At 45.8% G+C, this 203407-nt stretch overlaps 2 protein-coding genes and 1 pseudogene across 3 annotated transcripts; 1 reads left to right on the forward strand and 2 right to left on the reverse strand.

Moving 5' to 3' along the window:
* The first annotated feature begins 46614 nt into the window (after positions 1 to 46614).
* On the forward strand, positions 46615 to 97367 carry SLC1A7 (solute carrier family 1 member 7). Its single transcript, XM_052637359.1, has 11 exons — positions 46615 to 46791; positions 54906 to 54985; positions 71760 to 71975; positions 84648 to 84690; positions 87928 to 88150; positions 91608 to 91707; positions 92357 to 92590; positions 94925 to 95119; positions 95943 to 96077; positions 96472 to 96574; positions 97149 to 97367. Exons 1-11 carry the CDS (start codon positions 46615 to 46617, stop codon positions 97365 to 97367), a joined length of 1725 nt encoding a protein of 574 aa, XP_052493319.1.
* Positions 97368 to 98361: 994 nt separating this feature from the next.
* Positions 98362 to 123584, reverse strand: PODN (podocan). Of its 2 annotated transcripts, XM_052636707.1 has the most exons (12): positions 123466 to 123513; positions 122958 to 123055; positions 115947 to 116257; positions 114474 to 114567; positions 112881 to 112945; positions 111219 to 111328; positions 109949 to 110105; positions 109542 to 109657; positions 108344 to 109001; positions 104881 to 105029; positions 103594 to 103801; positions 98362 to 101123 (listed from the first exon to the last, which is right to left on the reverse strand). In XM_052636707.1, exons 3-11 carry the CDS (start codon positions 116250 to 116252, stop codon positions 103621 to 103623), a joined length of 1836 nt encoding a protein of 611 aa, XP_052492667.1. In that variant the 5' UTR covers positions 116253 to 116257; positions 122958 to 123055; positions 123466 to 123513; the 3' UTR covers positions 98362 to 101123; positions 103594 to 103620. The 2 variants fall into 2 exon arrangements, with proteins under 2 accessions (XP_052492667.1, XP_052492666.1); XM_052636706.1 differs by lacking the exon at positions 122958 to 123055 and having other exon boundaries at positions 123466 to 123584.
* Positions 123387 to 172890, reverse strand: LOC128045607 (sterol carrier protein 2-like; annotated as a pseudogene).
* Positions 172891 to 203407: the final 30517 nt, after the last annotated feature.

Raw genomic sequence — 203407 nt, forward strand, 5'->3', positions numbered from 1 at the left:
AAAGGAGCCCTGAATGATGGGCACTTGGATTCCTGCCCTGGGTGGAAAGGACTTATTTATCTCCTGTTCTCAGCCATGTGCTGGGAGATCCGAAATGACCAGACTCTGGATTAGCTGTTGTTTTGTTAAGCAGTTAGGGCATGGACTATGGAGTGAGACAGTCTGAGTTTCAATCCTGCTCCCGAAAGTGTGATCCTGGGCAAGCCGTAAGTCTGTAAAATGGGCACTTGACTGCCCAGCTCATGCGGCTATTGTGTGAGAGCTAAATGGTGACAATCTAGTTGGGGCTTTGCACAGTGTTTGGGGGCAGAGAAAATGCTCATTAAATGTTGGCCATCCTGCTTCTCCTCAGCGTCCCCTTATCCCTGCTTAGGGTTCTGCCAAATTCCTAGGAGATGGAGCATTCTCACCCCCGAGAGAATTCTTTCCCCTTCATCTCTCTTTATATCTGACATGTAACTGACCTTGCATGTCCTGGAAAGTCAGAATATTATTCTGTTCTTTGCCAGTCCCATTTTGAAAATCCATGGGAAAACTTTTGAATTTTTCTGCAATTGTAGGAAAGGCTATCATAACCCTGGGAATCAAGACTGGCAAGATGTTGGCAGAGTCTTCAGGGACCGGTCCCTCCCCTTTGCTACATCTACCCCTCCTTCTCTGGGCTTCTCTGACCACCTCCTCCCTTTCCTGGTGCCTTCACATGGACCTGCTGTCTGAAACACAGCACCCCATGAGCCAGCCCAGAGTTCTCCTCATCCCCTGCATCAAACCTCAGAGATCTTGGCTCCATCAGAAACTTTCTTACTCCCCCTCCTCTGGAGGACCTGTTTCATGTGGGGGAAATAGGATATTTTAGGGATGAGTAAAAGGGTAATAGAGGCTAAGAGGGGATTATAGGGGCCCTTCTCCCCCTCCTTGAAGTAGTATTTACATGGGAAGACTTGGGGGCAAATTTTGAGGGCTGGGAGTAGAGATTGCTCTGGACTGGGAACCTCTAACCTGAGGTCCCTCAGGCAACTGGACAAGTCTGTAAGAGGAAGAGTGGGAGGGTGACGCCTGAGAGTTTCAGCTCTGTCTCCTGAAAGGTTTTAGCTACCAAACTGCATTTTAAAAACCATCTATTGGGCTTCCCTGGTGGCCCAGTGGTTAAGAATCCACCTTGCAGTGGAGGGGACAATGGTTCAATCCCTGGCCCGGGAAGATTCCGCACGCGTCGGGGCAACTAAGCTGGTGCACCACGACTACTGAGCCCGCGAACGCTAGAACTCAACAAGGGGAGCCACCAGAGTGAGAAGCCCACGCACCACAACCAGAGAGTAGGCCCCACAGCAGTAAAGAGGGCCTGTGTGCAGGCTGAGAACGCTCCGGAAAGGGCCCCGGAGACCTGAACAGATGCCCTGAACTCCGTCACTGATTGGCCGTGTGACCTTGAACTAGTCGCTCCTCTCAACCTCGTTTTGGAAAGTGAGGGGATCTGACAGCAGGGTCTCTGCGATCCTGATGAGGGTTGCCTCCTCCTGATGCTATCATGTCCCCTCTGCCATCTCAAGCCCCCGAGAGACACCCAGTTCTCTCTCCTGTAGCTCCTTGTACCATGTCCAGCATAAAGTGCATACTTGGTATATTATGAGTGAAAGACAAAAAGCTGATGGAGCATCTACATGTACCAAGCACTGTGCCAGGGATGCTAGTGAACATTATGTATAATTCTGACAACACCTTGAGGGAGGGATTTTTAAAATTTTAATGCAAGAAATCAAGTTGATCACACCTTTTGGTTCTGCTGAGTTGTGTCTGACTCTTTGCAACCCTGTGGACTATAGCCTGCCTGCCAGGCTCCTCTGTCCACGGAATTTTCCAGACAAGAATACTGGAATGGGTTGACATTTCCTCCTCCATGGTATGGCCCATTAGTGTCATTGGTCTCTGCAATGTTATTTTCTGGTTTTATTTTCCCCCCGCATCATTAATCTCCATTCATAGGCATCCATTCTAGTGCCTTTGATACAGATCTATAAATAGGCATGTATCCTTGTAAAATATATTGTTTCATGTTTGCTTCTGTCTTGCCTGGAAAGTCCCATGGATGGAGAAGCCTGGTGGGCTATAGTCCACGGAGTCGCAAAGAGTTGGACACGACTGAGTGACTTCACTTTCACTTTTCACTTTCTGTCTTTTTTATTCATGTCTGTGGTATTGTGATACATGTTCTGCCCCTTAGGTCCTTCCCCAACTGTTTTGAAGGATCATTCCTGTTGCTATATGTGTGTCTAGTCGGCTGCTTACATCTACTCTCAGAAATCCTGTAGCCACAACCCCCCACAGTTTACTTACCCTTTTCTCTGGTGGTGAAAACCTTCACTCCCTTTGCCATCTGCCATCACAGACACCACCACGGAGACAGAGGGGTGGAGTGAGACTCCCCTCCAACATGTCTCCTTATTCATACACCTATAAGAGGACTTCTCTGAGCTATATCCAAGAGCAGGATTGCTGGGTCACAGGGCACATGCAAAGTAGAAATTTTAGCACCAGCTTTAGAGCTGAGAAAACAAAGCTTAGCTCACACAAAGAGAAATTGGGGATCTAGGATGCATTTCCAGGATTTCTGCATCCAGATCCTGGGCTAGTTCCAGGGGGCCTTTATAAATAACCACATCTGGTCCAATCAACTCAGCAAGTAGGTTCCCTATTGTGTGGCTGTCAATGATGAACTCAGATAAACCGACTGGGTTGTCTAGACATCTTGGCATTTGCTATTAAGAGCGTACTCACCATGCTGGGTACATTGCCCTGAGACTGTGGCTTGAGAAACTCTTGCTTCTTTGTGTTACTAACAATCTCTTGCATGTTACAGCAACAAGCAGTCAAAAGCATGTCCCATGTGTACTGTCTTACTTCTCATAAGGACCCTGTGAGGGAGGAACAATCATCATTTCCATTTTACAGTGAAGGAAACTGAGATTCGGTGTCATTTCTCTGTAAAGTGACAGAGCTGGGAAGCAGACCCAGGCCTTGGAGCCCAAGTCTGGTGTAATTTCCACCATGTCAAAGCCGATAGCCTAGGAAAACCAACCTGCCCTGCACAGTCAGGCATTTGGATGAGATCACAAAAGCTCAGAACTTTGTAAATCCTGTCTGCAATTGTTCGGCCTTCAGCAGAGCCAGCTCCAGCAAGGAGAGAGCCCTGCTGGCACACAGAAGGGAGAGGGATGTGGCACCAGGCAGAGCAACCTGAGTGGCCATTACAGAGCTACGTGCTCCATGCTGTGTCCGCTGGGGGCAGCAAGGCACTGTGCCCTGTACCAATAAGGGGACCATCTGGCTTTGCTCTCTGACTCTCTCCTCAGACAGTGAGAATCACCACTGATGTTCACAGAATCTCTCTGCTTTTGAAGACTTCCATGACAAATACCTTGAGTTTATTTTATTCCATCCCAGTGAGCCTGCAAAGCTGCGTAACTTTTTAAAATGTCATTCCATTTGACATTTACTAATTACTCTTTGCCAGGAAGGGTGCTCAGCCCTCAGGTTTTATTTATTTATTTTTAAATCTTTAAAAATCTTATTGACTTCATCCTGAGGCATGTGAGATCTTAGTTCCACCACCAGGAATTGAACTCACATCTCCAGCACTAGAGGTGCCGGGACACCTCTTTGTGTGCGATCAGAAGCAGCAATCAGCCATCAGAGCACAGCCCCCTGGTACTTGAAGGACCTCTCTGTCTCCAGTAAGCTGCTCCAGGAACCCATGCATAGCTATCTACCAGGAGCCTGGGATGGAGGAGGGACAGTTGCTACTGTGCGAAGAGCTGACATTGACCCAAATTAACTGCCATTTACCACCCAAGCCTGGAACTGACTTCAGAGCACCAGAACAGGTACATCAGATGGATTCTGCCACAGCAATTGCTGTCTAGGCTGGAAGATAGATTATGGGTGTTTTTTAGTGTGCCCTGTCCGCAGAACCCCTTCTTATGTTTAGTCTTAAAGCATTGCTTGGTACAGTAGATGGACTGAGCAGAAAGAACACTCAGGCAGTGGGAACAGAGTGTGCAGGACAGACAAGAAAGGCTATGGGCATGCTGGGGAGGTGACAGGAATTTCAGTAGGAGTGAGGTAAGGGAAGGAGGAAGAAAGGAAGGAACAGTAAAGAGAGAAGGGGACAAGGACAGCCTCTGCCCTTTGTAATGAATACATTCTCACGGCACAGTCCCTGCTGATGTGCAAACTCAAACTCTTATTGGAGCATAGAATATGCTATGACCAACCAAAGGCTTTGCCCTTGAGATGTCGTGTAAACTTTACTCGTTCAACTTATCTAAACACAGCTATAAAAAGAGCTAAGCAGAGCTTGAAAAGGATGTTCTGAATTTTAAAAAGCATGGGGCAGGGCAGAGTCAGAAGAACCTCCTGCTGCTTTCAGGGAAATTGTCTTCTCGCGGCTTTGGAACTGATGACTGTCACCTTGCATAGTTAACAGAAGTGAAAGATCCTGTGGTGCTCATGTCTCATGGGTACAGCAGCCTCTCAAGAACCTCTTCTGAGGCTATTTCCTGCAGGCCTGCTGTCTTCCTCATCTCTGCTGCCTCCAGGCTCTCTCACCAGTAACCACCCCAAGGCCTGTTTATCCATAGCCTAAACAACCAAGAACATCAAGGAACCGTACGTTGTTGATGGTATGAGAACCTTTTGCACTGCATTTTATGAGCAATAAATAATAAGAAGACATGCTCCTGTTAGACACTTAGTCCAGAAATAGTCCCCTGGGTGGGTGTCGCCTCAGAACTGGCACCATCCAACTGCTACTCATTTTGTGTGGCACTCAGGAGTTTCCGCAACTTCTGTGCGATTATAACATGCCATCTGCATCTTTAAGAATCATTAAATTCTGTTAAGTGAGGACTATATCTGAGGGCATTCAGATCCTCTGACTGAGTCAACCAGAAAGTTCAATGAACTAGAAAGCTCCATTTTCCAAATAATTCAGAATAACCAAGATTTCATTGGAATCTCCCTAAAAGTAAATATTCTGGACTTACTCCCCAGAATTTAATCTATGAACTTGGAGTTATAACAGCACACTTCACCTTAACCTAGAGGGCTATTCATTCACTAGTCAATAATTTAGTTAGCATGTCAGCTCAGATGGTAAAGAATCTGCCTGCAATGTGGGGGACTCAGGTTTGATCTCTGGGTTGGGAAGATCCCCTGGAGAAAGGAATGGCACCCCACTCCAGTAGTCTTGCCTGGAGAATCCCAGTGACAGAGGAGCCTGGTGGGCTACAGTCCATGGGGTCACCAAGAGTCAGACGTGACTAACGCTTTCACTTTTTCCACTTTTTCCACTTTTCCATGTGCCAGGCACTGCTCTGGTTGTAGTAGTTCAACTTTCTAGGCAACAGACATAACCAAGGGGCAAGGGCTTAAGTGCACTCAGTTGAGCAGAATGAGGAGACTGCACTGTGGAAATAAAGACCACCCAAGTGAGAACAAACAGCGGCTGATTCTGAGCTTGCTATAGCAAGGGAGTCATCCATGATCCTTTGCATTTGACAGAGACTCAAAGCCAAGCAAGGGGGAACCTCCCCTTGAGGTCCAGTGGTTAGGACTGTGCACTCTCACTGCTGAGGTCCTGCGTTCAGTCCCTTGTTGAGGAACTAAAATCCCACGTGTGGCATGATCAAAACAAAAATTTTAAAACAGGGAGGATGATAGGTTTGTTATGAAAAAAAGTGAGATCTTTGGGGGTAATCTGATTGGAGGTTGTTGGCAAAGGGGAGTGGAAACAGCTGACTAGAAGTGGGGGCATCTTTACCCAATTGGTTTGGGAAGCAAATTTGGATTTCTCTGGCTAGTCCTGAGTTGGAAGTGGGGGCAAAGATTAGAAAAGCTGACTCTTATTGACCCGGTCCTAAATGTTTGGACCTGATTGCTGCGGAGGTTGTGGATAAGAGCTCAATTGTCAGCTATTGTCAATTTGTTGCCATCGTCTGTTTATATATTCGATCTCTCAGTACAAACACACCCCCCCAATTTTCAGTTTCATTTTTGTTTTCAGATTATTCGAGACACTGATCAAATGTGACACTGTTTCTCTCATCAGTTCTTTCCCCAATAACCATCATCTGTTCTGATGTTTCAGCTTGGTTTCCCTCCCCCAAGTTTCCGAATTCTCTTAAGTGGCTTGTAATTCGTTGAATAGTTGCCCCTCAAAAAGAAATGTCTGCATCCTCCCTGTAATCTGTGAATATGACCTTATTTGGTAAAAGGATACTTGCAGATATAATTAAATTAGGGATTTTTAAGATGAGGAGATTATTCTCAGTTGTCTGGGTGGATCCTAAATCCAATGTCAAGTGTCCTTATGAGTGAGTCAGAGGGGGACCACACAGACAGAGGAGAAGCAATGTGAAGACAAAGACTGGAGAGATGGGGGCTCAGAGCAACGAGTGCCAAGGATTGCTGGCCGCCACCAGAAGTCTGGAGAGAGGCTTGATTCTCCAGTGGATTCTGCCCTGTAGTCTCTGCGGGTGGAATGGCCCTGCTGACACTTTGACTTAGGACTGCTGGCCTCCAGAATGGTGGAAGCGTACATTTCGCTTTTTGAAGCCACTGACTTTGCAGTGATTTTTAAGCCATGTTTTTGTGCCGTGCTTGTGCTCTGTCATGTCCAGCTCTTTGTGACCCTGTGGACTGTAGCCTGCCAGGCTCCGCTGTGCATGGGATTCTCCAGGCAAGAGAACTGGAGCAGCTTGCCGTTTTCTTCTCCAGGGGATATTCCCAATCCAGGGATCAAACCCATATCTCTTGCATCTCCTGCATTGGCAGGCGTCCGGACTCTTTACCACTGCACCACCTGGGAAGCCCCACAGCAACCACAGGAAAAGAATATAGTCACCCAAAGGAAGAAGTTACTTTTGTTCATGCGAAATAGTTGTGTGATTTTCAATACTATGCTTATATAAACACTGTTAAAACCACCTAAATTTTTTTCAAAAGAAACAAACAAAAAAAATGCCTATGATCCTCACCAGGCATATTGATTCTATTTCTTCATATTCTCTTCCATTCATTAGACTTATGAGTATTGTTAAACTAGTATTTGCAATTCTTTATTTTCATTCAACTTTAGAACGGAGACACTGTTCAGGGGGCCCCATGTCTTCACCGTTGTATTCATGCTCATATTTCATAGAGTGAAGCTGCAAGCCTAAATTACTTAATCATATCCCTACTGTTATGTATCTAGGCTATTTCCAAACTTCTTGTTACAGATAATGTTGCAGTGAAGAGTAATAGCAATAATACCACCATCTGTGCTGCCATGATGCCATGTGCCCAGACAGTTCCCTTTATGTGTGGATTTTTCTGGCTGTGCTATGAGGCTGGCAGGGAATTTCCCCTCTAGGTGATTTTATCTAATCCTCTCAATCAAGAATTCTTTGAAGCAAGAGAGATTTTGAGGGGGAAGAAGGATATTACAGGCGAAGAAAATGGGGCTCTAAGAGGTAAATCAACATGTCCCCAAAGAACCATAAAATTAGGAAGCAAGGGAGCCTGGGGTAGAATTTGGTTTGTCTCCAAAACTCATACTTTGTCATTAAGCCATACTGCCTCCCAAAAGTTAGTGCAAATAAAAATTTTAACTTGCATCATATCCTCAAAGTATGTTCCCAGGAGTGAGATGACAAAAGTCAGGGATTAAATGATTATCATGTCTTAAAAATACCCTATCATACTACCTGGGCAAAAATTTTGAAACAAATCAAATTTTCTACTATCAGGGATTACTCAACTAAACTGTGAAACAGCCATATAATGTACTATATAGAAGCCACTAGAAAGCCCTTGGGGAAAGCTTGGTTATTCATATGAAAAGACGTTTATAATATATTAAATTAAGAAGCAGCATATACAATAGTTAAAACATAGAAGCCACCCAAGTGTCCATTAACAGATGAATGGATAAGCAAAATGCGGTATATACATATGATGGAATATTATTCAGCCTCAAAAAAGAAAGAAAAATTTTTAATATGCTACAACATGGATGAACCTTGAGGACAAGATATTAAGTGAAATAAGCCGGTCACATGATTCCACTTATATGAGGTTCCTAGAATAGTCAGACTCATAGAAGTAGAAAGTAGAATGGTAGTTGCTGAGGGCCGGCGGGAGGGGAGAACGGGGAGTCACTGTTTAAAGGTCACAGAGTGGTGGTTTTACAAGATGAAAAGAGTGCTAAAAATGGACAGGAGCAATAATTGCACAACAAAATGAATGTACTTAATACCATTAAATTGTACAGTTAAAAACGATCAATTCCCTGGTGGCCCAGTGGTTAGAACTCTATGATGTCACTGCCCGGGGTCCAGATTCCATCCCTGCTCAGCAACTAAGATTCCAGAAGCTTCACGGCACGGCCAAACAAATCTTAAAAAACGGTTATGATGGTAAATTATATTTTATGTGCCGTTTGCCACAATTTTTAAAACCTGAAAATAGAAAGCAGTGTATATGTGATCCAGCAATTCTACTTTGGCGTATATACCAAAAGAATTGAAAGCAGAGATTCAAACAGATGTTCATACACCAACATTCACAACAGTGTTATTCACAAGAACCAAAAAAAGTGAAAGCAACCCAAATGTTCATGGATGGATAAGTAGATAAAATATGGTGTACAACAGAATATTACTCAGCCTCGAAAAAGAGGGAAATTTTGACACATGCTACAACATGGATGAACCTGGAGGACGCTGTGCTAAGTGGAATAATCCAGTCACAAAAAGACAAATATTATATGATTCCACTTGTACAAGGTACTTAGACTCCGAAAGTAAAGTGATGGTGGCCAGGGGCTGTGAAAGAGTGGGATGGAGAGCTGGTGTTTAGTGGGTACGGAGTTTCAGTTGGGAAAGATGAATGAAAATATTTCGGAAATGGAAGGTGCTGATGGCACACCCATGTGCAAGTGCTTAATGCCGCAGAACCACACACTTCAGTTCAGCTCAGTTCAGCGGCTCAGTGTCGGACTAGGTGGTTACAAGAGTACATTTTGTGTTATGCATATTTTAGCACAAAGGAAAAAGAAACAAAGAAGCAATATGAAAGCTTTTGCAAAAAACTAAAGCCAGATCAGTCCTGCCTGTTCATTGGAAGGACTGATGCTAAAGGTGAAACTCCAATACTTTGGCCACTTCATACAAAGAGTAGACTCATTGGAAAAGACCCTGATGCTAGGAGGGATTGGGGGCAGGAGGAGAAGGGGACGACAGAGGATGAGATGGCTGGATGACATCACCGACTTGATGGACATGAGTCTGAGTGAACTCCGGGAGATGGTGATGGACAGGGAGGCCTGGCGTGCTGCGATTCATGGGGTCGCAAAGAGTCGGACACGACTGAGCGACTGAACTGAACTGAACTGAAAGGCAGAAAAATGTTTGGGAGTATAAACTGAAAAGCTATTTCTGGGTGTTAAAATGTAGGATATTTTTGTGTTTTTCTTACTTTTCAACAATAAACATGTATTCTTTTAAGCATTTTCTCTTTTAGTTGGAAAAAGGAAGGAAACAGGCAGTAGAGGTACAGATTCAGTGATGGGCAGCGTTGGGAGGGAAGAGCGCACCCCCACCCATGTGATGTGGGCCACCCCTCTGCCCCTTTGGCACAAGATCCTCATCTGGGCAAGGACTAGTTAGGGCATTGATCGATGGAACATAACTAACTTTAGTGGTCTTCATGTAGGTTCCCCCACGGTGGAGTAGGTCAGGACGATGAGTTTGAATGCTGGGCCCAATGACTGGCCGTTGCCATCGCATTTTACTTCTGCAGTAAGGTCAAGGGGCCTGTGGGCTCAGGCTGTTTCTGTGCCTTGGTTATTGTGAGCAGTCCTGTTGGGGGGGGGGGCGGGGGCAGATATCTCTTTGAGACAGGAATTTTGTCTTTTTTGGATATATTTAACTTCTTGATGCTCTTTATTGGATATTTAAATTGTGTAAGCTCTAACTTCCCCAACTGCCTCTAGAAGGCAGCAATCTTTGCTGGAACTTTCTGGAAGCCCTGGTAAGGGAAACCACGGAAGAGATTAGTTTAATCAAACATGTTAGACTTCAGTGTCTCTGCTGGATTCCTGTGAGCCTATCCCAGCAACATGGGAATATTTGAGTGGGAAATCCTTTCAAATTGCATTTTGTCTTGGGTTTTCATCATAAGATTTTCCCAGACACCAGGTCTTCCTGTCTCATGGACGCAGTTTCACTATTGAAAATAAAAACTCAGTAAGATAACCTCAGATATGCAGATGACACCACTCTTATGGCAGAAAGTGAAGAGGAGCTAAAAAGCCTCTTGACGAAAGTGAAAGAGGAGAGTGAAAAAGTTGGCTTAAAGCTCAACATTCAGAAAACAAAGATCATGACATCCGGTCCCATCACTTCATGGGAAACAGTGGAAACAGTGTCAGACTTTATTTTTTTTGGGATCCAAAATCACCGCAGATGGTGACTGCAGCCATGAAATTAAAAGACGCTTACTCCTTGGAAGAAAAGTTATAACCAACCTAGATAGCATATTGAAAAGCAGAGACATTACTTTGCCAACTAAGGTCCATCTAATCAAGGCTATGGTTTTCCCTGTGGTCATGGATGGATGTGAGAGTTGGACTATGAAGAAGGCTGAGAGCCGAAGAATTGATGCTTTTGAACTGTGGTGTTGGAGAAGACTCTTGAGAGTCCCTTGGACTGCAAGGAGATCCAACCAGTCCATTCTGAAGGAGATCAACCCTGGGATTTCTTTGGAGGGAATGATGCTAAAGCTGAAACTCCAGTACTTTGGCCACCTCATGTGAAGAGTTGACTCACTGGAAAAGACTCTGATGCTGGGAGGAATTGGGGGCAGTAGGAGCAGGGGACGACCCAGGATGGGATGGCTGGATGGCATCACAGACTCGATGGACGTGAGTCTGAGTGAACTCCGGGAGATGGTGATGGACAGGGAGGCCTGGCGTGCTGCGATTCATGGGGTTGCAAAGAGTCGGACACGACTGAGCGACTGAACTGAACTGAAGATAATCATCATTCTAAACTAACTTGATTACATTTTTAGCCTTTATTGAAAATATCACAAGTAGATAATTGATGATTTCTAATGGAGAGTAACTTTCTTGGCAAGTGACTTATGTCCACATATATTCTGCATTTTAATTGTACTTGTCAGTGTTTCTCACGTGGTCTTGAGCTACTCAAGAGCAAGAAACCCATTATATGTCCACATAGTAGGTCCTCATCTTTATGCTAATTAGTTAACCAATTAACCTCTTTACAGAAGCCAGGTATACTAAATGTTGATGATAATGATCAATGCGTTTATTGCTTTACCTTGCTATATTTCTTTTCTTTTTTTAATATAAATTTATTTATTTTAATTGGAGGTTAATTACTTTACAATATTGTATTGGTTTTGCCATACATCAACATGAATCCGCCACGGGTATACACGTGTTCCCCATCCTGAACCCCCCTCCCTCCTATGCTTATGCTATGTATCAGGTATTTTTCTAGGTGCTGAGGATACAATAGGAAGTAAATGTTCTGTTCAGTTCAGTTCAGTCACTCAGTCATGTCCAACTCTTTGCGACCCCATGAACCGCAGCACACCAGGCCTCCCTGTCCATCACCAACTCCTGGAGTCCAACCAAACCCATGTCCATCGAGTCAGTGATGCCATCCAACCATCTCACGCTCTGTCGTCCCCTTCTCCTCCTGCCCCTAATTCCTCCGAGCATCAGGGTCTTTTCCAGTGAGTCAACTCTTCGCATGAGGTGGCCAAAGTATTGGAGTTTCAGCTTTAGCATCAGTCCTACCAATGAACACCCAGGACTGATCTCCTTTAGGATGGATTGGTTGGATCTCCTTGCAGTCCAAGGGACTCTCAAGAGTCTTATCCAACACCACAGTTCAAAAGCATCAATTCTTCGGTGCTCAGCCTTCTTCACAGTCCAACTCTCACATCCATACATGACCACAGGAAAAATCATAGCCTTTACTAGATGGACCTTTGTTGACAAAGTAATGTCTCTGCTTTTCAATATGCTGTCTAGGTTGGTCATAACTTTCCTTCCAAGGAGTAAGCGTCTTTTAATTTCATGGCTGTAATCACCATCTGCAGTGATTTTGGAGCCCCCCAAAATAAAGTCAGCCACACAACAGTGTGTTTCCACTGTTTCCCCATCTATTTACCATGAAGTGATGGGACCAGATGCCATGATCTTAGTTTTCTGAATGTTGAGCTTTAAGCCAACTTTTTCACTCTCCTCTTTCACATTCATCAAGAGGCTTTTTAGTTCTTCTTCACTTTCTGCCATAAGGGTGGTGTCATCTGCATATCTGAGGTTATTGACATTTCTCCCAGCAATCTTTATTCCAGCTTGTACTTCTTCCAGCCCAGCATTTCTCATGATGTACTCTGCATAGAAGTTAAATAAGCAGGGTGACAACATACAGCCTTGACGTACTCCTTTTCCTATTTGGAACCAGTCTGTTGTTCCACGTTCAGTTCTAACTTGCTTCCTGACCTGCCTATAGGTTTCTCAAGTGGCAGGTCAGGTGGTCTGGTATTCTCATCTCTTTCAGAATTTTCCAGTTTATTGTGATCCACACAGTCAAAGGCTTTGGCATAGTCAATATAGCAGAAATAGATGTTTTTCTGAAACTCTCTTGTTTTTTTGATAATCCAGTGGATGTTGGCAATTTGATCTCTTGTTCCTCTGCCTTTTCTAAAACCAACTTGAACATCTGGAAGTTCACGGTTCATGTATTGCTGAAGCCTGGCTTAGAGAATTTTGAGCATTACTTAACTAGTGTGTGAGATGAGTGCATATTACACAATGTAATTCCACCTGCTCCTCACCAAAAAATTAAAAAAGCACTTTATAAATCTGACCAGAAGCTGAGGCCCACAGATTTGACTATTTTAGAAAAGAGAAAAGGAGGCAGGAAGGCAAGACTGTGCTGCAGTACAGTAGAATAAGCACAGATGAAGACTCAGACATCTTTGGTTTACTCTGGGCTCTTTAACTATCTGACTTTGGGGAAGTAACTGACCTCTCTCTGCCTCAGTTCCCTCATCTGTGAAACAGGGGTAATGAACATATCTAATAACATTGTGATGAGGATTACGTTAATCAAACCAATGTAAAGTACTTAGAAGAAAACCCAGCACATGTTGAGTACCCACTAAACGTTAGCTATTTATTGTTGCTCCTGATATGAACAACCCTGAGTAGGTCACATAACATCTCAGCTTCAGATTTTTTCCTTGTAAAACAGGGGATAATAGTAACATCTCCCTCATGGGTGAGGTTCAAGTGAAAGGAAGTAAGTGAAAGCGCTTTATGAACTGGGGGCTTAATCTAGAACTCAAAGACTTTAGTGGGTAACTGTTCAGGGAACTCGGATAGGAGGGGTGATGAGGTGGGAGGTATGGGGAGTCACGGGGATTGTGGGCAGAGCGAGAATCCAGCACTTAGTTCCAGCGATTGTGGTCATGCAGATGTTTCTAATGAAACCGCAGATCCAGATTTTTATGTAAGATCTCTAATTTTTACATGTTGGCAATTAAGTTGGATTTTTGTAAAACACTTTGAAAGCCAATCAAAATAAGTATACAGGCTGCCAACTTGTGACCTGTTTTAAACTTTTACAGCTATTCCTTAATAAACCCTGGGGGAGAACTATAAAAACAGCTGATGCAATAACTAAGCTGCAAAACCATGAAACAACTGACATTAACTGGGCTCCATGTGTCATGCACATTACAGCATTTGATTCTCCCTGCAATCCCAAGAGACGGGCATTAGCATCTCCACTCTATAGATGTGGAGACTGAGGCCCAGAGCTGCCTGAGGTCACACGACTGGTGAGGGGCCAATGGGGTTGAATGCCACCTCTCTGTTACTTCAAAACCCAACATCTATTCACTCTGATGATGTTGCAAGATTGCAACACAGTATCGCCTGAGCTCACAGGCCCCTTGACTGCACTGCACAAGTAAAATGCCATGGCAAAGGGCAGTTAGTGAGTCCAGCATTCAGACTCCTTGCCCTGCTCTGCTCCACAAGGAAGAAACCTACATGGAGACCATTAAAGTTAACTGTCAACCCCTGAACTAGCCCTTGCCCAGAAAAGGGTCCTGGGCATTAGCCTATCTTTTCAGTGAGGCTTCCAGATTAGATAACCTCAAGAGAAAGGAGAGGGAGGATATCAGAGTCTCCAAATCAAAAATGGTCTCAGAACCAGCCCCCAAAGTAATATACAAAAACGCAGCAAGCTCTGTTTAATACATTTTAACATAAGAATATTTTTGTATGTAAAACAATAGTCCTTAATATAAAAAATGAATACATTTTATGCTAAGAATCCAAACCATAAGTTTCTACATTGCTGTGGTTTAGACCAGTGACTCTCATCACCATCACCCCAGTGCTGGGTCCACCTCCCCAAACTGCATCAAAATCTAACATTTGGCAGGGGCAGCGGTGAGTTTAAAACCTCCCCAGGTAATCAACTGAGGATCACTGATCAAGTGTCTACTGAGAGAATTCAGCATGTACATTTCATTCAAGAGCTATTTCTCAAGCACTCACTAGGTGCCAGATATAATAGTAGTGTTGGAAATACAGTGAGCAATAGAAAGGAAATGTCCTGACTTTAGTTGGGGGAGGTGGGGAAAAAAAGCAAGCAAAGAAAAGAAATATCATTTTAGGCATAATGATAAATATTATAAAGAAAAATAAAACACTTCAAGGGATAGAGAGTGATTAAAGAGCAGGTCATTTTATTGAACATCTTGGTTTCTTTAAATTGAGATTTTCTTTTGAGTAGGTAATACATTCATAGGTTTAAAAAAATCAAAATGATTAAAAAATGATACACCCTGAGAAGACTTGCTCCAACCTCTGACTCTCTCTATTCTATTTTTCTGGCCCAACAGTTCTCAAAATATGATCCCTTGACTGACAACCTGGGAGCTTATTAGGAACGCACATTTTGTTTTCCATCCCAGAGCTACTGAAGCAGATACGCTGGGCGTGGGACCAGTAATCTGTGTTGTAGCAAGCCCTCCAGGTGATGCTAACACATACTGGGGTTCATGAACCACTGCTCTGGTCTAATAAATATACATCTCTCTTCATTTCTGATGTATCCTTCCAGTGTCTCTTTTGTAAATACCAGTAACTTACGTTCCTACACAATTACTATTCTGCACCTTAGTTTTTTACTGAACATGTGCTAAAGATCTTTCCATTTAAGCACAAAGTATTCTGTACTTTACTATCCTTTCACAGTGTGGCTGTATCTTGGGGTATTTAACCATCTCCCACGTAAAGGCTGTAGGTTATTTCCATCTTTTGCTATTACTATTTGCAATTACCTTACTTAATACCATTGTGCACGTGTCATTTCACATTTATACAAGTCAGAGGATGAATTCCTGGAAGTAGTGTGTAAGATCAAAGGGCAAAGGAATATGGAAATTTCATAGGGGGTATTTGCTGCTCACAGAAGTCTTTGCTTTCTTGTCTGCAATGATGAGACCATTTGTTTCACCACAAACTCACCAAAAACAATGTATTGGATTTTGCCAAGCTTTTAGTTAAAAAAAAAATTGTAACTACTGGACATTTTACTCTTTATTTCTCTTATTTTGAATGAAGTTGACCTTCTTTGCCTATGTTTAAGGGTCAGCCATATTTATCTGTGAATTTCTCATTCTTGTCTTTTGCCCATATATTTCTATTAGATCAATGTTCTTGTTCTCCTTTGTTTCTAGAAGCTTTTTAAATATCGGTGGATTAATCCTTTACTCAATATACCAACTGATCCTTACTCAATATACCAACAAATTTGGAAAAACTCAGCAGTGGCCACAGGACTGGAAAAGGTCAGTTTTCATTCCAATCCCAAAAAAGGGCAATGCCAAAGAATGTTCACAAAACTACCACAAAATTGTGCTCATTTCACATGCTAGTAAAGTAATGCTCAAAATCCTTCAAGCTAGGTTTCAACAGTACGTGAACTGAACACTTCCAGATGTACGAGCTGGATTTAGAAAAGGTGGAGGAACCAGAGATCAAGTTGCCAACATCCCTTGGATCATAGAAAATGCAAAAGAATTTCAGAAAAAAACATTACTCTGCTTCATTGAATATGCTAAAAACTTTGACTGTGTGGATTACAACAAATTGTGGAAAATTCTTAAAGAGGTGGGAATACCAGACCACCTGACTGCCTCCTAAGAAACCTGTATGCAAGTCAAGAAGCAACAGTTAGAACTGGACAAGGAACAACAGACTGTTTCCAAATTGGGAAAGGAGTATGTCAAGGCTGTATATTATCACCCTGCTTATGTAACTTCTATGCAGAGGACATCATGAGAAATGCTGGGCTGGATGAATCACAAGCTGGAATCAAGATTGCTGGGAGAAGTATCAACAACTACAGATATGCAGATGATACCGCCCTAATGGTAGAAAGTGAAGAGAAACTAAAAAGCCTCTTGATAAAGGTGAAAGACAAAACGGAAACAGCTGGCTTAAAACTTAACATTAAAAAAACTAAGATTGTGGTATTGGGTCCCATCACTTCATGGCAAATAGATGAGGAAAAAATGGAAACAGTGACAGATTTTATTTTCTTGGGCTCCAAAATCTCTGCAGATGGTGACTGCAGCCATGAAATTAAAAAATGTTTGCTCCTTGGAAGAAAAGCTATCACAAACCTAGACAGCATATCAAAAAAACAGAGACATCACTTTGCCAACAAAGGTCTGTCTAGTCAAAGCTATGGCTTTTCCAGTAGTCATGTACGAATGTGAGAGTTGGACCATAAAGAAAGCTGAGTCCTGAAGAATTGATGCTTTTGCACTGTGGTGCTGGAGAAGACTCGAGAGTCCCTTGGACAGCAAGGAGATCAGACAGTCAATCCTAAAAGAAATCAGCCCTGATTGTTCCTTGGGAGGACTGATCCTGAAGCTCTAATACTTTGGACACCTGATACAAAGAGCTGACTCATTGGAAAAGACCGTGATGCTGGGAAAGACTGAGGGCAGGAGGAGAAGGGGAACGACAGAGGAAGAGACAGTTGGATGGCATCAGTGACTCAATGAACATGAGTTTGAGCCAACTCCAGAAGATGGTGAAGGATGGGGAAGCCTGGTGTGCTGCAGTCCATAGGGTTTCAAAGAGTCAGATGCAACTTAGTGACTGAACAACAAGTCCTCTGTGATATGAACTGCAGATAATTTTTTCCAGTTTGTCACTTGCCTTTTGATGTTATGGAGGGTTTTGTTTTGTTTTGTTTTTAATCTTAATAATTGTTTTCTACCTAAAATTTAGTTCTTGAAAATCTGAATTTGGTAACATTCAAAATCAATTGCAAGGCTCACCAGGACATATCAGAAGCAAGTGGTCAAATCCTAAGGAAAACAACTGAGACCAAAAACAAGTTAGCTTTTTGTCTACAAATATTTATGTAGCATCTACTTTGTGTACTGACATTACGTAGTATCTACAAACTTATTATGTTTATTATGTAGATACTACAAACATTTACGTAGTAACCCAAACAACATGGGCATTTTTTTTTTGAGCTGCTTATTTTTCCTACAATTTTTACTACAAAGATATGTCACTATATGTAATTATATATATTGAGCTGGCCAAAATGTTCATTCAGGCTTTTCCTTAAGATGTTATATGGAATAATATATTAAATAAATACTTTTCCATGGATGGGGACAGAAATGTAATACATAGTATTTGCATGCATTCTAAGTCAATTCAGTCGTGTCTGACTCTATGCGACCTTATGGACTGTAGCCTGCCAGGCTCCTCTGTAGGATTCTCCAGTCAAGAGTACTGGAGTGAGTTGCCATGCCCTCCTCCAGGGGATCTTCCTGACCCAGGGATCGAACACATCTCTCTTATGTCTCCAGCATTGGCAGGCAGGTTCTTTACCACTAGCGCCACCTGGAAAGCCCACATAGTACAGTGTATAATTTTTTTTATCTCCCTAGCAACCCACTCCAATGTTCTTGTCTGGAGAATCCCAGGGACGGAGGAGCCTGGTGGGCTGCCGTCTGTGGGGTCGCACAGAGTTGGACACGACTGAAGCGACTTAGCAGCAGCAGCAGCAGCAAAGAACAACTTATTGTGAGAACCAGGCACTGATTTTCAAGTGAAATCCTGGAATGCTTACCAGTTCATAAACAGGTTGGTACATTTTATGTCTGCAGCTTAGTAGTAAGCTCTGAAGGCAGAGACCAGGTCCCACACAGTGCTCCCTAAATACTTGGGAACAATTTACTAATTGATCAGTCATGGAGAAGGTGGCTTAATGGAGTGCATCATGTCGGTAAGTGTCCACATCTATGCACATGCCCTTCTCTTGGTCCAGCTTCCTTCTATGTATCCCTTCTCTGAAGCTCAGGCCACAGCCAGCTCCCTGGGGTGGGGCCCAAGCTGAGGGCCTTGTCACTTCTGGATCTCAGTCCCTGTGCACAGTGGTCCTGGGAGGAACCAGAGGCAGCAGATGAAAAGTAGGTGATTGCTAGCCTGTGAAACCTGCTATGAGCTCAAGAAAATCTCTCTCTCTCTGTGAAGCTTCTAGAAGGAGACATTTAAAAAGAGAGAGAGGAAATAGACTAATATTCGCATTTTACATATCTGATCTTCAAAACCATTCCATTGAAGTTGGGGTTATCATGAATCCCCACTGGTAGCCTGAGGAAATTGAGGATCAGAAAAGAAAGGGGCTTGTTTAGGGTCACATTATTAACAAGAAGCTGGTCTAGAATACAGTAAAAGTAATAACTAACAATTATTGAATGTTTACTACAGGCTTCAAACTGCTAGGCTGTTGTAAGCATGTCCATGTTAGACATGAGATAGTAAAGTCACCGTGGCTGTGGGAGGAAAGAGAATAGTCTTGAAAGGAAGAAGTTTATTATGCTCATGACCTCAGAGAAGGGTTCCATGCAGCCACAGGGGAAAGTACTAGTGTCAGTCAGGAGATGGAAAGGAGCAAGGGAAAAGTATAGAGCGGAGTTTTAATTGAAGTGGCTCGGACAGTAAAGAATCTTCCTGCAGTGCAGGAGACCTGGGTTCGATCCCTGGGTCAGGAAGATCCGCTGGAGAAGGAAAAGGCAACCCGCTCCAGTAGTCTTGCCTGGGAGATCCCATGGACCGAGGAGCCCGGTGGTTATATACAACAGGGTGACTTTCACTTTTTCAGTGAAGTCAAGGCAGGGCATGGTAAACAATTAGGATAATTCTGGCAGGTTTTGGGTAGTAGGTGTGGTCTCCAGTTGCCTGGTACCTGAATCTGGGATACTTTATGGCCAGGAAAATATTGGCTTCAAGCTTACGAGTTAGATGAAAATGTGGTTAAGGGGGTATAGACTCAGAAAGGCGTGCTCATTATGTCTCAGAATCAGCCAGCCCTGGGAGGGGCAATTTTTCCTTGATCTGTAAAAGCTCTAAATGCCAGAGCATCAAGAATACAAGAAAACATAGTTAATGTAATTGGCCCTGTGATGAATGGATGCCAAATAGACAAATACATAACCTAAGGAGACACAGTTGGAACACAAGTGTTCTTCGTGTATAACGCTATTTCATGCTCACAGTTGCCCTCCAAACAAGGAGCTATTATCAGTTCCACTAGTTACTGATGGGCTCCTGGACAGTTAAGTGACTCCCCAGTGTCATTCAGTTGGTAGGGTGTTGGAGCAGGATTGACACCTAGGTCTGGGTCACCCATGGACCCACTGTGTGCCCACTTGTCCTCCTATACCAAGCACTAGGGCTCAGAAGGGAGTGGGAGGGAAGGTGGCCACCACCACCTCCCCTTCCTCCCTCCCCATCTCCTGGCTGCTCTGTGTGGATAGAAAACTCTTCTCTACAAAAGCCTGGTTCTCTGGTTTCTCCTGTGACTAGGAAGGTAAGAAGTGCTGGGTTTTAAATCCTGGCTCTGCTACTTACTAGCTGAACATCCATTGGAAAATCAGTCTATTCAGGTCTGAGTGTTCTCATTTGTGAAGCAATGATGACAATATTTCCTCTGGGGTTGCTGTACAGATCAGATGGAGTCAGGTATGCCGAGGGTGCAGCACAGAAGCAGTGCTGAATAAATGGGCTTTCAGGACCTCCCTAGTGGTTCAGTTGGCTAAGCTTCTGCTGTCCCAGTGCAGGGTCCAGGTTCAGTCTCTGCTCACAGAACTAGCGCCCACATGCCTCAACTAAGGCCCTGCTGCTACTGCTGCTAAGTCGCTTCAGTTGTGTCCGACTCTGTGTGACTCCATAGATGGCAGCCCACCAGGCTTCCCCATCCCTGGGATTCTCTAGGCAAGAACACTGGAGTGGGTTGCCTTTTCCTTCTCCAGTGCATGAAAGTGAAAAGTCAAAGTGAAGTCGCTCAGTCGTGTCCGACTCTTAGCGACCTCATGGACTGCAGCCTACCAGGCTCCTCCGTCCATGGGATTTTCCAGGCAAGAGTACTGGAGTGGGGTGCCTAAGGCCCAGCATAGCCAAATAAATAAATAAATATTTTAAAAAAATTAGAAGACTTTCTTTTGGTGTGTTGGTTGAAACCAAGACCTTCATCCACAGTGGGAGAGAGTATTTCTCCTAGGATGCAGGTGTCTCCTGTCTTAACCCAAGAAAGTTACTCTGAATCAACCAATGATGAAGAGGAGGTGTCCTCTCCTTGGGTGAAGGGGATGACCTCTAGGCAGAGAGAAAGCCTCACCCTGATTTACTGGCCGATAGTTTCAGGGTCTGTTAAAATATGGCTGTCCTCACCTTCAGTTGAGTCCATGCCAGACCGCAGGAGAAACTGGCAGTGCTTTACACATTTGTGGAGATAATGGGCCTTAGAAAAGAAATCTAGAAGCCCAAACACTTTGCATTCCTCTGGTATGTACATCTATTTACATAAGTAAGTTTCCAAGGTCTGTCCGGATTTTGAAAGACAGAACCTTCTTTCTCTGTCATGTTTACATTTTTTAATACTCCAAACACCTGATTTGAATAACCTGTTAAAATTGTTGGTGCTCTCTGACACCCCAAGGAGAAGATGCTGCCTGTTCAGTGAAGTTGTCCTTAGATTAATATAAGGATGTGAGCCTGGCTGGAAGGGAAAGAGAGGGAAGGTGCTGTGGAAAGATCAGAGCTATGTTTTAGGCAGTATTTGTCACTCCACCAGGGTAAATCCTTCCATGTATACAGTTCCTGGGTTGTTTCACTGCAAGATATCAATATCAGACAAAATAGGCTTGAAGGCAAAAAAATATTGATAGTGATATAGAGGGTCCCTACATAGTGATAAAATGATGAAATCATAAGGAAAACTTGTATGAAACTTAACCACACAGCCTTAAAATATACACATTACGAATCAAATGGACAAGAAGAAAGACAAATCTGCTTCACTAGATTTTAACATCCATCAGTAACTGCTGGGTCAAACAGACATGAAAATGGATACAGATGAAGATTTGAACTAATGTATTCTCAAATTTGACTTAAGCATGTATATACATATATATGCAGAGTACATCATGAGAAAAACTGGGCTGGAAGAAGCACAAGCTGGAATCAAGATTGCCAGGAGAAATATCAATAACCTCAGATAGCAGATGACACCACCCTTATGGCAGAAAGTGAAGAGGAACTAAAAAGCCTCTTGATGAAAGTGAAAGAGGAGAGTGAAAAAGTTGGCTTAAAGGTCAACATTCAGAAAACGAAGATCATGGCATCCGGTCCCATCACTTCATGGGAAATAGATGGGGAAACAGTGGGAACAGTGTCAGACTTTATTTTTGGGGGCTCCAAAATCACTGCAGATGGTGACTGCAGCCATGAAATTAAAAGACGCTTACTCCTTGGAAGGAAAGTTATGACTAACCTAGATAGCATATTGAAAAGCAGAGACATTACTTTGCCAACAAAAGTCTGTCTAGTCGAGGCTATGGTTTTTCCTGTGGTCATGTATGGATGTGAGAGTTGAACTGTGAAGAAGGCTAAGCACTGAAGAATTGATGCTTTTGAACTGTGGTGTTGGAGAAGACTCTTGAGAGTCCCTTGGACTGTGAGGAGATCCAACCAGTCCATTCTAAAGGAGATCAGCCCTGGGTGTTCACTGCAAGGACTGATGCTGAAGCTGAAACTCCAATACTTTGGCCACCTGATGCAAAGAGTTGACTCATTGGAAAAGACTCTGATGCTGGGAAGGATTGGGGGCAGGAGTAGAAGGGGATGACAGAGGATGAGATGGCTAGATGGTATCACCGACTCAGTGGACATGAGTTTGAGTGAACTCCGGAAGTTGGTGATGGACAGGGAGGCCTGGCATACTGTGATTCATGGGGTCGCAAAGAGTCAGACACGACTGAGCGACTGAACTGAACTGAACTGATACATATATGCATATATAATACTGCACTCATCATTTACAGAATATGCATTCTTTATAGGCACATGTTGGACGTTTATAAAAATCAAACAGTCATCGGGTCATAAAGCAAATCTCTACAAACCCAAAGGATTACTGTCATAGATCCTCCTTCTCTGTTCACAGTAAGGTTATTAGAAAAGAATAACAAGCTTTTTCAACAAATGGTGCCAGAAAACTTGGATATTCATATGCAGAATAATTAATTTTACCCTTAACTCACAAAAATTCATTCAAAGGGGACCATCAACCAAAATTTGAGTTAAAACTATAAAAATATTAGAAAAAACCTTGGAGAAAATTTTCTTGACTTTGGATTAGGCAAAGAGTTCTTAGATGTGACACTAAAGAAAAAAATTGATAAAAATCCATAAAAGAAAAAATTGATAAACTTGACAATAAAAAAGTTAGGGGAATTCCCTGGTGGCCCAGGTGTTAGGACTCTGGCCTTTCACTGCCAAGGGCCCAGATTCAGTCCCTGGTGGGGGAACCAAGATTCCCAAAGGCACACAGCACAGCCAGAAAAGAAAAAGAGTAAAATACATGATAAAAGTCATTTAAAAAAAAATGTACTTTAGGACTTCCCTGGCGGCACAGTTGGTAAGAATCAGTCTGCCAATACAGGGAACAAGGGTTTGATCCCTGGAACATGGGCTTCCCTTGTCGCTCAGATGGTAAAGAATCTGTCTGCAATGCAGAAGACCCAGGTTCCATCCCTGGGTCAGAAAGATCCCCTGGAGAAGGGAATGGCTACCCACTCCAGCATTTTTGCCAGGAGAATTCCATGAACAGAGTAGCCTGGTGGGCTGCAGTCCATGGGATCACAAAGAATCAGATACAACTGAGTGACTAACAAATTTGATTTTTAAAAAAAAATGAACAGGAAGATTCTACATGATGCACAGCAACTAAGCCCCCTTACCACAACTACTGAGCCTGTGTGCTCCAGATACTCAGCCCTTGTGCCTAAAGCCTGTGCTCCACAGCAAGAGAAGCCACCGCAACGAGCAGCCTGTGCATGACAGTGAAGAGTAGTCCTGCACCTAGAGAAAGCCCGTGAGAAACAACAAAGACCCAGCACAGCCAAAAATAAAAATAAAAAAATTATTGTAAAAATTGGTACCTTGAAAGGCACTAATAAGAAAAAGAAAAGATAAACCACAAACTGGGAGAAAATATTTGTAAGTCATAATTCTGATAGAGGTCTTGTGTTGAAATATAGAGAATTTTTACAACTCAATAAGGGAAACCCAATTTTTTAGATAGACAAAAGATTCGAATAGACATTTCACCAAAGGACATGTATGAATAGCTAATAAGCACATTAAAAGATGCTTAACATCACAAGTCATTAGGAAAATGCAAATTAAAACCACAAGGAGATGCCACTTCATACCCACTAGGATGACTATAATCAAAAAGACAGACAATAATAACTGTGGGAAGGAATGTGCAGAAATTGGAATCCTCATAGTTTGCTGACAGGAATGTAAAATAATGTATTCACTTCGGAAAATAACTTGGCAGTCTCTTAAAAAGTTTGTATATAAATTTATGTTTAACAACCTAGTAATTTGACTCATAGACATTGACTCAAAATAAATGAAAACATGTGTCCACAAAAGCACTTGTACAGGAAAGTTCATAGCAACATTATTCATAAAAGTCAAAAAGTGGAAATAATACAAATGCCCATTAACTGATGAGTGGGAAAAAATAAAACATGCTCTATCTGGACAGTATATATAATACATCATCAGTAAGAAGAATGAACCATTTATACATGCCACAATCATGGATGAACTTCAGAAATATTATGCTCAGTGAAAACAGTCAAGTGAAAAAAAGATCACATATTTTATGGTTTCATTTATATAATATATCCACAAAAGGTAAAGATATGGATATGGGAAGTGGTATGGTGCTGTGCCTGGGGATTGAGGATTGACTGAAAATGGGCATGAGGGGCCTTTGGGGGGGCTATGGATATCTTCTAAAATTGAATTGTGGTCATGATTACACACTCAGTAAATTTACTGAAAAACATCGAATCGCATCCTTTAAGTGGGTGAATCATATGATGTGTAAATTATATCTGAATAGAGCTTTAAAAAAAGAAAGATAAATAGGAAAACTTATGCTGGGAAGATTTAAAAAACATACTTGCAAAAGCAAAACAAATAGAAAATCCTTTCATTAAGTGAGGAATTAAAGAGAAAGAGAACTTCCTTAATCTTAAAAAGATTATCTACCAAAAAACTATAACAATAGCACTATTAATGATACAATTTTGAAAACATTTCTCTCTAAGATCAGGAATAAGACATGGATGCCCCCAAATCGTGATTTTTCATTCAACTTTGTACTGGAGGTCTTAACCACAGCAGTAAGTGGAAAAAAATTATAAAATGTTTAAGGATTGAAACGGACGAAGCAAAGCTACCATTATTTGCTGATCATATACTTGTCTACATGGAATACCTCAAAGAGAATTTGGTAGTCAACAAGATACAAAATCCAGGAACAAAAATCAGTTGTATTTCTAGCCACCAGAAACAAGTAGAAAATGCAATAAAACAGGATATTACTTACAATATCAACAAATATAAAGTATGTAGGAACTTCTTTTTAACACATGGAGAAAAATGATAACACTATTGAACTGTGAAATAAAATTAATATTTTATGTCAAGACAAGAAACATTTAAATGCAAAACATTCCTCTTTGCCCTTTGATCTCGTCTCTCCGCTCCAGTATTCTTGCCTGGAGAATCCCATGGACGGAGGAGCTTGGTGGGCTACAGTCCACGGGTCGCAAAGAGTCGGACAGGACTGAGCGACTTCACTTTCACTTTCACTTTCTCCCCTCACTGTTCATTGTGCATCTGCGTTATGCATTGACCAAACCTCCTCCATCAGCGGGGATACCTGCTCAGCCATAACCAGCAACCTTTTCCCCAGCATCAACAATACACCTTAAGCACTGTTTATAGTAGCCAGGACATGGAAGCAACCTAGATGCCCATCAGCAGATGAATGGATAAAAAAGCTGTGGTACATATACACAATGGAGTATTGCTCAGCCATTAAAGAGAATACATTTGAATCAGTTCTAATGAGGTGGATGAAACTGGAGCCTATTATACAGAGTGAAGTAAGCCAGAAAGAAAAACACCAATACAGTATAGTAACGCATATATATGGAATTTAGAAAGATGGTAATGATAACCCTGTATGAGAGACAGCAAAAGAGACACAGATGTATAGAACAGTCTTTTGGACTCTGTGGGAGAGGGCGAGGGTGGGATGATTTGGGAGAATGGCATTGAAACAGATATAATATCATATGTGAAACGAATCACCAGTCCAGGTTTGATGCATGATACAGGATGCTCAGGGCTGGTGCACTGGGATGATGCAGAGGGATGATGGTACGGGGAGGGAGGTGGGAGGGGGGTTCAGGAGGGGGAACACGTGTACGTCCGTGGCGGATTCATGTTGATGTATGGCAAAACAAATACAATATTATAAAGTTAAAAAAAAAAACTTGAAAACATTCCTTGTTGAGTTTGTAAGAGGTCACATGATCTACTATGATGCCGCTTAGATCTGGATTGTGTAAACTGTCAATAATACGTCATTTTGGGCTTCCCTGGAGGTCCAGTGGTTAAGATTCTGTGCTTCCACTGCGATGGGCACACCCCAGTTGGGGAAGCAAGATCCCACATTTTGCACAGAATGGCCAAAAAAAAACCCTGTAGCCTGTCAGGCTCCTCTAACTGAGATACTGGATTGTGTTGCCATGCCCTCCTCCAGGGAATCTTCCCAATCGGGATGGAACCCAGGTCTCTGCATTGCAGGAGGATTCTTTACCATTTGAGCCACCAGGGAAGCCCTGTATATATTGTTTGATATACAGTCCTCTGTCTCAGAAACTTACATAACTGTTCCTCGAGTTCTAATGCATGGAACAGTTCTCAGAGCTTTCTGAGATGCTCTTCCCAGGTTATAATCCTCAAATTTGCTTGAATAAAATTTCCCATTTCTTTTTTAGTTTGACTGATTAAGTTTTTGTTGACAGAAACAAGTTCTAAATAAATGGAATGATATATTATGTTCATGAATTGGAAGATTCAAAATCATAAACATATCAAATCTGTCAAATTTAGAATTTCCATGTAAGTATAATAAAAATCACAATTTTTTTTTCCTGAAAATTGATGAATTTTTTTCCCATAAACTGTTTTTGTGCCTCTGTTGAAAACTATTACATTCCTGAAAAGGAAGAAAAAGAGACTTGCCTGGCAAAGTATCAAGAATTATCATAAATGTATAGTAATTAAGACAGAGTGGCATTAATTTATTTTATTTCAGTGAAAAGATAGATTTTTCAACATGTGGTACTGAGACAATTAGCTAATCTCAAGTGAAACATGATAGTCTTCTTTTTGTTTGAGATGACCATATGATTTTTATTTTTCAGTTTGTTATGTGGTGTATCACACTGATTGATTTGTGCACATTGGAAACTCCCTGCATCCCTGGGATGAACCCCACTTGATCTTGGTGCATGATCTTTTTAATCTATTGCTGGATTCTGTTTGCTAGTATTTTGTTGGGGATTTCTGCATCTATGTTCATCAATGATATTGGTCTGCAATTTTTGTGTGTGTGTGGTATCTATGTCTGGCTTTGGTATCAGGGTGAAGATGGCCTCACAGAATCTGTTTGAAAGTTTCCCTTCCTCTGCAATTTTTTGGAACAGTTTCAGAAGGAAAAGTGTCAGCTCTTCTCTAAAAGGTTTGATCGAATTCCATCAGGTCCTGGACTTTGCTTTGTTGGAAGTTTTTTAAACATAGTTTCAATTTCAGTGCTTGTAATTGGTCTGTTCATAGTTTCTATTTCTTCCTGGTGCAGTCTTGGGAGACTGTACTTTTCTAAGAATTTGTCCATTTCTTCCAGATTGTCCTTTTTATTGGCATCCAGTTTCTCATAGTAGTCTCTTATGATCCTCTGTATTTCTGTGGCGTCAGCTATAACTTCTTTCTCATTTCTAATCTTATTGATCTGAGTCTTCTTCCTTTTTTTCTTGATGAGTGTGGCTAAAGGTTTATAAATTTTGTTTCTTTCCAAAGAACCAGCTTTTAGTTTCATTGATCTTTGCAATTGTTTTCTTTGTCTCTCTTTCATTTATTTCTGCTCTGATCTTTATGATTTCTTCCCTTCTACTAAGGTTATGTTTGGTTTGTTCTTTCTCTAGTTGTTTTAGGTGTAAGGTTAAGTTGTTTATTTGAGGGGTTTTTTTTGTATCTTGTGGTAAGATTGTATTGCTGTAAACTTCCCTCTTAGAATGGCTTTTGCTGCATCTCATAGGTTTGGGCTGTTGTGCTTTCATTTTCATTTTTCTCTAGGTATTTTTTAATTTCCTCTTTGATTTCTTCAGTGATCCACTGGTTATTTAGTAGCATATTGTTTAGCTGCCACTAGTTGTGTGTTTTGTTTTTTTTTTAGGAGAAGGCAATGGCACCCCACTCCAGTACTCTTGCCTGGAAAATCCCATGGATGGAGAAGCCTGGTGGGCTGCAGCCCATGGGGTCGCGAAGAGTCGGACACGACTGAGTGACTTCACTTTCACGTTTCACTTTCATGCATTGGAGAGGGAAATGACAACCCACCCCAGTGTTCTTGCCTGGAGAATTCTAGGGACTGGGGAGCTTGGTGGGCTGCCGTCTCTGGGGTCGCACAGAGTTGGACACGATTGAAGTGACTTAGCAGCAGCAGTTGTGTTTTTTATAGCTTTTTCATGTAGTTTATTAAAACATGATAGACTCTTAAATCAGTCTTTAACCAGGTTGGTTAGACCTGTATGAGTAAAGTAAAAGTACATAGTTCTTAGAAATTTAGATGACAGAAAGTAATTTTATTCAAGGATAGGTATATTTTTAAAACAAAAGAGACAAATAATAAAGAAAAAGATTGATACATTCAATTATGTTAATAGTTATAAGTTTTGTTTATCTAAAAATATCATAGATAAGTCACAAATAGGGAAATACATAGAAATGATAAAGAGTTAATATTCAGGTTATATAAAGAAGATCTACAAATCAATAAGAAACAATAAACAACCCAATTAAAAATGGGCAAAAAAACAGAAATTTCACTGAAAAGGAAACACAGATGACTCACAAACACATTAAAATATGTTTCATTTCAGTAATGAGGATGCAAATATGTACTATGCTGCTACTGCTGCCAAGTCGCTTCAGTCGTGTCCAACTTTGTGCGACCCCATAGACGGCAGCCCACCAAGCTACCCTGTCCCTGGGATTCTCCAGGCAAGAACACTGGAGTGGGTTGCCATTTCCTTCTCCAATGCATGAAAGTGAAGAGTGAAAGTGAAGTTGCTCAGTCGTGTCCGACCCTCAGCGACCCCATGGACTGCAGCCTACCAGGCTCCTCCGTCCATGGGATTTTCCAGGCAAGAGTACTGGAGTGGGGTGCCATTGCCTTCTCCGAATTTGTACCATAATGCAGTACTATTTCATACCTTCCAGAGTGGCAAGAGTTAAACCTTAATCAATACCAAATGTTGGTGTGCATGTGGAGCCAAGGAACTTTCATAGACTGTGAATGAATTTATCAATTGGTAAAAGCAATTTGGAAACAGGTGGCATTACCTAGTAAAGTTGAACATCTGCATAACCCATGACCTAATAATTCCATTGCTATGTATGAAACCTAGAGAGAATCTTCCCCACTTGCAATTGTAGTTAAGAAGGTTTACAATGACATTGTTTATAATAGGCAAAACTTAGCCAAAACACAGATGTCCATCTATAATATATAAGTAAAAATATTCCATTCATACCATGGAATATTACATAACAGAAAAAAATAAATTATAGCCACACTCAATAACATTGAATCTGTAGAGCATGATGTTAAGTGAAAAAAATTCGATGGCATACATCTACACAAATTCAAAAGTAGGTAAAACTAAATAATAAATTCAAATCTATGCACAGCAGGCAGATTCTTTACACCTGAGCCACCAAGGAAGCTCATAAAGAAAAGGAGTGGAATGATAAAACACAAAGTTTGGAGAGTGGTCACTTTGGCAAGAAAATAAAATAAAAATTCCTCTTAAGTCACCATGAGAGATGGTTAGGACTTATGTTCTTAATTATGGCATCATTAGATTTTACTGATCATAGCTTGATGGGGAAGCATAACAGCTAGAGCAAACTTGCCCTTTCTTAAGAATTTGGATGTAATTCAAGTTACTCAGGGGCTAAGTAGCTGAGCTAACCTGCTGACCCCAAGAGGAGCCATCCCCAACCTTGACTTCTTGCCTTTACCTAATGACTTAAGATTCTAAACACCATTGCTCATATTGTCTTTGAGTGCCACATTCATCTCAATCAATGCACTAAGGAGTCCTGGACTTAATGAGAAAAGATGAGGTTTATTTGTAACTCAGTTAATCAAAGCCACTTCTGACCTTGGGTAAATCCCTTTCCTTTGCTGTCATTTCTCCCCTCCCCTGTAAAACATCGCTTGTTCTAGGTCAGAGTTACTTGACTTATTTGAATACATACTCACTTTGGAGGAATAGAAAAGTTTCATGTCCCTGGAGATAAGGATATGGACTTTCCAGGGGAACATTTTCTCTCCCACAACATTTTGGGATTTTCTTGGCCAGTGGGGTTAGGTAGAAACAGCTCCTCTAGCCAAGACGTTTTTGTTGAGCTTTACTCTGTGGTTTATAGAGTAAAAGAAAAGGGGATTTGTGTCTGTTGGTCAAAAATGAAATTATTGTGTATGGGTTTTAAAGCAAAACCTCCTTCAGAGGTTGTGCCATACCCCTCAAGGGACTATGGTCTACCTCTCCCTCCCTGAGCGGAGAACCACTTGATCAGATGACCAGTCTGTGGTTGGGCTCACCTCTGGTGTCTGGTCTGGGTATCTGAGAAGGCCCAGGAGGTGAGGTTTGTGAACTGCTTCCCTGAGCTTCTCATTCCTGCTCCTAAGAAGGCTCATCTCTGGCCGGGAGATTCTCAGTGATCACTGAAGACCCCTCTCTGGCCAGGCTTTCACTGAAGGAGGCCACTGGCCAGCTGTTTGTGCCATTTTCTCTCGTACGACTAGTCTCCTACTCTACAAATATGAAATCCAAACACAGGCAAGTGTGGTGATGCAGGGAGACCTGTTTATAGTGGACTTTCTGGACAGCCAATTCTCAGCAGGATTTTCTTTAGAAAGAAAGTGAAATCGCTCAGTTGTGTCCGACTCTTTGTGACCCCACGGACGCCAGGTTCCTCTGTCCAAAGGATTTTCTAGGCAAGAGTACTGGAGTGGGTTGCCATTTCCTACTGCTGGGAATGTTCCAGACCCAGGAATCGAACCCAGGTCTCCCAAATTGTAGACAGACATTTTGCCATCTGAGCCACCATTTTCCAAATGAGAATTTTCAGTGGTCACCACCTTCCCTAGACCTAGGGGTGGGTGGGCAGTGTGAGAGAGGGTCTGGAAAAGATTGTTGATGGCTATAACCCAGTGCCCTCCTCCTTTCACTCTATCAATTGAATCCCTTCTGCCATGTGCCCTCCAAGACATTTCTTAGCTTTTGTTGGCTTTTCTCTGGGAACAAGGAATTTACTACCTTCAGATATAGCCTATTCCATCCATAAACATTTATGATTGTCAGGTTCCAAAATTGCTGTGGAATATTGAAATAGGGATGTGGTAGGAAGGAGGGAAGGTTCAAGAGCTTTTGAATAAATTGCTCTTTTTAAGCTTAAGCTTTCTTCCTTGGAGTCGCTATACCTTGCAACCATTTATTGAGCAGTTACTAATGCCAAGACTCTGTGTTAATTATTATTCATGTAAGATTCCATTGAAACATCCCCAAACCCTATGAGCTATATATATAATTAATATCCTCATTTCACAGATGAGGAAATAGAGATTCAGAGCAGTGAGGCAACATGCCTAAGAAGTCACATGGCTGGTTAAAAGTCTGTCTGACACCAAAGCCATGCTCCTCACCACTGTGCTTGCCTGTCTTACAGCCTCACTGTAGTCTCATGAAGCCAGGAGTCATCTTTAAGTTGAAAAAGCTGAGGCTCAGAAAGGTCAAATGACTTCCCTGAGAGCATTCCTCAGTATTGGAATAAGAGCCTAAATCTTGGCCCTTCCTCTGACTTTTTCACCCTCTACCCAGAGCCTCCATGCACTGGCCCATTCTCACCTTGACTTTCATCAGAAATTAAGGCTGAATCCATTCCTTGTTTAATTTCTTAATCTGATTTGCTAGCATCTGTGGTCCCAACTGCCCTAAATCAGTCTTTCCCCAGTCACTGACCACTATGACTCTGAAGACAGCTGTCCTCTCTCCCTTCATTCTGCTTCCCCCATTCATTAACCACTGACCTCAGCCCCTTCCCGAAGGAAATGAGCGTCTGGCTAGCAGAGGCAGCAGGTACCAAGAGCCTGGAATCAGTAGGCTGGAGTGGAGTGGGGGAGGAATCGTTCCAGAAAGGGTCCACACAGTTACTGCCATGCAGGTTAGGAGATGGAGCAAAGTCTAGATCATAAAGGAGACAGACTGCAAAGTAACAGCCAACAGCAGAAAGATTCTTCAGGGAGGGCTGAATCGTAGGGAGAGGAAGACCCCAGTTCTGTTCTTGACCTGATGCCTAGTTTCCAGGCGGCCTTGCTCAGGTCCCTTTCTCTTTTGGGGCCTCAGAGAATATTCCATAATGTCCAGGGCTCCCTGTGGGCTTTCAGCCTGGGTGTTGAATGTGAGTTCCTTAAGTCGGTGGCTTTGTGGGCCCAAACAAGCAAGAAGCAGTGGGCTGAGAAGGAGTAAGAAGTCACCTGGACCAGACAGTGGCCTGCAGTCTTTTCTGGGCCCGCTGTGGATGTGGCACCAGGCCTGCTGCCATAAAGGGGAGAAATAGACATCAGAGAAAGAAGAGCGATGGGGAAAGTTGAGCCGCTGATCCTAAGTTCTGGAGCCAGCCTTACAGGGGATAAGATGTTAGACATTTTATACAAGAAAAGAAAGCCAAGAGTTGAATGACTAAGGTGATGTACTACTTTGCTGTGTCTGTTCAGTCCACTTTTATTTACTTAAACTATTTAAAAATATAGTTATTTATTTAGTTTCACAGGGTCTTATTTGCAGCGTGTGGACTCTAGTTCCCTGACCAGGGATCAAACCTGGATGCCTTGCGCTGGCAGGAAAGAGTCCTAGCCACTGGTCCGCCAGGGAAGTTCCCAGTCCACTTTTCTAACTCCTACCACTTACATCTACGGGGTTACCATGAGAGCAGCAATTTTAGACAATGTGACCCTGCCCCCTGCCCCTGCTAACCACAGATGATTGGTCCAAATCAGGCCAATTAGAACCTTTCCTGGCAACTTTGAACTTGGAGTTAAAGGGAGCTGCTGGTAACCATGTTTCCACCACCCGGACCAGAAAAGTAGTGGAAACGCTGTGTTTTCTCCATTGAAGAAAGAATAATGCAGCCCAGATGTCACCACCAAAGTGTAAGCTCTGTGAGAGCAGAGGTTGTCGACTATTTCTGTGTATTGCTGTATCCCTAGAATATGCCTGGCACATAGTAATAATGATAATAATAGGAATGTGTATATAGTGCTTATTGTGACCAGACAACTGTCCTATCTACATCACACATGTAATTTATTTAATCCATGTAACAATCCTGTAAGATAGAACATTCAGTTCAGTTCAGTTCAGTCGCTCAGTCGTGTCCGACTCTTTGCAACCCCATGAATCGCAGCACGCCAGGCCTCCCTGTCCAACACCATCTCCCGGAGTTCACTCAGACTCACGTCCATCGAGTCCGTGATGCCATCCAGCCATCTCATCCTCGGTCGTCCCCTTCTCTTCCTGCCCCCAATCCCTCCCAGCGTCAGAGTCTTTTCCAATGAGTCAACTCTTTGCATCAGGTGGCCAAAGTACTGGGGCTTCAGCTTTAGCATCATTCCTTCCAAAGAAATCCCAGGGTTGATCTTCAGAATGGACTGGTTGGATCTCCTTGCAGTCCAAGGGACTCTCAAGAGTCTTCTCCAACACCACAGTTCAAAAGCATCAATTCTTCGGCGCTCAGCCTTCTTCACAGTCCAACTCTCACATCCATACATGACCACTGGAAAAACCATAGCCTCGACTAGACGGACCTTAGTCGGCAAAGTAATGTCTCTGCTTTTGAATATACTATCTAGGTTGGTCATAATTTTTCTTCCAAGGAGTAAGCGTCTTTTAATTTCATGGCTGCAGTCACCATCTGCAGTGATTTTGGAGCCCAGAAAAATAAAGTCTGACACTGTTTCCACTGTTTCCCTATCTATTTCCCATGAAGTGATGGGACCAGATGCCATGATCTTAGTTTTCTGAATGTTGAGCTTTAAGCCAACTTTTTCACTCTCCTCTTTCACTTTCATCAAGAGGCTTTTTGGCTCCTCTTCACTTTCTGCCATAAGAGTGGTGTCATCTGCATATCTGAGGTTATTGATATTTCTCCCGGCAATCTTGATTCCAGCTTGTGTTTCTTCCAGTCCAGCGTTTCTCATGATGTACTCTGCATAGAAGTTAAATAAGCAGGGTGACAATATACAGCCTTGACGTGCTCCTTTTCCTATTTGGAACCACTCTGTCGTTCCACGTCCAGTTCTAACTGTTGCTTCCTGATCTGCATACAGATTTCTCAAGAGGCAGGTTACATGGTCTGGTATTCCCATCTCTTTCAGAATTTTCCACAGTTTATTGTGATCCACACAGCCAAAGGCTTTGGCATAGTCAATAAAGCAGAAATAGATGTTTTTCTGGAACTCTCTTGCTTTTTCCATGATCCAGCAGATGTTGGCAATTTGATCTCTGATTCCTCTGCCTTTTCTAAAACCAGCTTGAACATCAGGGAGTTCACGGTTCACGTATTGCTGAAGCCTGGCTTGGAGAATTTTGAGCATTACTTTACTAGCATGTGAGATGAGTGCAACTGTGCGGTAGTTTGAGCATTCTTTGGCATTGCCTTTCTTTGGGATTGGAATGAAAACCGACCTTTTCCAGTCCTGTGGCCACTGCTGAGTTTTCCAAATGTGCTGGCATATTGACTGCAGCACTTTCACAGCATCTTCTTTCAGGATTTGAAATAGCTCAACTGGAATTCCATCACCTCCACTAGCTTTGTTTGTAGTGATGCTTTCTAAGTCCCACTTGACTTCACTTTCCAAGATGTCTGGCTCTAGATTAGTGATCACGTCATCGTGATTATCTGGGTCGTGAAGATCTTTTTTGTACAGTTCTTCCGTGTATTCTTGCCACCTCTTCTTAATATCTTTTGCTTCTGTTAAGTCCATACCATTTCTGTCCTTTATCGAGCCCATCTTTGCATGAAATGTTCCCTTGGTATCTCTAATTTTCTTGACGAGATCTCTAGTCTTTCCCATTCTGTTGTTTTCCTCTATTTCTTTGCATTGATCACTGAAGAAGGCTTTCTTATCTCTCCTTGCTATTCTTTGGAATTCTGCATTCAGATGCTTATATCTTTCCTTTTCTCCTTTGCTTTTCACCTCTCTTCTTTTCACAGCTATTTGTAAGGCCTCCCCAGACAGCCACTTTGCTTTTTTGCATTTCTCTTCCATGGGGATGGTCTTTAGCCCTGTCTCCTGTACAATGTCACAAACCTCATTCCATAGTTCATCAGGCAGTCTATCCATCAGATCTAGGCCCTTAAATCTATTTCTCACTTCCACTATATAATCATAAGGGATTTGATTTAGGTCATACCTGAATGGTCTAGCTGTTTTCCCTATTTTCTTCAATTTAAGTCTGAATTTGGTAATAAGGAGTTCATGATCTGAGCCACAGTCAGCTCCTGGTCTTATTTTTGTTGACTGTATAGAGCTTCTCCATCTTTGGCAGCAAAGAATATAATCAATCTGATTTCGGTGTTGATCATCTGGTGATGTCCATGTGTAGAGTCTTCTCGTGTTGTTGGAAGAGGGTGTTTGCTATGACCAGTGCGTTTTCTTGGCAAAACTCTCTTAGTCTTTGCCCTGCTTCATTCTGCATTCCAAGGCCAAATTTGCCTGTTACTCCAGGTGTTTCTTGACTTCCTACTTTTGCATTCCAGTCCTCTATAATGAAAAGGACATCTTTTTTGGGTGTTAGTTCTAAAAGGTCTTGTAGGTCTTCATAAAACCGTTCAACTTCAGCTTCTTCAGCGTTACTGGTTGGGGCATAGACTTGGATAACTGTGAGAGGAGCAACCCTGTGTCCAAGGTCAGGGAAGGCAGCCGGGAGGAGCTACCCCACGTCCGGGGTCAGGGGCAGCCCGAAGGAGACACCCCACGTCCGAGGTCAGGGGTGGCCGGAGAAGCCACCTTGCACCCGAGGCCAGGGGCGGTGACCCTGAGGAGCCACCCATGCCCGAGGCCAGGGCCGGTGGCCGGGAGGAGCATCCTGAGGAGCGGTGGCTGCCTAGGCGCAGGAGGGCCTAGAGGAGCTATCCCACGTTGAAGGTCAGGAACGGCGGCGGTAAGGAGATACCCCTCGTCCAAGGTAAGGAGCAGCCATGAAGAGATACCCCACGCCCAAGGTAAGAGAAACCCAAGTAAAATGGTAGGTGTTGCAAGAGGGCATCAGAGGGCAGACATACTGAAACCATACTCACAGAAAACTAGTCAATCTAATCACACTAGGACAACAGCCTTGTCTAACTGAATGAAACCAAGCCATGCCTGCGGGGCAACCCAAGACGGGCGGGTCATGGTGGAGAAGTCTGACAGAGCGTGGTCCACTGGAGAAGGGAATGGCAAGCCACTTCAGTATTCTTGCCTTGAGAACCCCATGAACAGTATGAAAAGGCAAAATGATAGGCTATCAAAAGAGGAACTCCCCAGGTCATTAGGTACCCAATATGCTACTGGAGATCAGTGGAGAAATAACTCCAGAAAGAATGAAGGGATGGAGCCAAAGCAAAAACAATACCCAGTTGTGGATGTGACTGGTGATAGAAGCAAGATCCAATGCTGTAAAGAGCAATATTGCATAGGAACCTGGAATGTCAGGTCCATGAATCAAGGCAAATTGGAAGTGGTCAAACAAGAGATGACAAGGGTGAACATCGACATTCTAGGAATCAGTGAACTAAAATGGACTGGAATGGGTGAATTTAACTCAGATGACCATTACATGTACTACTGCGGGCAGGAATCCCTCAGAAGAAATGGAGTAGCCATCATGGTCAACAAAAGAGTCCGAAATGCAGTACTTGGATGCAATCTCAAGATAGAACATTATTATCTTCATATTTCATATGGGGAAACTGAGACATAGGGTAACTTGCCTAAAGTCACACAGATAATTGGTCTAAGAACCGGGATTCAAACTCAAGTTATCTGGTTTCAAAGTGTGTGCTCCTCATCACCATCTGACACCAAGTCTCAGTAAACTTGTGATGAATGAATACTGAATGAATGGATCAGGCAGGCAGAAAGGAGAGCGGGTAAGGAACAGCATTCTATAACAATCGACCGCCTAGCTCAGAGGATCTGTGCAGCTCCATGCTATTCTTGTCCTTGGGCTCTGTGGAAGCCTCGCCATCCAGTCTTGTAAACAGGACTGGTTTTATGGCCATCAGAAGGGCCCCATGTGTGGGTTAATGCTCTGCTATCACCACCTCTAAATTCTTATTAATTTTATCTTTGAACCTGTTTTATAAGCAAAAGTCTGACAGGACAATGAAGCATGCACGTGAGCCGAGAAGATGCATGTAGTATAAATGTCCTCCACTGTCCTCAGTGTCTGCACCCGTGCACAATGTATGTGAAGCCCCATGAGCTCAGAAGTCTGGTAAAGTGGAGATGCTTGGGAATTCAGCAAGACTCAAAGCAGGTACAAGGAGAGTATGTTATGTCTGCAACTGAGTAAGTAGGAGAGCTGAGAAAACACCATTTCCTTAAACTGGAACTTGCTACAAACACAGAAAGGAGACAGTGGCATTCAAAGAAACACAAATGACCAAGGAACCTTACGTAACTTTCTTTTTAAAAAATTTATTAATTTTTAATTGGAGGATAATTGCTTTACACTATTGTGTTGGTTTCTACCATATATCAACATGAGTCATCCACAGGTATATGTAAGTCCCCTTCTTCTTGAATATTGTAATAATAATGATATTGATAATAATAATATCATCATTATCATCCATCCCTCCCACCCTATCCCATCACTTAGGTTATCACAGAGCATCAGGTCTGAGCTCCCTCTGTCTATGACAAATTTCCACTGGCTATCTAACTTTATATATGGTAAGGCACATGTTTCGACACTACTCTCTCAGCTCGTCCCACCCTCTCCTTCCCCTCATGTGTTCCCAATCTGTTCTCTATGTCTGCGTCTCCACTGCTGCCCTGCAGATAAGCTCATCAGTACCATCTTTCTAGATTCCATGTATATGCGTTAATATACGGTATTAGTCTTTCTCGTTACTTCATTCTGTATAATAGGCTCTAGGTTCATCCACCTCAGTACAACTGAGTCAACTGTTCCTCAGTACGACTGAGTCAACTCAGTCAACTGTTCCTTTTAATGCCCAAGTAATAGTCCACTGTGTACATGTACCACAACTTCTTTATTCACTCATCTGTCAACGGACATGTAGGTAGCTTCCATGTCCTGGCTATTGTAAATAGTGCTACAGTGAACAGTAGGGTACATGTGTCTTTTTCAATTATGATTTTCTCAGGATATATGCCCAATAGTGGGACTGCTGGGTCACATGGCATTTTTATTCCAATTTTTTTTTTTAAGGAATTTCCATACTGTTCTCTAGTTACATATCCTTTCTTACTGTGTTAGCCAACTATCTATACCAAAAATGATACAGAAGAAAAAGAAAAGACAGGACTACCTATAGGTTTTTTTTTTTTTGAAAGGAAACTTCCTATGCTGTTGGTGGGATGTAAACTGGTGACAGCCACTATAGAGAACAGAACAAAGGTGACATTATTTTTATTTTTTTAAATATTTATTTTTAATTTATTTGCTTATTTGGCTGTGCCGGGTCTTAGTTACAGCATGCGGAATCTAGTTCCCTGGGAAGGGATTGAACCCAGGCCACCTGTATTGGGAGCTCAGAGTCTTAGCCACTGGACTGCCAGGGAAGTGCCCATAGTTCCTTTTCCTTTTCTTCCTCTGTTTTTTAAATAATTTTATGTATTTATTGTCTAGGCTGGGTCCCTGTTGCTGCTCAGGCTTTTCTCTAGCTGTGACGCACAAGCTTCTCCTTGCACTGGCTTCTCGTGTTGCGGGGCACGAGCTCCGGAAAGGGGGGGCTTCAGCAGCTGTGGCTCCCACGCTCTAGAGCACAGGCTCAGTAGTTGTGGCGCAGGGGCGTAGTTAATCTGAGGCACATGGCATCCTCTCAAATCAGGGCTCAAACTCTCGTCTCCTGCACTGGCAGGCGCACTCTCCACCCGCAGGGTCCCTTGCGTCCTTCCTCACGCACCAGTGAGCCAAAGGGAGAGGATGTACTTGTAGAATGCACATGTGTCAAGCGGTGAAATACAGTTGAATTCGTTCTGTCCGGTGTCTCCACTGTTCTGGTTAAGAACAAAATACATATACGTGTAAGAGTCACTACACATAGACTGTGTAGTTTTGGTGATTCTGCAAACTAGTTAAAAGCTCTTATATTTTGAAACTGGCATTGCAAATATTTTTAAGCATGAACGGGAAAATTCATGTTAGTAATTTAAGATTTTTATTGTTACTTACTTAAGACATTAAATAGCAAATTAAAAAACACTATGATAAGAAAGAGATTGTAGAGAAAAGAAAAAAGCTTCATGTTTTAGTACTTTTAATGAACTTTTTCCCTTCTCTTTGAACAGAAAGCCTCACATGGTCATTTTGCTTTGGGCCCCACAAATTATCAAGTCAGCTTTGCTTATAATTTTTTTTTTTTTACTGAAACTGGCTTGATTTAATTTCCTGTTATTTGCTAACAAGAGCCTTTGATTTGGAAATGTAATCTGAACTTGCTGGGGGTTTTAACTTTATATTTTGCTCCAACTATTATATTCACGTGGGTGGAAGTGTGATGCGATGTAAAGAACACAGGCTTTCAGATGTAGCAAAGAACACAAGCTCTTTTCTAGATGTAGAAAAGAGCCTCCGAGAGGCTTACCAATTTGGGCAAAGTCACACAGCTTCCAAGGGAAGATTTGAGCCTTGAATCCAGCTGGTCATGACGCTGGAAAGTTTAGTAGAGTGTCGGTGATCCTGTAAATATTCTGTAACCGCTCTGTTCCATATGGTAGCCACTAGCCACATGGGGCTTCTGAGCCCTTGGAATATGGCTAGTGTGACTGAATTCATTTTTTTCCTGTGTATAGCAGGACATGTATTCTTGTTATCATAACATTTTAATCTCATTACAAAGTGATTAGTGTTGTTTCCAGTGAAGAAGTCTCTACCGAAGTAAGTTTAAGTGTGTGTTCTTGAACAAACCCAGTCCTATATTTATGTGGGTGCAGCCAGAAATCCATTTATTTGATTCAATGGCTCAAGGGATGACAACACTGCTTAGACTCCAGCTGTCGTTGTCGAAGTCCACATACACCAGGAGACCAGAAATTCTTTTCAGGGACTGTGATAGTTAATTTTATGTGTCAACTTGACTAGATCAGAGGATGCCCAGATATCTGGCTAAGCATTATACCTGAGTGTGTATAGGAGAGTGTTTCTGGCTTAGATTAACATTTGGATCAGCAGACAGAGGAAAGTAGATTGCCCTCCCCAGTGGGGGTGGGTACCCTTCAATCTGTTGAGGGCTAGGGTAGAACAAAAGGGCACAGGAAAGAAATTCGCCCCCTTTTTCTGCCTTATTTCTTGAGCGGGACATCTCATCACGTCTTAAGAGTACTGAACTGTAACCTTTATGTCCCATTAATTTCATTTTAAGTAATGCTATTGCGTTGGACTGAACAGATCCAAACTTGCGCCCTTCCCCTTGCAATGTCCCCAGCAAGCCGTGCAGCGCTTGGTCCGACTCAGTGGTGCCTTTGGTGGGGCTGAATTGCTCACTGGCTCCCTCTGGTGTGAGGCTCATTGGCAGAGCCTGACACAGTAGATGCTCAGCAAACAGCCACTGGTTTTGAGGGTGCTTAGGGCCAACTTCTTGGCACCCCACTCCAGTCCGCTCGCCTGGAAAATCCCATGGATGAAGGAGCCTGGTAGGCTGCAGTCCATGGGGTCGCTAAGAGTCGGACATGACTGAGCAGCTTCACTTCCACTTTTCACTTTCATGCATTGGAGAAGGAAATGGCAACCCACTCCAGTGTTCTTGCCTGGAGAATCCCAGGGACGGGGGAGCCTGGTGGGCTACCATCTATAGGGTCACACAGAGTCGGACACGACTGAAGCGACTTAGCAGCAGCAGGGCCAACTTCTAAAGATGAAGAATCTAGACAGGGGGCTGGACAAGGAAGAAGGAAAGTCATAGGAGAGTCACTTTACCCCATTCTCTGAGGCAAACACAAGAAAGGACCAGCCTCAGCAGAGGTTGGACAGCCCCTCAGTGACTAAGGCTCACAGGAATCCACGCCCAGCCGGGTCACTTGTCCACAGAAAACCTTCCGGGAAGGGCCCAGCCTACAGAGAGCTGGGAGACGCGTCAGGGAGGAGATGAAGGCGCCTCTGGTATGTCTCTGAAAAGCAGCCAACAAACCCAGGGCTGTCATCACCATAAACCCAGCTGGGAGCTCAGACAGCTCAACCTAAACTCACTTTGATACACAGTGGAAGGAGTGAGGCCCCAGGCCTGCCAGCCACTCAGCCGACTGTGTTGAGGTCTCCCTTTTGGGAGCAGCTCTTGTATCCCCAACCTGGGCCCCTCTTTGGGACAAGCTCTTCTCATGCCTTCCCCTTGATCAACACTCCTTACCCTGGGTTAACTCCTGGCTTATTCAGGTCTCTGACTAAATGACCCCTCCTCCAAGAAGCCTTCCTACACACACCTTCCCTGGCTGAGTCAGCCCCTCTGCTGGCCCTGGAGAATCATTAACAATTAGCAAATAAATAGACCCTGCAACTCTCTTCTGTGATACATCCTGCACAGAGTTGCCATGGTGAGAACCAGCCTGACTACAAACTCATTCATGCAGGGTGTGACAGCTGTCCTTGTGATCAGGACTCTTTTTGACAACACTGTTTATCTTCTCTGTCCACAGCATCTAAATCAGTGTGGCTCAAATCTCCCAGGAAGCATCTCCCGTGCTTCCTGCTGCCCATCAGTTTCGGCTGCTCTGGAGGCAACTCCTTGCCCCTTGGGGCTCCCCCAGACCCCTGTCTAACTTTGAGGATGATCCTTCAAGGTATTTTCAAATAACATGGTAACAGAGACTTAATTTTATTCACACAGATTTTTACTTCCTTGTCCAAGCCACCTGAAAGGGACTGGAGGGTTTTCCCTGGTGGCTTAGTGGTTAGGATTCCAGGCTTTCATTGCCATAGCCCAGGTTCAATCCCTGGTCAGGGAACTGAAATCCTGCAAGTCGTGTGGCATGGCAAACAAAAAAAACTGCAGTTAATCCCCAGTGGTGATTGTGAAAGGGCCTGAATTAGTGGGAAGAAAAGGAAGGGGGTGTACATCTGGGGTGACTAGGAAAGGCTTCAGGGAAGATGTGGCATTTGACCTGTGACTTTGGAGACAGAGAAAGACATTCCAGGCAGAGGAAATAGCATGGGCACAGATGTGGAGGCCTGAGAGAAGATGCAGGGCTCCAGGAATCCAAAGTTGTTTGCTGTTATAGGAGCCTAAGGTATGATGTTGAGCAGGGGGAGGAGGTGGGCTTGCAAGCCCCTGAGGACTTCAGAACCAGAGGCTTCTTCCTGGAAGCTTCAGTGTTCCGATGTGTTTTCCCCAAACATCAGACTCATGGAACTCCCAGCTCCAGAAGAGGGCTGGGTTTCTGTACCCCGCTGTGAAGACTTCCTCTAACATATGCTAGTTTTATAAAGGCTCTGCTAAAACTAATAGTAAATTCCTGTGAGTGTCTGCAGGGCACCCACGCAATGCTCTCTAAGCATATATCTAAGAAGGCATCGCCAAATTTGACCCGAATTCGATCACAACCCTATAAACTATGTAATGTTTTATTATTCCTATTTTATAAAGAGGTAAAGAAATTTTATAGGGAGGTTAAGATCACACAGCTAGTAAGTGGTAGAGCTAAGATATGAACTTGAGTAGTCTGATTTTGAGCTTCCTGGAGTAAAGAACTAGCTTAACTTTGTTTCATCCAAATTATAGTTTTTGCACATCTAGTAACACTGTAAGGCAATTGATTCTGTGGACAATGCAGAGCTTTTAAAGGGTTCTTATCCAGGAGCCTTTCTATTTGATTTGTAAATATCCTTAGTATGCTCGTTATCGGTAACTTATACTTCAGTGTGAATTAGTTTTTTCCTGCGTGCTAAGTTGCTTCAGTCATGTCTGACTCTTTGCAACCCTATGGACTGTAGCCCGCCAGGCTCCCCTGTATATGGGATTTCCCAGGCAAGAATACTGGAGTGGGTTGCCATTTCCTCCTCAAGGGGATCTTCCCCACCTAGAGATCAAATCCAAATCTCTTACGTGAGAAGTCCTTTCCTACAGAAGTCCTTTCCTACAGCACCTCGATATTCTTATAAGCTACCTGAAAGCAAGTACTGTATCAACTCATTGCTATGTCTCCAGTACCCAGCAGGGATGACATAAGAGGGTGCTATAAGAGTGCTTGCTTGGGCCTTCCCTGGTAGCCCAGTGGATAAGAATCCACCTGCCAATGCAGGAGAAATGGGTTCAATCCCCGATCTGAGAAGATTTCATATGCTGAGGGCAACTAAGCACGTGTGCCACAATCCCTGATCTGAGAAGATTTCACATGCTGAGGGCAACTAAGCACATGTGCCACAACTACTGAGCCTGCACACCCTAGCACTTGTGCTCTGCAACAACAGAAGCTATCACAATGGGAAACCCTCTCACTCCAATGAAGAGTAGCCCCCACTCTTCACAACTAGAGAAAGCCTGTGCAAAAGTAACAAAGACCCAGCACAGCCAAAAATAAACAAACTATGTGAGTAAATTAATTAGCTAAAAAAGAATATTTGCTTGAATGAGTTGTAACTTCCCCTGTTGAAGACAGTGGAAGCAATGGAAAGGAAGGCCTGGAGCCTGGGAGGTGGTTGTGTCAGAGCATGAGGGACAGGAGATGGGAATAGTCGTGGAGGCACCATGGGAATCTGGAGTCTTGGAGCCGAAACGGAAAGCAAGACTCACCTACTTCATGGCTAAAGGCCAGGGCTGCACATTGACCAGCCTAGATAGCATTTTTAAAAGTAGAGACATTACTTTGCCAACAGAGGTCCATCTAGTCAAAGCCATGGTTTTTCCAGTAGTCATGTATGGATATGAGAGTTGGACTATAAAAGAAAGGCGAACGCCAACGAATTGATGCTTTTGAACTGTGGTTCAAAGACTCTTGAGAATCCCTTGGACTGCAAGAAGATCAAACCAGTCCATCCTAAAGGAAATCAAACCTGAATATTCATTGGAAGGACTAATGCTGAAGCTGAAACTCCAATACTTTGGCCTCTTGATGCAAAGAACTGACTCATTGGAAAAGACCCTGATGCTGGGAAAGATTGAAGGCAGGAGAAAGGGACGACAGAGGATGAGGTGGTTGGATGGCATCAGTGACTCGATGGACATGAATTTGAGTAAGCTCCGGGAGTTGGTGATGGACAGGGAAGCCTGGAGTGCTACAGTCCATGGGGTCGCAAAGAGTCGGACACGACTGAGCGACTGAATTGAACTGAACTGCACATTGATCAAAATGCAAATCCAAATGTCTACTCAGAATGTTTTCTCTTCTAGGCAGCAACTAAATCACCTGGTCAGTTGGAAAATGAGGCATTTGTTGGAGCTGAAGGTGTTACCAGTAGATTCTTGGTTTTAAGAGTAGGAGTTGGAGGGAAAAAACACAGGCTCCTCTGTCCATGGAATTCTTCAGGCCAGAATATTGGAGTGGGTAGCCATTCCCTTCTCCAGGGGATCTTCCCAACCCAGGAATCGAACCCAGGTCTCCCGCATTGCAGGCGGATTCTTTACTGACTAAGCTACCAGGGAAGAGACTTGAAAGGTTGGCTTATGGCACCAAGGGATCCTTAGAAAGCACCTAGGATGTTTCTCTCATTCTGTGGAGGACAAGACTGAGGTCCAGAGAGGGCAAGGTCACAGAGCAGGTTGAGACTGGAGCCTGAGGGTCCCCTCCCTGTTGGGGGCTCTGCCAAGGCTTCAGGGCCTGCACCACTGTGCCCTCCCCCAAGACCGCTGGCAGTTCCTTGGGCCCTGTCACCTTTTTCAGGGGAGGCAAACTTGTGCACACACCACCCACCACAGACCCACAGACCCAAGCTCTCTGCTGTCACCTGACTGCCCCTAATGAGATTACAGACTCCTAGTGAAATAGAGCGTTAATTCCCTCTGGCTTTAAAGGGCAGGCCAGGCCACAAGAAATAACAACAACAACAACAAAAATAATAATAATAAATAAAAATAAATAAATAAACCCCCTCAAAACAAACAAACAAAAACCACCTTTATCTATAATGCTGAATACAGATGGTAATCCTAAGAGCCCTCTCCCTGCCAGGCACTTTACAGCTCACCTCTGCTTTCATGAATGTGCTCTGAGTGGAATGTTGCACCAGCCCTAAGGAAGTACATGGTGATTATTATGTCCATTTTGCTGGGGAAACTGAGGCCCTGTGTGATTAAATGGCTGTTCTGGATCACATGGCTAGCAAGTGGCAGAGCTGGGACTTGAATGTAGATCCCTTGGACATTGTCATCTCTAAAAAATAATAAGCCCTGAGCTCCTCCAGGGTTCCCAGCTTCAGGCTTAAAGCACCCTGAAGGCAATGGGTAGCAAAGCCTAAGTTTGAACTCAGGTTCCTTGGACTCAGGTCCTCCATTCCTGGGCTTCCCTGGTGGTTCAGTGGCTAAGCATCTGCCTGCCAATGCAGGGGACGTGGGTTTGATCCCTAGTCCAGGAAGATCCAAAGCAAGGAAAACCACTACAATGGGAAGCCTGTACACCACAATTAGAAAGTAGCCTCCACTTGCAGCAACTAGAGAAAGCCCATGCACAGCAATGCAGACCCAGTGCAAATCCCCCAAATTAATTACATTTTTTAAAAATTTACAAAAAAATCCTACATTCCCTTCAATACTGGGAAGCACCAGTGAACCCATCCACCTGTTCATGTGGTGGAAACCAAACCAATGAATTCCACTCTGCTACTTACTAGTTCTAGGCCTGTGGCCAAGGGACTCTGGCTCCCTGGAGTCTCAGTCTCCCTTTCAGTAAAATGAAGGTTGGAACCCTGGGGCTGTTGGGATGATTCCCGATGGTTCACACAGATAACACAACTTGAACAGGCCTGCCACACAGCATGCCTCCTTTTGTCCCACCTCTCTTTGCTCCATCTGTAAAATGATGCTTACAATACTTACTTCTTGAGATTGGTGTTAGAATTAAATGTGGTAATACAAGTCATGGGCACCTGGAACAGCACGTGGCATGCAGTGAATGCTTAATGTTGGTGACTGTTAGCTCTGCTAGGTAGCTATTATTATTAGTTTATTGTTGCTTATTACTGCTACTTATTGTCTTGCCTTCAGTTCTTTCTGGAATGAAGCAGAAATGAAATTCAAACCAACCAAACATTCCTCTGGTTTCTCCCATCAGCTCCTGGTCATCTCCCCTCTTTAAGACAAGCACTTGGCTTTGAGGTCTGAACCCCCAACCACGTGGCCTGCTCTAATTTCCCAGGCTCTAATCTGCTCCTAGCTCCTAATGATGCAGCTGGTAATAGGATTGTGGCTTCCCTCTGGGGCAGCCACACAGGCCATGGCTGTGGGGCTGGCGACTGGCGCTTAGCAACCCCAACCACCTGCCTGCTGAGGAGCCAGAGCCAGGACCCTGTGACCGGGCTGGCCTCCCGTGCATGGAATGGTGCTGTGCCCCGGGCCAGCAGGCTGGGCTCACCATGGTGCTGGGTGCCATCCTGGCACGTGGGAGGGACGTGTGCAAGCGGAATGGACTGCTCATCCTGTCTGTGCTCTCTGTCACCGTGGGCTGCCTCCTTGGCTTCTTCCTGAGGACCCGGCGCCTCTCACCCCAGGTCAGCCACGTGGGGCATCATGGGTCCCCATCTCAGAGGGCTGGTTGGGCCTGAGGGATCTGGGGTCACGTTCCCACTCCATGACTCCCGGCTGACGTGACAGTGGGTGAGTCACTTTTCTTCTCAGGGTCCCAGTTTCCTCATTTGTAAAGTGGAGTGGGATATGCATTGCAGGACAAGCGTGTGAGAGGAAGTGGCTGCACACTAGCATCTCCAGGTGAATGAGAGGCAAGGGTGCCTTGTGAGAGTACCTGCAGGCTAAGAGCTGTGGGGGAGGGAAGAATGGAGTCTGCTGTTGTTGTTCAGCCACCAAGTCGTGTCTGACTTTTTGTGACCCCATGGACTGCAGCACGGCAGGTGTCCCTGTCCCTCGCCATCTCCTGGAGTTTGCCCAAGTTCATGTCTGCAGAATCGGTCCACGCGGAATGGAGTCTATAAGTGTGCGAAGCAGAGAACACCTCCTAAAGCAGTTCAGGGGCATCCTAGGCAGAGTGGTGAGACAGAGGGGCATGGAAGATTTGTGAGGGGGAGCGGAGCAAACTATTCACAGCAGCTGGAAAGGACACTGTGAGGCTGGGGCTGGAGCACAAAGGCCATCAGGCTTCTGGATCCTATCACCCAGCGGCGACGTGGGGCAACCTCAAGGAGCTCTGAGCAGGGCAGTGACACGGCCAGCCCTGAGCTTGGAGACATCCCTCTGGCGCTGAGTGGAGGATGGGGTAGCGGTAGGCCTGGCAGGGGGCAATGAGGGGATGAGAGTGGGGATGGACAGAGCAGATATGAGAACGGCTTCCCAAAGGAGAAGCTCCAGGATGTGGTGGCTGATTGCATGTGGGGCTGGGGGACGGGGAGATAAGGTAGGCCCTCAGGGCTCTGGCCGGTGTAACAGCAAGGGTGATGACGACTTGCTTGAGGAAGGGCCCTTTTCTCAGTTAGCACCCAGCTCCCGTGGAAGAGGGAGGGACTCTCATGGTGCTGAAGGAAAAACCATCATGATGCTGTTAAAATGGTATGGAGGACTTTATTCAGCGCTATTGTGATAGGTGTCAAGACCATGGCGATACGGGAGAATGATCAGGCGCAACTCCAAATACAACAACGGCAGCTGGGGATTTTCAGCTGACGGGCACAGTGCAGAGGTCAGTGAACAGACAACTACTAAGAAGAGACATCAAGGGTAGGGTAAGGGGATTCTTGCTAAACCCACTAACAAGATGCTTGCTGAAGGCAGAGTCAGGGGCTTCTCACTAAATTGACTTAGCAGGATTTTTGCTACAAATAGGTGAAGCAGGATGAAGAAAAGGCCCAAGGATGAGGCTCAGTTGAAAAGAGGACTCAGAATAACCTGTCCAAAGTTTGGTCAAGGAGAGAGTTTTTGTCAGTGGCTTTCTGGAAGATTCCCTATCTCATAGAATTCCTGTCTCTGCAGTTCAGCGATATTTAATATGATCTCTACAACAGGGGCTCAAGGCATCAGATTTCATCATCCAGGAGAAGGAAAACATCCCTCTCTGGGAATCGAGCCCACTATTATGATAGTGACACTGTTAAACTGCTGTCAGTTATTTAGGGAGAAGCATGGACTCTGGAGGCAGAGAATTCTGAACTTGGACTCTACTAGTAATGGCTGTGTGGCCATAGGCAAAATCCTATCTCCTTTCTGAAGCTCAGTTTCCTTATCTGCAAAATGGAGGGGGTGGGACTATATGTCTGCTACTACTATACTCCCTGCTACTAAACAGGGAGTCATCAGTGACCAGATGCAGTGGGTGCTTAGTGAGCGTTACTTCGCTCCTCCTTCCCTTACTTACGAGTCCAGGTCCTACCAAGAACCACCTCATATATCCCGAATCTGATAGAAATTTTTCCAGACCTGCCCACATCTTAAATTACATTCTCCTCCCACACTCACCCCAGGCTCATCCCTTCACTGGAGCCCAGCCACTGGCAGTCTTGCTTCAGAGTCATTTGTGAATAATCTATTTCTCCCATCAAATTTTGACTTGTTGACTATCACATGGGCTTTCTTGATCCAAAATGCGAGCCTAGCTAAGTGTCACAGAGAGAACACTCAACAAATTGCTGAATTAAACTGGCAATGGCACAATCTGCAAGCCACTTTAATTTTCTTCAGCAGCTAAAATATATCTCTTGCAGGAAGATTATTTTGTGAAAACAAATTGGAATGCCTATTATTAAAAGCCAGACTCATCTGGGGCCTCCTTTGCCAAAGCTGCCTTCCCCATCTGTTGGGAAATGCAAACGTGTTCCGGTCTGGATTAACCTGCCAGATAAACTGAAGGAAGGATGTGGAGTCTTAGAACAATTATTTTGCAGGAATTGGCTTTCTCAGCATCTTACTTTGAAATCCAGGAGTTGTTTGTTTGATCTCTGCCTGTGACTCAGAAACCAAACCCTTCTTATTTTGTAAGCTTATGCAACAAGGCAAAAATCATAAACAATACGCAAAAGGGTAGAATGTCCTATTTGTGAAAAGAACTTGCAAAGTCACAAGATTTATCTTTGGAAATGGGTATCTTGTTTAAAAACATAGATCATTTTGAGAGTTCCAGTTAAACCATGGTGAATTTGTAATTGTACCCATTTTCCTTTCCTTTCTGGGATACCACTAAAACTGTAGCAATGGGGCTGTTTAAAGATATAAGCTCCCATGAACAAAGATGATACAAAAGGAGACACTTAAGAAAGAAGCTGAGGAATTACAATACATTAGATGAGAAGTGGATGGAGCTGAATATTCTCATTTAGTAGAGCACAGAAAGCTGAATTCTGTGTCCGTAGAAGCAGATACCACTTGAGCTTGTCTGGAAAACTCCAGAAGGGCTCGGGACTTGAAAACACAGGGTGCTGCAGGAGGCAAGGGTCAGGTATGCTGCTGAAATCAGGGATGCTGGCTAGGATTTTGTAACTGGAGCAGTTAGACCCCTAGGTCCCTTCCAGTTCATGTAATCAGGGGATTCCTTATCTACTATCTCCATCCCCCTGCTTGACACAAGGAACCAGAGAAGCTTGACTAAGAGATGTTAGGCCCACCTGTAAGTGTTGGGGGAGGGGAGGTGATGAGGCTCATGCTTCAAGAGAATTAGTGAACAAACATCTGCATCTTGAGTGTGGGGTCCACCTGTGACTGCTGTCAGCTGGGCTTAGGCACAGCCACACCTCCACCTCGCCAGAAGTAGAAAGGGACTTCTCAGTGAAGCCTCAGAGGAAAGACTTCCAAATTCTGCTGTGAAGGAGAATCCTCCCCCCAGTGAAACTACCAGATCCTCACCCATCAGTCTTCCTTGAGGAGCCTTCAGTTGACAAGTTCCACTCATTCATACAGAAGTTTAGTGCTTCACACTTACGCATAAGCAGAAGGCAAACTCAAACCTGCTAATGTGGAAGGTAGCGAGACCAGACAAATAGCACTGAGGGGCTCTCTAGTAAAGCATGGGCAATGCCGGGAGTAGAAGAACATTTTCTAATCTTTTCTTAAGTTCTTCAGGAATATGAGAGAAGATATAGTGACTATAAAACAGAACAGCATGCAAAAGGAAGGAATAATTCAATAATAAGAAAGAGATTTTGGAAATTAAAAGTAGATGAGCCAAGATAAAAATGTCAATAGCTGAGATAAAGCTGCTACTCCAGAAAGTAAAACAAAAAGAGATGAAAATAGAAAAAGAATATATAAGAAAATTAGAATGTCCAACATTCAACTTACTAATAAAAGTTTTAAAGAGAGCTAACAGAAAAAAGTGGAGAGAAAAATTTCACAAAGAAAACAAGACTATTTCTCAGAAGTGAAAGGTATAAGCACAGTACTATGAATTTTTTTAAAAAGAAGAGACGCTCATACCATGATCTGTTACCATGGAAATTACCAAAAAGGCTAGAGATAAACAAACGATCCTAAAATGGTTCTGAGAGAATAAAACGGGTCCAGTGTAAAGAACGGGCTCTTAGGTGGAGTCAGTAGTAAAGAACTCGCCCGCCAATGCAGTGGGCGTAAGAGACAGGGGCTCGATCCCTGGCTCGGGAAGATCTCAAGGAGGAGGGCATGGCAACCCACTCGAGTGTTCTTGCCTGGAGAATCCCGTGGACAGAGGAGCCTGGCAAGCTACAGTTCAGAGGGTCACACAGAGTCAGACACAACTGAAGCAACTTCGAACACACACACCTACAGTGTGAAGAATAGGAAGCAAGAATAGCTTCAAACATCTCAAGTGATGGTGGAATCTAGAAGACAAAAAGGAAATGCCTTTGAAATTTGGGGGGGAAACTCTTTCAAGCCGGGAATCTTATATAAAGCCAATCTATTATCAGAGGTAAAGGTACGATAAAGGCATTTTTACTATGTAAGGGGCTTCCCAGGTGGTGCTAGTGGTACAGAACCCACCTGCCAATGCAGGAGACATAAGAGACGCGGGGTTGATCCCTGGGTCGGGAAAATCCCCTAAAGAAGGAAATGGGCAGCCCACTCCTAGTCTTGCCTGGGAAGCCCCATGGACAGAGGAGCCTGGCAGGCTACAGTACAGTCCGCGGGGTCAGAAAGAGATGGACATGGCTTAGCGACTAAAGAACTATGTAAGACTCAGAAGTTTCTCTCCCATTTGCCCTTACTGAGGAATCTACCAAAGGAGATGCTCCAGCAAAACGAGGAGGCAAACCTAGAAGACAAGGACCCAGGAAAGAAGGGATCCTAGACAGGACAAAGTCCCAAAGAAGAGGCCCGTGGCAACCACTGCCCTAGACAGCAGTCTACGCAGCCTGGAAAAAGAGGATGGAGAGCTTTTGGACTGAGACCCCAGGAGCCTAAAAAGGGGCCCACGTGTTTGAGTATATAGGAAATACTATTAGGCATTTTAAAAGAGATGTTAAAGCATTTTGAAGGAACTAATGAATGGTTCACAGAAAACAAGGTAAATGAAAACTCAGTCAGTTATTAATTTCAGGAAGTAAATGAAGATTGTACAAAAGGGGGCCATGGTTGGTTCAACAGTGTGCAATATGTTGTGACCAGAATTTTTAAATCTTGGCAATTAGTTTAACGAAAAAATAATATAATGGTGAAATGATAGGAAGAAAAAGGGGATAAGAACTAAGCCCTCATCTGTCATGGCAGGGAAGTTAATAGATGTCAAAAAGATATATCTGGAAATAGCATTATAACCATATTATTTACAAATAACAATACTAAAGGAGAAACGGCTAGAGCAGTTGAGGATGGTCACTCCTGGGAAGTTGGTTGAGGATAAAGATGGATGAGGAACGGCTGTTTTTTTATCATTGTGTGGTATGTTTCTTCAGTTGTGTCTGACTCTTTTGTGATCCCATTGACTGTAGACTACCAGGCTCCTCTGTCCATGGGGATGCTCCAGGTAAGAGTACTGGAGTGAGTAGCCGTGCCCTCCTCTGGAGGATCTTCCCTACCTGGAGATCAAACCTGAGTATCTTACGTCTCATTATAGTGCTATCTAAAGTAAAGAATATATAGGAGATGGGAATACCAAACCACTTTACCTGCTTCCTGAGAAACCTGTAGGCAGGTCAAGAAGCAACAGAACCGGACATGGAACAATAGACTGGCTCAAAATTGGGAAAGGAGTACATCAAGGCTGTATGTTGTCACCCTGCTTATCTAACTTACATGCAGAGTACATTGTGGGAAATGCTGGGCTGGATGAAGCAAAAGCTGGAATCCAGATTGCAGGGAGAAATATCAATAACCTCACATATGCAGATGACACCACCCTAATGGCAGAAAGTGAAGAGGAACTGAAGAGCCTCTTGATGAAGGTGAAAGAGGAGAGTGAAAAAGCTGCCTTAAAACTCAACATTCAAAGAACAAAGATCATGGCACCTGGTCCCATCACTTCACTGCAAATAGATGGGAAAACAATGGAAACAGTGTCAGGCTTTATTTTGGGGGGCTCTAAAATCACTGCAGATGTTGACTGCAGCCGTGAAATTAAAAGACGCTTGCTGCTTGGAAGAAAAACTATGACCAGCCTAGACAGAATGTTGAAAAAGCAGAGACTTTAGTTTGCTGACAAAAGTCCATCTAGTCAAAGCTATGGTTTTTCAAGTAGTCATGTATGGATGTGCAAGTTGGACCATAAAGAAGGCTGAGCACCAAATAATTGATGCTTTTGAACTGTGGTTCAACTCTAGAGAGTCCTCTAGAGTTACTTGGGCTGCAAGGAGATCCAACCAGTCCATCCTAAAGGAGATCAGTCCTGGGTGTTCATTGGAAGGGCTGATGTTGAAGCTGAAACTCCAATACTTTGGCCATCTGATGTGAAGAACTGACTCATTTGAAAAGACCCTGATGCTGGGAAAGATTGAGGGCAGGAGGAGAAGCGGGTAACAGAAGACAAGATGGTTGGGTGGCATCACTGACACAATGGCCTTGAGTTTGAGCAAGCTCAGGGAGACAGAGAAGGACAGAGAAGCCTGGCATGCTGCAGTCCATGGTGTTGCAAAGATTTGGACATGACTGAGCAACTGAACAACAATATACATGGATTAAAATTAATTCAAAAGACAAAGTCATAATGGGCATATATTTAAAAGTAGATTTTCAGGTGTTTTGGAAATCATGGAAGGAGACTGGGAGGCCCTGTTTCTGTCCTGCACTATTGTGCTAACTCACTCTGTGGGCAAATCACCTCCCTCTCCTGGCTCAGCTTTCTCATCTATAAAATGAGTCAGCGGCTGGACTAGAAGATCTTTAAAACCCCTTCTCAGCACCAACATTCTATAATTTGGGGCTTTTCAAAGTATCAGACCAGTAACCAAAGCTATGTTTGGCTTTGGGTTTACAAAAAAATATTTATAAGTACAAAAATTTAAGTCATATGGTGTTTGTTTCAAAGTCTTGTACTGGCCTCACCCACAAGCTTACCCTCTGAGGAAAGTGGACTCAAGCTAGCATTGCCAGAAATAACAAAATTGAATTAAATTAAATTTAAAAAGAACACATCCAGTTAAATTCGAATTTCAGATAAACAGTGAATAAAGGAATTCCCTGGTGGTCCAGTGGTTAAGACTCTGCGTTTCTACTGCTGGGGGCACGGGTTTGATCCCTAGTTGGGCAAATAAGAACCCACAAGCTGTGTGGCTGGGGCAAAACAAACAAACAAAAGCAAAAAATCACCTACAAATAATTTTTAGTATAAGTAAAGAACAAATATTTGTTGTTTATCTGACATTCAAACTTAACTGGCCCTCAGGGCACCTTTCCTCTTCAGTTATCATGTTCCAGTTATGTGACCAGTTACTCTGGAGACGGCAGATTGGGCAAGGACCTGGTGCTCTAATCCAAGGGCCCCCAGATAGGGGGAAACCAGCAGGTTATGAGGAAGCTGCTTCTAAGAACTGTGCCCAGGAAGGGCTCTTTAATTCAGAGAGTGGTGTCTCACCAGCCAATCTGATTCTCTGTCTTTCAGCATTGTAAATGCGAGCCCTGCTTCAAAGGGCTGGTAAGCATTCATGAAAATGTGGGGTGAGGGGACCCAGTTCAGAAGGGAAACTGACTCAGGAATGCTGGGGTCTGTTTAGGAGTCAGTGTTCTCATAAAGTAGACCGGCAATTCCTCTGGTGCAGAAGCTGTGCCTCATTCACTCTCGAGTGTCCAGTATGGGCTGAATGAATGTGCCAACAGCATGCAGCCCTGCCCTCTTGCCACGTATCATCGTTTCAGACAGATTTGGAGCAAGGCTAGGAGGATGAATGTACAGAGGTGGGGGAGAGAGATGATTTAGTGTGATTACTAGCCATTTATTCTCATCCAGGCTCTCTGCCAAGTGCTCTATGTGCATCTTCTCATTTAAGCCTCCCAGTGGCCCTGTGAAATGGTTAGGACCCTCATGTTACAGATGAGAAAAACTCAGAGAGGTTGAGTAACTGGCTTGAGGCCACAAAGCTACCTACAGGGGGTCAAGATTAGAACCCAAGTCTGTTTGGCTCCAGAGCCAGTGTTTTCTCCACGGACTCTGCCGTCCATGTGTTAGACGGGAGAATATGGGTGAAATGGTGCTCTGAAGGTTGTAAACTAACTGTGAAGCCCATATTGTCTGCTCTAACCTCAGCTCTTGCTGTGTTTTCAGGAAATTAGTTACTTCCAGTTTCCGGGAGAGCTCTTGATGAGGATGTTGAAGATGCTGATCCTTCCACTGGTAGTTTCCAGGTGAGGGGCAGGTGTTCGGCTGGGAGGGCTGGGGTGGGGTTTCCGGGAGAGGCTTCTGTACAGATTCTGTCTGGGCCCTGCTCCTGCGGTGGGTGTCTGGACTGCAGGCTCTGGATGGCATGATTGTAGGGTCCTTATGGGAAGTAGGCTGTGGCACGGGCTGCTGGAGTCTGGCTCATTCAGTGGCACCCATTGTTTCAGTCCCTTTCAGTGGACACTTTATTGACTTGAGCAAGTGATTTGGAGTCCTAGAAATTGACCTGACTCCAGGGTAGCTCAGGGTCAGGGAGTTAAGGCCCTGTTCCCAAGGAGAGGCTCTAGGTGGTGAATGCAGCGAGGCATGGGGAAAAGGTGACCTTGGAGACGACCACAAGATGATATCCTGGCTCAGCTGTGGGCTGTACTGGCTGTAGAAACTCGGGCAGGTTGTCAGACTCCTCTGAGCCTCAGTTTCCTCATCTGTAAAATAAGAATAAAAACACCTACTCCAAAAAGTTGCTGTGAGGACTATTGGAGGCTGTCTATTTGCTAAACATTCAAGGACTGAGCACAGGCTTTGAGGGAAGACAGGTGGGAGATGAAGCTGGAGGATGGGTTCTTGATCACAAAAGACCTTGAATGCCAGGTTAAAGCATTCAGTCTTTACCCATTAGGGTGAGGGCCAGTGCAAATCCTTGGAGGTCACCTGGTGTCTACCACAGATGTGCTGGTGAATTTGACCAATGCCCTGGTCCTCTCTAGGTCTTGGAATTTTCAGCTGTATAATGAGTTGGTGGCTCCAGATGTTGTCCAAGAACCCTTTAGTCTGAGACCATGGGTTTAGAACCCTCACCTCCTAGGACTTGTGTGCACCTGGATTCAGGTGGTGCCTGGATGTAGGGGGCTCTATCCCCTTGGCCAGGATCATTAGCCTTCTCAGCCTCCTTATTGCTAAGGAGGGAGCCAGCTCCTCTTCCTTGCCCCTCTAGGGTGACAGAGATAATGGTCCCCCATTATCTAAAAGGCCAGCTAATGGTGTTTTCTGCTGCCTGTAGGAGCCTTGCCAAGCTCAGTTCAGCTTCATGCAGGCAGCATTTGGGTCTCTCAGGACTCAACCTTCAAGGCTCTGCTAAAAGGCCACTTCCCTGCAGAAGCCCTCCCTGACTCCTCAAGCCTCTTCAGTGGTTGCCTCCTCTTCATGCATCTTTTGAGTCATTCGCTGAGTCAGGGAATCTGTCAAGGTCACCAGTAGCCTCCCTATTGCTACATCCAAAGGACACTCTGAGTTCTTGCTCTGCATGACCTGTTCACAACATTTCATACACTTGATATGGTTGGTCACTCTTTCCCTCTTAAAACACTCCTCCCTATGATGTTACTCCCTCTAGCTTTGTCTGCTCTCTGCCCCTTCATCCCAGTCTCATCCGCCTCTAATCAACCTCTGAATGTTGCAATTTCTCAGGCCTTTCCTCATCTGTCCTCATGGCTTTAACATACCACTAATAAGCCCAGCTTATAGCTCTCCCTCCCCGACCTCTCTTCTGAGAATTACTCAAACTACCTACCTGTCACTGTGTGTGTGTGTATGTGTGTGCTCGGTCATGTCCGACTCTTTGAGACCCCATGAACTGTAGCCCACCAGGTTCCTCGGTCCATGGAATTTCCCAGGCAAGAATACTGGAGTGGGTTGCCGTTTCCTGCTCCAGGGAATCTTCCTGACCCAGGGATCAGACCCATGTCTCCTGCATTTCCTGTATTGACAAGTGGACTCTTTGCCACTGCGCCACCTGGGACATTGCCACTTGATATTTCGTGAGGATTTCAATTTAGCATAATCAACATGACATTTTACCCTGTAAACCCATTCCTTTTCCTGTTTTCTGCTTGTCAGTAAGCAGCAACTCCACCTACCCAGTTATTGAAGCCTCTGTGTTTATTCTCTTCCCTACCCCAGCTCATCTGTCAGCAGCTCCAGTTGATTCTTCCCCACAACTAGAACCCATCATCATCCCCACCACAGGTGCAGACTCTGCTGTGACATCACTGGTCTCCAGGCTTGGGTTTTTGTTCCCCTCTCATCTGTTCTCCGAAGAAGGCAATGGCAACCCGCTCCGGTACTCTTGCTTGGAAACTCCCGTGGACGGAGGAGCCTGGTAGGCTGCAGTCCATGGGGTCGCTACGAGTCAGACACGACTGAGCGACTTCACTTTCACTTTCCACTTCCATGCATTGGAGAAGGAAATGGCAACCCACTCCAGTGTTCTTGCCTGGAGAATCCCAGGGATGGCGGAGCCTGGTAGGCTGCGGTCTGTGGGGTCGCATAGAGTTGGACACGACTGAAGTGACTCAGCAGTAGCATCTGTTCTCCACCTGGTGTCCAGAACGGTCTCATGAAAAGCCCATCTGGCCATGCCATTCATTCACCTAAAACCCTTCAATGGCTCCCATGGCATTTAGTATAAACTTCAGACCTTTAACCTAACTAGGAGGCCGTTCAGGGTTCTCCCAGCCTGTGCTCCACCTCATCTCGTGCCTCACTCACTCCAGCATCCTGGCCTCTTAGCTCTGTAAGCAAACCAAACCCTCCACATCTCAGGGTCCTACACATCTCAAGACCTTCCTTCTGCCTGGAGCCTGCTTCCCCAGCACTTTCCATGTCTTCACCTCCTTAGAAAGGCCCTCCCCACCCGTCGCCCTTCACTACCACTTGTACTCTCCCCCATCATGCCCTCTCCCTTTTCTTGCTTAGCACTTACTATGTATTATTATTCTATATGTATTTCATTAACTTGTTTGTCTTCCACTGGACTATACTTTCTGTGAAGACAGAGGCAATATTCTGTTGAGGTTCCACCCAGGAACTTGTCAAATGCCTGGCACGCTGTAAGTGCTTATGAATACTGGCTGAGTGGATTAATGAGTTCAACAATTGCGCTTTCTGGCATGTGGCCCTGTACTGAGTGCTGCAGATGCAGAGATGAATGAGGGTCTGTTCACTCTCTGCTCACAGGCTGTGAGGGAGACCGATGAGGAAATGGACTATTACACAACAGCCAAATAAACACGCAGCCGGAGGAACACAGGACTCTGCTTTTTTGCTGCCTTTTCCCCAGTTGTATAGCAATGGGGCATCTTCATCATCCTTTGCTGTTGACCTTACTCACTGCCAGGGTGTGGCCTCTTACTCATGACAGAAACACTCCAAATGAAGTGGCCCTTGCATGGACCCTGGAGTCAGGCAGACCTGCCTGGGTTCACATCCTGGCTCTGCCATTTCCTAGCTGTGTGACTTTGGGCAAGTTATTTAACTTAAAATAAAACAAAACCCTGAAGTCAGAGTCAAAGGCCTGGGTCCTAGGCCAGCTTCTGCCACAAAACGCCATGTGATCTTGGGGCAGGCAAGTTTACCTGGGCCTCAGTTTACCCAGGCTACCCAGTGATTTTAGGCCCATCCAGCTCTCTGAGTCCTGGCTCTCAAAGGCCTGGTCTCACGCACAAGCGCTTTCTCTTGGCTGAAAGTGGAATGTGGTATAAACTTCAGAAAAGCCAGTGCGTGTTTATGTTTCATGTGTTTATATTATATAGTTTGGGCTGGTGCAGAGCAACTATGTCACTGAAAAATGAAAGTGCTTTAAAACTTTCCTATTAAGGGAGAATTAAACCTTCTTGGGAGAAAACGACACGTTTCTGAGCCCCTAACTGCTCCATCCCTGAGCCTGACTTCCTTTAGCTTCAGCTGGTCTGTAATCCATCTGTCCATCCACTACCCATGGTTCCCTGAGCTCTTGCTCTTGGCCAGCCCAGGGCCAGGTATTTCTGTCCTCAAGGAGCAGCCACTCTGGTTTGGGGCTTGTCACTCAGGACAGAGTAAAATCACCAAAGCTGCTTTGAAAACTCAACTGTCAGGTCTCATTCCCAGCTTGCTGAACCAGAACTGCCAAAGGGCCCAAACGGGTTTGTTTTAAAAGTTCCACAAGTGTTCTAATGGTTTGAAAAGAAACCCAGATGACTTGGGATCAGAACTTCTGGCTGAATAGCTAAAGAGCCTGGCTTGAGGGCTGTTGCTCTTCAGTTCCCGGGCCTCCAAGTTGTACCCTCAGGAGACAGAGGCTTCCTGCCATGTAAATTGCTCCAGGGCAGTGCAAGGATACACATCAAGGCACATTTGCTTCAATTCCAGTAATCTGCAAGTTGGGGTCCCAAAGCCTGGCACCCATTCCCCTCTCCCTGGAGAATCTGCCTCCCTTCCCTACACCAAGCCCCTGGCATCAGGCTGGTCCCCTTGTTAATTTCTAAGCATGCCACATACCACCTCTGCTCAGGCTGCTCCCCTCCCACGAATGCCCTCTTCACCTCTTAATTAAGCCCCCCTCTATGTACACAAGGGCATGGATCACTAGGGGTCACCTTAGGGTGTGTCCACCTGTTTTTTGTCTCCATACCTTCCTTCTCCTACCCCTTCAAGACCAACCAGAAATCCTACCCTCCTTGTCTTTAAAAGTCATCTCCACTCACGCCCTGTTCCTAGAGTGGGGTTGGGTGGAAGTGCTGCCCAGCTTCTGGTCCTAGTGGCTCATCAAGGAATTTCTTCTGAACATGGACAACCTCCTTACCATAAAAAGGATCCTGAAGAATATGAATTCATCTCTCTCTCAGGGACATCACAGGGTCTGGTACATCGTATGTGCCTAAGAAATGCTTTTTAAATGAACAAAGATCAGTGGAAAGAAGTTGAGGCAGAATTCAGGCAAGGTTTATGAACAACATTTGAACTGACCCTTGGACAATGATTCGGAGTTATCTTTTTAAAATGGTTTGCACTTTTAAAAGTTACATAAGCAAATTACAAACACTGTGGATAACAACAAAAAATCCTATCATTCCACATCCCTAATTCTGCCCCTATTCTTTTTCCTGAAAACATTTGTTCTTGTCTTTCTTAGTAGTGAAATCACTAGGCCCAGGGTGTGGTCCTTGGCTTACTGATTCAGAAACTCAACCTCATCTGAGCCCCTGAATTGGTCATGCCTGTCCTCTGATACCTGCAAGAAGCAACCAAATAAACCAAATGTCAATTTGTTCATCCACAGAGATAAATAAAATTGCCAAGGAGGACAAATGCACACAGCCTCTGGCCAGAGCTTTTCTCCCTATTGGCTCATCACTTGGGGACCTCAGTGGTTAAATCTGTTTGCTGGCAGGACAATTATTTAACGGTATAATAACCAGTATGAGTCTAGGTTTGCCATTTTTAGTCTTCAGGGCCCAGGTGGTGGAGTTCCATCCTACATGCATTTAAATACAGTGAATTCAATCACATGTGGTATGAAAAAGAGAGAAAACAATTTAAAGGAGACAAATGGCTTCCCCCATTCAAAGAGCTATGTCCTGGGTGCCTGTACCGTGGGGGAGCTGGGTCCCCACTCTAAGCCAGTCTCAGTTCCCACATGTCTTGCAGAGGGAGCATCTCCCCACATGGCTGCGGTGATTCTAGGCCATGAAGAGAGGATTGCATGGTTTCTTTTTCACAGCTGGTGATCACCTGAAGAAATAGCAACCCAAAACTCGGAGGAAAACTGTCCTGAATGAAAGTATATACCTCCTGAACTTTATGAACAATTTAAGGGATCTTCAAGGGCAAATCTAATTATGATTGGTTTTTACTTTATGTACTGACTTGAGGACTGAATATACACAAGCAGGAAGCCCATTTCCTTCCTTTTGAGACCTGCACCCATTGGCCAAGATCAGCTTATAAGTATTCATAGGTAATCTGATCTTGCCACTAGCCCTGTTGCCCTGGTTCCTTCCACAGAGTGTCTCTGTTGAGCACGGTCCTGCATGGATTGGTTCAAGCCTAAACATGGCCCTTTGCAGATACATGTACCTGCTCAAGCCACAGGGATGCTCAGTTCTGGCTCCCAGGTCATATGAAAGAGCTCAGTCATGGTTCTTCAAAACAACCTCAGTCATGCTCTGAGATTAGCTCACTGTGGTTGAGCCCTGAGTCCATTCTCCCCCATGGTGAGTTAGCCCTGGAGGTCTTTAGTGCTGACAGACCTTGGTCGTGGGTGCCCTAGTAAACCCTGATTCCAACTTCAAAGTGCAAGAAGCAGGGGTTGGGGTCTTCGTCTCTTTTTTCTCGGAAGGCCCCTGAGCCTCTCATGCAAATTAGTGCCCCTTTCCATAACTCGGCAGATCTTAAAGTCTCAAGGAGGGGCACTTCCATCAAACTGCAAGTCTCTCTCTGCCCCTGCACAATGTGTGCCTTCTTGCCTTACAATTGCCACTTGAAAAATTCTAAAAATGACAACTGCAAGGAACACAGAAGCCTCAGACAAAATTTAGAAAGCTCTGCCTCATGTTACACTGGCATAGGAACTAGCAGTCTGATGGTTAGGACCTGCCATGGCATTGTCCTTGGACAGTGCTAAGGACCTTACCACTCTCTGCTGTCTTCTCTGTGCTCCACGGCTGACTGATCCCATGCTAATTACACCTTCTTTCATTAGAAAAGTCAAGCCTTTGGAGCCTTCCTTTCCCATTTTCTCCCTGTAATATCACTTGTTGCTACCCTGATCCCTTTCGCTTTACATTTATTATTTAACCCAGTTTACATTTATGGTTTAACCCAAAGAATATTGGCAACTTTCTGTTCCTTTATGCTCTTGGAAGATACCTCACTGCTGTGCTGTGCTTAGTCGCTCCATCATGTTGGACTCTTTGCGACCCCATGGACTATAGCCCGCCAGGCTCCTCTGTCCATGGGGATTCTCCAGGCAAGAATACTGGAGTGGGTTGCCATGCCCTCCTTCAGGGGATCTTCCCAACCCAGGGATCAAACCCGGTTCTCCTGTATTACAGGCAGATTCTTCACTGCCTGAGCCATGAAGGAAGCCCTCAGATTTACCCCAGCATCTGTTATTTACCACACTCTTCACTTTGACCATAAAATAGACACAATGCTATCTGCAAACTTATAAAGACGTTCCTAGCAGGTGCTATGGGGAAGGGGGTGGGGACCATTTTGGCCCCAATGAGGTTGGACATTGCTTCTAATGTTGGGAGGTCATCTAAGCCTTGTTTTCACACATCTCCAGACAAGAGTGATGCAAGGAACCTGGGGTGGGTCAAATCAGCATCTGGATCCAGCTAAGGACTCCAAATCTCCACTTGTTTTTTTTGCCAAACTCTCCTCTCCCCTCATTCTTCAACGTCTTAAACCAGGCATCATTCAAGGAAAACTGAATCCATATGTTTGTGACTCATTGATGCTGAACATGGCAGAATGTTTTATTAGCTCCACATCGTAGCAGAGAAATCCACGGGTGTGTGGGTTAATATGTAAATGTGTGCTGTAGGGCTTTACACACGTGTATTGTGTGAGTGTATGTGTGTACATGTATATGTATTGCTTTTCTATTGTAAGAATTTTAGACTGATTTTTCTCAGAATGAGGAAGTCTTGTTTGGCCAAAGAAACTCAACCCTCCCTTCTCCCCCTTCCTGAGGAACTCTAGTTTGGCAGACAACTACCAAACACCCACGTTCTAACTTACTGGAGATGGTCCTGGGCCAAGCCGCCACTGAAATCTGGCTTGAGAGCCAGTCTACAGGGGGCAGCTGCCCGGGGCGTCCCAGGGTAGACAGTCAGTGGGAAGGAGGCAGGAGGAATGGGCAGCCTGCACTTCTGAACTCTGCCCCACAAGCCACGGGGCAACTGTTCTTAGCAGAGCTCTGTTGACCTCTCTGATGGGAGCCCTGGGATCACTCTTTGGCCCTCTTGCCCAGTCAGCTGATCACCTTACTCATCAGGAGGGGAAACAAAGCCCAGCTGTGGGGCTATAGGTGGGGTCAGACCATCAGCTTGGTGACTCCAAAAAACTTTCAGATTTTTATCACCCATCACAGACTCCCAGGCTCTTTTCCCCTTCCAGTTAGAGAATTCCTACTTATCCTTCAAGGATCTTCTCAGCAGCCACCTCCTATGGGAACACTAGCTTGATTCCCAGGCTGGGCTAGACCTCTGCTCTGATCTCTCTCAACCCAACCATGCCCCAGGCCTTTGTGATGTCCATCCTCCAGGTCTCTCCACCCACCTGAGGACCACAAACCCTCCTCCTTCCTTTTTAGGAGCCCACAGCATGCAGAGCAAGTGTTCAACATGGGGCATTCTGGGGACATATGTGAGTCTAGGGAGGTGGGTGAGGTCTTGAAAAAGCTCCTGCTACTCTCCTCTGTGGACAACCACTGTATGGGGAGGGAAGTTCAAGAGCCTGGGGCAGGTGGGCCCAGCTGGACTAGACACTACCTGCCCCTCTGATAGAAGGAGGGGAGGCTCGGGACCTGTGTTCCCATATCCTTCGGGTGGGTGCTTTCTCTCCCTCTAAACATGGCATGGGGCCCTGGTCATAACCAGTTATGATGGATATCCCAGGAAAGCCGTTCCTAATGGTGGAAGTGACTACCTGAGACCATAAGGCCGAGTCATGGTCACCTGTGGGAACACTGGCTTCCTCCACCTGATATTTTTTGCTTCGCGGAAAATAAAGGGGTAGGGGACTGGAAACTGGATGGATCCTTACTGCTCTTGGGAATGCAGCCTTCCCAGTGCAAAGTGGTTGAGGCTGACATATGGTCAGACATGGGCTCTCGAGGGCTGCAGCTGAGGCTCCTCCCAGCTTTGGCTTTTGACTGAGTTCAAGCTTGTTATTTGCAAGTTCCCAATCCATCCCCTTCTCGTGGCCAGGGGCCTGGGCAGGGGGACCTGCAGAAGGCAGGTGGGGACACAGCAGCACCCCCAGACCCATGCCTGTCTCCTGGCCACCGCTACTCCCCCTTCTCTCATCCCACCTCCCACACTCTGAGCCCTGAACTTAGTCCCCACCTTCCCACTCACCCTGGTCCCATGGAATCTACAGTGGAACCAAAGAGGTTTTGTCTGCGTGGCTCCAGGGGGGCAGGGCTGGGCTCAGTGTAGAAATTCTCTTCCCTGGAGGCAGACGTCATACTAATAAGTATAACTAGCCCACAGTGGAGCTAGTGAGTTCTCTGTCCTCTGAGGTATGCAAACAAAGATGGTAGAGTAATTCCCACCCTTGGGAAGGGGGTGCTGGAGCCAGAAGACCTAGACCTTAGCCAAGTGGGAGCCTAGGCATCCTGCCTTAGATCTCAGAAGAAGTTTGGCTTGAGGGTGGGGCTGTGGCCAGGACAGCTGGGAAGTGTAATTCGGTGCTAACGTGGCACTTGCTGTCAGCTGCCGGGCCTATGGTCTGCTCAGGAGAAGGAAAAAGACCTGAGTACTTGGTAGGGCTGACGGGACTCCCACGGACCCCTGGATGGCTCCATCTTTTGCCTGTTGGGTGAACTGCCTGCAGCTGCACCCAGGGGCAAGCTTAGTAGAGCTTCCCTGACTAGGTCAGCCGAGGCCAGAGCCCAAGGACTTGGCTCCTTCCTGTCTTTAACTTCCCAGTGCAGGATGTTGTGGAAGTTGTCATGCTGGTAAACCAAATCTACTTACTAGTTCAAATCTACTTACTTACTATGTGATTTGAGCAAGTTGCTTGCACACCTCCAGTGACTAGGAGCTCACTACTTCTCAAGGAGGTCCTTCCAGGGCAGGACAGCTGTCTCTAGAAAGTTATTCCTGGGGTTGAGCTGAGCGCTGCTTCCCCATGACTTTTCCCATGGATCCCAGTGTTTCCAGGGTCTGCTCTGCTATGCTCCACAGCCCCCGCCCTCCAGGCTGGTGTTACTGTCCCCCACCACTTACCCCAGCTGCCTTCTCTGGGGCACACACCTCCCTCCTTTGTCCCTTTGGGTCTCAATGTCAAGGGCAGGTCTGTAGCCTCTTCAGCAAGCCCTCCAGGCTTCTAGCTACACAGGCTGCCCTTCGGCAGCCTCATTCCCCATTGACTCACCAAGCTGGCAGCATACAAATTCCCCAAATCCCCCTTCCGCGTGCTGCTGCTGGGGCTCAGCCCTCCTCCGCCCCAGTGTTTGTGCTCTCTGGGGTGTTGGAGCCAAGTATGGCTCTGCATGTGTCCATGTTCATCTTTATCATGTCAGTCTAAACTAGCCTGAGTTCTGCTTAGTTCCAACTCCCTCATCCAGCACCTTGGCTGTTCCTCCCAGCTTCCCATCCTCCTCAAATCTGATCCACATGCTGTCAGCGCCCTTGGCCAAGTCATTGATAAAAACAACCGGGAAGGAGAGGGCTAAAGGGAGAGCTCCAAAGCACAGCTCCAGAGTTCCTCCCGGGTTCTCAGTACTCAGAAGAAGGCTCTGCCTGCAATAATCATTCTCACAGTTCTCAGGAGACCCTGTGCCAACTACCTCAATGTCACATGGACACACAGTGCCAGGGGCACTTTGCTAACCTGGCAAGGGAAACGAGGCTGGTCCTGGTGACTTGTTCTCCAGAACTCACAGCGGGTGCTCATGGTCATCAGAAGTCACCCCCTATCACAATCTTGTCTAGAATTTCACCCTGGCTTAACGCACACACCCACACCAGCAAACCTGCACCCAAGCCAAGCCAGGCCCTGAGCTCTCAGGACCTAGAACTGAGCCAGATTCTACCCTTCCCTAGAGGGGCTCACGGTCTGCTCTGGCAGGTGGCCATGGAACATTTGATGACAGCACAGAGGTATGCTAGTAACTGGAATGTGCTGACTACTTGCTATGTACCAGTCACTATTCTAAACCTAGACTAACCCTCACAGTAAACTGTCACTGCCCTCATTGTGGAAAAGGACATGGCAGCCCACTTCAGTATTGTTGCCTGGAAAATTTCATGGACAAAAGAGCCTGGTGGGCTACAGTCCATGGGGTCACGGAGTCAGACATGACTGAGGGACTGAGCACGTCCCTATTTTATCGTCCAGTGGGAACTGAGGCACACAGAGGCTCAGGAACTTGCCTGAGCCTCCCACACAGTGAGGGCTGTGTGCAGGCAACCAGGAGCTGCCTGGCCTGGTTTGGCAGGCTCAGGAGGCCCTCAGAAGGAGGAGGTACTGAGTGGAGACTGGAAAAATGGGTAACAGCAGGAGAGAACTGGAAAAAAAGCAGGGAGGGCAGGGGCAAGGCAGCAGCATCCCCTCACTGTTCACTGCGCCACTCAGCGTGTGTTCCTGCCAGCGTGCCCAGGGCCAGAACTGGCTGGTCCCTGGGGATTCAGAAGTGAGCGTGCCAGCAGAGTGCCCTGGAACAAACTGGGAAGTACAGGGTGCCCTGGGGAAGTGAATGAGATGGCCATAATCAGGGAAGGCTTTCCAGAGCATGTGAGGTCTGAGCTGGAAACTGGTTGGGTTGGAGAGATGTAAGTGGGGTGGGGTAGGGGGTACCAGGCTTAAGGAACAACCAGCGCAAAGGTGGTTCAAGGAGCAGCAGTGAGAATGGGGTGGCTGGAGAGGTACCAGTGAGGAGAAGAGTGGTTCTAAGGCCTTGAAGGAGTGTGGGCAGTTCCTAAGGGCCAGAGGGGGCCACCATGCACTTCTAACAGGGCGGGGCCCCCAGCAGTCTGAGCAGTCTGTCCGCCCTCCACAGTGAAGTGTGCAGGGAGCAGTGGGTACCTCTGCTGGTTATATAGGGTCACGATACTCAACTCAGGGGTGTGCATGAGAACAGATGAGGGTCAGCAGCAGCCTTTTTCTCCCTCCTGGAGGAGGCTGGCAACAGCACCTCCCTTTCCCTACTCCTGCAAGTGGAGCAATTACCAGATTACCAGATTGCAATAGGCTGGGCCCAGGGGCCAGTCAGCCCCCCAATCACATCAATCTCTTGACACACAATCCCAGGCCCAGCACGGTGGCCAGATGGCTTAGGAGGGAGTTCCAGACTTTGGGCTTCCTGAAGCTCTTCCCAGGGCCCTTGAGGATGTGGGGGGTTCCCAGGAGCACCCCCACTCTGGGAGTTGGGAAGGCAAATTTACCTAGTCTTCCCTCACTATAAATTACAGAGTCAGAAGGAACATTCGAAGTCAACCTCATGGAATCTCCCACTAAGTCTGGAAGCCTTGATACAGCATTCTAAAGGTGGCCACCCAGGACCTCCAATGATGCGGAGCTCACTCCCACAAATCTGAGGGCAGTGGCCACGGGGCAGGTCTCTGAGACCGGAGAGCTCTGAGAGCTGAACTAAAGAGGGATTACATGGACTGAATCACACTAAAATTGTGATTAGCCGAATCTGGAAGGCCTTTTACTTCCATAGGAGTTAAACCAGATCTGTACCATGGGGAGTCACTGTGGGAGAAGGGAAACCCCACAGGGTTGAACTCCAAGCCCCTGTCCCAATTTTAACTCTACAGCTGACCAGCTGGGCAGTTTGGTCAATCATTTCCACCCCCTTATTTTTCTTATCTGTAACTTAAACTGTGCAGCCCAATAAGGCAGTCCCTAGTCATAAGTGACTGCTGAACCTTTGAAATGTGGCTAAGTGCAACAGAAAAACAGAACTTCTTGTTTTTAATTGATTTAAATTAAAAATTTAAGACCAGAAGTAGTTTTTCTAAGCTTTTTCTATTGGTTACACATTGAAATGATAATATTTTGGATATACTGGATTAAAATATTAAAGTTAATTCCACCAAAAATGAACATCACCTGTTTCTTTTGACTTTTTTTTTTTTGCTGTGACTACTAAAAAATTTAACATTACAGAGTAGTTCACCTTATCATCCCATCAGGCAACACTGACACAGGAGATTAAGGATCCAGTGAAGTAGATGTTCAGGTGTTTGGGGACAGTTAAGGTCCAGACAAATTTTGGTCTATGTGGCTGCTGGTACTTGAGGTTGTGTTTTTCATCACGCAAGCAAGACGTGCTCATTCTAGAAATAATAGAGAATGTGGAAAAACAATAAAAACAGAACAGAAATTGCCCATAATCCCAGCACCCAAAGACAGCTACTGGTAAATTTTCTCATTTTTTCCCCTGTGCATGACCACGTGACCTAACACTCTGTGCAGACCACTCGACCCCAGCCTGTAGGTTCTCAGAAAGGCCACTTTAATGGCTTGGCCTCAAAATCTACACCTCAAGGAGCCCCCTCCAGCTGAACGGCAGGACCTTGCACTTCCTTTTCTGTGACTGTGAGTTCCAGGAGTGGCCGCTGCCTCCTGTGAAATCCAGGCCTCCTGCACTCAGCTCCTGTTCTGCTCGGCCTCTGCCGTCGCTTGTGGTCACCCCAGTACTGCTGGCACCAGCCTGGGGAGGGGAGGCGAGGGTCGGCTCTGTCGTGTTGTCAGCAGCTCACAGCTGCTCCCGCTTCTCTTCAGCCAGGAGGGAAAGCTTTTCCATTCTAGGGGCTGGGAGCGCGACTCCTGAGCGGAATCACCTGGGTCCCGGGTGAAGGAATTCTTTCCATTTGATCCATTAGCCCTCTCCTCTCCAGAGCCCCCGTGTCAGGGGTCCCCTCTGGCTGTATCTAGAACTGGCACTCCCTTTCTTACCACATCTCATCTGTTCCTGAGAGGGCACTAACCCCGTGTGAGACTTCTTCCTCGGGGTGACCTACTAAGGGACCCTTGCTTCTTTCTGGGATCGGATTTTCACCTACACCCCTCTCCTGCACAATCCCTCAAGCATATCTATGTTTATCTGGACTACAGAAGCTCCAGGGCACCCTGTAGAGAGCTAAAGTATCTCATACTTTGCTTTCCCCACTTGACATTAAATAGGAACACATTTCCAATGAAACCATCACTTCTAATGGCTTCATAGAACCCTATTGCATGAATAGGTTGTAACTTTTAATCTAACCTGCCTCAGTGATTTAAGATGGCCCCATGTTTTTGCTCTTACAAATACTACTTCCCTATATACTTTGTTTACTTTCATATTCTCAGGCCTAAGGAATGTTTAGCTTTCCCTTTTCAGACTTCCAGCCAATCCTACTAGATCTGTTGTTAAACCCTACCCTCCTCTGTGTTCTCCTTGGGCTGGCACTCAAGGCTACTCCCACCTCTGAGCTTAGTCCATCTCTTCTGTCCCGATGTCACCCAACCTAAAATATGACCTGAGCTCTGACCACATTAAGCACCGCAGTGTCCCCGCACTTTCCAGCCTCTCGGCCTCCCTGTTGGCTTCTGGTGTCCCACTGCCTGGCACCTCTGCCCCCATCTCCAAACCTTCTTCATCTTCCAGTGCCCTCTCCTCCAGGTAGCCCTTCCTTATTTCTCCTAGCTGGAAGTGATCCCTCCCTCCTCCGAATGAAGACAGCATGTCCTTGTCCCCTCCTTTGTGGTAACATCATGATGCAAACATCATGTCCTTGAGTCCACTTCTGTCTCAAGTGTCCAGGTCTGTCTTGTTCCCCACCCGCCTGCCAGAGCAAGAGCTGCTTGAGGGACGGATTCTGATTTCTTTCTGTGGGCACAGGGCATGGCACAGAGTGGACAGGCACTGCTGCTGCTGCTGCTGCTAAGTTGCTTCAGTCGTGTCCGACTCCGTGCGACCCCGTAGACGGCAGCCCACCAGGCTCCCCCGTCCCTGGGATTCTCCAGGCAAGAACACTGGAGTGGGTTGCCATTTCCTTCTCCAATGCATGAAAGTGAAAAGTGAAAGTGAAGTCAGTTGTGTCCGACTCTTAGCGACCCCATGGACTGCAGCCCACCAGGCTCCTCCATCCATGGGATTTTCCCGGCAAGAGTACTGGAGTGGGTTGCCATTGCCTTCTCCAAGGACATGCACTAAAGGACTAAATAACTACATGGGTGAAAGAGGACAGGCCTGGAGCTAGGGACTGAGTTCTGGTCCAGCCAGCCACTAGTGTCCTGGCTCAGGGCCAGGGCCTCTCTGTGGCCTGCAGTAGTTGGACTTGGCTCTGGAGGAGTCTGTTACGGTCAGAGGCCCATTGGCCCTGGGCTGATGTGCTGGCCCTTGTCTGGGGATAATCTCTCTCATGGATAATGTTGCAGGGCAGCCCCTCATTTCTCCATTCAATCTCATTACCAGCCCTTCAGGATTTACATTTAAGACCCACCCTAAGCCCATCACTAACATATGGTATCATGGCAGACAGACATGAATGGAGATTGCAAATATGGCCTCATTCATTCATTCACTCCTTCACTCAGTGGACTATACTCTAGCAGTTCTGGAGTGTGGGTTCTGGCTCCACGGGCCCAGCATTGAATCAGACCCAGGCTCAGCCCTGGAGGTGCTTTCAGTAAATAGTCAACAGTTTAGTGAGGTGGGACTGGGACAGCACAGGGATAGTGGGATCCCAGCAAAGGGGTCTTACTCCTGTCTGATGGTCAGGGAAGGCTTCCTGGAGGAGGAGACCTTTAAACTGTGTCTTAAAAGAGGAGTGGGCCTTTGCTACAGCAAAGAGCAGGGTGCTCATAGGCAGTGGTTACAGCCTGGGGTTGGGGAGAGGCTTTCTGTGCTCAGCTCTGATGCCTGCTGCAGTCTAATGATAAGAGGAGGTGGATGGGAAGGGATTATCTGCTCTTGTTTACATGATTAAAACCAGACAAATACTTCCTTTATCTGAAAGAATGAAAGGGCTTTGGGGAAAAATCCTTTCGGCAGCAAAGCAAAGTGCAAGCATCTCCTTAACTGACCTCACCTGCTCCCCCCACACCCTCAACCCCCTCACCCACACCCCCAACCTCCCCCATCCCCCTCCCCCCCCCCCCCAACAGCCACGAGAAGAATAGCTCCAGGGTTGACCTGCTCTGGTGGGTGGCAGGCAGAGGTGGGGAGGAGTCAAGAGGAATGAGACCCACAAGAGCCTTCTCACAACCTCCCACGTGGAGAATCTGGACCAGGGCACTAACCCAAGCCGGCCACAGGGTGCCACCTCTCAGGGAAAATCTAACCATGCTCCATTTTACAGATGCAGCTCCTGACGTCCAAAGATGGACACCTGGGTCACAGAGCCAGATCGCCAACTCCCAGCCCAGGGCTCTAACTCACTCCCTCATTCAGTTTCAGTCATGAGTTCATTCAAAAGCCTGCATTAACCACCTGCCTGGGGCAGCACCGAAAACTCATGCTGGGCACTAAGGACACACAGGGAAGTCAGACCTGCCCCTCTGCTCACATGTCCTCAGTCTGATGAGGGAGACAGACAGTGACAACCAGGGTCGTGAGAGGGCAGCCCAGGGCTTGTGGGGACTCTCCCCGATGGGGCCCTAACTCTGGGGGAGAGGCAGGTAGTCCAAAGAGACTTCACTCAAGAGGCGGCACTGAGCTTGGTCTCATCTGCTGGGTAGGAGCTGGGCAACTGAACGGAGCTGCTGCTGCTGCTGCTGCTAAGTCGCTCCAGTCGTGTTCGACTCTGTGCGACCCCATAGACGGCAGCCCACCAGGCTCCGCTGTCCCTGGGATTCTCCAGGCAAGAACATTGAAGTGGGTTGCCATTTCCTTCTCCAATGCATGAAAGAGGAAAGTGATAGTGAAGTCGCTCAGTCGTGTCCGACTCTTAGCGACCCCATGGACTGCAGCCTACCAGGCTCCTCCACCCATGGATTTTCCCGGCAAGAGTGCCGGAGTGGGGTGGCATTGCCTTCTCCAGAACGGAGCTGCTAAGATGACAGAAAACAAAAGAAAGAGCATGTGGAAAAGTCTAGAAGTGTGAATGGGCTTGACTGATGACACTGGGCAAGGGGACAAGAGCAGAGGGAGGCTCGATGGAGCCAGGGGATTAGGAGTGGGAGGATCCCTGTGCCTGCTCATTCCCAGGAGCTCTGCGAGGGTGCCGGGCAGAGCAAGGAGGGGGTGAGAGTGGGTGCGCCTGAGTGCTTGGCCTGCCCACCCACAGACGCTGACACCCACCGCTCTCCCAGCTTGATGTCCGGCCTCGCCTCCCTGGATGCCAAGACCTCCAGCCGCCTGGGCATCCTCACCGTGGCATACTACCTGTGGACCACCTTCGTGGCGGTCATCGTGGGCATCATCATGGTCTCCATCATCCATCCGGGTGGCGCAGCCCAGAAGGAGATGACTGAGCAGAGCGGGAAGCCCATCATGAGCTCAGCCGACCCCCTGCTGGACCTCATTCGGTAACCCCTGCGGCCAGCACCCTGCTTGGCAGTGCCACACCCCGTGGGGCTGCTGACTCCACAGGCCCAGCCCTGCCTGTCACCCCAGGAGCGGGAGAGGGAGTGGGGACGGGTGCTCAGGGTCTTCTCTTGATCACTCGTGGTCACAAAGGGTCAGCTACAGAGGCCACACTCTGCCCCTCCACCCCATGCTCCCCCCAGGCTCACACTGAACTGTTCACCCCCATCAGGATGGGATGAGCAGGCGGGCAAAGGGGATGCAGTAAGGACATTCCTCAGGAAGGCAACAGCTGCACAAAAGTCCTGAGCTGGGCGTGGTGTTGTAGGGAGAAGTCATGGGCCATGCTGGGTCCTGAGGTGTAAAGGGGGAAGTGGACAGTCACTGTTGGAGGAGTCGGTTGGGGCCAGACCATGAAAAGCATTGGGAACCAGACCAAAAATCGCATTTTATCCTAAAGGCCACAGGAAATGGGTTTTAGACATAGGCGTGCCATGATCCAATTCAGAAGGCTTACTCTGTCCGCCAGAGTGCTGGTGGATAGGATTGGGGGTGCACGGCCAGAGAGGAAGACAGAGGAAGGAACGGGGCCAGGGTGGTAGCCACGGGCCTGGGGGAAGAAGCAAGACTGAAGGCCGCGCAGGAGGTAAAATCAGCAGGAGATGGCGAGATGGGGGGAGAAGTGGAGGAGGTGGGGCTGCTGATTTGAAGGGCATGAAGGTGTCTGGCCTGGGCACCTGAGTGGACAGCAGCGTGATTACCAGGTCAGAGGGCAGTGTGGAGCAGGTGTGGATCTCCTGGTGGTTGGCTGCTGGATCTGAATCCTGTGGGGAGTCTGAGCCAGAGATGGAGGTTGGGAGAACAGCAGATAGAGGCCTTAAGAAGACCCCGATGGCAAAGGGGTCTCCCAGGACAGTGTGGGTATGGACAGCAGGGCTGGAATCGAGCCCGGGGAAGCACCACATTGGAAACAGTTTATTGGGCTCAACAGGGTGTCCCATTAAACTTGCTCTGTGGACTTCTTCCAGTCCCTCCCACTTTCTTGCCAATTTCAGATATAAGAAATCCAGTTCAGGACTTGCCTGGAGGTCTAGTGATTAAGACTCCCCACTGCCAGTACAGGGGGCAGAGTTTCCATCCCTGGTTGGGGAAATAAGATCCCACGTGAAACGCTGCATAACCAAAAAAAAAAAAAATTTTGTAAGAAATCCAGTCCAATCTAACAGTAAAATTCCAAACTCACTCCATTTAAAACGGATCGTGTCCTAGCTTTTGCTGATTCAGACGTGGAAATTGGAGTGAGGAAGAAGGTCATAGCAGGTTTTTCCTTCTTTCTTGCTCCATCTCCTTCCCTGTTGCTGGCTCTGGGGCTGCACAGCCTAGAGGGAGCGGGATGGCTAGCAAAGTCCTCCTTTGCTGGAAGTGGAGTGAGCTGGGGCAGGTGCTCCCTGATTGTATTTCTTCAGGGGAGCCGTTGTGAGCTCTTTGCTGCCCCTCCTATCACTGGTATCTCTCACCTGTTATCCCCTTGACTCAGACACTCCCTGCACCATTTGGCTGCTCAAGATGCCCTCCTTAGCCCTGACCTTTGGTGTCTGGAGACACCTCACCACCACTCACTCCAGTGATCCTCTTAGGCAGAGTCCCTTCTGCAAAGTTCATACTGGCCTGTGGAACACACACACACACACACACACACACAAACACACATCCTTTGTGGATGTGCAGGCCTTTCCCAGGTCCTTTGGACATGAGTCAGGCACCAGGTCCTACACACCACAGATCCTAGAGGACACAGCCAAGGTCTTTGAGTAGTTCTCTTGAACTTAAAGAGAAGGAGAAGCAGTCCTCTCGTCCCCTATGGGGGTAGATGCCCAGCATACAATCCCTCTCTCTCCCTTTCTTTTTCTCTCAAGTAACCCTTGCCCTCTGTATCAGTTAGCTGTTGCTGTGTGAGAAACCATCCAAAGACCTAGTGCCTTAAAACAACAACCGCATGGCTACAGGTCAGATGGAAGTTCCCGCTGACTTGGACTGGGCTCAGCTGAGCTGGCTCGTGTGTCTGCAGGCAGCTGGCCGCTCCCCTGGGGAAGAGCTGCTACAGGATGATCTTGGCTTAGATCCATCTGTGCTCCTCATGTTCCCTCATCTTCCTGCAGGCCAGCCTGCATTTATTTCATGGTGGCGATGGGGTTCCGAGGGAGAGCTAGTCTGGGCATGTTCTTATGAGGAAGGAAGAGGAACAAGAGAGGGAAACAGAAACATGCCAGGGTTTTTGTAAGTCTCTACTTTTGCTGAGGCCACTAACATTCTATCAGCCGAGACGAGTCATGTGGCCATGCCCAGACTTAGGGTGGGAGGGGATAGCAATGTCAAGGCAAAACAGTCGTGGTGCCCTGTCTGACTCTTTGTCTCCCCATGGACTGTAGCCCTCCCTCCAGGCTCCTGTGTCTGTGGAACTTTCCAGCAGGAATACTGGAGTGGATTGCCATTTCCTACTCCAGGGAATCTTCCCAATCCAGGGATCAAACCCATGTCTCCTGCATCATTCTGCACTGACAGGCAGATTCTCTACCACTCAGCCACCTCAGTATCCAGGCAGGACAAGGCATCAGTGAATAAAGGCCATTAGTACAATCAAGCGACCGCTCCCTCCCTCTCCTCCATTCTCCGGGTTCTCTTAATCCTTTGAGATATGTGATGAACTAAGGATCACAGAAGTACCTGCAGTTTTGTTCATGCTGTGTGGTTCTCACCCACAGGGCCAAGAGTTCGAGAGATCCAGGCAGAGACTGCTGTAGCTACCTTGACTTGCCTGGCGATTCCATCAGTAGGTTGGTGTATGCTTTCTGTACACTGACTTCCAAATTTTGTTTCCAGCAGAAACCTCTCACCTGCACGCCAGATTCTTCCATGCACTTGTCTAAAGGCATCTCAAAATGAGCACATCCAAAGCTCAACACTTGATTTTCCCCATAATCTGTCCTTTCTTCTGTCCTCCCATCTTAGTCTGGTGTTTCTTTTTCTCTCATATCCTGCATCCAATCTTTCAGCAAATTCTGTCAGCTCTATAATATCTTAAACCTTATGCCTCCTGTCCCTCTGCCACTTCCACCATCGCACAGACCACCATCACCTCTCTCTTGAGGGTCCAGTATGGTCACTGCTTTCTCTCTGCTTCCCTACAGTCTGTTCTCAGCACAACAGCCAGATGGATCCTTTATAAACCTGCTCACAACCTGTCACAGGTTGACAAAATCCACAGTGTTCACTGTGGCCTATCCACGCCACCATGTACAGGTTGGGCCTCTGACCTTCACTCCAACTCTCTCCTGGCTCCAGCCTGCTGGCCTCCATACAGTCCTCCAAATGTCCTTAGGATCCTGTCTCAGCAGCTTGTCCTCCTCGCTGCCTCTGTCAGGACAGTCCTTCCCTTGCTCCATTTACACCTCTGCAGAGGGCCCTCCCGGCCCCTCTCTCTTCATAGCCTGTCTTAGTACCTGACATTACCCTATCTGGGTATTTCTGTCTCTCTCACTGGAATAAAGTATGCTCCGGGAGGGCCAGTTGTTTAAAAACCATCCTGCTGTATCCTGGAGCCTAGAGCAGACCCACACAGCGGAGGCGCTGAGTGCTTCCTGGTTGCATACGTGGGAGGCAGGGACATCTGTTGCGCTGGGGCCTGAAGCCCCAGTGGGGTTTGAGGCACTGACATGGAGAAAATAGCCAAGCACGAGGTGTCAAGGCCTGGGTGAGTCTCTACCCACAGCCACTCTGGAGGACGGTGCAGAGCTGCTGGAGCAGGAGGAAAACCAGGAAAGCAAAGGGCAGAGGAATTTCGAGAAGTTTCATGTCTAAGATCCACTATTTCTAAGATTTGGTGCCTATGAGTCATCATTTCTTGGAGCCTATGATTCGAAACAGCCTTTCCCTGTGGTGGAAGGAGGCTTGGCGCATGGGGAGCCCCCGCCCTCCCCCATGGCCTCCCCTGCTCAGGGGCTCAGGGCCCTGGATTGGACACACATGTCAGAGTCAAATGTTCCAGGAGGAGTCCCTGCTCTCAGCTGCTTTTCACGTGGTGAAAATTGATACTTTTGGTTTGAGGTTTTTTCCCCAGTTGCTCTCAGTCCTGAGCAAGTGTTTTTTGCAAAGCTGGGTGGTTGGACATCACTGTCACCATGCTTCAGTGAGAGAGTGGGGCTGCAAGGGAAGATCACGTGCTTCCCGCAGGGACCCTCGTCTCAGCTCTGTGGGATTGCTGTGTGGCTCCCGGGGGCCAGCCCCCTCCCTGAGCCTCTTTCCCCAGTGGGTTTCAAGATCCCTTCTAGCTCTGTGGTTCTGAAACACAAAGGCCTAGAGGCCAGTGAGGAAGCTTCTGGGCATGGGCAGAAAGTTCTGGAGGCAGGTTCTGGGAGACAAGGCTGGCAGGATGGTGTAGAGCTCAACATTGCAGACCTTGATTCCAGGCTGAGAGGGTGGCTGCTCTACTTGAGAAGAGGGAGGCCAGTGGGTTTGGGAAGGATGGATCAGAGCAGGGTAGCGTGGAGTGGGCAGGATGTGCCTGGAGGCATGGGGATGCCCTGGGAAGGGGTGTAGTCACTTCGGTTGCATTCAGCCCACTTTTATCAAGTAACTTCTCTGGGCAGAGTTGGACTGAGAGCTGGTGGGGAGGGAGGGCAAGGGGAGGGGTGCAGTGGGGAAGGCAGGAGAATAAAGGTCCCTGCATCCAGCCGTCAATCATCTTAGGACAGACAGATCAGAAGAGCACCCTGGATAGCCATTCTCAGCATCCTTTTCTAGCTCTGAGGTTCTAAGAGGCTGTGCAGAAAATGAAGACACCAGCAGGGAACTTAAAGCAGGCGCCTCAGCCTTGATCTGGCCCAGAGCAGATGCCCACCAAGTGCTGAAACAGAACGAGAGTACGGGTGACCGGGAGAGGGAACTGGGAAATGGAGGCAGACGTGACTAAGGAAAATCAGAAAGACGCGGGCTTCAGCTGAACAGGAAAATAAGGCTCACAGCTTCCTTCAGGGTGGGAAGATATATGTTATGTCTCTGAGATGCTTCCAGAGGAACACAACAGGCCATGTCCCTGGATGACTCTCCAAGACATGAGTTCATTTCCTAGAACTCCAAGTGGGGGCTCCAGAAAATTGACGTCTGCTCACAGGGCAACCTCCTGGGACAAACCCAAGCGAAACACCAATCAGAGCTGGGCCCCTTCTTTGTTTTCTAATCTTTCAAAAACACCAGAGAGATTAAGTCAGCTTGGCTCTATTTATAGCCCCCAGTCACCCCTTCAGGCATTGGATGAAGCTCTTGGGAGCTGTGCTTGGAAAGGAATAATTCCCACCTTTGGAGCTTGGGCTGGGGACATGGGATAAGGAGTGAGTTTGGGAACTTACAAATACTAAGTGAGGTGGACCGTGGCCTTGCCCCAGGAGACATGCAGGGAGGCCTGGGGCAGAGTGTATGGTCTCAGCCTACTAATATCTCCCAGGCACATTATGTCTGAATTTTATGTAACTACCACCAGAAACCCAGGTCTCCTGGGGAAAAAAGGAAGGCTTCCCATGGGTCTTCAAAACCAAAAGAAAATGTATGTTTTTTCATTTAATAATCAAAAGTATAATTCTTTATGAAAATCTGAGGCTAGGACTTCCCTGGTGGTCTAGGGGACATGGGCTTGATCCCTGGTCAGGGAAGACCCTACATACCAAGGGGCGACACAGCCCATGCGCCACCACAGCTGAGTCTGTGGGCCACGGCTACCAAAGCCTGTGCTCCTAGAGCGTGTGCTCTGCAACAAGATAAGCTACAGCAATGAGAAGCCCGTGCACCATACGAAGACCCAGCCTACCGCCCCACATAGTTTTAAACACACTAAGGAAAAACCTGAGGATAAGCTTGTGGACAATAATACAGCCTCGCGCATCAGGAAATGCTCTTGGCTGCTAGTTAACAGAAACTTGAAGCAGCAGAGGCTTAACTAATGTAAAAACATGTATTTCCTCTCCAATAAGCAGACCAGAGGTGGCAAGGATCACCAGGAGCCCATGCTCCCTCCACCTTTGTACTTTGCCATGTTTATTTAGCGCTTGGTTTTTCTCACCAGTGTCTCATGGTGCAGTGAAGCTGCTGAAGCTCCATCTGTTATGTCTATGTTCTGGGCAGAAAGAAATGAGCTGGAGGAAAGGACCAAAGGGTCCTAGCTGCATAAGCATCTTTGCAAGCTTTTTCCAGGAAACGCCACCCCATCACTCCCACTTATATTGCACTGACCACCCCTCTGGAAAGAGATGCTGGGAAACAGGGCTTATTGTCAGGGCCCTCTTGGTCCCTGTAACAGCCTTCAGTTTCTGTTAGTGAGAAGAAAGAATGGAGACTGGGTAGACAGCTAGTCATCCCTGCCACAGCACTTATTTTAAACTATTTCCATTGTTAAGGATGTTGCGAAGAGATGAACGCATGAGGTATAAGTTCCATTCACTTTCTTACATGTGGCCTTTTGAATGCTCTTGGTTTCTGCTCAAGCTACAGTGGCTTTCCTTCTAAGTTTTATTAGAGAAACATTTAGTCACTCGAACCTACTGGGACTGTACCCAGGAGACGTTTTCGAACTGTTATCACTGGCGCAGTGTGGACATCCTTCATTCTGGTCACGAGTGCTCAGGGCAGTGTGCCTAGTGTGAGCTTTGGCTCTGCTTGATTTCCAAAGCCCTTGCTGGCAGCCATTGTTCTGGTGGCAGAAATTTGCTTATCACTTATTGAAAAAATATCCTCAGGTGAGCTTCTACAATCTCAGCTCCTTTCCCTTATGACAGTGCTGAAATCAGTGGGGAAAACCATGACCATTCTCTACCACTTTTCTGCCTTGGCAGCTCATTGTAAGTCCTCTTCTAACTGCCACATTAAAATACAGGTTACCCTAAACCTGTATTTTAGCAGCAGCGAAAAAAATTAGTTTCTGCTTCTCAACACTGACTGCTGGGGTGTAAAGTCAAGAAAAAAACCCACACTCATGTTCACATGTATAACTCCATGGATATGAGAGCTGAGTCTTGCAAAAGAAGAGACGCGCCAAGAACAAGAGTGAGCAGGAAGGAGGGTCCAGGTAGAGGACACGGCATGAACACGAGGCGCCTGGGCTGTTCAGGGAAATGCTAGCACAGGGACAAAAATCCTTGTGAGCATCTCTGACTCAGGATAGATTCCTAAGGCAGAGGCCCTCAATGTAAATTGCAAATTGCTTTATAGTTTGCTGCCAGAACTGTGTGAGGGAGTCCATGTCACCAAACATCCTCTGGCATTGCCCTTCTTTGGGATTTGAATGAAGACTGACCTTTTCCAATTCTGTGGCCATTGCTGAGTTTTCCAAATTCATTGACATACTGAAGGCAGCACATTAACAGCATCATTTTTTAGGATTTTAAATAGCTCAGTTTCAATTCCGTTACCTCCACCAGCTTTGTTCATTGTAATGCTTCCTAAGGCCCACTTGACTTCACACTCCAGGATATCTGGCTGTAGGTGAGTGATCACACCATTGTGGTTATCTAGGTCATTAAGACTGTTTTTGTATAGTTCTTCTGTGTATTCTTGCCACCTTTTCTTACTCTCTTCTGCTTCTGTTAGATCCTTACCATATCTGTCCTTTATCATGCCCATACTTATATGAAATGTTCCCTTGATATATCCAGTTTTCTTGAAGAGAACTCTAGTCTTTCCCATCCTATTGTTTTCCTCTATTTCTTTGCATTGTTCACTTAAGAAGGCTTTCTTAACTCTCCTTGCTATTCTCTGGAAGTCTGCATTCAGTTGGGTAAATCTTTCCCTTTCTCCCTTGCCTTTTGCATCTTCTTTTCTCAGCTTTTTATAAGGCCTCTCCAAACAACCAGTTTGCCTTCTTGCATTTCTTTATCTTTGGCATGGTTTTGGTCATTGCCTCCTGTATAATATTATGAACCTTGGTCCATAGTTCTTCAGGCAGTCTACCAGATCTAATCTCTTTAATATATTCATCACCTCTACTGTATAATCATAAGGAATTTGATTCAAGTCATATCTGAATAGCCTAGTGGTTTTCCCTATTTTGTTCAATTTAAGCCTCAATTTTTCAATAAGGGGTTCATGATCTGAGCGATAGTCAGCTCCAGGTCTTGTTTTTGCTGACTGTATCAAGCTTCTTCATCTTCAGTTGCAAAGAACATAATCAGTTTGATTTTGGTATTGACCATCTGGTGATACCCATGTGTAGAGTCATCTCTTGTGTTATTGGAAAAGGGTGTTTACTATGACCAACATGTTCTCTTGACAAAACTCTGTTAGCCTTTGCCCTGCTTCATTTTGCACTCCAAGGCCAAACTTGTCTATAAACTTGTCTATTATTCCAGATATCTCTTGACTTCCTAATTTTGCATTCCAAACCCCTACCCCTACAATGAAAAGGACATCTTTTTGTGGTGTTAGTTCTATCAAAGTGAAAGTGAAGTCATTCAGTTGTGTCCGACTCTTTGCGACCCCATGGACTGTAGCCTGCCAGGCTCCACTGTCCATGGGATTCTCCAGGCAAGGGTACTGGAGTGGGGTGCCATTTCCTTCTCCAGGGAGAAGTTCTATTAGCTCTATTAGGTTGGTACAAAAATAACTGTGGTTTCAGACTGTGAATTTTAAACCCCTATAACTAGGCTCAAACACATCTTTGTTAATTAAAATAAGAACCGTTACAATCAACACATTTTTGCCAATGAAAAATAAGTTTATTCCTGTAGTGTAAAAATCTATGCTTCAGAATTCAGTGAGCTGTTGGGAAGCATTTTCTGCCTCCTGCTGGTTGTGGAAGCATTTTCCTTGCAAAAAGCTGTTGAGATGCTTGAAGAAGTGATAATCGGTTGGCAAGAGGTTAGGTGAATATGGCAGATGAGGCAAAACTTTGTAGCCCAACTCATTCAACTTTTGAAGCATTGGTTGTGTGATTTGCAGTCAGGCGTTGCCATGGAGAAGAATCAGGCCCATTCTGTTGACCAATGCTGGTTGCAGGCATTGCAGTTTTCAGTGCATCTCATTGATTTGCTGAGCATACTTCTCAGATGTAATGGTTTCTCCAGGATTCAGAAAGCTGCAGTGGATAAGATGGGCAGCAGACCACCAAACAGTGACTATGACCTTTGTTTGTGTGCAAGTTTGTCTTTGGAAAGTGCTTTGGAGCCTCTTCTTTTGTTGATTATCAGGACTACTCCATTTCTTCTAAGAGATTCTTGCCTGCAGTAGTAGATATACTGGTCATCTGAATTCAATTCACCCATTTCCATCCATTTTAGTTCACTGACTCTTAAGATGTTGATGTTTACTCTTTCCATCTCCTGTTTGGAAGATTGACCACGTCCAATTTACCTTGATTCAGGGACCTAACATCCCAGGTTCCTGTGCAATATTGTTCTTTATAGCATCGGACTTTAATTTCACCACCAAACATACCCACAAATGGGTGTTGTTTCTGCTTTGGCCCAGCTGCTTCCTTCTTCCTGGAGCTATTAGTAATTGCCCTCCACTCTTCCCTAGTAGCATATTGGACAACTTCCAGCCTGAGGGGCTCATCTTCCAGTGTCATATCTTTTTGCCTTTTCATACTGTTCGTGGGGTTCTCATGTCAGGAATACTGGAGTGGTTTGCCATTCCGTCCTCCAGTGGACCATGTTCTGTCAGAACTCTACACTATGACCCGCCCATCTTAGTGGCCCTGCACAGCATGGCTCATGGCTTCATAGAGTTATGCAAGCCCTTTTGCCATGACAAGTCTGTGATCCATGAAGGGGATCATTTTTCTATTGAGGTATTAATGCTTTTGTGATCCATTTATTTATGTAGCAAATATTTACTGAGTGCCTGTTATGCATTGGGCGCTCTTCCAGGAACTAGGGACATAGCAGAGAACAAAGCAGAGATCCCACCCTCCAGGGAGCTGATGTTCTGGCGAGAAAACACAGAGAGTGAACGTGGAAACAAGGCCAAGAATTGCAAAAACTCTTTAAAGATTGAAGATGGTAACACTTTGTTGTATAGTTTCCCCAGTTTGTTTGCTTTATTATTTTATTTGTATTGTAATCTGTCTTAAAGAGCTTCTTAGTTTTTTAGCTTTTGATTTTGGCCTGATTTTAGGTTTATAGAAAAGTTGCAGAGTACAGAGAGTTCCCAGCTCTGCTCAACTTCCCCTGACGTTAGTGACCTACCTCTAGCACATTAGTCAAAAGTAAGACGTGAAATTAGTACAACAGTATTAACTAAATTGCTTCATTGGATTTCACCAGTTTTCCACTAGTGTCCTGTTTTTCTGTTCCAGAATCCAATCCAGGATACTAAGCTGCACTTAGGAAGTTCTTAGTTTTAATGAAGTAAAATCTATTGATTTATTTTAATTGCTCATTTTGTTCTTAGAAGTCCTTCCACATCCTGAGATCTGATAAAATATTAATCTGTATTTTTTCTAGATATTTATGGTTTCATTTTCTAAATTATTTATTTCTTTCAGCCATCTAGGATGTATCTGGGTGCAGTGCATGTAAAGATCGAGGGCTTCCTAAGTGGCTCAGTGGGAAAGAATCTGCCTGCCAAGCAGGAGACATGGGTTTGACCCTGGGTTGGAAAGATCCTCTGGAGAAGGAAATGGTAACTCATTCCAGCATTCTTGTCTGGAAAATCCCATGGACAGAAAAGCCGTGTGGGCTCCATGGGGTCGCAAAAATCCGACATGACTTAGTGACTAAACAAAAACAACAGCATAAAGAGCTAGGGTTTATTTTTAAAGTGGTTTTTTTCTTTTTTAAGGGGACCATTTTTAAATCTTTATTAAATTTGTTACAGTATCACTTCTGTTTTATGTTTTGATTTTTTGGCTGTGAGATGCATGGCATCCTAGCACCCCAACCAGGGACTGAACTTGCAATCCATGCTGTTGTTCAATTGCTAAGGGTTGTCTAACTCTTTGTGACCCCATGGACTGCAGCACACCAGGCTTCCCTGCTTTCAAACTGTCTCCCAAAGTTTGCCCAAACTCATGTCCATTGAGTTGGTGATGGCATCCAACCATTTCATCCTCTGTCACCTCCTTCTCCTCTTGCCCTCAATCTTTCTCAGCATCAGAGTCTTTTCCAGTGAATCAGCTCTTCACATCAGGTGGCCAAAGTATTGGACCTTCAACTTCAACATCAGTCCCTTCAATAAATATTCAGGGTTGATTTCCTCTAAGATTGACTGGTTTGATCTCCTTGCAGTCCAAGGGACTCTCAAAAGTCTTCTCTAGCACCATAGTTCAAAAGCATAAATTCTTCAGCGCTCAGCCTTCTTTATGATCCAACTCTCACATCCATATATAACTACTGGAAAAACCATAGCTTTGACTAGACAGAGCTTTGTCAGCAAAATGATGTCTCTGCTTTTTAATACACTGTCTAGGTTTGTCAAAGCATTCTTCCCAGGGTTCAAGTGTCTTTTAATTTCATGGCTGCAGTCACCATCCACAGTGATTTTGAAATCACTGCCCAAGAAAATAAAATCTGTCACTGTTTCCACTTGTTTCCATCTATTTGCCATGAAGTGATGGAACCAGATGCCTTGATCTTGGTTTCTTGAATGTAGAGTTTTAAGCCAGGTTTTTCACTCTCCTCTTTCACCTTCATCAGGAGTCTCTCTAGTTCCTCTTCTCTTTCTGCCATTAGCGTGGTGTCATCTGTGTATCTGAGGTTGTTGATATTTCTCCCGGCAATCTTGATTCCAGCTTATGATTCATCCAGCCTGGCATTTTGCATAATATATTCTGCATATAAGTTAAATAAACAAGATGACAATATACAGCCTTGATGTACCCCTTGCACTGGAAAGCAAACTCCCAACTGCTGGACCACCAGGGAAGTTCCAAGACCTGGTGTTTATTTTTCTGAATAGTTGGTCAGCTATGCAGTTCTCTAGAATGGGTCCTTCCTTTCTTCACTGATTTGTGAAGCGACTTCTATAGCATATGAAATACTAAGATGTCCCAGGTTCTGTCTCCAGGTATAGGTTCCGTTACATTGATTTTTCTGTTGATGGCTGTCAGTATCTCACTGTTTTGAGAGTTGCATATTTATAGCATGCTTTCACATCTGGTAGGACACAACCCCTTCCTGCTTTAGAAGATGAAGATTATGTTAATAAGAATAATGATCCCATTTATATGCCAGGTCCTGTGTTGGGAGCCACAGATAAGATATGAATGACCAAGCCCCCCCTTCAAGGAGGCCAGTCAATGGGGAGGCAGACACCTGACTAGTGCCACCAGCAGCGTGCTGGAGCATAGGTAACTAGAGGGGAAGGGCCAAGGAGTCTGCCTGGAGCAGTTGCCAAAGGCTTGGTCTCTGCTTGACTGGTGTAGGAATCAGCCAGAGAAGCAGGCAGGGCTTTTCAGGCAGAGGGAACAGCAGTCAAAGGCCTGGAGCTGGAGGCGTATGCAGCGTATTTGGGGAACCATATGCAGTTGGTGTTGAAGCTTCAAGTCCTGAGATGGGAGTGATGGAAAGAGGCAAGACTGCAGGGGCAGGTGGGGCGGGGTCATGGAAGGCCTCCACTGCCAAAGGAGGTGTTCAGGTGACCCCAAGGGCCCTCCTGTCCTGGAATTCTTCAATTACTGATTCTCTTCTCAGGAACATGTTCCCAGCCAACCTGGTGGAAGCCACATTCAAGCAGGTGAGTGGGTTCCTGGACGATGGAGGGTGGGCAGGCAGGGCCAGCCTGGGCCTGGCTTGGCTGGTTAGTCTCCCTGTCTCTGGGGGTGGGATGCTACAGGAGAGGGTCGGGGGCAGGGGGGGGGGGGAAGACCTAGATCTTTAGAGCCTCCTGTGGCTGTACCCCTGCCCTGGTTCTGACTTTTCATGAGGAAGAATTATGAGAGGAGAAGGAAGCCCCCACTGAGTGCTGGCTCCGCCCTCGATTACACCCATACTCATGCACTGGGTCTCTCTCAGACCTCACAGTAACCCTACCCCAGGCTAGGACCAGAACATCTCCTGGATGAGGAAACTGAGACTCAGGAGGGTTAAAGGATTTGCCCAAGGTTAAATCACTAGTAAATGGCAGAACTAGTAAGTGAACTCAGACCTGCTGGCATCAAAGCCTGCTTTCTCTTTCTTTTTAAAATAATCCTTTCCTGTAATAAAAACAGCAATAATACTCACTGTTAAGTATTAGGGAAATACTAAAATAAATAAGTGAAATTCACTCAGTTGTGTCCAACTCTTTGTGACCCCCATGGACTGTAGCCTGCTAGGTTCCTCTGTTCATGGAATTCTCTAGGCCAGAATACTGGAGTGGGTAAGCTGTTGCCTTTTCCAGGGGATCTTCCCAACCCAGGTATTGAACCCAGGTCTCTTGCATTGCAGGCAGATTCTTTACCAGCTGAGCTACCAGGGAAGCCCAAGGCAGAGGATAAAAATACTTGTAGTTCCAGGACCTAGCAATAGTGATAGTAGATGGTATGCCTCTTTTTTTCTCTGTCGAAATGTTTTTAAAAATAAAATTAGGATCATAGTACACACACAGTGTGCATCTTGCTTTTTCCCCCACTCCCATTATATCATGAGCACTTTACATGGTTATTAATGCTTCTTGAAAATACAAGTCATGTATGGATGTGAGAGTTGGACCATAAAGAAGGCTGAGTACCGAAGAATTGACGCTTTCAAGTTGTGATGTTGGAGAAGACTTTTGAGAATCCCTTGAACCGCAAGGAGATCAAACCAGTCAACCCTAAAGGAAATCAATCCTGAATATTCACTGGAAGGACTGATGTTGAAGCTGAAGTTCCAATACTTTGGCCACCTGCTAACAAAGAGCCGACTCACTGGAAAAGACCCTGATGCTGGGAAAGATTGAAGGCAGGAGGAGAAGCAGGTGACAGAAGATAAGATGGTTGGATGGCATCACTGACTCAATGGAAATGAGTTTGAGCAAACTCTGAGAGCTGGTGAAGGACAGGGAAGCCTGGTGTGCTGCAGTCCATGGGGTTGCAAAGAGTGGGACACGACTGAGCAACTGAACAACAACAAAAAATACAATGCTTACTGATGATGTCATAGCCTGACGTAAGCCTAGGCTGTAATTTATTTGCCTGTTTCTCCTTTTGGTTGTTTACCAAAACAGCCTTGTTGTTATTCAGTCACTAAGTAATGTCTGACTCTGTACCCCATGGATTGTAACACACCAGGCTCCTCTGTCCTCCACTGTCTCCCAGAGCTCACTCAAATCCATGTCCCTGAGTCAGCGATGCTATCTAACCATCTTATCCTCTGCTGCCCCCTTCTTCTGCCTTCAGTCTGTCCCAGTATCAGGGTCTTTTCCAGTGACTTGGCTCTTCACATCAAGCAGCTAAAGAATTGGAGCTTATGAATAGTCAGGGTCAGTTTCCAACAACCCTGTACACAAATCTTTATTTGTGCTTCTAATAATTTCCCTTCTAAAATGTCAGTCTGGTTGACTCAGTCCAACAAGCATTTCCTGATCTTCCCTGTGGTGGGCCCTGTATTGAGCCTGGAGACACACAAGAGGTGGTTGAGAGATGGAGGAGAGGCTCCAAAATAAGGAGCTGTGAAAGCTTGAGCTAATCCCTGTATCTTCCCTCACCTCTTGTGTCTTCATTTATGGAAGGAGCCAAGTGGTGAAGGGCCCTGAATGCTAGGCTAGGGAGTTTGGATATTATCCCAACAGTGATGGACAATTACTGAAGATGTGAGAGAGAAAGAGAACATTGCTCTACTTTCTACCCCATCTGAAATGCCCTTTATCTTTTGGGAAACTCCTACCCTTCCTTCAAGAATCAGCACCTGGCGGAGAGTGTTCAACACTGGGATGATGACGGTGGTTGTGATGCTGATGGTGGTGGTAGTGATGATAGCAGTGATGGTTACAGTAGGCTCACCATGTGCCAGGCACTACTGTCAGAACTTTACATATATCACCTCATTTAACCTAATGAGGTAAGTAACTATTAAGACCCCACTTCACAGATGAGGGAACTGAAGCATTGACATTTTAGGTATATTTCCTGAGTGGCTCCTTTTCTCCACCCACCCCCAGATACTTTGCTTTATTGATACTTGGTGTTAGGAAGATAGGAGCCCTTGTTTGGGCTCATAGTACCTGAGGAATGAGAAGAAAAGACTTGGCAATGTCTTTTGGGGGCTGAGGAAGAGGGGTAGCTGACTCGGTCACCCAGCTCTCCCCAGCTGGCGTCTCATCTCATCAAGAAAGCTTGGGGCAAACTAAGCTTTCCTAACAGGAGGTCCAAATTTCCTTCAGTGGAAGGCAGGGCTGGCTGGCTGTTAGGCAGATGGATGGTGGGTGGCTGAAAGAGGACAAACAGGTGAATGGAGGATTATCCAGGCAGATTATCTGTATAGGAGATGGATGGATGGTTAGAGAGGGTCCCAGCCGGGTGGCACTTGTGGTAAAGAATGTCAATGCAAGAGATGTAAGAGACGCAGATTTGATCCCTGGGTCGGGAAGATCCCCTGGAGAAGGGCATGGCAACCCACTCCAGTATTCTCGCCTGGAGAATTCCATGGTCAGAGGAGGCTGGCGGGCTACAGTCCACAGGGTCTCACAGAGTCAGACGTGACTGAAGTGACTTATCACAGGTAGGTGTGATGATGCACAGAAAGAAGAGGGGAGGAGGGATGGAGGAAGGTGTGCCTGGGTAGTGTGTGGATGAATGAACAAATCTCAGTTTTGCTTTTTGGTAAAATATTGATAATAATCCCTGTCCTGCCTATGTCACGGGGTTCAGTTCAGTTCAGTTCAGTTCAGTTCAGTCGCTCAGTCGTGTCAGTCAAATAGTTCATGAGTGGATACAGATGTGCTTCCAAGATGTTATTATTATTGTTGTTGATATCACGCTTGGTCCTGACTCATTGGGGTGTCGCCCACCAGTATCGCACCAAGACCACCCCCGTTGTCAAGTCCCCCACGGTAGCATCAGAGGAGGCCCCTTCTCGGCGGATCCTCATCTACGGGATCCAGGAGGAGAATGGCTCTCGTGTGCAGAACTTCGCCCTGGACCTGACACCCCCTCCAGAGGTCGTTTACAAGTCAGAGCCCGGCACCAGCGATGGCATGAACGTGCTGGGCATCGTCATCTTCTCTGCCACCATGGGTATGTGCTGCCCACCACCACAGGAAGCCCTGGAGCCTGGCCCTTCTTGCATTTACCCCTCCCTGCATCCCATGTCCGGTAACCTGAATAGCCTGGAGTCTCCCCATCTTCCAGGAGGTTCCTTCCTTTCCTTTTCCGAGGGAGTGACTCAAGTCCCTATTGCATTACGCAGAGACAAGGGGGTGTCCCTAGCCCTCCCCAACTTGGAGCTGCTGTTCCTCACTGGGAATTCCCCACGCCTGGGTGCTATTTGCCTCCAGGGGTGTTGGTCCTCTCTCTGAGAAGGCCATGCCTCTGACCTTGCCAGCAGCTGTTTGTTTAAAGCCCTCATTCTTCCCTTCCACCCTCAACCACAAGGCTTTCTCAGTGGCCACCTCTCTCTGCAGACCTGTCTGCGCCATTTCTGGGGGCCTGTGACCATACCCTTTCCTTTGCTGGGTCCCCAAGGCCCACCACAGGCTACTTACCATGGAGCTGGTGAAGTTTAACTTGCGCAGGTCCCTTCTAAGGCCTGTACCCTTTTTCCTTTTTAAAATTTTATGTTCTTTTTCTTGAAGAAGGCTCCAAGCTGTGCAAACTTCAGATCCTACAAAACCTCTGATTAGGCCTTTGCCTGCACCGTCCCCCCCTTGACCACCCACACCGACATATGCACACAGCCTTCTTCCTTCTTTGGTAGCGGTGGTTTGCCACTAAGTTGTGTCCAACTCTTGCCACCCCATGGACTGTAGCCCACCGGGCTTCTTTGTCCATGGAGTTTTCCAGGTGAGATTGCTGGAGTGGGTTGCATTTCCATCTCCAGGGGATATTTCCAACCAAGGATCAAACCCGCATCTCCTGCATTGCAGGCAGATTCTTTACCAGCTGAGCTACCAGCGAAGTCCTCTTCCTTTTTTGGAGTCTAGGAATTCCTAACCCCTCCACAACTACTAGCTTGTCAGTCCCACCTTATCCTTCTAGGTCATTCCAGGGGTCACCAGGAGCCTCACTATAAAATCCTATCGGCCCCTTCCCCCAGCCCCAGCCCTGGGCCTAGTGGGGCGCTCTCCAGCTTCCAACTCCTACACACGGTTTTCTTCTCAAGTGGAAATTCTCCCATTTTCTTGGTTTCTTGGGCAAGGAACTTGGGGGTTACTTTCTACTTTGCCCTCTGCTTCAACTCACACCCAAATCCCATCAGGTCTGCCTCTGAAATCTCTCCAGCCCCTCCATTTCCTTCTGCCCACTGCCCCAGCCAAGGCCGCTGTCATCTCTCACCTGGTTTCTGGAAAAACTCCCCCAAGAATCCCCTGTCCTTGTGTGTCCTCCTCACAGGGTCATTGAGTCGCCATGTAAAGCCTCCGCCGGCTCCACTGTCCTCAGAGAGGGGTGCAAACACTGTGTGACCTACAGAGCCTGCGAGCTCCGGCCAGGCTGCTGCTCTGGGCCGGCTCACTTCCCCAGCCACTCTGCCTGTCGGTTCCTGGAAGGCGCCTCCCTCAACCAGGCTGCTTCTGCCCCTCCCTCTCCACTACACTTTTCTCATCCTTGAGGGGGCTTAGTATAAGCATCCCATCCTGGGGAAAAGTCTAACCCCAGTCAGATGCCCTGTGTTATTCCTTAAATGTTTGACCCAATACAACTGCCTACTTGTTAGTGTGGCTGTTTAATGCCTGCGCGGCAGCTGTGTACGTTCCATGCAGGCAGAGACAGGTCTTGGTCTCTTTTGGTTAGCAGGTGCTCAGTAAACTGGGACAGATGGGTGGACGGGCAGATGAATGACAATGGGGAATGGAGCTCTTTTCATCCTGGTCGAAAGGCCAGGTGGGCACACAGAGGGGCCAGGACCTCAGAGACCCTGGTGTATGAGAGGACGGTGTTTGGAAGCATCCTCAGCACCTCTGATAATCTGTCCCCCGCCTTGGACTTTCTTCCTTTTCCCCAGCCATCACTGCTGTCTTAGGGCTGGGAACATACAAAAAGGACATCTATTAGCAGAACTAAAGAAAACTTTGAGAGCCTTCAACTCGTTTTGCTGTTTACTGAGCGTATGTCTCTGTCCGCGAGTCGGTGGTGTCCTCACCTCTAGCCATGCCGATGTCTCTGTGTGCCCCCGCCTGAGTGTGCGTGAGCACACTCGTGCAGCTGCTCCCCTCACTGAGCCTCCTTCCCCGTCTTCTCCCTGGTGTTTGGATGTGGCTGATACTAAGGTGGCATTGGCCTTGCTTGTGGGAGGAAGCCCACTGCCACCCTCCACATCCCGTGTACAGTTGCTCTAAGCCAGCCAGAGCCTGGGGGTGGAACAGGGAGCCTGATGAGGAGCAGGAATAGCTGTGGAGGGACAGAGTCAGCGGGGAACCTGGCTCTGACTTCAGCCAGGCTTCCACAGGCCAGAGGGACAGAGCTGGGCCCAGGGTCGCCTGCCTCTCTGGCCTCTCCTGCCCACCCCAGTAGGGCCCCTCCACTACCCTGCCCCATGGGAGCTGCTCCCTGTTCCGCATGGGTTCGGGGCATCCCGGGCAGGGAAAGAGCTCTTCCCTGGGGTTCCAGAGGCCAGGATCCAGATCTTGCCCCTCACCGGCTGAGTCAGTGGATGAACCTCTTGGACGCGGCAACAGCAAGCTCCATGAAGGCAGACACAGAGAGTATATTATGCGCTCCATCTTTGTGTCACCAGTGGGAGAGCAGTTGCTTGTCACTGTCCCGGGAGTGACCTAACCGTGGTTACTGCATGAGCTCAGAACCCCAAGGGGAGGGTGACAGGGGCTTCGGAAAAAGCTTTGTCATTCATTCCCTTGCTCATTCATTCATTCAATAAGTTGCCCTCATGGATTAACTTTCTATTGGAGGAGACAGAACACAATGGATGACTATTGTAATAAGTGATACGAGGGGATCAGAAAGAGATGGGTTAGAGAATAAATGGGGAGGTGAAGGCCTCCAGGCCAGGGCTTCAAGCATCAGGAACAGAGTGGACAAAGCCCCCACCACAGCCAAGAGCTTGATGTAGTCTAGAAACGTGAGGAAGGCACGATGCAGAAACAGAGTGAGGAAGGGAAAGCAGGGCCAGACAGAGGCGTGAGTTAGAGGCATGGCCAGGCCAAGTGGGGGCTGAGCCAGGGTGAGAGGGGTGGGCTGTTGGTTATGGTCTCTGTGTGCAGGAAGGTCAGTTGGGGGTGTCGGCAGGGAGCATTTTTATTTTTAGAAGGAGGCAAGTGCTGCTGGGTAGAGAGGAGGAAGAGATGGAGCCCTGTGGGGAGGTCACTTCCCCCTCCAGCGGGGATGCCGGGAAGGGAGGGGAAGTAGGGAGGAAGCGCTGGGTGGCAGAGGCTGCTGGGCTGTCGGCCAGGTGCTGAGATCTATGTGTGCCCATGGTCTGTCCGTGCCTGACCACAGCACGTGCTGGCTCATGCAGGTGTCATGCAGGTCTGCCTCCCTCTGCCGGGTCTGTCATTGGCTGTGTCCTTGTCCTCCACAGGCATCATGCTGGGCCGCATGGGTGACAGCGGGGCCCCGCTGGTCAGCTTCTGCCAGTGCCTCAACGAGTCTGTCATGAAGATCGTGGCCGTGGCTGTGTGGTGAGCCTCGTCGTGGGGGTCGAGGGTGGACTCCTACCTACTCCACCCGCTTCCAGCCCTGCCCTGGGAAGCTGGAGGGACCCTGTGGTCCCATAGGAATGAGCAGAAAGCTGCACAGGATACCCCCAGCCCTGACCAGGCCAAGTTCCAGCCCCGGGCCTGCCACTTCTGGCCCTGTCAGGCCCACTTGGAGGCAGCCAAGAGCTAATCCGCCTGGCCCTGACCTCTCAGGCTGTTTCCCCATCTCTTGTGGCCTCATTAGCTCAGCTTTTGGAGAAAGGAGACACTGGAAGGGACAGCCAGCTGCCACTCCTTGGCTCAGAGTTCAGACCTTAGGAATCTTCTAGCCCAACCCTGCACAGTGAGATAGGGTAAGGCAAAGGCCTGCCAAGGTCAGCCATAGAGGCTGTCTCATTGCTGGGCTGAAATGTGGGCCTGCAGAGGAAGGCAGAAGGGTGAGGGCTGTGCATGGCTGGACTGGTTAAGGGGGCATTGGTGACACCATATGCCAGGCACCCGGGTACATAGTCACTTTCTATCCTCACAAGAGTCCTGGAAAGCTCAGGGCAGACAGGCCCAGCAGGGCCTTCCAGGGCCTCCCAGGGTCTTTGCCTGCCTGGTGCTGAGCCGGCTGCCCTGCCCACCCTAGGTACTTCCCCTTTGGCATCGTGTTTCTCATCGCTGGCAAGATCCTGGAGATGGACAACCCCACGACCGTAGGAAAGAAGCTGGGCTTCTATGCAGTCACCGTGGTGTGCGGGCTGGTCGTCCATGGCCTCTTCATCCTGCCCCTGCTCTACTTCTTCATCACCAAAAAGAACCCCATCGTCTTCATCCGCGGCATCCTCCAGGCCCTGCTCATCGCGCTGGCCACCTCCTCCAGGTAGCCCTGGGCGGTGAAAGTGTCAGGGAGGAGACCGTGGCTGACAGCTATTCTTCTGTCCAACCATCATTTGTCTGTAGCCATGGAACCATGGAAAGTGTCGATGTGACCTACTTCACAAACTTGGGGGAGGATTCGGTAACAAGACCTATTCTTGAAGTGCTTGGGCCCCTACCTTCCCAAATGGCAGCGAGCCCTCCTCCACATCCCCAGTGTTCACTCGGTCCACATGGGGGTTGGCTTCCACGTGCCAGGGGCAGGCGGAGCTGGAGAGTGTCGGATCTGCAGTCCCTGCTGCCTTTCACTGCCACGTGGAGCTTCTGTAGGAGTCAGGCCCTCTGCTCTTCAGGGGCTTTGCCTGTTTACTGTCACTGGCAGGTGGCCCTGTCACAACGTTGGCAGTGTCTCTAGACAGTGGGGATTTGAGTCATGATTCCATTACCCACTAGCTCTGTGACTGCGGGCAAGTCACCCCACCTCCCCGGGTGGTGGGATTAGTTTCCTCATATACAGACTGGGGATCACTGTGGCCTCTGGCACACAGAGTTGCTGTGTGATTAATGGAGATAACCCACTAAGGCCATTCTGGGCTTGGTGAAGCAACACCTGACCTCAAGCATCCCAGACCGCAACTGAGAGCAGAAGACCCACGGGGATGAAGTCATGCAAATTCTGCTACTGAGCGAGGAGAAGGGAAGGAGGCGGTCACTTTCTGGGCGTCTAACCCTGTGAAGAAAGAGGGGTTCTCCCCACAGTGAGTGTCCAAGCTCTACACGAAGGAAGTCACCTAAACCTGAGCCCATGTCTCTGGCTCCAAAGGCCGGACTCTTCCCTCCATCCTTTACTGCCTTCTCTTCCCTAGGCCTCAGTCCCCCAGTCTGTGAAATGGGATTAAGGATCACCACAGACCTCCTTCCCCTGCAGCCACATAACCCACCCTTGGCAGCAGAAGCTCCTCATGCAGGACTTGGGAGGAGCAGAAACAGTGAGGAAAAGCCCTAGAAGCCTTGTCTGGGAACCCCATTCGGAGCAGAGGGAGGAAGCGAGAGGGAAAGATGAAGCCCCAAGCAGCTGCTGTTCCCCCAGTTGCTGGTTAAGCCTACCAGCGCCAGCAGCCCTCGCCGTTTCCTGCAGGAACCTCAGGCTCGGGTCCAGCATGCCTGGGGCCCATGAGGGGCTCTAGCAAGTGTACCTGTGAGGAGTAAGGGCTGTGGGGCTACGCAGACCTGAATTTTAGGCCCAACACTGCTACTGGGAGCCCGGTAGCAACACAGCTACAAGAGCAAGGGCTACCATTGGTTGAGTACCTACGATGGGTGCTTCCTAAGTCGCTAAATCCCGTCTGACTCTTTGTGATCCTATGGACTGTAGCCCGCCAGGCTCCTCTGTCCATGGAATTCTCCAGGCGAGAATACTGCAGTGGGTTGCCACGCCCTCCTCAAGGGGATCTTCCTCCCCGCCCCACCCCCCCACCCCCCCCACCAGGGATTGAAACTGGGTCTCCTGCATTGCAGGCAAATTCTTTACTGTCTGAACCACCAGGGAGTAAAGTGAAAGTCGCTCAGTCGTGTCCAACTCTTTGTGACCCTATGGAGTATGCAGTCCATGGAATTCTGCAGGCCAGAATACTGGAGTGGGTAGCCTTTCCCTTCTCCAGGAGATCTTCCCAACCCAGGGTCTGAATGTAGGTCTCCCACGTTGCAGGCAGATTCTTTGCCAGCTAAGCCGCAAGGGAAGCCCAAACCACCAGGGAAGCCACCTACAATATGTAGACGCTATTCTAAGCACTCTCTTATTGACTCCTCCTAACAGCTCCATAGTGTACCCATTGTTTGGGACAAGGAAACTATGGCACGTACAAGTTGAGGAGGTGCCAAGGCCACTAAGCTAGTGGGAAGCTGGAATCTGAAGCCAGTGCTCCCACCCAGAGCCCTGCTGTTGACCACTTCATCTCCACTTTGCATGGTCATGTGACATGGCGTCAGCCCCTCCTCCCCTCTGGGCTTCATTTCTTCACCTGTTAAAGGAACTCAAAACCTTCCTAGCAGGAAGCCATGAGGTGTAAAGCGCAGCACCCGGCCCCTAGCAGATGCTCTGCTGGCAGTCACGCCCTTCCTGACCAGTGTGCACAGGGGGTCTCTAAGGCCCTGAGCCTGGGCAAGTCTGGCCACATGACCATTTTAAAAGCCCCTTCAGTCTGTTCACCCTAGATGGGCCAGCTGCCTGGCATTGGGGGTTGGGGGGGACGCTTCTGTTACCAACCAGCTGGCAACCTGGGAACCCTGACCATCCTGGAGGAGGGTGATGGGCAGACACTGGCCCTTCTATTCACAGCTCAGCCACATTGCCCATCACCTTTAAGTGCCTGCTGGAGAACAACCACATTGACCGGCGCATTGCCCGCTTTGTGCTGCCCGTGGGCGCCACGATCAACATGGATGGCACTGCGCTCTACGAGGCTGTGGCTGCCATCTTCATTGCCCAGGTCAACAACTACGAGCTGGACTTCGGCCAGATCATCACCATCAGGTGTGCTCCTGACATCCGGCACCCAGTGTGGATTGGGGGTGGTTGCTCTGGAAGGGCCTTCGGGAGTCTTGAGCTCCCATATCCCATGCGGTCTCTGAGGCCCAGAGAGAGCAAGGGGCTCATTCCAGGCCACACAGCAAGTCAATGCTGGGGTCTCATGATTCAGGGCATCAGGCTCCTTCCCCAGGGCCACCCTGCAGGTGGGGACCTCTGAGCAACTTGGGAAGCTAGGGCCCAGAGGAGGGCCTGCAGCGGGGACATGCATAGCAGGGAGCACACTTCAGGCAGGCACAGGGCAAGCAGAGGCCAGCGGCAGGACTGAGGACAGTGGAGGGGCTGCTGGTGTGGCTGGAGCTGTGGGACAGGGCTAGGTGAGGACAGAGGTGAAAGGGAAGGCCTCGCATGCCGGCCTGAGGGTACAAGTCTGACCCTGGGGACCCAGTGCCAGTGGACGATGGGAACCCGTGGACAACTTTCTGGAATCCTACTCTGACAGCAGCCTGCCAGGCTCCTCTGTCCATGGGATTCCCCAGGCAAGAATACTGGAGTGGGTTGCCACGCCCTCCTCCAGGGGATCTTCCCAACCCAGGGATCAAACCCAGACACAGGGCCTTCCACAGACTTCTTAGGACATTCTGCTGAGGCCAGGGATACAGCCTCTGGGACCACAGGACCTTGGGCAGAGGCGTGCCCCTGCCCCAAGAATGCCCTGCTGTGGCATTCCTAATAATGCCTGCTCCACAGTGCTGTCCCCAGAGGCTCTGGCATTCTGGCCTCCTCCTTGGGTCCAGGGCCCAACAGTGCTGCCTACCCTCTCCTGCAGCATCACAGCCACTGCAGCCAGCATTGGGGCAGCTGGCATCCCCCAGGCCGGGCTCGTCACCATGGTCATCGTGCTCACCTCCGTGGGCCTTCCCACCGACGACATCACCCTCATCATCGCTGTCGACTGGGCTCTGTGAGTGGGGTTCCCCCCACCCTCTCCTGTCCCCTGGGAGGCAGGTGCTCACGGTGGACCAGGGAGCTGCCATGGTTTGGCACAGTGGGTACTCATTGACACCTGCCCAGCTGCATGATCTGTGGGGCCCAGTTTTCAAAAGTGAAAACCTAGGATCCCTTGTTCAAAAACTACAAAGAATTTCAGGAAGGTGGGAGCAGAGCATGAGCCCAAGCCCTTTGACACACAGGCCCTGAGGCACCACACAGTCATATGCCTGCATCACCCACTTCAGCACCGCCAGGGGGTGCTGGGCCAGGAGGACCAGGAAGACACCCGTCCCATGAGCACCGCCCTCTCCCAGCTCCCCTTACAACAGAGGGCCTGCCACTCACCGCCCACCTTGGCCCACCAGGGACCGTTTCCGCACCATGATTAACGTGCTGGGGGATGCACTGGCTGCTGGGATCATGGCTCACGTCTGCCGGAAAGACTTCGCTCAGGACACGGGCCCCGAGGTGAGCACACCCTCTCTCCAGCCAGGCTGCCCAAAGGCCCAAGGGTGAACCCAGGAGTGGTGGGCAGGGCAGCACATCAACTACCCACCAGCTGGGCCGCCTTCCACCCATCCCTCCACACCTTGATCTCCTCACGGGCACCCAGGTGACAGATTCCTCTCGTAGCTGATTGTTGAACCTAGTCAGCATCCTCAGGGAGCCATACCCTAGTGTCCTGTTGACAACAAGGCCAGCGTTCACATGTCTGCTGGGAGCTTCATGGTCCTCGGGGCTCCTTCAATAACCACTTGGAGCGGCTGTCCCACTCCATGGGGAGGACACTGAGGCTCAGGCAGGGGAGCTGCCCACCCCCACACTGGATCCCGGGGGGCAGGTGCCCCCTCTTCTAAGGCAGTCCCAGGAGGCAGGACAACTTGGAACTGGAACCCAGAGAGGCCCTATGACCTAGCAAGGTCTCACAGCATGTCTGTAGGAAAACCTATCAGACTGTCCCCAGCCCTTTGCCTGTCCAGTCCTCCCTACTGTCTAACCTCAGTCCCTCCTGCTGCTGCCAAGACCTGTTTCCTCTCCCCAGAAACTGCTGCCCTGTGAGACCAAGCCTGTGAGCCTCCAGGAGATTGTGGCAACTCAGCAGAATGGCTGTGTGAAGAGCGTGGCTGAGGCCGCAGAACTGACCCTGGGCCCCTCCTGTCCCCACCACGTCCCCGTCCAGGTGGAACAGGATGAGGAACCAGCTACCACCAGTCTGGACCACTGCACCATTGAGATCAGCGAGCTTGAGACCAACGTCTGAACCTGAGGAGCTACAGGGCCTGGGGAAGGCCTCCAGGGTTAGGGGCCAAGGGCAGGATCTCAATTCACTACTTTCCTGAGCACAAGGGCCAGGCTCACACTATCTCCCCACCCTTGAGGGTCCAGAATGGGCTCTACTTGACGGAAAGTGGAGTGTTAGAAAGGGGAAAGACTGCAAGTGGGGATCCCAGCTGGAGAGTTACAGGCAGGCGTAGCCTGAGCCCCAACTGTGACATTTCCACTGGGTTGGCCTGTGCGGGTGGCAGGCAGGGGTATGGTCCCCACTTTCTGGATCACAAAGTTGAGGCTCTGAAAGCTGAAAACACTTGCCCCAGGTCTCGGAACAAGTGATATCAGGACTAGGACTCTAGTTCAAGTCTTTCAAGCCCTGGCCACTCCCTGCCAGAGGACAGGGATGGCTGCAGGGTCAGATGCTGAGAGGGAGGCTCTGCCCCCTCCAGGAGCCCCAGAGCCACCCCTGCTTTCAATTTATGAAGACATAGCAATGTCCTGGTTCTGCCCCAGCTGTGTCCCAGCCCAGATCCGCCCCCACCCAGCCTCATAACACGTGGCCTCAGACCAACAGCTCTCCCCAAGGATGGGCCCAGCCTAAAGCCGAGACCCACAGCCTTCCACGTGCCACAGCCCGTCCCGTCTCCTGACCTAGCAGTTCTGTCTCATAAAGCTCCTCTGATGTGGAGATGGAGATGTCTTCACCAGAGCTGCAGGGCCCTTAGAAACCCCCGGGCTAGTCTCCCATTGGACAGGTGAGCCAGCCAGGACTGGGGATGCAGACTCACCTGGGATGTTTCAGTCCAGCTGCCCAGATGGCCCTGGGGTCAGCACTCTCCCCACCCCCTACCCCAAAGCCCATGTGATGAAGAGGAGTTAGATTTTCTATTCCTTTCTGTGTTTGCAAGTTCAATGATAACCAAATAAAGGTATTTTGTTTTTCAAATCTTGTAGGCTTAGTGACCATACCCAAACCAGCATTTCTTTATTGGGTTAATACAGGCAAAGCACAGACTTGCTTGTCTGGGCAGTCTGAGTACAGACGGGGCTGTCCAGGAAGCCGGAATGTAAACAGCCTTGTCTGCATAGCTGGAGTGTAGACAGGTCTGTCTGGGCTGTCAGTGTGTGGACGGGCCTGCCTGCGCAGCCAGAGTGCGGACGAGCCTGTCTTGGTGGCCAGAGCGAGGACAGGCCTGCTTGAACCATTGCATGCAGGAAGCAGAGCACACGCTGGGCTGCCCAGGGGCCTGTCTGGGAACCACGGTGTGGACAGACCACTCTGCTCATAGGCTGGGTTCTACAGGCAGGACCCTGAGGTCAGTCCTCACAAAAGAAACACATTTCTTCAGCCAGCCTGGCTCCCATCTGTGAATGCTTTGCTTTAAGCCGGGGATGTGCCCAAGAAGTTTTCAGACTCTCCTTCTCTTGCTCTCTTCAGCCTCACAGTGTCTCCAGGAGGCTCACGGGGGACACAGAAGACCCTGGCCACACAGCCTGCTCTGGATGCACTTTGGGGAGAAGATACAGCCCCAGGGTTTTGCACCATGGAACCCATGAAGCTGGGGGAGGGGATGAGAGAATCAGGAGGGTAATCAAGTCTTAAATATTCAGTAGAAAGACTGATGCTGAAGCTGAAGCTCCAAATACTTTGGCCACCTGGTGCGAAGAGCCGACTCACTGGAAAAGACCCTGATGCTGGGAAAGACTGAAGGCAGGAGGAGAAGGGGGCAACAGAGAATGAGTTGGTAGGACGGCATCACTGACTCAATAGACATGAGTTTGAGCAAACTCCAGGAGACAGTGAAGGATGGGGAAGCTTGGCGTGTTGCCGTCCATGGGGTCGGCAAGAGTCGGCTGAACAAAAACAGCCACCTGCCTCCCAGGCCCCACTCCTGAACTACCTCCATCTTCCTCCCAGGGTCATAGTCTGAAGAGTCCAGGAAGGGCCCTAGGCTCCCCTTCTCACTATAAGGCTAGAGGCTGTAGAATCCACCTTGGGAGCATCCTTCCTTTCTTAAGGCCTAATAACCTATGACAGATCAAATGTCCAGCTAACTCTTCGCATGGTGTGGCCTGCCTTACTGGCCCCCTTCCTGTAGCTCATCTCTTTGAGCAATGGTGTCTGCTCCATACAGGTCAGGAAGCTGCTCTTTACTGGGCTCAACAGCAGCGTGCTTACACACCTCTAGTGGCGGGGGGCCACCACTTCTGGGGCATGTGATCCACTGTGGGGCAGCTCTGCCTGGCAGATGTTCTTCTTTGCTCTGAGCTGGGGGCTGCCTTCTTCTGGCCCAGCTCTGGCCCCGGTGGTGATGGTGACACACTGGGCTAGTCTGCCACCTCTGGGCAAGCCTGCAGGGACCAAGGCCCTGAGGAGGGTTCTGCTCCAGCTCCCAAGCCTGCCTCCAGCCCCTTTTGCATCCCAGCATCTGCTATGGGACAGACCCCATCAGTCATGCCCACTCAGTGCCCAGGAACTCTGAGCAGCCCAAAGCCTGCAGGTCCTCTGCCTGGATGCTCAGCCCCTCGGGAACACAGAGTGGGCTCACAGGCTTTGTGTGGTGGTCCCGGCCCAACCTGTTGACCCCCACCGAGTTGAGGGGCTGCACGTGCCTCCAGGCCACCTCACCTTCACCTAAACCCTGCGTCCCTGGACTTCTTTCTATGGGATGACTCTGTGGGCCCCCAGAACTGAACTCTGCACTGACTCCTGCTGGTCAGAAGGTGCTGAAGTGCTTGGGTCCTGCCCGGCGGCCAGGCCTGAGCCCAGCACCTGGCAGGAAGCACACACAGACACGGCCACAGGCTGCCAGACAGGGGTAATGCTTTTATATTAGTTTTTCTGTAACAAGAAAAATCAGCTTTGAAGTTTTTATCATTGTTTTTCCTTAAAAAAGAATTAAAAAAAAAAAAAGGCACCCAGAACTCCCCTCAGGCCCAAAGAATAAAAAAGTTCTCTCATCGGTGCAGCTGGGCCCTTTGCTCTTGCTCCACCTAGCCCCACCACCTCCCCCAAGCTCAAGGCCAAGACCTCAGCAGCCTCAGACCTTCCCTCTGGCCTCAGTGGGGCTCATCCAGCAAAGCTGTGTCTGGGCCCGGCCAGGGCCTGGCAGGGAATGACTGCCCCAGCCTTGGGGAGCATGACCGGTGGGCCAAGGCAGCAGTCCTGAAGGTTCTTTTCCCCAAATGGAGAGAAAGGAAGAAAACCCAGTCTGTGAGTTCCAGAGGGTGCAGGCACCTGGCCGCAGACAGCATGGAGATAACTCTGTCTTCTCCAAGGGACAGATGGAGGGGGCAGACAGACAGACGGTGAGCTGGCCATTTCTGGCTGGGGCAAGAGCTGTTGGTGGCAGAGGCCGAGAAGAGCTATTTGCATGTGACTTGTGTGTGTGTGTGTGTGTGTGTGTGTGTGTGTGTGTACATGTGTCCACGGGGCAGGGAGCAGGTACCCATGAGTGCTGGGGCTGGTCAGACCCTTTGCCTCGTCTGTAGGACCCAGGGACTGAGGGCAGCATTGAGTGTGGGGCCGACAGGGGCATGTTTGGAGGACGCTGTGCAGCTGGCTGTGTGTGGGTGTCTGGCTGTGGATGGACTGCAGGAAGGGGTGGGGGGGGGAGACTGGGTCCAGCCTATGTGTGGAGTGGGGCCTGGTGGGCGCTGCGCCGGAAGTGTCTGTGAGCAAGGCAGAGTCGGGGTGCGCAGGGCTCAGGCATGTGCTGTAGAAAGGCTCCAGCGGTCCGTCGTCCTGCAGAACACGCGGGCGAGTCAGGGGAGGCCAAGGCAGACCTGCCCACCAAGCCCAGCTGGGGCCAAAGGGATTAGACTCTGGCAGGGTCAAGCAACTGCAGGCCCGAGGGGAAGTTGCCCTGGGAGTACAGAGCCAGTGCAGGGGGCGCCCCCTGGGAGGTGCTCCTGGGGGCCTGGTATGGACTGGAAACCTCTGGACCCCTTTGGCCTCTCCTGGGGCTGCTGACTGTGGCCAATGTCCTCCAGAGGGGCAGATTCTCTCTACCCTGGGACCCACAGTGCCTTCCCGAGGGCCCCAGCACCCCCACTGAATGGCTAGTGACCCCAGTCACTGACCCCTGGCTCTGCCCGAGGACAATGCATGGAGATAAAGGGCTCCATCTTCACGCCTCTGGGCCCAGGAGTCAAGAAAGGTGACTCCCAAGCACTGCCTCTGGGGTCGCCCTCTATAATCAGGTAGCAAGCCCAGCACACTCACCCCTCTCTCTGTCATCAGCTAGACCCCTGTTCCCTCCTCCCTATGTCCTCGGCAGGATCCTCAACCCCACTCAGACCCCTCTCTGTCTCAGACCCTACTTCAATTCAACATCCTAATAGTGACCAGTGGCCCCTGGATCCCCAGCTCAGCTTACTCTGATATCTCTCCTGACCACACCTCCCCTCCTGGCTACTCCCCACCACCATGCCCACCCTCCAACCTCTTCCCCCAGGAGACCAACCCCGCCCCATCTTCACCCCTTCCCTTTCCAGCCTGAGCCCCAGCATCTGCAAGGCAGCCTCTCTCTTGCCAGCACCCTCAGTTTCCTTGTTCCTTGCCTTCCTGTCTCACACTCCTGGCCAAAACCTCGGCCATGGATGAATCCAACTGGCCATCGTCTCCACACCCACCCTGGTCTGCTGAGTATCTGTTGCACGGAGATACCAGAAGGCATCGGGCAGGTGTGACCTCACATCCAGCCACGAAGCCGCTGACCTGCATGTGACAGTAGCCTCTGGAGAACTGACCCTCCCTCCTGCCCAAGCCAGTCCTTCCTCCTGCTTGCACAGGTGTGGCTACACCCAGCTCTCCTCTCTTATGCCTTTAACTCCTCCCTCAACATGGGCCCCTCCCCATCGGCATTCAAACCAGTTCTGTTGCTTAAAAAGGGCCCAGCGTGAACAGAATCCTGCCTGAGCTTCATGCATCCTTCCCACCACCAGCCTCACTCATCTCTTCACAGTCAAACTTCTCAACAGACTTGTCTATAATCCCTGAACCCTCTCCTTTCCAGCCACTTTCTCCACCCTCTTTGCCCCTGAAACTGCTCCCCACAAGGTCACGGTGACCTCCCTGTAGATAAGTCCAGTGGGTCCGTGGCCATGCTCAGCTCCATCAGTCTCTTTGTTGTGCTCACACAGCTGATTCCTTCCACTTCCTGTACAAGGATGCATAACAGGCATGCATGTGTATATGTGTGTGTGCATATGTGCACACAAGGGCATATGTGCCTGGGGCAGCATGCGTGTATGTACTCACAGGCATGCACACATGAGTATATGCAATGGTGTGCTTGTCCTGCATCTGTGAATACACAGTAAAGTACGTGTGAGTGTGTCTGTGTGTGCACACGTGCGGTGTGTGTTTGAGTGTCTGCTTTGTGCATGTGTGTGCATGCTTCGGTGAGTGTGAGTGTGTGCACGTGGGTGCACTGTGTGCGCGTGTGATGGCCCTCTGTCCTGGGCTGTCTGCAGCTCTGCCTCCCTCCCCTGGTGCTCTGTCCCCTTCCTCCCGCCCCTCCCCTCCAGCTGGCAATCCCCTTCCCTCCTCTCTCCCTGGAGAGCTCCCCCAGCCTCTCGAGGCCTCAGGGACTGTTTCAAGGCCTATGATTCCTGGACCTCCCTCTCCAGCCAGACCTCACTCTGGAGCCCCAGATCCAAATAGCCAGTCCACCCTGGGCAGCTCCCCAGTGCCCTCCAAACTCACCGTTCCCCTCACCAGACCTGCTCCTCCTAGTACTATCATCCACCTGGAATTCCAGGCTAGAACTGGGATCTTGTCTTCTCCCTCACCCCGTGTCCAGCAGGACTAGCTGGGCCCCTCAAGTCTGCACCTCCAGACCTCCTTTCAGGCCCATCTGCTTGTCTGCATCCTCATTGCCCACCTCCAGCATCTCTGGCTTGGGTTGCAGCAGTAGCTTGCTTGTGGGCCCCCATATCCATTCCCTGCTTCCTCCCTCCCAGTTCCTGGGTGTGTCCCATCAGGGATGCATTGCTGTGGATGGAGGCCCTGGCACGGGCCAGCCTCCCGCTGGCATGCTGTCATCCCCAACCTCACACCCAGGGCCTGAGCACACAGAGCTCTAACAGATTTGCAAAATGAACAACGAAGCAGGGGACAGAGGGTGGAGAATGGGCAGAAAGACCCTAGACTGGGGTCAGGGGCAGGAATGTGGTGAAGCAGGCTAGGGCGCCCCACACAGACCACCCACCTGCGTCAGATCCCGTTCTCCCAGTCACTATCGCCTTTCCTCTTCCTCCTCGTCGTCATCGTCCTCCTCCTCCTCTTCCTTCTCCAGCCGGCCCCGGTCCTTGGAAACGTCACCAAACTCAAAGTTGCCCTCTATGTCCAAGACCTGCAGGTGCTTCAGCTTCCGGAAGGCACTCTCCACCACGGAGCCCACGGCCAGCTTGTTAAACCTGTGTAGGGCACCCACGTGAGGTCTGTGCCATTAGCCGAACAGTGTCCCCACAGTGACCCAGCCCAGAAGTGGAGTGGAAGGGACAGGCCCTCCAGGAAGACATGCAGCAAGCACAAAAGAAGGGGGCTTAGGAGTCCAGGCCATCACAGGGAGTTCAAGGTATTCTGTGTGGCTAGTGCAGCGGGGAAGGGTGACCCCGTACAGAGGAGAGAAGGCCTCCGCCGTATATGCTCTTACTATGATCTGAGGGTGGCAGACACAGACAAGTCTTCCCTGCCTGCCCATTGACATTAACCTGGAGGTCTGAGGATGCTCTGTGGCCAGCCTGAAGTCACCTTGGTGCTGGGTGTAGAGGGGCACAGAAAAGGCCAGGGCCACAGTGGGTTGGGGACACATGTTTGGGAAGGGGAAGGCTGGACTCTGATCTCAGGCCCCCTCAATTCTCTGTACCTTAGTCTCCTGCAGGAGCCGAGGCATAGGTCACACTGCACCCTGATGTCACCCAGCCTGAGTCTTCTAGGCCACAAAGCCCCTGGGAGTGCACATGTTGCCTTTCTCTGATCTGTCTGACTTGGAGGGGGATGGTGGGAAGAACCACTCTGGTTCTGCTCTCCTTGGGGAGCCAGGTCCTCTGAATCATCCTAAACCCCCAGAACCCAGTGATGACCTGAACATCTGCTATCCTGGGTCTGAGGCCCAGGCCCAGCCTGTCTGGCTGTGGACACAGCAGTCACCTGTGCTTTCTGGGCCTCAGCTTTCCCAGCTGTAAATTGGGAAGATGCTCTCTGTGGTCCCTTCCTGCCATAGGAACATCAAGAATGCCCACAAGTTCTGCTTTTTAAAGTTTCCAAAGCCCTTTCACAAACCAGTGGACCCCACCAGGCCTGGCCAGGACTGTCTCCACCCTTGAGAGCTAAGGGAACAGGAGCTCACTGGGGCTCTGTTCTGTAACCAGGGCTCTGCTCAATGGAAGCACTGCTTCAAGCACTGACCTCTACCTGTGAGTGGTTCCCATGGGCCCTGATCCCTCTGCTGGAGCTGGGCAGCCCCCTGAAGGGCAGGGGCAGGGCCTCCTACCTGAGAAAAATCCCTTTGAGGTTGGGTGTGGCGTCAAAGGCATTGGCGGGCACAGCACTAATCTTGTTATTCTGCAGGTACAGGTACTCCAGCGACTCTGGGAGCCCCCCGGGGATCTCCGTGAGCTGATTCCCGGCAATGTCGAGCAGCTGCAGGGGTGAGCAGGGCAGATACAGCACTTGACAAGCAAGCTCCCACTGACCCAGAGCATTCTAAATCTCATAACCCTGTGAGGCGGGCTCTATAACTATCCCCATTTCCAGACGGGAAAACAGAGGCTCGGAGAGGTTCAGAGATCCATCGCAGGCCATAGGGCCCGCAGAGGCTGGAAGTTGGGGCTTGTGACTCCGAATCCTTGTTCTAATTGGCATCTAGCCTACCCTGCTCCTTCCATCCGGCCACATGAATTCACGGCCACAGTGCCTGGGTGCTAAAGGCTGTCCTCCTTAACACCCCTGTCACCTCCCTCAGACTAAAGACCCCAGAAGGGCAGGGACTAGGTGTCCTCCAGTCTTTAAATCGCAACCCAACTTTGTCAGATGAGGATAGGGGCGGGGCTGCTCCTTTGTGGATCTCAGGGCCCATGTGGACAGGGGCCAAGGGCCAGGATTCAAGGGCCACAGTGACCCTGGCATGGCAACCAGGCCCCAGGCTGGTCAGTGTCAGACCCACCACAGGCCTAGAGTCCAGGAAGCACGTGGCCAGGGAAATGGTGGTTTTCCCAGGGAGCAGAGCACAGCTGCCGCGGGAAGGAGACCTGGACGTGCCCGGGCCTGGCTCACTGCCTGCACCTCGGGCTGTCAGCACCCTTGCCCTGATACACACCTGTGTAGCCACGGGTGGGCTTCTCTCATCTCAAGCTCCCTCCTTACGCTGACAGGCTGGGGCTCAGGGCCAGGGAACGGGGGGCCATAAATCCAGATTCCAGATGCAGGGAAGCGCACGATTCAGGCACCCTAGGGAGCCTCCCTGTCACCTTCTCCATCAGCAGGGCTCCCTGCTCCCCACTGGGTTCCTTCCACACGGATCCAGGACTTCCTCATTCATTCTAGACCTCCTCAGTGCCCGTGGCCAACAGGGACATGGAATCCCCGAGACACTTCCTCTGTGCTGGGAAGTCAGGCTGGCAGGGGAGATGGTCAAAACACTCTGGCAATGACAGCAGTGGAACGGGGCTGAGATAAGGGGGCCGGGGAGGGGCCCGACCCAGCCCAGTCAGGGTTGGGGGAGCAGCCAACGCAGGTGGGCACTCTGGAGCAGTGAGAGCAGCTGCTTGAACAAAGATCCCACAGGCTGAGGAAGGTCTTCACCAAATACCCGACTCCTGACTGGACTCACCCAGACAGCCATTTAACCTGCCCATTGTTGGTGGCTTCCTGGAGGAGGTGACAACCGAGCTAAGTCCTAGGTATATGATAAGCTCTAGGAGGGCAGTGCGGAGAAGGCAATGGCACCCCACTGCAGTACTCTTGCCTGGAAAATCCCATGGGCGGAGGAGCCTGGTAGGCTGCAGTCCATGGGGTCGTGAAGAGTCAGACATGACTGAGCGACTCCACTTTCACTTTTCACTTTCATGCATTGGAGAAGGCAATGGCAACCCACTACAGTGTTCTTGCCTGGAGAATCCCAGGGATGGGGGAGCCTGGTAGGCTGCCGTCTATGGGGTCGCACAGAGTCGCACACGACTGAAGCAACTTAGCAGCAGCAGCAGCAGCAGCAGGAGGGCAGTGACTCTGGATCTGTCTTATTCCCCTCTAGGTCCTCAGTTCTAGAACTGGGTCTGCATGTGGGGAGGGTTTGGTATCAGCTTGTAGAATGAATGAGTGAGTAGGTGTCACTGGCCTTCCAGCCGAGGGGACAGTATAAACAAAGTCCAGGGCATCTGGGAAACCAAGAAGCTCAGCTGGGAGCAGAGGCAGACCAGGCACTGAAGGTCACAGCCAGGATTCTGGTCTGGGTTCTAAAGGGGAGCCACAGAAGGGTTCTGGGTGGGTATACAGTGAGCATGTTTGGTTTTTTTTATTTTTTCAAGATACCTGCTGATTGCATGTGGAATATAGGAGTGAAATGCTCCTAGGAAGCTGAGGTCCAGGAAGAAATGGGGGTGACTTGATCTTCTGATATGACCAGTAGGATGGAGAGAAGTGGAGAGATGGGGAGGTGTCATGATAGAGAGGGCAGGTTCAGTAACAATGGGCAGTGGGGGTCAGATGGTATGGAAAAGGGGGTGGCAGGGCAGCGTCCACATTTCCTGTGGACACCCAGGTGGGTGTCATCCCCTTCAGCAAGTTAGCCAGTGCAGCAGGAGGAGCAGGTGTGGAGAAGAGGGCAATGGGGCTGGGGCCCCTTAAGAAGTGGCACAAGAGAGGCTGGCACAGGTGGCTGGACCCTGGTGTCTGACACGCAGCCGGGCTCTCTGGGTGGGGGAGACCCTGGCTGCTCCTGGAGGACCAGCCGCCTCCCACCACTCACCCTCGGGGCTCAGCCCCACCTCCCTGCCTCCCACTCTCAGGGCCTCTCCCCTGCACTCCGCTCAGACATCCCCACCCTGACAGCTCCCCTGACAAGCATGTACTGTGTGCCTCCCACAGCCAGGGCCCTGGTCCAGCAGTGAACACAACAGACTAAAACGCCTGCGCCTTGTTCTAGCAGGAAGAGTGGAAAACAAACAAGTAAACAGATGACCTACTGTCGGAGGGAAGAGGTTATAAAGAAAAACAAAGCAGAGGAAGGTGGCAGGCAGTGAAGGAAGACCTCCCAATGAGGGGATATTTGAGCAGAGCCTTGCGAAAAGGCTGAGGACATTTGGGAGAGGGGGGCCTGGTAAAACAGCTGAGCCTCCCAGGTTCCTTAATGAAGTTCCCTTTCAGCCCTTCACTGCGTCAGGAGGCTTCACTTGTAACCAAGGAGGCTTAGTTCACATGGCCACAGAGCCCTCCTGTCTCGGGTGTGGCTACAGGAGCCACAGCCACTGGCCAGTCCCAGAAGCCCCAAGTTCACCCCTCTAGACTCTGCAGCCTGGTGAGGTTAGCCCACCTCAGGCACCTGCCAGCCTCCCCTCCCCCAAGCCCAGCCTTCTCCAGGTACCTATCCTATGCCCACAGGTGGGTGAGCTCCACTTTCTCATGCCACCCGAACTGTCCCTGTCCTTCAGTCCTCCTGGACAATGCCCCCCCCACCTGCAGCCATGACCTCCCCTTGTCCCTACAGGGTTCCTCAAGCCTGTCCCTGCAGGTGGAAAGCTCTGCCTTGCCTGCCAGCTGAACTCTGCCCTGCACTGCTATACCATGAGCCTAGACCCTTGGCATGGCCCAGGCTCCATACCCTAATGCCCAGGCTGCCCAGCAGGCCCTTCTCTAGAGTCCCTGCCCACCTGCTACCTGCTCACCCGGGCCCAGCAGCTAGGTGGGCTCGGGGAGCCCGACCAGTAGTACCCTGAATGGGCACGGCCCTGGCCGCTTACCTGCAGACCGGAGAGGTCGGTCCAGGCACGGGGTCCCAGGGCCCGGTTGCGCAGCCGGTTGCCGGTGAGGTAGAGCTCTCGCAGCTGGGCCATGCCGGCCAGCGCCCCACGCGCCAGGGCGACCAGCTCATTGCGCTTGATCTTCAGCACGTGCACGTTGCGTGGCAGCCCAGGCGGTAGGGTGTGCAGCCGGTTGCCGGAAAGGTCCAGCGAGCGCAGCAGACGCAGCTTGCGGAAGGCGTCGCGGTGCACCTGTGGACTGGTGATGCGGTTGTAGCTGAGGTTGAGCTCCTCCAGGTAGTAGGTGGTGGCAAAGTCGTCGCGGCCGATGCCGGTGATCTGGTTGTGCAGGATCATGAGGGTGCGCACGCGGCGGGGCAGGCCGCTGGGCACGCGCTCCAGCGCGTTGTTGTACAGGTGCACCGTGTGCAGCCGCTTGAGGCCCTGGAAGGCCCGCGGGTGGATGCCCTGCGCGCGCAGCTGGTTGCTGTGCAGCAGCAGGTACTCGAGACTGCGGATGGGGGTCAGCACGTCTGCGTCCACGCTCCGGATGGCGTTCTTCTCCAGGTGCAGCAGCACCAGGCTGCGCGGCAGCCCCGCCGGGACCCGCGACAGGTTGTTGCTGGACAGATCCAGGTACTCCAGGCTGGAGAGCTTCCTGGAGGGAAGCAGGCGATTAGGTCGGTGGGCAGGAGCCCAGGTGGCACTTGTTTCCAACATTACTCCCAAGGGAGGTGGCAGGGGACTTCCCTCTAACTCATCCCAGCTCTGCCACTAGCTGACTGGGGAACTCAGTCCTCTCCCAGCCTCCCAGTAGCTTGACTCAGTGATACACTGGTGTGAGAAGGATCTAGCATGGTTTCTGACACAGGATTTGTTTGAAGACTGACTGTTTAAAGCCTTTTGTCCTTTTAGGCTACCCTGGGCTTGAAAATAGATCTGCCTTCAACAAGAATGCTTGAGTTTCTACTTTGTACCAAGAAGCCAGCCTCTGCAAGCACTTCCTTGCCTTACTAGAATTTGGGCAGGACTTACATAGCGCTATTCTTCGGGACAGAAGTGTCAGTAAAGGCACAAGCCTTAAAGTTCCTTCTCCGAGAAAACTGGCCAGGGGCAGGTGGGCAAGGACCCGGCCAGGTGAGCCCTGGGAGGGGCCTCCTGAGCGCAGAGCTCACACGGCGGCCAGGAAGGGGCTCACCAAAAGGTCTCATTGTCCAGGCCCTCATCAGTCAGGTGGTTGTTCTGCAGGTACAGCTCACGCAGGTTGCTCAGCTCGCTGAAGGCACCTGGTGGGATCTTCTCCAGCTTGTTGTTCTGAGAGATGGGAGGGTGGGAAAGGGGGCATGAGGGATGGCCAAGGGGCAAGGACACAGCCTTGAGATGAGATATGGAGAGGGGTCTGGGGGAGCCATGGGGAGAGGGCCCAGGCCTAAAGGACTCAGTGTGGGGCTGACAGCCAGGTGTCTGGGTCTCTGTCTGCGTCTCTGCAGTGGATTCTGTGCCCCCCAGCTCGTGCCGAGGCCCCGCAGCCTCACGACTGTGCCCATGTGGGCCTGGGCTCTCCCCCTATTTGGGCAGCGCTCCTCCCTGCCCTCTCCCTCCCACCTTGAGGTGCAGTTTGTAGAGGGCGGGTGGCAAGTGCTTGGGCACATGGCGCAGGAAGTTGCTGGACAGGATGAGGATCTCAACATTGCTGGAGCCATTGAACATGCTGTCCGGCAGCCCGGCGTCCGCCAGCTTGTTGTTGTGCAGATACACGGACCTGGGGACGAGGCTCAGGTTCTCTCTCAACCACCCCCACACCAGCTCACCTGGTGAGCCTCCAGACCTTGCTCAGGTTGGGCCTGTGGCCCAGGGCACCCTCTTCCCATCTCAACAACCTCAGACGCCACCAAATCCAGTTCCCCCTACACAGCTGAGGGGACGAAGGAACCACCCTACAAGTTACTGGAAGAAACAAGACTTCCTGATCCCCAGTCCCTGCTTCTCCATAACCTTCAGGGTTCTCACTTGTTCCCCAAGTGTTGCAGCCCTGGAGTCCCTGCCTGTCCACACAGCTGGCTCTGAGCTCTGTGGGACCTCTCGAGAATGGAGCCTGTCCCTGTCACCTCTTTGTCCCCAGTGCCCAGCACAGGATCTGGGTTCAGAGGAGGTGACCCCTCATTCATTCAGCAAGCATACAGTAAGTGTCCCTATGTGCCAGGACTGTTCCAGATCCTAAAGATACAGCAGTGGACAGAACCAACAAGTCCCTGCCCTCATGGAGCTAACATGCTACAAGGAGAGAAGACAACGAATAAGAGAAGTCCATAGGCAACACAGTTCCTTCTTGCTGTATGGCCTCTCTTGGGCCTCAGTCTCCTCATCTGTGGGACAGAGCGATACACAGTAGCACTGGCTTCTCCGGGGAGTGAAGAGAATCGAGGCATCAGATTCAGGGACAGAGTGGCACCTGAGGCTGTCAGCACCTTCTCCTCCCCAGCACCCCACCCCCCACCCCCGCTCACATACCTGTGCTATGAGGCCTCACCCAGAGCAGCTCTCAGCAAGGGCAGCTCTGCCTATTGGAAGAGGCTTCCCTTCCCAGGGGCTAAGCAAGGAGGGAAATACCCTCACCTGCCCCCCACAGTTCCCCGGACACCACCCTCTGTCCTCACCTCTGGACTGACTCCTTCTACTCCTTTAGCGGTCAGCCCTCCAGACCCTGTGCCCCTGCAGCCCTGGGTGTCTGTCACCTCAGCCCTGAGCATGGGGCATCATGCACTGTCCATCCCTCTTCTCTGGGTTGCCTGTACCCTACTCAGGGCCTGCAGCCTCTGCCTCAGCTTCCCCCCTTTCCCCAACCTAAGCCCAGGGTCCCCCTCTGACCTCTGACCTCAAGTTTGGCTTCTGACCAAAGGTGAGCCCGTAGATCTTAGTGAGATAGTTGGCAGCGAAGTCCACACTGATCAGGGCATTTGGCAGGAAGCGGGGTGCCAAGGTCAGCTGGAAAGGGAAGAGTTGGGGTAGAAAGACCAGTGGAGGGTGAGAGGCCAGCAGGGAGTCACACTGCCTGCTGCTCATCTGAGCCCCTTCAGTTTGTCTCCTCTCTGCGACTAGAGCCATCTTTCTAAAGTTCCCAATAACAAAACCAGAACCTCCATGGCTCCCCATAGTCCTGAGCTTGACATTTAAATCTCTCCATCTTGTCCCCTGCCCAGCCCATTCTCCTGGCCTCGCCCCTCACTGCCCCCTGACCCTGGCCCTCTGTGCAGGCACAGTGAGCACCCATGTTTCTCCAGCCCCAGTCCACGGTATCCACCCTTCATTTATTCGACAGTACTCCCTGAAATCCGCAATATGCAGGCAGAGTTCCAGGCCCTGGACACGTCCTAGGGAACAAGACACAGATCCCTGCCCACACCACCCACACCAGAAGCTTACATCCTAGTGGAGAAGATGATACACAAGGAATAAAAGCTTCGAGAGTCATCACTGCTGTGCTGGGAATTCAAACAGACTGAAGACAATGAACGACTTTGTGGGGTGCTTGGAGAAGAGATGACGGCACTCTAAATGCCATCTGTGGGGGAGACCACCCACACAGCAAGGACAGTGAGTAGAGGCCCCTGTCGGGGGGATCTGCCAGGTTCTGGGGGTGAGAGCCAGTGGGGAGATGAGTTAAGAAAGCCAGGAGGGCCAGGGACACAGGTCAGCAGGCCTCAAGGAGACGTGTGGGTTTCTTCCTGGGCAGAGGGGGAAGCCGTTGGGAGGGTTTTAAGTGGGGAGGGGACAGTATAGAGCTAGAGTGGGGCAAGATTTTGAAAAACCCCTCTGGCTGCTCTGAGGAGAAGGGCCACAGATGAGAAGGGTCCTATGCTGGTGGGCAGGGCAGGGGTTGGGGAGCTGTAGAGAGAGCAGACGTGGGTGAGCCAAGCACTCCTGGATTCATGACCAGTGCCATTGCAGGTGGTTGGAGATGCCCCTTCCAGGGATGGGGAGCGGGTAGTTCTATTTCCATCAAACATCCAGGGAAGATGCTGAGGAGGCAGGTGGATCTTTGAGTCTCACATGGGGGTAGGGGAAAGCCTGGAGACTGCCTCTGGACATGGCCTTGATGTAGATGGGTGTTGTAGACCAAGGAGGAGATAGTCACCTTAGGAGTGTAGAGAGAAGGGCCAGGACAGAGCCCTGGGACAGGCCGAATATTGCGAGGCTGAGAGCCTTTTACCTTCACTCCTGCTGTCCCTTTTACTGCAGTGCCCTCCCCCTTGAGGCCTCTGGTTGCAATCCCATTACCCTTCATGGCTCTTCAAATGCTGTCCCTCCAGGAAGCCCTCCAATGCCCCCTCCCTGTGGGGATGAGCTCTCACCCCACTACACCGATGTAGGCCTTGGCCTCAGTCATCATCTGACCACTCTGAAGCCCTGTGTTAAAATGCAGGGTCTGGACTGTGTCTGAGCACCAGTAGGAACCCAGCAGCTGGCCCAAAAGAGGCCCTGGTGAAAGTTCCCTGAGCTCAGCCCCAGACACCCTGCCCTGCTGCGGGCCCCTCACCTTGTTATTGGCCAGGTACAGGTAATTGAGGTTGGTCAGATGCTCAAATGCCTCCTCCGGGAGCCCTTCAAAGGACAGGCATCGGTCAGAGCCCTGGATGAAGGAGACGCTACAGGGGAGCACGTGAGCACTGACCACCCCACACCCACCCCGCCTGCCAGGACAGGGAGGCACTGCCTGGGGCACATGCGGCTCTGACCCTACCCAGCCAGTCCCAACAGGCCTGCTCAGTGCCACCCCACCCCCAACCCTGCTCTCAGAGGCTCAGGCTCAGAAGAGCAGATGGCAAGTGTCCGCTGATAGATGGCTGATCCTTCACGTTCTCAGGGCAGCCTGGGTGGGAATGGGCACCCAAAAGATCAGGCCACAGGGCAGAGGACCTGCCAAGAAGGAGTGTGCCCCTGGGGACAGCTCCAGAGGGTCAGAGAGAATCCTCACACCCAGCCCCAGGCAGGGTAGGGCAGGGCGATGTCTTCTGAGCCCCCTCTCACCCCCGCCCTACACCTGGCCCTCTCCTGCCCCATCTGGCAGATGTGCTATCAGAAGCCAGCTGTCACCGGGAGCCCAGCCAGGCTGGCCCTTCTCCAGTCCTGAGGTCGGCCTCTGACACTTGGTTCTGAGCTCCCAGACCCTCAGATGCTGGGACTCACCCAAGTATCTAACAAGAGGGAACAGTTACATAAACTGCGCGGCATCCCTCTGTGGAATACCCTGTGTCAAATGATGGCTGTGGAGAGTTTTCAGCAACATGAGAAATGCTGCTGAGCTAACTGCTTAGTGAAACAAAGCAATTATAACAGTTATAGTATCGATACTATAAGTACAGCTATGAATTAAAAACACAAAGAAAAAGGACTGGATTGGATTGTGGTGATGGCTGTACAACATATAAACTTATAAAAACTCATCAGATTATACCTTTAAGTTGGATAAACTTCATGGTGTATAAATTATGTTTTTTTTAATGGAAAGAAATATACCAAAATGTCAATAGTGATGAACTTCACGTGGCTCAGCTGATAAAGAATCTGCCTGAAATGCAGGAGACCTGGGTTCGATCCCTGGGTAGAGAAGATCCCCTGGAGAAGGGAAAGGCTGCCCACTCCAGTATTCTGGTCTGGAGAATTCCATGGACTGTATAGTCCATGGAGTTGCAGAGTCAGACACAACTGAGCGACCTTCACTTTCACTTTTCAGATGGCAGTGGCAGGATAATGAGTGGGTTTTTTTGTATTCTAACTTCTGTATTTCCAAAATTTCTACTCTAATTAAAAACTATTTTCATCATCAGAAAAAAAAAACTTTTAAAATTTCAGGATTCTACACGCTTTGATTCTAAAGGCTTTCTGTGATTCCTCAGACACTGGAGTCTGAGCTGCTCTGAAGCCTCTCCTTTGATCAGACTCCCCGGTCTCAGAAACACCCAGCGGTGGCTGTTAGGCAACCACAGGGAGCACCTGCCGTGGATCTGGAGGGCAGACCATCCCAGGCCTGCTCTTCCCCACATGCCAGGGTCTGCAGGGCGGGCCTTTCCCCATAGGCACCTAGGTTCCTGTCTGGGGTCCCAACCCCCAGCCCTGGGCGATCCCTCACCTCGGGAAGTCAGGCGGTTGTTCTGGAGGTTCAGCGTCTCCAGCCGATGCAGTCGGGAGAGCTCCCTGGGGTAGATCTTCTCCAGCTGGTTGTTCTAGGGGGGAGACATGGGGATGGTGAGGAGGCAACACAAGGGGGTGCCCAGGGCTCCTGCCCCATTAGAAGCCTGCACCCACCTCAGTCCATTCCCAGGAGCCAGTTCCTCTGTTGGGCCCCTCCGTTGGGATTCTGCCCCATGGTGGACAGACCCTGGGGACTGGCTCTGAGCCATGCCCAGGTGCAGGTGTTGCAGGCACAGCAGTAACCACAGCAGAGGTGTGGCCCCCCTTCTAAGAGTGCAGGCGTACACACACACACACACACACACAGATATCCACAGGCAGTTCAAACTTAGAATGCTGTCTTCCCTCCAGAACTGTTCCCACTTAGTGACAAGTGTCCCCAGCCCATTCCCCCCTTCCCCAAGCCAGAAACCCACCTTTGGTTCCTGGCCCAGGGGACCCCACTTCCCCTTGGGATGCTTTAAAACCTGGGTCAGGTAGCACCTCCTCCAGAAGCCTTCCTGGGTTGGACTGGGGGCTGGACTAGGAGCTGCTCTGGCCTCACAGCACCAGTCCTTCAACCTCTGTCTGCTCTTTCTACCTGTTTAGGTCTCTGTCTCCCAGGTAGACAGTGAGCACCTCACAGGCAATATATGTTTGAGACCGCCCTACTTGCCCAGCAGCCCACACAGGACCAGAAGCATAGCGCTGGTTCACAGGAGCTTCTTGGTGGATGAACCTACAGTGAGGCCTGTCCTCAGCGTGTCTCCTACCCTCAGGGTCTCTTGGTCTTGGGCTCCCACCACCGCCAGTGGAGACCCATGGGGGCTGTGTGACCATGGGCCGGTCACTGTCCTTCTCTGGGCCTGGTCTCCTCTGGAAACAGGTGCGGCAGCCCCTCCCTGTCCCTCAGGGCTACATGAAGGTGATTACGGGGGCATCAGTGCCTCCAGAGTTCTCATCTGGAACGCTGTGTCCCACTTCGGGAGGTTCTAAAATCTAGACTGGGCCTCAGCTGGGGACAGCACTGGACCCCCCGAGCCCCCAAGGTCCTCCTCGGGGGTCTGCTGTGTGTTCACTTTCCTGGTCCCTAACGGTGTCTGAGGTACCCTGTCTTCCCAGAGGGTCAGCTGAGGGCAGGTCTGTGTCGGAGCTCAGACAGGTCCGGACTCTACAGACAGCCTCAGCCCAGACTCCTCCCACGAGACAAAGCAGGTCATAACATCACAGTGCTCTGTGCCCGGGATGTCAGAGCCGGGATGCCCCTGGTGGAGGCATCCTTTTGTCTGACCTGCCCTAGTGCCCTGCGTCTGGAGGGTGGGAGGCCATGGGCAAGGACTGTGGTGGGGGTGGGGTGGTTCCAGGATGGGAGCCACCATGTGCGGGGCAGCCCCCGGTGACCCTGACCATTGGCACAGCGTCCCAACCTCACCTGCAAGGACAGGTGGTTGGTGTGCTCAGGCAAGTCCTCCGGGAACTCACGCAGGTCGATGCCGCCGCAGTCCACGACCCCCTCCTGGGAGCAGGCGCAGTCTCGAGGGCAGCCGATGGTGGCTGGGCCGCGCCCCGGCTCCTCAGGGCTCAGGACTAGCACCGGCTCCTCCTCCGAGAATTCATTCTCTTCGGGGCTCAGGCTGCGGGCGCCGCTTCGGCCAAACCCTGGGGCCCTCACAGCGAGCACCACTCCCAGCTGCCGCGGCAACAGCAGCAGGAGCAGCAGCGCCCAGCCCTGGGCCATGGTACCTGCAGGAGGGGTCAATTCAGACTCACCCAGAGGCCGGGGCTGACTTAACCTATCAGGGAGCGCAGCCAAGGGACTAGGGCCCATGGAAGTCATGCTGGGGCCTTCCACGCCACAGGGCAGAGCCCCTCTCGACCCTGTCCTCTGCACACACCAGCTCTGCTGGCTGCCGCCCTCCCATCCGCACCCCCTTATCAGCGCTGCCCTCTGGCGGCTGGGGAGGGGGATGCAAGTTTGGGAGTTGGGGGCAGGTGAGCTGAATCCCTGTCCTTAAGCAGATCTGCAAAACCTCCCAGAACCCTCTCTGGGCCTGGCCTCAAGAGATCTGTACCCTCATTTCACAGAAAGGAAAGCTGAGGCCTGGGAAGAGTTTGGACTTGCAGGGCTTGGCTTGGACTTGGCTGAGCTCTCACTATCCTGGCACAGGCAGTGCTGGGAGGGGCCTGTCCTTGGTTGAGCAGCCACAGGTCACGGTGGGCCAGCAACAGGTCTGGGACACCACAGGTCTGAGGTGTCTTAGCACCTGAGATTGCCATTCCAGGATCTTCAGGACATGGCCCTGCCTCTCCTCCAGCTCCCACACTCACCTGCCCTGCTTATTGTCTGTTTCGTGTTCCTCCCTCCAGGCCTTCGCATGTGCTGTTCCTTCTGCCCAGAACCGCCCCCTTGCCTCTTGTGCAATCAGCAGTTTCTCCAAGAACTAACGCCAGTGTTAGGTCCCCTGGCATATGAGATGCCGCAGGCCTCTGTATCACTTTGTTCCCCCAGGGCTTGGCATGAGTTGAAAATGTGATGTTTTGTGTTTCTTCCACACAGGGCTGTGAGCCATTCCCTGTCCCTGCATGCTGTGCACAGAGTAGCCATTAGTGAATGGAGCTGCTACTGCCTGAATAACCCTCAAGTCCTGTCTCTGGTGTTTGCACCCTCGGCTGCCCTCACCAGCACCTGCAGTGCTCATGTGATCAACGGCCACCTGCAAGAGACCTCTCCCCAGCATGGTCCCTTCAGGCAACAAGGAGCAGGTAGAGGGATGGCCTTGGGCCACTGAGGAAGATGCTGGGGCTCCATCATCAAGGCAGCCATGGGCATGGCTTAGCTCTAGGCTGGTCCCTGGATTTCCCTTTAAGAGACTCACTTAGCAAACATCTCTGGGGTGTGGTAAGTTGGGACAAGCAGTAGCTCTGGTACACAGACTCTGGGGTTAGGTCCCTTTTGCTGTTTGGTGGCACTGACCTTGCTGAGCCTGTTTCCTCACCTTACAATGCAGATAACAGATCTAACCTCAGAACTCCTGGAGGGAGTCAGCAAGAGAGCAGATGCAAAGCCCCCGGCACCCACTGGATGATGAGGCTGCTCTCACTATTGTGATGCTTACCAACGCAGGTACATGACAGGCGTCCAAGCCTGGGTGCACCCACTCTGCAGCCTGAGCATCTCTTCCCACCATGAGCCCAGGGATCACAGCCCAGTGGTTAGAAAGCTCTGATGAGATGCTGGGTCTGGGAGGGTTGAGCAAACGGGGAGCTTGATGATGATACTGATGTCTGGTTAAGCAGGCATGCTCTGAGCCAGAGAGATGGGGCTGTGAGCTCTGCTCTGGTCCTCATCAGTCCTGTGACTCTGGGCAAGCTTTGCCACCCTCTAAATCTCACATTCCTCCCCGTCCAACCGGGTGGCACAGAGCTCTCCTGTTGGAGAGACTGTGAGAGTCAGTGGGATGCATGTACTGCACACAGTAAGTGCTCAATAAATGTTCGCTCCCTGCTGATTAGCTCCACCACTAATATCCAATCCATGGGCACCATTGATGTCCCAACCACAACACTGTCGGCTTCAGAACCCCCCTGCTTCTTCCCCTTCCAGTGCATAACTCCTGACTGTGCCTTTCTGGTCCAGTGCTAGGCCCACCTCCTCACTGGAGATTTGCACATTCCATTCTTCAGCGAATTCTGCTGCCCCATGGCTGCTGCAGTATTTCAGATACTGCTTTGCCTCACTCGTTGGCTCAGCCAGCTCTCGAAGGTGAGGCCCCATCTAGCCCTGTGCTAGGCCTGGGGGATACAGGTAAAGCAGATAAGGTCCCTGCCCTTAGTCTCCAAGAGGCAGCAGACCCCAGTAAAATAACCACTGCCCACCAGCCTACGTGAGCCCTGTAAAAGGGGCATAAGGCCCCAGAAAGAAAGCTGTGAGGAGGGAGAAGAGGGCCGGCAGCCAGACTAGCTTGACCCCATAGGTAGGTCCACAAGGCCTCGGCAGACTCAGGCCCCTGAGGCAGCAGAGAACCAGGGGGCCCAAGCACACACGGCTCCCAGGCTCCATCAGCAGCAGTGATGGATGCATGCTACAGCCTGGCCCTGCCTGCCCTACCACACCCCTCTGCCTCGTGCCCTGACCAAATGGGCAATAAATCCTTGGCCAGCCTACTGATCGTCATTCCCAGGGCACGTTATAACCCTCCAGCTATCTCAACAGCTTCCAGCCCCTGGAGCCACCTGCGTCTCCCTAGCCTGCCCGCCCGCCTGTTGGACCGCAGTGCAGATCCAAACTCTGGGAGGTGAAGTCTGGGCGCAGGCCCAGGCCCCAGATTCAGTCAAGGCAGGAGGCCAAGAAGAAGGATCCTCCCCACAAATCTTATACACTCACTAGGCCAGCTAGTTCTCCTCCTTCACCTTCAGTTTTGCATCTGTAAGGATATGTACACTGTATCTATACAAATATTTAATTTATATTAACATATAAACCAGATTGAAAATGTTATCACCACTACACTATAGATAAGCAGCTGAGGCCCAACGGGGTTGGCCAATACAACACAACTGTTAAGTGGCAAGGCCAAGTTCCCAGCCTGGGTCTTAACCACAAAACCATGGAGCATTTCCCTGGGCCAAGCACAGCTGGGCACTGAGGACCCAAACAAGTGACTCAGGTATGGCTGCTGCCCTTAAAATCCTCACATAGCTACTGCTCAATATGGTGGCTGCATGTGGCTATCAGCACTTGAAATGTGGCTACACTAAATTGAGAAGTGCTATAAGTATAAAATGTAGTATATATAGATTTCAAATAGTACAAAAAATGTAAAATATCTCATTTATTTTTTATAGTATTATATGACAATATTTGCATATTTTGAGCTAAATTATTAAAAATTTGCCTGTTTCTATCATATATTAATGCATATATATATGGAAGCTAGAAAGATGGTACTGATGAACCTATTTGCAGGATAGTAGTGGAGAGTCCCTTGGACTGCAAGGAGATCCAACCAGTCCATCCTAAAGGAGATCAGTCCTGGGTGTTCATTGGAAGGACTGATGTTGAAGCTGAAACTCCAATACTTTGGCCACCTGATGCAAAGAGCTGACTCATTGGAAAAGACCCTGATGCTGGGAAAGATAGAGGGCGGAAGGAGAAGGGGACGACAGAGGATGAGAGGATTGGATGGCATTATTGACTCAATGGACATGGGTTTTGGTGTGCTTCGGGAGTTGGGAGGCCTGACATGCTGCGGTTCATGGGGTCGCAAAGAGTCGGACACGACTGAGCAACTGAACTGAACTGAATTGAATGGAGATGCAGACATAGAGAACAAACTTGTGGACACTGTGGGGGAAGGAGAGGATGGGATGAATAGAGAGAGTAGCACTGAAACATATACAATATCATATGTAAAATAGATAGCTGGGTGGGAAGTTGCTATATGACACAGGGACCTCAAACCCAGTGCTCTGTGACTACCTAGAGGGGTGGGACACGGTGGAAGGTGGGAGGGAGGTTCAAGGAGGGCACATATTTATAACTATGGCTAATTTATGTTATAACTATGGCATATTTATAACTATGTTGCTATATGGCAGAAACTAATACAATATTGTAAAGCAATTATCCTCCAGTTAAAAATAAATTAATTTTTTAAAAAATGCTTTACCTGCTTCATTTTACTCTTTTTAACATGACTTCTAGAAAATTTTATGTCACTCACATGGCTTACATTGATGGTTCTCATATTTCTGTTGGTCAGTGCTGGTCTAGACATTTTGTGTAAATTGCGTATTATAATACCAGTGTCACCAGAGGTGTGATAGAGGGAACCTAGAGTCCACAGGGGCCCAGAGGAGGCCTAAGTATATCCAAAGCCAAGAAGACTCCAAGAAAAAGCAATGCTTTATCTAGCCACGAAGGATGACTATCAGACAAAAGGAAATGGGTGATACAAGCAAGGGGATCTGTGTGTGCAAAGGCCCTGGGGCAAGAGCACTCACGTGACCTCTGCAAAGCTCACTAGAGTATCTGTCGGGTTTGGAGGACGGAGCAGTGGCCATGGTCCAAGCCAAGAAAAAAGTCAAAAGCCTTATCTTTGGAGAGATAAGAGGTTGTTGAAGAACTGGAGTGTGGCATAGGCAGGCTTATGGAGGGACCAGTGGGGAGCTCCTAGAGGCTGTGCAGTGCGGCATGGAAGGGATAATAAGACTGGTCTAGGCGGAGGGAGCTGCTGAGCTGCAGGATGGAGAGGAAGAGGCGGTTTCAAGGGAGTGGGAGGAGGAACAGACAGGGCTTGGAGAGTGGTGGCCCCAGTTCCATGTCCCCCTTCTTCCAGCTTGGCCAGCCACCCTGAGGGCCTTGGGATCCTGGGTAGCTCCAGTTCCATCACCTCATTTGCTTGTGACTTTGGTGACATCATCGACCCATCTGAGTCTCAATTTTTTTGTTTTGTTTCTCTAAGAATGTGGAGCAAGATAAGCCCCCAAGTCCCTTCTTTGTGCTGAGCCATGTTGGACCTGTGTGTGGAAGAACAGTTTTTCAAGGCTTTGGAAGTCCCCAGAGTGAGCAGTCCTTATGAGCAGAGCTCACACTGTTAGGCGAGAGGGACAGTTCAGTCTGTGGGAGTTGTTCCAATTTGAATTGCTGTGTGAACCTGGATGAGTCGCTTCAGTGCTCTGAGCCTCTGTTTACTAGTCTAGGCAATGAGATAAGAGCTCCTCATACGGAGTCAATGAAAAGACGTGGCCAGCTGATGCTGGAATCCAGCGAGTGCAACATACTTGGGGTTACTGTTACTGTGGAAATAGCTGGAACCCACTGTCACCCACCAACCCCTGCCCCCCGGGAACCAAACCTTAAGGCCCAGAACCGCTTAAATGAGGGGTTAAGGCAGGACTAGAAGAAGGAGAGTGAAGGGAGATCCAAATCAGGAGGTCAATCCTCAGCCCCCAGCACCTCCTCCCTCCTCCACTGAAATTCAGTAAAGATTTGCTGAGCATCTGCCCTGTGATGGGCCTCCAACGCTGTATCTTACTGACTACAACAGAAATCCCAAGACTAAGAATTAGTCTTCCTACTTTGCAGAGGAGAAAACTAAAGCAGGCTCCCACAGTTGCCCATTCCCAGCAAGCAGCTACTCTGATTCTTTTGCCTTGGGAAGCCGCTCCTGCTGGGTTAGGGAGTTTCGTGATGTTCCCGCAGCACCCTTCAGGGCTCAGCTGAGCTTTCCCTGACTCCCTAGGCAAGGAGCAGGTGCTCAGGAAATGTTTGCTGAATGAAGGAATGTATTTGTGAAAGGCAGACTTGGAAAGATCTACAATATTATTATCTGGTCTGATTCCCTCAGTTTACTCATTAGTATTTTAAAGGCAAGGCCAGGATTAGATTTCGTGTCTTCTGATTCCTGCTCAGAGCCTTGGGCTGGTCCTGAAGACTGAGCAGAGATTCTCCTGGTGGACAAAGGGAAGGAAAAGGCACTCAAGGCTGAAGGCAAGCCATGAGCAAAGGCACAATGTGGGGAGGGTAAAGAGGGAGGTGTGTTTAAGGAAGGGTAAACAGGGAAGGAAAAGTCAAGTTTCCAAGGGCATCAGGCACTCTGCTAAGGGGTTGCTGACAGGGAGCTATCAAGGGTTCTAAGCAGATCATGGTCAGAGCTCTTATGCAGGACTTTACCAGGCCTAAAGGTGCAACCATTAAGTCACCCCTGTCCCAAGATTCAGATAGAAGGGACAAAGATGCTCCCTCAAGATTTCATGAAAGCATTCATGTGAATATGACATTTCTTAACTTGAATAGGCTGGCCCTGGACCCTAAAAGGGGACATGACCTTCCAGGGGCTCCCAGTGGGGCCTTCTGTAGCTGGGTTGACCACAGCATCACTTTCCCGGACCAGCTTGAAGTCCAAGGGTAGACGCTCCAGTTTGTGTGGCCCTCCATCTTTCCAAGATGCTCTGCAAGGTGCAGGGTGAGCATCCTTCTGGGCATCCCGGACTCGAATCCGGACGATCACTGCCGCAAGCACGCTTGCGTCTGCTCCTCTCCTGAACTTCAGGCTGCAGCTACCACCCATCCGCAGCCTCAGCCCCAGCCCCGGAGGCCACCAGCAGCTCGCCGCCGCCCCCTCTTCCACCTGACGGCGCATCAGGTATTCTAATGCCGGAACGCATCCCCCGCCCAGGCCAGCCTGGAGGTTTAAGGACCTGCAGCCTGGGAGCTTTGAGCGCCTTCGCTGGGGCGCGCCGGCCTCGCCCCGGACCCTGCACTCCGCCGCCATCCCCCAACCCCCTTCTCAGTCCCGCTGTCCCAGCGGGGAGGCAGCCGGATAGACAGATAGACACCAGGGCCCCAGCTGAGAGCTCTGGCTCAGAGCGACTGCGCGGCGCGGGGCTGAGGAGCCAAGCCCAGAGCGGCCTGGGACAGGGACGCGCGGCTCCGCCTCACCTGTCCGCGCGTCCTGGGAGCAGATCTCTGCCCCGCTTCAGGCCTCAGTTTCTCTGTCTGTAAGGGGTCGAAGAGTGGGCTACCTGGGATGATCTGACCTGGATAGACACGGGCATACTCAGCGACCAGGCTGCAGGTACAGGGCTCCTCTACCCTCCCCGGTTCCACCTGCCCTCTACGTTCCCTGTCGCCTGCCCGCGTCCTTCCACTCCCCCCTCCCATCCGCCCGCAGATTCTTTCCAGATGTGCGCAGCGGGAGGGGCCGGGGCTGGGACCGGCCTCCCGTCGGAGATGAGAACAGGCCCCTGCCGGGTCGGGATCGCGGAGGGTCGCGCCCCCTGAGGCAGATCTCTTCGGCTGCGCCCTCCGGGTAGGGCTCTCACTGAGGGGGCGAGATGCGCGGCCCCTCCGGGCCAGCTGCTGGGGCCGTCATACCAGGGCGGGAAGTCCGAGTCCGCTGCCCAGCCAGGTCCCGGCCCTCGCCCACCCGGCCGCCTGCGCCCGGTACCTGCTGCGCCCCGCCGGCCGACCGCGCTCTCCCGAGTCTCGGCTGCGCTCCGCGGGCGTGGGCTCCTTCCATTCAAGTCGAGCCTTGCGCTCGGCGACCGACGCAAGTTTTGTTGTGGGTTCTCTCCTCCCCGCCTCTCCCCCGCCCCCACCCCCCCGCGTGCATCTGCTGGACGCCGGCCCCCTCCGGACACAGGCGTAGGGTCCCGGCAGGCGCGGGCAGGGGAGGGCCTGCCCCTCCCGGCGTTGGACCGGGCTGAGCCCCACTTCCCCCGGAGGAAGAGACCCCTCACCCTCCTCCGCCCTGGCGGGGCCGCCGTACCACGCCCCCACCCCTCCTAGGAGACGGGGAAGGCGGGGTGCCTAGCCTGCGACGCTTCCTAGTTCCCAGCTTTCCCAAGTGGAACCGGACCCCCTCCAGGCCCCAGCACCTGAAGGGCGGGCGGGAGAGCGGGCCTCTTCCACCAAGTGCGTCTGAGTTCTAAATCCCTGCGGGGAGAGGATTTTGCAACCGCTCCAAGCAAGAGTACCTTTCCGTTCACTCTCCTACCTTGGGGTCTTGGGCCGTGGCTAACTGGGCAGCGAGCCAAGACACTGCTGTGCCCCTTCCCGGAAAAGTCCCCCCCCCCCCCGCACCCTCCACCCCTACACCTTGGCCCTGCGCCCACAGCCTGGTGAGCCTTGAAGGACGATAAATTGGGCTGAGAGTAGGGTGCATAGGAATCCCAGTCGCAGAGAGACTAAGGGGGTGAGCCGTGAGCCCTCATGGCACCATAGTGCTCCCAGGAGCTGAAGACGTTTCCAAGTCAAGGAGTATTAACTACTAGCAGCTGAAGCAACATTGTTTGGCGCCAGGGTCTTTGGCGGTGGAACACGATCGGGCTAGGTTAGGTGGTACTTGGCACTTCCACTGCCTAACAAGGCTCTCACCCATACCTGCCCTGGCCTGTGGCAGAGCACCCACAGCTACCTTACCGGGCTGCCCTCCTGCTGCAGAGGGGAAAGGATAAGTAACTCAAACTTGGGACTACTTGTTCAACTTCAATTGCCAGAGCCCTGAATGAATGAACAGCTCATGTAAAGGCTCCAGACCTTTCACTGCAGCTGCTACTGGATCCTGATCGCACAACATGCGTTACTCTCTAACCTTTACAACCCCGTAAGGTAAGAACTGCTACTGCCTCTGTTTACAGATACAGAGACATCCTTAGAAAGGATACATGACTGCATAAAACGGCCAGGTGTACTTTCCCCCACAACTGGAGTTCTTTCCATGATGGAGATCAGCAGGTAACTTAAGCAAGCAAGTGCAGAGTCTGGGTTTGAACCCAGGACTGTCTGTTTCCATTACATCAAGAACTCAAGAATGGGAAAGGGAAATATTTTTGCCTTCTTTGGCCTCAAATTCCAGTTCTCTCTGAGCTTAAACTTATGAGAGTTGGTATGATTCACAGGATTGGGCAGGAGCCAACACAGAGCTGCATCTCATGTCTTCTCAACATGAAGCCTAGATTCAGTGGAGCTAGAACAGCAAGATTCTGCTGTGTGAATACACAGCAACTAAAGACTGCCTTCTTGAAGGACTTGAGAATCAGCACATATGCTGAGTGCCTAGTGTGTTAAATTTATGAAGATTTTAATCATTGCAGCCTGGTAGGGAAGGTATTCTCGAGCCACAGGGCACACCACATGCCCCGCCTACCCCATCCCCTCCCCTCAGAGAAGTAGGCTCTTCAGTGGGATGCCAAGCTAGGGCTCACACAGGCTCTGTGGCAGCCCAGTGCTGTAGGCACAAGCTCAGATCATCTGTCTGAACCACTCTGAGTGTTTCCAGGGGAAAATGGAGACAATCCTGGTGTTCTAGAAGCAGATCCTCTAACCTGCCCAAGGGCTGTAAAGACAGAGTGGAATTCGAGATTTGAGTTTTCTGAATCTGCTTGGGCTGCTTTGGTGCCTTCACGCTGCCCCTCCTTTCAGCTCCTGCTATTCCTAGAGTGCCTGGTGTCAAGTACAGGCTTTGGATTTAGATCTGGGTTCAAATAAAGATATTGCCTATACCTCACAGAATGTTTAAATTAGATGAGAAGATGGAAGTACAGGACTCTGCACAGCGTTTGGCACATGGTCAGCATTCCATAAACAGCAGCTGATATTATTAAAAAACTATCACTGAGATCTGACTAAACATCCAGGAAATATTGTTAGAATATTAAACAGAATTAAACAGAAACCTCCACAGGCCTTGGGTGTGGAGGTGTTTCTAATTCAAAACAATACAAAACAAGAAAACTCAAAAGAGGGGAGGAGTAAGATGTACACAGGGGCAGAGAGAGCTGGGAATGAAGGACTAGAAGGCACTCAAGATGGAGCTGATGAGGACAAAGAAGCAATCAGGACCAAGGTAAGGGAAGATAAAGTGGTGTTATATTACTTCATCATCAGAGAAGAAAATAACTCCTCTTACTCAAAACCTCAAGATCTTTCCTTATTAAATAGCAGAGTAAATACTAATCTATGGCAGCAGCTTAATTTTCTGGACATTTAGAAATCAAATTGCATGGTGGTTTCTGTATATATGGATTCCATCTGAAGGATCTTGATTAAAAAAACATCAAAAGATAAGCAAGGAATGATGAAAAAACCACAGGCCAAGTCAGGTACAGAAAAAGTCTTCTGGGCTGCTATAACATTCCATGCAAACTCTTTATTATTGGACTTTTCTTGCTGAATATTATGTTACTCATCTCTTTCCCCCTGGATTGTAAACCCTCCAGGGCAAGAACCTCATCTCATGTTCTGTAAGGCCCCTTTCTAGCCCTAAAATAGCATCATTGTATTAGGCAGAATGAACCACCAAGGATGTCCATACACTAATCCCTAGTTACATTATATGACAAAAAGGACTTTGCAGATGTGTTTTAAAGTTATAGACCTTAAAATAAGGAGATTATCCTGGATTAGCCAGATGATTCTAACCTAATCACATGAGCTCTTAAAAGCAGAGAACTTTTCCTGGCTGGAGGTAGGAGGTAAGGCGGAAGAGGAGATCAGAGAGACCTGAAATGCAAGGACTTGACTAGCTTTAGAGATGAAGGGAATGTAGGCAGCCTCTAGAAGCTGAGAACAATCCCAGACTGCCAGCACAGATACAGGTACTTCAGTTCCACAGCAACATGCAGCCAAATTCTGCCAACATCCTGAATGAGCATGGAAGCAGATCCTCTCCCAGAACCTCCAGATGAGAGCTCAGGGGAGTCAACACCTTGGCTTCTGCCTGATGAGACCTGGAGCAGAGAAACCAGCTGAACCCACCCAGACTTCTGAGCTACAGAATTGTGGGATAATAAATATGTGTCAAGTTAAGCCACTAAATTAGTGGTAATGTGTCACAGTAGCAATAAAAAAAAAAACACAAACAGAAAACTAAAACTGGTTCATACTACACAGCATTCTCCCACACATCATTTCACTTAATCTTCCCAAGCATGATGGGATTATTGTCCCCCTTTATTCCTAAAATTCCCCAGTTTTTAGGAAATGGATGCTCAGCGGGGATAACTAACTTGCTCAGGTGACCAGCTAATGAGTATGTACTTGAGCCAGAATTCAAACTTGGGCTTTTGGGTCCCAGCTCCGGTGAGAGTTGTCGCTTATATTGCAGCTACCATTTGGTGGCTTTCAGATTCTACTAACTTCAGCTAAATAAAATGCAAACTAAAAACAAACAAAAAGTGAGGCTACTTTTACACTGTGGAAACTTAAAAGCTTCTGAATACTCATTTCTTTCTGTTTTTCTCTGAAGATATCTAATAAGTCAGGGTTCAGTTCAGTTAAGTTCAGTCACTCAGTCATGTCTGACTCTTTGTGACCCCATGAATCGCAGCACGCCAGGCCTCCCTGTCCATCACCAACTCCTGGAGTCCACCCAAACTCATGTCCATTGATTCAGTGATGCCATCCAGCCATCTCATCCTCTGTTGTCCCCTTCTCCTCCTGCTCCCAATCCCTCCCAGCATCAGAGTCTTTTCCAATGAGTCAACTCTTTGCATGAGGTGGCCAAAGTACTGGAGTTTTAGCATCAGTCCTTCCAAAGAACACCCAGGACTGATCTCCTTCAGAATGGACTGGTTGGATCTCCTTGCAGTCCAAGGGACTTCAAGAGTCTCTCAAGAGTCTTCTCAAGAGTCTTGAGAAGTCTCTCTTCTCTCTTGAGAAGACTCTCTCTCAAGAGTCTTCTCCAACACCACAATTCAAAAGCATCAATTCTTTGGCGCTCAGCTTTCTTCACAGTCCAACTCTCACATCCATACATGACCACTGGAAAAACCATAGCCTTGACTAGACACACCTTTGTTGGCAAAGTAATGTCTCTGCTTTTGAATATGCTATCTAGGTTGGTCATAACTTTCCTTCCAAGGAGTAAGCATCTTTTAATTTCATGGCTGCAGTCACCATCTGCAGTGATTTTGGAGCCCCCCAAAAATAAAGTCTGACACTGTTTCCACTGTTTCCCCATCTATTTCCCATGAAGTGATGGGACCAGATGCCATGATCTTCATTTTCTGAATGTTGAGCTTGAAGCCAACTTTTTCACTCTCCTCTTTCACTTTCATCAAGAGGCTTTTTAGTTCCTCTTCACTTTGTGACATAAGGGTGGAGTCATCTTCATATCTGAGGTTATTGATATTTCTCCCAGCAATCTTGATTCTAGCTTGTGCTTCTTCTAGCCCAGCATTTCTCATGATGTACTCTGCATATAAGTTAAATAAGCAGGGTGACAATATACAGACTTTATGTACTCTAAGTCAGGGTATATGCAACTAAATATAAAAACATGTCAAAGTCTTCTTTCCGATACATAGAAGAAATATTTTGATAAATGGGAAGAGGAGAAATCCTCAAAAGAGTGACTGTCAATAAAATATTATCTCCCATTCAGATGCTTTTTCTGCCACTGTTAAGGTACATCTTCTAATGAAATGCTCTGATTTGCCATATCTGTTTAGGAACTTCTCTGTGGTTGGAGCTTTCAGTCCTTTCGTGACCAGTTTTTACTGGCAGGAGATTCAACTGATTCTGTCTGAAATTTCCCTTCTATATTTCTTCCCATTATTTCTAAAAGTAAGCAAAATAATCTCCTCCCCTTTGGTCTTTCCATCTTTCAAATATTTGTGAACTGTTATCACGCCCTGCCTTTGTGTATCATTTTGCCAAGTGGAAGGCTCCTTTCAGTCTGCCTAAGTCAACCTTTCTCTTATATGGCTCTGCCTTCCTGTCTGAAATTCTTTTCCATACATTCCTGTTCTAAATGAGGTGTTTCATCTTGAACCAAGTGTTCTATATACTATAGAAGGTGCCATATTCTTAAAGGCGAATATACAATAACTTGCAAGGAAAAAGAAAACTTACTGTTTGGTAGCTGGTTAGGAAACTGTAGCACTTACTGCTTCTCTGCTTGCAATTTAAATGAATAGCAGACTACAAAGAATTTCCCCCTATTTTACATAAAAGATTATGGCCACAAATCCAGGAACCAAAAGGTCAAGCATTTATTGCATGCTGCTGAAAACAGCACTGTGAATATTTACAAAGTATTTAAATGACTATTAATAGCATAGATAGACTAAATGGACACCACTTCTTGCAATAAGTTTTGGATGTGTAACATTTTAAAAAAATATTTCTCCAAGAAGTCTGGCTAAAGTTCCATACCAGATTAAACTTCCTGCCAAGTGGAATCAGACGCCACATTTCTTAAGGGCCAGAAATCTGGCCCAATATTCTCTGTTCTTACCAAGAACTAAAGAGCCATTTGTTTGCAGCAGTCTCCAGATAGATATTACTACTGGACCTTTCCAATAGATTTTGTAACTCTTTTTTGAGAAAAACTCTAAAATTTGGCCAGACATGGCTGTGGTTCCTGATAGCACATAAATCTTTGAGGACCCTTATTAGCTATGTAGCAGTATACCCCAAATTCCTAATTCATATCAGTGTGGTCTCTAAACAAACTCAGTCCCACAGAGTAAGTTACACAGAGTTACAATCTGGCTGATTACCTTCTTCTCCCTAGTCAATAAGATCAAGCAACTTCTTTGTGTTCAAAAAGCAACCATGCCATGGATAGCTAGAACCATAATCTTTGGCTGAAATGAAAACCTTCTGAAAGTCTAAATAATTCTATATTCATTCACTGAGTTACAAAGACTATTAAATTTTCATGAAGTTTGAGAATGTAAAGATGAGAAATGAAAACTTTCCCCAATCTTGAAGTCAGTGATTATCTGAACTCAAAGGATTATCATAAAAGGTTCCAATGAATAAGTTCCTTCATGTTAAAAAATTTCTCAAATAACATTAGGCACCATCCACTGAGTTACCTGACATTTTACAGCTACAATTGCTAATCCTCACAATCAGCAAGGCAGGCATTATTATTCCTGTTTTAGAGAGTGAGACACAAGCTCAGAATCATTATCAGCTCAGGGAAGGTCCCAGTGTTTAAGCGCCAGTGCATGCATGCTCAGTCACAGACGTGCCGGACTCTTTGTGATGCTATAGACTATATAGCCCGCTAGGTTCCACCTCCATGGGATTCTCTCAGCAAGAATACTCGGGGGTGGGGGGGTTGCCATGCCTTCCTCCAGGGGATCTTCCTGACCCAGGGATCAAACCCATGTCTCCTGTCTCCTGTATTGCAGGCAGATACTTTACCGCTGAGCCGCCATGGAAGCCTTAAATGCCTGAGTTACGACCAGAACACTCACCTGATAGGCCTCAAGTTTTCCCACCATACCAGGCTGCTCTAGATGTATTATTTTCTGAAATAATTGAAATAATTTCTGAAGTTTAATTGCTGAAGTTAATTACAGGATTTAATTTCATATTTCTTTTTTCTACGGTAACACATGAAGAAAACAGAAGGATTTTATGTTTATATGTGACTGAACCTTTTACAAGGTATATTACAATTTTAAAAGAACTTTAACGGATTGTTGTCTGCTCTTCATTTGTTTGAGCAACCTTTACTGATGCTTCCTCTGGTAGACATAGTATTAATACTAGAGGCAGAGATGAATAACAGAGTTTCTACCTTCAAGGTATTCACAGTCTAATGAGACTATTTAAAAAAACAAATATGAACATTGCCCACCTTGTGCAGAAGAGGAAACTTGAGTCTGGCAAGGCTTAAAGCCTTGAGCTAACTTAGCTTCCTAGAGAAGGAAATGGCAACCCACTCCAGTATTCTTGCTTGGAAAATCCCATAGACAGAGCAGCCTGGTGGGCTACAGTCTATGGGGTCACAAGAGTCAGACATGATTTAGCAACTAAACCACTACCACCACCAACTTAGCTTCCAGGAGACAGACAGAATCTGATCTGAGATTCTTCTGATCACACCTCTGTGACTCCTGCACCCTCACCTCCACATTCAACTTCCTAATCATGCTCTCCATTATTGTTCTTCTGCATATGCAGCAAGGATTACAGAAATCTGAGATCTTGAATTCATCTGAACAGGTATGGCAACAAGACTAAAGATTTCAATGTACAGAGAACCCACTGAGCCACTTTGTTTTATAAACATGTACTAAAACTACAAATAAACTGACTTTTCTGATTACTTCAGGCTGCTTCAATCTTAAATTGAAAGGCTATCCTGAGAAGCTAGAAATATCTTCAAAGAAAGAGCCGGATAGGTCCGGTTGAAGAATTTTTAATGTTCTTTGTCATCATCGGGACAGCGGAAGGTCATTGTCATAGAGAATGCACTTCTATGATGAGGTTCTTATCTTCAAAAATGCCCCCTGTGAATATAAAATTGTTATTCAGCTTATCTCATTCATTTGCTTTATGACAGTAAGCCAAGACTTTGTGCTGGGAGTGTCAAATGGATATATGAAATGCAGTCTCTGCCCTTAAGGAACTCTCTGTTCAGTGGGAAACAAATTACTACAAAGGAATGATTACAGCCCTAGGAGTTTTTCTGTTTGCTTGCTTGCTTTGTGGGTTTTTGTGTGTGTGGCAAAGAGGGACAAATTCAGGAAAGCTAAGACACGAGAAGAATGGAAAGGAATTTGCCAAGTGGATCAGGCGGGGGACGAGAGGGAGAGAATGGTGAGGGTGGGCACAGGAAGCAGCATGTGCAAGATGACCTAATCTGGAACTAAGAGTATTAGCTAATGCACTTGCTCTGTATTAATCACTTGGAAACCGAACGTATCACTACCCAATGGAACTTTTTGTCCTTATTATTCATAGCTCTTTATGAAACCAGTTCTAATCTAGCACTGAAACTGATTTTGCAGTAATCACCAGTGACTTCCATGTTGCCAAGTTTAATCCAGTAGACACATTTTAGATAGCATCCTGATCGACCTGCATAGGACACAGTTGACAATCACCACTTTTAGGCTATCCTCTCTTCCTGCGAAATTTTCCTCCACCTCTTTACTCCCTCGTTCCCCATCCCCCTTGACAGATCCTCCTCCTCAACCTGATCTCTAAAAGCTGAAGTTCCTCGAGGCTTCATCTAACCCTACTTCTCCCCTTCCCAGGCAATACCATCCATTCCTGTGGCTTTACACACCACCCAGTGTTCAAGACCTCCAAATGCACGTCTACAAGCTGACTTCGCCTCTGAGCTCCAGTCTCATAAATCCAGCTGCCTCCTGGTGTCTCTACCAAGAAATATTTTCAGGCACCTCAGAGTTAACAACAAGTTCAAAACTGGAGCGTATTATTTCAGCCACTCTCCCTAAAATCTGCTGTCCCTTCGTCATTCCAGTCATGACCCACCATTCACCTGGCCAGTCACTGGAGGTCATTCCTCCCCCTGCATCTGGTCACCAAGTCCCGCCAGCTCTACTTCTGCCTACTTTTGCACGTCTACCAACACCTCCGCTACTGACACCCCAGTCCAGGACACCATCTTCTGCCACTTTCCATTCTCCAACCCGGTAGCCCAGTACATTCTCCTCACAGCAGGTACGGTGACAGCTTAAATCATTTCATTCCCCTGCTGAGAGCCCTTGGGTTATGGTCATCAGTTCCTTCAGAAATAGTTCAACTCCCTTCCCTTCTTCTGGCACATGGTAAGATTGTGAAGTTAGGAGCCTGTGACGTTATTTGGACAATGAAATGGGAGCAAAAGTGATAAGCATCACTTACAGGTAATTTTAAGAGTCAACACGTATTTCAGCTGTTTAACTTCCTTGGTCCTGACAATCCCAGGGCTCCAAACAGAAGCTGCCGCTCCGTTGGACTGGGTTCTAGACAAGATACGATGGCAAAGCAGATATATAGCATGAGTGAGAAATAAATATATGTAATGCTACACCTTCAAAAGCTTCCAAATGCACAAAGAATGAAGCACAAATGGCTTACCTTAATGAACAAATGCCAATATAGCTGGCTCCTGTGTGTCTATCTAACATCATCTTGGAGCTGTCCTTCCAGGTCACTATATTCCACTCACATTGGCCCTCCTGCAATGTCTAGAACAAGCCAAGCATCTTTCATCCTTTCCTGAATGGTTCTTTGCATGGTTCCTTCCTCACTCTGTAGATCTCAGCTTAATTATTACCTCTTCAGAGATGTCTCCCTCAACCACTGTCTCAAAGGTGGCCCCTCACTGTGACTCTCCATCACAGCACCCTCATCATCTCCTGAAAAATACATCAGTCTGTAATAATGATTCTTTGACTGACTGTCTCTCCCACTAGGCTGTAAGCACTATAAGGGAGGGAGCTCACTGCTATCTCCAGTGTCTAGCATTACCCTTAATATGGTACTCTATAGACAGCAGGCACTCAAGATATATTTGTTCAGTGAATGAACAAATGAGAAAAGATTCAAAAAAACTACAGTGACTTGCCTGGTGACTCAGTGCTAAAGAACCCACCTGCCTATGCAGGAGACATGGTTCGATCCCTGGTTCAGGAAGATCCCACATGCCTCAGAGCAGCTAAGCCCATGCACCACAACTACTGAGTCTGTGTCCTAGAGCCTGTGAACCACAGCCACGGAGCCCACACACCGTGACTACTGAAAGCTGCGTGCCCTAGAGCCCATGCTCTGCAATAAGTGAAGCCATGGCAATGAGAAACCCATGTACTGCAACTAGAAAGTAGCCCCACTCACCACTACTAGAGAGAAAGCCCAGGCAGCAGCAAAGACCCAGCACAGCCAAAAATAAATAAATAAAATTATTTAAAAAAAAAAACTATAGGCATCATATTGCACATCACAGAGGCAAAAGGAGGGGAGAAAAAGGGAACTTGCACTTACAGTAAGGGAATTAAGAATAGCTAGGATGTATAGCTAACTGTACAAAAAAGATCTTCATGGCCCAGATAATCATGATGGTGTGATCACTAATCTAGAGCCGACTAAGGTCCATCTAGTCAAGGCTATGGTTTTTCTTGTGGTCATGTATGGATGTGAGAGTTGGACTGTGAAGAAAGCTAAGCACCAAAGAATTGATGCTTTTGAACTGTGGTGTTGGAGAAGACTCTTGAGGGTCCCTTGGACTGCAAGGAGATCCAACCAGTCCATTCTAAAGGAGATCAGCGCTGGGATTTCTTTGGAAGGAATGATGCTAAAGCTGAAACTCCAGTACTTTGGCCACCTCATGCGAAGAGTTGACTCATTGGAAAAGACTCTGATGCTGGGAGGGATTGGGGGCAGGAGGAGAAGGGGACGGCAGAGGATGAGATGGCTGGATGGCATCACTGACTCGATGGACGTGAGTCTGAGTGAACTCCGGGAGATGGTGATGGACAGGGAGGCCTGGCATGCTGCGATTCATGGGGTCGCAAAGAGTCGGACATGACTGAGCGAATGAACTGAACTGAACTGAACTGAGGATGTATAGCTAACATTCATTTAGGTACTTTACATGTTATCTCTCTAGACTCTCAATAATCCTAGGAGGTCAATATTAGTATCTCCACTTTCTAAGTCAGGTAACTGAAGCTCAACTTGCTCAAGTAACGAAACCAGTAATGGCATTAGTTTTAACTCAGGCCAGTTAACCTCTCTCCTCCAAGCAATGATGCTTCTCTAGAAATTAAACTGTTACTACATTTTTATCAAGTACTTTTCTTTTATAATATCAGTTCAGTTCAGTTCAGTTTTTGGCTGTGCTGGGTCTTTGCTGCTGCCTGGGCCTTTTCTCTAATGGTGGCCAGCGGGGGCTACTTTCTAGTTGCAGTACACGGGCTTCTCATTGCTGTGACTTCTTTTGTTGCAGAGCATGGGCTCTAGGGCATGCAGGCTTTCACTCGCTCAGTTGTGTCTGACACTTTGTGACCCCATGGACTGCAGCATGCCAGGCTTCCCTGTCCATCACCAACTCCCAGAGCTTGCTCAAACTCGTGTTCATCAAGTTGGTGATGCCATCCAACCATCTCATCCTCTGTTGTCCCCTTCTCCTCCTGCCCTCTATCTTTCCCAGCATCAGGGTCTTTTCCAATGAGTCAGTTCTTTGCATCAGGTGGCCAAATTATTGGAGCTTCAGCTTCAGCATCAGTCCTTCCAGTGAATATTCAGGACTGATTTTGTTTAGGATGGACTGGTTGAATCTCCTTACAATCCAAAGGACTCTCAAGAGTCTTCTCCAACACCACAGTTCAAAAACATCAATTCTTTGGCACTCAGCTTTCTTTATGGTCCAGTTCTCACATCCATACATGACTACTGGAAAAACCATAGCTTTGACTAGACAGACCTTTGTTGGCAAAGTGGTCTCTGCTTTTTAATATGTTGTCTAGGTTTGTGATAGCTTTTCTTCCAAGGAGCAAGAGTCTTTTAAATTTCATGGCTGCAGTAACCATCTGCAGTGATTTTGGAGCCCAAGAAAATAGTCTGTCACTATTTCCATTGTTTCCCCATCTATTTGCCATGAAGTGATGGGACTGGATGCCATGATCTTAGTTTTTTGAATAATATAAATTGCATTTATATATAGACACATCTCTACTCCAAGAACCAGTTTTGGGCTTTCTTTCTTTTTTTTTCAGGTTCATCCTAAAGCCTATAACAAATATCCTGTTATCCTGAACAACAGGAAGCAGAATAATACAGCAAATCCAAACTGCAAGTAAATCAGACATTTTGTTGGAACTTTTTTCTTGAAGTATTTTTTTTCTTCACAGAGTAAAAAGCCAACATGATTAGGAAGTAAGTCTGTGTTCTGAATGCATTTTCGGGACTTGAGATCAACTTGCGCTCCTGTCCAATTGTTCAGTCATGTATGAGTCTTTGAGATCTCATGGACTGTAGCCCGCCAGGCTCCTCTGTCCATGGGATTCTTCAGGCAAGAATACTGGAGTGGGTTGCCATTTCCTCTTCCAGTGGATGTTCCTGGCCCAGGGATCGAACCCGCATCTCCTGAAGCTCTGGCATTGGCAGGTGAATTCTCTACTGCCAAGCCACCTGGGAAACCTGAAATCAACTTATACTGGCTTAACTTACCATATTGCCCCATTCCCAGATACAGTTCTGCTTGTTGCAGAACATGCAAAGTTAAATGGCCAAGGGCTATGGGATCCACAGTGCTGATTTGATTAGTAGATATGCCGAACATCTAAACCAACAACCGAAACCACCCAGCTTTTTGCCTCTGACCCATCTTTGGGTAAAAGTAATTGTGTTACAGCAGAAAGGCATGGCCTAAATAACTCCCGAACAGTTCTGCTGGCCTCTAAGTAGACTCACAGGATTATCAGAACAGAGGGAGCCTTAGGGACCATCATAAATGCCCTATTTTAACAGGTTAGAAACTGTCAGACATTACTAATTTGCCTAAGAGAAACAAGACTCCTGACTCCTAGTCAGGTGCCCTTTCCACCACAACACAGTACATCCCTAACCAAGAACTAGTAGTGACTGATTATGGGAACATAGCAGTAAATAGTAGTCTAGATAACTCAGACTGTAAATCTCCAGTGTTTCTCTTACTCTCTATCATTTAGAGAACTCTGAACAAAAAGAAGATACATAATTTTTTAAAAAAGGAGATGAGGAAGAGCAATTTTCTATTAAACATTCTTCTGAAAGCATTATTTTACCCCATATCTTACTGAATTATAGAAACAGCATTAGCATTAGAACATCTAGAAAGATAAATGTGGCTAGTAAACTAAACATATGGAAAAGGAAAATTATAACAAAGAAAAGAGAGTTTTACGAATTTAATTAAAGTAATATGAGTATAATTTGAAAATTGTGCATGTCAAAGCAAACTCATTTCTTCAGTTTTCTCAACAGCATTTTATGATTCTAATGCACTGAATTTTTTCAAGAAAGAAACTCATTTAAAAATAGGTATTTACTCCCAAACTTTGATCATATTTCTTTAATGTGGGAAAAAAATACTGCTTTGATGACATGAAATGCAAAATTTTAAAGATTTTTTTTTAATCCCAATACAGAATTTAAAAAATTGTCACTGGGAAATAGGTTGAGGCCATTAAGTGCACGGCACTAAATATGGCCAGCTACTGGCATTCTGTTTCTTCCCTAGTTCTCCCAAAGAAAACTTAAATTGAATCTTCGGCACAAGAATCCTCAAATGTACTTTATAACCAAAATGAGAGCTTTTGTTTACATAGTTTTTGGATTTTGCTATTCCTAATTTTATTCTAAAATTCAATTTTACCCCAAACCATAATTACCATATTAACTTTGCAATGCACAGTTGTATGCAATTCAGCAAGCAGTAGTAAACCATCAGGTTCTATTCACCCAGGGCTTAGGAAAAACAAGATTGGTCACACCCATTTAAAAACAAATTTCATGCTATTTCCCAATATGTAGTTTCAATCTAAGTTCTGACAATGAAATATATGTATATCTATATATCTCAACTTGATTTTCAAAGGTAGGCAAAGGGAGTTCTTTACAGCTTAGCTTTGCCTGTGGCTGAAGCTGGAGATTTTGTCATTTCATAGCCAGACTCACATTGCCAGTGATTTTCAATTTCCCTTGAAAAAAGGCCTGTGAGGAAGAAGAAAGAAAATTTATTATTTGTTGTTTTGAGATTGTTAATATTTCTAGACTGTCCAGCCCCAAGATGATTTATTTATCCAAGTCTCTTAAACTTTCTTCAAAATATGAAACTTGGCTTTCGGGAATAGATTTAGGACCAGATTCCTCACAAGAGTAAATTTGTAAAAGTTACGCTTTACACAAAGCAGTCAAAAGACACAACTTTCCCAAATCTGTTCTCTTAGAAATTGAGTCTGCCATTACCTGTTTTCCTCAAATATTAGGCAGAGTGGGTTCATACTAGACTGATTTTGTTTAAAAACATTACACATTCAGTGGGTCTGCCAGCAGGGGGGAGAAGCACATGTGTAACACGCTTAGAAACTTGGGATTCGATTACAGATGCATCTAGGCAATGAAATGTCACCATTTTTCTCCCTTTTTTGGTCTACATGATAAAGATGTATTCCCTACAGGGGGAGGCCAGGCAGCCTGCTGAGGTGCCTGTGTGAATCTTTGGCTCAATAAGGAGACTCAAACCAGTCCCAAGTGCAGAGCCACAATTTGTTCCACTTAACAACTGCCTGGGATTAGATCACATGATGTTTGCTAAATTTATCATGTAACAAAATCCCAGGAAAACTTTAAAGAAATAGCAAAATTGGGAACATGGCATGATTTCTCTGCTATGATCTCAGTCTTCTTACTCAATTCTTAAAATAGAGGAAAAGTTGCTGGTAGCCTTCACTTCCTAACAAGTATATTAAGCAGTGAGGAGCTCTTCTGCCACACTGGTAGGAACCGCAGAGCTCTGCCTTCTCTACACCTTCTGGTGAGGGTGACTAATTCCTTTCCCCCCCTCTCCTCTGTCTGGACAAACTAAATGTTTCCTTTCTATATGGCACACAGCCTTCTGTCTGATGACTTAAAGGTCAAGTGTCTCAGAACACAATATATTTAACATGTGTCTTTCAAAAATATGGACCAGTAGTTCCTACCAGAGAAACTCACCATATTTCCCTTTTCTTAATTAAAAGAAGAAATTACATTTTATTTAATAATGATTACAGAGAAAAATGAGTCTTCACCTTTTAAAGACTCCAAACAAAAGAATCATTTAAATCTGGGCCCTAAGGTGCTCTTCATATGTGCTTTCTGCTAGAGAGCATATTGCTTTGCTTCAACTGTAGCCAAACATATAAATTATAATTTTCACTGCATTTAATGGTTTCCAGTCAAATCCTCTTCTGAGCATAAGGGAAGACCATTAGCACATTAACACAAAGGTCTCCCATTTTTACCTTTAATTCCTCTGGGTGCTAACAGGTGTTCAGGAAAAGTAAGCTGACCCTTTACTCTCCAAATGGGTGGTAAACAGATAAACTGAGAGAACGAGGGCGGCTGAGTGTGAAGCCTGACCACGCTACCAAGGAAGTGTATGGAGTGCACAGTGGCTGAGCTGCAGCGGGTGGGAAGGGGGACGTGCCAGCTCTGAGACTGGTGGCCTCTGTTCTGTCCAGATTTTGAAGAGGGTGCAGTGGTGGAAATGTCAGCATCAGTGGCATGTATTCAACTGAAACATCATAGATGCAAGTCTCTCCCTTGTCAATGAGTCAGCTGAAATGTGCTTAGTTGCTTAGAATAAGCATTTTTAAAAGGAATACAAGTAGGAGTCAGATTTAGTTGTTTTATCCAGTCTTTAAAATTATGAGGGTACCCTGGTGGCTCAGACGGTAAAGCGCCTGTCTACAATGTGGGAGACCTGGGTTTGATCCCTGGGTCCGGAAGATTCCCTGGAGAAGGAAATGGCAACCCATTCCAGTACTTTTGCCTAGAAAATCCCATGGACAGAGGAGCCTGGTGTCCATGGGTTTGCAAAGAGTCGGATACGACTGAGTGACTTCACCACAGGAGCAAGACCTAAAACAAATAAGGCTGAAAGTGTTAGTTGCTTCAGTTCTGTCTGACTCCTTGTGATCTCATGGACTGTAGCCTGCCAGGCTCCTCTGTCCATGGGATTCTCCAGGAAAGAATACTGGAGTTGGTAGCCGTTCCCTCCTCCAGGGATCTTTCTGACCCAGGGATTGAATCGGGGCTCCCAAATTATAGGTAGATTCTTTACCATCTGAGCCATCAGGGAAGCCCAAATAAGGTTGAGGTAACAACAACAAAAAATAAGGCTACAATGGGAAGCAGCATCTTAGCTTCCTTTGTGTTATTTACGATAACGTATATCAAGTCTGCTCAACATTGTGCCAGTAAAGAATATAAGAAGATCCTTGACAATCAGGGGGCCTGAAAAATCTATACAAGCCATGAATACATTTTAGAGAAATACAAATTAATCCAGTGATTGTCAAAATTTAAAAATGCCAGGCATCATGCTCAGTTCTGGAGACACGAAGATGAACAAGATGTGGTTTGTTCCCTTGAGACATGCACACTGTACTGGGAGAAGAGACAGGCATATCACAACTTAGTGTAATGAGACAAGTGCTAGGCTAGCAGTCCAGTAAGTGGCCCAGAAGAGGTACTGACTATAGCTCCCCAACAGTGTGGTAGGAGGTCTTTGAACATAACAACTAAGTTCATTCTGTTTTGTTAAATTAATATTCATTTATTTTATTTGGCTGTGCTGAGTCTTACCTGCAGCATAAGGGATCTTTAATTGCAGAATGCAAACTCTTAGTTGTAGCATGTGAGATTTAGTTCCCTGACCAAGGATCGAACACAAGCCCCATTCCTTGGGAGCACAGTCTTAGCCACTGGACCACCAGGGAAGTCCCTAAGATCATTTTAAAAGATAAGAAGTTTGTCAAGGAAATCACAGCTCAGACAAAAAAGGAGCACAGGCAAAGATACGAAAGGTAAAATGTCTTGCCTCTGTGACAACTAGTCCTTTCTTCTATTTGGGTGGCTCCTGCTCTCCATCTGTGCACTGACGACTCCTGACCACCCCCAGGACAAAGCCAGGCATTACTCCCTCTGTGAAGCATTCTCTGGCAGCCCAGGAAGATATGGCTTCTCCTTCTTCCACACTCTCCAACCACAAGCGAGACAGGGCACCACAGATATTTGGTTGCACTTATTCTTCTGCACACCTGTCTCATACCAAACTGGATGCCCAGAGCGTGTGAACTATTTCTTATTCATCTGGACATTTTCAGCACACAGGGCAATGGCTGACACATGGCTAGCTCCACAACTATTTGTCATCCATTAAGTGAATATTTGGGGAACACTGAGTTTTGTGGGTTTGACCACTTTACACTTTATGGGATGAGGCTGAAATAGGTGATAAAGTGAAACAGGTTAAAATCCACTTAATACAAGGACATACGTACCGTCATACTTACCATCTGAGGATTCATTTTACCAGTCATCAGAGCCAGTAAGTCCGAGTCAGTCATTGTGATTGCGCAGTCAGCCTTCTTATCTAAATAAGAGACATGCAGAAGGAAGGAGAAAAAGGGAGTGTTCAGTTTCATGTGTACATTTTAATCAAAAGCCACTGACTGTAACAGAATCACACCCAGTGTTAGTGTGGGCACATGGGCACTCACATACACTCTACAGCAACCTGGTAAAATATGGCATAAATCACTAGCAACTGCAATATTTAAGAAGAGGGAATTCATTAAATAATCATGGTATATTCATATAGAGGGGTACAATGCAGCCATTAGATGATAAGGATCTACATTTCATGACCTGAAAAGACACATTCACATTATACAGTTCATGATATTGTTTTATAGTTCAGTTGCTCAGTCATGTCTGACTATTTGCAATCCCATGGACTCTAGCATGCCAGACTTCCCTGTCTATCCCCAACTCCAGGAGCTTGCTCAAACTCATGTCCATCAAGTCGGTGATGCCGTCCAGCCTTCTCATCTTCCGTTGTCCCCTTATTCTCCTGACTTCAATCTTTCCCAGCATCAGGGTCTTTCTAGTCAGTTCTTTGCGTCAGGTGGCCAAAGTATTGCAGCTTCAGCTTCAGCATCAGTCCTTCCAATGAATATTCAGAACTGGTTTCCTTTAGGATGGACTGGTTGGATCTCCTTGCAGTCCAAGGGACTCTCAAGAGTCTTCTCCAACACCACAGTTCAAAAGCATCAGTTCTTCGGTGCTCAGCCATCTTTATAGTCCAACTCTCACATCCATACATGACTACTGGAAAAAGCATAACTTTCACTAGATGGACCTTTGTCAGCAAAGTAATGTCTCTGCTTTTCAATATGCTGTCTAGGCTGGTCATAGCTTTTCTTCCAAGGAGCAAGTGTCTTTTAATTTCATGGCTGCAGTCACCATCTGCAGTGATTTTGGAGCCCAAGAAAACAAAGTCTGTCACTGTTTCCATTGTTTCCCCATCTATTTCCCATGAAATGATGGGACTGGATGCCACAATCTTAGTTTTCTGAATGCTGAGTTTTAAGCCAACTTTTTCACTCTCCTCTTTCACTTTCATCAAGAGACTGTTTAGTTCTTCTTCACTTTTTGCCATAAGGGTGGTGTCAGCTGTGTATTTGAGGTTATTGATACTTCTCCCGGCAATCTTGATTCCAGCTTGTGCTTCATCTAGGCCAGCATTTCTCATGATGTACTCTGCATATAAGTTAAATAAGCAGGGTGACAATATACTGCCTCGACGTACTCCTTTCCCTATTTGGAACCAGTCTGTTGTTCCATGTCCAGTTCTAACTATTGCTTCTTGACCTGCATACAGATTTCTCAGGAGGCAGGTAAGGTGGTCTGGCATTCCCATCTCTTTAAGAATTCTTAAAGAGATGGGAAACTCTTGAAGAGATTGTTATATAAACCAGTTTCAAAACAAACTGTAGGCATGAACCCATGTTTTATTTAAAAACAGATATTCAATTATTTATGTATAAAGTAAAAGTGAAAGTTGCTCAGTCATGTCCGACTCTGCAATCCATGGACTATGCAGTCCATGGAATTCTCCAGGCCAGAATACTGGAGTGGGTAGCCTTTCGCTTCTCCAGGAGATCTTCCCAACCCAGGGATAGAACCCATGTCTCCCACATTGCAGGAGGATTCTTTACCAGGTGGGCCACAAGGGAAGCCCAAGAATACTAGAGTGGGTAGCATATCCCTTCTCCAGTGGATCTTCCCAACCCAAGAATCGAACTGGGGTCTCCTGCATTGCAGGTGGATTCTTTACCAACTGAGCTATCAGGGAAGCCCTAATAGACATATAGGAAGAAGCTTATAAACTTGTAGATTCCAACCTGCAAACTTGGAGACCAATATATTAATAATAGCTACTGTGGCACACAGGCTCTAAGGTGACCCCTGTGATTGCTGCTTTCTGGTATTCATTCATGCCTTTGTATATTCCACTAGGAAGGACAGTGAAAAAGCTGGCTTAAAATTCAACATTCAAATAACAAAGATCATGGCATCTGGTCTCATTACTTCGTGGCAAATAGATGGGGAAACAATGGAAACAGTGACTGACTTTATTTTCTTGGCCTCCAAAATCACTACAGATGGTGACTGCAGCCATGAAATTAAAAGACACTTGCTCCTTGGAAGAAAAGCTATGACAAACCTAGACAGTATATTAAAGCAGAGACATTACTTTGCTGACAAAGGTCTGTCTGTCTAGTCAAAGTTATGGTTTTTCCAGTAGTCATGTATGGATGTGAGAGCTGGACTATAAAGAAAGCTGAGCACAGAAAAGCGGATACTTTTGAACTATGATGTTGGAGAAGACTCCTGAGAGTCCCTTGGACAGCAAGGAGATCCAACCAGTCAATCCTAAAGGAAATCAGTCCTGGGTGTTCATTGGAGGGACTGATGCTGAAGCTGAAACTCCAATACTTTGGCCACCTGATGCAAAGAACTGACTCCTTAGAAAAGACCCTGATGCTGGGAAAGGTTGAAGGCAGGAGGAGAAGGGAACGACATAGGATGAGATGGTTGGATCACATCACTGATTTGATGGACATGAGTTTGAGCAAGCTCTGGGAGTTGGTGATGGACAGGGAAGTCTGGCATGCTGCAGTCCATGGGATTGCAAATAGTCGGACATGACTGTATGACTGAGCTAAACGGATAATCCCCTACCCTAGAGTGTAGTCAGGACCTGTGACTTGCTTCTAGCCTGCACAATGTGAGAAAGTTGAGGGTGTGTCTTTTGTCTCACTCTCTTGCTGGCCTTGACTTCAAGCTAGCTTCATCCTGTGAGTTGCACACTGCCTATGGAGAGGACTACCTGGCAGGGTACTGGCCTGTAGGGGCTGAGGGCAGACTCTGGCCTGTAACCAGGAGAAACTAAGCTACATTATCATAGAGGCAAGGAAGTTACTTTTGCAGCAACATGATTGAGCTTGGACATAAACCCCTTTCCTAGCCAAGTCTCCAGATGACAGTCCAGCCCTGGATAACACCCTGACTGCAACCTGCAAGACCTTATGCAGAGAACTCAGCTAAGCTGTCCTCAGCCAATTTCTCTATGGAAGCTGTGAGGTAATAAATGTGTGTGTTGTTTTAAACCATTAAATTTGTGGTAATAGATGATGAATAGTTACCTATAGCAAGGCTTAGCAAATTTTCTTGTAAATGATCAGACACTAAATATTTTAGGTGTTGTGAACTACTAGACCTCTAATGCAATGACTCACCCTGTACTTGTAGCACAAGAACAGCTACAGAAAATATATAAACAAATGCATGCAGCCATATTCCAATAAAACTATTTTCAAAACAGTAGCAGACCAAGAACAAGAAGATATTTGCAACTTATATATCTAACAAAGAACTTGTAGCCAGAAAATATTAAAAAAAAAAACTCTTATCACTCAATTAGAGAAGGCTGGATAGTCCACTACAAAAATGGGCAAGCAAACAGGCACATATAAAAGATCTCCAAATAGCCAAAAAAAGCACATGAAATGGTGTTCAATTCCATTAGTCATCAGGAAAATGCAAGTTGAAAGTATAGATGAGATACAACATACCTACTGGCATGAATGGCTTTAAAAAAATAATACCCAGTGCCGGTGAGGAGGAGCAGTCGAAAAGTCAACACAATGCTGGAGGGACTTTAAAATGATACAGTCACCTTAGAAAACAGTCTGGAAGTTTCTTAGAAAGCTAAACACACACATGCCATTCATAGGTGTTTACCCAAGAGAAATGAAAATATAAATCCACACCTATTCGTGAATGTTCATTAGGGGCTTTCCTCAAATTGCCAAAACCTGGGAAAAAAACTAAATATACTCCAGCTGGCGAGTGGATAAACTAATTAGCAACAAAAAGGAAGAAACTATTGATAATACATGAAATAAGCAGGCTCAAAAACGCGCAAAGAGTATGATTCCATTGGAAGCTTATGACATCCTGGGAAAAGTGAAACTGTAGGGATAGAAATCAGCTCAGTGGTTGCCAGCACCTAAGGGTGAGAGTAGGGGATTGAGAACAAAAAGACGCAAAGATATTTTTTGGAAATCTTCTGTATCTTGATTTTTGGTAGTGACTATAATACTGTATGCATTTGTCTGAATTCATAGAATTATACATCTTACAAAGGCAGAGTCTATTGTATATAAATAATACCTCAGTGTACCCGAGTTAAAAACAAACCCAAAAAATGACATTACCAAGTACTGTCAAAAATATAGAGCAAATGAAACTCTCATATAATATGGAGGAGAATGTAAATAGTATATCCATATCAAAAACCTGGCTATATGGTAGCTCATGACTTAGTATTTCTGGTGGTGGTGGTGGTGGTTTAGTCACTAAGTCATGTCCAACTCTTGCAACCCCATGGACTGTAGCCTGCCAGCCTCCTCTGTCCATGGGGATTCTCTAGGCAAGAAAACTGGAGTGGGTTGCCAGTTCCTTCTCCAGGGGATCTTCCTGACCCAGGAATCGAACCAGGGTCTCCTGTATTGCAGGCAGATTCTTTACCAACTGAGCTATGAGGGAAGCCCTTAGTATTTCTACTCCATGTTATATAAGAAATGGAGATAAGTATGTATGTCCACTAACAGACACATAAGAGAATGTTCACAGCAACTTTATTTATAAGGCCCCATAATGGAAACACTGCAAAGATATATCAACCATTAACTGAATAAATAAATTCTGGTGCATTCACATAGTAAAAATGAACTAATGCTACTTCAAAAATATAATGAATCTTACAATGATGAGCAAAAGAAGCCACACCTCAAACAGTAAATATTGCATGGCTCCATCTGTATGGATTTCTAAAATAAATAAAATCAACTGATGGTGGTAGAATTTGGAATAGTGGTTCCTTTTGGGAGTGAATAGTAATGGGAGGTGGTGTGAGGAGGTTTCTAGAGTGCTGCCAACATTCTGCATCTTGATCTGGGAGATATATTCATTTGTTAACATTGATCAGGCTAAACACTCAGATTTATACCCTTCCTTATGGGCTAAACTTCAGAAAATTTTTACACAAAACAAAATAAAAAAAAACAGGTGGTGGGATGAATCTGGCGCATAGGCCATCATTTGTGGACTCATGATATAGATGGGTGGGATTATAGGAGAGTAGTTTTTCATTTTGTTTACACTTGAGTATATATTACTTACATAAAAACAGAGTTTTAAAAATATCAATTTTAATAGTATAATCAAAGAAAAAAGGCCATACCACAAAGACTCTAACCTCATTGCTAAACCAGCCATTTCTTCCTTGGACAAAAGAGAAGTTTCAAATGCAAAAGGAAATTTTCACCAAGAAATCAGAATTTCCAGCAGTCAGTTCTTTGGATAATCTATATAAAAATAATACTCTAATAGTATTGATACTAATAATTGTAATAATATCAAATCATGGCATAATAGTTAATCTGTGCCTTAATTAAAAAAAAAAGATAGGACTTGCCATATATGGTCTGAATGCTTGTATACCCCAAAACTCTTATTTTGAAATCCTAATACCTAGTGTGATAGTCCCCTTCATGTATCACTGCCTTGTTGAGGTGAAGGTCTTACATAACTCAATGAAGTTATGAGCCGTGCCAGGCAGGGCCACCCAAGACAGACGGGTCATAGATCTGACAAAACGTGGTCCACTGGAGGAGGGAATGCCAAACCACTCCAGTGTTCTTGCCAGGAGAACCTCATGAACAATAAAAAAAAAAAGAGATTACCTCGGAAGATGAGCACCCCCCCTTCCCCCGAGGATAGGTGTCCAATATGCTACTGGGGAAGAGCGCAGGGCAATTACTAACAGCTCCAGAAAGAATGAAGCAGCTGGGCCGAAGTGGAAAAGACGCTCAGTTGTGGATGTGTCTAGTGGTGAAAGTAAAATCCGATGCTGTAGAGAAAAATATTGCATAGGAACCTGGAATGTTAGGTCCATGAATCAAAGTAAATTGGAAGTAGTCAGACAGGAGATGGAAAGAGTAAACATTGACATCTTAGGAATCAGTGAACTAAAATGGACTGGAGTCCGTTTTTAGGCCAGTTTAACTTAGATGACCATTATATCTACTCCTGGTAGCTCAGATGGTAAGGAAACTGCCTGTAATGCAAGAGACCTGGGTTTGATCCCTGGGTCAGGAAGATCCCCTGGAGAAGGAAATGGCAACCCACTCCAGTTTTCTTGCTTGGAGAATTCCATGGACAGAGAAGCCTGGCAGGCTACAGTCCATGGGGTCACAAAGAGCCAGACACGACTAACACTTTCTTTCTTTCTTTCTTTTCTTTCACTGTGGGCAAGGATCCCTTAGAAGAAATGGAGTAGCCCTCATAACCAACAAAAGGGTCTGAAATGAGACACACGGGTGCAGTCTCAAAAACAGCAAAATGATCTTGGTTTGTTTCCAAGGAAAGCCATTCAACATCACAGTAACCCAAGCCTATGCTCTAACCAAAATCAGATTGACTGCATTTTTTGCAGCTAAAGATGGAGAAGCTCTATACAGTCAGCAAAAATAAGACCTGGAGATGACTGTGGCTCAGATCATCAGCTCCTTATAGCAAAATTCAGGCTTAAATTTTAAAGTGGGAAAACCCACTAAGCCACTCAGGTATGACCTAAATCAAATCCCTTATGGTTATACAGTGGAGGTGATAAAAAGATTCAAGGGATTAGATCTGGGAGACAAAGTGTCTGAAGAACTATGGAAAGAGGTTCATAACATTGTACAGGAGGTGGTGACCAAAACCATCCCTAAGTCAAAGAAATGCAAGAAAGTAAAGCGGTTGTCTGAGGAGGCTTTACAAATAGCTGAGGAAAGAAGAGAAGCAAAAGGCAAAGGAGAAAGGGAAAGATATAACCAAGTGAAGGGAGAGATCCAGAGAAAAGTAAGAAGAGATAAGAAGGCCTTCTTCAATAAACAATGCAAAGAAATGGAGGAAAACCATAGAATGGGTAAGACTAGGGCTCTCTTCAAGAAAACTGGAGATATCAAAGGAACATGTCATGCAAGGATGGGCATGATAAAGGACAGAAACAGTAAGGACACAACAGATGCAGAAGAAATTAAGAAGAGGTGGCAAGAATACACAGAAGAACTGTATAAAAAAGGTCTTAATGACTCATATAACCACAATGGTGTGGTCACTCACCTAGAGCCTGACATCCTGGAGTGTGAAGCCAAGTGGGCCTTAGGAAGCATTACTACCAACAAATCTAGTGGAGGATGGAATTCCAGCTGAGCTATTTCAAATCCCAAAGGATGATGTTAAAGTGCTATACTCAAGATGTCAGCAAATTTGGAAAACCCAGCAGTGGCCAAATGACTGGAAAAGATTAGTTTATATCCCAATTCCAAAGAAGGGCAGTGCTAAAGAATGTTCAAGCTACTGGACAATTGCACTAACTTCCCATGCTAGAAGGTTACACTCAAAATCCTTCAAGGTAAGCTTCACCAGTATTTGAATCGAGAACTTCTAGATGTATAAGCTGAGTTTAGAAAAGGCAGAAGAAACAGCACCAAATTGCCAACATTTGTTGGATCATAGAGACAGCAAGGGAATTTCACAAAAAACATCTACGTCCGTTTCATTGACTACGTGAAAGCCTTTGACTGTAGATCACAACAAACGGTGGAAATTTCTTAAAGAGATGGGAATACCAGACCATCTTACCTGTCTCCTGAGAAACCTGTATGTGGGCCAAAAATAACAGTTAGAACCTTATCTGTAACAACTGACTGCATCAAAATTGGGAAAGGAGTACAATAAGGCTGTATATTGTCACCCTGTTTATTTAACTTATATGCAGAGTACAACATGCAAAATGCTGGACTGGATAAATCACAAACTGAAATTAAAATTGTTGGGAGAAATAGCAGCTACCTCAGATATGCGATGATACCGCTCTAATGGCAGAAAGTAAAGAGGAACTAAACAGTCACCTGATGAGTGTGAAAGAAGAAAGCGAAAAAGCTGGCTTAAAACTCAACATCAAAAAATGAAGTTCATGGTATCCAGTCCCATCACTTTTTGGCAAATAGAATGGGAAAAAGTGGAAGCTGTGACAAATGTTCTCTTCTTGGGCTCCAAAATCACTGTGCATGGTGACTGCAGCCATGAAATCAGAAGACATTTGCTTCACGGAAAGAAAACTATGACAAACCTAGACAGCATATTAAACCATATCACTTTGCCAACAAAGGTCCGTATAGTCAAAGCTATGGTCTTTCCAGTAGTCATGTACAGATGTGTGTTGAACCATAAAGAAGGCTGAGAGCCAAGAATGGATGCTTTCAAATTGTGATGCTGGAGAAGACTTTTGAGAGTCCCTTGGACAGCAAGGAGATCAAAACAGTCAATTTGGAAGGAAATCAACTCTGAATATTCACAGGAAGGACTCAAGCTGAATCTGAAGCTACAATACTTTTGGCCACCTGATGCAAAGAGCAGACTTACTGGAAAAGACTCTGGGAAAGATTGAACGCAAACGTAGAAGAGAGCGGCAGAAGATGAGATGGTTAGATAGCATCATGGATTCAATGAACATGAACTTGGGTAAACTCCAGGAGACAGGGAGGCCTGCCATGCTGCAGTCCATGGGGTAACAAAGAATCAGACACAACTTAGTGACTGAACAACAGCAATGTGATAGTATTAGCAGGGAGGGCCTTCGGGTGTCGTAAGGGTAGAGCCTTAATGAATGGGAGTCATGCCTTATAGAGAGGCTCCAGAGAGACCTGAGCCCTTCCACGATGTGGGCCCACAGCGAGAAAGCACTGGCTATGAACCAGGCAGAGGATACTCAAAAAAAGGTGACCATGCTGATGCCTTGATCTTGGATTTCCAGTCACCAGAACTATGACAAATAAATTCCTGCTGTTTTTGAGTCGCCCAGGTGTGGTATGTTCAAACAGCAGTACAAACAGACTGGGATGGGGGCAAACTATTAAAGCATAGCATGTCCTTTTATTAAGCAACTAAAGCATGATTCAAAACTAAGCACTTTTCTTTTACATCTTAGGATGCAGAAATAACCCCTAACAAGACTGTGTCTCAATGGCCATTCCATCTCTGCCTCTATCTAAATTTTCTCTTATTACTTGAAAAAAAGATCTGAAGTCTTAAAAATTCAAGTATTTCCAGTCTGGAAAAACCAGTTCCCTTGTAGATATATAACATCAAAGAGCAGGGAGGGGAAAAAAAAAAACCAAAGCTAGCAAATTGAGATAGCTGGACTTGATTTACTGTTGGATTAGATTTTAATATTCCAAGAAAGAACTCCTAGTGACTTTAGGAAATAAAGTACTGCTGCTGCTGTTACTATACCAGCACTTACTGAGCTCTTACTATGCTGAGAACTTCACATACTTGGACTCATTTGATCTTAATAATAACCCTATAAGGGTAAGAGAGGTCAAACAACTTGCTCAAGGTCACACAGCTAGTAAGTGGCTGAGCTAGGTAGGGAAGCAGATTCCTGCTGCCAAAGCCTACACTCCCAGCTCCTAAGTTATATGGCTCCTCTTGTTACAGGAAAAATACAAACATTCAACAGCTCAATGTTCACTGGGCCTTCACCAATTCATCAGCATCTGATGCATCCCAGATGCGTCCTCAGCTCCCTATGTCCTTTTAAAGAATCACAGGCAATTCCAATGCATTTAAGCAAAATTAATGTTTACTTTATAGGATGGGAAGGAAGTAATGATTTACTGAGCACTTACCATGCTAGGGGCTTTACATACCTTATCTCATTTAATCCCCACAACTGCTCCACAGACAGACAGTATTCTCACCATTTTGTAGGTGAGAAAATTGGACTCAGGAAAAGTTTATATCTAATGAGTGACAAAGCCAAGGTCTGAACCCAGGTTTGGGTATCTCCAAAGACTATGCTCTTTCTCCTGTACCTTGGGGATGGGAGACTCTGAGGCTCTCTATATCATGTTCCCCACGAAGGGGCAGGGTTGAGAATGCAAGTAGGTGCTGAGGGAGCAGACTGTAGGAATGAAAGAATAATATGTCATGTTAAATTAATCAATGTTGGCTTCCTGGAGACATGCTATGTGAATTGTTTCAAAGGAGAGGGGGGAGAGGTGGAACTGATAGAGAAGCACCCAGGCAGCAAGAAAAGAGTATGGAAAATGTACAAAATCTAAAAGTCCTTGATACAACCATCTGTATCATTACCAAGCTCTTAGAATATAGGCAAGTGAAATACATTTAAGCAAATCTTACTATGTTTGCAGAAAGTAAACCTCTCAACAGTATGGACAGGTCAAAAGAATTAACAATTCTCTTTCAGATGTCGGTTCAAACTAGGACAGGTTATTAATGCTTTAACATAGCTGATCTCTAACAAATGGTCATTTGTTGGATGATGTAAAAAGAGCTGGCAATTTCCCGTGGCAGCTTTTACTGGTAAGTCCATATTTCAACACCACTCCCAGCTGCCAACAAGTATCAGTTTCAGCAGAAATTCAGAGTAAAATTCCTGCAGGTTTGGGATGGGGCACCTAATGTGGGGAGAGTTCACTGCCAGAGTCCATATACAGAGAACATGGTTTTTCTGAAATTTTTAGTACATTTCCATAAGCATGTAACCTTTCAAAACAAACAAACACTAATAAGAAAATAAGAAAAATTCTCTCTAAAAACTACATCTGTCTAGGCATATCAATTTATAATCCTGAAGTAACCATTAAACGTCAGTCATTTAAAAACTCAGCATTATTTCCCCAAAGTTCTTGTTAGTTCTTGAAGCTAAAATCTAGATGAAACATTAGTTTTCCTTCCTACATTATGTTAGATGGAAGCTCATAGAATGCAAGCGTAATTATTTTTCTGCCCACTCATTTTGAGAAAAAAAATGCTGCCCACACCAGGTGCCCTCACTGCTGCTCAGCTTTTCCTTCATTATCTCTAGTTAATTCCTTTTTTTTTCTGATTAATTCCTTATTCAACAGTGCACATAACACTGCTCTTAATATTTTCTCCAAGCTCTGAACTCTAGTTTAAGAATTCTGTCAACCTCCTCTGTACCTCAAAATGCCCCTGAGTATTTACCCTCTCAAAGAAAGAAGTATCCCTCCCTCCTTGCTAAGGCTAACCCTCCTTCCACCTGTGTTCGTGATGTCATCCTCTCCTCTGGGACCTTCTTCAATTATGTTGTGGTAATGAACTCTGAGCTTCCCCGGGGGCTCAATTGGTAAAGAATCTGCCTGAAATGCAGGAGACTACCCTCAATGTGGGAGACCCGGGTTCGATCCCTGGGTCAGGAATATCCCCTGGAGAAGGAAATGGCAACCCACTCCAGTATTCTTGCCTGGGAGATCCCATGTACAGAGGAGCCTGGTGGGATACGGTTCACGGGGTCTAAACCACCACCACCAATGAACCCTACCATCTTTGACAGACCTCCTACTTTACAGCTTCCAGGTAGCATCAATTTCACTCCAAACACTCCTGGAAACTGCCATGTAACAACGTCCTTTTTTCTTACTGCCAACACTTGGGCTATCCTTTTTGCTTAACTCAGATGGTGGTATCATCCATCCTCCTAATTGCTCTCTCTGCCTCTGATTTCTTCCCTTCTAATTCATCAGGTCTAATGCAGCAGCTTCATCCTCTAAAATGCAGTTCTGACTTTCCTTTTCTACTCAAAAAGTTTTAATGGATAGATTATATATCAAATCACTTTCAAAGTTCATAGTATAGCCCTCTAAAAAGCTAGTTCTTATCCCTCACATCTCTTAACTGTAACAGGCTCTCTCCAAAGACAGACACATAGCATACAATATAGCTACCATTACTGAATGCTTAGTAAGCATCACTCATTCATTCTGCTGTTCATTTTTATTATCTATTTTATTGAAGGCCTACCAGGTATCCGGTATTATTCTAGGTACTGTGAATATAGCAGTGAACCTAAGAGGCAAATGTTCTGCGTTCACGCAGTTCACACCTCTAGTGGGGGATAGACAATAAGCAAATAGATAAGATATGGTATAGCAGATGGAGGTAAGTGCTAAAAAGAAAAATATGTCAGAAAAGGACAACAGGGAATGGTAATGAGGTGTGATTTAGAAGTGTGGCCGGGGAAAGTCTCACTGAGGTGACGTTTGGGCAAAAATCCGAAGCAAATAAAAGGACCAGCCGTGAGGATATCTGAGGGATGGCAATCCCAGGAACACCCCACGTTCAAGCAATAGCAAGGAGGCCAGTGTGACTGGAGCAAAGTGAGGAAAAGGTAGTAAGAAAGAGAAGACTAGGGCCAATCATGTAGTGTGATAGTAAGAACTCTAATTTCAGCTCTGTGAGTTGAAAGTCACTGAATTGTTTTGAGCCGAGAAGGGTGAGAATCTGAGTTTTAAAATGATCACTCCAGCTGGTGTGTGTGAAGAAGAACCTATAGGGGGCAAGGTTAGAAATGGAGATCGGGCAAAAATGGTGGAGGACCAAGGTGGCAGTAGCAGAGGAAAGAATTTGCTGGCAGATTAGACTGTGGAGTGCGAGAAAAAGAAGAGTCAACACAGATGCAGGCTATTACATTTAGAATGGATAACCAACAAGGTCCAACTGTATAGCACAGAGAACTACATCCAATCTCTGGGATAAACTGTAATGGAAAAGAACATTCAAAGAAGGTGTATGTGTGTAAAAGGAGTCACTTTGCTATATAGCAGAGATTGGCACAACATTGTAAATCAACTATACTTCAGTTTCAAAAAACAAAAAGAAGAGCCGAGCATGGCCTCAAGGATTTTAGACTGAGGAACTGGTAAGACAGAAGTGCAGTTTACCAACATGGAGAAGACAGTGGAAGGAGAACACAATTAAAGCAGGGTGGGAGGAAGAGCAGCAGTTTGGTTTCAGACATATTAGCTTTAAGAAACCTATTAAGTATACAGGTAAACTCATTAGTTAAGCAGCTGAATATATGCCTGGAGTTCAGTGTTTGAGTTCACACTGAAGATGCCTGGGAGTCATCAGTGCAGACATGGTTTGAAAAGCATGAAATTAGATGAGAGCCCCAAGGAGTGAATATAGACAGAACTGAGCCTTAGAGCACACCAATATTTACATACTTAGGGAAGAGAAAAAAAAATGGGAAGAGAGGCCAAGAAGGAACAGCCAATAGGTAGGGAGAGAGCCTGGAAGAGTGATATTATAAGGGCTGGGAATTAACCGCTGAAGTTAGCAGCCCAGTGATTACTTGTGACCTTGCAAGAACAGTTATGGGATAATGATGAGCTGACAAAAGCTGACTGGAGTAGGTCCAAGAAAGCCTGGGATGAGATGGAGTGGAGACAGTGGGTACAGTTAGGTCTTCTGAGGACAAACAGCCATACACTGAACCATGCTCTTCACAGGTTAATTAGGAGATCATTATTGCTCTTAATCTACAGATGAATCCTAGGAAATAGGTACCATTTATTATTTCCATTTACAAATCTAAAAAACAAAGCTCAGAGAAGGGAAATAATTTTTAAGGCCAAAATCTGTGAGTGGCAGGACCAGGACTCTAAACCCAAGTTTGTGTAGTTCCAAAGCATAAGGCTAGCCACAGTGACGGAGCCTCTCAATCTCTGGGAAGAAGCAGCTGGGACCTAGTCCTATTCCCAAAGATTCCCCAGTTCTTTGACAAGGTTCTATAACTCTAAAGCCAGCCCTTTGGGGACACCAAGGCAGGCCCCCATTTCCTCTGTGAACTTGTCAGTGCTCCTATCAATGAGGTCATCACTGCACTGACCTGAGTTAGGGAGCACAGATCCTCTTTGTCGTCACGTCCACCACCCAGGTGGCTTCTTTACCCCCAGGGCCATCTTTCACCTTAAAGGCAAAAATACCACCGATTTTCTTCACAAACTGCTCTCCTTCCTGGAAAGGAAAACACCAGAGTTATATTAAGTTCATTCCTCTGGCTTTCTCCCCAAATTAAATGTTTAAATAGATACATGATGTGAGCGGCTGGATCAGCATGTAGTTCCCAGGCTCCCTTAGGATCTTTCACCCAGAAAAATCCAAAAGGCATGTGGGCAGCAACTCCTTCATCTGCCAGATCTTCGGATGAAAGTGGCTTTCTGGATACAACCGGTGGAAGGGCAGGGGAATGGGGCAGTGGGTGGCGCAGCAGCACTTTCTATTGAAATAGGCTTCATTTGTCTCAATAATTTCTGGAAGATTCACTCTGGCCTCTCAGAACATAGGAACCGTATCCCCTCTTTTTTTCTAGCAGATAAATTCCCTCACATATATGTTTGGTGTTCCACAATCAGAATTTAAAGATAAGTGGTTTAACTGATTTCCTGGGTTTGTATGAAGAATTATACAAGTCATATCCCATCCATCAGCTACTTTTGGATCTTGGGAAATGAGGCTGGAAAAATAACCTCAGATCCATATCTCTGTAGAGTGGTTTCCTTTTTCCTTCCTTCTCCTTCCAACATCACTATCTAAATTTAGAACATACTTATCAGTCCCCCAAAAAACCCATATCCATTAACAGTCACCCTCTACCATTGCCATTCTGTCCTCCTTCTAGCCTCTGGCAACCACTAATCTACTTTCTGTCTTCATTGATTTGCTTATTCTGGATATTTCACACAAATGCAATCAAACATATATATGTTCTTTTGTGACTCGTTTCTTTCACTTAGCATAATGGTTTGAAGGTTCATCCACACTGAAGCATGTACCAGTAATTAATTACTTTTCATGACCAAAGAATATTCCATTGTATGGACACAGTACATTTTGTTTAGCCTTTCATCTTTGATGGCTATTTCCCCTTTTTAGCTATTATAAATAACATTGCTATGGACTTTGGTGTGTAAGTTTTGACATGGACATAAGCTCTAATTCCTCTAGGGCATATATTTAGAAGTGAAATTTGGATCATAAGGTGATGTTTAACTTTTTGAGGAATTATCAAACTGTTTTCTAAAGTGGTTGCGCCACATTACAATCCTACCAGCAATCAATGAAGGTTCCAGTTTCTCCACATCCTTACCAATATTTGTCTGTCTCTTTTATTTTAGTTATCTTAGTGGGTGTGTAAATCTTTTTCTTCTACATAGATAACACTCCTGAACCTGTCTAGAATCAACCCTGAGTCTTAGGACTTCAAAGAAGCTATTATAAAAATATTTAATGCAGGCCTACTTATCTAACAGCCATGGAGGGAAATCTTACAAGTGAATGTTCTGAAATCAACTACCAACATGTGCTAGTTAAATCAAGAAACCAAAATGACTGTCAGATTTTTAAGGTGAAGAAGAGAAATTCTCTTATTTTGGCTTCCCTTAAAAGATCTCAGTCAAATTATTTTAAGTTAACATTAAGAAAAATTAATAATGATAATAATCTTTTGGGGGCTATAAAGTTTACAAGCACTTATTTATAAACATTATTTCTTTACTTTTCATGAAACCCTGTAAGTAGTTGGATAGGTATTAATATTCTCCATTCCCACCCAGCTTCATAAACTCAAGTCTCAGTTCACATGCTAAGTCCTCTGGAAAGGCTTTTCTGTCTCTACTGGACACTTTAAGAGCTCTTTGCACATACACCCATGTGCAAGTTTCTTGTTAAAGCAGTTTGTTTTTTTTCTGGGAAAATTTTTTCTTGTCTGCTTTCCCTTTTAACTCTATGTTCCCTGAGAGACAGGGACATACGACAAGTAAAGCAATAAAACCAGAACTCAATCTCAGGTTGGTTTAACTCCAAATCCAATGCTCTTTCTATTTTTTCATACCAAAGGCAAATTAGGTTACATCGATACTTCCAAACTTTAGCCTATAAAAGTAGTTTCTGTCACCATACATAAATTAAAAGAAAGTTCAAAGTCTTTTCCACATTCATTGAAATCCTTTATCCTTCAAGGTTCTGTGGAGGTAATCCAGAAAAGTAGATTAGTAATACTGGTGTGCTGGACCACCCAAAGAGCCAGACCTCCTCTGGAAGCCAATGACCCATGAACTTCCAGCTGCACCTATGCCATCTGTTTGCACAATGCCTCAGGAATAGCTATGGCAGACACCAACAAATTAGAGAAGGAGAACACAGCAAAGATTTAGGAATTCTACCTGAATACTTGGAAATTCCTCCCACTTCCTTAAGATGGATGTAGATTAAATTTGCAGTTGCTGTTACTTTTGAAAACCAACAGATCCTCTTAAAAAAATCATATCCTTTGGTCAATAAAACATTTCCATTTGAAGAGGAAATGAGAGGGTAAGGAAAAGGACAAGGAGGACAGAGCTAAAAGTGTAAAGAAACTACACATCTCTTGCGAAACTGGAGATCACGAATACTAAGAAAGTTCTAAGTGCCTCCTTGCTTGAAGAAAAGCACTTCTTTCTGAGTAGCGAAAGGTCAAGGAGTAGGTCCTGTACTAAAACTTAATGGGAACAAAAAATTAAGACAGAATTCAAAGAAGGGCAATGGAGTACTGCTAATGAAGACAAAAGTGGAAATAAAATCTTTGCCAGGCTTCTTTTGTTAAAGCAGAAAATGTATGAATTGACAAAAGATTCCAATACTTGCACTTTCTAGTGCTGCAAACATTTAGGAAACTGACAATCATGGGAAGGAGAGAAAAAATAAGGGGACAAGGTCCACGCAAGAGAGGTTATAGAGGGAGAAGAATTCAAATGGGAGCAAGAGGCAAACATTTGCAAATCTAAAAAAGACTGTGAAATAAAAACAACACTGTGTTGTTAATTCTAGTAATGAAGTACTCAATCATTGACATACAGCCATGCCAGATACTCTCTAAATTGTTTTTTTGGACATGATAACGTTGAAAAAATGGGACAACCTGGCAGAAGGAACTATTCTATGGGTTACTCTGCAGGCAAATATTAGTGGCATGAAAAAGCTTTTTTCAGGCCTTAGAGAGTCCAATTGCATTTTAATGGACACTTGTAATGAAAGAAATTTAAACAACAATAAGGAGATATAATTTCCTACTAACACTCATGAATTGTCATTGAGTTTGTAAATTAGTACCCCTTTGTTTGGGTGGATATATTGGCAATTTGTATCAAAAAGCTAGACATACATATCTCACAACCCAACAATTCCCTCTTCTAATTATTTGTGCTAAGCTGACCAGGGCATTAAGTAATTAAAGATAAGTGCAAAAGGAAATTTATTATACCTTTTGTTTTGCAAGATTTAAGTACAACCCGATGTTCATCAGAGGAGGCTAAACAGATTGCTGCTGCTGCTGCTGCTGCTAAGTCACTTCAGTCGTGTCCAACTCTGTGCGACCCCATAGATGGCAGCCCACCAGGCTCCCCCATCCCTGGGATTCTCCAGGCAAGAACACTGGAGTGGGTTGCCATTTCCATCTCCAATGCATGAAAGTAAAAAGTGAAAGTGAAGTCGCTCAGTCATGTCCAACTCCTAGCGACCCCATGGACTGCAGCCTACCAGGCTCCTCTGTCCATGAGGTTTTCCAGGCATGAGCACTGGAGTGGGGTGCCATCACCTTCTCCAAGTTAAACAGATTATGATACCGATTACGATACCTATATTCAAACGTGTACTTCAGTTCAGTTCAGTTCAGTCTCTCAGTCATGTCTGACTCTTTTCAACCCGATGAACCTCAGCACGCCAGGCCTCCCTGTCCATCACCAACTCCTGGAGTCTACCCAAACCCATGTCCATCAAGTTGGTGATGCCATCCAACCATCTCATCCTCTGTCGTCCCCTTCTCCTCCTGCCCTCAATCTTTCCCAGCATCAGGGTCTTTTCCAATGAGTCAGCTCTTCGCATCAGGTGGCCAAAATATTGGAGTTTCAGCTTCGACATCAGTCCTTCCAACAAACACCCCGGACTGATCTCCTATAAGATGGACTGGTTGGATCTCCTTGCAGTCCAAGGGACTCTCAAGCGTCTTTTCCAACACCACAGTTCAAAAGCATCAGTTCTTCAGTGCTCAGCTTTCTTCACAGTCCAACTCTCACATCCATACATGACCACTGGAAAAACCATAGCCTTGACTAGACAGACCTTTGTTGGAAAAGTAATGTCTCTGCTTTTTAATATACTATCTAGGCTGGTCATAGCTTTCCTTCCAAGGAGCAAGCATCTTTTAATTTTATGGCTGCAATCGCCATCTGCAGTGATTTTGGAGCCCCCCAAAATAAAATCTGACAGTATTCCACTGTTTCCCCATCTATTTCCCATGAACTGATGGGACCAGATGCCATAATCTTCGTTTTCTGAATGTTGAGCTTTAGGCCAACTTTTTCACTCTCCTCTTTCACTTTCATCAAGAGGCTCTTTAGCTGCTCTTCACTTTCTGCCATAAGGGTGGTGTCATCTGCATATCTGAGGTTATTGACATTTCTCCTAGCAATCTTGATTCCAGCTTGTGCTTCCTCCAGCCCAGAGTTTCTCATGATGTACTCTGCATATAAGTTAAATAAGCAGGGTGACAATATACAGCCTTGACGTACTCCTTTTTCTATTTGAAACCAGTCTGTTGTTCCATGTCCAGTTCTAACCGTTGCTTCCTGACCTGCATACAGGTTTCTCAAGAGGCAGGTCAGGTGGTCAGGTATTCCCATCTCTTTCAGAATTTTCCACAGTTTGTTGTGATCCACAAAGTCAATGGCTTTGACATAGTCAATAAAGCAGAAATAGATGTTTTTCTGGAACTCTCTTGCTTTTTCCATGATCCGCGGATGTTGGCAATTTGATCTCTGGTTCCTCTGCCTTTTCTAAAAGCAACTTGAACATCTGGAAGTTCATGGTTCATGTATGCTGAAGCCTGGCTTGGAGAATTTTAAGCATTACTTTACTTATAGCGTATGAGATGAGTGCAATTGTGCGGTAGTTTGAGCATTCTTTGGCATTGCCCTTCTTCGGGACTATGGGGGTCATTAAAACCAACAGTAAGGTTTTACATTTATGGGCAGGGAATATACTGTGAAGAAATAAAAGCTGATTATAAAACAACAGGTAGACCAATGCAGGTGTATCCTTGCAAGATGGTGGCAGACTAGGTCTGCAAGCTGCTGAGCCAGTGCCTGCCTGCAGGGAACAATCAGCCCTGGCCCTCTCTACCTGAGGAAGACTGGTGATCATTATGAAAATTCTAAAAATGCAGGATACTTTGTCAAGACACATCAGTCACATTAGCTATTCAGTACAATCACACCCACAGCACAGTTACTTAAGATGTTAAGAAATCTTTTGTGCTACAATAAGGGAGTTTCGAGACAGGCATAATGGTTGTCTTCACGATGCTCCCCTAACATAAGTGAAATGCACACCTTAAATGTTTTGAATCATTTTCTTTATTTCACCCCGCTAGTTAGCTTCATAGGTGGGTAACTGGAATTACATGACTCGCGTAACTGCCTTGTTGGCCGCAAAATTAAAATCAGTTATGAAATTCCAAGATGCCTTTAAGTTTGAAACAATGAAATAGATCTCTAATTTTGCCTGAAGAGAACAACTCCCTTTTTGGAGAAAGAGTTACTGTTAGATTGCTCGAGTATGATTATTATCTACCAAGAACTAATTACTGTACGTAAACACAGGTTCACATATGTAATATGAATTTAAAAACTCATGTATTGTATGATCCTAGTTATAAGGAAATTGTATGTTCGTATACACAGAGAGCTGTCTGAAAGAATATCAGTGACTGTTAACACTTTAGTGAGCTCTTAGTAATGGCATTTCAGGAGATTAAAATTTTTTTTTCTTTGTATGTTTCTGTAGAATTCTTTTAATCAGCTCATTTTTAAAACAAGAAAAACAGATTTTAAAACTTTGAGACTCAAGCACAAAAAAAATTGTTTTTAAAAGGACTTTTGATGTTAGGTATCTTTGCATACACATGTGCTCAGTCCTGCCTGCCTCTGTGACCTTGTGGACCGTAGCCCACCAGGCTCCTCTGTTCATGGGATTATCCAGCTAAGAATATTGGAGTGGGTTGCCATTTCCTCCTCCAGGGGGTCTTCCTAACCCAGGGATCAAACTTGCATCTCCTGTTTGGCAGGTGGATTCTTTACCACTGAGTCACATGGGAAGACCCATTAGGCACTTTTAAGGCTCCTTTAATTATTATTCTTTTGAATAGTTCTAGGTAAAATCTTTTTATTCAGAAAGAAATTGCCCCAAAATAAATTAGAATCACTTTACATAATTGAAACCTGGAGATTTATAAATTTCTGAAATACGCCCTTACCAGAATTACAAGGAAGCTATAAAAGACACTGAGAAATGTAAAATACACTCAATACTTCACAATATGACATAAATTTTCAACTTATACCACTTCATGGATATACCCAAAATCTATATCTGCTTCTTCTAGCCCAGGGTCCTCCTGGTAGTATTTTACATAAATTTTACTTACATCTTCTGACAATATGATATAAATTTTCAGTTTGTATCAGTTCATGGCAACACCTGAAATCTATATCTGCTTCCTCTAGCCCAGGGCCCTCCTGGTAGTAGTTTACATAAATCACATCTTCAAGCTTCTTCTCAATCTCCATAAAGACAAGATCTACCTTAAATTAGTCAACTGCAGAACTGTTTGGAGCAGCCTCAATTTGATGAGCTCTAAAAGAACTGTGGAAAATAACCGATTTCAATCCATGGACTCACACAGGTACTAGGTTTTTTAACACTTATATAGTAAATGTTGTATAAATGTAGTAACTTTCAAAAACCCTGAGAGATGTTGTGACTCTTACCCAACGGAAACCGGTATTGTCCAAAAAAGCTTAAAAAAAAAAAACCCGAAAAAAGAAAAAAGAAAAAAAAAAACCCACAAGATTTTCTTCCTATTTTTTCAACAAATACTGGGTGCTTACTAGGCAGTAGGTATTGTCTTAAAAAATATGAAAAACCAACAAACTCACCTGAGTGAAGCCTCTGTGCCAGTGGGGGAGAAAACGAATATGCAAAAAAAATGAAGAATATAGTTACTATAAAGAAAATAAAGCAGGTTAAGGGAATATAAAGAAAGCATATTGGTGTGTTGGGTGGATTATTTTAGATAGCCTAGTCAGTCAGATGGGCTTCCTTTGTGGCTCAGCTGGTAAAAAATCTGCCTGCAGTGCAGGAGACCTGGGCTTGATCCCTGGGTTGGGAAGATCCCCTGGAGAAGGTACCTAGCAGAGACTCTAGCCCATGGTAAAAAATGACAACCATGACTATCACAAGCTGCAGAGGATCAGGTGTCAGATGACTCAAAGATTTGTGAAAGGTGAAGGCGCCTTAGGATTTGTAATTCCTCTGAAATAATACAAGCTTGCTGGTAGTGGTTGGCCCAGGATTGGAACAACAAACACCAAATGGATATACTCTTGATGGAGTCAAGAGCCTAGCAGCTGCTCAGTAAGCAAAGCCTTTCTTTCCTCTTTCCCTACCCCTTCTCCTTCCTTTTCTCTTTCTCTCTCCCCACACATTCCATCCATTTCTCCCTTCTTTTCCCTTCCCTTCTATCACTTCATACATGTTTAATGACTGCTTGCCACATGCCAAGCCTTGTTTGAGGTACTGGAAGTCTAACAGTGAACAAGTGAGACACAGTCCCTCACTGAGTTTATATTTTTCCAGGAGAAAAAGAAGTAAACACACAAAAATAATTGCAAGTATTAGGAAACAAACAAAAAGAGAAACCTACTCTAGGTAAAGCAGTCAAGGAATGATGTCTCTGAGCAAGTGAATTTAAGCTAAGACCCAATTAACGGAAGAAAAAGAGCTAGCCATTCAGAGGAAACTGCAAAGATCCTAAGGTAGAAAACAGTTTGTTATGTTAAAAGAAAGTAAAACAGTACCAGTTACTAGAGTACAGTTAATGGGGGGAGAATGGCATGAAATGAAATTGGAGAACTGGGCAGGGACAAGATCATGCAGGCCAAAGTAGGGAATTCGGGAACTGGCTGAAATGATTCAACAGGAAAGTGAAATAGTTGCGATTATTCTTACAACAGTGTGCAGTGGCCAGGCTGGGATGCAAGAACTTAGGTGGGGAGAGAGTTATGAGGCTGCTAAAGAGGTCCAGATAGGAAATGGTGGTGGTCTGGACTGCAGTGGAGGCAGTCTGCCAGTGGAGATGAAGAGAAGGAAGTGGATTCAAAATATATTTTGGACATAGGATCCATACGCCTTGCTGCTGGGAATGAGGGAGGTCTAAGGGGGAGGGGAAAGACCAAGGATGATGTAGGTGTTTGGCCTGAATAACTGAGGGGATGGTAGTGCCAAAAGGAAGAATGCAGTGGGAGTGAAGAAAAATCAAAGTTCCATCTCAGGTATCGTCAGCATGTGATGCTTGTGCAAGAAGGCAGCAAATGTATTCTCAGCCTGTGTCTTGCATAAAATGAATATGATGTTATAATACAAAGCTAATACATTCAGAAGTGGTCTAAAGGAAAGAAAAGTTTAACTGTAAATTAAATGCACAATTAATTAAAACTGTAAAGTAAGTTAAATTGGTCACAGCTCTTAAATATGACCTCTCCTATTCATTTTCATGGTCCCTGTTGCAGCACTAAACATCTTACCCACACTACTACAACTGTTTGCTAAGGATTCCTGGCCTCCATCACTCAAGTCAAAGTAATACGAGAATGATCTACCTAAAGTGCAATATAATCACATAATCTTTTGCTAAAACTCCTATTTTCAGGATAAATTCCAAACTCCTGAGCACAGCATTGGAAGCCTTTCAAGACTTTGATCCAATCTCCCTCCTGTCACCTGTGTCCTGACTCTGCCCCTCTTCCCAGGCACAACAAAATGATCCACCCTCTGCCCACACAGGACCACCACTCACCAAGTCTCGCATTTGCAAATCTCCACACCTGTGTACAGGCCTGGGATGCCCTTCCTCTACCCTTCTGCTGGACAGTCCTAGTCATCCCAGTTCAAAGTTAGGGTCTTCATACTAATTTCTTCCTCTGGGCTTCTGTAGCATTTTGAAAAAGGTATGTCTGCCTTTCCATATATACTCAGAGGATCATACTTAGGGGCCTAGGCATGAAGCATCTGCTCTATCAGAGTTAGCCAAACAAGAAACTAAGGAAATCCGATTATGTACAATGAGTACTTAAAACAAATCCTCACTTGATATTTTATTTGTACCATCAGAGTTATAATTATTTTCCCAACTTTGGCCTTTGAAGTGGGTTATGTTCTATCACTAAAACTATCAAAACTATCTTCAGTACTTCAAGCCAATTTCTTTCAGTCATTAATACATCATCTGGATTTTTTCATTCTTCTGCCTTCTCAGAAACATCAACTGGAGTTTTGTGAACAATTCTATCTCCCAATTATTTAGTCTCCTGAAAATAAAACTATGAGAATTCCATGTTTAAAACAGAATTTATTGCCCTAAATGCATAATCTTCTATTCTGAGCTAATTAGATGGCTATACTAATGTGCTGACTCTGGTAGCTTCTTATTGTTTGGCTTTTACTGAGGGTTTTCAACTCCAAATATGAACTAGATGGAATTCCAGAAGATGATACAGAACAAATGAATCAGATTAAAGTGGAAACAAAATTCAACATATTTTTATTTGATTCAACTCAATAAACATTTACTCAGTAGGAGGGAGATCTTCAAACACAAGGGGAGAATTAAAGTCTTAGATCTCAAAGATCTGCCAACTTAAAAATTTACAATGTGAAAGCTCTGATTAAATTTATTTGCAGCAAAATGAGGACTGTAGCCTGAGACAGCATTTCAGATAGCTTTGAGAAACTGCTCCAAAGAGGGGGAAGGTCAGTATATATGTGATTTTAGTGAAGGGGAAGTACATGCAATCAAACACTTATTTTTTTGCAGAGGGTTTCTGCTACTCACGAAGGAGCAGTCATCACCATTAAGAATTTTTATGCTTTTCTAGATATGAGGAGATACAAGAGTTGGGCTCATAAAATTGACTTCTGAAAATACCTAACTATCTGAAGACCTGTTCTGCCAATTTTTCCCAGAGCACAGAATGCTTCATCTCTACTCTCTACCCTGAATTCCTTTCAGGGGGTGTTGAAGATCAGCTGCTGCAGTAGCACATGATTTAATCCTTGTAGAGGTAGATGGCAAGTGCCCATGACAAACGCCAGTTTGTATGTTACAGGGCCCCCTCATGGTTATAAATTTGACCATGTTTTAGGAGGCATTTCATGACCATTTCATCCCATGATGCTAGAAAGGCTCATTCCTAGGTCTGGTGAAGATTTTGCTAGTAGTCCACTCAATGTGCTACTATTGGGCTAGGTCTTATTTAACAATAGTCAAAGGTCTCCAGACCACCTGTCTTACTAATCTATTATGATCCAGGAAAAAAAAAAACCCTCATATTGTATCTTCCCACATGTAGAGTTATACTATTACAATCATTGGTCACATATAGAACTATCTATTTTGTCAGAGGCTCAGCCACACATCTGGTAACGCAAGAAACAGTAATCTTGTAAAACAGGCAAATACAAATAACACAGATAGCAGTACTATTGGGTCGGAGGTTCAGACAGTAGAGGGTCTGCCTGCAATGCAGGAGACCCAGGTTCAATCCCTGGGTCAGGAAGATCCCCTGGAGAAGGGAATGGAAACCCACTCAAGTATTCTTGCCTAGATAATTCCATGGATAAAGGAGCCTGGCAGGATACAGTCCATGGGGTCACAAAGAGTCAGACATGACTGAGTGACTAACACACAACAGCAGTATTAAAGCCATAAGCCAAGAACTTTCATTAGGTATAGTTCAGTGTATCTCCAGGTCATCTGACTTATTCTGCTCTGTTCCAAGCCTTATCTTTCAGGGAAATGATATATTGGCACTGTCCATAAGGTTCCCAGCCCAACTTCCTAGTGTTATTAGGCTGGTTATCCTTAGTATAATTTAATTGCTCCCAAGAAAATAGGGACCTTAAAACTTAAATGAGCATATGTATGTATGTGAAGTCGTTCAGTCGTGTCCAACTCTTTGCGACCCCATGGACTGTAGCCTACCAGGCTCCTCAGTCCATGGAATTTTCCAGAAGAGTACTGGACTGGGTTGCCATTTCCTTCTCCAGGGGATCTTCCCAACCCAGGGATCAAACCCGGGTCTCCTGCACTGCAGGCAGACGCTTTACCGTCTGAGCCACCAGGAGGCATAGACTGGTGTTAACCTCAGAAATCCATTCCATAATTGTGGCAGGTTTTATTCCTTGGTTGAAATTTTGCTTGTTACTCTGATTAAGCTTGAGTAACTTTGGAGGACAAGAAAACTTTTTAATTTCTTTTTCTCCTGTGTTCATCTGTGAGATCTTAGTTCCCCGACTAGGGACAGAACTCGTGATCCCAGCACTGGAACTGTGGCGTCTTAACAAATGGAACATCAGAGAAGTCCAGAAAATTCATTTTTATGGCCAGGGTCAGAGCAAGTATTATTAATTGGCTAGGTGAGGGGATCCCATCTAATAATATCAAGAGTAGCCTGAATAGGGCTGAACTTTCTTTCTTCTAAAATAATTTCTTAAGGGCTATTCAATCAGAGCCTTGGAGGAGAGAAATCCACCACGGTAACACAAAAGTACTAACATAGCTAACTAGCAGCAAACTCAACAACTGTATTGATTTTTTAAATTAGCATATGATCGTGCTCATGATAAGAAAACATTTGATTCATATACAAAGTACCAAGAAGTCAAGAAAAGATAAATGATCATATGAGTCAGGTCCAGGATCTTGGGCTAGCTGTCTACTTCTGATGTCTTCTTCTCATCCTAGTGTGAGTGTAGTTTCTCTCCATTTGAGTGTTGTTTTAAAGGGATATCAAGGGTGGCCATCTTCTCTATAGGCTAGTCCAATGTAAGGGTCTTTGCAAGTGGGAATTAATCCAAAAGTTAATTCCCTTCAGTTTCACTGTGCATGAGCTAGTTAAGAGGACCTGATAAGTGTCCTTCCATCTAGGTTGGAGACCATCCTTTACATTCTCTTTTCTAGTATGCACAATCCCTGGTCATAGGTCATGGGGCATCTGACCTTCATTGAAAGATAAATTACCGAGATAAGCTCAGAAAAAATTTAGAGTATCCTTTTAATAATTCAATTAACCTTTATATTAATATAACAACAAGGAACTATCCAGGAAGCGAATCTTAGGAAATACAGACCTCCATTAATAAAACTGGGATTTAACATTCATTGAAACATAATCTTTTTCTCTCTAAAATAACCTTCATATCTACCAAATATAACCAAATTAAGACTAATTTGTTTGCAAAATAAATCTGGTCTCAATAAACTTGACCTGATTTATGATTTGTATAACTCTAATTGATCAAATGGACTACTTTTTGCTTTGCTGAAGCTTTTTTTTTTTTTAAACAGCTGAGTATCAACTTATTAAAAAGGTTGATTTAGGCATTGGCAATGGTGACATCTACCTTGACTCCTGACTTAATACTGATGGAAGTGATCTGCTCGACAATCTCAGAAGGACTCTGCAGGTCAATGAGTCACTTATGGATTTTCTTCTGGAATCAATTTCAAGTCTTAGAACCTTCACCACAAGGAGTTTTCCTTATAGTTATTCTCAGAGTCTTGGTAGGCATCCGAACAGGTCCTTTCACTTTGAGACTCTTTTCCTTTGCACCGCTGACCAGCACATGGCTTCTCCATAGACCTCACATTGTGGCTGGTGAAGGTGATCCTAATCTGGTGAATAGCCACCTCTGGCTCCATGAGAGTCTTTCTTGTGTCTTTGAAGGCCATGGCAGCAGCATGGCTTCCTGACCGACTTGTTCTTCGGGGAGAGTGAACAGCGGTGAGGCAGGAGTAGGTGGCATGAGGCTCCAATTTATCTGATGAGGCTGCTGGGAACCCAAGAGTTTCCAGTCTCTGGAGGGAGCAGATAGAGAGAAAAGTTAAATGTTTAAATTCTGTTTACAAAGGTATACTTTACCAAATTGCTGTAAGTCATAATTATTTTGAGGGGAAGATTTTCCTTTTACCTGGAAAATACATATGCAAGCCAGTAATTTTTCATATATAAACCATAAAAATTATAAGCATATTCACCAGTTCACCAAGTCCTATGTTACTAATCCTTTTTGCTAACAGTTTTATGAAGTCATCAGGTTTTCCATTAGAATTCTTTAATTTCTTACCCAGTTCAGCATTATGGTCTGAAAATCAGAACGCTCCAATTATCCAGAAGTCCATTTTATACATCTTCGTATAAAGGGAGCATTTTTGCAAAGTATTAGAATAAAACCATAATTGTCTATAATGATAAAAGACTTAAGAAGGCACATTTAAAATCTGATTATGATGCAGTTGACAAAGAAACTTGGTTACTACTGTGACATACAACACTTTAAGATAATGACTAGATTTATGACTGACAACATTTTACTAGGACATATTCAAGCTTAGGGAATTTCATAAAATTTATAGAATATCTATATTAGTAATATCCATCATACAAAATAACCTAAGAAGATGTATTACTCATTTGCTAATACTTCTCATATAATTGAACATATCAAATGAACCTAATTAGTTGAATATCTCTCTTTGGGATGTTTCAGGGAGCTTCTGAAGCATCCTAAAGTTGACTAGACATCAAAAGGACTTCATTAGAATTTGATATAGGAAGTTTTGTCAATAAATATCCAGAGGATTTAGAACACTCAGATAGACAGGATCACAGGTCACTGTGAAACAATAGCTACTCACTTAATCAAAGTAACAGTAAAAGATTTCAAAGGCAAATACAGAACAGATCACTTAAAAGTAGGGAAACTTAAAATCTGTTATCAAAGGCAGTTCAGCATCTTAAGAAAACTTGTTTTCTTAGCAGAGAGAAAATGCTGGATTCAAGTTTTTCACCAACTTACTTTTAAAATTCATTTACTCAATTAAATTTATTTTAAACTTAGTCAGTCCTGATCATACACAAAACTTTTCTCAGGGTCTACTTTCCGCAAACCTTTTATCACTTTCTGTATCCATTAGTATCACTGTATCACTTTCTGTATCCATCCGTATCACTGTATCACTTTCTGTATCCATCCGTATCACTGTATCACTTTCTGTATCCATCCAGAGATAGCCAGCTCTAAGTCAGACCTACCTCCTTTTCCCTTATGCTACAGTCCACACGCGCTGATGTGTGCTTTCGCTCAGCTCAGTCCTGTCTCTTTGTGATCTTTTTGGAGTGTACCCAGCCAGGCTACTCTGTCTATGGGATTTTTCAAGCAAGATACTGGAGTGAGTTGCCATTACCTCCTCCAGGAGAATCTTCCCAACCCAGGGATCAAACCCCCATCTCCTGTGTCTCCTGCAATGCAGGCAGATTCTTCACCCATTGAGCCACCAGGGTTGGTTACCTCCTTTTCCCTTAATAAAATGCAATTCCATTCCTCATTCCTTCTTTACTATAAACATTCTACTTTCCTACTGTATACTGAAATGTTACCTTTATTATTTTTGTCAGCTTTAATTACATGTTTAAATTAGAGGTCTCAGCTCTTAAAACCTTGATTTCTTATGAAACTGAAGGTGTAAGCAACTATGAATTGTTCTTTACATTAGTATTATTTAGGTTGGTGAACATAAATACCAGTAATAATTTCTAAAACATTTGCTTTCTTATAAAGAGCATAACACCAAGAATTTTCATTAATAATAATCCTAAATGCCTTTAGTTTCTCTGTAAAAGGATGCCAATGTTCAGTAATTGATGTTTCAGTACCTTATTTTATGTGGGAATGACCTAGCTATTCAACAAATCTCCATCACTTAATTTAGCACCTAAATTTCAAGTTACCAGAATCTAGAGAGACTATTTTAGATAGACATTCCAAAAGCATAATTATTTTTAATAGAGTTTATCTAAATGCTCTTATCTCATTTACATTTTCTTTCCTTAAAAGTTTCTTTACATCAAGTTACTTCCTTTGCTGACAAGTTTGCTATGAATACAAGAAGATTCTATTTAACTTTTATCAAACCTAGGCACAATCTAAGTATTATGCTTAATGTTGATGATTCTAAAGTCATGTCTATATTAATTAGATCAACAAACTTAAACATTAATACCAGATATTAGTTTAGTAACAATACTATTTCCCAGTTCATGTGAACCTGAAATTAATTCTGGCCAATTACCTACTATACTTTTCAGAATTTATCCAAGGACTTAATTTCCTTTAATCCAGTTAAGTAGAGCTCATTGACAATGAATTTGATAATATCATCCAAAGGTAAAAGCAAAGATAATGTACACATAAACAAACATACAGACACAACAAGAGATCTCATAGCTAGCTTCATTTTCTAAACTTAGTTATGAATCAGATATCACAATGTCAATATACCCAATATAAAACTCACTAGCTACAAGTAGCAGATGGAATAAGCTAAATTTTAAAAAGAATTTCTTTTCTGTCCTTTTTTTCCCCCCTTCAATCAGATCCTGAGAGCTCTGGTCTAAAGACACAGGGAGGGAAAATCAAGTTCTCCTATTAGGACTTATTCCCTCAGGGCCAGAATTCTGAAGAGATTATTTTTTTTTCTTCAAACTAGCTTTCTTTAGGGGTTGGGAATTAAAGAGATCAGTTAACCTTCAATTGGCATTGTGTATTTAATTGGCACAATTGAACACTCTTAATTTTCATAGAAGGGCTTCTATTTTCATAGATACCCCCTTTTATTTCTTTTTTATGGTCTTGAAAATTTGGTTAGCCAGTAACAAAAGTGTTTGTATGTAACTCGGGCCAATCTAGATTGTGTCTTTTAACAAGACTAGCTAAATCCTCATCAAAGCCTTTTAAAATGGTGGAGTTAAGCAAAAGATCATTTTGTTGGTTAGAGAATTATTCGGGTGTTAAGCCAGAATACTGCTTAAATTTTTTTCAAACCTTTCATAATAGTCCAGAATTAATTTATCCCATCTTTGCTTGCACTGTTGAGTCTTTGTCCTATCAATAGGTTTGGGGGAAAGTTCTGGAATAAGTTCGTGTAATTTCTGAGCTAATTCCTTACATTCAGTGTGAGCCTTTGATTCAAAATCCATTAAGGGTCTGTTCCCATTCTGCTTTCTTTATCCACTCCTTGCTTTGCCTTAGAAACTAATAGCTGTGTTAATTGATATAGATCTGAAAACCTGGGCTCATGGGTCTGGATATTTAACTCAAACTCCTTAGCTAATCCCAATGGATCCTGACTTGAATTGGGGAATTCCTTAGCCAAGACTCTATATTTTACTTGGGTCCAGGCTGTGTTTCTAAGCACCAAGGACAATTCACCTCTCCCTGTAATATGTTTCTCCTTAAAGGGAATCACAAACGCTTCTGATTCGTTTTTAATTTTCTTTACTGGGGAAGAAGGAGCAGCAGGGAGCAGAAGAGTTGGAAGAGAAAAGGAGATAGCATCTTGGCCAGGCAGTCTGGATAGAAGAGGATACTGGCAGAGCAGAGTGGGGAGACAGAGGCCGAGGCAGAGTGCTGCCAGGATTTGTGCTAGCTAAACCTGCCACTAACACCCCAGCCAGATTCATGTACAGCACGCACAGAGCTCATGTTTGCAAGTACTTAATTAGGAAAACTATACTAAAGGAGATATCAATCTACAATGGCCAAATTGGGGTTCTTCTGATATTTCAAAACTGCTATTTTTGTGTGCACTGTTAGAAAAACCCAGTGGTAAGCTCAAACAGACCGAAAGGAATGCTTATTTTGATTAGAATCTGGAAGCTTATAAATTATAAAAGGCTGCTACACTCTGTCTCTGGACTTGGGCAGAACTTAGAGCCTTGGCTAAGGAATTTCCCAATTAGTGTTGAAAGTTACAACAAGGTTAAAGAGAATGAAGATGGAAAATAAAAACAAAAACATATCATAATCAGACCATTGGTGGTCTTACCTGATCTCAGTGGTGAGATGGGAAACTAAAGACATTTCACAGTAGAAACAGAAGTGGCTCAGTATAAAAGGCTCACCATGAAAACAGAAAAAAAAAAAAAAAGTAATTAAGGTAGGGAGAAAAACAGAGCTTTAGAATAGGGAAGATATGAAGATCTGAACAAGCTTGCTGACAGAGGGAAAGGAGTCAATAGAAAGGCAACAAGGAAGAGTCAAACGAAGGAGGGAGTACTCATTATTTGGAACAAAGTTACAGAAAATGAAGGAAACAAAAGGAAGCAAAGAAAAGCTGTGCCTTGGAAAGGAAAAGGGGCTTTTTCCTTCTGTAAAATGATGGGCACTTCTCTGAGAGAAGAGGAAGGAGGTCGAGGGATCCTGAAAAGGCTTGGAAAAGATAAGTGTTTGGAAATTTGAGGAGCACAGGCATTTGACAAGGGCAGAAAGTAAATCAGCAAGAGGTGAATAGAAAGGAGTCTAGTGGGAGTCTAGCAGCAGTGAGGGCTTAGCTGGATTCAGAAACATAAATCTGCAGAGATACACTCAGCATAGTTGAGAACTTTCTCCAAACAACTTCAGAAGCCTGGGACACTATGGGGAGAAAATAAGTTGTGGGAAAGGAAACCAAAAATGACTTGCCTAAATTACAATTACTCAGGTTGGCAAGGCTGAGACAAGTGTCCGGCCAGCCCTGGCTTCTGGTTCAACATTCTCCTTTGACTACGCTGCCTCCTTTTTGAACAAAATTTTCCTAAGGCTGGTTAAGTTTGTAAGTTAATTGTCATCTTCAAAGTTTTAAAGCCATGCTATTAAAGCAAGGTAATGAGATACTTGTTCTTTTTAGAACTAAGACAAAATTAGGACTTTTTTTTTTAACATGTACAACGTCATTGGTTGTGAAAAATCAGAAGAGTTCATTGCCAGACAAAACCTAGAATGCCACTTACCTGGCAACTTCAGGAAAGCCCATCTTGTACAGCATGACAACGGGTGGCTCCTCCAATGCCAGTGTTATGCTGCAGAGCACCTCTGCACCGGGCACTTGCCTATTTCCGGCTTCCCCTTTCAGCTGCCATCAGAGTTCAGCACACTGAGCCAGACCTAACATATCGAACACAGAACAGTCAGAGTCCCTTGGTTTAGAAATTGCCCCTACCAGCTTTCTCAAGCAAGACAAGGGCTGACATTCAGTTGTGACTTTTAACTAACCCAGTTTATTCGCTCAAGACTATGATTGCCTAATAACTTCTCTTAAAACTCTGGAAGATTTTTGCAGCTAGCTAATTTTTCTCCCTGAGTAATCTCTTTATTTAGACAATATTTGGGCTTAAGAAATTCCATGTGTTGTTGTTGTTATTTCGTTGCTCAGTCATGTCTGACTCTTAGCGATCCCATGGACTGCAGCACGCCAGGCTTCCCTGTCCTTGCCCATTTCCCAGAGCTTGCTCAAACTCATGTCAACTGAGCCAGTGATGCCACCCAACCACCTCATCCTCTGTCAGCCCCTTCTCTCTGGCCTTCAATCTTTCCCAGCATCAGGGTCTTTTCAGATGAGTCAGTTCTTCACATCAGGTGGCCAAAGTATTGGAGCTTCAGCTTCAGCATCAGTCCTTCCAGTGAATATTCAGGATTGATTACTTTTGTGATTGACTGGTTTGATCTCCTTGCAGTCCAAGGGACTCTCAAGAGTCTTCTCCAACACCACAGTTCAAAAGCATCAATTCTTCAGTGTTCAGCCTTCTTTATGGTCCAACTCTCACATCAACACATGACTAATGGAAAAGCCATAACTTTGCCTATACAGACCTTTGTCAGCAAGGTAATGTCTTTGCTTTTTAATATGCTGTCTAGGTTGGTCATAGCTTTTCTTCCAAGGAGCAAGCATCTTTTAATTTCATGGCTATAGTCACCATCGGCAGTGATTTTGGAGCCCACAAAAATTAAGTCTGTCACTGTTCCCATTGTTTCCCTATCTATTTGCCATGAAATGATGGGACCGATTGCCATGATCTTTTGTTTTTTGAATGTTGCGTTTTAAGCCAGCGTTTACACTCTCCTCTTTCACTCTCATCAAGAGGCTCTCTAGTTTCTCTTAGCTTTCTGCCATAAGGGTGGTGTCATCTGCACATCTGAGGTTATTGATATTTCTCCCATGGCATCTGGTCCCATCACTTCATGGGAAATAGATGGGGAAACAGTAGAAACAGTGTCAGACTTTATTTTGGGGGGCCCCAAAATCACTGCAGATGGTGACTGCAGCCATGAAATTAAAAGATGCTTACTCCTTGGAAGGAAAGTTATGAGCAACCTAGATAATATATTCAAAAGCAGAGACATTACTTTGCCGACTAAGGTCCATCTAGTCAAGGCTATGGTTTTTCCAGTGGTCATGTATGGATGTGGGAGTTGGACTGTGAAGAAGGCTGAGCACCGAAGAATTGATGCTTTTGAACTGTGGTGTTGGAGAATACTCTTGAGAGTCCCTTGGACTGCAAGGAGATCCAACCAGTCCATTCTGAAGGAGATCAACCCTGGGATTTCTTTGGAAGGAATGATGCTGAAGCTGAAATTCCAGTACTTTGGCCACCTCATGTGAAGAGTTGACTCACTGGAAAAGACTCTGATGCTGGGAAGGATTGGGGGCAGGAGGAGAAGGGGACGACCAAGGATGAGATGGCTGGATGGCATCACAGACTCGATGGACGCGTGAGTCTGAGTGAACTCCGGGAGATGGTGATGGACACGGAGGCCTGGCGCGCTGCGATTCATGGGGTCGCAAAGAGTCGGACACGACTGAGTGGCTGAACTAAACTGAACTGAACTGAACTGAATTTTGATTCCAGCTCTGCTTCATCTAGTGGGCATTTTGCATGATGTACTCTGCATATAAGTTAAATAAGCATGGTGACAATATACAGCCTTGTCATACTCCTTTCCCGGTTTAGAACCAGTCCATTGTTCCACATCTGGTTCTAACTGTTGCTTCTTGACCTGCATACACATTTCTCAGGATGCTGGTAAGGTGATCTGGTATTCCCATCTCTTTAAGAATTTTCCACAGTTTGTTGTGATCCACACAAAGGCTTCAGCATCTTCAATGAAACAGGAGTAGATGTTTTTCTGGAATTCTCTTCTTTTTCTATGATCCAATGGATGTTTGCAATTTGATCTCTGGTTCCTCTGTCTTTTCCAAATCCAGCTTGAACATCTGGAAGTTCTTGCTCCCTGTACTGTTAAAGCCTAGCTTGGAGAATTTTGAGCATTATTTTGCTAGCATGTGAGATGAGTGCAATTGTGTGGTAGTCTGAACAATCTTTGGCATTGCCTTTCTTTGGGATTGGAGTGAAAATTGGCCTTTTCCTGTCCTGTGGCTGCTGCTTAGTTTTTCAAATTTGCTGGCATATTGAGTGCAGCACTTTCACAGCATCATCTTTTAGGATTTGAAATAGCTCAGCTGGAATTTCATCACCTCCACTAGCTTGTAGTGATGCTTTCTAAGGTCCACTTGACTTCTCACTCCAAGATGTCTGGCTCTAGGTGAGTGATCACACCATCATGGTAATCTAGGTCACTGAGATCTCTTTGCATAGTTCTGTGTATTCTTGCCACCTCTTCTGCTTCTGTTAGGTCCATACCATTTCTGGGAATTCCCTGTACTCTTTAAATTTATCCAACCTGTTTTGGCAATATTGAAAGAGAAAACACTGAATATACAGTTCTCTGGCTGAGGCAAAATGGCATGAAAATAGTTTAGTTTTACCATTTTTAACATATCAAAAGAATATAATCTAGGATTTGGGGTTGATTTTCCCTAAAAAATTCAGCTCCTATGGGGAATTTTCCTATTATTCTCCTCAAAAAGTTCCTAGAAAGAATGAATTATTTTCCAGACCTATTTGAAGCTATTTACAACAGTAGCACTAGATTCACAAAAATATCATTTTGTCCTCTGGATAATAAAGTCAGACATCTTTAGAGTTGGAGAGAACTTAATAATATTGAAACCAAACCCCCTAAAATGGTGTTCCCTTACCAAGTTTATGATTAATTTCTCTATCTAAAACACTATTCCTTTACTTGTCTCCTCTGACCTCAATCCCTTTCTTGACCCCTCAATCTATGCTAACTGAACACTAATTAAAGTCAGATGACTAAGATTGCTATTGTTGATAACATCTTTACTGCACTAAAATTGCTATTGTAGATACCATCATTAACATACAAACTCAGACTGTTTTTCCAGGCAAGATGAGCTCACAGACCCCCAAGCCATGGACCACCAGCCCCGAGAATCATAAACCAGACACATTCTTATTCCCAAAACCGTGATTAAGAAATGTCACAAGACAATAATGACTTCCAGTTTCTCTGTTCTTTTCCTTCAAGACATCCCTAACTCAAAGACCAAGATGGATCAGAGGTTTGTCTCCACTTCCTTTCCTGTTGTTCAGTCTCTAAGTCATGTCCAACTCTGCAAACCCATGAATTGCAACATGCCAGGTCTCCTTATCCTTCACTATCTCCTGGAGCTTGCTCAAACTCATGTTCATTGAGTCGGTGATGCCATCCAACCATCTCATCCTCTGTCAGCCCCTTCTCCTCCTGCCCTCAATCCTTCCCAGCATCAGGGTCTTTTCCAATGAGTCAGCTCTTTGCATCAGGTGGCCAAAATTTCGGAGCTTCAGCTTCAGCATCACTCCTTCCAATGAATATTCAGGGATGATTTCCTTTAGGTTTGACTGGTTTGATCTCCTTGCTCTCCTCTGGAGAGTCTTCCCCAGCACCACAATTTGAAAGCATCAATTCTTCGATGCTCAGCCTTCTTCTCGGTCCAATTCTCACATCTGTACATGACTACATAGCTCTGACTATACAGACCTTTTTGGCAAAGTAATGTCTCTGCTTTTTAATACACCATCTAGGTTTGTCATAGCTTTTCTTCCAAGGAGCAAGTGACTTTTAATTTCCTGGCTGCAGTCACAGTCCAGAGTGATTTTGGAGCCCAAGAAAATAAAATCTGCCACTGTTTCCAGTTTTTTCCCATCTATTTGGAGTCCAAGAAAATAAAATCTGTCACCGTTTCCATTTTCCCCCACATCATCCCCATGAAGTGATGGGACTGGATGCCATGATCTTAGTTTTTTGAATGTTGAGTTTTAAGCCAGCTTTTTCACTCTTTTTTCACCTTTATCAAGAGGTGCTTTAGTTCCTCTTTGCTTTCTGACATTAGAGGCGTGTCATCTGCATATCTGAGGCTGTTGATATTCCTCCCAACAATCTTGATTCCAGCTTGTGAGTCACCCAGCCCAGCATTTTGCATGATGTTGAATAATCAGGGTGACAATATACAACCTATAACTGCATATAAGTTAAATAATCAGGATAAGAATATATAGCCTTGATGTACTCCTTTCCCTATCTGGAACCAGTCTGTTGTTCCATAGCCAGTTCAAACTGTTGCTTATTGACCTGTATACAGGTTTCTCCGGAGGCAAATGATCTGGTATTCCAATCTCTTTAAGAATTTTCCACAGTTTGTTGTGATCCACACAGTCAAATGTTTTCACGTAGTCAATGAAGCAGTATATTTTTGTTTTAACTCCCTTGTTTTTTCTATGATCCAACAGATGTTTGTAATTTGATCTCTGTTCCTCTGCCTTTTCTAAATTCAGCTTGTACATCTGGAATTCCTCGGCTCACAAACTGTTCTAGCTTGAAAGATTTTGGTGCCCTGCAAATAAACCTTTACTTTATTGCAAACAGGCTTCTCTGATGGCTCAGCTGGTAAAGAATCCACCTGCAATGTGAGGGGTGCAAGAGATGCAGGTTTGATTCCTGGGTGGAAAGATCCCCTGGAGAAGGAAATAGCAACCCACCCCAGTATTCTTTCCTGAAAATCTCATGGACAGAGGAGCCTGGCGGGCTACAGTCCAAAGAGTCACAAGGAGTCAGGCATGACTGAGTGACTGGGCAAGCACGTTGTTGCAGACACTCACTATCAGAGTTTGGCTTTCTGTGCCAAGTCATGGGCACAGGAGCCCTTGTTAGTTACAAAGTTAGCAATGAGTACCTAAGATTAAGCAATTTGTGAATGGTCACAAAGTAGCCTAATTCCAGAGTTTAGATTAGAATTCAAGACTCCTGATTTACATTTGTTTTTATACCACACCAGCTATTCAAGGATAGCTAGGTTAAGAATGTTCTATCAGGATAGACTGGTTTCATTGTTCTGGTGTTCTTCTACCCACACTCCAATCACAGTCTGATTCCTGAGGACCTTTGATAGTTTTCTATAGAACCCTAACATTCTCAAGAAATTTAACTGCCAGTTCTCACTTCTAAGCAATTGTCTACATATTTTCACAGAATATATATTTTAAACACTATTTTTAAATATGCAATTCTACATCTTGTAATGATTTTTTAAATTGTGAACATTATTAATATTAAAGTTAAAGTGAATAATTCAACTAATATATCCAAACTTTGGGGCAATCAGTTTTACATGAAATCTGCCAAATAAAAAGCTTAAATATTTATGAATATGTAAGAACAAAAACAGTATTCAAACTGGTTTTATGTATACATAGGTGGGAAATAGGCCTAGTTCTCTTCCCCAAAGAATAAATATACATAGTTTACAAATATTTGAGAAAAATACTTAGCTTCGTCTTGATCAGATAGAAAGATACCATTTTAACCAATCTCATTAGTTGGGATGTTTAAAAATGGAGCTAATCAACACTAGAGAAACTATGGCAAGACAGCCACACTCATATAGTAAGGGTAAAAGTTTAAACTGATACAACCTTTATGAAAGCAATATACATAATTATTAACAGCACTTAAAATGCTTTGGAAACAATTCTATGGAAATAATCAAGCACAGGGAAAGTCTTACACACAAAGCTATCTGTTCCTCACATTCTTAGAACAGTGAAAAGCTAGACAATCGACGAGTGAAATAACTGGGGAATAGTTACGTAAAGTATGATCTATCCATACAATAAAGTACTATGTTCCTATTTTAAATGTCTACAAAAATTTCAATAATATAGGAAAATGCTTATGATATAATCAGTAAAAAATGCAAGGAACCAATTAGATATTCATCTACCCATTCATCCAACAAACATTTACAGAATGCCCCTTACGTGCTGACACTGCTCAAGGCTCAGAAGATCTAGTAAATAAGATAGGTATATAAAGGAACACTGGAGAAGGAAATGGCAACCCACTCCAGTACTCTTGCCTAGAAAATTCCATGGATGGAAGAGCCTGGTGGGCTACAGTCCATGGGGTCGCAAAGAGTCGGACACGACTGGGCAACTTCACTTATAAAGGAACACAGCCTGCCTAAGGAATAGAAGGTTAAGTGAACCAGGCTAGAGAGTGCTCTAGATAACCACTGAGAGTGAGAGAGAAGGTGGTGGAGAGGGAGAGCGAGTGAGGGGGAGAGAGGGAGCACAGGCACGTGAATGGACTAAAAGCACCAAATTTTGCCGCAATCTCAGTCACACCATACCACTGATCCTGTAGCAGATGTGATGCGCTGTGTTAAATCTCTGCCTAAGGTTTGTTTAACTCACAAATGTGGCAAAAAAAAAAAAAAAAAAAAGGAGAGGGAGGAAATAAAGATTCATGTCAACTTATTTATTTGCTTTTGATGACTGACAGTGAGAAAACACACTGATTATATGAGCTTTCTGGTTATGTGCTTTCAGAATAAACCGGTATTTCTTGTATTTCTATAATCTAAATCTGTAAAGGGTAGAAGTCAAAAGTTAGCTTTAGAAATCCACTTGCCAAGAAGGCACAGCAGACAGTTATGAAAGCATTTATGTGAGCAACATTTTTTTTTTTTAATTTCTTTTCTTGAGGGAATCCTCTTACACTGTTGGTGGGAATGCGAACTAGTACAGCCACTATCAGGAACAGTGTGACTGCTGCTGCTGCTGCTAAGTCGCTTCAGTCGTGTCCGACTCTGTGCAACCCCATAGAGGGCAGCCCACCAGGCTCCGCTGTCCCTGGGATTCTCGAGGCAAGAACACTGGAGTGGGTTGCCATTTCCTTCTCCAATGCATGAAAGTGAAAAGTGAAAGTGAAGTTGCTCAGTCATGTCCGACTCTTAGTGACCCCATGGACTGCAGCCCACCAGGCTCCTCAGTCCATGGGATTTTCCAGGCAAGAGTACTGGAGTGGGGTGCCATGCCTTCCCCAAACAATGTGGAGATTCCTTTAAAAACTGGAACTAGAACTGCCATATGACCCAGCAATCCCACTGCTGGGCATATACACTAAGGAAACCAAAATTGAAAGAGACACGTGTACCCCAGTGTTCATTGCAGCACTTTTTACAATAGCCTGGACATGGAAGCAACCTAGATGTCCACTGGCAGACGAATGGATAAGAAAGTTGTGGTACATATACACAATGGGATGTTACCCGGCTATTAAAATGAATGCATTTGAATCAGTTCTAATGAGGTAGATGAAACTGGAGCCTATTGTACAGAGTAAAGTAAGTCAGAAAGACAAACACCAATACAGTATATCAGTGCATATATATGGAATTTAGAAAGATGGTAACAACGACCCTATGTGCAAGACAGCAAAAGAAACACAGATATAAAGAACAGATTTCAGACTCTGTGGGAGAAGCCAAGGGTGGGATGACTTGAGAGAATAGCACTGAAACATGTATATTGCCATATGTGAAATAGATGGCCAGTCCACATTTGACGCCTGAAACAGGGCACTCAGAGCCATTGCACTGGGACAGCCAGAGGGATGGGGTGGGGAGGGGGGTGGGATAGGGGTGGGGCCAGGGGGGTGGGATGGGGGTGGGGACAGGGGGACACATGTACACCCATGGCCGATTCATGTCAATGTATGGCAAAAGCCACCGCAACATTGTAACGTAATTAGCCTCCAACTAAAACAAATTAATTAAAATTTTTTTCCTTTCTTGGATAACTTCTAGCACTGAAGTGAAAACCATACTTCTCTCCTTAGAAAAAAATAAACTCTCAAACATGAGCATGATATATTTATAAACTGTGGATGGGCACAGGAATGGCAATCTTGTCTAGGTAGTATATCTAAACAGTAACATCCTTCTTAAAGTCTCTTATGAAGGAAAAAAAATTTTAACCTTGTTACCTCATTTTACTACCATCTTACTAGAAAAATTTCCTAACAAGATGTTGGTCAATCTTTTTATATAAAAACAACTAGCCTAGAACTCAGCTTCACAGGTATAGTCTGGTTGCTACTAAAAATAAACTATTCACACATGTGTCAAACACTCCTCTAAGTATTGAAGATATAAAGAATTCACAGTGGAATATGAAGTGCTAATAAAGATAAGTACTAAGTGCTATGGAAATCCACAGATCTTGAGATATTATCTGAACTCTTTTCTTCCTCCTGCTTCCTCGAACCCATAACTCTTTCTATACCATTAAGACAAAGTACAAAAAAGTGACAATTCAGCTTTAGTCAAATTAGACTTCTAAAGGCCTTAGCATAAACAACATAAAAGAGCATGCCTTTCTATTGTTGGAGAATAGTTTTTTGAGAAAGCAAAGATTAGTTGAGCTTCAAAGGGGAAAAATTTTTAATGAACTCAACATACACTGAAAAATGCATATTTACGTAGGAGCAGGTTTTCCTTCCAAAAGTTATAAAATTATCAACCTAGAATTCTATCAAATGTAAAATATATTTCAAGAACAAAGGTAACCTAAGGATATTTTCAGACAAAATAAGATGAAAGAAGTCATCACTACTACAACACCCACACTATAAATGTCAAAGGAAATCCTCTGGGCAGTAAGAAAATGATAGCAGCTGGAAACACAAATGTACACAAAGGAATAAAGTGGTAACCACGGTAGCCTTAAGCAGATAAAGCTTTCTTACTGTTTAATCTCTTTAAGAGATAATCAGGTAACGAAAAACAATAATTTCTTGTGAGGTTTATAACGTGTGAAAGAGAAATTCACAGCTACCGTGTTATAAGGCCTGGGCCGGAGAAATGGAAGTATGCTGTTGTAATATTCTTTTACTATTAGCAAACTGGTATAATAACACTTGAAGACAAGTTATGATAATAAAGTGGAAAAATAAAAAATAATCCAAGAGTGGGCTGAAAAGAAGACAAATGGGAATATAGTACAGCTGGGACAAAACACAAACAGCCATACTAATAACCATATCAAATGTAAATAGTCCAAACACTCCAATCAAAGGCAGAGACTGTCAGTTTGGAGGAAAAAAACAAGACCAATGGGGTCTTGCTGTCCATGCACTTTAATATAAAATCACAAATAATTAAAACTAAGAAGACAGAAAAAGATACGTCATGTTAGCACTAGTTAAAATCTGAAAGCTGGAATGGCCATATTAAATTAACCAAAGTAGATTCCAGAGCAAAGAAGGCCATTTTGTGAAGATGAAGGAGAAAATGTAAAATTGTCTTGATTAACAGATGACATGATTGTCAGTTCAGAAAACATGATGAAGTTTTTAAACACCTGCTAGAGCTATAACTGAGTTTTAGCTTGGCTATAAGATGAATATACAACAATTGATTATATTTCTGCATACAAGCAATAAAAACTTGAAACTGAAAAAATGCCATCCACAATAGCATCAAAAATATGAAATACTTAGGGATAAATCTGACAAAAGTTGAGCAAGACCTGTACAATGAAAACTAAGAAAGCTGAGTGCCGAAAAATTGATGCTTTTAAACTGTGATGTTGGAGAAGAGTCTTGAGAGTCCCTTGAACTGCAAGGAGATCCAACTAGTCCATCCTAAAGGAGATCAGCCCTGGGTCTTCATTGGAAGGACTGATGTTGAAGCTGAAACTCTAACACTTTGGCCACCTGATGTGAAGAGCTGACTCATTTGAAAAGATTTTGATTCTGGGAAAGATTGAGGGCAAGAGGAGAAAGGGATGACAAAGGATGAGATGGTTGGATGGCATCACTGACTCAATGGACATGGGTCTGGGTAGACTCCAGCAGTTGGTGATGGACAGGGAGGCCTGGCATGCTGTGGTTCATGGGGTCGCAAAGAGTTGGACACAACTGAGCGACTGAACTGAACTGAAATAAATGGAGTTTATGAGTCAGAAAATCCACTACTGTTTGAATCTCAATTCCCCCTGTCCCCCAAAATAATCTTCTATAAGAAAATCCAGCTGGGATTTTTATTAGGACCCCAGTTGGATTTTCTTATAGAAATCAACAAGCTGGTTCTAAAATTTCTATGGAAATGTAAAGGAACTAGACTAGCCAAACAATTTTGAAAAAGAAGACATTTGGAGGGCTAAAGCTATCTAATTTCAACAACTATTATAAAGGCACAGTAATCAAAAGAGTATGGTACTCATTTAAATACAAACAGATTAACTGGACAAAAAACAGAGACCTGAAATAATGCCCACATATTTATGAACAGCTGATTTTTGACAAAGGCAATGCAATGTATTAAGTACAGAGTTTCTAATAAACAGCACTTCAACAACTGAAAATTTATACATAAAAATGAACTTGCATTCATACTTTGTGATATACATTCAAAGTGAGTCACAGATCTAAATGTAAGGCTTAAAATATAAGACATGTAGGAAAAAAATAGGAAAAAAATCTTTGCGACTCAGGGTTAGACAAAGATTTCTTAGACAGGGCTTAACCAAAATTAAAAACATTTGCTCTTAAGACACTAGTAAGAGCATGAAAAAAAAAATCAGACTCTAGGAAAAAAATCTTTGCAAAGCATATATTTTATAAAGAACTTGTATACAGGACATATGAAGAACTCTCAAAGCTCAACCAAGAGAGAAGCAAATTTTGCCCCCAAAATAGGAAAAGGGTTTGAATAGACACTCCACAGAAAAAGATATACATAAGGCAAATAAGCACACAAAAAACTGTTTCAAATCATTAGTGAGTAGGAAAATGCAAATTAAAACCACAAGATGCCACAACATACTGATTAGAATGGCTAAAATTTTTAAAGCTGACCATCCCAAGTGCTGATAAGGGTGTGGAGGAACAGAACTCTCATACACTGCTGCTGCAAATGTAAAATGGTATGACCACTTTGGAAATCAGTTTCTTAAAAGTTAAACCCACAACTGGCATATGATCCAGTCATTCCACTTCTAGGTATCTATTCAAAAGAAAACATAATATGTGTTCATACAAAGATTTATACAGGAACATTCATAGTAGCATTATCTGTAACAGCCAAAAACTAGAAACAACCCAAATGTTCACCAACAATAAACATGACACACACATTCAATGTAATACCATTCAGCAATAAAAAGAAACAAAGTATTGATACATACAAACACATGGACGAGTCTTAGGCAGACAAAGAGAAAGATAATTTCTGTAGGATTCCATTTGTATAAAACTCCAGAAATGCAAATTAATCTATAGTGACAGAAAAACACTGCTTTGGGATGAGGGGGTAAAGACAGAGGGAGGGAAGGATTACAAAGATGCCTATATGAAGAAACTTTCAGGGTTGATGGGCATGTTCACTATCATGTAAGCATTCTCTCTTAGGTTCCATTTCTCCTCCTGGCACTGAAAAATGTTCCAAAGAGTCTAGTAATAAAAACCTACCTCATCACATTGCAGTGGTAAACCTGAGAAATTATGGGCAATGGGAATGAGGATGGGTGACCTCCAGGATGTGATGCGAGGTGAAATAAATGCTTTGGTAACATGCTATTTAGGCCTTCATGGTTCACTGGCTTTTAAGAGTTAGTATTGGATTCAGGTCTTGTCAGTCATGTGTGGATCACAACAAACCGTGGAAAATTCTTAAAGAGATGGGACTACCAGACCACCTTACCTGCCTCTGGAGACACCTGTATGCAGGTGAAAAAGCAACAGTTAGAACCGGACGTGGAACAACCAATCTGGTTCAAAATTGAGAAAGGAGTATGTCAAGGTTGCATATTGTCACCCTGCTTATTTAACTTATATACAGAGTATAATATGCAAAATGCCCAGTTGGATAAAGCGCAAGCTGGAATCAAGATTGTTGGGAGAAATATCAACAGCCTCAGATATGCAAATTGCACCACCCTTACGGCAGAAAGCAAAGATGAACTAAAGAGCCTCTTGATGAGGGTGAAAGAGGAGAGTGTAAAAGCTGGGTTAAAAATCAACTTTCAAAAAACAAAGGTCATGGCATCCCGTCCCATCACTTCATGGCAAATACATAGGGAAAAGGTGGAAACAGTGGCAGATTTTATTTTCTTGGGCTCTAAAATCACTGTGGATGGTGACTATAGCTGTGAAGTTAGAAGAGGCTTGCTCCTTGGAAGAAAATCTATGATAAACCTAGACAACATATTAAAAAGCAGAGACATCACTTTGCCAACAAAGGTCCTTTTGGTCAAAGCTATGGTTTTTCCAGTAGTCATGTATTGGTGTGAGAGTTGGATAAAGAAGGATGAGAACTGAAGAATTCATGTTTTCAAACTTGGTGCTGGAGAAGACTTTTTTTTTCATGTGCAGTTTTTTATTTGTTTACTTTAGTTGGAGGATAATTACTTTACAATATTACGATGGTTTTTGCCATGCATCAGTATGAATCAGCCACAGGTATACATGTGTCCTCTTCATCCTCAACCCCCCCTCACCCACCCTATCCCTCCAGGTTGTCACAGAGCACCGGCTTTGAGTGCCCTGCTGCATACATCAAACTTGCACTGGTTATCTATTTTACATATGGTAACATACATGTTTCAGTGCTATGCTCTCAAATCATTCCACCCTTTCCTTCTGGAGAAGACTCTTGAGAGTCCCTTGAACAGCAGGGAGATCAAACCAGTCCATCCAAAGGAGATCAATTGCTTATAGCAATAAAGGATATAGGACTAAACACTAAGGATGATTAAAATGGAACATATTCATCAATTAAAAAGAATGAAGTCCTGATCCATGCTACAAGACATGTGAATGCTTTCTATGCTGATTAAAAGAAGCCTGTCACAAAAGGTCATATACTTAGCTATCTTTTTTAAAAAATGTTCATAATAAGCAAATACATAATAATAGAAAGTCGATTAGTGGTTGCGAGGTGCCTCAGAGGAAAGGAGTATTAATGGGTATGTGTTTTCCTTTGGAGATGAAAATGTCCTGAAATTAGATAGTGGTGATGATTTCACAACTCTGTGAATATATTAAAGTGTACACTGAGTTGTACACTTTATTTATTATTTTTTTCCAATGCTTTCTCTTTTTTTAAATTTAAATTTATTTATTTTAATTGGAGGCTAATTACTTTAAAATAATCCATTTTATGGTATGTCAATTTTATCTCAATAAAGCTGTTATTTACTACAAAGATAAAAAATGAGTTAAATTCCCAATTCAAAAAACTAGAAAAACAACCACAAAGTAAACCAACAGAAACCACAAGGACGATAAAGGCAGAAAATAAAGGGATAAAGGATTAGAAAGAGTAGACATGGACTTCCCTGATGGTCCAGTGGCTAAGAATCTGCCTTCCAATGTTGAGACGGTTCAGTCCCTGGTCTGGGAAGATCCCACATGCTGCAGAGCAACTAAACCCATGAGCCACGACTACTGAGCCTGTGCTCTAAAGCCTGGGGACTGCAACTACTGAGCCCTCAAGCCACAACTACTGAAGCCCACGCAAGCCCAAGAGCTCGTGCTCAGCAACAAGAGAAGCCCCCGCAATGAGAAGCCCATGCACCGCAATGAGAGAGTAGCCCGCACTCGCGGCAGCTAGAGAGAGTCCATGCGCAACCACGAAGACCCAGTGCAGCCAGAAAGAAATAAAGAATAGACATAGTTAATCCAAATTCCACTGTTCTGAAAAATTTAATGAAAGAAACAAACTCTTACCCTAATTTAATGGGGAAAAAAGGATAAATTATATATACACAAATATAAGAACAGGAGAGAAAAACCATTGAAACAGAAATTTGAAAATTGTAAAAGACTACTTTTCAGGACTTTGAAGAAAGCTGAGTGTCGAAGAACTAATGCTTTGAACTGTGGTGTTGGAGAAGACTCTTGAGAGTCCCTTGGACTGCAAGGAGATTCAACCAGTCCATCCTAAAGGAGACCACTCCTGGGTGTTCATTGGAAGGACTGATGCTGAGGCTGAAACACCAATTCTTTGGCCACCTCATGTGAAGAGTTGACTCACTGGAAAAGACTCTGATGCTGGGAGGGGTTGGGGGCAGGAGGAGAAGGGGACGACAGAGGATGAGATGGCTGGATGGCATCACCGACTCAATGCACATGAGTTTGGGTGAACTCCAGGGGTTGGTGATGGACAGGGAGGCCTGGCGTGCTGCGGTTCACGGAGCGCAAAGAATCAGACACGACTGAGGGACTGAACTGAACTGACACAAATAGATTTGAAATTCTAAATGAAATAGGTAATTTCCAAGAGGAATACAGACTACCAAAAGTGACCCCATGGGAGACGGAATGTTTAAACAAAAAGAAATGATTACCAAGCAATCACAACAACAACAACAAAAAGAAGAACCCACACATCAAAAAAACAGGCTCAGATATTTTTACAGGGTATTAAATCAAACCTATAAAGATCAAGTAGTCCCAGTGCTCCATAAATTACCCCAAAGCAAAAAAAATGAGGAAAGGCTTCTTATTTCCTTTTAGGAAGTAAGTATAAAATTAACACCTAAACTTGTTAAGGACATAAGAAAAAATAAAATTATAAACCAATATCACTTATGAATATGGATTTGAAAATACTAAAGAAAAGTGACAGAATCTAATGCCACATTTAAAAAAAGTCAATATATCACAATCAGGTGAGAGTGGAGAGTCAGATTATATAGAAACTTGTAGGCCATTGTAAGGCCGGTAGGTTCCAATCTGAGTGTGGAAAGAATGCAGCAAAGTTTTGAGCAGAGGAGTGAAATGATCTAGCTTATATTGGAAAAGCATTGCTCTGGACATAAAGAATTGACTGTACAGGTGCACAAGCAGAACCAAAAAACCATGGAGGAGACTCTTATACTCCAGGTGAGAAATTATGATAATTTGCACTACAGGGAAAGTGGGGAAAATGTGGAGAAACACTTCTCTTTCTCATATTTCTGGATATTTTAAGATGTGGGTAAAAAAGGCTTACTGATCTACTGAATGTTAAGGACAAGAAAAATCAAGACTGGCTCTAAGGCTTTTGGCCAAAGGTCCTAGAAAGATGGAGTTATCACTTGCTGAACAGAAAAAACTTCAGGAGGAACAGACAGGGAAGGTAGAAGTTCAAGGAGAGAATTAGTACTTCCGTTTTAGACCTGTTCAATTTGAAAGGCCTGCTGCTACTGTCTCTTCAGTTGTGTCCAACTCTGTGCGACCCCATAGACGGCAGCCCACCAGGCTCCCCCGTCCCTGGGATCCTCCAGACAAGAACACTGGAGTGGGTTGCCATTTCCTTCTCCAATGCATGAAAGTTGGACGTCAAAGCAAAAATACTTTTGCAAAGTGTTAGAGATATGAGATAAGATTTTTTTAAAGACCTAAAGCATCTATCACTTCATGGGAAATAGATGGGGAAACAGTGGAAACAGTGTCAGACTTTATTTTTTTGGGCTCCAAAATCACTGCAGATGGTGACTGCAGCCATGAAATTAAAAGACACTTACTCCTTGGAAGAAAAGTTTTGACCAACCTAGATAGCATATTCAAAAGCAGAGACATTACTTTGCCGTATGGTTTTCCCAGTGGTCATGTATGGATGTGAGAGTTGGACTGTGAAGAAGGCTGAGCGCCGAAGAATTGATGCTTTTGAACTGTGGTGTTGGAGAAGACTCTTGAGAGTCCCTTGGACTGCAAGGAGATCCAACCAGTCCAATCTGAAGGAGATCAACCCTGGGATTTCTTTGGAAGAAATGATGCTAAAGCTGAAACTCCAGTACTTTGGCCACCTCATGCGAAGAGTTGACTCATTGGAAAAGACTCTGATGCTGGGAGGGATTGGGGGCAGGAGGAGAAGGGGACCACAGAGGATGAGATCGCTGGATGGCATCACTGACTTGATGGACGTGAGTCTGAGTGAACTCCGGGAGTTGGTGATGGACAGGGAGGCCTGGCGTGCTGCGATTCATGGGGTCGCAAAGAGTCAGACACGACTGAGTGACTGAACTGAACTGAAAGCATGAAAAGAGTTGACCTTGAAGGAATAAAGAGCACTGTAGCCAAAGGAAATTTGAGACTGTGGTACAGGGTTTAAGTTGGGCTTACAGAACACACTGGAAGGCCAATGAGCTTACTCATGGGAAGACTAGACAGCAAGAATTAAAAAAATAAATGGTTTAAAAAAAGAATCTCACTATAACATAGTACTAGATAATATACAGTTTGGTATCTGAATGCTATCGTCTGAATTGTGTCCCCTCAAAATTCATTTGTTGATGTCCTAACGCCCAACGTGATGGTATCTGGAGCGTGGCTTTGGATAATTATGGTTGAAGAGGTCAAGAGGGTAAGTCCCTCTTGATAGGATTAGTGCTCTTGTTGTTCATTGTCATTCCATCACTACGTTGTGTCCAACTCTGCGACCCCATGGACTGCAGCATGCCAGGCTCCCCTGTCCTTCACTATCTCCCGCAGTTTGTTCAAATTTCTGTCCATTGAGTCGGTGATGCTATCTAACCATCTCATCCTCTGCCACCCTTTTCTCCTCTTGCCATCAATCTTTCCCAGCATCAGGGAAAGCATCACTTTTCCAGTGAGTTGGCTCGTCACATCAGATGGCCAAAGTATTAGAGTTTCAGCTTCAGCATCAGCCCATCCAATGAATATTCAGGACTGATTTCCTTTAGGATTGACAGGTTTGATCTCCTTGCAGTCCAAGGGATTCTCAAGAGTCTTCTCCAACACCACAATTTGAAAGCATCAATTCTTGGGCACTCAGCCTTCTTTATGGTCCAATTCTCACATCCATACATGACTACTAGAAAAACCATAGCTTTGACTATACAGAACTTTGTCAGCAAAGTCATGTCGTTGTTTTTTAATACGGTATCTCAATTTGTTGTAGCTTTTGAATTCTTCTAAAAAGAAGAAGACAAATATGTTTCTCTCTCCCTCTCTCTCCACACTTACAAAAAAGAGGAGCTCATGTGACGATACACAGTAAGATGGAGCCACCTATGGCCCAAGAGAAGAGGCCTTAGTATAAAACTTATCTTGCATCTGAATTTTACACTTTCCAGCCTCTAGAACTATGAGGTTTGAGGCACTGGGTCTATGGTATTGGCTATGTCAGCCCAAGCAGACTAATACAGTGGAAATGGAGTTATATTGAACAAAAATGTAAAATATATAAATGGCTTTGGAATCATTCTAGTTCCTAAGTTTGGAAAAATTGCCAGTGAAAGCCTGAATATCTTGAAGAAAACATTAGTAGTAGCTTCAAGGTCCTCTGACACTGCAAGTGAGAGTTTGCAAAAGGACAAAATCTTCTGAAGACTGGAGAAAAGGAGATCCTTGTTACAATAGAAGCAGAAATTATAGTAATACTATTACCACAGTTTAGAAGAAACCAGACAATAAGCAAAATATTGAAACTGCTACATGGTTTCCTCTTGCTGCTTATAGTAAAACTCTACAATGCTATATTGCAGAGAGAACTATTAAACAAAAAGGATCCAGAACGTCATAGTTTTGAAAATTCTCAGCCTCTCAAAGTGGTAAAAGACGCTAAAATTAAGAAATAATCTTTGAGCAAAAATGAAATCCAGGGTACTGTCAGGAAAACATGGTCTAAAACTGAAGCCCAAGTTGTAACAAATCTTCTGTAAAGACTCATAAAGGTGTCTCAGAATGCTGTTCAGACAGAAAAAAAGCTGTGCCTTACAAATCCTCTCAATCAAAGGGCTGCTAGGAAACTTAAGAATGTTGATCCTTGGGACTTTCTTGGTGGCCCAGTGGCTAAGACTCTGCACCCCCAAGGCAGGGGGCCTGGGTTCAGTCCCTGGTCAGGGAACTAGATCTCCCATGCTGCATCTAAAGATCCCACGTGCCACGACTAAGACCCAGTACAGTTAAACAAATAAATGAAAAAAATTTAAAAAACAATGTTACTCAGAAAGGACCCAAAGAAATTTGCAGGTGTGGAGCAACAAACCAAGATTCACAGGAGATCCACAAAACTCCTAAGATAAACATTATCCAGAGGGGATCCTTAGGTGTTAGTCAGTCAGTTCAGTCGCTCAGTCATGTCCGACTCTTTGCGACCCCATGAACTGCAGCACGCCCGGCCTCCCTGTCCATCACCAATTCCCGGAGTTTACCCAAACTCATGTCCATTGAGTCGGTGATACCATCCTCTGTCGTCCCCTTCTCCTCCTGCCCTCAATTGTTCCCAGCATCAGGGTCTTTTCAAATGAGTCAGCTCTTTGCATCAGGTGGCCAAAATATTGGAGTTTCAGCTTCAGCATCAGTCCTTCTGATGAACACCCAGGACTGATCTCCTATAGGATGGACTGGTTGGATCCCCTTGCAGTCCAAGGGACTCTCAAGAGTCTTCTCCAACACCACAGTTCAAAAGCATCGATTCTTCGGCACTCAGCTTTCTTTATAGTCCAACTCTCACATCCATACATGACTACTGGAAAAACCGTAGCCTTGACTAGATGGACCTTTGTTGGCAAAGTAATGTCTCTGCTTTTTAATATGTTGTCTAGGTTGGTCATAACTTTCCTTCCAAGGAGTAAGCGTCTTTTAATTTCATGGCTGCAATCACCAATTGCAGTGATTTTGGAGCCCCCAAAAATTAAGTCAGCTTTAGGTGTTAGCATTCTACTTTTCTCAGGTCACAGATCACAGCTTGAAAATTACGGTCTGGGGTAAGAGCTGTGGTGATAAGAGAAACTAGGGAGTTTGGAGTTTGAAGGCAGAACTAAGGATCCTGAGGAACTAGAGTAGGGGAAGAGTGGGGGGAAGTGTCTGACATGATTCATGTTTTTGCTTTAAACAACTGAATGGGTGGAAATGCCACTTCCTAAGATGAGGAAAAGTAGAGGAGGAGTAAGTTTAAGCTGATGGGGGAATAGAATTAAGAGTCTGCACATGAACATGTGAAAATTGAGACATCTGTTACATATACATGCAGAGATGTGAAGATGCTGGCTGGATATACAGGTATAGAGTTCATCATTGACTATCCTAAGTTTGTTTCCATCTCCCCACAAGTATATAACCTTGTCTTACTTCATCACAGGACTAATAATCATTTAAATTATCTTAGTTTTTTTCCCATATGCTACTATCTCCCTCTACTAGAAACTTAAACAAAAACCACACATCTCATCTGCTTATTTGTTGCTTGTGAATGACTGCGCTGATACACCTAATTCTTTTTCCCTTTATGGTCTGACTTGGCAATTTCCTACCTTTAAAAAAGTAAAGTATATTTCCCTCTCCCTTGATTTCAAGTTTTTCATATGACTTGCTTTGGACAAGTCTCAAAATGACTTGCATGTTGCAGATTATGCTCTTATGCTTCTGCTGTGACCATAAAAAGGACATACCAGAGCTGGCCTTCTGGTCCCAAGAGGAGGCTCAGACACCCAGCCAAACAGGAGTAAAATGGAGCCTCCAACCACCCTACAGTCATATCAAACCAGACAAAAAGAGCTGATCATGACTTAGATCCACTGAATCCCAGTCAATCTACAAACTTGCAAACTATAATAATAAAAAATCATTATTTAAAATCACTGAGTTTCAGTTCAGTCGCTCAGTCGTGTCCGACTCTTTGCAACCCCATGAATTGCAGCACGCCAGGCCTCCCTGTCCATCACCAACTCCCAGAGTTCACTCAAACTCACGTCCATAGAGTCAGTGATGCCATCCAGCCATCTCATCCTCTGTGGTCCCCTTCTTCTCCTGCCCCCAATCCCTCCCAGCATCAGAGTCTTTTCCAATGAGTCAACTCTTTGCATGAGGTGGCCAAAGTACTGGAGTTTCAGCTTTAGCATTATTCCTTCCAAAGAAATCCCAGGACTGATCTCCTTTAGAACGGACTGGTTGGATCTCCCTGAAGTCCAAGGGACTCTCAAGAGTCTTCTCCAACACCACAGTTCAAAAGCATCAGTTCTTCAGTGCTCAGCTTTCTTCACAGTCCAACTCTCACATCCATACATGACCACTGGAAAAACAATAGCCTTGACTAGACAGACCTCTGTTGGCAAAGTAATGTCTCTGCTTTTGAATATGCTATCTAGGTTGGTCATAACTTTCCTTCCAAGGAGTAAGCATCTTTTAATTTCATGGCTGTAATCACCATCTGCAGTGATTCTGGAGCCCCCCAAAATAAAATCTGACACTAATTCCACTGTTTCCCCATCTATTTCCCATGAACTGATGGGACCAGATGCCATGATCTTCGTTTTCTGAATGGCAGCTTTAAGCCAACTTTTTCACTCTCCTCTTTCACTTTCATCAAGAGGCTTTTTAGTTCCTCTTCACTTTCTGCCATAAGGGTGGAGTCATCTGCATATCTGAGGTTATTGATATTTCTCCCGGCAATCTTGGTTCCAGCTTGTGCTTCTTTCAGCCCAGCGATTCTCATGATGTACTCTGCATATAAGTTAAATAAGCAGGATGACAATATACAGCCTTCACGTACTCCTTTTCCTATTTGGAATCAGTCTGTTGTTCCATGTCCAGTTCTAACTATTGCTTCCTGACCTGCATATAGGTTTCTCAAGAGGCAGGTCAGGTGGTCTGGGATTCCCATCTCTTTCAGAATTTTCCACAGTTTATTGTGATCCACACGGTCAAAGGCTTTGGCATAGTCAATAAGGCAGAAGTAGATGTTTTTCTGGAACTCTCTTGCTTTTTCAATGAGCATTCTTTGGTATTGTCTTTCTTTGGGACTGAAATGAAAACTGACCTCTTCCAGTCCTGTGGCCACTGCTGAGTTTTCCAAATTTGCTGGCATATTGAGTGCGGCACTTTCACAGCATCATCTTTCAAGATTTGAAATAGCTCAACTGGAATTCCATCACCTCCACTAGCTTTGTTTGTAGAGATGCTTTCTAAGGCCCACTTCACTTCACATTCCAGGATGTCTGGCTCTAGGTGAGTGATCACACCATCGTGATTATCTTGGTTGTAAAGATCTTTTTTGTACAGTTCTTCTGTGTATTTTTGCCACCTCTTCCTAATATCTTCTGCTTTTGTTAGGTCCATACCATTTCTGTCCTTTATCGAGCCCATCTTTGCATGAAATGTTCCCTTGGTATCTCTAATTTTCTTGAAGAGATCTCTAGTCTTTCCCATTCTGTTGTTTGCCTCTATTTCTTTACATTTCTTTACATCGCTGAGGAAGGCTTTCTTATCTCTTCCTGCTATTCTTTGGAATTCTGCATTCAGATGCTTATATCTTTCCCTTTCTCCTTGGCTTTTCACTTCTCTTCTTTTCACAGCTATTTGTAAGGCCTCCCCAAACAGCCATTTTGCTTTTTTGCATTTCTTTTCCATGGGGATGGTCTTGATCCCTGTCTCCTGTCCAATGTCATGAACCTCATTCCATAGTTCATCAGGCACTCTATCTATCAGATCTAGGCCCTTAAATCTATTTCTCACTTCCACTGTATAATCATAAGGGATTTGATTTAGGTCATACTTGAATGGTCTAGCAGTTTTCCCTACTTTCTTCCATTTAAGTCTGAATATGGCAAAGAATATAATCAATCTGATTTCGGTGTTGACCATCTGGTGATGTCCATGTGTAGAGTCTTCTCTTGTGCTGTTGGAAGAGGGTGTTTGCTATGACCAGTGCATTCTCTTGGCAAAACTCTATTAGCCTTTGCCCTGCTTCATTCTCTATTCCAAGGCCAAATTTGCCTGTTACTCCAGGTGTTTCTTGACTTCCTACTTTTGCATTCTAGTCCCCTATAATGAAAAGGACATCTTTTTTGGTTGTTAGTTCTAAAAGGTCTTGTAGGTCTTTATAGAACCGTTCAACTTCAGCTTCTTCAGTGCTACTGGTTGGGACATAGGCTTGGATTACTGTGATATTGAATGGTTCACCTTGGAAACAAACAGAGATCATTCTGTCGTTTATGAGATTGCCTCCAAGTACTGCATTTCGGACTCTTTTGTTGACCATGATGGCTACTCCATTTCCTCTAAGGGATTCCTGCCTGCAGTAGATATAATGGTCATCTGAGTTAAATTCACCCATTCCAGTCCATTTTAGTTTGCGGACTCCTAGAATGTTGATGTTCACTTTTGCCATCTCTTGTTTGACCACGTCCAATTTGCCTTGATTCATGAACCTAACATTCCAGGTTTCTATGCAATATTGCTCTTTACAGCATCAGACCTTGCTTCTATCACCAGTCACTTCCACAACTGGGTATTGTTTTTGCTTTGGTTCCATCCCTTCATTCTTTCTGGAGTTATTTCTCCACTAATCTCCAGTAGCATATTGGGCACCTACCAACCTGGGGAGTTCCTTTTTCAGTATCCTATCATTTTGCCTATTCATACTGTTCATGGGGTTCTCAAGGCAAGAATACTGAAGTGGTTTGCCATTCCCTTCTCCAGTGGACCACATTCTGTCAGACCTCTCCTCCATGACCCGCCCATCTTGGGTGGCCCCGCGGGCATGGCTTAGTTTCACTGAGTTAGAGAAGGCTGTGGTCCTAGTGTGATTAGATTGACTAGTTTTCTGTGAGTATGGTTTCAGTGTGTCTGCCCTCTGATGCCCTGTCGCAACACCTACCGTCTTACTTGGGTTTCTCTTACCTTGGATGTGGGGTATCTCTTCACGGCTGCTCCAGCAAAGCACAGCCGCTGCTCCTTACCTTGGACCAGGGGTATCTCCTAACCGCCGCCCCTCCTGACCTTGAATGTGGAGTGGCTCCTCTCGGCCCTCCTGCATGCATGCAAGCTCTCACTGAGTTTGGGAGTAGCTTATTACACAGCAATAACTAAGTGAATGCTTCTATTTTCCAGTGCCTAGAATAGCACCTACAATATAATAAGAGCTCAATTTTTAAATAAATTATTTAATTCAAAAGGGAATGTATAAGGAATAGCCAAAGAGGTAAGGAAAACAAGAAGTGTGAGATATCACTGAGGCCAAGAGAAGAGAATGTTTTAAGAAAGAAGTGATCAAAGGGGACTAATGGTACTGAGGTCTATTAAAATAGGATTGAGAAATATTTATTTGATATGGCAATGTGGTTATCAGTGATAGCTTTGAGAAAGGAGGGAAGCCAGATTGGAATGGACTGAGTTTTAAAATGTTAAGAAATAGCTACAAGGAAGAAAATTCCCATGACTCCAATTGTCAGTCTACTCTATGCCATCCTACCATTCTTCCTTGAAGATTTCTTTGCTTTCTGATTACTTGATCTTGGTTATATAACCTGGGATATTTTTCCTACAAAGAATAGGAATGAGCACGACTGTTTTCTTTCTTATCTCACAGTATACAACAAGGCACTGGTTCAGGGTCATACAATTAAAACAAAAAATAAAAAACAAAAAACTCTAGCTGCTCTACTCCATGTTTTAACTAGCTGGCTAAGGCAGGCCAATCACTGATCATCAGTCAAAAACCTGGGATGTTTACCTAAAAAATAAAAATCAACCATGAAATTTAAATCTCGTAAGGCACTATAGATTGACAGATGATGATGGGCTCCTGCAGGATTCAAGCATGAGGATAAAATATGGCTATACAAATCTATTATCAAGAGAAAGCCTTAAGTCTCATTACCATATTCAGAACTGATAAGCCACAATTTATAGCCCATGATTAAAGGAGACAAGATTTATGTTATTTTTTCTATTTCAATATCTTATTTTGGAACATTCTAGGTGCTTCCCATATGATGTCATTTGTAAGAATACAACTAAATTCTACCACACTATTTCTTCAACTTAATTGAAAAACATTTCATTTTTATACAAACTAGCATCCTCCACAATTTCTTAATAAATAAATACTGCTTTTCACACATGTATATAACTATCAATAAGCCTTCAAGTTTTTCAACATACCAAATTTTTCCATATGCTCTTTTCTAGCACACCCAAATATCTGAGAAGCAAGTGGGTGGGTAGATAGTCCATGCTTTTTGTTCAGGATGTCAAGATGTTTATCAAGTAGACTGGTCTTATCTGAAAACTAACAGAGTGGGGGAAACAAATTGTAATAGGTACTTGACATGATAGGTATCTTTTTTACACTTATTCGAAGTCTGGAGTAAGCTAAAAGTACACAATGTGAATAAAATCAGTCAGAAAATGTTTTCCAGGGAAACATGAGAAGGAAAAATAATCAAGTGCCCAAAGAGGTTCTTTATACATGTTTCTTTCAAGAACTGCCCTACTTTGGTCTCCAGAGAATCATGGAGAAACCTGACAGAGAAGAATAGCAGCGTCTGAGATCTCTGTACCAGGGGCTACTGTAGAGGCCAGGCTGGTGTGGGATGACAAGGCCTTGATTATTGCCTATAGACTGTATATGCTCAGTGGTGGCACCATAAACTGGAGCTGACCTATTTAGCTCCTTACTCCCAGGTGAGTCAAAAATATTAATCTCCTGGTTAATAAATAATGAAAATCCTCTTAAACAGGGGTTTAGGGACTTATAGCACTTGATATGAATCAACTACACACCAGAGTTCTTACTGCAAAGCGTAGTCTTTGTTTTCTACTGAGTAGCCTCATTTCAGGCTGCTGCATGAGACTGAGCTCTCAGAGGCAGGCACACTGTGCACAAATAGAGCTGGCGTGAGGAGACCAAGGAGCCACCAAGGCCCATACATTTGCATGGCCCAACCCCAGAGTCCAGAGGCAGTGAAAGTCTTGGATTCTAGACTCCTCATGGGATAAACAAGCTGAGCAAGTCTTTACTGGCCTCTGGCCCTGCCCCTGCAAACTGATACTCTGTATGTTGTTTCAGAACATCCCAACCTGGGATGGGCTGGAAGGCATGGCTGTCTTCAGGGAGAAGCACCACTCCCCCACCCCACCCCACCCCACCCCCGGCCCCCACCTGCCCATTTGTTGGCGAGTGACCTCCATTTAACCTGAAGCAAGGGAGATGCACACCTTACAGGCAGGATCCGGGAGGAAGAAGTGCAGCCTCTGCCCTCACCATTGCACCTCTCTGGGTTCCAGCTGCCTCACAAGCACAATGACGGACAGGCAATGACAGGCATGGTGCCTGGTACCAGAGTGCTGACGATGCCAGCTACTGCTCCCTTCATTACTCCTCACCCAGGCGAGCTCATCACCGGAGTCGGGTTTGCTTTGGAGCATACCTGTCTCTCCCTAATAGAGCTATAGACTAAAGATAAAACAGACCCCTCTGGGCCTTTATAGTGCTGGCACTCAAGTCTGATCACTGCATCTCAGTTATTAGGTGTTCACCAGAGATGGCAATGGCACCCCACTCCAGTACTCTTGCCTGGAAAATCCCATGGATGGAGGAGCCTGGTGGGCTGCAGTCCATGGGGTTGCAACTGAGCAATTTCACTTTCACTTTTCACTTTCATGCATTGGAGAAGGAAATGGCAACCCACTCTACTCCAGCGTTCTTGTCTGGAGAATCCCAGGGACGGTGGAGCCTGGTGGGCTGCTGTCTATAGGGTCGCACAGTTGGACACGACTGAAGCGACTTAGCAGCAGCAGCAGAGATGGCAAGAGGGTGTAAGAACCACCCTGCAACAGCCGTTTCCTCTCAGTACAACAGAGATAATAAGGAAACCCTGGTTGTGGTTCAATAGACTTAGCTCTCTGCCAGTTACTCAGTGTTTGCCTCAGCCTCCTCAACTACAATGAACCTGTTGTGAGGATTAAAAAATAATAATAATAAAATACCTGATGTTTCATGAACATGAGTTATTTTTCAAGTACAGTGTTAAGAACCAGGTGAAACCACTGCTGTGAAAAACCTTTTGTAAACTGTAGGTTGGCAGGCAAATCTTTGATGGTGCATTAAATATCTTTCAGAAGCCCTGAGAAGGGAACGATTAACTCAGATGGATAACATGGAGGGTTAAGAAATGGACAGGTAACACTGGAGTTGAAGGCTGAAGGATCAATAGGCATTGGAGGCAAAGAAGAGGAAGCCTGAAGTGAACAGCATGAGCAAAAGTGAGCAAGATGACGACACTCAGAAATACAGTGGGGCTGATACGCACATCAGCAGCCCCCCTCCTGCACCAAGGCAGGGCAAGACACAGCCATGCTGTCACTCTTTTTTTTGGCTGCATCGGACTTGGTTGGGGCATGCAGGATCTTCATTGTGTCATGCAGGATCTTTCGTTGCTGCACACAGACTGCCCTGTTGTGGCACACAGGTTCTGGAGTGGTCAGGCATAAGTAGTTTCGGTGTGAGGGCTTAGCTGCTGTGCAGCATGTGGGATCTTGGTTCCCTGACCAGAAATCGAATCCACGTCCCCTGCATTGCAAGGCAGATTCTTAACCACAGGACCATCATAGAAGTCCCCATGAGGTCACTCTAACTGATCTGAGCTTCCTAAGTCTATGCCCAGCCAGGCTCAGTAGTCACTAAGCCATGGGCATGGACACAGACCAGTAACATTGCCAAACCGCTGCTAAATACAAATGTGCTCCATAGTTGTACTCATTTCCTGGGAGAGTAACACAGAAGAGCCCTAATCTTAGGAATCGGCACCAACCACATAAACAGTTATCCACCTACTCAGGACAGCAACCACCTTGCTGAACTTCTTTCCCTCATCTGTTAAATGAGAATTAAAAAACCCAGACAAACTTTTTAGCCAACCCAAGATCCCCTGGAGAAGGGAATGGCTACCCACTCCAGTATTCTGGCCTGGAGAATTCCAGGGAAATTCTATACAGTCCATGGAGTCACAAAGAGTCAGACAGGATGGAGTGACTCAAAAAAAAAAAAAAAAAAAAAGCATTCCAGAGTCTGGCTAGCTAACAACACAAAAATCTAGTCAACTCACAATAATACAGAATCTGTGAGACCCCTCAGCTTTCTTTCCTGCAACTAGACGGTCCCATCTCAGGCTGATGGGAGACAGTAACACCCGAAACGTGTTGCTTACATCCAGTCTTCTCTGTGGCTTCCCTGGTGGCTCAGATGGTAAAGAATCTGCCTGCAATGTGGGAGACCCGGGTTCTACCCCTGGGTCAAGAAGATGCCCTGAAGGAGGGCATGAACCCACTCCAGTATTCTTGCCTGGAGAATCCCACGGACAGAAGGGCCTGGCGGGCTACAGACCATAGCGTCGCACAGAGTCGGACACGACTGAAGTGACTTACCACACAGTCTACTCCGTAATCTCATTTTGACTGCTGTCACGGCAGAAAACCCTGCTTCACAAAGACAAGATGGAAATGCAAGCAGGCTTTTCAGTGCTTTCGTGGCTATCTCAGGATATTGTGCCTTGACTTTAGTACAGAAAGTATGGAGATTTGACGTTATCTCAAACATACTCTATGGCCACCATCATTTTCAATCTCAACCGGTCGATCCTCTTTTAGCACGGACAAAGTCAATTAAACTGGCTTATTCACAAATAGGCCACAGATCCACTCCTTCCCAGTTTGAGGGTGTTTTGTGGTTGTGAAGTCATGCTCAAACTCTCTTGAAAGCTGAGATAGATGATCACGCACCAGCTGGGAGAAAGACGGCCCTAGCTCAGTCTCTTTCAAAACCTCTCCTAATGTTTTAAACATGTCAAAAGCCCCAATTCACTCACTGCCCCTCTAATTTCAGTTTGGCTTTGAATGCAGCCACTTTATTTGCTGACTTGAACACAATTGTTGTTTTCCCCTGAAGTGACAGATACAGTTTGTTAACAAGGTTGAATATGTCACACAAGTAAGCAAGTTTTGCAACCCATTCTGTGTCACCAAAATGTGCCGCCAGTGATGACTATTTTTCTGAAAGAAATCTCTGGAGTGGCTCTTTTTTTTTTTTTTTTTTTAATTTCATTGGAGGCTAATTACAATATCTGGCATAGAAAAATGGTACAGATGAGCCTATTTGCAGGGAAGGAATAGAGACACAGATGCAGAAGACAGACATGAGGACAGAGAGGCAACCGAGAGGGTGGGCTAGCATACACACACCACCACGTGTAAAACGGACAGCTCCAGGAAGACACACAGGGAGCCCAGCTCGATGTTCAGTGATGACCTAGAGCGGTGGGGGTGCGGTGCGGGGGAGGCTCCCAAGGGAGGGGATACACATATACTCACAGTTGCTTCATGTTGTGGTACAGCAGAAACGAACACATCATTGTAAGATGATTATAATCCAATTTTTTTTAAAAAAACTCTGGCCAGTGATCTACCTTTAGAAAGCCATCTCACTTTCATGTATAAGAAAAGATGTGTGTGCTCTGTGTCGATCTCCTCACAGAGCTGCATGAGCAGACGTGAGTTAAAGGCACATACTTCAATGTGGTTTATAATTTTCATCACATCCTGCAAAATGTTAAGTTCAGGTGACATTTTTCGCCTAGCCAGCATTTCTCTATGGATGACCCAGCACATAGCCTCACACTCAGAATCAACCTCTTTGACCCGGGTAGTGAAACCAGAAAGCTGTCCAGTCTCGGCAGACACTCCATCCATGCATCCACTAACATAAAATGACCAACTCAGTTTTCCTTATATATAATCAAAGACTTGAGTAGCTCTGTGGCTGCAGTGTTGGTTGGCAACAAGAATGCACATAACATATCCTCCTGCATATCCTCCTGAAAATATAGCACAAAAACAAGAATCGTTGCCTTGTTGTCAGCATTGGTGGACTTGTCAACCTGGATTGCATACCATGGTGACTCACTAATCCTAACAACTGTGCCTGAATATCTTCTGTTATTTCATCAAGTCGTCTAGTTACACTGCTAGCCCAAAGAGGAACACATGCCACCTTTAGAACTGCAGTCTCTCGTAAAAGTTCAGGACAAATGTCCATAGCAGCAGGCAGGATCAACTCTTCACCAACAGTAAAGAGCTTCTTCGTTTTAGCAATGCAGTTAGCCACTAAAAATGATGCTCTCGGGGCAGACACATTTGATGAAGTGGTGGCCTTCAATAATTGCTTCAGTTCTTCATGTTCACATTTTTTTTCTTTTGAAAAACTCCAAAGTCTTGTGTTTTAATGCAGGGTGCTTGGTCTTTATGTGGTGAAGCAGTTTTAATGTTTCATGGTTTCATTGGATAGCCGGTCACCACATATTCAACAAAGTGGGCTTGGAGAATGTGAATCACCTCTGCAATGAACCCACCATTTAAGTAGGACTCTTGGTATTTTCTTTTAAATGCAGCTTCCTTTTTGCTGGCAATCTTAAGAGTCCTCTGCTGTCTCATCATTGGGTTTTTCCCTGTTTTCAAAGAAGCTCTCCAGCAAGGTTTGTTATTCATTTTGACTAGGGTTAAGCTTGTGGACTTAAAACTGTGACTGAGACAAGTAAGTAGCGCAGGAAAGAGGCACGGATGGAAACAGTAAATAAAATAATGGGCAGGGGTACACATGGACTTCATGGGAAATCAATGGGGAAACAGTGGAAACAGTGTCAGACTTTATTTTGGGGGGCTCCAAAATCACTGCAGATGGTGACTGCAGCCATGAAATTAAAAGACACTTACTCCTTGGAAGAAAAGTTATGGCCAACCTAGATAGCATATTCAAAAGCAGAGACATTACTTTGCCGACTAAGGTCCGTCTAGTCAAGGTTATGGTTTTCCCAGTGGTCATGTATGGATGCGAGAGTTGGACTGTGAAGAAAGCTGAGTGCCGAAGAATTGATGCTTTTGAACTGTGGTGTTGGAGAAGACTCTTGAGAGTCCCTTGGACTGCAAGGAGATCCAACCAGTTCATTCTGAAGGAGATCAGCCCTGGGATTTCTTTGGAAGGAATGATGCTAAAGCTGAAACTCCGGTACTTGGCGAAGAGTTGACTCATTGGAAAAGACTCTGATGCCGGGAGGGATTGGGAGCAGGAGGAGAAGGGGAGGACAGAGGATGAGATGGCTGGATGGCATCACTGACTTAATGGACGTGAGTCTGAGTGAACTCCGGGAGTCGGTGATGGACAGGGAGGCCTGGCATGCTGCGATTCATGGGGTTGCAAAGAGTCGGACATGACTGAGCGACTGAACTGAACTGAACTGAACTGAACACATGGACTAAAATAAGCGTTGGATTCTGACTGAAAGCCTGCCACTAGAGGCAGCTTGTCACTTGCCACTCACTGATAGGATTTTGATATGAGTCTGCAAGCAATTGATTTTGGTCTCTGTGCAGTCAAATTACCAATAATCTATATTTGCAGCCACTTGCAAGGGCTCATCACCACAACACCACCTCAGATCATTAGGCATTGGATTCTCCTAAAGAGCATGCAACCAAGGTCCCTCGCATGCGCAGTTCACAATAGGGTTTGCGTTCCTATGAGAATCTAATGCTGCTGCTGCTTTGACAGAAGGAACAGCTCAGGCAATAATGTGAGCGATGGGGAGCAGCTGTAAATAAAGAAGAGGCTTCGCTCACCGGCTTCTCACCTCCTGTTATGCGCTCAGTTCCTAACAGGCCACAGA

Source organism: Budorcas taxicolor, chromosome 3, assembly GCF_023091745.1.
Source record: "Budorcas taxicolor isolate Tak-1 chromosome 3, Takin1.1, whole genome shotgun sequence".
In the NCBI taxonomy this organism is placed as follows: domain Eukaryota; kingdom Metazoa; phylum Chordata; class Mammalia; order Artiodactyla; family Bovidae; genus Budorcas; species Budorcas taxicolor.

What these genes read in the sequence shown, in the direction of transcription:
- SLC1A7 (XM_052637359.1), top strand. Translation starts at nt 46,615, where the DNA reads ATGGAATGGTGCTGTGCCCCGGGCCAGCAGGCTGGGCTCACCATGGTG. An exon ending in CATCTTCTCTGCCACCATGG is followed by an intron (nt 88,151 to 91,607) that starts GTATGTGCTGCC and finishes TGTCCTCCACAG; the next exon opens with GCATCATGCTGGGCCGCATG. An exon ending in GCGCTGGCCACCTCCTCCAG is followed by an intron (nt 92,591 to 94,924) that starts GTAGCCCTGGGC and finishes TTCTATTCACAG; the next exon opens with CTCAGCCACATTGCCCATCA.
- PODN (XM_052636706.1), bottom strand. Translation starts at nt 116,252, where the DNA reads ATGGCCCAGGGCTGGGCGCTGCTGCTCCTGCTGCTGTTGCCGCGGCAG. An exon ending in TCTACAAACTGCACCTCAAG is followed by an intron (nt 109,658 to 109,948) that starts GTGGGAGGGAGA and finishes CCCATCTCTCAG; the next exon opens with AACAACAAGCTGGAGAAGAT. An exon ending in CTCAAAGGGATTTTTCTCAG is followed by an intron (nt 103,802 to 104,880) that starts GTAGGAGGCCCT and finishes TGCCCTACACAG; the next exon opens with GTTTAACAAGCTGGCCGTGG.